A 243,986-nucleotide genomic window follows, 5' to 3' on the forward strand; every position below is an offset into this window, starting at 1 on the left:
TGAAGACTGTGAGCCCCCCTAGGGGCAACCTGATCACCTTTGTAACCTCCCCAGCGCTTAGGAGGAGCAGCGTGGCTCAGTGGAAAGAGCCCGGGCTTTGGAGTCAGAGGTCCTGGGTTCGAATCCCCACTCCACCACGTGTCTGCTGTGTGACCTTGGGCAAGTCACTTCACTTCTCTGAGCCTCAGTGACCTCATCTGTAAAATGGGGATTAAGACTGTGAGCCCCACGTGGGACAACTTGATCACCTTGTAATCCCCCCAGCGCTTAGAACAGTGCTCTGCACATAGTAAGCGCTTAACAAATGCCATTATTAATTAATTAGAACCGTGCTTGGCACATAGTAAGTGCTTAATAAATGCCATTATTATTATTATTATTATGTCCAGATATATCTTCAGATCAGAAAGACCAGAAGAATGTTTTCAGAAATTTCCCTAGTGAGCTTATTCACCAAAAGTTTTTCCAGACCTTTACCAGCAAGGTAAAGTTGCTTCTGCCCCTTTTGTATATTTAGACACTGCTGGCATTTTTAAGTTTCTTGGGCAAATAATTCCTCCATATCACTCTACATAATGTCAACAGTTTCACAGCAAGTTTATGACCACTGACTTCTAAGAGTCGACAAAATATAGCATCCTGACCAGGTGAGCTCATCTGGATCGGAAATTGCGGGGCGAGGGGTCAGCGCTGAGATGGACGAGATTGAGGTCCGGTGAATAGGTTGGCAATTAGAGAATAATAATAATAATAATTTTGGTATTTGTTAAGCGCTTATGTGCAAAGCACTGTTCTAAGCGCTGGAGCAAATGACTGCTGGCTGGATTCTAGTTGGAAATGAATGCAATGAGGTAGGAGGTGGCCTGCTGATTGAGTGCTTTAAAGCTGACGATGAGGACTTTGTGTTTGACGTAGAGGTGGATGGGCCGGCGGTTCCTTGAGGAACGGGAAAACGTGGACTGAACGTTTTTTAGAAAGCTGATTTGGGCAGCCGAGTGAAGTAAGGGCTGGATAAAGGAGAGACAGGAGGCAGGGATGTCGAGGAAGCTTATGCAGCAGTCAAGGAGGGATAGAATAAGTGCTTGGTTTGGTGTGGTAAGCGGTTTGGATCCATCAGTGGTACTTACTGAGCACTTACTATGTGCAGAGCACTCTTCTAAGCGCTTGGGAGAATACAAGCTAGACTAGCAGATACATCCTCGGCCCATAACGAGCTTACAGTCTAGAGGATGGAGAAGAAAGGCCAGCTCTCCACATAGCGATTCAGGAGAGTGCTTTCTGATCTGGAGCAGCTTCTCGTTTTACCACGTTGTCAGCCCACCCTGTGGATTCCGTTGCTTGAATTTTTCTCTGCACCACCTGCTTGGATATTTTTGAGATGATTTCTGTGTATGCTGAATTTATCCCATAACCATACTTGGCACGCATTATGCATAGATGGCGGCGGCAAATCTTTTAGGGTAGCGTTGTTCTCCTCAAAATAGTCCCTGGACTGCCACGCTACCAGTACACTGATTGGAAGAAAATGTTTTGCGCTAGGGTACGTTCATTAGCAAATACCATTATTATTATTATTATTATTATTATTATTATTATTATTATTATCACGGCCTAACAGTTGTTTCCTGAAAGGTGGGCTTAGGAATAACTATTTATTACTCTATTTTACTTGTACATATTTACTATTCTATTTGCCAACTATTCTATTCTATTCTCTAGTTTGCCAACTATACTATTTCTGTGTTGCCAACTTGTACTTCCCAAGCGCTTAGTACAGTGCTCTGCACACAGTAAGCTCTCAATAAATACGATTGAATGAATGAATGAATATTTATTTTGTTAATGATGTGCATCCAGCTTTACTTCTATTTATTCTGATGACTTGACGCCTGTCCACATGTTTTGTTTTGTTCTCTGTCTCCCCCTTCTAGACTGTGAGCCCATTGTTGGGTAGGGACCGTCTCTATATGTTGCCAACTTGTACTTCCCAAGCGCTTAGTACAGTGCTCTGCACACAGTAAGCGCTCAATAAATATGATTGAAAGAATAAATGAACTAATACTACACTGTGAGAGTAATATCGTACCATATGAGTTTTCATTTCCACTGCCAAGATGGCCAAAGACTACCTCTCAAATAACTTAGTCTCGGTTGACTCATTTGCAGAAGTTATCAATAAAGCGCCAGCGCTTAGGACAATGCTTCGCACATAGTAAGCGCTTAACAAATGCCATCATTATCATTATTATTATTAAAGATAATTATATCATTATTGGCTCAGTGGAAAGAGCCCGGGCTTTGGAGTCAGAGGCCATGGGTTCAAATCCCGGCTCCGCCAATTGTCAGCTGTGTGACTTTGGGCAAGTCACTTAACTTCTCTGCACCTCAGTTACCTCATCTGTAAAATGGGGATTAAGACTGTGAGCCCCCCATGGGACAACCTGATCACCTTGTAACCTCCCCAGAGCTTAGAACAGTGCTTTGCACGTAGTAAGTGCTTAATAAATGCCATCATCATTATGATTATTAAAGGTAGATAGTTTGTTTCATTATGAATTTGAAAATGGTTGGACCAGGAAATTTTATATTATATCTTAAATGGAACTTCCCTACCAAATCCCCCTGGATCAATCAGGGTTATTTCCTATTTTTTTTTTCCTAATGATATTTGTTGAGCAAATGTCATCTGCCAGGCCCTGAACTAAGCTCTGGGGTAGATACAAGATAATCACATTGGACACAGTCCCTCTCCCACAGTCTTAATCTCCATTTTACAGATGAGGTAACTGAGGCACAGAGAAATTAAGTGACTTGCCCGAGGTCACACAGCAGACAAGTGGCAGTGGTGGGATCAGAACCCAGGTCCTTCTGACTCTTAGGCTGTACACTATCCACTAGGCCACATTACTTCTCATTTATTTATTGAGCACTTACTGTGTGCAGAGCACTGACCTAAACACTTTGGAGAATATACAGAGTTCATTCATTCATTCAATCGTATTTATTGAGTGCTTACTGTGTGCAGAGCACTGTACTAAGCGCTTGGGAAGTACAAGTTGGCAACATATAGAGACGGTCTAGAGTTGGTAGACACATTCTCTGCTTTATTTTATTTTGTTAATATGTTTTATTTTGTTGTCTGTCTCCCCCTCCTAGACTGTGAACCCGCTGTTGGGTAGGGACCATCCCTATATGTTGCCAATTTGTACTTCCCAAGCGCTTAGTACAGTGCTCTGCACACAGTAAGCGCTCAAGCAGCGTGGCTCAGTGGAAAGAGCCCGGGCTTTGGAGTCAGAGATCATGGGTTCAAATCCCAGCTCCGCCAATTGTCAGCTGTGTGACCTTGGGCGAGTCACTTAGCTTCCCTGTGCCTCAGTGTCCTCATCTGTAAAATGGGGATTAAGACTGTGAGCCCCACACGGGACAATCTGATCACCTTGTATCCTCCCCAGCGCTTAGAGCAGTGCTCTGCACACAGTAAGTGCTCAATAAATACGATTGAATGAATGAATGAATGAATGCTCACAGCAAGCTTACAGTCTACAGGAAGTTCTAGACTGGAAAAACGAAAGTCTTCAGGGTAGAAGGAGAGTGCCAATTTCGGGCTTATTTTTCATCTTCTCTTAAACGTTTTTTTTTTTAAGTGCTGCCATTTAAACCACCTGTTAAGAGGCTCAAGCCAACTCCTGGATCCAAACCAGACTTTTAACAACAGAAATGTGGGCTGGGAGGGACTGCTCCTGCCCTGAGATGCAGAGCCGTACTGTGAAGGGCTCGCGACGCAGAAGCAGTGTGGGCTAGTGGTCACGCAGCAGCAGACAAGCGACGGAGCCGGAATTAGAACCCAGACCCTTCTATCTCCCAGGCCTGGGCTCTACCCATTAGGCCACTGTGGACAGAGCCACAATTCCTCTATGCAACTTCTCAGTCCTGAATTCTTTAAATCTTCTCTGCCATTTGATTTTTCAGCCCTTCGAGTCATCTGAGCACGCATTACTGGTAATAGGAACTGGCACTGAGAGACTATTTTAATCATTCAATCGTATTTATTGAGCGCTTACCGTGTGCGGAGTACTGTACTAAGCGCTTGGGAAGTACAAGTCGGCGACATATAGAGACGGTCCCTACCCAACAACGGGCTCGCAGTCTAGAAGTCTAATTATCTAGACAATCTAGATTATCTAGACAAGTCAATAATATCTAATTATTATCTAATTATCTAATAGTCTAATTAAGCGCTTAGTACAGTGCTCTGCACACAGTAAGCGCTCAATAAATACGATTGATGATGATTATCAAGCAATTGATATCTCAATCAATTTTTATGAAAATATTGTACTCAGGATATTTCTAGACTGTGAGCCCACGGTTGGGTAGGGACCGTCTCTATATGTTGCCAACTTGTACTTCCCAAGCGCTTAGTACAGTGCTCTGCACACAGTAAGCGCTCAAATACGATTGAATGAATTTGCAACACTACTAATGACATTAATAACAATAATACTAATGATGGTATTTGTTAAGCACTTACTATGTGCCAAGCACTGCTCTAAGCACTGGGGGAGATACAAGGTAATCAGGTTATCCCACGTGGGGCTCACAGTCTTAATCCCCATTATACAGATGAGGACCAGAGAGGCTAAGTGACTTGCCCGAAGTCACACAGTTGACAAGTAGCAGCATCACAGGAGTGTAGTTTTAGAAAGTTAAAAATGTATTTTTAATTCACCCTTCATTATCCAGGGGACAAGAACATTTGCTTAATAAAGAGTTACAGTAGACTATGAAATAGCAAATTCTCTCCCATGTGGCAATCCCATAAGGTTGCGTCACTCAAGGCAAGAACATAAAATCTGAAATTACATCTCCTCCAGAAGTTCTTCCCTGATTAAATCTCTTTTCTCCCCACTCCCACTTCAGTACTATCTTGTCCAATAATAATAATATGCATAAAGCACTTGCTATGAGCCAAGCACTGTGGTAGATGCAATTTGCATCTACAGTTTGGATATTGTTTCCGTCTTATGCAGCGGAGAGAGCAGGTATTTAATCTCCATTTTACAGGTGAGGAAACTGAGGCACAAAGGGATTAAGTGATATGTTGGCTGGTGGCATTTGTAAATGAGGTTGATAAGGTATTTGCTCCCATTCTCACCCCTTATCTTTGTATTCCACTTCTTCCTCCTACCTGTAATTTATTTTACTGTCTGTCTCCCCAGATAGGATTTTGATCTCCCTGAAGGCAGGGATTAGGTCTACCATCTTTACTTCACTCTCCTAAATTCTTAGTTCAAATTAGTTTAGTTAGTACATAACTAAATTCTTAGTTATGTACTGCATAGAGTACATGTTCAAAGAATGCTATTAATTGAAGAAAAATGAAATCAAAGTGGATTACATGTGTATGTCAAGATTTTGTGGGTGTGTTAATATAGAAAAACCTTCTTGATGTCAAAACTTCATGATTTCCTATGCTTAAAACCTATTGTTTTCAAGAATGAACAAAAACAAATATGGTATTAAAGTAGTGTCAGCAAGGTTGAAAGTAAAATCGTAACTTGTACACAGCAAACTATGGCATATATTTGCTCCCATTCTCACCCCTATGTTTAAAACCTATTGTTTTCAAGAATGAACAAAAACAAATATGGTATTAAAGTAGTGTCAGCAAGGTTGAAAGTAAAATCGTTACTTGTACACAGCAAACTATGGCATATATTTGCTCCCATTCTCACCCCTATCTTTGTACTCCACTTCTTCCTCCTACCTGTAATTTATTTTAGTGTCTGTCTCCCCTGATAGGATTTTGAACTCCCTGAAGGCCGGGATCAGGTCTACCGTCTTTACTGCTCTCTTCTAAATCCTTAGTTCAATGGTCTGCATAGAGTACATGTTCAAAAAATGCTATTAATTGAAGAAAAATGAAATCAAAGTGGATTACATTTGTATGTCAAGATTTTGTGGGTGTGTTAACATAGAAAAACCTTCTTGATGTCAAAACTTCATGATTTCCTATGTTTAAAACCTATTGTTTTCAAGAATGAACAAAAACAAATATGGTATTAAATCAATCAATCGTATTTATTGAGCACTTACTGTGTGCAGAGCACTGTACTAAGTGCTTGGGAAGTACAAGTTGGCAACATATATTAAAGTAGTGTCAGCAAGGTTGAAAGTAAAATCGTTACTTGTACACAGCAAACTATGGCATATATTTGCTCCCATTCTCACCCCTATCTTTGTACTCCACTTCTTCCTCCTACCTGTAATTTATTTTAGTGTCTGTCTCCCCTGATGGGATTTTGAACTCCCTGAAGGCAGGGATCAGGTCTACCGTCTTTACTGCTCTCTTCTAAATCCTTAGTTCAATGGTCTGCATAGAGTACATGTTCAAAAAATGCTATTAATTGAAGAAAAATGAAATCAAAGTGGATTACAGGTGTATGTCAAGATTTTGTGGGTGTGTTAATATAGAAAAACCTTCTTGATGTCAAAACTTCATCATTTCCCATGTTTAAAACCTATTGTTTTCAAGAATGAACAAAAACAAATATCATCATCATCATCAATCGTATTTATTGAGCGCTTACCATGTGCAGAGCACTGTACTAAGCGCTTGGGAAGTACAAATTGGAAACATATAGAGACAGTCCCTACCCAACAGTGGGCTCACAGTCTAAAAGATAATATGGTAAGTTACGATTTTAATTGAGGAAAAATGAAATCAAAGTGGATTACATTTGTATCTCAAAGTTTTGTGGGTGTGTTAATATAGAAAAACCTTCTTGATGTCAAAACTTCACGATTTCCTATGCTTAAAACCTATTGTTTTCAAGAATGAACAAAAACAAATATGGTATTAAAGTAGGATCAGCAAGGTTGAAAGTAAAATCGTAACTTGTACACAGCAAACTATAGCATATATTTGCTCCCATTCTCACCCCTATCTTTGTACTCCACTTCTTCCTCCTACCTGTAATTTATTTTAGTGTCTGTCTCCCCTGATAGGATTTTGAACTCCCTGAAGGCCGGGATCTGGTCTACCATCTTTACTGCTCTCTTCTAAATCCTTAGTTCAATGGTCTGCATAGAGTACATGTTCAAAAAATGCTATTAATTGAAGAAAAATGAAATCAAAGTGGATTACATTTGTATGTCAAGATTTTGTGGGTGTGTTAACATAGAAAAACCTTCTTGATGTCAAAACTTCATGATTTCCTATGTTTAAAACCTATTGTTTTCAAGAATGAACAAAAACAAATATGGTATTAAATCAATCAATCAATCGTATTTATTGAGTGCTTACTGTGTGCAGAGCACTGGACTAAGTGCTTGGGAAGTACAAGTTGGCAACATATATTAAAGTAGTGTCAGCAAGGTTGAAAGTAAAATGGTAACTTGTACACAGCAAACTATGGCATATATGAAAGTACTTATATGTATATATGAATGTCGTCCTTTCATGACACTGAAATTGCATTAACACAATTTAAAAAAATACATGAGGAAAGGAAGCTCCATATTTTTTTATCGTTTTTGTTAAGTGCTTACTATGTGACAAGCACTGCTCTAAGCCCTGGTCAAGATAATCAGTCTGGACACAGTTCCTGTCTCACATGAGTCTAAATGGGAGGGAGTAGGATTTAATCCCTATTTTACAGATGAGGAAACTGAGCCACAAAGAAGTTAATCAATCAATCAATCGTATTTATTGAGCGCTTACTGTGTGCAGAGCACTGTACTAAGTGCTTGGGAAGTACAAGTTGGCAACATATAGAGACAGTCGCTACCCAACAGTGGGCTCACAGTCTAAAAGGGGGAGACAGAGAACAAAACCAAACATACTAACAAAATAAAATAAAATAAAATAAAGTTAAGCCATGTACCCAAAGTCACACAGCAGACAAGCACGGCCTAGTGGAAGCAGTAAAGCCTAGTGGAAAGAGCCCCAGCCTGGGAATCAGAGGACCTGGGTTCTAATCCTTGCTTTCTTACTTTATCTTTCTTACTTAATCCACTTTCTTACTGTGTGACCTTAGTCAAGTCACCTAATTTCTCCGTGCCTCAGTTACCTCATCTTTAAACTGGGGCTTAAGACTGAGGACCTGGGTTCTAATCCTTGCTCTGCCGCTTTCTTACTGTGTGACCTTAGGCAAGTCACCTAATTTCCCGTGCCTCAGTTACCTCATCTTTAAACTGGGGCTTAAGACTGAGGACCTGGGTTCAAATCCTTGCTCTGCCGCTTTCTTACTGTGTGACCTTAGGCAAGTCACCTAATTTCTCTGTGCCTCAGTTACCTCATCTTTAAACTGGGGCTTAAGACTGAGCCCTACGAGGGGAAGGGACTGTGTCCAACCTGATGATCTCGCCTACCGACTTTCTTGTATCGTACTCTCTCACACGTTAAGTACAACGCTCTACACAGTAAGCGCTCAATAACAACCACCGATCGATTTACCATAGTGTTTGGCATATCGTAAATGCTTAACAACAGTGCTCAGTGCTTAGAACAGTGCTTGGCACATAGTAAGCACTTAACAAATGCCATTATTATTATTATTATTACTAACAAATGCCACAGTTATTATTAGTAGCGTAGCTGATTGAGGTTCACAGCAGCATGGCCTAGTGGCTAGAGCACGGGCCTGGGAATCAGAAGTTCCAATCCCGGCTCCGTCACTTGCTGCCGTGTGACCTTGGGCAAGTCTCTTCACTTCTCTGGGCCTCAGTGACCTCATCTGTAAAATGGGGATTAAGACTGGGAGCTCTGTAATAATAATGATGGCATTTGTTAAGCTCTTACTATGTGCCAAGCACTGTTCTAAGCGCTGGGGTAGCTACAGGGTATTCAGGTTGTCCTACCTGGGGCTCACAGTCTTAATCCCCATTTTCCAGATGAGGTCACTGAGGCCCAGAGAAGTGAAGTGGCTTGCCCACAGTCACACAGCTGACAAGTGTGCTTTGCACATAGTAAGCGCTTAATAAATGCCATCATTATTATTATTATTATTAAGTGGCGGAGCCGGGATTAGAACCCACGACCTCTGACTCCCAAGCCTTTCCACTTTCCAGTAAGCCACGCTGCTTCTCTATGTGGGACAGGGACCGTTTCCAACCCGATTATCTTGTATCTACCCCAGCGCTTAGTACGGTGTTTGACGCATAGTAAGCACTTAACAAATACTACAGCGTCTACCCCAGCGCTTAGAACAGTGCTTTGCACATAGTAAGCGCTTAATAAGTGCCATTATTATAATATTACGGTTATCATTATTATTATTATCATTATGTTCATGTCAAACCCTCCAATATATTTTCCCACACACGGGCATGGTTCACTGGCAACCAAGACGCTTTTTCAGAGTTCCCTTTGAAATCTTCTTCCGCCCTTGTGCTCTCTTGGGGACTGAATGGAAATGTGGAATTTGGAAAAATGGAAATATTTCTGAGTGGAAATATGGGGAGGAACAAGCTGGACTTTCTTCCCTTTCTCACACGGTGTCAAGCCTAACCCAAATTTCCTCTTGGGTTGGAAGGTCAAAGTCGAACCTAGTGAAGGACTCTTGGTCTTCACGTATTCCCCTGTGAGAGCGTGGTACCTTCCCTAGCGTTGAGCTGTTTTTTCCGCCGTTGGTGCTCACCTTCCTCAGGGAGGGAAACCTAGAAAGAAGAAGGCGATGCCCAGGCCGCAGCGAATTGGGTCTGGGGGGGCAGGGAGGAGACAGTTGCCACACGGCCTCCTTGTCTTATGCTGTTAAATCATCATCATCATCAATCGTATTTACTGAGCGCTTACTATGTGCAGAGCACTGTACTGAAGCGCTTGGGAAGTCCAAATTGGCAACATATAGAGACAGTCCCTACCCAACAGTGGGCTCACAGTCTAAGAGGGGGAGACAGAGAACAAAACCAAACATACTAACAAAATAAAATACATAGAATAGATATGTACAACTAAAATAAATAAATAAATCATCTCCCATCCATAGCAACTCCTCTCCAAGAACGGCCCCCATCCACCTGCAGTCGCTCTGGTAGTGTATCCATAGAGCTTCCTTGGTAAAAATACGGAAGTGGTTTATCAGTGCCTTCTTCTGTGCCTCCGCCCTCAATCAATCAATCAATCGTATTTATTGAGCGCTTACTATGTGCAGAGCACTGTACTAAGCGCTTGGGAAGTACAAATTGGCATCGACCCTCTCTCTGTCGCTGCTGCCCGGCACAGATAAGTTTATCCTTGTAGCAGATTGCCTTCCACTTGCTAGCTACTGCCCAAGCAAGGGATGGAAAGGATAGGCCTCCGCTTGACTCTCCATCCCATAGCCGAGACTGGTAGAGGACAGGAAACTCTCCAGGTGCCATCGCGAGAGGGGACGGGGCCTGTAGACTGTGAGCTCGGCGTGGGCAAGAATCGATCAATCAATCAATCGTATTTATTGAGCGCTTCCTGTGTGCAGAGCACTGGACTAAGCACTTGGGAAGTACAAGTTGGCAACATATAGAGACAGTCGTCATCCTCATCAATCGTATTTATTACATATTTATCGTATTTAAACTTAATACGTATTTAAACTTAATAATCGTATTTATTACTTACTGTGTGCAGAGCACTGGACTAAGCACTTGGGAAGTCCAAGTTGGCAACATATAGAGACAGTCCCTGCCCAACGGTGGGCTCACAGTCTAAAAGGGGGAGACGGAGAACAAAACCAAACATACTAACAAAATAAAAAAAATAGAATAGATATGTACAAGTAAAATAAATAGAGTAATAAATATGTACAAACACATATACAGGTGCTGGGGGGAAGGGAAGGAGGTAAGATGAGGGGGATGGAGAGGGGACGAGGGGGAGAGGAAGGAAGGGGCTATTTCTACACAGAAGAATGTGTCTATTTGTTGTTATATTGTACTCTCCCAAGCGCTTAGTATAGTGCTTTGCACACAGTCAGCGCTTAATACTATTGAATGAATGAATGCTGAGTTCAGTGCTCTTCACCCAGTAAGAGCTTAATAAATACCACTGATCTATGGATTTGGATTGATTGAAATCGGCCCCGGGGGCAGTGGCTGTAGCTGGCCAGGCTGGGAGCAGGTGTTTTACCCTAATAACCAATGGCCCGGTGCTCGCCAGTCTGAGGGGCCCAGATCAACCGCGGGGAAAGGCCCCCGTCTAGTCTTCTCCGTTGGGATGGCCAGGCCCCCACGGACAGCAATCATCATCATCAATTGTATTTATTGAGCGCTTACTATGTGCAGAGCACTGTACTAAGCGCTTGGGAAGTACAAATTGGCAACATATAGAGACAGTCCCTACCCAACAGTGGGCTCACAGTCTAAAAGGGGGAGACAGAGAACAAAACCAAACATACTAACAAAATAAAATAAATAGGATAGATATGTACAAGTAAAATAAATAGAGTAATAAATATGTACAAACATATATACATATATACAGGTGCTGTGGGGAAGGGAAGGAGGTAAGCTGGGGGGGGATGGAGAGGGGGAAGAGGGGGAGAGGAAGGAAGGGGCTCAGTCTGGGAAGGCCTCCTACCAATAACTGTTTGATTGAGAGCAGGGATCCTAACAACGTTATTGTACTGTACTCTCCCAAGTGCTTAATATAGTGCTCAGCACATAGTGAGCACTCAATAAATGTTTAAGTTGATTGACCGACAGCTGGAAAATTTAGCTCTTTTAGGAGGTGCTAAATAGCTTCCCACAAATGAGATCCAACACGGACAATGTATGTTCCCTGAATGTAAAGGGTAACAAAAGTTGTCCTGCCATGAACTCGTTGTGGGCAGGGACTATGTCTGTTGTGATAGTGTACTCTCCCAAGCACTTAGTCCAGTGCTTTGCGCACAGTTAGTGCTCAGTAAATACGATTGCATGAATGAATGAACTGGCTTCCTTCCATAACCTCTCTTCTATGAGAAATGGTTAGTTACCTGCACATGCTCCTAGCACACCCATTGTGTACCCAGCAACACCCAATCAATCAATCGTATTTATTGAGCGCTTACTGTGTGCAGAGCACTGGACTAAGCGCTTGGGAAGTACAAGTTGGCAACATAGAGAGACAGCCCCTACCCAACAGTGGGTTTACAGTCTAAAAGACAGCAACCCGCGGCTTCCCACCCCGGTCTGCCAGGAGAACCGAGAACGGCTTGGGAGACGGACGAAGGGCCCGCGCTGCTCTGCGCCCAAAGGTGCTCAGCCAATGCTTGTTGACTGACCCGTTAGGAGAGTTGGTTTTGCTTTCTGTAATTAAGTTGTGGATGGGCCTGAAGAGGAGGGCATCACTGAACTGAAAGGCGGCAGATGGAAAACAAGCTTCCATCAGTTTACCCTCAACTGCGAGCCTTTTGTTCTCCTCTTTATCAATTGAGAAGGAAGAGTGGCCTCAGAGAAAGAACACAGGCCCTAGGTTATCCCACCTCCCCCATTTGCCTGCTGTGTTACCTTGGGCGAGTCGTTAACTTTTCTGTTCCTCAGGTACCTCATTTGTGAAATGGGGATTCAAACCATAAGACACGGATTACGTCCAACCTGGTTATCTTGTATAGCGCACTAGAGCACAGTCAGAAATGATGGGAATCGGAAGATCACGGGTTCTAATTCTGGCTCCGCCACTTCATCATCATCATCAATCGTATTTATTGAGCGCTTACTGTGTGCAGAGCACCGTACTAAGCGCTTGGGAAGTCCAAGTTGGCAACATATAGAGACAGTCCCTACCCAACAGTGGGCTCACAGTCTAAAAGTCATTTCATTTCTCTGGGCCTCGGTTACCTCATCTGTAAAATGGGGAACCAGACTTTGGGCCCTGTGTGGGACAGGGACTGTGTCCAACCTGATTCGCTTGTATCCACCCCACCACTTAGTAAAGTGCCTGACAAAGCGCTTAACGAATACCATTATTATTATTATTTACAGTGCTTGGCATAGAGTAAGCACTTAAACAACAACAAAAAAAGTTCTCACAGGATCTCAGACCTCTTGGGCTGCGAAAGAGTTCCACAGACAGAACGAAAAATTCTGAATTTAGGACCTCGCGTTTTACCCTTGAGCTCCCGTGGGATGGAGATATTGACATTTCCACATTTAGAATAAAACGGGAAGAATTTGTTCTCCCTCCCTCGTAGCACTGTGAGGCCCCTCTAGGACAAGGAATTCCCAGTTAGATTATCTTGTACCTATCACAGCTCTTAGCACGTAGTAAAAGCCCTTCACAAATACCGTCATTGTTAAAATAGTGGAAATAAGAAATCATGAATTTGGTGGGGAATGGGGTCCCTTTCATTTTTCTCATGCGTTGAACATTACTTAAGTGACGGTCTAGAACTCGGATATTTTTGCAACTACCTCTTGGTGCTTTTTAATTTCTCATTTCCTCTGCCAAACCATTTGCATAACTCTGAATGAAATATAGCGCCTATTTATTCTAGGCCATTTAGATCTTTAAAAAGTATTTTTAGGGTTTTGGGGTTTTTTTTTCTGTCCGTTCGGTCCCTTCTCCTCTACTTTGGCCCACTAAACTCTCATTCCTCCAGGCCTTTACTTGGGTTTGGGGGCTTCTGATTTCAACCTGATGTGCCCTGGAGTGAGGAATATAGTTTATATAATTTAAAGCAAATTCCCTCTATAATTAATAAGGAAATGGGGAGGCGGACGGAGCCACTGGCTATGTTTTTTGGTTTGTTTGCTTTTTTACACTATCCACTGGATAGGTCTGGGGCTCTCTGCCTGTTTAATGAAGGGGAATGAGTCCTTTTCTAGAGGGACAGTTTAGTTTTCAGCTGACTTTATGTCCAGCAGTTTTATTTTCCGCTCCGGCCTCTCTGTGCCTCGGCACTCGTCCATATTTTGGACTGTGAGCCCACTGTTGGGTAGGGACTGTCTCTATATGTTGCCAATTTGTACTTCCCAAGCGCTTAGTACAGTGCTCTGCACACAGTAAGCGCTCAATAAATACGATTGATGATATTTTGGAAGCTGTGCCTGAGTTTGCAGGCCTTAGGAGGGGCTCAGTGACTTTGGAGCACAGGAGGGGAGTCAGGGGGTCTCCCCCCTCGCTGGAGAAAAGATCTAGATTTGGACAAACTCGGCTTATTTCCACGGAAAGGGGGAATTAGTCCATCCTGAATTCTGAGATCACCGGCAGCCAGATTTCTGATTTGTTTTCTGAAGTCTAAATCTTGCCGTGATTGTAACCTTTTATTCAGAAGACTGAAACCAGGCACTTAGTGTCAAATCATCATCATCATCATCATCAATCGTATTTATTGAGCGCTTACTATGTGCAGAGCACTGTACTAAGCGCTTGGGAAGTACAAATTGGCAATATATAGAGACAGTCCCTACCCAACAGTGGGCTCACAGTCTAAAAGGGTCTACTGAAAGGAGCCCGTGCCCGGGAATCAGAGGACCTGGGTTCTAAAACCATCTCCACCACTTGTCCGCAGTGTAACCGCTGGAAAGTTACTTCACTTTTCTGTGCCTCAGTTTCCTCATCTGTAAAATGGAGATTAAATCCTACTCCCCACCCCACTACTCGTTCATTCAGTTGTATTTATTGAGCGCTGACTGTGTGCAGAGCACTGTACTAAGCGCTTGGGAAGTACAAGTGAAGCAGCGTGGCTCAATGGAGAGAACCCGGGCTTTGGAGTCAGAGGTCATGGGTTCAAATCCCGGCTCCGGCAATTGTCAGCTGGATGACTTTGGGCAAGTCACTTCACTTCTCTGGGCGTCAGTTACCTCATCTGTAAAATGGGGATTAAGACTGTGAGCCCCCCGTGGGACAACCTGATCACCTGGTAACCTCCCCAGCGCTTAGAACAGTGCTTTGCACATAGTAAGCGCTTAATAAATAAATAAATAATAATAATGGCATTTATTAAGCACGCCATCATTATTATTATTATTATTACAAGTCAGCAACAGATAGAGACGGTAGATAGCGAGCCCCATGTGGGACGGGGACTGGGTCCAATTTCATTATCTTTTATCTACTCCAGCGTTTAGTATGGTGCTTGGCACACAGTAATTGCTCACCAGTACCAGGATAATAATAATAATAATCAAGTCAGACGCATGAGGCTCATAGGTATTGAATTCCCATTTTACCTATGAGGAAAGATGAGGTAACTGAGGCCCAGAGAAGTTAAGTGACTTGAAGCAGCGTGGCTAGGAGAAGCAGCGTGGCTCAGTGGAAAGAGCCCGGGCTTTGGAGTCAGAGGTCATGGGTTCGAATGCCGGCTCCACCACAAGTCTGCTGTGTGACCAAGTCTGCTGTGTGACCTGTGTGACTTCTCTGAGCCTCAGTTACCTCATCTGTAAAAATGGGGATTAAGACTGTGAGCCCCACGTGGGACAACTTGATCACATTGTATCCCCCCCAGCGCTTAGAACAGTGCTTTGCACATAGTAAGTGCTTAACAAATGCCATCATTATTATTATTAGAGAAGCAGCGTGGCTCAGTGGAGAAGAGCACGGGCTTTGGAGTCAGAGGTCATGTGTTCAAACCCCGGCTCCGCCAATTGTCAGCTGTGTGACTTTGGGCAAGTCACTTAACTTCTCTGGGCCTCAGTTACCTCATCTGTAAAATGGGGATTGAGACTGTGAGCCCCATGCGGGACAACCTGATCACCTTGTAACCTCCCCAGCGCTTAGAACAGTGCTTTGCACATAGTAAGCGCTTAATAAATGCCATCATTATTATTACATAGCAGACATGTGGCGGAGTCAGGATTAGAACCCAGGTCCTTCTGACTCCCAACCAAGCCCGTGCTCTATCCACTAAGACACACTAGGTCTTTTAGATCTATGAGTTCCCAAAAGTTCACTCCCTAACCATTCTTACCCAGTCCTTATCACATCTTCCAGCCTGTGAGCCCGCTGTTGAGTAGGGACCGTTTCTATATGTTGCCACCTTGTACTTCCCAAGTGCTTAGTACAGTGCTCTGCACACAGTAAGCGCCCGATAAATACGATTGAATGAATGAATGAAAGGGAGGGAGAAGAGCTTTCTTCGCTGCAGCTCAGAGGCCTGTGCTCCTTCCACTAGGCCGTGCGGCTTGTCACATCTCTGTGTCGAGCTACCCTAGTGCGAAGTACGGCACGCAGTCCAGCACATTGCGGTGTACGGCGCGCCACAATTATTATTACCATATTCTCCGGCTCGAGATTTTTCCCAACCTCAGGAGGTCCTGGATGACTGAAACTAAGTACCCTCCCCGGGGCAGATGCCAGGGTGCGGTGCGGCTGAGAGCCACGTCCCTTTATCCCTACCGGTTTGCCCTAACTGCCCCGGCTGTTCTCTGCCAAGAGCGGCCCCCTCCTTCCCGGCTCCACCGCTTAGTCACTTCACCTCCCTGTGCCTCAGTTGCTTCATCTGATGAAAAAGGGGGATTGAGACTGTGAGCCCCTTGAAGGACAGGGACTCTGTCCAATCTCATCTGTTGTCTGTCTCCCCCTTCTAGACTGTGAGCCCATTGTTGGGCAGGGACTGTTTCTATATGTTGCAAACTTGTCCTTCCCAAGCGCTTAGTACAGTGCTCTGCACACAGTAAGCGCTCAATAAATACAATTGAATGAATGAATGAATCTGCTTGGATCCACCCCAGTGCTTAGCAGAGTGCCTGGCACGTAGTAAGTGCTTAGCAAATGCCATTATTATTATTATTATTATTCAGGGTGAATGCCCTGGCTGCCCCTCTACCAGTGGCTGTCATAGCCACCCTCCAGGGCACTCAGATGTGTGAATTCATTCATTCATTCAATCGTATTTATTGAGCGCTTACTGTGTGCGGAGCACTGTACTAAGCGCTTGGGAAGTACAAGTTGGCAACATATAGAGACGGTCCCTACCCAACAGCGGGCTCACAGTCTAGAAGGGGGAGACACACAACAAAACATATTAACCAAATAAAATAAATAGAATAAATATGTACAAGTAAAATAGAGTAATAAATATGTACAAACATATATACGGGTGCTGTGGGGAGGGGAAGGAGGTAAGGCGGGGGGAGGGGGAGGAGGGGAAGAGGAAGGAGGGGGCTCAGTCTCAGTGAATCCATTGCTGTCCCTGCTTTTCCCTGGGTTGGGAAAGGAAGACTGGGAGGGAGTCCCGATCCACTGCGCCACAGATCGGGTACTAATAGTCCAAGTATCAGGGAGGACAATTATCGAATCCCCATTTTGCAGATGAGGGAACTAAGGCCTAGAGACATTAAAATAATAATAATAATAATAATAATGGCATTTGTTAAGCACTTACTATGTGCAAAGCACTGTTCTAAGCGCTGGGGGGATACAAGGTGATCAGGTTGTCCCACGTGGGGCTCACAGTCTTAATCCCCGTTTTACAGATGAGGGCACTGAGGCTCAGAGAAGTTAAGTGACTTGCCCAAAGTCACACAGCTGACAATTGGCGGAGCCGGGATTTGAACCCACGACCTCTGACTCCAAAGCCCAGGCTCTTTCCAATGAGCCATGCTGCTTCTCACACTTAGTACACAGTGCCTGGCACACAGTAAGCGCTTAACAAATACCATAAAAAAGGGACCCCATTCATCAATGATTCAGGGAACACTACCGGTTTTTCATTCATTCATTCAATCGTATTTCTTGAGCGCCCAGTAAGCAGGGTAACGGGATGGGCCGCCGAGCTCCAGGAAGGACATCGTTATCGTGAGTTCCCACTCTTCGCAGACCCCTGGCAGCCCGCGAGGAGCGGAAAATCCGCAAGCGCTATTTATAGCACCCCTCTGCTCGAAGAGCCTTTCGGGGGACCGTCACCCTGTCTACGCCTGGCAGGAGAAAGGGGAAGTCTCATTTCCCAGCTACGGCGGGATCCCCTCCGGAGAGTTGGGGGCAGAAGAGGGGTTAAAGGAGAAGCTAATAGGGCCGAGGGATGTTCCTGCAGCTGTTGTGGCTGAAGAGGGCTGAGGAGAAGAAAGCTCTTGTCCTTCCTCTCCACCCATAAAGTTGGGAGCGGGGAGTGGGGTGGGCCGAGGGGTGCCCAAGCTAGTGTCTGGCCGAGGTGCCGTCCGGCGAGTGGCGAGTTACGGTCCACTGAGGCCTCTCTTCCACCCCTTTCCTTGAGAGGGTTAACAGCTGTGGTCCCTCCTTCCCCTCCGCCCCCCATCCCCAGATTCCCCCTCTCCCTCTCTCTGAGCTGCTCACATGTGGCTGAGACCCTTGTGGAGGCAGCGCGGCTGAGGACGGGCCATCGCGGACTGGGTGAGTACACCCAGGCCCTCTAGTAAGCGCTTAATAAATGCTATTATTATTATTATCATTATTATTATTATTATTATATATGTTTGTACATATTTATTACTCTGTTTATTTTACTTGTGCCTATCTATTCTATTTATTTTACTTTGTTAGTATGTTTGGTTTTGTCCTCCGTCTCCCCCTTTGAGACCGTGAGCCCACTGTTGGGTCGGGACCATCTCTAGATGTGGCCAACTTGGACTTCCCAAGCGCTCAGTCCAGTGCTCTGCACGCAGTCAGCGCTCGATAAATACGACTGATTGATTGATTGACAAATACCACGAAGAAGGCTCTAACTGCCGCCTTCTTCCACCCCCAGTTCACCCCTCCGAGTTGGCCCCAGGCCCCGTATCTCTTCTTCAGCCCAGAGGCGCTGTCCCAACCACTGACCTTCCTGACCACCCCGTCTGCAGGCGTCCCAGTGAAGGTGGCCACTGGCCCAGTTTGACACTGGATGGTCTGGTTCTCGGCCGGCCCGCCCGTCCGCTTCTGATTCAGCTCCGGCGCCTTGAGGCCCAGTGTCTGGACTTCAACCGCCCAACCCCGGGCATCCACCTCAGCCCGCGTTCCTCGGGCTCGGAAGCCCTGCCTGGGTCCAGAGAGATCCGGGAAGAGGACGGGAAGGAGCCGGAGCGGGGTACGGGGAGAGGGGAGAAGCTGCATAGCCCAATGGCCAGAGTACGGGCTTGGGAGTCGGAGGATGTGGGTTCTAATCCCGGCTCTGCCACTTGTCTGCTGTGTGACTTTGGGCAAGTCACTTCGCTTCTCTGGGCCTCAGTTACCTCATCTGGAAAATGGGGATTAAGACTGAGAGTCCTGTGCGGGACAAAGGACTGTGCCCAACCTGATTTGCTTGTAGCTCAGTGCTTAGAATGGTGCTTGGCACATAGTGGGTGTTTAAAAAATACCATAATACCCCTCCCCATCCCCACCTTACCTCCTTCCCCTCCCCACAGCACCTGTATATATTTATATATGTTTGTAAGTATTTATTCCTCTATTTATTTTATTTAGACATGTTTATTCTATTTATTTTATTTTGTTAATATGTTTTGTTTTGTTGTCTGTCTCCCCCTTCTAGGCTGTGAGCCCGCTGTTGGGTAGAGACCGTCTCTATACGTTGTCAACTTGGACTTCCCAAGTGCTTAGTACAGTGCTCTGCACACAGTAAGCGCTCAATAAATACGACGGAATGAATGAATAATAATAGCTATTATTATATATTAATAATATATAGCAATATATTATTGCTATTATTATTATTCCCAGGATCTGCCCTCTTCCACTAAAGTTTCCAAATGGCAGTGGGGCATTCTGTCGCGCAAGTCATTTTACTTCCAAGTGAGCAGAGGGGCAGTCAATCAATCAATCGTATTTATTGAGCGCTTACTGTGTGCAGAGCACTGTACTAAGCGCTTGGGAAGTACAAGTTGGCAACATATAGAGGCAGTCTTAGAACAGTGCTTGGCACATAGTAAGCCATTATTATTATTACTATTAGGATTGTCGGGGGAGGCCGAAACTCGTTCCCTCTCCTCTTTCAGCTGCTCTGCCCTTCCTGTCCTCCAGCCCGGGGCCAGAGCAGAACTCAGTTTGGCCAGAGAGCCGGGTTGCCAGGAAGCCAGAAAAACAAGAGGGAAAACCTTGGTCCGGGGACACCGCCGAAGCGGCTGGCGCCCGGCAGACAACCCGGCCCCAGCCCGAAAGACAAACCTGGCCCCTCTCCCGGGATCTTGGGCTGGCCACGGGGAAGCCAAATCCGGGAAGGCCCCGAGCCCAAGGAAAACCAGAAGAGGGACTGGGCGGTGTAACTTGGGAGAGCTGCTGCCTTGGCTTTAGCTAACACGAGTGGTTTTTAAGGGCAGCCAAGCAAGACGGGATTTTCCCCGTCCGTCGTCCTCCCCACCCCGTCTCCCGGCTCTAATTTCTAAATTCCCAGCTCTGGGATGCTCAGAGGCACTGAGGGCTCTGGGGTACAAAGAGTGCTGGGGTGGGGGGGAACTAGGTTTCCCCATTCCCTCTATTAGCCCTTTGTTTCTCTGCTTCTTCCCTTTAAATCCCTCCTTTGTTCTCTGAACCTTTGGCTCTGCCTCCCTCTCTCTGGGGCGCTTTCTCCCACCCGCTCCTTTTCCAGACTCAACCCAAATCCCTGCCTCTCGGGTCCAGTGAGAGTGTAGCAAGCGGGAGAGGACTGGATTCTGCTCCATTCCTCCTCATCCCCCTGCCCTGCGGGGTCTTTGACCCTCTATTTAATGATTAATGCTGCCAATATGACTAACCTCCCTTCCAGTCTCCTTCCTCCATCACTGAGCCGCCCCTAAGGAAGGGGACCACCTGGGGTTACTGCCTTGGGCTGTGGAGGCCAAGGCTCTTGAGAACGGGACCCCCTCTCTCTCCCTTCGCCCACCCGCTGACCGGCCTGGTGGCTGCTTTCTGGAGTCCCCGGTCCAATCAATCAATCAATCAATTGTATTTATTGAGCGCTTACTGTGTGCAGAGCACCGGGCTAAGCACTTGGGAAGTCCAAGTTGGCAACATAGAGAGACGATCCCTACCCAACAGTGGGCTCACAGTCTAGGAGTCTGGGACAGAGAGTCCTGGCCAGATGGGATGGGAAGGCGACCCCCCCGGGTGTCCTCTACAGTCTCCCCCCTCTAGATTGTAAGCTTGTTGTGGGCAGGGAATGTGTCTCTTAATATCTTCACTCCTCCCGAGATTCCTTTCGGAGCTTGCTCTCAGCTTTCCCGCCTCCGACCTTCACTGGCACGTTTCTCCCTGCCCGGAAATCCGCACTAGTCCCCCCGCACCCCGCTATGCTTTATGGGTAAGCTCCATTTACTGACTCTATTTATTTATTATTACTCTATTTATTGATTTTATTTGTACATATTCTATTTATTTTATTTTGTTAACACGTTTTGTTTTGTTCTCTGTCTCCCCCGTCTAGACTGTGAGCCCACTGTTGGGTAGGGACCCTCTCTATATGTTGGCAACTTGGACTTCCCAAGCGCTTAGTACAGTGCTCTGCACACAGTAAGCACTCAATAAATACAATTGAATGAATGAATATTTATTTTACTTGTACATATTTATTCTATTTATTTTATTTTGTTAATATGTTTTGTTTGGTTCTCTGTCTCCCCCTTCTAGACTGTGAGCCCACTGTTGGGTAGGGACCCTCTCTATATGTTGGCAACTTGGACTTCCCAAGCGCTTAGTACAGTGCTCTGCACACAGTAAGCACTCAATAAATACCATTGAATGAATGAATGAATATTTATTTTACTTGTACATATTTATTCTATTTATTTTATTTTGTTAATATGTTTTGTTTGGTTCTCTGTCTCCCCCTTCTAGACTGTGAGCCCGCTGTTGGGTAGGGACCGTCTCTAGATGTTGCCAACTTGTGCTTCCCAAGCGCTTAGTACAGTGCTCTGCACACAGTAAGCGCTCCGTAAATACGATTGAATGAATGAATGAATATTTATTTCACTTGTACATATTTATTCTTTTTATTTTATTTTGTTAATATGTTTTGTTTTGTTCTCTGTCTCCCCCTTCTAGACTGTAAGCCCACTGTTGGGTAGGGACCGTCTCTATATGTTGCCAACTTGTGCTTCCCAAGCGCTTAGTACAGTGCTCTGCACACAGTAAGCGCTCAATAAATATGATTGAATGAATGAATGAATAATAATAATGGCATTTATTAAGCGCTTACTATATGCAAAGCACTGTTCTAAGCGCTGGCACTGCCTGTTGTAGTCTCCCAAGCGCTTGGTAGGGTGCACTGCACACAGTAAGCACTTAATAAATAATAATAATAGTAATTATGGTATTTGTTAGGCACTTACTACGTGCCAAGCGCTGTTCTGAGCGCTGGGGTAGATACAAGGGAATCAGGTTGTCCCACGGGGGGCTCAGAGTCGCGATCCCCATTTTACAGATGAGGTCACTGAGGCCCAGAGAAGTTAAGTTGCTTGCCCAGGGTCACTCAGCAGACCAGTGGTGGAGCCGGGATTAGAATCCAGGTCCTCTCGCTCCCAAGCCCGGGCTCTTTCCACTAAGCCACGCTGCTTCTCTAGTACAATTAACTGACTGACTACGACCAAAAGGGCTCCACTCTCGCGACGACCACCCAGGGCAGTGGAGTAAGAGAGCTACAGTAAGGGTTGGGGTCGGGGGGAGAACTGAGGCAGCAGAAAAAAGGGAAGGAGGGAGTTGGGGCAGTGACCCGGGGAGCGGGGCGAGCCCAGAGAGGCTGAGCTGTGATAATAATAATAATAATAATAATAATAATAATAATGGCATTTATTAAGGGCTTACTATGTGCAAAGCACCGTTCTAAGCGCTGGGGATGTTACAAGGTGATCAAGTTGTCCCACGGGGGGCTCACAGTCTTCATCCCCATTTTACAGATGAGGTAACTGAGGCCCAGAGAAGTGAAGTGACCTGCCCAAAGTCACCCAGCTGACAATTGGCGGAGCCGGGATTTGAACCCATGACCTCTGACTCCAAAGATCATGTTCTTTCCACTGAGCCACGCTGCTTCGCTGTGAGGGGCATGGGGTGGGGGGGTGAAGGGTACAGGCGCTGGCATGATGGAGATGGGCTTAAGCGCTTAGTACAGTGCTCTGCACGCAGTAAGCGCTCAATAAATACGATTGATTGATCGATTCAACTCAAACCTTCCTGCCCCTGCCCAGAGTTGCCCGGCCACGAGCCTTGAGAAGCAGCGTGGCTCGGCGGCAAGAGCCCGGGCTTTGGAGTCAGAGGTCATGGGTTCAAATCCCGGCTCCGCCAATTGTCAGCTGAGTGACTTTGGGCAAGTCACTTCACTTCTCTGGGCCTCAGTTCCCTCATCTGTCAAATGGGGGTGAAGACCGTGAGCCCCCCGTGGGACAACCTGATCACCTTGTATCTCCCCAGTGCTTTGCACATAGTAAGCACTCAACAAATACCGTGGAAAGAGCACAGGCTTGGGGGTCAGAGGTCATAGGTCCAAATCCCGGCTCCGCCAATTGTCAGCTGTGTGACTTTGGGCAAGTCACTTCACTTCTCTGGGCCTCAGTTACCTCATCTGTAAAATGGGGATTAAGACTGTGAGCCCCACGTGGGACAACCTGATTGCCTTGTATCCCCCCAGCGCTTAGAACAGCGCTTTGCACATAGTAAGTGCTTAACCAATGTCATCGTTATTATTATTATTACCAAGTTCTAAATGTCATGACATTTAAAGTTCCTTTAGCACTAATCAGCACAAACGTTGAATACCGTAGCAAGTCATAATTCCAAAAAGCTTGATCACAGTGTGACACTGGATAAAGTGGAGAAGCAGCGTGGCTCAGTGGAAAGAGCCCGGGCTTTGGAGTCAGAGGTCATGGGTTCAAATCCAGGCTCCTCCACTTGGCTGTGTGACTTTGAGCAAGTCACTTCTCTGGGCCTCAGTTACCTCTTCTGTAAAATGGGAATGAAGACGGTGAGCGCCCCGTGGGACAATCTGATCACCTTGTTAACCTCCCCAGCGCTTAGAACAGTGCTTTGCACATAGTAAGGGCTTAATAAATGCTATTATTATTATTATTATTCTCTAGTATGATTGACTGACTGACTGTGACCCAAAGGGCTCCACTCTCGCGACGGCCGCACAGGGCAGTGGAGTAAGAGAGCTCCACTATTGCTATATGCTATTATTATTATTATTATTATTATTATTATTATTATTATTATTATGAGCCAGGGTGCTTACCCATCTTCACCACTGTCATGCCATAGGGAAGGAGACTGAGTCCTCGTTAAGGGAGAGGAGATTTACCCAGGACTTCCAAGCAGAGGAACGGAGCCTGGTCTATCAGCTCCCCCGTCCCGCTCTTTCACCCCCGCTCTTCCCCCTCGTCCCCCTCTCCATGCCCCCGTCTTACCTCCTTCCCTTCCCCACAGCACCTGTATATATGTATATATGGTTGTACATATTTATTACTCTATTTATTTATTTATTTTACTTGTACATTTCTATCCTATTCATTTTATTTTGTTGGTATGTTTGGTTCTGTTCTCTGTCTCCCCCTTTTAGACTGTGAGCCCACTGCTGGGTAGGGACTGTCTCTATGTGTTGCCAATTTGTACTTCCCAAGCGCTTAGTACAGTGCTCTGCACATAGTAAGCGCTCAATAAATACGATTGATTGATTGATTGATTGATCTTTTTCATCGATCCACCCCACCCCTCCTCCTCCACAGCCTAATCTGCAGGTGACCAACTGCCCTGCCCCTCGGCTGCTGCTGCTGCTGTTTGACGCCCGGGAGTCTTTCACCGTGGCTGGAGGTGAAGGGGGGTGAAGGCGAGCTGGGAGTGATGAAGCTGCATCAGTCTTATCAATATATATACATATTTACTATTCTATTTATTTTGTTAATGATCAATCGTATTTATTTATTTATTTTATTTGTACATATCTATTCTATTTATTTTATTTTGTTAGTATGTTTGGTTTATGTTCTCTGTCTCCCCCTTTTAGACTGTGAGCCCACTGTTGGGTAGGGACTGTCTCTATATGTTGCCAATTTGTACTTCCCAAGCGCTTAGTACAGTGCTCTGCACATAGTAAGTGCTCAATAAATACGATTGATGATGATGATGATGATGATTGAGCGCTTACTGCGTGCAGAGCACTGTACAATGCAATGTACAGAGCAATGCACAATGATGTGCATTCAGCTTTGATTCTCTTTGTTCTGACGACTTGACACCTGTCCACCTGTTTTGTTTTGTTGTCCGTCTCTCCCTTCTAGACTGTGAGCCCGTTGTTGGGTAGGGACCATCTCTAGATGTCGCCGACTTGTACTTCCCAAGCGCTTAGTCCAGTGCTCTGCACACAGTAAGCGCTCAATAAATACGATTGAATGAATGAATGAATGAATGAAGCTGGCTGGGAGGGGGAGCCCGGTTGGGGGTGAGAGGGGACACAGTCTTCTAGACTGTGAGCCCACTGTTGGGTACAGACCGTCTCTAGATGTTGCCAACTTGGACTTCCCAAGCGCTTAGTCCAGTGCTCTGCACACAGTAAGCGCTCAATAAATACGATTGAATGAATGAATGAATGAATGAAGTTGGCTGGGAGGGGGAGCCCGGTTGGGGGTGAGAGGGGACACAGTGTTCTAGACTGTGAGCCCACTGTTGGGTAGGGACCGTCTCTAGATGTTGCCACCTTGGACTTCCCAAGCGCTTAGTACAGTGCTCTGCACACAGTAAGCGCTCAATAAATATGATTGATTGATTGATTGATTGATTGATTGAACTGGGTGCAGGGGGCATGGTGGAAGGGAGAGGGTACTTGCGGGGGGGGAGTGGGTATGCTGAGGGGTGGGGAGATGAGGCTGTGGTTTCTAAAAAAAAGGATGAACCCTCACGAAAAGGACAAGAGAGGTTTGGCGGCAGAGGCCAAGAGCGCAGCTGAGGGCAGCTGAGGAGGTGGTCATCCTAATAATAATAATAATAATAATGGCATTTATTAAGCGCTTACTATGCGCAGAGCACTGTTCTAAGCGCCGGGGAGGTTACAAGGTGACCAGGTGGTCCCACGGGGGGGCTCACGCTCTTCATCCCCATTTGACAGATGAGGTCACTGAGGCCCAGAGAAGGCCCTTCTGAGAGCTCACCTCCTCCAGGAGGCCTTCCCAGACTGAGTCCCTTTCTTCCTCTCCCCCTCGTCCCCCTCTCCATCCCCCCATCTTACCTCCTTCCCTTCCCCACAGCACCTGTATATATGTATATATGTTTGTACATATTTATTACTCTATTTTATTTGTACATATCTATTCTATTTATTTTATTTTGTTAGTATGTTTGGTCTTGTTCTCTGTCTCCCCCTTTTAGACTGTGAGCCCACTGTTGGGTAGGGACTCTATATGTTGCCAATTTGGACTTCCCAAGCGCTTAGTACAGTGCTCTGCACATAGTAAGCGCTCAATAAATACGATTGATGATGATGATGATGATACTACGCGCAGAGCACTGTTCTAAGCGCCGGGGAGGTTACAAGGCGACCAGGTGGTCCCACGGTGGGGGGCTCATGCTCTTCATCCCCATTTGACAGATGAGGTCACCGAGGCCCAGAGAAGTGAAGCGGCCCAAGTCACACAGCTGGCGGAGCCGGGATTGGAACCCGCGACCTCTGGCTCCCAAGCCCGGGCTCTTTCCACTGAGCCATGCTGCTCCTACAGAGGTGGGGGTGGAGGGTGGGAGCGGCTGTGACTCCACCCCTCACTTTCTGCAAGCCTTTCCCCAGGCCATGGCACCGTGGGGGCAGCCCTCAGGGTCCTGGGGGTCACCCTGCTGGTCTTGCGCTACTTGGTGGGCCACCATGGAGCATGGGCGATCCCGTGGCACGCCCAGCTCAGCGGCCTCTCCCAGCCTCAACGCATCCTCCACCACGTGCGCAGATCCGCCACCCTCGGGGACCCGCGGTCCGTGATAGACGCCGTCCGCAACTACTGCCGCCGCGTTGAGTGGGCCACGAATGTGGGCGATGAGAAAGGTGAGGCGAGGCCGGGGCAACCTCGGGCGTGCCTCGGTGGGCTAGGGGGGAGAGGGGAAACCCCCCGAACGCCCAGAACGGGGGGGGAAATTGGGGAAGAGGAAGGTCGGGGAGCGGGTGGAGAAATCCCAGGGCCTGCGGCCACGTTGCCAAGGGCAACCACAGCACCCATCAGGGCTGATCTTGGACAAGGTGGTGGTAGAGACAAACCCCCGCATATTGTGGCTACTCGGCTATCCGCATCGGGCGGCTGCTGGGCCCGGCTCATCGCCGTGGAGATGAACCCGGCCTACGCCGCCATCGCCAAGAAGATGATCACTTTCGCTGGACTGGAAGGCACGGTAGGCTCCTCTCTGGCCCCACACCTCCTTCTCTCCCCACCCAGGACTGAGGGGAAACTGGGAGGGAAATCCTAGCGTCTTAATCCCCCACGCTCCCCAGGATCTAGGGTCACTTCTTCCTCCTTATTGCACTACCGTAGCCGGGAGGGAGCAGGGCAGGGGGTCTCAGGTGGGAAAACAGCCGGGTGGGCCAGGAAGCCTGAAAGCACCATCTCTCCTCCCCCAAATCCCCACAGGTAGAGGTGATGTTGGGCTCCACCTCGAACTCACTCCCCAGCTGAAGGAGAAATGTGGCTTAGACACGCCGGACCTCGTGTTCCTAGACCACTGGAAGGAGCAAAACCTCCGTGCCACCAAGCTGCTGGAGGTAAGCCAAGGCACGGGACTTCTTCCCTGCCCCTGCTCTTTCCCCTTGAGAACCGGTTGCCCGGGATAGAAATGGGAAGGGAAAGAGGCCCGCGACAGTGGAGAGGTGGCGAGGAGGGTGTGGAAGGGGAAGAGGCCCACAGAGAAAATTCCCGGGATCCTCAGGCCCCTTCCCTGTGGGCGGAACGCTGCATCGAGCGCCGCACAGTTGGCAGACGCGATCCCTGAGCACGGGAGAGGCAGCGTGGCCTAGTGCCAACTTGTACTTCCCAAGCGCTTAGTACAGTTCAGTAAGCGCTCAATAAATATGATTGAATGAATGAATGAGCGCGGGGTTGAGAGTCGGAGGACCTAGGTTCTCATCCCTTCCCTGCCACTCCTCTGCCGCGTGACCTTGGGCAAGTCACGGAAGCCTCCATTACCTCCCCTGTAAAACGGGGGGATTAAGATTGTGAGCCCTAAGTGGGACCGTTTTTAGCTGGAATGCACCCCAACGCTTAGTACAGTGCCTGGCATATTGACAGCGCTTAACAGATACAGTTTTAAAAAAAAGAAAGAGCATATACGGTCTATGGGCGGAGATAGGCATTAAAATAATAAGCTACAGGGAGGGGAAATAATAGAGTATAAATATATGGACTTGTGCGCTGTGGGGATGGGGTATCATAGAGAAGCAGCGTGGCTCAGTGGAAAGAGCACGGGCTTTGGAGTCAGAGGTCATGGGTTCAAATCCCAGCTCTGCCAATTGTCAGCTGTGTGACTTTGGGCAAGGCACTTCACTTCTCTGGGCCTCAGTGACCTCACCTGTAAAATGGGGATTGAGACTGTGAGTGCCCCGTGGGACCACCTGATCCTTGTAACCTCCCCAGCATTTAGAATGGTGCTTTGCACATAGTAAGCGCTTAATAAATGCCATCAAAAAAAAGTACATGGTCAACGACTATTAATAATAATAATAATAATAATAATAATAATGATGGTATTTGTACTGTACTAACACAGTAAGCGCTCAATAAATACAATTGAATGAATGAATGAATCCCCATTTTCCAGAGGAGGTAACTGAGGCTCAGAGAAGTTAAGTGACTTGCCCAAAGTCACTGTGTGCAGAGCACTGTACTAACACAGTAAGTGCTCAATAAATACAATTGAATGAACGAATGAATCCCCATTTTACAGATGAGGTAACTGAGGCTCAGAGAAGTTAAGTGACTTGCCCAAAGTCACTGTGTGCAGAGCACTGTACTAACACAGTAAGTGCTCAATAAATACAATTGAATGAACAAATGAATCCCCATTTTACAGATGAGGTAACTGAGGCTCAGAGAAGTTAAGTGACTTGCCCAAAGTCACTGTGTGCAGAGCACTGGACTAACATAGTAAGTGCTCAATAAATACAATTGAATGAATGAATGAATCCCCATTTTACAGATGAGGTAACTGAAGCTCAGAAAATAATAATAATAATAATAATGATGGTATTTATTAAGCACTTACTATGTGCAAAGCACTGTTCTAAGTGCTGGGGAGGTTACAAGGTGATCAGGTTGTCCCACAGCGGGCTCACAATTTTAATCTCCATTTTACAAATGAGGTAAATGAGGCTCAGAGAAGTGAAGTGACTTGCCCAAAGTCACACAGCTGACAATTGGCAGAGCTGGGATTCGAACCCATGACCTCTGGCTCCAAAGCCCATGCTCTTTCCACTGAGCCATGCTGCTTCTCTGAAGTTGTGACTTGCCCAAAGTCACTGTGTGCAGAGCACTGGACTAACACAGTAAGCGCTCAATAAATACAATTGAATGAACGAATGAATCCCCATTTTACAGACGAGGCAACTGAAGCTCAGAGAAGTTAAGTGACTTCCCCAAAGTCACTGTGTGCAGAGCACTGGACTAACACAGTGAGTGCTCAATAAATACAATTGAATGAACGAATGAATCCCCATTTTACAGATGAGGCAACTGAGGCTCAGAGAAGTTAAGTGACTTGCCCAAACTCACTGTGTGCAGAGCACTGGACTAACACAGTAAGCGCTCAATAAATACAACTGAATGAACGAATGAATCCCCATTTTCCAGATGAGGCAACTGAGGCTCAGTGAAGTTAAGTGACTTGCCCCAAAGTCACCGTGTGCAGAGCACTGGACTAACACAGTAAGCGCTCAATAAATACAACTGAATGAACGAATGAATCCCCATTTTACAGATGAGGCAACTGAGGCTCAGTGAAGTTAAGTGACTTGCCCCAAAGTCACCGTGTGCAGTGCACTGGACTAACACAGTAAGTGCTCAACAAATACAATTGAATGAACGAATGAATCCCCATTTTACAGATGAGGCAACTGAAGCTCAGAGAAGTTGTGACTTGCCCAAAGTCACTGTGTGCAGAGCACTGGACTAACACAGTAAGTGCTCAACAAATACAACTGAATGAACGAATGAATCCCCATTTTACAGATGAGGCAACTGAAGCTCAGAGAAGTTGTGACTTGCCCAATGTCACTGTGTGCAGAGCACTGGACTAACACAGTAAGCGCTCAATAAATACAATTGAATGAATGAATGAATGAATCCCCATTTTACAGAGTAAGAAACAAAACCAAACATATTAACAAAATAAAATAAATAGAATAGATATGTACAGGTAAAATCAATCAATCGAGTGATAAATATGTACAAACACATATACAGTGTTTGGGATGACTTGGCGGCCCCCGCCACCCAAGGCCGGAGGGGGCTCAGGGGGCCTCTCATCATCAATCGTATTTATTGAGCGCTTACTGTGTGCAGAGCACTGTACTGATTCGAACCCATGACCTCTGACTCCAAAGCCCGGGCTCTTTCCACTGAGCCACGCTGCTTCTCTATTTGTCAAGCACGTACTCTGTGCGAAGCACTGGGATAGATACAAGGTAATCAGGTTGTCCCAAGTGGGGCTCACAGTCTGCCTCTCCATTTTACAGATGAGGTAACCGAGGCACAGAGAAGCGACTTGCCCAAGTGACCTTCACTGAATTTTTCCCAGGCCTAAGTTCAGTGCTTGGGACTTGGGAGGACTCCGAAGAGGAGCATTTGGGGGAGAAGGGTGGGAAAACGGGGTGGCAGAGCCTGAGTCCAGGATGCCCGGGCTATAACATCCAAAACGGTCAATTGGACCCCCTTCCTCGCACTGGAAGAGGCGGTCCCCGCGCGGGACTCGGCCGCTCCCTGCGGATTAACGGGATTAATCCCCTCCGGCTAGGGAAGCCCACAGCTTCCAACTGGCACCCCCAGGCTCCTACCCATCTTTCTATAAAGCTCTAGCGGCTGCCAGGAAGACAGTGAAGCCTCTTCTCTGCCCTCTCCAACATGGGTCAGGCCAGGGTGACCGCAGAGGGGGGTTATTATTATTTTTTTTTAAATTAAGTGCTTACTATGTGCAAAGCACTGTTCTAAGCGCTGGGGAGGTTACAAGGCGATCGGGTTGTCCCACGTGGGGCTCACAGTCTCAATCCCCATTTTACAGATGAGGTAACTGAGGCGCAGAGAAGTTAAGTGACTTGCCCAAGGTCACACAGCAGACGTGTGGTGGAGCTGGAATTCGAACCCATGACCTCTGACTCCAAAGCCCGGGCTCTTTCCACTGAGCCACGCTGCTTCTCTGCTTCTTTGTTAAGCACGCACTACGTGCGAAGCACTGGGGTAGATACAAGGTAATCAGGTTGTCCCAAGTGGGGCTCACAGTCTGCCTCTCCATTTTACAGATGAGGTAACCGAGGCACAGAGAAGCGACTTGCCCAAGTGATCTTCACTGAATTTTTCCCAGGCCTAAGTTCAGTGCTTGGGACTTGGGAGGACTCTCAAGAGGAGCATTTGGGGGAGAAGGGTGGGAAAACAGGGTGGCAGAGCCTGAGTCCAGGATGCCCGGGCTGTAACATCCAAAACCGTCAATCGGACCCCCTTCCTCGCACTGGAAGAGGCGGTCCCTGCGCGGGACTCGGCCGCTCCCTGCGGATTAACGGGATTAATCCCCTCCGGCTAGGGAAGCCCATAGCTTCCAACTGGCACCCCCAGGCTCCTACCCATCTTTCTATAAAGCTCTAGCGGCTGCCAGGAAGACAGTGAAGCCTCTTCTCTGCCCTCTCCAACATGGGTCAGGCCAGGGTGACCGCAGAGGGGGGTTATTATTATTTTTTTTTAAATTAAGCGCTTACTATGTGCAAAGCACTGTTCTAAGCGCTGGGGAGGTTACAAGGTGATCGGGTTGTCCCACGTGGGGCTCACAGTCTCAATCCCCATTTTACAGATGAGGTAACTGAGGCGCAGAGAAGTTAAGTGACTTGCCCAAGGTCACACAGCAGACGTGTGGTGGAGGTGGAATTCGAACCCATGACCTCTGACTCCAAAGCCCGGGCTCTTTCCACTGAGCCACGCTGCTTCTCTGCTTCTTTGTTAAGCACGCACTACGTGCGAAGCACTGGGGTAGATACAAGGTAATCAGGTTGTCCCAAGTGGGGCTCACAGTCTGCCTCTCCATTTTACAGATGAGGTAACCGAGGCACAGAGAAGCGACTTGCCCAAGTGATCTTCACTGAATTTTTCCCAGGCCTAAGTTCAGTGCTTGGGACTTGGGAGGACTCTCAAGAGGAGCATTTGGGGGAGAAGGGTGGGAAAACGGGGTGGCAGAGCCTGAGTCCAGGATGCCCGGGCTGTAACATCCAAAACCGTCAATCGGACCCCCTTCCTTGCACTGGAAGAGGCGGTCCCCGCGCGGGACTCGGCCGCTCCCTGCGGATTAACGGGATTAATCCCCTCCGGCTAGGGAAGCCCACAGCTTCCAACTGGCACCCCCAGGCTCCTACCCATCTTTCTATAAAGCTCTCGGGGCTGCCAGGAAGACAGTGAAGCCTCTTCTCTGCCCTCTCCAACATGGGTCAGGCCAGGGTGACCACAGAGGGGGGTTATTATTATTATTTTTTAAATTAAGCGCTTACTATGTGCAAAGCACTGTTCTAAGCGCTGGGGAGGTTACAAGGCGATCGGGTTGTCCCACGTGGGGCTCACAGTCTCAATCCCCATTTTACAGATGAGGTAACTGAGGCGCAGAGAAGTTAAGTGACTTGCCCAAGGTCACACAGCAGACGTGTGGTGGAGCTGGAATTCGAACCCATGACCTCTGACTCCAAAGCCCGGGCTCTTTCCACTGAGCCACGCTGCTTCTCTGCTTCTTTGTTAAGCACGCACTACGTGCGAAGCACTGGGGTAGATACAAGGTAATCAGGTTGTCCCAAGTGGGGCTCACAGTCTGCCTCTCCATTTTACAGATGAGGTAACCGAGGAACAGAGAAGCGACTTGCCCAAGTGACCTTCACTGAATTTTTCCCAGGCCTAAATTCAGTGCTTGGGACTTGGGAGGACTCCGAAGAGGAGCATCTGGGGGAGAAGGGTGGGAAAACGGGGTGGCAGAGCTTGAGTCCAGGATGCCCGGGCTGTAACATCCAAAACGGTCAATTGGACCCCCTTCCTCGCACTGGAAGAGGCGGTCCCCGCGCGGGACTCGGCAGCTCCCTGCGGATTAACGGGATTAATCCCCTCCGGCTAGGGAAGCCCACAGCTTCCAACTGGCACCCCCAGGCTCCTACCCATCTTTCTATAAAGCTCTCGGGGCTGCCAGGAAGACAGTGAAGCCTGTTCTCTGCCCTCTCCAACATGGGTCAGGCCAGGGTGACCACAGAGGGGGGTTATTATTATTATTTTTTAAATTAAGCGCTTACTATGTGCAAAGCACTGTTCTAAGCGCTGGGGAGGTTACAAGGCGATCGGGTTGTCCCACGTGGGGCTCACAGTCTCAATCCCCATTTTACAGATGAGGTAACTGAGGCGCAGAGAAGTTAAGTGACTTGCCCAAGGTCACACAGCAGACGTGTGGTGGAGGTGGAATTCGAACCCATGACCTCTGACTCCAAAGCCCGGGCTCTTTCCACTGAGCCACGCTGCTTCTCTGCTTCTTTGTTAAGCACGCACTACGTGCGAAGCACTGGGGTAGATACAAGGTAATCAGGTTGTCCCAAGTGGGGCTCACAGTCTGCCTCTCCCTTTTACAGATGAGGTAACCGAGGCACAGAGAAGCGACTTGCCCAAGTGACCTTCACTGAATTTTTCCCAGGCCTAAATTCAGTGCTTGGGACTTGGAAGGAGTCCGATGAGGAGCATTTGGGGGAGAAGGGTGGGAAAACGGGGTGGCAGAGCCTGAGTCCAGGATGCCCGGGCTGTAACATCCAAAACCGTCAATCGGACCCCCTTCCTCGCACTGGAAGAGGCGGTCCCCGCGCGGGACTCGGCAGCTCCCTGCGGATTAACGGGATTAATCCCCTCCGGCTAGGGAAGCCCACAGCTTCCAACTGGCACCCCCAGGCTCCTACCCATCTTTCTATAAAGCTCTCGGGGCTGCCAGGAAGACAGTGAAGCCTGTTCTCTGCCCTCTCCAACGTGGGTCAGGCCAGGGTGACCACAGAGGGGGGTTATTATTATTATTATTTTTTAATTAAGTGCTTACTATGTGCAAAGCACTGTTCTAAACGCTGGGGAGGTTACAAGATGATCAGGTTGTCCCACGTGGGGCTCACAGTCTCAATCCCCATTTTACAGATGAGGGAACTGAGGCACAGAGTTGCCCAAAGTCACCCAGCTGACAAGTGGTGGAGCCGGGATTCGAACCCATGACCCCGGACTCCAAAGCCCGGGCTCTTTCCACTGAGCCACGCTGCCGCAGGTTTCCCCCCGAGACCCACCCCAGGACCCTGCTCTCCTCTGATTCCTGGACTTTTTCCCTACGTGACCTGCCCCCACCCCGAATTTGTACTTCCCAAGCGCTTAGTACAGTGCTCTGCACATAGTAAGCGCTCAATAAATACGATTGATGATGATGATGATGACTCTCTTCCGGGAACTGGCCTTGATCTAAGATTCGGTTCCCAGCTCTGAGCCAGATACGCCGAGCGCTCGGGGGCATTAGGGCCTCAGGGAAGTCTGGGGCGAAGTCAATCAATCAATCATATTTATTGAGCGCTTACTATGTGCAGAGCACTGTACTAAGCGCTTGGGAAGTACAAATTGGCAACATAAGTCAAAACGGCAAGCGTGTCGGCACTACCTAGAAATAATAATAATAACAATGGCATTTATTAAGCGCTTACTATGTGCAAAGCACTGTTCTGAGCGCTGGGGAGGTTACAAGGGGATCAGGTTGTCCCAAGTGGGGCTCCCAGTCTTAATTCCCATTTTACAGATGAGGTCACTGAGGCACAGAGACGTTAAGTGACTCGGCACTGAAGAGAGTTAAGAGATCTCTTAAGCAGCGTGGCTCAGTGGAAAGAGCCCGGGCTTTGGAGTCAGAGGTCATGGGTTCGAATCCCGGCTCCGCCACATGTCTGCTGTGTGACCTTGGGCAAGTCACTTAACTTCTCTGAGCCTCAGTTACCTATCTGTAAAATGGGGATGAAGACTGTGAACCCCACAAGGGACAACCTGATCACTTTGTATCCCCCCCCAGCGCTTAGAACAGTGCTGTGCACATAGTAAGCGCTTAACAAATGCCAACATTATTATTATTATCTCTGCAATCTGTTGGTCCACTGGTTTCAATTAGTTGCTGACAGTTTAATAGTTCAATTATTTGCTGCCTCTCTCCATTATAGCTGAAGAAATTCTAGCAGTTCTCCATTACTTCTTTTCATCCTTCCTCCACTCACCATTTAGTTCATTCATTCATTCAATCGTATTTATTGAGCGCTTACTGTGTGCAGAGCACTGTACTAAGCGCTTGGGAAGGACAAGTCGGCAACATCTAGAGACGGTCCCTACCCAACAACGGGCTCACAGTCTAGAAGGGGGAGACAGACAACAAAACATGTAGACAGGTGTCAAAACCGTCAGAATAAACAGAATTAAAGCTATATGCACATCATTAATAAAATACAGTAGTATTTAGTCTAATGTCCACATCATTAAAGGCTATATCTAAGAAAGGAAATGCATCTCTCCTGTGCCCAATGCTCAGCATTCCATCTGGGAAGCAGCGGGGCTCAGAGGAAAGAGCCTGGACTCCGGAGGCAGAGGTCATGGGTTCAAATCCCGACTCCGCCACTTAGCTGTGTGACTTTGGGCAAGTCACTTTGCTTCTCTGGGCCTCAGTCGCCTCATCCGGAAAATGGGGATGAAGACTGTGAGCCCCCCGTGGGACAACCTGATCACCTTGGAACCTCCCCAGCTCTTAGAACAGTGTTTTGCACATGGTAAGCGCTTAATAAATGCCATTATTTATTATTATTATCTCATCCAGAGTTTTGCGTAAGCTCCGTTCCTGTGGTCAGCCGTCGGCCCACCTTCCTGCCATTTCAGATCACCCTCTGCTTCCTCCCAACAGTGGCATCTTCGCCACCTCACCACGCCCTCCCAAAAGCTCCCGTCACCAGGATCAAAGGACCACACGGGACTGGTTTTGTATTGGGCTTCCGGCTGTTTAGATCCCATATTTTATAGCATCCCACATTTTACTCCCCATCTCCTGGTGCGTTTTGGCCCTAGATTAAACACCGAGAGACAAATTTGGGAAGGGAGCCAAGAAAATGAACTCTTTTAACCATAAAACTGTAATTTTTCTAGAATACTTTGTACTAATGTCAAACTATTGAATAAATGAGATTTTCCCCACACCCTCTGTTCCTTTATAATTCAGTTCCCATTTCTTTTTGCAGGTTTAGAATTCTTGTTCTTGACCATCACGAACCTTCAGCATGCTGATGCTGGAATCCCCGACTCGCTGCAATCAGCGGTAAAGTGGTTTCTCCCAACGCAGTGGGTAAATCTAATCCCGGCTCCACCATTTGTCTGCTGTGTGACCTTGGGCAAGTCACTTAACTTCTCTGGGCCTCAGTTCCCTCATCTGTAAAATGGGGATTAAAGACCGTGAGCCCCACGTGGGACAACCTGATTACCTTCTATCTACCCCTGTGCTTAGAACAGTGTTTGGCACATAATAGGCACTGAAAAAATACCATCGTTATTATTACCTCTCTGCCATTAGACTCCCAACAGTAGTGTACTAGCCCATTCTCAGGAAGCAGAAAGGAACACTGGACTTTTCTCCTCTTTTCGCGGGGTGCCAATGTCTCAGGGGCCAAAACCGAGAGGGTCTGACGTCTACCACCCTCAAACCTAGAAGTCAGTGGTGCACCAGAGTGTATTTCTAGACTATAAATGGATTTTGGGCAGGGAAGGCATCAACTCTGTTGTACTGCACTCTCCCGCGTGCTTAGGAAGTGCTCTGCACCCAATAAGCACTCAGTAAGTACCACTGTTTTATTACAGCCCAGAAAGTAACTCCGGGAGCTCACTGAATAGAAAGAAGAGCACTGGGGCTTGGAGAAGAAACAAGCCGAATCTCCGCTGATTGTATCGTCTTCTCCCAGCTTAGTACAGAGCTCCACTTGCGGTAAAGACACAAATACCACTGCTTGATAGCAAAGGCATCCTTTCCCACTGCTCTCAAATCGGCTGATTTGATCAACCATGTTTATTGAGCACTTACTGTGTGCAGAGCACTGTACTAAGTCCTTTAGAGAGCACGATATAACAGAGTTGGTAGACATGGTCCCTGCCCACAATAGTTTAGGAGACAGATGTTACTATAAATTACAGATATGTCCATAAGGGCTGAGGGAGGGGTGACTAAAGGGTGGAAATCCAAGTGCAAGGGTGGCACAGGAGTGGGAGAAGGGGAAACGAGGATCTCTTGGAGACTTTGTGGCATTTGAGCCACCCGTCTCCCTCCTTCCGCTAAAAGAAGTCCCATTTGGAGAAGCTTCAATGGCTGCAGCGCCCAGGTGGGAGCCAGATCTGTAGCGGTCACAGTATTTCTTCGGCACCACAAACAACCAGGATGCCAGGTGGGTGTTTTCTGGTCACTGTCAGGGAAAGAAACAGCCTCCGTCCTGCTCCTTGGCTCTAGACAAGGGGTTGCCACCGGTCGGCTCATGGGGAGTGGACCCAGCCGACCCAAATCCCGCCTGTGTGACCTTGAGCAAGTCATTTACTTTTCCTGTGCCTCGGTGTCCTCCTCAATAAAATGGGGATTAAATAGCTGGTCTCCCTCCTCAGACTGGGAGCACCATGTGGGACATGGACCGTGTCCAATCTGCTTAAAGCGTACATATTCCGGTGCTTGGCACAGAAAGCGCTTAATTAGCTGAAACCAGGCACCGTTCTGGGCTGAACCAGAGAGGGAAAAGTAGTGTGGAGCAGGATGGTGAAGAGATGATGGCAGTCATCTCCCCCAACCACACGTACTCCCTGGAGCCGGTCCGGGCTAAGCCTTGCTCCTCTTAGGCTTCCTTCTACTCCGCCGTGCACCCCGTTAGGAAGACAGTTGGTTGTAGGGATGCTGTGAGACGTGATGTCTGCATCGGCACCCCAAAACCCTTCCCCTCCCTTCCTCCCGAGGAGGGCACCGGGGAAGGGAGGGAGGAAGAAGAGGGTAACCCCAAGGAGAGAAGAGGTCAAAGTCAGTGCCTTTGCCAGGAAGCAAAACAGGGTCAGTCACGCCCCAATCTGGGCAAATCTTTTATTCTGTATCAGCAAAGTGATTTCCCACGCACTGACAGAAATCTCAATCCTTTGAAGACTGGTGCAGAGTACAGTGAAGGGAGAGGAGCTGGCAGCTTCTCCCCGAGGTAGAAGAAACAGTAACTTTCGAAACCAGAGGTGTAAAACCCGGTCCTGCAAGGTGGTCCCAAATCTGAGCACGGCTGCAGGTATGAAGCTCGGCGCGGCCCCGGGGCACAATACGGATTTGGCCCCGGGGCTGAGTTCAGCCCCCAGGTCAGAATGAGTTCAGCTCCTCGCCTCTTCAACTGGGCCCCCCAACTCGGTCCAAACGGAGTCTCTGGGTTGATCCCGGCTTCCCGCCCTATCTGATGGGACCGCTATGGAAGAACAGCCACAGGGTCGCTGACGGCACCCTCCGCCCCCGCCAAGATCAGTCAACAGTCGCCTAGAGATAATCCCGCCCGCTCTCCTGCTACTCAGCAGCGGCGGAGTCCTTGGCCTTGAAAATCTGGGCTAGGAGGGCTCGGTTGGATTGGGCCTTCTGCTCAAACTCCTCCACTTTGGCCAGACGTTTCTTGAGCTGCTGCTTTCCGTCTCTGCTCTTGCCGCCCCCCCGGGCCTTCTGCTCCTGGATCTCCTCCTCGGTGTGGCGCTGCACGAAGCCCCAGGCCGCCGTCCGTGCCGCCTCCTTCGGGCCGGCCCCCGCCTTCTTCGAGAACCGCTTGCTCTTTTCCACGGACTGCAGGTAGAAGTTGGTCTCCCGCTTGGCCTGGGAGATTTCGGCCCGCATGCGCTGCTGCCGCACCTGCCGCTCGTAGGCCAGGTGCTCGCTCAGGTGCATCCACTTGAACCGGTGCAGGTACTGAGACGGGAGGACAAACACGCGAAGACCCCATGAGGATCTCGGCTCCTGAGGGACCGTTCTCCCCCTCCGCCCCTCGCGCTCGAAAGCGGCACGTCTCGGCGGTGCCCGGCCGACGTTTCACCGGTTTTCCGGGACGGCGCGGAACTGTTTCTTCTCTAGGCGGGGAGTTGGGGCAAAGGAAAACGGTTAAGATGTTCCCCCTTTCCCCTTTATCACACCTGCTTGCAAAAGGGCACGTAAGTTACAAGAAGTTAAAGCTCTGGGAAGGAAAGCTAATACTCAGCCAAGATGAGAGATGTTAACTTGTGTTTGTGACATGCAGTCGGAGACCTCAGCCCCGAGGAATGACAGGCAAGGAAGAGGCTAGCTCTCTTCCTCCCTTCAAGGCCCTACTGAGAGCTCACCTCCTCCAGGAGGCCTTCCCACACTGAGCCCCTTCCTTCTTCTCCCCCTCTCCATCCCCCCATCTTACCTCCTTCCCTTCCCCACAGCACCTGTATATATGTTTGTACATATTTATTACTCTATTTTACTTGTACATATCTATTCTATTTTGTAGTATGTTTGGTTTTGTCTCCCCCTTTTAGACTGTGAGCCCACTGCTGGGTAGGGACTGCCTCTATATGTTGCCAATTTGTACTTCCCAAGCGCTTAGTCCAGTGCTCTGCACACAGTAAGCGCTCAATAAATACGACTGATGATGATGATGACGAGGCTCTCACCTGCATTTGATGGCTCTTTCTAGGCCACGTAAAAAGAACCGAACTCCAGTTTGGCCTCAACACCAGAGGGAAAACAGACCAAACCAGCAGGGAGCCAAGAAGACGGAAATAGACTAGGCCCACGAGGTCTGTGTAGCTGGAGGTGGATTCTCGTTACCTAAAAGGAGCCAAGGCCCACCAACCGTTCATTCAATCGCATTTACTGAGCGCTTACTGCGCGCAGGGCACTGTACTAAGCACTTGGGAAGTACGACCAATCATCACCTTCATGTTCCAGAGGTCATAGCGGAAGCGGCTCTTCCTCTTGGTGCCGATGGGTGTGTTGTGGAGGCTGGAAGCCACCAGTTTGGCCACCCTCTTGTCCCGGAATTCCACCCAGCCCTCCGAGTAGTCCTTGCTGCGGCTGCCGGCTTTCTTCTTCTTCCGGCGAATGAACCGTTCTGGAGAAGGGAGGAAAGGGCAGAGGCTTGGCTCAAGGCCACTGTGGGCCGACCCCTTCTCCTTAACAACCGGGGCATTTGTTCAGCGCTGTGTTCCAGGAGCCGGACTAAGCGCTGGGGTGGATACCAGTAAATCAGGTTAGACACGGTCCCTCTGTCATTCATTCATTCATTCAATCGTATTTATTGAGCACTTACTGTGTGCGGAGCACTGCACTAAGCACTTTGGGAAGTACAGGTTGGAAACATTCATTCATTCAATCGTATTTATTGAGCACTTACTGTGTGTGGAGCACTGTACTACTATTAATAATAATAATGTTGGTATTGGTTAAGCGCTTACTATGTGCAAAGCACTGTTCTAAGCACTTTGGGAAGTACAAGTTGGAAACATTCATTCATTCAATCGTATTTATTGAGCGCTTACTGTGCGTGGAGCAGTGTACTAAGCGCTTGGGAAGTCCAAGTTGGCAACATATAGAGACGGTCCCTACCCAACAACGAGCTCACGGTCTAGAGGGGGAGACAGACATAGCGTGGCTCGGTGGAAAGAGCCCGGGCTTTGGAGTCAGAGGTCATGGGTTCAAACCCTGGCTCCGCCAATTGCCAGCTGTGTGACTTTGGGCAAGTCACTTCACTTCTCTGGGCCTCAGTTCCCTCATCTGGAAAATGGGGATGAAGACTGTGAGCCCCCACCATGGGACAACCTGATCACCTTGTAACCTCCCCAACGCTTAGAACAGTGCATTGCACATAGTAAGCGCTTAATAAATGTCATTATTATTATTATTATTACATTAATACAAATAGATAAAACAATCAATTACAGATATCTACAGATAGATACATATGTGCCGTGGGGAGTCATTCATTCAATCGTATTTACTGAGCGCTTACTGTCCCACGTGGGGCTCAGTCTTCATCCCCATCTTACAGATGAGGTAAATGAGGCGAAGTGAGGTGACTGGCCCAAGGTCACACGGCAGACAAGTGGCGGAGCCAGGATTAGAACCCAGGTCCTTCTGCCGCCCAGGCATGGGCTGTAGCCACGAGGTCACGTCGCTTCCCTGTCACACCAGCTACCTGATATACCATCTCACCTTGGCCGTACTCTCCTGGTTCTCCTCTTTCTCTCTCCGCTCTATGTCGGTCTCCCCTCTGTGTCTCACCCCCAAGGCTCCGTTCTGGGTTCCCTTATTTTCTGCCTACACCCACTCCTTCGGAGAACGCGTTCACTCCCTCAGCTTCAATCACCGTTTCTACACGGATGATTCCCAAATCTCCTTCTCTAACCCTAACCTCTCTCCCGCTCTGCAGTCTCACAGCTCCTCCTGCCTTCAGGACACCTCTACTTGGACGTCCCACTGACCCCTCAAGCTTAAAAGGTCCAAAACGGACCTCATCATCCCACCCGCTCTGTCCTTCTCATCATCATCAATCGTATTTATTCAGCGCTTACTATGTGCAGAGCACTGGACTAAGCGCTTGGGAAGTACAAATTGGCAACATATAGAGACAGTCCCTACCACTCCTCTTACAATCATCCATCCATCCATCCGCCATCCTCCCTGTCTCACAATCCCATAACCAAGACATTATCCCTGACTCGTCTCTCTCATTCAACCCACCTACTCAATCTGTCCCCAAGTCCTTTGGCTTCTACTTTCACAACGTGACTCATAATAATCCATCCTTTCCTCTCCAAACTGCTACTCCGCTGATCCAAGAACTTATATCCCACCTTGCTGACTACCTTTTCTTCTGTGTCTTCCCCACTACGGTCCTTGGTCTGCTGCTGAGCTCATTTTTTTAAAAAACGGTATTTGTTAATCAATCGTATTTATTGAGCGCTTACTGTGTGCAGAGCACTGGACTAAGCGCTTGGGAAGTACACGTTGGCAACATACAGAGACAGTCCCTACCCAACAGTGGGCTCACAGTTAAGCATTTATATGCCAGGGACGGGTCTAAGCTCTGGGACAGATACAAGCTAATCAGGTTGGATACAGTCCACGTCCCACCTGGGGCTCAGTCCTAATCTCCATTTTACAGATGAGGTAACTGAGGCACAGCGAAGAGAAGTGACTGGCCCAAAGTCACATGGCTGACAAGTGGCGGAGCTGGGATTAGAACCCACAACCTCTGACTCCCAACCCTGTGCTCCTTTCTCTAAGCCACGTTGTTTCTCTACGTGCTTGGCACATTCATTTATTCATTCACTCATTCAATCGTATTTACTGAGTGCTTGCTGTGTGCACTGCACTGTACTAAATCATCATCATCATCATCAATCGTATTTATTGGGTGCTTACTGCATGCAGAGCACTGTACTAAGCGCTTGGGAAGTACAAGTTGGCAACATATAGAGACAGTCCCTCCCCAACAGTGGGCTCACAGTCTAGAAGGGGGGAGACAGACAGCAAAACAAGGAAACAGGCATAGGAAGCGCTTAAGGAATGCCATTATTATTATTCACAATAATAATAATTATGGTGTTTGTTCAGCACTTACTATGTGCCAAGCACTGTTCTAAGCAGTGGGGTTGATACAGGGTAATTAGGTTGTCCCAGGTGGAGCTCACGCTTTCAAAATCTTCATTTTACAAGTGAGGTAACTGAGGCCCGGAAAAGTGACTTGTCCAAGGTCACACAGCAAAACGGCTCGTTTCTAATCTGTGAGCCCACTGTTGGGTCGGGACTGTCTCTATATGTTGCCAACTTGGACTTCCCAAGCGCTTAGTACGGTGCTCTGCACACAGTAAGCGCTCAATAAATACGACTAATTGACTGATTGACTCCCAAACCCCTGCTCTTTCCACTAAGCCACGCTGTCCCTCTATTAATAATGATGGCATTTACTCTCCCAAGCGTTTAGTCCAGCGCTTTGCACGTAGCAGGAGCTCACTAAACATGACTGACTGACCAAAAGAATGAATGAACTTCCCTGGCCAGCGGGCTGGACGCCAATGGGACACCAATACGAGAAGCAGCATGGCTCTGTGGAAAAGAGCCCGGGCTTTGGAGTCAGAGGTCATGGGTTCAAATCCCAGCCCCGCCACTTGTCAGCTGGGTGACTTTGGGCCAGTCGCTTCTCAGGGCCTCAGTTCCCTCATCAGAAAAATGGGGATGAAGACTGTGAGCCCCCCGAGGGACAACCTGATCACCCTGTATCCCCCCAGTGCTTAGAACAGTGCTTGGCACATAGTAAGCGCTTAACAAAATACCATCATTATTATTATTATTCTCTGTGCCTCAGTGACCTCATCTGTCAAATGGGGATGAAGACCGTAAGCCCCACAAGGGACCACCTGATCACCTTGTATCCCCCCCAGTGCTTAGAACAGTGCTTGGCACATAGTAAGCGCTTAACAAAATACCATCATTACTATTATTCCCTATGCCTCAGTGACCTCATCGGTCAAATGGGTATAAAGACTGTGAGCCCCCCGCGGGACAACCTTGATTACCTTGTATCTGCCCCCAGCGCTTAGAACAGTGCTTGGCACATAGTAAGCCCTTAACAAAATACTATCATTATTATTCTCTGAGCCTCAGTGACCTCATCTGTCAAATGGGGATGAAGACTGTGCGCCCCCCTTGGGACCACCTGATCACCTTGTATCCTCCCCAGTGCTTAGAACAGTGCTTGGCACATAGTAAGCGCTTAACAAAATACCATCATTATTACTATTATCCTCTGGGCCTCAGTGACCTCATCTGCAAAATGGGGATGAAGACTGGGAGCCCCCTGTGAGACCACCTGATCACCCTGTATCCTCTTCAGTGCTTAGAACAGTGCTTGGCACATAGTAAGCGCTTAACAAATGCTATCATTATTATTATTATTATATGTTTGTACGGATTTATTACTCTATTTATTTTACTTGTACATATCTATTCTATTTCTTTTATTTTGTTAATATGTTGGTTTTGTGGTCTGTCTCCCCCTTCTAGACTGTAAGCCCGCTGTTGGGTAGGGACCAACTTGTCCTTCCCAAGAGCTTAGTCCAGTGCCCCGCACACAGGAAGCGCTCAATAAATACGGTTGATTGACTGATCGCAACTAAGCGCTTAACAAATACCATTATCATTACCATTAGCCCGGGCTCTGGAGTCAGAGGTCACGGGTTCAAATCCCGGCTCCGCCACTTGTCAGCTGGGGGACTCTGGGCAAGTCAGTTCACTTCTCTGGGCCTCAGTTCCTTCATCTGTCAAATGGGGATGAAGACTGGGAGCCCCCCTTGGGACCACCTGATCACCTTGTATCATCATCATCATCATCAATCGTATTTATTGAGCGCTTACTATGTGCAGAGCACTGTACTAAGCGCTTGGGAAGTACAAATTGGCAACATATAGAGACAGCCCCTACCCAACAGTGGGCTCACAGTCTAAAAGGGGGAGAGAGAGAACAAAACCAAACATACTAACAAAATAAAATAAATAGAATAGATATGTACAAGTAAATTAAATAAATAAATAAATTGGAACAGGGCTTTGCACAGAGTAAGTGCTTAACAAGTGCCACCATCATTATTATTATTAGAAGAGAAGCAGCGTGGCTCAGTGGAAAGAGCCCGGGTTTTGGAGTCAGAGGTCATGGGTTCGAATCACGGCTCCGCCACTTGTCAGCTGGGTGGCTCTGGGCAAGACACTTCACTTCTCTGGGCCTCAGTTCCCTCATCTGTCAAATGGGGATGAAGACTGGGAGCCCCCCTTGGGACCACCTGATCGCCTTGTAACCTCCCCAGCGCTTAGAACAGTGCTTGGCACCTCGCTCTTGCCTGTCCCGCCATCGACCCCCGGCCCACGTCCTCCCCCGGGCCTGGAATGCCCCCAATCCCTCTGCCCCTCCGCCAAGCTCGCTCTCTTCCTCCCTTCAAGGCCCTGCTGAGAGCTCACCTCCTCCAGGAGGCCTTCCCAGACTGAGCCCCTTCCTTCCTCTCCCCCTCGTCCCCCTCTCCATCCCCCCATCTTACCTCCTTCCCTTCCCCACAGCACCTGTATAGATGTATATATGTTTGTACATATTGATTACTCTGTTTATTTTACTTGTACATATCTATTCTATTTATTTTATTTTGTTAGTATGTTTGGTTTTGTTCTCTGTCTCCTCCCCCTTTGAGACTGTGAGCCCACTGTTGGGTAGGGACTGTCTCTCTATGTTGCCAATTTGTACTTCCCAAGCGCTTAGTACAGTGCTCTGCACATAGTAAGTGCTCAATAAATACGATTGATGATGATGATGATTATAGTAAGCGCTTAATAAATTCTATTATTATTATTATTATTATTATTATTATTATTATTATTATTATTATTATTACCCTCGGGCTGGAAGAAGACGCGGCCCACCTCGCCGTGCCCGCTTAGCAGGTTGCGCACGTGCGTGGGGCGGAAGCGTGGCGGGATGTGGCCCAGGTAAATGATGCCCGGTACCACCTTCTTCCCACCACCGTTCTCCGCCTTGGCCTTCTCTTTCTCCTCTTCTTCTTCTTTCTCCTCACCATCATGGTCGTCGTCGTCGTCGTCCTGTGGTGGCCGGGCCTCGTCTGCGGCCTCGTCGCCTTCCTCCCGCCCGCCGCCTCCTCGCGCCGCCATCTTGCCCCGCGCTGACGCCCCCGCCGGCGCGACAGCCGTAAAGCGAAGCCGGCCCGTCAGTCCGGGGCGGCCCCCGTTGGCATGGCGACCGCAGAGCGAAGCCGGCCTGTCAGGCAGGGGCGGCCTCCGCCGGCACGACAGCCGTAAAGCGAAGCCGGCCTGTCAGTCAGGGGCGGCCCCCGTTGGCATGACGACAGGAAAGCGAAGCCGTCCCTCCGCCGGCACGACAATAGTAAAGCGAAGCCAGCCCGTCAGTCGGAGGCGGCCCCCGTTGGCATGACAACCGGAAAGCGAAGCCCTCCCTCAGCCTGCACGAGAATCGTAAAGCGAAGCCGGCCTGTCAGTGAGAGGCGGCCCCCGTTGGCATGACGACCGGAAAGCGAAGCCGTCCCTCCGCCGGCACGACAATGGTAAAGCGAAGCCGGCCTGTCAGGCAGGGGCGGCCCCCGTTGGCATGACGACCGGAAAGCGAAGCCGTCCCTCAGCCGGCACGACAATGGTAAAGCGAAGCAGGCCTGTCAGTCAGGGGCGGCCCCGTTGGCATGACGACCGGAAAGCGAAGCCGTCCCTCAGCCGGCACGAGAATCGTAAAGCGAAGCCGGCCTGTCAGTCAGGGCCGGTCCCCGTTGGCATGACAACCGGAAAGCGAAGCCGTCCCTCAGCCGGCACGACAATGGTAAAGCGAAGCCGGCCTGTCAGTCAGAGGCGGCCCACCGTTGGCATGACGACCGGAAAGCGAAGCCATCCCTCAGCCGGCACGAGAATCGTAAAGCGAAGCCGGCCTGTCAGTCGGAGGCGGCCGCCGTTGGCATGACAATCGGAAAGCGAAGCCGTCCCTCCGCCGGCACGACAATCGTAAAGCGAAGCCAGCCTGTCAGTCAGGGGCGGCCCCCGTTGGCATGACAACCGCAAAAGCGAAGACAGCCACAGTCAGGGGCGGCCTCCGTTGGCATGACAACCGTAAATAGAAGCCGTCCACAGGGGCGGCCTTCGCCGGCACGACAATTGTAAAGCAAAGCCGGCCTGTCAGTCAGAGGCTGCCCCCGTTGGCATGACAACCGTAAAGCGAAGCCGTCCATAGTCAAGGGCGGCCTCCGCCGGCACGACAATCGTAAAGCGAAGCCGGACTGTCAGTCAGAGGCGGCTCCCGTTGGCATGACAACCGCAAAAGGGAAGACGGCCACAGTCAGGGGCGGCCTCTGTTGGCACGACAACCGTAAAGCGAAGCCGGCCTGTCAGTCAGAAGCAGCGGGGCTCAGGGGGAAAGAGCACGGGCTTTGGAGTCAGAGGTCATGGGTTCAAATCCCGGCTCCACCAATTGACAGCTGTGTGAATTTGGGCAAGTGATTTCACTTCTCTGGGCCTCAGTGACCTCACCTGTAAAATGGGGATTAAGACTGCGAGCCCCCCGTGGGAAAACCTGATCACCTTGTAACCTCCCCAGCGCTTAGAACAGTGCTTTGCACATAATAATTGCTTAATAAATGCCATTATATATATATTTATATATATATATGTCAGGGGGCCCTTCCGTTGGCATGACAACCGCAAAGCGAAGACGTCCACAGTCAGAGGCGGCCTCCGCCGGCACGACAACCGTAAAGCGAAGCCGGCCTGCCCGGGGCGGCCTCCGTTGGCACGACAACCGTGAAGCGAAGCCAGCCTGTCAGTCAGGGGCGGTCTCCGTTGGCATGACAACTGTTAAGCGGGGGCGGCCGCCGCTGGCACGACAACCGTAAAGCGAAGCCGGCCTGTCAGTCAGGGGCGGGGCCGCGACGGTCACGCGCCAATGGAGGGCGGGCTGCCTCAGGGGCGCGGGCACGAGCGGGGCTTAGTGGCTGGAGACCGTGCTTGGGAGTCAGTGGAAATAATAAGAATAATAATAATAATAATATTTGTTAAGCGCTTACTATGTGCCAAGCACTGTTCTAAGCGCTGGGGAGGATACAAGGTGATCAGGTTGTCCCACATGGGGCTCACAGTCTTCATCCCCATTTGACAGTTGAGGGAACTGAGGCCCAGAGAAGTGAAGTGACTTGCCCAAAGTCACACAGCCGACAATAATAATAATAATAATGGCATTTATTAAGCGCTTACTATGTGCAAAGCACTGCTCTAAGCACTGGGGAGGTTACAAGGTGATCAGGTTGTCCCACGTGGGGCCCCAGTCTTCATCCCATTTTACAGTTGAGGTAATTGAGGCCCAGAGAAGTGAAGTGACTTGCCCAAAGTCACACAGCCGACAATAATAATAATAATGGCATTTATTAAGCGCTTACTATGTGCAAAGCACTGTTGTAAGCGCTGGGGAGGTTACAAGGTGACCAGGCTGTCCCACGTAGGCCTCACAGTCTTCATCCCCGTTTTACAGTTGAGGGAACTGAGGCCCAGAGAAGTGAAGTGACTTGCCCAAAGTCGCACAGCTGACAATAATAATAATAATAATAGTATTTATTAAGCACTTACTATGTGCAAAGCACTGCTGTAAGCGCTGGGGAGGTTATAAGGTGATCAGGTTGTCCCACGTGGGGCTCACAGTCTTCATCCCCGTTTGACAGTTGAGGGAACTGAGGCCCAGAGAAGTGAAGTGACTTGCCCAAAGTCACACAGCTGACAATAATAATAATAATGATGGCATTTATTAAGCGCTTACTATGTGCAAAGCACTGTTCTAAGTGCTGGGGAGGTTACAAGGTGATAAGGTTGTCCCATGGGGGTACCCAGTGTTCATCCCCATTTGACAGATGAGGTAACTGAGGCCCAGAGAATAATAATAGTAATAATGATGGCATTTGTTAAGCGCTTACTATGTGCAAAGCACTGTTCTAAACCGCTGGGGAGGTTACAAGGTGATCAGGTTGTCCCACGGGGGGCTCCAAGTCTTCATCCCCATTTGGCAGATGAGGGAACTGAGGCCCAGAGAAGTGAAGTGACTTGCCCAAAGTCACACAGCTGACTAGTGGCGGAGCCGGGATTAGAACCCACTACCTTCTGACTCCCAAGCCCGGGCTCCTTCCATTGAGCCACGCTGCTTCTCCGGTGCTTGGCGGATGTGTGGAGGGAGGGCATTCCGGGCCAGGGGAAGGACGTGGGCCGGGGGTCGATGGCGGGACAGGCGAGAACGAGGCCCAGTGAGGAGATTAGCGGCAGAGGAGCGGAGGGTGCGGGCTGGGCTGGACAAGGAGAGAAGGAAGGTGAGGTAGGAGGGGGCGAGGGGATGGACAGCCTGGAAGCCCAGGGTGAGGAGTTTCTGCCTGATGCGTAGGTTGATTGGTAGCCACTGGAGATTTTTGAGGAGGGGAGTAACATGCCCAGAGCGTTTCTGCCCAAAGATGATCCGGGCAGCAGAGTGAAATATAGACCAAAGTGGGGAGAGGCAGGAGGATGGGAGATCCGAAAGGAGGCTGATGCAGTAATCCAGTCGGGATAGGATGAGAGATTGAACCAGCAAGGTAGCAGTTCGGATGGAGAGGAAAGGGCGGATCTTGGCGATGTTGCGGAGCTGAGACCGGCAGGTTTTGGTGACGGCTTGGATGTGAGGGGTGAACGAGAGAGCGGAGTCGAGGATGACACCGAGGTTGCGGGCTTGTGAGACGGGAAGGGTGGCAGTGCCGTCTACGGTGACGGGAAAGTCAGGGAGAGGGCAGGGTTATCACGTATTGTCCTCTCCCAAGCGCTTAGCGCAGTGCTCAATAAATACGATTGAATGAATGTTAGAATGAGTGAATGAATAATAATAATAATGATGGCATTTATTAAGCGCTTACTATGTGCAAAGCACTGTTCTAAGTGCTGGGGAGGTTACAAGGTGATCAGGTTGTCCCATGTGGGGCTCTCAGTCTTCATCCCCATTTTACAGATGAGGTAACTGGGGCACAGAGAAGTGAAGTGACTTGCCCAAAGTCACGCAGCTGACAATTGGCAGAGCTGGGATTTGAACCCATGACCTCTGACTCCAAAGCCCGGGCTCTTTTCCACCGAGCCACGCTGCTTCTCTAATGAGTAATGAATGAGTAATTAGCCATCCAAGCTGGAGGGTCGCTAATGCCCCACTGTGTAGAGTGGAGGGAGGAAGGCCATTTAGGAACCATCCTTGGAAGCCTGGGAGATGCCCCAGAAAGACAGGGCTGGAGTGCGCCAATCAATCATATTTATTGAATTCCTACTGTGTGCAGACCACTATGATAAGTACTTCGGAGAGTACAATATGACAGAGTAGGTAGACACATTCCCCGCCACAAGGAACTTGCGGTCTAGAGAGGGAGACGGACGTTAAAATAAATTATGGATAGGCACAAAAATGCTGTGGGTCTGAAGGTGGGGTAAATGAAAGGGTACAAATTCAAGAGCAAGGACAATGAAACAGGGAGAGGGAGGAGAGCAGTCATGTTTTTTCGCCTGTCCCGCCATTGACCCCCCGGGCCTGGAATGCCCCCAATCCCTCTGCCCATCCACCAAGCTAGCTCTCTTCCTCCCTTCAAGGCCCTGCTGAGAGCTCACCTCCTCCAGGAGGCCTTCCCAGACTGAGCCCCTTCCTTCCTCTCCCCCTCGTCCCCCTCTCCATCCCCCCATCTTACCTCCTTCCCTTCCCCACAGCACCTGTATATATGTATATATGTTCGTACATATTTATTACTCTATTTATTTTACTTGTACATATCTATTCTATTTCTTTTATTTTGTTAATATGTTTGGTTTTGTTCTCTGTCTCCCCCTTTTAGACTGTGAGCCCACTGTTGGGTAGGGACTGTCTCTATATGTTGCCAATTTGTACTTCCCAAGCGCTTAGTACAGCGCTCTGTACATAGTAAGCGCTCAATAAATACGATTGATGATGATGATGATAATGGAGACCCCGGGCATAATCCAGCATGGCTCTCCCCACCTCCCTCCCTCACTGGCTGGAGAACAAGCTGAATATGTGTGTAGGGGATCACGTTTGCAGCTCCTCTTCCAAGCTTATAATTCCCTATTCCCAGCTCTTAATCCTTTCCTAGCTTCCTCTTCTTCCCATCTCCCCTTCCCCCAACCTGTATCACCGAGTGAGACAGCTGTCCTCGCCCTTTTAATACAGCAAAACTGCTTTTTAGTCTCTGCTTCCAAAGCCAGCCTCCTCCCTCTTGTCCCCCAACCTTCAGACATTCATCCCACAGTCCCAGGGGTAGGTCTTAATTTGAGTGGGATGGCTTAGCTGGATTTTCAGAATGTCAAGAGGCAGAGACATGGATCGTTTTCTGTGAATCATAACCTGAGGTTTTAGGCTAAAGGGAAGGTAAGTTGGGCAGGGATTTAATGGAGGAAAAAGAGAAATTAAATAATGCCTCTGAAGCAGCTTGACTAGAGAGAAGACAGCCCCACTCCAGTCCCGTGAAGGAAGGCCCAGGACTCGGAAGCTCACTTCATCATCATCATCATCATCATCAATCGTATTTATTGAGCGCTTACTATGTGCAGAGCACTGTACTAAGCGCTTGGGAAGTACAAGTTGGCAACATAACATACTGTGCACTTCAGCCTGCACAGTAGATCCTGCCATCTGGAATGTTAAGTAGGATGACTGGGTGATTTGTTGGTGAAAATTGGGACAATGGGATAAACGAAGGTGGGGAAGGGGTTTGTACTGTACTCACCCAAGTGCTTAGTACAGTGCTTTGCGTACAGTAAGCATTCGATAAATACGGTTGAATGAGTGGGAAAGTGGGCTGAAAGTCTCCTGGGATTCTGAGACTCTCTGAAGTATTTAATAGTCTCAGAGTGCCGTGGGATCCGAATGAAGCCTGTTTGAAATCGCTCCAACTTGGATACAGAAGACTAAGCGTGTAAAGAAAGCTATCGAATCTGGGAGCCCGGGCAAGATAGGCTGACCAGTTTTTAGCCGGGACAGTCCCAATTCCAGGATGCTTAAATAGTTTTCCAAAAATTCCCCAGGGCAGCCTTCAAAAATCCAGGACAGTCCTGGCTAAACCAAGGGACAGTCTACGGGCATGGCATGAACTGAAGTTCCCCTGTCCCATTTCTGCAAATGGGGAAACATGTGGGACAATCTGATCACCTTGTAACCTCCCCAGCGCTTAGAACAGTGCTTTGCACGTAGTAAGCGCTTAATAAATACCATTAAAAAAAATAAAAATAAAAAATAATAATAATAAAAAAAGGAATCTAGCCATGACCTCAAAAACTGTCAGCCGCAGAACCAGGAACAGAATTAATCAATCAATGAGCACTTACTGTGTGCGGATCACTGTACTAAGCCCTTGGGGGAGTATAATGCAATAGAAGCCACCTACTCTTCCCTCTCCCAAATAAATCAAACTCCCAGAACTGAAAATGGTCTCCAGTCCTTTGTTAATCACTCAGTTCTCTATAACAGGTGTTTGCAATGCACATTTTGGTTAGAATCAGATTAAGGAATTAAAGGGACAGCAGCATTGCCTAGTGGATAGAGCACGGTCCTGGGAATCGGAGGGACCTGAGTTCTAGTCCCGGCTCCGCCACTTGTCTGCTGTGTGACCTTGGGTGAGTCACTTCACTTCTCTGTGTCTCCGTTCCCTCATCTGGAAAATGGGGATTACCTCCGTGATGTCCATTTGGACCGTGTCGAACCTGCTTAGCTTGTATCTACCCTAGTGCTTAGTACAAGGTCTGGCACATAGTAAATTAAAAAAGAAATCCTCTGACAACATAAATCAGTTTGGGATTGGCATGTTAAGGTATCAGACAAATTTCTTGTGCCTCTGGAATGGTGCCGGAAAGGGTGAGTATGTCCGTCGCAGCTCTCCGTACTGCGAGGTCACAGGAAAAGGCAAACTCTCTTGTTAGAGGAGAAATGGGTCTAATGTTTTTAGACTGTGAGCCCACTGTTGGGTAGGGACTGTCTGTATATGCTGCCAACTTGTACTTCCCAAGCGCTTAGTACAGTGCTCTGCACACAGTAAGCGCTCAATAAATACGATTGATGATGATGATGATGATCACGTGATATTTACAGAGGGCCTATATGAACAAAGTACTTGTGGAAAAAAAAAAGCAGTGCTTGTAATTAAATATGGGAGGCAGTAGGCTTATATACCAACCAATCAACCAATCAATCAGTGGTGTATATTGAACACTTTTAGTGTGTTGAGCACTGGACTAGGTGCTTGGCAGTGAACAATACAGTAGTATTGATAGACAGATTCCTTGTCCACAGAAAGCTCACAGTTTAGACTGGGAGAGTGACATTAAAATAAATTACTGCCTAAGGGGATGGGAAAGTATAAAGATATGACTGTGAGCCTATTGTGGGCAGGGATTGTCTCTGTTGCTGCATTGTACTTCCCAAGCTCTTAGTACAGTGCCCTACACACACTAATCACCCGATAAATACAGTTGAATGACTGTGGATAATTTGTATAAGGATATAATTGAAGACTGAGAAAATAAACAGTTTAATTTATGCTAGTCAAGGTGGCTAATAGGATGCTATGACAGGGAATGTTAGGGGATGAATCAGGGAATGCCAGAAAGTCTTCTGGAGGAGGCAACTTTTTAAGAAGGGTCTTAAAAGTGGTGGGGTGGAAATTGGAAGAAGCTGAGGCAGGAGGGTGTTTGAGGGAAGGGGCAAGATGTGAGCAATGAGGAGGGAGGTGGGAAAGTTGAGAACGAGGGACTGTTTGGAAGCGTGAGGGAGGAGGCAGAGAGCAGGGTGAGCTGAGTTGTGGCAGAAGAATCAACCAATTGATCATACTCATGGAGTGCATACTGTGTGCGGAGCTCTGTACTAAGCACTTGGGAGAGAACAATATAACAGAGTTGGTAAGAACATTCCCTGCCCACAACGAGCTTGCAGTCTAGAAAGAACAGATAAGTAAGAGGAATGAGGAAAAGCCTGCCGACAGACAGCCTTGAAGCCACTGGGAATCTTTGTTTTTGTATTAGAAGTAATGGGGAGCTGCGGGCGATTTTTGAGGAAGGGCAGAAAATGCATTTGAAAAAGAAAATATGCACAGCTGATGCAAGATGGACTGAAAGGAGGGAGGCTGGAGGTTAGGGAGGCCCTTCGGGAGGTTATTCCAGAACTCCAGCTGGGAGGTGATGCACGGTGTGGAGCTTAGTGGTTAGAGCATGGGACTGGGAGTTAGAAGGACCTGGGTTCTAATCCAGGCTCCACCACTTGTCGGCTGTGTGACCTTGGACTAGTTAATCAATCAATCAATCGTATTTATTGAGCGCTTACTGTGTGCAGAGCACTGTACTAAGCGCTTGGGAAGTACAAGTTGGCAACATATAGAGAGACAGTCCCTACCCAACAGTGGGCTCACAGTCTAAAAGGGGGAGACAGAGAACAAAACCAAACATACTAAGTAAAATAAATAGACTAGATATGTACAAGTAAAATAAATAAATAGAGTAATAAATATGTACAAACATATATATATATATATATATATATATATATATATATATATATATATATACAGGTGCTGTGGGGAAGGGAAGGAGGTAAGATGAGGGGGATGGAGAGGGGGACGAGGGGGAGAAGAAGGAAGGGGCTCAGTCTGGGAAGGCCTCCTGGAGGAGGTGAGCCTTGAAGGGAGCGCTTCGCTTCTCTGGGGCTCAGTTACCTCATCTGTAAAATAGGGATTAAAATGGGTTTGGACACAGGGAGTGTGTCCAATCTGATTAACTTGTATCTACCCCCTGTGCTTAGAACAGTGCTCGGCACATACTCAGCACTTAACAAGTACCGTAAGTATAATTATTCAGAGCGGAGAGGAAAGGGGTCAGTCCTTGAGAAGCAGCATGGCTCAGTGGAAAGAGCACGGGCTTTGGAGTCAGAGGTCACGGGTTCAAATCCTGGCTCCGCCGCTTGTCAGCTGTGTGACTTTGGGCAAGTCACTTCACTTCTCTGGGCCTCAGTGACCTCATCTGCAAAATGGGGATTAAGACTGTGAGTCCCCTGTGGGACAACCTGATCACCTTGTAACCTCTCCAGTGCTTAGAACAGTGCTTTGCACATAGTAAGTGCTTAATAAATGCCATTATTATTATTATTATTATTGTTATTATTGTCCCACGTGGGGGGCTTACACAGACTGACCCCTGGGGAGGGTTTTAGACTGTGAGCCCACTGTTGGGTAGGGACTGTCTCCATATGTTGCCAACTTGTACTTCCCAAGTGCTTAGTCCAGTGCTCTGCACAAAGTAAGCGCTCAATAAATACGATTGATTGATTGACTCCACAGACGTAGTAGATACGATCCCTGTCACAAGGAACTTACAATCTAGTGCCAGGGACTGACGCTAAAATAAATTACAGATAAGAGGAAGTCATAAGACTTTGTAAGATATGCACACAAGAGCTAAGGGGTTTGTCTGTACGTAAATGCTTAGTACTGAAGTGGCAGTTGGCGGCGGGAATTTCAGAAGGGCTTTGAAGATGGGGAGAGTTGTCAATTTTGAAGGGTGAAGGAGTTCCAAGGAGGGGAGGAAGAAGGGTGAGGAAAAGGTGGCCACAGGAGAGATGAGGATGGGGCAGGTTTAAGACAAATGTAATAATAATAGCTCATTCAATCGCAGTTATTGAGTGCTTACTGTGTGCAGAGCACTGTACTAAGCGCTTGGGAAGTACAGGTTGGCAACATATAGAGACGGTCCCTACCCATGGCATTTATTAAGCGCTTACTATGTGCAAAGCACTGTTCTAAGCTCTGGGGAGGTTACCAGGTGATCAGGTTGTCTCACAGTCTTAATCCCCATTTTCCAGATGAGGTAACTGAAGCCCAGAGAAGTGGAAGCGACTTGCCCAAAGTCACACAGCTGACAAGCGGCGGAGCCGGGATTTGAACCCATGACCTCCGACTCCAAAGCCCGGGCTCTTTCCACTGAGCCACGCTGCTTCTCAGTAGAGTGCAAGCTCCCCGTCACGGGATGGCATCTGGAGAGTTTCCAGGTCCCTACCAGACTCAGCTATGGGAGGGAGAGTCAAGCAGAAGCCTCCCCATTGCATTCTTCTCCTCTCCATCCCCCCATCTTACCTCCTTCCCTTCCCCACAGCACCTGTATATATGTATATATGTTTGTACATATTTACTACTCTATTTATTTTGCTTGTACATATCTATTCTATTTATTTTATTTTGTGAGTATGTTTGGTTTTGTTCTCTGTCTCCCCCTTTTAGACTGTGAGCCCACTGTTGGGTAGGGACTGTCTCTATATGTTGCCAACTTGGACTTCCCAAGCGCTTAGTCCAGTGCTCTGCACACAGTAAGCGCTCAATAAATACGATTGATGATGATGATGATGATGATTCTTAGCTTGGGCAGCCGCTAGCGAGTGGAAGGCCATCTGCCGCAAGTCAAAACTCACCTGTGCTGGGCGGCAGCGGCACGGGAGAGAGTCGAAGGAGGAGACTCAAGTTTTCTGCGCAGAAGGACGCAGTGGAAAGAAAACCTCTTCCATATTTTGACCAAGAAAACTCTCTGGATCCACTACCAGAACGACTGCAGATGGAGTGGTGGGGTTTTCCGGAAGGGATGTGCCCATGGAGCCGCTATGGGTCGGAATCGTCTCGACGGCGGAAGGTAAGAGGGAAAACTGGGGTGGTGTGGGAGGAGAGAGTAAATGGACTGTCCGGGAACCAACCTGGGTTCTGGGCACGTTTGTGTGTGAGAGGGCACCCAAAGTCCTAGGGAGCAAGGGATATCTTTCATTCAATCAATCAATCGATCAATCAATCGTATTTATTGAGCGCTTACTGTGTGCAGAGCACTGGACTAAGCGCTTGGGAAGTCCAAGTTGGCAACATATAGAGACAGTCCCTACCCAACAGTGGGCTCACAGTCTAGAAGGGGGAGACAGAGAACAAAACCAAACGTATTAACAAAATAAAATAAATAGAATAGATACGTACAAGTAAAATAAATAAATAGAGTAATAAATATGTACAAACATATATACAGGTGCTGTGGGGAAGGGAAGGAGGTAAGACAGGGCTTTCTCTGGATGAATTGCTCTTTTAAGAATACTGTTCCAAAATGCTGATTACCATCCCTTGAGTCTGTTCAGCTTTTCCTCTGGTCTTGGGCGCCTGAGCCTTCCTCCTGACTCATTCATTCATTCAGTCGAATTTATTGGGCGCTTACTGTGTGCAGAGCACTGGACTAAGCGCTTGGGAAGTACAAGTTGGCAACATAGAGAAGGTCCCTACCCAACAGTGGGCTCACAGTCTAGAAGGGTCCAAACCTAGCCCCACGTTGCAAAATGCAGTTCTCACCCACCTGCTCGGAGTCACACCGTGTCTCCAACTTTTCAGAAGCCCTGAAATAAGCAATGGGAGTTTAGCATCCCCAACCTCCATTCTTTCTTGTTCAAAAGTCTCACGTCCTGCAGTCCGACTCCTCAGGCCCAACTTGAGCAGAGGAAGGGTGAGGCCATTTCTTTTGGTAGAGACTGGAAGAGTCTGGAGCGGGAGAAGAGACACCAGATGAATGAATCGTGGGTTCAAATCCCTACTCCAGCAATTGTCAGCAGTGTGGCTTAATTATTATTATTATTATTATGAATGGAGGAGGCAGAAAGGGGTGGAGAGTGTCCAGGGTGGAAGAAGGGAGGGGCCGTTTCCTTTTTAAAACTGTCATGAAGGGAACCAGCTGGCAAGCATTACCTCTCTAACTTTATTTTTTGGCACTTCTTAAGCACTTTCTTTGTGCCAGGCACTGTACTACATGCTGGGGTAATAATAATAATAATAATGGCATTTATTAAGTGCTTACTATGTGCAAAGCACTGTTCTAAGCGCAGCGGAGGTTACAAGGTGATCAGGTTGTCCCACAGGGGGCTCACAGTCTTAATCCCCATTTTACAGATGAGGTAACTGAGGCACAGAGAAGTGAAGTGACTTGCCCAAAGTCACACAGCTCAGTGGCGGAGCCGGGATCGGAACCCATGACCACTGACTCCAATACCAAGTTGGGCACAGTCCACGTCTCACCTGGGGCTCACGGTCTTAATCCCCATTTTACAGGTGAGGTAACTGAGGCACCGAGGAATTAATTGACTTGCCCAAGGTCACACAGCAGACAAGTGGTGGAGCCGGATTAGAACCCAGGTCCTTTGGCTCCCAAGTCAGGGCTCTTTCCATTAGGCCATGCTGCTTCTCAAGATCCTCACAATAGTAGCTTGCAGCCTGGTGGGGGGCAGGTTAAAGATGGGAGTGGGGGGGAGTTATTTCCATTTTAAAAGCGGTTTGCTTTTCCTTGCCCCAAGCTGAGAAATACAGCAGTGCTCAGCTGGGCAGATGATCATCATCATCATCAATCGTATTTATTGAGCGCTTACTATGTGCAGAGCACTGTACTAAGCGCTTGGGAAGTACAAGTTGGCAACATATAGAGACAGTCCCTACCCAGATGATGTGATGACTAACACAGAAGAAGCACTCTGCTCCGTTCTTCCCTGACCCTTTCACTGGAGACTCTCCGGATTCCCCCAGGGAAGTCCAAGTGGAGGGAAACTGGAGCCCGGGGACCTCCAAAATCCCCACGAGGCTGGGGGAGAGTCAAAATACAAACCGATTTTACTTGATTCCCAGCAACCTGCCTTGCTCGGCGCGGACACGGATTCTGTTTAAGAGAGGGAGTTGGATCTTTGCAATCAGTCGGAAGATTCTCAACCCTCATCAAGAGCCTAAAATGAATCAAGGGTTCAGATCCCGACTCCACCAATTATCAGCTGTGTGGCTTAATTATTATTATTGTTATTATTATTATTATGAATGGAGGAGCCTGTATATATGTATATATGTATGTACATATTTATTACTCTGTATTTTACTTGTACATATCTATTCTATTTATTTTATTTTGTTAGTATGTTTGGTTTTGTTCTCTGTCTCCCCCTTTTAGACTGTGAGCCCGCTGTTGGGTAGGGACTGTCTCTATATGTTGCCAACTTGGACTTCCCAAGCGCTTAGTCCAGTGCTCTGCACACAGTAAGCGCTCAATAAATACGATTGATGAGGAGGAGGAGGCAGAAAGAAGTGGAGAGAGTCCAGGGTGGAAGAAGGGAGGGGCCGCTTCCTTTTTAAAACTGTCACGGAGGGAGCCAGCTGACAAGCATTACCCCTCTAACTTTATTTTTTGGCACTCCTTAAGCACTTTCTTTGTGCCAGGCACTGTACTACATGCTGGGGTAATAATAATAATAATGATGATGGTATTTATTAAGCACTTACTACGTGCAAAGCACTGTTCTAAGTGCAGGGGAGGTTACAAGGTGATCAGGTTGTCCCACAGGTTGACAGGAAGAAAAGCCTGAACTCTTGAGTTTGGTAGGTGGAAAATCTGTACCCCTGAATTTGGGGGGCCATCAGAGGAAGATGATAGCAGGTGAGAACGGAAAAGCTCCCTGAGATCAGTCAGTCAAGCAATGGTATTCATTAAGCACTTACTGTGTGCAAAACACTGTACTAAACGTCTGAGGGAGGACAACACAACAGAGGTGGTTGACCCTGCTTTCCCTTGCCCACAGCGAGCTTAGAGTCTACAGGGGGAGACAGATGTTATTATAAATAATTTATCATCATCATCATCAATCGTATTTATTGAGCGCTTACTATGTGCAGAGCACTGTCCTAAGCGCTTGGGAAGTACAAATTGGCAACATATAGAGACAGTCCCTACCCAACAGTGGGCTCACGGTCTAAAAGGCTACTTTATAATGGCTCCTTTATAGATCTGTGGAAGATGTGGGACCAGAAGATGAGATCTTCCTCAATTTGGGCCTTGATCTGCTCCCTGGACCTGTCCTTTAGAGGAGAATACACAAAGTACACTTGGTGTCTGCCTCTGTTCTCTGCCGGAGGTATTGGCACAGCAAGAAGGGAGCCCTGGACTGAGGGGGAGTTGAACTCTGTGGCTTTCCTGACTCTAAGCGTTGGGTTTTTTAATCTGCCTTTAATAAGAATTGAAAGTAGCTGCACAGTTAGCACCTTGCTGCTCAGAGAGGGAGGGAGATGGCGAAAGGAGAGGAGGGGAGAAAGCGGCGTGGGAGGGCGGGAGGGATGGGAATTGGGGCTTGGGATTTAGAGGAGCTGACAGAATTCCAGAAGAAGGGGGATGGATCCTCCCAAGGCCAAACTTCCCTAGATGTTCAAACCCTCTCTGTCTCTCCTTCGGCCGGTTTCGAAGTTTGGACCCAGGGGGACTCCCTCTGTCCAGCCCTTGCGGACTAGCTGATAATAATAATAATAATGATGGCATTTATTAAGCACTTACAAAGGCAGGGAGCGTAGAGAACAGACTGGAGCACAGGACGCCGATCTGTGGGCCAAGAATCCTCCATGTTTTGGCTTTCATTCATTCATTCGATTGTATTTATTGAGCGCTTGCTGTGGTGCAGAGTGATTCTCTGGGCCTCAGTGTACTGTACTGTACTAAGCGCTTGGGAAGTACAAGTTGGCAACATAAGGCAGGGGAGGTGAATAAAGATCGCTTCCCTTTCCCCCTGGCCTCTCAGCAGCGAGGGCGGATGAACGAGTGAGTACTCGTGAGTACTCGTGAGTACTAACATGAACTTTGTTAGTATGTTTGGTCTTGTTCTCCGTCTCCCCCTTCTAGACTGTGAGCCCACTGTTGGGTAGGGACTGTCTCTATATGTTGCCAATTTGTACTTCCCAAGCGCTTAGCACAGTGCTCTGCACATAGTAAGCGCTCAATAAATACGATTGATGATGAGTGAGGCCTCGCCTCTGTTGTTGTCTCTGTGACACCGTGGTGGTCTCAGTGCACAGGCTCTAGAGGTCGAGGGAATGAAGAAATAGGGGCAGAGCGGGCGTTCTCTCCCCATCAAGGTCCGAGCCAGGGGGCTCCAAAGAAAAGCAGCACGGCCTATTAGATAGAACACAGGCCTGGGTGTCAGAAGGACCTGAGTTCGAATCCGTCTGCCGAATGACCCTGGACAAGTCACTTAACGTCTCTGCGCCTCAGTTACCGCATCTGTAAAATGGGGTTTGAGGCCGTGCGCCCCAGGTGGGACATGGACGATGTCCAATCTGATTAGCTTGTATCTTGTATCAACAACAGAGGCAAGGCCTCACTCGTTCATCCACCCTCCCTGCTGAGAGGCCGGGAGGAAGGGGAAGCGATCTTCATTCACCCCCCCGCCTTATGTTGCCAACTTGTACTTCCCAAGCGCTTAGTACAGTGCTCTGCACATAGTAAGCGCTCAATAAATACGATTGATGATGATGATGATCTTCCCCGGCACTTAGTACAGTGCCTGGCACATAGTAAACGTTTTAACAAATACCATAAAGATTAAAAAGAGCCAAGGTGAGAGGTTTCCTCAGGCCAGGCAACCCCACAGGCCCCTCCCAGGGCCCACAGTTGTGTTGAAAATACACAAAGCAGAGCCTTGCTTGCTCCTCTAATCATCATCAATCGTGTTTTTTGAGCGCTTACTGTGTGCAGAGCACTGTACTAAGCGCTTGGGAAGTACAAGTTGGCAACATATAGAGACAGTCCCTACCCAACAGTGGGCTCACAGTCTAATGAGGTGGGAGACAGTTGTGCCTGAAACAGAGTCCTGCCCAGAGCCCTCCTACCATGTAGGCAAACAAAGTGAGCGTCTAGAGTGTAACCGCCTAGGGACATCCTTCTCCTCCCTCTGTCTTTTTCTCACATTATGGTTCAGCTGTTTACTGTATCCCTTCCTCTCGCCTCTGGCAACAAAACGTCTCATTGCCGTCTCTGGTTCATCATCATCAATCATATTTATTGAGCGCTTACTGTGCGCAGAGCACTGGACTAAGCGCTTGGGAAGTCCAAGTTGGCAACATATAGAGACAGTCCCTACCCAACAGTGGGCTCACAGTCTAAAAGGGGGACTTTTTAGGGAAGACTTTTTAGATGGTTGCCGTCTGGACTTCTGGACTTCTGCTCCTTAGCTTGTCTGGTCCAAAAAAGATCAATCAATCAATCAATCAATCGTATCTTTACTGAGTGCAGAGCACTGTACTGAGAAGCAGCGCGGCTCAGTGGAAAGAGCCCGGGCTTTGGAGTCAGAGGTCGTGGGTTCAAATCCCTGCCCCACCAACTGTCAGCTGGGTGACTTTGGGCAAGTCACTTCACTTTCTAGACGGTGAGCCCACTGTTGGGTAGGGACCGTCTCTATGTGTTGCTAACTTGTACTTCCCAAGCGCTTAGTACAGTGCTGTGCACACAGTAAGCGCTCAATAAATACGATTGATTGATTCTCTGAGCCTCAGTGACCTCATCTGTAAAATGGGCATGAAGACTGTGAGCCCCCCGTGGGACAACCTGATCACCTTGTAACCTCCCCAGCGCAGAGAAGCAGCTTAGCTCAGTGGAAAGAGCCCGGGCTTTGGAGTCAGAGGTCATGGGTTCAAATCCCAGCTCCGCCAACTGTCAGCTGTGTGACTTTGGGCAAGTCACTTCACTTCTCTGGGCCTCAGTGACCTCTTCTGTAAAATGGGGATGAAGACTGTGAGCCCCCTGTGGGACAACCAGATCACCTTGTAACTTCCCCAGCGCAGAGAAGCAGCGTGGCTCAGTGGAAAGAGCCCGGGCTTTGGAGTCAGAGGTTATGGGTTCAAATCCTGGCTCCGCCAACTGTAAGCTGTGTGACTTTGGGCAAGTCACTTCACTTCTCTGTGCCTCAGTTACCTCATCTGTAAAATGGGGATAAAGACTGTGAGCCCAACATGGGACAACCTGATTGCCTTGTATCCCCCCAGCGCTTAGAACAGTGCTTTGCACATAGTAAGCGATTAAGAAATACCGTCATTATTATTATTATTAGAACAGTACTTTGCATGTAGTAAGCGCTTAACAAATACCATCGTTATTGAGCATTTGGGAGAGTTCAATATAACAGAGTTAGTAGACACATTCCCTGCCCACAGCAAGCTTACAGCCTGGAGGGAGAGACAGACATTAAATAAATAAATTCTAGGTGGGTACATAAGGGCTGTGAGGCTGAGAGAGGGGTGGATAAAGGAAGCAAATCCAAATGCAAAGTGATGCCAAAGGGAGTGGGAGAAGAGGAAATGAGGGCTTAGTCAGGGAAGCCCTATCAGAGGAGATGTGCCTTCAATAATAATAATAATAATTTTGGTATTTGTTAAGCGCTTACTATGTGCCAAGCACTGTTCTAAGCGTTGAGGGAGATACAAGGTAATCAGCTTGTCCCACATGGGCCTCACAGTCTTCACCCCCATTTTACAGATGAGGGAACTGAGGCCCAGAGAAGTGAAGTGACTTGCCCAAAGTCACACACAGCTGATTAGTGGCAGAGCCGGGATTAGAACCCATGACCTCTGAGTCCCAAGCCCGGGCTCTTTCCACTGAGCCACGCTGCTTGAAGGTGGGGAAAGTAATTGTCCAGTGGATTCGAAGAGGGAGGGCGTTCCGGGCCAAAGGCAGCATCCAGCGGTGAGATAGATGAGATTGAGATGTAGTGAGTAAGTTGGTTAGAAGAGCCTTTTACTCCCTAATAATAATAATAATAATAATAATGGCATTTATTAAGCACTTACTATGTGTAAAGCACTGTTCTAAGTGCTGGGGAGATTACAAGGTGATTGGGTTGTCCCACATGGGGCTCACAGTCTTAATCCCCATTTTACAGATGAGAGAGAAGTGAAGTGACTTGCCCAAAGTCACACAGCTGACAATTGGCAGAGCTGGGATTTGAACCCATGACCTCTGACTCCAAAGCCCGGGCTCTTTCCACTGAGGGAGGAGGAGGAGGAGGAGGAGGAGGAGGAGGAGGAGGAGGAGGAGGAGGAGGAGGAGGAGGAGGAGGAGGAGGAGGAGGAGGAGGAGGAGGAGGAGGAGGAGGAGGAGGAGGAGGAGGAGGAGGAGGAGGAGGAGGAGGAGGAGGAGGAGGAGGAGGAGGAGGAGGAGGAGGAGGAGGAGGAGGAGGAGGAGGAGGAGGAGGAGGAGGAGGAGGAGGAGGAGGAGGAGGAGGAGGAGGAGGAGGAGGAGGAGGAGGAGGAGGAGGAGGAGGAGGAGGAGGAGGAGGAGGAGGAGGAGGAGGAGGAGGAGGAGGAGGAGGAGGAGGAGGAGGAGGAGGAGGAGGAGGAGGAGGAGGAGGAGGAGGAGGAGGAGGAGGAGGAGGAGGAGGAGGAGGAGGAGGAGGAGGAGGAGGAGGAGGAGGAGGAGGAGGAGGAGGAGGAGGAGGAGGAGGAGGAGGAGGAGGAGGAGGAGGAGGAGGAGGAGGAGGAGGAGGAGGAGGAGGAGGAGGAGGAGGAGGAGGAGGAGGAGGAGGAGGAGGAGGAGGAGGAGGAGGAGGAGGAGGAGGAGGAGGAGGAGGAGGAGGAGGAGGAGGAGGAGGAGGAGGAGGAGGAGGAGGAGGAGGAGGAGGAGGAGGAGGAGGAGGAGGAGGAGGAGGAGGAGGAGGAGGAGGAGGAGGAGGAGGAGGAGGAGGAGGAGGAGGAGGAGGAGGAGGAGGAGGAGGATTATTTATTGAGCAGTGCGATGCACTGAACTAAGCTCTTGGGAAAGTACAACAGATGGGAAGGCAGAGTAGACAACTGGATGCTAGATGATAAATGGGGCAGTGTTAATGGGGTTTAAGACGTGAGCCCCATACTGGACATGGACTGTGTCCAACCTGATTAGTTTGTATCAACCCCAGCACATAGTAATAATAATAATGGCATTTATTAAGTGCTTACTATGTGCAAAGCACTGTTCTAAGCGCTGGGGGGATACAAGGTCATGAGGTTGTCCCACGTGGGGCTCACAGTCTTCATCCCCATAGTACAGTGCCTGGTACACTGTAAGCACTTAATAATAATAACAATAATAATGGCATTTATTAAGCACTTACTATGTGCAAAGCACTGTTCTAAGCGCTGGGGAAGTTACAAGGTGATCAGGTTGTCCCACGGGGGGCTCACAGTCTGAATCCCCATTTTCCAGATGAGGGAACTGAGGCCCAGAGAAGTTAAGTGACATGCCCAAAGTCACACAGCTGACAATTGGTGGAGCCGGGATTTGAACCCCTGACCTCTGGCTCCAAACCCCGTGCTCTTTCCCCTGAGCCACGCTGCTTCTCTAATATAATAATATATTATTGATATTAATATTATCAATATATTATTATATTATATATAATAATAATAATTTTGGTATTTGTTAAGCACTTACTATGTACCAAGCACTGTTCTAAGCGCCGGGGGAGACACAAGGTCATCAGGTTGTCCCACATGGGGCTCACAGTCTTAATCCCCATTTTCCATTCATTCATTCATTCATGAGCGCTTACTGTGTGCAGAGCACTGTACTAAGCGCTTGGGAAGTACAAGTCGGCAACATAGAGACGGTTTCCAGATGAGGTAACTGAAGCACGGAGAAGTGAAGTGACTTGCCCAAAGTCACACACAGCTGATAAGTGGCGGAGCCGGGATTAGAACCCATGACCTCTGACTCCCAAGCTCGCGCTCTTTCCACAGAGCCATGCTGCTTCTCTACAAATACCATAAAAAAACCCAAAATAAAAAAAAACCCACTGAAATGAGGTGGAGCAGAGGCAAATCATCATCATCATCATCAATCGTATTTATTGAGCGCTTACTATGTGCAGAGCACTGTACTAAGCGCTTGGGAAGTACAAATTGGCAACATATAAATGAAAATGAAATTTTCATCCCAGGATTTGGGAGGCAAATGAAATTTTCCTTTGAAAATTGAAAGAAAGATCCAGCTCTGGTTCTTCATTTTTTTTCTTTTAGACTGTGAGCCCACTGTTGGGTAGGTACCGTCTCTATATGTTGCCAACTTATACTTCCCAAGCGCTTAGTACAGTGCTCTGCACACGGTAAGCGCTCAATAAAGATGATTGATTGATTAATTGAGGCAGGAGAGGGGAAAATGATGACTTAAGAATAATAATTGTGGTATTTATTAAGTGCTTACTACGTGCCAAGCAACGTACTAAGCGCTGGGATCGAAACAAGTTAGTATGATCGGGCCCAGATCCTGACCCACATGGGGCTCACAGTCTAAGGGGTGGGAGAACCGGTACTGAATCCCCATTTTACAAACGAAGAAGGTGAGTCCCAGAGACATTAAGAGATTTGTCCAAGGTCACACAGCAGAAAACTAGCAGAACCGGGATAAGAACTCGGGTCCTCTGACATCCTAAACCTAGGCTGTTTTCACTAGGCTAGGCCCTCAGCTGTAATTTATTTAGACTGTGAGCCCACTGTTGGGTAGGGACTGTCTCTCTATGTTGCCAACTTGTACTTCCCAAGCGCTTAGTACAGTGCTCTGCACACAGTAAGCGCTCAATAAATACGATTGATTGATTTAGCTTTTAGCTACGTCCATTATCGGAGCGGGACGGTGTCCTGGTTTCCTCCTTTACCATTCGCTCTCCTCCTATCCTCCCACTGAAGGGCTCTGTACTAGACGGCATTAAATCCCTCTCTCTCTCTGGATCTCTTCTTGCTCTCTAGAGTCACGGCCACTGTCTGATGGAGCGCCGTTCTGGACGACCTCCTCCCACCCGCCCAACTGCCGTCTATGAGGGAGTTGGGACAAATTGACCTCTGAAGGAACAGAAGCGGTGGGGAGAGACAGACAGACGGAAAAAGTCAGAAAAAGAGAGAAAAGGGGGTGGACAACAGCGTTTGTGGACACTCGGGAAGAGACAGAACGAGAAAGGGAAAATGGATTTACCAGTGAGAGGTGGGAGAAAAATATAAAGCCTGAGAAAAGAGAGGAATAAATAGTAGGAGAAAGAGAGGGTGAGTCAGAATGAGAGAATTAAGGGAGATATTGTGAGAATTTTATTATAGCCCACTCCCCAAAGCCCTGGGATTTGTCTCTGGTCTTTGCATGCTCTGGGCATCTCCCTGAGGTCAGTCGCACAGCTGGGTTGGGCTTTGGGCGGGCAGAGGGCCGGGAGAAGCAAGCACTGAGCAGCCCCGGATGGCGGAGGTTGTAAAAGAACTAGTGATCATCATCATCATCAATTGTATTTATTGAGCGCTTACTGTGTGCAGAGCACTGGGCTAAGTGCTTGGGAAGTAGAAGTTGGCAACATCTAGAGACAGTCCCTACCCAACAGTGGGCTCACAGTCTAAAAACTGTGGTGACGGGGGACAGAGGGAGGTTGGGGGGCACGGGTGCTCATCCGCGTGCGATGGCTTTTCTCTTCCCCAAATAAATCCGATCCGTCCTAGATCTGAGTGCATTAGAGCATGTGGCTTTTAGAGAGGATTTCACCGGCAGGCTGGAGGGCTCTCTCCCCGCTCCCGGGTTGACACGGGTTCTGAGTTCCTGCTCCCCTCCGCCCCACCTCATCATCATCATCATCAGTCGTATTTATTGAGCGCTTACTGTGTGCAGAGCACTGTACTAAGTGCTTGGGAGGTGGCAACCTCTCCGGGGTTTGTCCCTCCACGGCTCCAGGGCTGGCAACCGGGGAAAAAGGGTCTGGGGGATCAGAGTGGAGAACAGAGGTGGGCATCCTGCTCTCTTCCATCCTGTGAGGACCCGTGCAATGGCTGCGAGGCGGGTGACCGGCATTCTCGGATAGGGGAGGTGAGTCGGGCTGCTGACCTGGCCCGCTTTGGGGTAGGGACCGTCTTTATATGTTGACAACTTGTCCTTCCCAAGCGCTTAGTACAGTGTTCCGCACACAGTAAGCGCTCAATAGATACGATTGAATGAGTGAATGGTGGGGTGATGACCAGGGTACTGACCCGAGGGAGGCTGGGCTGCGGGGGTGACCCGGGGAGCTGACCTGAGGGGAACACTAACCTGAGGATACTGGCCCGTGGGGCTAACCTGGGGGATGCTGACCTGAGGTACTATCCTGGGATGCTAACCCGGGGGTTCCCTCCCCTGAGGTACAGTGCTTTGCACATAGTAAGCGCTTAATAAATGCCATTATTATTATTATTATTATTATTATTACTGGCCTGGGGGGCATTAACCTGGTGGATTCTTTCCTAGGGCACCATCTGGGATCCCGTCTGGGTGCCAAGAGAGCAGACAGAACCGGGCGCTCAGAAGCTTGGAGCGGTCAGCGAGTGGGCCTCCGTCCCCGGAGATCGGAGGCAGGTTTGAGGACGGGAGAGGCTCGTTGGCAAAGGAGTGAGTGAGGCTGAGGGGGGCCTGCCCGATGCCCCAACTTCCCCCTCACCGAGCCCTCTAAACCCAAGTTCTGAGGGGAGCCTTATTTGTTCTCCCCAAACTCAAGCCTTTTTTGCCCTGGGTGTTTCTGGGGCAGTGGGGCTGGTGGCTGGCCTCCCACTGTGGATCTGCTAGTAATAATAATAATAATAATAATAATATTTGTTAAGTGCTTACTATGTGCAAAGCACCGTTCTAACTGCTGGGGAGGTTACAAGGTGATCAGGTTGTCCCCCGGGGGGCTCACAGTCTTCAACCCCATTTTACAGATGAGGGAACTGAGGCCCAGAGAAGTGAAGTGACTTGCCCAAAGTCACCCAGCTGACAGTTGGCGGAGCTGGGATTTGAACCCACGACCTCTGACTCCAAAGCCCGGGCTCTTTCCACTGAGCCACGCTGTACCTGAGGAGAGTAGCCAGCAGATCCTAAGGATCCAGGCTGAGGTTTGGCGAGCACAGCATAGGTGGGGTTCTGAATGGGGACGGGGGAGCAGGGGAGACTGATGAGTTAAGGAGGATGGGGGGTGGGTCCAGGTCTCCCAAACGGGGTCGGGGAGAGGATGGCAAACTCTATTTCGTGGGATTGTTTGCTCGGAGCTGTTGCTAATAATAATAATAATGATGATGATGGCATTTATTAAGTACTTATTAATCAATCAATCAATCGTATTTATTGAGCGCTTACTATGTGCAGAGCACTGTACTAAGCGCTTGGGAAGTACAAATTGGCAACACATATAGAGACAGTCCCTACCCAACAGTGGGCTCACAGTCTAAAAGGGGGAGACAGAGAACAGAACCAAACAAACCAACAAAATAAAATAAATAGGATAGAAATAAATAGGATAGATATTAGGTGCAAAGCACTGTTCTAAGCACTGGGGAGGTTACAAGGTGATCAGGTTGTCCCACGTGGGGCTCACAGTCTTCATCCCCATTTTCCAGAGGAGGGAACTGAGGCCCCGAGAAGTGAAGCGACTCGCCCAAAGTCACCCAGCTGACAAGTGGCGGAGCCGGGATTTGAACCCATGACCTCCGAGTCCAAAGCCCGGGCTCTTTCCACTGAGCTACGCTGCTTCCCCCCCCCACCCCCCCCCCCACCCCTTTTAGACTGTGAGCCCACTGTTGGGTAGGGAATGTCTCTATATGTTGCCAACTTGTACTTCCCAAGCGCTTAGTACAGTGCTCTGCACACAGTAAGCGCTCAATAAATACGATTGATTTATTGATTGATTGATTCTCTATCATCCGGCTTGCTAGCTGGATGATGCAGGGTCTAGGTGGCTTGGCCGAATCCGTCCCCTTCCTTCCTCCAGCTGGGGCTCCAGCCAGCCCAATTAACCCCTCCAAAGACCCCCTTCCAGAGGGGGACAGCCGTGTCATCATCTTGGGGGGCCCTTCGATCAACATGGGGCACACTCCAGGGTCCAGGTGAAAGTGGGGGCGGAACCCAGGGGAGGCAGGGAAATCAATCAATCAATCAATCGTATTTATTGAGCACTCTATTTATTTATTTATTTATTTTACTTGTACATATCTATTCTGTTTATTTTATTTTGTTAGTATGTTTGGTTTTGTCTCCCCCTTTTAGACTGTGAGCCCACTGTTGGGTAGGGACTGTCTCTATATGTTGCCAACCTGTACTTCCCAAGCGCTTAGTACAGTGCTCTGCACACAGTAAGCGCTCAATAAATACGATTGATGATGATGACGATGTGTGGGGAAAACAAGCTGCAGGGGAATCTGTTGTCATCCCATAAGGAGAGGATTTGAGCGTCGGGAACAGGGGCTTTACTTCAACCGTTTACCCAACCACAAGATGCCTTGACCTCCATCTCCTCAGGGCCACTTCCTTTCAGAGAAGCAGCGTGGCTCAGTGGAAAGAGCCCGGGCTTTGGAGTCAGAGGTCATGGGTTCGAATCCCGGCTCCGCCACCTGTCTGCTGTGTGACCTGGGGCAAGTCACTTAACTTCTCTGAGCCTCAGTGACCTCATCTGTAAAATGGGGATGAAGACTGTGAGCCCCACGTGGACAACCTGATCACTTTGTATCCCCCCCCCAAGCGCTTAGAACAGTGCTTTGCACATAGTAAGCGCTTAACAAATGCCAACATTATTATTATTATTATTACTACCTCAAGGCCCTCCCCATCCCGCCCGCCGTAGGCTCTCCGGCCCCGCCGTCCGAAGGAAGGAGCCGACTTCCACACGAATTCTAGTTTAAATGACCGGAGTGGGAGATGGTGGAGGCTGAGAGAGGCAGGAAGGAGGAGCGGCAGATGGAGTCAGAGACGACCTGCCGGGCTTAGGGGAAGCGGGGCTGGATGGAGACACCTGGACCCTGGGATGGGGTGGGGTTGGGGGGCTAATCTGGGGCTAATGAATCAATCAATCAATCAATCGTATTTATTGAGCGCTTACTATGTGCAGAGCACTGTACTAAGCGCTTGGGAAGTACAAATTGGCATCACATAGAGACAGTCCCTACCCGATAGTGGGCTCACAGTCTAAAAGGGGGAGACAGAGAACAGAACCAAACATACCAACAAAATAAAATAAGTAGGATAGAAATGTACAAGTAAAATAAATAAATAAATAAATAAACAGAGTAATAAATATGTACAACCATATATACATATATACAGGTGCTGTGGGGAGGGGAAGGCGGTAAGGCGGGGGGATGGAGAGGGGGACAAGGGGGAGAGGAAAGAAGGGGCTCAATCTGGGAAGGCCTCCTGGAGGAGGTGAGCTCTCAGCAGGGCTCAGCAGGGCTCACCACTAATGAAGTGGTGAGACCCATCAGAAGTGGCTTTCTCAGCGACCTCAGGTCGGTGTCCTTCACGCCAGTCTGAGGGAAGGATCCGTCCTTTCCTTCGAGGAGGAGACTCGTCATCCCAGATGGATATTGGGGCCCATTTGCCCCTGGTGCCCTCACACGCCCCTTCTTTCTCGGCCTCCGAATCCCCCCGTCGCTGCTCCTCCCGGCGGGGCCGGGCTCGTCCCCTTAGCAGGACTTCCCTGCCCAGCCAGGCTTCTCCCTTAGTGGGCCCTGGGAAAGGGGAGAAGCTGTGAGGCCCTAGTAGAGAGAGCATGGACTTGGGTTCTACTCTAATTGCTTGCTGTGCGACCACTGTACTAAGCGCTTGGGAAGTCCAAGTTGACAACATATAGAGACAGTCATCATCATCAATCGTATTTATTGAGCGCTTACTATGTGCAGAGCACTGTACTAAGCGCTTGGGAAATCCAAGTTGGCAACATCTAGAGACAGTCCCTACCCAACAGTGGGCTCACAGTCTAAAAGGGGGAGACAGAGAACAAAACCAAACATACTAACAAAATAAAATAAATAGAATAGATAGGTACAAATAAAATGAATGAATAAATAAATAGAGTAATAAATATGTACAAACATATATACAGGTCCCTACCCAACAGTGGGCTCACAGTCTGGAAAGTGAAGTGACTTGCCCAAAGTCACCCAGCTGACAGGTGGCGGAGCCGGGATTTGAACCCTGCACCCCCCGTGCCCCGACACCACTCCGTCCTCTCTCCCTTCAGGCTGCGAGGAGCCCGTGCCCCGATCATGGCGCGCCTCCTGGTCCTCCTTCCTTCCCTCCTCCTCCTCCCGTTTCTGGCCCCGAGGGGCCCGGCTGGGGCCCCCGGGCCCCCGCGGCCTCAGTCGATCCGGATCGAGGGGGACGTCACGCTGGGGGGCCTGTTCCCCGTCCACGCCCGAGGCCCCGCCGGGGTGCCCTGCGGGGAGGTCAAGAAGGAGAAGGGCATTCATCGCCTGGAAGCCATGCTCTACGCCCTGGACCAGATCAACAGGGACCCCGAGCTGCTGCCCAACCTGACGCTGGGGGCCCGCATCCTGGACACCTGCTCCCGAGACACCTACGCCCTGGAGCAGTCCCTCAGCTTCGTGCAGGCCCTGATCCAGAGGGACGCCTCCGAGCTGCGCTGCTCCGACGGCCGGCGGCCCGTGGTGCCCAAGCCGGAGCGCGTCGTCGGGGTCATCGGGGCGTCCGCCAGCTCCGTCTCCATAATGGTGGCCAACGTGCTGCGCCTCTTTGCGGTGAGAGGGATGCTGGGGGGAGGAATACTAATAATCAATCAATCAATCGTATTTATTGAGCGCTTACCGTGTGCAGAGCACTGGACTAAGCGCTTGGGAAGTACGAGTTGGCAACATATAGAGACGGTCCCTACCCAACAGTGGGCTCACGGTCTAGAAGGGGGAATAATGATGTGCCAAGCACTGCTCTAAGCGCTGGGGAGGCTCCAGGCTGATCAGGTTGTCCCAGTCTTCATCCCCATTTTACAGATGAGGGAACTGAGGCACGGAGAAGTGACTTGCCCAAAGTCACACAGCCGACACCTGGCGGAGCCGGGATTAGAACCCGTGACCTCCGACTCCAAAGCCCGGGCTCTTTCCACTGAGCCACGCTGGAGCGTGTCTACCAACTCTATCGGAATTTACGGTCCCAAATGCTTAGTACAGTGCTCAATAAATATTTACGTATTTATTACTCTATTTATTGATTTTATTTGTACATATTGATTCTATTTATTTTATTAATATGTTTTGTTTTGTTGTCTGTCTCCCCCTTCTAGACTGTGAGCCCACTGTTGGGTAGGGACCGTCTCTAGATGTTGCCATCTTGGACTTCCCAAGCGCTTAGTCCGGTGCTCTGCGCACAGTAAGCGCTCAATAAATACGATTGATTGATTGATTGATTGGGGAAGGCCCCTGCTGGGGCTTGGGGCGTGGGGCCAGTAGCCCTAGCCAAGAGGATCTGGAAGCAGACACCCCCCCCCCCCAGGGCTCTGTTTCTGGTCCTGCCCTCGGCCCACGCGCCCCCAGAATGCTCCGTACTTCTCTCTGACCTTCAGCCTTTCCTCATTTGGCTAAAAATCCCCCAATCCCTGGGATTAATCTCCCTAATGGGTATCATGCAAATCCAGCCGAGAACGGAAGGGCCAGATCCCTGCCCCGGCGTCCCGATCGGACCTCACCCTTTCCACCCCTGGGTCCCCGGGCACCAACGTTGTTGTTATTGTTGCCAACTTGTACTTCCCAAGTGCTGAGAACGGTGCTCTGCCCGCAGTAAGCGCTCACTAAATACGATTTAATAAATGAATAACGTGAAAAGGGCAGCCCCGCTCTCCCGTGTTTAGCCGATTTCACCAAGGGAAAGAGCTGACCCCGTGGGAGAGGACAAGTAAGTGAGGAGCGGTGGTGGCGGGGAGAGGGGACGGGCTTTCATCCTCCGGTTCTCCCTCCCACCAGATCCCCCAGATCAGCTACGCCTCCACCGCGCCGGAGCTCAGCGACAACAGCCGCTACGACTATTTCTCGCGGGTGGTGCCCCCCGACTCCTACCAGGCCCAGGCCATGGTGGACATTGTCAAGGCCCTGGGGTGGAACTACGTCTCCACGCTCGCCTCCGAGGGCAACTACGGGGAGAGCGGGGTCGAGGCCTTCGTGCAGATCTCCCGCGAGGCCGGTGAGTGGAAGGGCGGGCCCCGGGGGCCGAGGAGGGCCCTCCGAGGGGCTAGAGGATCGCGGCCCCCCGAGAGGGGATCCCGGGGGAGAGAATGGGGAGGGAGGTTGGGGGGTGTGGAGGGGGCAGGGTTAAGATGTGGACGAACCAGGAAGTTCTGACACAAGGAAGCCACAGGTGGGGTCTGCATCGCCCAATCCATCAAGATCCCGCGGGAGCCGAAGCCAGGAGAGTTCGACAAGCTCATCGGTCGGCTGATGGAGACATCCAGCGCCCGGGGCATCGTCGTCTTCGCCAACGAGGATGACATCAAGTGAGGGTCCCGGGAAGCGGGCGGGTGGGTGAGGGGGGGTGGTGGGGGAAGGTCTGGCTCACCCTCTCTCCCCGCAGACGAGTGCTGGAGGCCGCCCGTCGCGCCAACCTGACAGGGCATTTTCTCTGGGTGGGCTCGGACAGCTGGGGCGCCAAGACTTCACCCATCTTAGACCTGGAGGATGTGGCCGAGGGAGCCGTCACCGTTTTACCCAAACGGGCCTCCATCGATGGTGAGCAGGCCCTGCCACCCGCAGAACCCAGTAGGACTCACGCCAAGCCTTGCTCCTCTCTCGCAGGGTCAGCCCCGCTCCACAGAGAGGGCGAAAAAAACCCTCATCGCTCACCTCCATCTTCTCTCACTCCCCCTTCCCTTCCATTACTTTGGGAGAAAAAATAAAACAATCATAATAATGGCATTTATCAGGCGCTTACTATGCGCTGGGGAGGTTTCGAGGTGATGAGGTTGTCCCACGGGGGGCTCACAGTCTTCATCCCCATTTTACAGATGGGGTCACCGAGGCCCAGAGGAGTGAAGCGACTTGCCCAAAGTCACACAGCTGACAGTTGGCGGAGCCGAGATTTGAACCCATCAATCAATCAATCAATCAATCATATTTATTGAGCACTGTACTAAGCGCTTGGGAAGTACAAGTTGGCAACCCATGACCTCTGACTCCAAAGCCCGGGCTCTTTCCACTGAGCCACGCTGCTTCTCTATATTTGTTAAGCGCTTACTAGGTGCCAAGCACTGTTCAAAGCATTAGCATTCCTTCTAGGCTGTTAGCCCACTGTTGGGAAGGGACCATCTCTTTACGTTGCCAACTTGTCCTTCCCAAGCGCTTAGTCCAGTGCTCTGCACACAGTAAGCGCTCAATAAATACGATTGAATGAATGAATGAATTAGGGTAGATAGAAGGTAATCAGATTGGACATAGCCCCTTTCCCACATTCATTCATTCATTCATTCCATCGTATTTATTGAGCGCTTACTGTGTGCAGAGCACTGTACTAAGCGCTTGGGAAGTACAGGGAACTCCAAGTCTTGATCCCCATTTTACAGATGAGGTAACTGAGGCGCAGAGAAGTGAAGTGACTTCCCCGAGGTCACACGGCAGGCAAGTGATGGAGCCAGGATTCGAATCCGCGATCTTCGGACCCCCCAGGCCCGTAGTCTGTCCAGTAGGCCACACCGCTTCCCCTGGGTGACTGCTGGGAAGAGGAGGTGATCCAGGGGAAGCGGTGTGGCCACCCGTAGGGGAGAGGACTTGGTTTCCCCCGCAAATGCCATTCCCTCCCATTATTCTAGTAGTCGTGACATTTGGTAGTCTTCTAGACTGTGAGCCCACTGTTGGGTAGGGACTGTCTCTATATGTTGCCAACTTGTACTTCCGAAGCGCTTAGTACAGTGCTCTGCACACAGTAAGCGCTCAATAAATACCATTGATTGATTTGGTAAGCACAGCCTTCTAGACTGTGAGCCCGCTGTTGGATAGGGGCCGTCTCTAGATGTTGCCAACTTGTACTTCCGAAGCGCTTAGTACAGTGCTCTGCACACAGTAAGCGCTCAATAAATACCATTGATTGATTTGGTAAGCACAGCCTTCTAGACTGTGAGCCCGCTGTTGGATAGGGGCCGTCTCTAGATGTTGCCAACTTGGACTTCCCAAGCGCTTAGTCCGGTGCTCTGCACACAGTAAGCGCTCAATAAATACGATCGACTGAATTGAATGAATGAATGAACTTGTTCTGAATTCAGTAAGCACCGGGCGCAGGGCTGGAGGTAGATAAGACACTCCCTGTAGACCGTGAGCTCGCTGTGGGCAGGGAACGTGTCCGCCGGCTCCGTTACACCGTCCCCTCCCAGGCACTTAGCACAGTGCTCCGCGCACGGCAAGCACTCGATGGATGCCGCCGACTGACTGGTGGTGCCGTCTGCCCTTTCGGCGCCGGGCCAGGCTTCGACCAGTATTTCACCAGCCGCTCCCTGGAGAACAATCGGCGCAACATCTGGTTCGCGGAGTTCTGGGAGGACAATTTCCACTGCCAGCTGACCCATCTGGGGACCCAACGCGAAGGATCCTCCCGCAAGTGCACTGGTGAGAAGCGTTAATGGGGAAGAAGAGGAGCTGCTGGAGCTGCCCGAGGCCTCCGCTTCGGAGCCGGCTTGGCTCTGGGGATGAAATCTCCTAGCCTCCTCTTCCCCCGACCTAATGAAGCAAATTTCCCTGCCCGCCACCTCTCACTCTTAACTCTCCCTTCTCCTCCGCTCACTGTTGACGCTTTTCTCCCCGCGTGGAACTCCCTTCCCTGTCTCCTTTACCAAGCCGGGTCCTTCCCGTTCCTAAAAACCCTCCATATCTCCTCCCCGACGAGGTTCCCTCGGTCCCCTCGGCATGCTTGGGGATGTATCTATTTCCACTTCTCTTACCTTTCACGCTCCTTTTAACCGTTGGTTAAAATGGGCGTCTTCTCCTTGTCTTCCCCGTTAAGTCCTTTGAGGCCAGGGGTGATATCTTTTCCTGATATTGTCTCATGTTCCCCAAATGCGGAGCGCAGGGCTCCCTAAACACGCTTTGTTAAAGTACTTTTTGCCAAAGAAGGGCCCTGTCTGTCCCTTCCTCACCCCCAAACGAGAGAGAGGGTGGGGGAGCGAGGAAGATGTGGATGATGTCGACCCCGATTCCGGCTGACCTTTTTAACCCCGGGGGCAGGTGAAGAGCGGATCGGGCGGGACTCGGCCTACGAACAGGAAGGGAAAGTCCAGTTCGTCATCGACGCGGTGTACGCGGTGGCTCACGCGCTGCACAGTTTGCACCGGGCTCTGTGCCCGGGCCAGGCTGGCGTCTGTCCGAGCATGGACCCCTCCAACGGACGCCGGCTGCTGCAGTACATCCGCGCCGTCAACTTCAACGGTGAGAACCGACGAGGCTACCGCAGGGGCGGGCTGGGGGGCAGGGGAGGGCCCACTCAGGGCCGGGACGGTCTCTCTGGGGACGTTTGCGGGGCGAGGATTGGGCCGGACGTGGAGACCGGCGGGAGGAAGCCGAGGCCCGCCCGAGCGCTCAGAGACCCCCCCGTCGGGGGCGGGTGGACCCACGTCTAGGCAGCGCCGGGACCCCCGTGATGTTCAACGAGAACGGTGACGCCCCCGGCCGCTACGACATCTTCCAGTTCCAGCTGACCAACGGCAGCGCCCCCGGCTATCACGCCATCGGCCAGTGGACCGGATTCCTGCGGCTGAACGTGAGCGTCATTCATTCATTGTCATATTTATTGAGCGCTTACTGTGTGCAGAGCACTGTACTAAGCGCTTGTCCCCACCTCACGAGACCCCCGGACCGGTCCTGGGGGGGGCCGGGGGTCGTGGGGGGCTCGATGGGGGCCGGAGGCCGGACGACTGGGGCCTCGAACCGGCCTCCAGGCCAGATTCTCCCCGCGGATTCCAGCCTGCCTCTCCCCACTGACCCTCCCGTCGAAGGAGGCAACCCCGGGAAAAGGGGCTTGTTTGTCCCCCCGCCTCCCCCGGCCTGATGCAGCCGGTCACCTAGCAGCTCAGGTGGCCTGTGGCAACCCCCTTAAGTAGCCCAGGAGCCGAAGTCCGCCGTTGAGCTGCAGGGTGCCCGAAGCGGGCGCCTTTGCTGCTCGCCACATCCCCCCCGCTCCCCCGTCTCCGAGCCGGCCCCAAGGTGACCGCGGCTCTCCCCCTCGGCGGCCCCCGCCAGACGGAAGAGATGCGGTGGTCTGGAGGCCGGCCGGAGGTGCCCCCTTCCGTGTGCAGCCAGCCCTGTGGGCCCGGGGAGCGGAAGAAGATGGTGAAGGGGGTGCCCTGCTGTTGGCACTGCGAGCTGTGCGACGGCTACCGGTACCGGCTGGACGAGTTCAGCTGCGAGGCCTGCCCCTTCGACATGCGGCCCACCGAGAACCGCACCGGCTGCCGACCCACGCCCATCGTCAAGCTGGAGTGGAGCTCGCCCTGGGCGGCCCTGCCCGTCCTCCTGGCCGTGCTGGGCATGGCCGCCACCGGCTGCGTCCTGGCCGCCTTCGTGCGCTTCAACGACACGCCCGTCGTGCGGGCCTCGGGCCGCGAGCTCAGCTACGCGCTGCTCGCGGGCATCTTCCTCGTCTACCTCATCACGTTCCTCATGGTGGCCGAGCCCGGGGTGGCCGTCTGTGCCGGCCGCCGCCTCTTCCTGGGCCTGGGCACGGCCGTCAGCTACTCCGCCCTCCTCACCAAGACCAACCGCATCTATCGCATCTTCGAGCGGGGCAAGAGGTCGGTGAGGCCCCCGCGCTTCATCAGCCCCGCCTCCCAGCTGGCCATCACCTTCGGCCTGACGTCCGTGCAGGTGGTGGCCGCCGCGGCCTGGCTGGGCGTGCGGCCGCCCCGCAGCGTGGTCGACTACGAGGAGCAGCGCGGCCCCGACCCCGAGCGGGCCCGGGGCGTGCTCAAGTGCGACATGTCCGACCTGTCGCTCGTCTGCTGCCTCAGCTACAGCATCCTGCTCATGGTCACCTGCACCGTGTACGCCGTCAAGGCCCGCGGGGTCCCCGAGGCCTTCAACGAGGCCAAGCCCATCGGCTTCGCCATGTACACCACCTGCGTCGTCTGGCTCGCCTTCGTGCCCATCTTCTTCGGGACGGCCCAGTCCGCCGAGAAAGTGAGTCCGGGGGCGCGGGCGGGGAATCAATCCATCAATCAATCAATCAATCAATCGTATTTATTGAGCGCTTACTATGTGCAGAGCACTGTACTGAGCGCTTGGGAAGTACAAATTGGCAACACACAGAGACAGTCCCTACCCAACAGTGGGCTCACGGTCTAAAAGGGGGAGACAGGGAACAGAACCAAACGTACCAACAAAATAAAATAAATAGGATAGAGATGTACAAGTAAAATCAATCAATCAATCGTATTTATTGAGCGCTATGTGCAGAGCACTGTACTAAGCGCTTGGGAAGTACAAATTGGCATCACATAGAGACAGTCCCTACCCAACAGTGGGCTCACAGTCTAAAAGGGGGAGACAGAGAACAGAACCAAACATACCAACAAAATAAAATAAGTAGGATAGAAATGTACAAGTAAAATAAATAAATAGAGTAATAAATATGTACAACCACATATACATATATACAGGTGCTGTGGGGAAGGGAAGGGAGGTTTGGCAGAGACGGAAGGGTGGGATGGGCGGGTGGACCCCGAGGGGAGTCCGAGGAGAAAGCCGGGCCGAACGGAGCGGGAAGAGAGGCGCGGGGCCGAGGAGCAAGGAATACGAGCGAAAGCTAAGGGGGTCATCCTAATAATCATGGTATTTAAGTGCTTGTGTCGAGCGCCGTTCCGAGTGCTGGGGTAGAAACAGGGAAGCAATAATAATAATAATAATAATAATAATAATAGCATTTATTAAGCGCTTACTATGTGCAAAGCTTTTAGACTGTGAGCCCACTGTTGGGTAGGGACTGTCTCTATATGTTGCCAACTTGTACTTCCCAACCGCTTAGTACAGTGCTCTGCACACAGTAAGCGCTCAATAAATACGATTGATGATGATGATGATGAACTGAGGCCCAGAGAGTAGTAGTAATAATAATGATGGCATTTGTTGAGCGCTTACTATGTTGAGCTTGGGAAGTCCAAATTGGCAACATCTAGAGCCAGATGTTACATCTACATGTTGCCAACTTGGACTTCCCAAGCTCTTAGTACAGTGCTCTGCACATAGTAAGCGCTCAATAAATACGATTGATGATGAAAGCACCGTTCTAAGCGCTGGGGGGTTCCAAGGTGAACAGACTGTCCCATGTGGGGCTCACAGTCTTCATCCCCATTTTCCAGGTGAGGGAACTGAGGCACAGAGAAGTGAAGTGACTTGCCCAAAGTCGCACAGCTGACAAGTGGCGGAAGCAGGATTTGAACCCATGACCTCTGACTCCAAAGCCCGGGCTCTTTCCACCGAGCCACGCTGCTTCTCTAACAGAGCCTAATGGATAGACTAGAAGCAAGGAATATGAGCGAGAGCTAAGAGGGTCATCCTACTAATTATGGGATTCGTTAATAATAATAATAATAATAATAATGGCATTTATTAAGCGCTTACTATGTGCAAAGCACTGTTCTAAGTGCTTGTGCTGTTAAGCGTTAAGCACTGTTAAGTGCTTGTGTGGAGCGCCGTTCCGAGTGCGGGGGTGGAAACGGGGAAGCAACAGAGCCTAATGGATAGACTCGAACCCTAACCCCATCTCCACCACTTATCTGCCGTCCGCCCATGTGTAGATCCCTTCTCTGTGCCTTAGTTTCCTCATCTGTAAAATGGGGATTCAATACCTGTTCTCCCTCCCCTCTAATAATAATAATAATGATGGTGTTTGTTAAGCACTTCCTATGTGCAAAGCACTGTTCTAAGCGCTGGGGGGGATACAAGGTGATCAGGTTGTCCCGCGTGGGGCTCACAGTCATCATCCCCGTTTTACAGATGAGGGAACTGAGACTCCGAGAAGTGACTTGCCCAAGGTCACACAGCAGACATGTGGCGGAGCCGGGATTCGAACCCACGACCTCTGACTCCAAAGCCTGGGCTTTTCCCACCGAGCCACGCCTTTAGTCTGCAAGCCTGATGTGGGATGGGGACCGTGTCCAACCTGATTATTTTTTATTTACCCCAGGGCTTGGTACAGTGTTTGGCTCATATCACCAGTATTATTTTTATATAAATTGTTGGGTGGGGACTGTCTCTGTCAGTTGCCGATTTGTCCTTCCCAAGCGCTTAGTACAGTGCTCGGCACACAGTCAGCGCTCAATAAATATGATCGATTGAATGAATTAATGAATGAACCGGGACAGGCGCAGTCCTTGGCCTATATGGGGCTCACAGTCATCATCCCCATTTCACAGATGAGGGAACTGAGACTCCGAGAAGTGAAGTGACTTACCCAGGGTCACACAGCAGACATGTGGCAGAGCTGGGATTCGAACCCACGACCTCTGACTCCAAAGCCCGGGCTTTTCCCACCGAGCCACGCCTTTAGTCTGCAAGCCTGATGTGGGACGGGGACCGTGTCCAACCTGATTATTTTTTATTTACCCCAGGGCTTGGTACAGCGTTTGGCACATACCACCAGTATTATTTTGATATAAATTGTCGGGTGGGGACCGTCTCTGCATGTTGCCTATCTGTCCTTCCCAAGCGCTTAGTACAGTGCTCGGCACACGGTCAGCACTCAATAAATACGATCGAATGAATGAATTAATCGGGACAGGCGCAGTCCTTGGCCTATATGGGGCTCACAGTCATCATCCCCATTTCACAGATGAGGTAACTGAGATGCCGAGAAGTTAAGTGACTTGCCCCAGGTCACACAGCAGACATGTGGCGGAGCTGGGATTCGAACCCACAACCTCTGACTCCAAAGCCCGGGGCTTTTCCCACCGAGCCACGCCTTTAGTCTGCAAGCCTGATGTGGGACGGGGACCGTGTCCAACCTGATTATTTTTTATTTACCCCAGGGCTTGGTACAGCGTTTGGCACATACCACCAGTATTATTTTGATATAAATTGTCGGGTGGGGACCGTCTCTGCATGTTGCCGATCTGTACTTCCCAAGCGCTTAGTACAGTGCTCGGCACACAGTCAGCGCTCAATAAATATGATCGAATGAATGAATTAATCGGGACAGGCGCAGTCCTTGGCCTATATGGGGGCCAAGGAAAAGAAGACAAGGCCCTGCTGGGAGCTCCCCTCCTCCAGGAGGCCTTCCCAGACTGAGCCCCTTCCTTCCTCTCCCCCTCATCCCCCTCTCCATCCCCCCATCTTACCTCCTTCCCTTCCCCACAGCACCTGTATAGATGTATATATGGTTGTACATATTTATTACTCTATTTATTTATTTTACTTGTACATACCTATCCTATTTATTTTATTTTGTTGGTATGTTTGGTTTTGTTCTCTGTCTCCCCCTTTTAGACTGTGAGCCCACTGTTGGGTAGGGACTGTCTCTATGCGTTGCCAATTTGTACTTCCCAAGCGCTTAGTACAGTGCTCTGCACATAGTAAGCGCTCAATAAATACGATTGATGATGATGATGATGAAGATAAGGAGTTGGCCTGGTGCGGGAAAAAGATACCGAGAGCAAGGAGGAAGGGAATGGGGGAGAAAACAGAGAAAACAGCAGCATGGTCTAGTGGCTAGAACGTGGGCCTGGGAGTTAGAAGGATCTGGGTTCTAATTCTGTCTCTTTCATTCATTCAATCGTATTTACTGAGCGCTTACTGTGTGCAGAGCACTGGACTAAGCGCTTGGGAAGAACAAGTTGGCAACGCTTGTCTGCCCCTTGTCCGCTGTGTGACCTGGAGAAAATCACTCAACTTCGCCAGGCCTCGGTTACCCCATCTGTAAGACGGGGTACGATTATTGAGAAGCAGCGTGGCTCAGCGGAAAGAGCCCGGGCTTGGGAGTCCGAGGTCGTGGGTTCAAATCCCGGCTCCGCCACTTGTCAGCTGGGTGACTTTGGGCAAGTCACTTCACTTCTCTGAGGAGCAGCATGGCTCAGTGGAAAGAGCCCGGGCTTTGGAGCCCGAGGTCACGGGTTCAAATCCCAGCTCCGCCAGTTGTCAGCTGTGGGACTTTGGGCAAGTCACTTCACCGGGCCTCAGTTACCTCATCTGCAAAATGGGGATTAAGACTGTTGGGTAGGGACCGTTCTCTATGTGTTACCAACTTGTACTTCCCAAGCGCTTAGTCCAGTGCTCTGCACACAGTAAGCGCTCTATAAATACGTTGAATGAATGAATGAATGACTGTGAGCCCCCCGTGGGACAACCTGATCACCTTGTAACCTCCCCAGGTCTTAGAACGGTGCTTTGCACATAGGAAGCGCTTAATAAATGTCATTATTATTATTATTATTATTATTATTATTATTATTATGGCTGTGACACCCATGTGGGAAATGAATGAACTTGTACTTCCCAAGCGCTTAGTCCAGTGCTCTGCACACAGTAAGCGCTCAATAAATACGTTGAATGAATGAATAAATGAATGACTGTGAGCCCCCTGTGGGACAACCTGATCACCTTGTAACCTCCCCAGGTCTTAGAACGGTGCTTTGCACATAGTAAGCGCTTAATAAATGTCGTCATTATTATTATTATTAAGGCTGTGAGACCCATGTGGGAAATGAATGAACTTGTACTTCCCAAGCGCTTAGTCCAGTGCTCTGCACACAGTAAGCGCTCTATAAATACGATTGAATGAATGAACTTGTACTTCCCGAGCGCTTAGTCCAGTGCTCTGCACACAGTAAGCGCTCAATAAATACGTTGAATGAATGAATGAATGACTGTGAGCCCCCGTGAGACAACCTGATCACCTTGTAACCTCCCCAGTGCTTAGAACGGTGCTTTGCACATAGGAAGCGCTTAATAAATGTTATTATTATTATTATTATTATTATTATTATTATTATTATTATTATTAAGGCTGTGACACCCATGTGGGAAATGAATGAACTTGTACTTCCCAAGCGCTTAGTCCAGTGCTCTGCACACAGTAAGCGCTCAATAAATACGTTGAATGAATGAATAAATGAATGACTGTGAGCCCCCTGTGGGACAACCTGATCACCTTGTAACCTCCCCAGGTCTTAGAACGGTGCTTTGCACATAGTAAGCGCTTAATAAATGTCGTCATTATTATTATTATTAAGGCTGTGAGACCCATGTGGGAAATGAATGAACTTGTACTTCCCAAGCGCTTAGTCCAGTGCTCTGCACACAGTAAGCGCTCTATAAATACGATTGAATGAATGAACTTGTACTTCCCAAGCGCTTAGTCCAGTGCTCTGCACACAGTAAGCGCTCAATAAATACGTTGAATGAATGAATGAATGACTGTGAGCCCCCGTGAGACAACCTGATCACCTTGTAACCTCCCCAGTGCTTAGAACGGTGCTTTGCACATAGTAAGCGCTTAATAAATGTCATCATTATTATTATTATTATTATTATTAAGGCTGTGAGATCCATGTGGGAAATGAATGAACTTGTACTTCCCAAGCGCTTAGCCCAGTGCTCTGCACACAGTAAGCGCTCAATAAATACATTGAATGAATGACTGCGAGCCCCCCCGTGGGACAACCTGATCACCCTGTAAGCTCCCCAGTGCTTAGAACGGTGCTTTGCACATAGTAAGCGCTTAATAAATGTTATTATTATTATTATTATTATTATTATTATTATTAAGGCTGTGAGACCCATGTGGGAAATGAATGAACTTGTACTTCCCAAGCGCTTAGTCCAGTGCTCTGCACACAGTAAGCACTCAATAAATAGGTTGAATGAATGAATGAATGATTGTGAGCCCCCCGTGGGACAACCTGATCACCTTGTAACCTCCCCAGCGCTTAGAACGGTGCTTTGCACATAGTGAGCGCTTAATAAATGCCATCATCATTATTATTATTAAGGCTGCGAGACCCCTGTGGGAAATGGACTGTGTTCAACCGATTAGCTTGTATCTATCCGAGCGCTTGGTACATAACAAGCGCTTAAGGTTGACGGCGGGACAGGCGAGAACGAGGCCCAGGAAGGAGGTTAGCACCAGAGGCAGGGAGGCTGCGGGCTGGAGAGTTGTTCTTTCCAAGCGCTTAGTATGGTGCTCTGCACAGTAAGCATTCATGCTGTGAAATAATAATAACAATAATAATAATAATAATGGCATTTATTAAGCTCTTACTCTGTGCAAAGCACTCAGTGTTGGACTGGACAGTGGTGGGAAGTGCCCCAGTGAGTCATCAATACAATGAATGCAACTAAACAGCCTGTGGGTTATGTCCAACCCAATTACTTTGTAATAAAAATAATAATGACGGCATTTATTAAGCACTTACTCTGTGCAAAACACTCAGTGTTGGCCTGGACGGTGGTGGGAAGTTCCCCAGTGGGTCATCAATACAATGAATGCAACTAAACGGCATGTGGGTCATGTCCAACCCAATTACTTTGTAACAATAATAATAATGACGGCATTTATTAAGCGCTTACTCTGTGCAAAGCACTCAGTGTTGGACTGGACGGTGGTGGGAAGTGCCCCAGTGGGTCATCAATACAATGAATGCAACTAAATAGCCTGTGGGTTATGTCCAACCCAATTACTTCGTAATAATAATAATAATGACGGCATTTATTAAGCGCTTACTCTGTGCAAAGCGCTCTAGTGTTGGCCTGGACAGTGGGGGGAAGTGCCCCAGTGGGTCATCAATACAATGAATGCAACTAAACAGCCTGTGGGTTATGTCCAACCCAATTACTTTGTAATAATAATAATAATGACGGCATTTACTAAGCGCTTACTCTGTGCAAAGCACTCAGTGTTGGCCTGGACGGTGGTGGGAAGTGCCCCAGTGGGTCATCAATACAATGAATGCAACTAAACAGCCTGTGGGTTATGTCCAACCCAATTACTTTGTAATAATAATAATAATGACGGCATTTATTAAGCGCTTACTCTGTGCAAAGCACTCAGTGTTGGCCTGGACAGTGGGGGGAAGTGCCCCAGTGGGTCATCAATACAATGAATGCAACTAAACAGCCTGTGGGTTATGTCCAACCCAATTACTTTGTAATAATAATAATAATGACGGCATTTATTAAGTGCTTACTCTGTGCAAAGCACTGCTCTAAGCGCCGGAGAGGTTCCAAGGTGATCAGGTGGCCCCACGGGGGGCTCTCAGTCTTCATCCCCATTTTACAGATGAAGTGAACTTGTAATAATAATAATAATAATAATAATAATGGCATTTGTTAAGCGCTTACTATGTGCAAAGCACTATTCTAAGCGCTGGTACTTCCCAAGCGCTTAGTACAGTGCTCCACACACCGTAAGCACTCAATAAATATGGCTGAATGAAAAAATAACTGAGGCTCAGAGAAGTTGGGACTTGCCCAAAGTCGCACAGCTGACCATTATGGGCTCTGTTTATTTTATTTCATTAGTATGTTTGGTTTTGTTCTCCGTCTCCCCCTTTTAGACGGTGAGCCCACTGTTGGGTAGGGACCGTCTCCATATGTTGCCAACTTGGACTTCCCAAGCGCTTAGTCCAGTGCTCTGCCCACAGTAAGCGCTCAATAAATACGATTGATGATGATGATGATATGTTGCCAACTTGGACTTCCCAAGCGCTTAGTCCAGTACTCTGCCCACAGTAAGCGCTCAATAAATATGATTGATGATGATGATGATATGTTGCCAACTTGGACTTCCTAAGCGCTTAGTCCAGTGCTCTGCACACAGTAAGCGCTCAATAAATACGATTGATGATGATGATATGTTGCCAACTTGGACTTCCCAAGCGCTTAGTCCAGTGCTCTGCCCACAGTAAGCGCTCAATAAATACGATTGCTGATGATGATGATATGTTGCCAACTTGTACTTCCCAAGCGCTTAGTCCAGTACTCTGCCTACAGTAAGCGCTCAATAAATACGATTGCTGATGATGATATGTTGCCAACTTGTCCTTCCCAAGCGCTTAGTCCAGTGCTCTGCCCACAGTAAGCGCTCAATAAATACGATCGATTGATTGATTGATTGATTGAGGTCTCCCCCATCCTGTGACTGGGTAAGCTCAGCGTTCTCCTACCAAGCAGACGGGGGGCCGGGACCGTGGACCCCGGACCCGAAGAAACGGAGAATCGCGCTGGCCCGGAGGAAGAGCAGTTGGTGCTGTGCCCCCCGCGACGACCGGGCCTTTCTGTTGTCCCCACGGGCGGCCGCAGATCTACATCCAGACGACGACGCTGACCGTGTCCATGAGTTTGAGCGCCTCGGTCTCCCTGGGCCTGCTGTACGTGCCCAAGGTCTACGTCATCGTCTTCCACCCTGAGCGGAACGTGCAGAAGAGAAAGCGCAGCGTCAAGAAGGCCGCCTCCGGGGCCTCTCCCAGTGCGGACGGCGAAGGAGGAGAACGCGAGGACGACGGTAAGGAGGGGGCCAGGTTGGTACCAGACCAAACAATCGTATTTATTGAGCGCTTACTGTGTGCGGAGCACCGGACTAAGCGCTTGGGAAGGACAAGTTGGCAACATCTAGAGACGGTCCCAACCCAAGTCCATCTTTCCGTCCGCCTCTGCTTCTCCCTCCCCGCTACGCCCCCAACAAGGAGACCCTTTGGGATAAATGAGTTGGCTGGTTTTGAGGGGAGAATAATAGTGATACTAATAATGATGGCACTTGTTAAGCATTGAGCGCTTACTGTGTGCAGGGCACTGGACTAAGCGCTTGGGAAGGACAAGTTGCCAAAATATAGAGACGGTCCCTACCCAAGTCCATCTTTCCGTCCGCCTCTGCTTCTCTCCTCCCCGCTACGCCCCCAACAAGGAGACCCTTTGGGATAAATGAGTTGGCTGGTTTTGAGGGGAGAATAATAGTAGTACTAATAATGATGGCACTTGTTAAGCATTGAGCGCTTACTGTGTGCAGGGCACTGGACTAAGCGCTTGGGAAGGACAAGTTTCCAAAATATAGAGACGGTCCCTACCCAAGTCCATCTTTCCGTCCACCTCTGCTTCTCTCCTCCCCGCTACGCCCCCAACAAGGAGACCCTTTGGGATAAATGAGTTGGCTGGTTTTGAGGGGAGAATAATAGTAATACTAATAATGATGGCACTTGTTAAGCATTGAGTGCTTACTGTGTGCAGGGCACTGGACTAAGCGCTTGGGAAGGACAAGTTTCCAAAATATAGAGATGGTCCCTACCCAAGTCCATCTTTCCGTCCGCCTCTGCTTCTCTCCTCCCCGCTACGCCCCCCAACAAGGAGACCCTTTGGGATAAATGAGTTGGCTGGTTTTGAGGGGAGAATAATAGTGATACTAATAATGATGGCACTTGTTAAGCATTGAGCGCTTACTGTGTGCAGGGCACTGGACTAAGCGCTTGGGAAGGACAAGTTGCCAAAATATAGAGACGGTCCCTACCCAAGTACATCTTTCTGTCCGCCTCTGCTTCTCCCTCCCCGCTACGCCCCCAACAAGGAGACCCTTTGGGATAAATGAGTTGGCTGGTTTTGAGGGGAGAATAATAGTAATACTAATAATGATGGCACTTGTTAAGCATTGAGCGCTTACTGTGTGCAGGGCACTGAACTAAGCGCTTGGGAAGGACAAGTTTCCAAAATATAGAGACGGTCCCTACCCAAGTCCATCTTTCCGTCCGCCTCTGCTTCTCTCCTCCCCGCTACGCCCCCAACAAGGAGACCCTTTGGGATAAATGAGTTGGCTGGTTTTGAGGGGAGAATAATAGTGATACTAATAATGATGGCACTTGTTAAGCATTGAGCGCTTACTGTGTGCAGGGCACTGGACTAAGCGCTTGGGAAGGACAAGTTGCCAAAATATAGAGACGGTCCCTACCCAAGTCCATCTTTCCGTCCGCCTCTGCTTCTCTCCTCCCCGCTACGCCCCCAACAAGGAGACCCTTTGGGATAAATGAGTTGGCTGGTTTTGAGGGGAGAATAATAGTGATACTAATAATGATGGCACTTGTTAAGCAGTGAGCGCTTACTGTGTGCAGGGCACTGGACTAAGCGCTTGGGAAGGACAAGTTGCCAAAATATAGAGACGGTCCCTACCCAAGTCCATCTTTCTGTCCGCCTCTGCTTCTCTCCTCCCCGCTACGCCCCCAACAAGGAGACCCTTTGGGATAAATGAGTTGGCTGGTTTTGAGGGGAGAATAATAGTAATACTAATAATGATGGCACTTGTTAAGCATTGAGCGCTTACTGTGTGCAGGGCACTGGACTAAGCGCTTGGGAAGGACAAGTTGCCAAAATATAGAGACGGTCCCTACCCAAGTCCATCTTTCCGTCCGCCTCTGCTTCTCTCCTCCCCGCTACGCCCCCAACAAGGAGACCCTTTGGGATAAATGAGTTGGCTGGTTTTGAGGGGAGGGAGAATAATAATAATAATAATAATAATAATAATAATAATGATGGCACTTGTTAAGCACTTATACGCCAAGCGCTGGGATAGATTCAGCGCTCAGAACAGTGCTTTGCACATAGTAAGCGCTGTCTCCCCCTTTGTAGACTGTGAGCCCACTGTTGGGTAGGGACTGTCTCTAGATGTTGCCAATTTGTCCTTCCCAAGCGCCTAGTACAGTGCTCTGCACATAGTAAGCGCTCAATAAATACGATTGATGATGATGATGATAGTAAGCGCTCAATAAATACGATTGGTGATGGCAATGATGAATAAATGCCATTATTATCACTATTATACAAGTTAATCAGATTAGACCCAATCCATCCCCCACCTGGGACCCAGAATCGAAAATTCAATCGTATTTCTTGAGCGCTGACTGTGCGCAGAGCGCTGTGCTAAGCGCTTGGGAACTACAAGTTCCCAACTTAGAGAAGCAGCGTAGCTCGGTGGAAAGAGCCCAGGCTTTGGAGTCAGAGGTCGTGGGTTCAAATCCCGGCTCCGCCAATTGTCAGCTGGGTGACTTTGGGCAAGTCACTTCACTTCTCTGGGCCTCAGTTCCCTCTTCTGTCAAATGGGGATGAAGACTGTGAGCCCCCCGTGGGACAACCTGATCACCTTGGAACCTCCCCAGCGCTTAGAACAGTGCTTGGCACATAGTAAGCGCTTAATAAATGCCATTATTATTATAGGGAAGCAGCGTGGCTCAGTGGAAAGAGCCCGGGCTTTGGAGTCAGAGGTCATGGGTTTGAATCCCGGCTCCGCCACATGTCTGCTGTGTGACCTTGGGCAAGTCACTTCACTTCTCTGAGCCTCAGTTCCCTCATCTGTAAAATGGGGATTCAGACTGTGAGCCCGACATGGGACAACCTCATCACCTTGTATCCCCTCCCAGCGCTTAGAACAGTGCTTTGCACATAGTAAGCTCTTAACAAATACCATTATTATTATTATTATTATTATTACAAGTCGGCCACATCTAGAGACCAACAACGGGCTCGCAGTCGAGAAGGGGGAGACAGACGACAAAACAAAACACGGAGACAGGTGGCAAGGTGTCAGAGTAGAATTAAAGCTAGATGCACATCATTAACAAAATAAATAGAATAGTAAATATGAACAAGTAAAATAGAGTGATAAATCTGTATAAACATATATACAGGTGCTGTGGGGAGGGGAAGGAGGTAGGGCGGGGTGAGGGGAGAATGAATTGGCTTGTTTTGAGGGGAGGAATAATAATAATTATTATTATGGTCTTTGTTACGCACTTATAAGCCAAGCACTGTTCTAAGAATTGGGATAGATACAAGGTAATCAGATTATACCCAATCCATCTCCCACGTGGGACTCAGAATCTTAAATTCAATCGTATTTATTGAGCGCTTACTGTGTGCACAGCACTGTACTAAGCGCTTGGGAACTACAAGTCGGTAACATAGACGGTCCCTACCCAACAACGGGCTCACAGTCGAGAAGGGGGAGACAGACGACAAAACAAAACATGGAGACAGGTGTGTCAAGTCGTCAGAACAAATAGGATTAAAGCCAAATGCACGTCATTAACACAATTAATAGAATAGTAAATAGGGACAAGTAAAATAGAGTGATAAATCTGTACAAATATATATACAGGTGCTGTGGGGAGGGGAAGGAGGTAGGGCGGGGGGGATGGGGACAATGAGTTGGCTGGTTTTGAGGGGAGGGAGAATAATAATAATAATAATAATAATAATAATAATAATAATAATGTTGGCATTTGTTAAGCGCTTACTATGTGCAAAGCACTGTTCTAAGCGCTGGGGGGGGATACAAAGTGATCAGGTTGTCCCATGTGGGGTTCACAGTCTTAATCCCCATTTTACAGATGAGGTAACTGAGGCTCAGAGAAATTAAGTGACTTGCCCAAGGTCTCACAGCAGACATTAATAATTATGGTATTTGTTAAGCACTTATTATAAGCCGAGCACTGTTCTAAGCACTGGGATAGACACAAGGTTATCAGATTATACCCAATCCATCTCCCATGGGGGACTCAGAATCTTAAACTCAATCGTATTTATTGAGCGCTTACTGTGTGCAGAGCGCTGTACTAAGCGCTTGGGAACTACAAGTCGGCAACATAGACGGCCCCAACTTCATTCAATCGTATTTATTGAGCGCTTAAATTAAATTCAGTCGTATTTATTGAGAGCTTACTGTGTGCAGAGCACTGTACTAAGCGCTTGGGAACTACAAGTCGGCAACATAGAGAGATGATCCCAACTTCATTCAATTCATTCAATCGTATTTATTGAGCGCTTAAATTAAATTCAATCGTATTTATTGAGTGCTGTGTGCAGAGCACTGTACTAAGCGCTTGGGAACTACAAGTCGGCAACATAGAGAGACGGTCCCAACTTCATTCAATTCATTCAATCGTATTTATTGACCGCTTAAATTAAATTCAATTGCATTTATTGAGCACTTACTGTGTGCAGAGCACTGTACTAAGCGCTTGGGAACTACAGGTCGGCAACATAGAGAGACGGTCCCAACTTCATTCAATAATATTTATTGAGCGCTTAAATTAAATTCAATCCTAGTTATTGAGCGCTTACTGTGTGCAGAGCACTGGACTAAGCGCTTGGGAACTACAAGTTGGCAACATAGAGAGACGGTCCCAACTCCATTCAATTCATTCAATCGTATTTATTGAGCCCTTAAATTAAATTCAATCATATTTATTGAGCGCTTACTGTGTGCAGAGCGCTGTACTAAGCGCTTGGGAACTACAAGTCGGCAACATAGAGAGACTGCCCCAACTTCATTCAATTCATTCAATCGTATTTATTGAGCGCTTACTGTGCACAGAGCGCTGTACTAAGCGCTTGGGAACTACAAGTCGGCAACATAGAGAGACGGTCCCAACTTCATTCAATTCATTCAATCGTATTTATTGACCGCTTAAATTAAATTCAATCGCATTTATTGAGCACTTACTGTGTGCAGAGCACTGTACTAAGCGCTTGGGAACTACAGGTCGGCAACATAGAGAGACGGTCCCAACTTCATTCAATAATATTTATTGAGCGCTTAAATTAAATTCAATCCTAGTTATTGAGCGCTTACTGTGTGCAGAGCACTGGACTAAGCGCTTGGGAACTACAAGTTGGCAACATAGAGAGACGGTCCCAACTCCATTCAATTCATTCAATCGTATTTATTGAGCCCTTAAATTAAATTCAATCATATTTATTGAGCGCTTACTGTGTGCAGAGCGCTGTACTAAGCGCTTGGGAACTACAAGTCGGCAACATAGAGAGACGGCCCCAACTTCATTCAATTCATTCAATCGTATTTATTGAGCGCTTACTGTGCACAGAGCGCTGTACTAAGCGCTTGGGAACTACAAGTCGGCAACATAGACGGCCCCAACTCCATTCAATTCATTCAATCGTATTTATTGAGCACTTAAATTAAATTCAATCCTATTTATTGCGCACTTACTGTGTGCAGAGCACTGTACTAAGTGCTTGGGAACTACAAGTCGGCAACATAGAGAGACGGTCCCAACTTCATTCAATTGTATTTATTGAGCGCTTAAATTCAATCGTATTTATTGAGCGCTTACTGTGTGCAGATCGCTGTACTAAGTGCTTGGGAACTACAAGTCGGCAACATAGACGGTCCCAACTCCATTCAATTCATTCAATCGTATTTATTGAGCGCTTACTGTGTGCAGAGCACTGGACTAAGCACTTGACTACCCAACAACGGGCTCGCAATTGAGAAGGGGGAGACAGACGACCCAACAAGGCACGTAGATGGGTGTCAAAATCGTCAGAGCCAACAGAGCTACAGGCACGCCATCAACAAAATAAATGGAAATCTCATTTTTCAGGTGAGGTAAGTGAGGCCCAGAGAAGCGACTTGCCCGGAGTCACCCGGGAGATACGTGGCTTGAGGACTCTCGGGGGGCATCCAGACGCCGCGGTGGGTTTAATCAATCAATCAATCAATCGTATTTATTGAGCGCTTACTATGTGCAGAGCACTGTACTAAGAGCTTGGGAAGTACAAATTGGCAACACATAGAGACAGTCCCTACCCAACAGTGGGCTCACAGTCTAAAAGGGGGAGACAGAGAACAGAACGAAACATACCAACAAAATAAAATAAATAGGATAGAAATGTACAAGTAAAATAAATAAATAGAGTAATAAATATGTACAACCATATATACATATATCCAGGTGCTGTGGGGAAGGGAAGGAGGTAAGATGGGGGGATGGAGAGGGGGATGAGGGGGAGACCGTGAGGGGTTTAGACTGTGAGCCCACTGTTGGGTAGGGACTGTCTCTAGATGTTGCCAACTTGGACTTCCCAAGCGCTTAGTACAGTGCTCTGCACATGGTAAGCGCTCAATAAATACGATTGATTGATCGGGAGAGGGCGGGACGGTTTTCCAGCCGGCCTTCCGCGGTCAATGACACGCTTCCTTCATCCTTTCCAGCCCTCCCAGCCCGACTGACCTAGCAGACCAGACGTGGACGGAGGGCCCCGCACGCTGCAGCGACAGGGAGAGTGGGGCAGACGACTTCTGTCTCCCTTCGAGTGTCCTCCTTTTGGTTATCATCATCATCAATCGTACTTATTGAGCGCTTACTGTGTGCAGAGCACTGGACTAAGCGCTTGGGAAGTACAAATTGGCAACATATAGAGGCAGTCCCTACCCAACAGTGGGCTCACAGTCTAAAAGGGGGAGACAGAGAACAAAACCAAACATACTAACAAAGTAAAATAAAAAGAATAGATATGTACAAGTAAAGCTAAAGTAATAGATATGTACAAGTAGAGCTATAAAGTTATCTCCCCCTTATAGCTGAGCCCAAGCTCCCCTCAACCCCCCAAAGTATCCTGGGCTACCCAAAGTGAGGGGAGATGGGGAACCACCTCTTCCCTCTGGGAGTTAAAAAAAAATATATTGGCCTCTAAAACTAAGCCCTGAAGGTTAGAATCAATCGTATTTTTTGAGCGCTTACTGTGTGCAGAGCACTGGACTAAGCGCTTGGGAAGTCCAAGTTGGCAACATCTAAAACTAAGCCCTGAAGGTTAGAATCAATTAATCAGTTGTATTTATTGAGCACTTACTGTGTGCAGAGCACTGGACTAAGCACTTGGGAAGTCCAAGTTGGCAACATCTAAAGCTAAGCCCTGAAGGTTAGAATCAATCAATCGTATTTATTGAGCGCTTACTGTGTGCAGATTAGAATCAATCAATCAATCATATTTATTGAGCGCTTGCTGTGTGCTAAGCGCTTGGGAAGTCCAAGTTGGCAACATCTAAAACTAAGCCCTGAAGGTTAGAATCAATCAATTGTATTTATTGAGCGCTTACTGTGTGCAGAGCACTGGACTAAGCGCTTGGATAGTCCAAGTTGGCAACATCTAAAGCTAAGCCCTGAAGGTTAGAATCAATCAATCAATCGTATTATTTGAGCGCTTACTGTGTGCAGAGCACTGGACTAAGCGCTTGGGAAGTCCAAGTTGGCAACATCTAAAACTAAGCCCTGAAGGTCAGAATCAATCAATCGTATTTATTGAGTGCTTACTGTGTGCAGATTAGAATCAATCAATCATATTTATTGAGCAGTTACTGTGTGCTAAGCACTTGGGAAGTCCAAGTTGGCAACATCTAAAACTAAGCCCTGAAGGTTAGAATCAATCAATCGTATTTATTGAGCGCTTACTGTGTGCAGAGCACTGGACTAAGTGCTTGGGAAGTCCAAGTTGGCACCATCTAAAACTAAGCCCTGAAGGTTAGAATCAATCGTATTTATTGAGCGCTTACTGTGTGCAGATTAGAATCAATCAGTCATATTTATTGAGCGCTTGCTGTGTGCTAAGCGCTTGGGAAGTCCAAGTTGGCAACATCTAAAACTAAGCCCTGAAGGTTAGAATCAATCAATTGTATTTATTGAGCGCTTACTGTGTGCAGAGCACTGGACTAAGCACTTGGGAAGTACAAGTTGGCAACATCTAAAGCTAAGCCCTGAAGGTTAGAATCAATCAATCGTATTTATTGAGCGCTTACTGTGTGCAGAGCACTGGACTAAGCGCTTGGGAAGTACAAGTTGGCAACATCTAAAACTAAGCCCTGAAGGTTAGAATCAATCAATCGTATTTATTGAGCGCTTACTGTGAGCAGAGCACTGGACTAAGCGCTTGGGAAGGACAAGTTGGCAACATCTAGAGACGGTCCCTACCCACCAGTGGGCTCACAGTCTAGAAGATAATAATAATAATGATGGCATTTATTAAGTGCTTACTATGTGCAAAGCACTGTTCTAAGCGCTGGAGGTTGTCCCACATGGGGCTCACACACTGTTGGGTAGGGACTGTCTCTAGATGTTGCCAACTTGGACTTCCCAAGCGCTTAGTACAGTGCTCTGCACACAGTAAGCGCTCAATAAATACGATTGATTGATCCCCATTTTACAGCTGAGGTAACTGAGGCCCAGAGAAATTAAGTGACTTGCCCAATAATAATAATAATGATGGCATTTATTAAGTGCTTACTATGTGCAAAGCACTGTTCTAAGCGCTGGAGAGGTTGTCCCACGTGGGGCTCACGGTCTTAATCCCCATTTTACAGCTGAGGTAACTGAGGCCCAGAGAAATTAAGTGACTTGCCCAATAATAATAATAATAATGATGGCATTTATTAAGTGCTTACTATGTGCAAAGCATTGTTCTAAGCACTGGAGAGGTTGTCCCACGTGGAGCTCACAGTCTTAATCCCCATTTTACAGCTGAGGTAACTGAGGCCCAGAGAAATTAAGTGACTTGCCCAAAGTCAAACAGCTGACAATTGGCGGAGCCAGGACTTGAACCCATGACCTCTGGCTCCCAAGCCCGTGTTCTTTCCACTGAGCCACACACTGCTAAGTGCAGTGACTCCACATAACAATAGCTGTGGTATTTGTTAAGCACTTAGTATGTGCCAGGCACTGTACTAAGCACTGGGATAGGGGTTCAAATCCCAGCGCCACCAATTACTCTATTTATTCATTTTATTTGTCCATATTTAGTCTATTTATTCTGTTAATGTTTTGTTTTGTTCTGTCTCCCCCTTCTAGACTGTGAGCCCGCTGTTGGGTAGGGACCATCTCTAGATGTTGCCAACTTGGACTTCCCAAGCGCTTAGTACAGTGCTCTGCCCACAGTAAACGCTCAATAAATACGACTGAATGAATGAATGGTCAGCTGTACGACTTTGGGCAAGTCACAACTTCTCTGGGCCTCAGTTACTTTTTCATTCGATCGTATTTATCGAGCGCTTACTGTGTGCAGTGCACTGTACTAAGCACTGGGATAGGGGTTCAAATCCCAGCTCCACCAATTACTCTATTTATTTATTCATTTTATTTGTACATATTTATTCTACTTATTTTATTTTGTTAATATGTTTTGTTCTCTGTCTTCCCCTTCTAGACTGTGAGCCCGCTGTTGGGTAGGGACCGTCTCTAGATGTTGCCAACTTGGACTTCCCAAGCGCTTAGTACAGTGCTCTGCCCACAGTAAGCGCTCAATAAATACGACTGAATGAATGAACGGTCAGCTGTGCGACTTTGGGTAAGTCACAACTTCTCTGGGCCTCAGTTACTTTTTCATTCGATCGTATTTATTGAGCGCTTACGGTGTGCAGAGCACTGTACTAAGCGCTTGGGAAGTACAAGTTTACTTCATTTGTAAAATGGGGATGAAGACTGTGAGCCCCCCGTGGGACCACCTGATCACCTTGTAACCTCTCCGGCGCTTAGAACAGTGCTTTGCACAGAGTAAGCGCTTAATAAATGCCATCATTATTATTATTATTACAAAGTAATTGGGTTGGACATAACCCACAGGCTGTTTAGTTGCATTCATTGTATTGATGACCCACTGGGGCACTTCCCACCACCGTCCAGTCCAACACTGAGTGCTTTGCACGGAGTAAGCGCTTAATAAATGCCGTCATTATTATTATTATTACGAAGTAATTGGGTTGGACATAACCCACAGGCTGTTTAGTTGCATTCATTGTATTGATGACCCACTGGGGCACTTCCCACCACTGTCCAGGCCAACGCTGAGTGCTTTGCACGGAGTAAGCGCTTAATAAATGCCGTCATTATTATTATTATTATTACAAAGTAATTGGGTTGGACATAACCCACAGGCTGTTTAGTTGCATTCATTGTATTGATGACCCACTGGGGCACTTCCCACCACTGTCCAGGCCAACACTGAGTGCTTTGCACAGAGTAAGTGCTTAGTAAATGCCGTCATTATTATTATTATTACGAAGTAATTGGGTTGGACATAACCCACAGGCCGTTTAGTTGCATTCATTGTATTGATGACCCACTGGGGCACTTCCCACCACTGTCCAGGCCAACACTGAGTGCTTTGCACAGAGTAAGCGCTTAATAAATGCCGTCATTATTATTATTATTGTTACACAGTAATTGGGTTGGACATAACCCACAGGCTGTTTAGTTGCATTCATTGTATTGATGACCCACTGGGGCACTTCCCCCCACTGTCCAGTCCAACACTGGTGGGGCGGAGAGAGAGGGGACCCTCTGATCGGACATCATAATGGTGGAAGAGAAGCAGCCCCGGGGGTGGCCCCTACTATAATAATAATAATAAAAAGAGTACAGGGTCCTCCCAGCCTCTCCGCCACCTTCCCCGTCTTCTTTCCCCGGCCTGTGACCTTTCCACCTCCCTCCTCTAGAGCCATCAGCAGAACCAAGATGGGCAGCTGCAATAAATAATCTTTTTCCTACGTAGAAACCATTGCTATTTTCTGCCTTCATGAGGGAGAGAAGAGGCGCCTTAGGAATCCCTCAGGCCGGAGAGGGGGGGCCCTGGATGCAACCAGAGGTAAAAATATCGAAGAGAGAGCAGAAATATCTAAACCACCATGATTCGGGCCTCGCTGGCGAGAAGCTGGTGACCCTGGGCTTTGTGTCGGGGAGAAGCGTGCACGTTTCTGGCAGTCCGCCTTCCCCACGGAGCTACGCGGCGGCAGGTGCCGCAACTGGGAGAGCGCTTGTCACCAGCGGGAATACAAGACGGCGAGAGGGATTGTTTTGTCCTCAGTCGGGGTACTTTGAAGCTCTTCAGAGGCAGAAAGGAGCAGTGATGAGTACGAATTCTTCCCCTCGTCCCTACCCCACTCTATACCAGGCTGGAGACGCCTCAACTGTGCCACTCCAACTGCCCGAGGGGAACCAGAGCGGGCTTGGCGCCGTCAGTCACCAGCTCCTGTTTCTCTTTTCTGTACGCCCCACGGAGCGAGGGCCTGGATGCCAGGGACAGACACAGCTCCGGGAAGGGGCCTTGGTCTCGTCCTCTCCCTGGCACGGGAGCTGATAATAATAATAATGATGGCATTTGTTAAGCGCTTACTACGCGCAGAGCACTGTTCTAAGCGCTGGGGTGAGGATGTGAGCTCACTGCTGCACCAATCTGCTTCTCTGTGTGGCTTTGGTGGGAACGAGGCCCAGTCTGAAGCAACAGCAGGCAAGCAGGTGGCAGCTAATCAGCGGACAGTATGGGATTGAACAGGGGAGCAAAACCTGGCCTACGATGGCAGATTATTCAGCGGTGGCCGCTAATCCGGTGGCTGAGGGCCCTCTGCCCACTTCTCACCCTCTTTTCAGCGCCCATGGGTGAGGAGAGCAGGAGGAAGGGATGGGATCCATGAGGATCTCATGTTGGTCTGTCGGACGCCTTGACCCGCTTAAACCACCCGGCTCTTGAGGCTGCCAACCGTTGTCCCTGACTGGATGGCATCAGGGGTGGGTGAACCCGCGGTGCCAGCCACGTGTGCCCCTTCTGCCCTGTCCCGCTGCGGGCGGACCTCTGCCGCTGGCCAAGCAACAGAGTCACCACAGTGACGTCCCACACGGGGCGGAATGCCCGCGGAGGAAAAGCGGGAGAGGCCGAACTGCGGCTCCGTATCCCAGGCTCCGGTTTGATCACTTCGGATTTTCCCCACCGCCGTGGTGAGCCGCTGCTTCGGCCCTTCCGACGGCCGCGGTTTCCCGCCCCCAAAGGCCAGGACACCCCTTGTTGTCCTGCTCCCCGCTGCACCCCGTGCCCCCAGCCCTAACGCTCTCCTCCCCGAGCCCACCTGATCCACCGAGAACCTGCTCGCCGTGTTTCAAGCTGCGGCCCCCGCCCCCGTTGGGGTTTTGGTTGCGGCTGCTCGGGTCACGGGGCTTGACCCCTCCGGGCCTGAAATCCGGAGGAGAGGAGCCTCGGTCTGGATTGATCAGGCCTTTATTTGGAATGAACTTGGAGGGGCCTGGGGCCTGGAAGGGGGCTTCTGGCAGGCTCAGAAGTCAGTAGTGCTGAGGTATTCCAGCCAGTCCTGGAGGGAGGGGTTGGGCTGCGACGGCTGAGAAAGAGAGCAGGGAGACAGAGAGAGAGAGAGCAAGGGAGATAGAGATCACTCCTGGATACCTGAAGTATGGCATTCCCCAGCCCCGCGCCCCGTAAGCAGTCCTCCCCACCGCTTGGCCCTTCCACAGCGGTGATCTCCTCCCATCTTCCCGCCCCCGTATCCCGACCGGGAACGCACTTTCAACAGCAGCAGGTCGGGGGGGGTCGGGAGGCCCTCCACGGAGATCAGCCGCACCGCCCCGGGGCTGGACGAACCCACCAGGCCGGGCTGCACAGCGAGGGTGCATACACAAGATGGCTTCAAGTAGCGCAGTTGCCACTCCTGCTGCTCCCAGTCTAAGGGGAACCTGGGTGAGGAGAGACAGAGAGGTGGAGGGAGGTGGTATTAATAATAATAATAATAATAATGATGATGATGGCATTTGTTAAGCGCTTACTACGTGCACAGCACTCTTTCTAAGCGCTGGGGAGGATACAAGGTGATCAGACTGTCCCACGGGGGGGCTCACAGTCTTCATCCCCATTTTACAGTTGAGGCCCAGAGAAGCGACTTGCCCAAAGTCACACAGCCGACGGTTGGCAGAGCTGGGATTTGAACCCACGACTTCTGACTCCCAAGCCCGGGCTCTAGTCCACTGAGCTCCCGCCCTGGGTTCCCCGGTTGCCCGACCGGGGGAACGGAGAGGCGGAGGCCAGAGGAGGCAACGGGGCCGGGGGGCCCGCTAACCTGGTCTGCAGCTCCTGGATCTGGCCGAGGATCTGGGCCTGGCTGTAGTATTTACGCTGGGTCTCTAGGAAGTCATTTGACGCGTCAGAGAACACCTGGGCTAAGCTGAAGTACGGACCGTCACTCTGAAAAATGAGAGAAGAAAGGGCGGGTTCACGTTTACCTCTGTCTCCATACGTATGTACATCTCTTAACGTATATAGATATAGTCATTCGTGTTACCACAGCTTGCCCTCTGGCTCTCCTCCAATTTGCCCCGGGCCACTCACATGGGCCACCAACTGCCCGTCTTCAGTCCACGTCAGCACCAGTTTCAAAGACTCGGGCCCCGCATTCAGCTCCATCACCATCTCCTTGGAGGTCACCGACAGCAGCCGCATTCCTTGCAGTTGCTCGAGAAGCTGCAGCAGGGCCAGGTGTCTGGGGGGACAGGACGGCAGAGGAGGGACCCCTCTCTTTTAGATGCTGTGGTGTTTGTTAAGCGCTTACTACGTGCCAGGCGCTGTACTAAGCCCTGGGGACTCCTTTTTTTTTAAAAAAAATGGCATTTATTAAGTGCTTACTATGTGCAAAGCACTGTTCTAAGCACTGGGGAGGTTACAAGGTGATCAGGTTGTCCCCTGCGGGGCTCACAGTCTTAATCCCCATTTTACAGATGAGGGAACTGAGGCACAGAGAAGTTAGCCCTGGGGACTCCTTTTTTTTTTAAAAAAAAATGGCATTTATTAAGTGCTTACTATGTGCAAAGCACTGTTCTAAGCACTGGGGAGGTTACAAGGTGATCAGGTTGTCCCCCGGGGGGCTCACAGTCTTAATCCCCATTTTACAGACGAGGGAACTGAGGCACAGAGAAGTTCAGAGACCTGCCCAAAGTCACCCAGCTGACGATTGGTGGAGCCGGCATTTGAACCCATGACCTCTGACTCCAAAGCCCCCTGCTCTTTCCACTGAGCCACGCTGCTTCTCGTGAGTCTCGCTGAGTCTTAAATCTCATTTTACGGACGAGGTAACCGAGGTCCAGCCCAGGGGGTGGAGCTGGGATTAGAAGCAGCGTGGCTCAGTGGAAAGAGCCCGGGCGTGGGAGTCAGAGGTCATGGGTTCGAATCCCGGCTCCGCCAACTGTCAGCCGGGTGACTTTGGGCAAGTCACTTCACAGTTATCTCATCTGTAAAATGGGGATTAAGACTGTGAGCCCCCCAGTGGGACAACCTCATCACCTTGTAACCTCCCCAGAGCTTAGAACAGTGCTGGGCACATAGTAAGCGCTTAATAAATGCCATCATCATCATTATTATTTTTATTAGAACCCAGGTCCTGCCCGTGCTTTTTCATTCACTCATTCAGTCGTATTTATTGAGCCTTACTGTGTGCAGAGCACTGGACTAAGCGCTTGGGAAGTCCAAGCTGGCAACATCTAGAGACGGTCCCTACCCAACAGTGGGCTTACAGTCTATTCGGTCCGCTAGGCCACGCCGCTTCTCCCCAAGGCTTTTTGGGATCTGGCCCCTCACGCCCCCCGCCATTCCCGCGGGGTCTCACCTCAGAGCCTCATCCTTCCCGCCGCGCACGGTGTTCTCCAGGCTCTGCATCTCCCCCTGCAGCCGCAGCAGCTCGCTGTGGCAGTGCTTCCGCCTGCTGTGGGCCTCCTTTACCCCGACGATCAGGTGCTGCCACTGCTCCTGCTGAGATAGCGGTGTGGTGGGGAGGCCGTGGGAGACCTAGGGCGTGCCCCCCGCCCCCAACCTCCTCCATGGGTAGTAATAATAGCATTTATTAAGTACGCACTAAGACCCCCACTCCTCCCCAGGCCTCCCTCCTTCCGCCGGGAAAGTGTTTGTCATCAGCAGTTATTAGGCACCAAAGCAAAGCCCAAGCATTTTCACTCCTCACTCACTCATCATCCCCACCGCCCTCCAATTCTAAGGAGTCAAAAAGTAGAGCCCCGTATGGGCTGCATCCGATCTGATTAACTCGTATCTCCCCCCGACCCCGGCTTCGTCGGTGCTTAGAAAAGAGATCAACGTACGGTAAGTGTTTAATATCACAGTTAACGGAGGACAAGCTTCAGGTTCTCCCGCTAGTTTGCCCCTCCCCGCTTCTTGGGCCCCTGCAGAAGCGGCCTTTTCGGGGCCTAATTTCACCCACGGGGCGGAGAGTCCCCAAATCTCGAACCTGGTCGCGCAGCTTCTGTTCATGAACAGCTCGTAGTTTCTCCTCGGTAGCGCGCTTCTGGGAAGCAAATCAGGATACACCGGAGAGTGGGGTTTCTGTGGACAAATTCTCCAGCCAGGGCCCACAGATCCTCCCCAAGTCTTAGAGAGACGGGAGTCTGCCCTCTTTTCAGCCCACGTCCACTCCCTCACCCCCCGACACAATATACCTGCATTTGGTATTCACTGAGGACTTCCTCCAGGAGTACCCGTTTCTGCTGCAGAGCTTCCACCTGCTGCAAAACCCGTGGCATGGCCCCCTCGATTTTCTCCACCAGCTTCTGATAGTCCCCTTTGAGATCTTTCCACTTCTGTTTGGTGTCATTGGCCTCTTTTCCTGGGTGCGTGGGGGAAGGGAGAAGGGGAAAAAAAAATCTATCCATCCCCGTGGCCCCTTTCCCATTTCGCTCCCCACGGGGTGCAGGCACGAACGGGTTCTGGGATTGGAATTCGGGTTCTGACGGAAGGAAAGCAGGACCTGAGCGAGGGAAACCCCCCACTTTCTCATAGTCCTTCCGCTCCCCCCGCCCCCCGCCCGCACTCACGGATCTCCTCCTCCGAGACATGGAATCCAGGAGCCGCGTCCATATGTTCCAGGAAATCCTGCAAGAACTGCACCACGTGGAGCTGGCTGCAGAGCAACTTGTCCTTCTTTCTGGAGTCCTGCAGTCGTGCAAGACGGAGAGAAGAGAGTCTGGGGAGCAAGGCAAGTACATTCCCAATCGGGCACGTCACTGGTTCACTTCTCCCTGGGCACGCATCCCCAGGAGAAAGGGGGCAAGGTGAAACCAACCCTCCAAAGCCCTGACCCGCACGACTCACCATCACAAACTCGGCAAGGAGCTTGGCCGGCACTTCTGCCTCGGCTTCCTCCCGCCCATCCTGGGAAGCGAGGATGGCCAGCAGAGAATTCAGAGCCCTGCAAGGGGAGGTGAGGCTAATCTAATAACTACCGCAAAACCCTCCTCGCTGACCTTCCTGCCTCCCGTCTCTTCCCGCACCGGTCTTTATTTCAACTCTGCTGCCCGGATCTTTTTTTTCCAAAATGGTATTTGTTAAGTGTTTATTATGTGTCAAGTGAATCAGGTGGGACACAGTTCCTGGCCCTCAGGGGGCTCACAGTGAAATAGGAGGGAGAACAGGTATTGAATCCCCATTTTACACTTGAGGAAACTGAGGTTCAGAAAAGTGAACTTGCCCATGGGCAAGTGGCGGAGTAGGGATTAGAACCCAGATCCTCTGGGTCCCAGGCCTGTACTCTTTCCACGAGGCCATGCTGCTTCCCCTAATTTTTTTTTTTTAATTTTAAATTCAGCCCACGTCTCCCTGCTCCTCCAAGAACCTCCAGCGGGTTGCCCATCCACCTCCACATTAAACAGGAACTCCTTACCATCGGCTTTAAAGCTCTCAATCAGCTCCCTCCCTCCTACCTTATCTCGCTAATTTCCTACCACTATTACTAATAATAATGGTATTTACTAAGTGCTTACTATGTGCAAAGCACTGTTCTAAGCGCCGGGGAGTTTACAAGGCGATCAGGTTGCCCCACTTGGGGCTCACAGCCTTAACCCCCATTCTCCAGATGAGGTAACTGAGGCCCAGAGAAGTGAAGTGTCACACAGCTCAAAGTCACACAGCTGACAAGTGGCGGAGCCGGGATTTGAACCCATGACCTCTGACTCCAAAGCCTGTGGTCTTTCCACTGAGCCACGCTACTACAACCCAGCCCACACACTCTGCTCCTCTAAAACAAACCTACTCACTCTACCTTGATCTCATCTATCCCATGGGCCAATCCCTCGCCCTCGTCCTCCCTCTGGCCTCGAATTTCCTCCCCCTTCATAGATGACAGATCCCTACTCTCCCCACCTTCAAAGCCTTATTAAAAATCACATCTCCCCCAAGAGATCTTCCCCAACTAAGCCCCCGCTTCCCCTAGTCCCTCTCCTTTCTTCGTCATCGGATCTGTACCGGCGAAGCACTTGAAATTCATGCCATCATCGGTCCCACATCACTTATGTACATCTCTAGGGAAGTCCAAGTTGGCAACATCTAGAGACGGTCCCTACCCAACAGCGGGCTCACGGTCTAGAAGGGGGAGACAGAGAACAGAACCAAACATACTAACAAAATAAAATAAATAGAATAGATATGTACCAGTAAAATAGAGTAATAAATATGTACAAACATATATACATATATACAGGTGCTGTGGGGAAGGGAAGGAGGTAAGATGGGGGATGGAGGGGGGAGAGAACAGTGATTGGCACATAGTAAGCGCTTAATAAATGTCATTATTATTGTTATTTCCCAAGCGCTTAGTACAGTGCTGTACACACAGTAATCGCTCAATAAATACGATTGAATGAATGGAGACGGTTCATCCCCAACGACGGGCTCACAGCTTCTCTGGCCTGGCACTTGGTAAGCGTTTAACAAATACCAAAACAACAACAAGTCTCCTAAACGGGGACTCACTCTCGGGCTGCCACCTCCGCCATTTCCCCTCTAAACTCCATCTCTTCGTCGTCCTCCCCACTGTCCGCCATTGGGCCTCCGTCTCCTTCCCCGCTCACTTTCGTACTCCCCGCGCCGCGGCAGCCGATTGGCTGAAAGCGTGCGCTTTCCAGGCGCTGATTGGCCGGGGCGGAGACCCCCGCCCCGCCCACCAACCGACGGACCAATGGGCGCTCGCCTGCGGGTCGCGCGCTCCCTTTGGCCTGGGCGGCTGAGGGGACGGGGAGGCCGAGCGCCAACCCCGCCGCCATCTTGGATACGGTTGAGGCAGAAAGAAGGGGGGGGGGGCGGGGCATCATGGTGCCTCAGTGGCAACAGCCCCGGCTTGGGAATCAGAGGTCGTGGGTTCTAATCCCGCCTCGGCCACTCGTCAGCTGTGGGACTTTGGGGAAGTCACTTCACTGGGTCTCAGTTACCTCATCTGGAAAATGGGGGACTTGGGGGAAGTCACTTCACTTCCCTGGGCCTCAGTTCCCTCCTCTGGAAAATGGGGATGAAGACTGGGAGCCCTCCCCGTGGGACAACCTGATCATCTTGTTAATCTCCCCAGCGCTTAGAACAGTGCTTGGCACATAGTAAGCGCTTAATAAATGCTATCATTATCATTATTATTATTCTGTGTACCTCAGTTCCCTCATCTGGAAAATGGGGATGAAGACTGGGAGCCCCCCGTGGGACAACCTGATCACCTTGTTCACCTCCCCAGCGCTTAGAACAGTGCTTGGCACATAGTAAGCGCTTAATAAATGCTATCATTATCATTATTATTCTTCTTTGTACCTCAGTTCCCTCATCTGGAAAATGGGGATGAAGGCTGGGAGCCCCCCGTGGGACAACCTGATCACCTTGTTAACCTCCCCAGCGCTTAGAACAGTGCTTGGCACATAGTAAGCGCTTAATAAATGCTATCATTATCATTATTCTTCTTCTTTGTACCTCAGTTCCCTCAACTGGAAAATGGGGATGAAGGCTGGGAGCCCCCCGTGGGACAACCTGATCACCTTGTTAACCTCCCCAGCGCTTAGAACAGTGCTTGGCACATAGTAAGCGCTTAATAAATGCTATCATTATCATTATTATTATTCTGTGTACCTCAGTTCCCTCATCTGGAAAATGGGGATGAAGACTGGGAGCCCCCCGTGGGACAACCTGATCACCTTGTTAACCTCCCCAGCGCTTAGAACAGTGCTTGGCACATAGTAAGCGCTTAATAAATGCTATCATTATCATTATTATTATTCTGTGTACCTCAGTTCCCTCATCTGGAAAATGGGGATGAAGACTGGGAGCCCCCCGTGGGACAACCTGATCACCTTGTTAACCTCCCCAGCGCTTAGAACAGTGCTTGGCACATAGTAAGCGCTTAATAAATGCTATCATTATCATTATTCTTCTTTTTTGTACCTCAGTTCCCTCATCTGGAAAATGGGGATGAAGGCTGGGATCCCCCCGTGGGACAACCTCATCACCTTGTTCACCTTCCCAGCGCTTAGAACAGTGCTCGGCACATAGTAAGCGCTTAATAAATGCTATCATTATTATTACAATTATTCTCTGTACCTCAGTTCCCTCATCTGGAAAATGGGGGTGAAGACTGGGAGCCCCCCGTGGGACAACCTGATCACCTTGTTAACCTCCCCAGCGCTTAGAACAGTGCTTGGCACATAGTAAGTGCTTAATAAATGCTATCCCCATTTTAATAATAAGAATAATAATGGCGTTTATTAAGCGCTTACTCTGTGCAGAGCACTGTTCTAAGCACTGGGGAGGCTACAAGGTGATCAGGTTGTCCCACAGGGGGCTCACAGTCTTCATCCCCATTTTAATAATAATAATAATGGCATTTATTAAGCGCTTACTCTGTGCCAAGCACTGTTCTAAGAATTGGGGAGGCTACAGGGTGATGAGGTTGTCCCACAGGGGCCTCACAGTCTTCATCCTCATTTTCCAGATGAGGGAACTGAGGCACAGAGAATAATAATAATGATAGCATTTATTAAGCGCTTACTGTGTGCCAAGCACTGTTCTAAGCGCTGAGGAAGTTAACCAGGTGATCAGGTTGTCCCACAGGGGGCTCACAGTCTTCATCCTCATTTTTCAGATGAGGGAACTGAGGCATAGAGAATAATAATAATAATAATGATAGCATTATTAAGCACTTACTATGTGCCAAGCACTGTTCTAAGCGCTGAGGAGGTTAACAAGGTGATCAGCTTCTCCCACGTGGGGTTCACAGTCTTAATCCCCATTTTCCAGATGAGGTAACTGAGGCCCAGAGAAGTTAAGTGACTTGCCCAAGGCCACACAGCTTACAGGTGTGTGACACAGCTGACATAGAGAAGCAGTGTGGCTCAATGGAAAGAGCCCGGGCTTTGGAGTCAGAGGTCGTGGGTTCAAATCCCGGCTCCGCCAATTGTCAGCTGGGTGACTTTGGGCAAGTCACTTCACTTCTCTGGGCCTCAGTTCCCTCATCTGGAAAATGAGGATTAAGACTGTGAGCCCCCGGTGGGACAACCTGATCACCTGGTAACCTCCCCAGTGCTTAGAACAGTGCTTGGCACATAGTAAGCGCTTAATAAATGCCATTATTATTATTATTATTAAGTGGCTGAGCGGGGATGCCATTATTATTATTATTAAGTGGCTGAGCAGGGATGCCATTATTATTATTATTAAGTGGCTGAGCAGGGATGCCATTATTATTATTACTAAGTGGCTGAGCGGGGATTTGAACCCATGACCTCTGACTCCCAAGCCCGCGTTCTTCCCACTGAGCCACGCTGGACGAAGACTGTGAGCCCCCCGTGGGACAACCTGACCACGTTTATCCCCCCCAGCGCTTAGAACAGCGCACATACTTAACAAATATTCTTATTATCGTAACTACCCAGCTAATTAAAGAAAAAAACCCTCTTTGTCGGGCCCGGATTTGATCCGTTCTTTGCTTCGGCCACAAAGGGGAGATCTTGGGCCGGACGAGAGCCGGAGGAGGGAGGAAGAGCGAGGGGTTGAGAAATCGGATGGCGTCTCCAAGGGTTGGGTGGAAATGAGTCAAATGGCAGGTGAAAGGCCGTCCGACAAGAAGCAGCCGGTTTCAAGGCCTAGGAAGGTGAGTTGTTGGGTAACTCCGCCTTTCCAAGATTGAAGCCCAGCCCCGAAGGAGGCGAAACAGCTTTATCCCGGGAAGAAGGTCGGGATTCAGCTCAACAGGTGTAGGGGCTGCCATCCTCTCTGACCCCTTGGCACCAAAATGGCCAGGCCCACTGGAAGAAACCGGAGCGGCAAAGAGAACCTGTCCCGATGGTGGCTGACACAGTGAGTAGAAAGCTTTTCCCCAGCCCCTTCCCAATCCTCCCCCCGGCACCTGCCTGCTTCCCAGTACGGAAAGAGAGGGAAGCGAGCAGTGAGCGATGAGGAAGTTTTTCTCTGGCCTTTTTGCTGCCTCTGTTCTCAGGTAGCGGGAGGGACATCAGGTGCTCCATCAACTAGACGCTCCTTCTCTGGGATCCATCATCATTTTGCCTGGCTCCTGCATCCTACAGGGAAATGGGGAACCCGGTTGGTGTTTCCTGACACCGGGATGGGGGTCAGGGCTCCTCCGTCTTCTCACCTCATAACCCCCGTCGTGATTTTTACTCTATTTATTTTGCTTGTACATATCTATTCTATTTATTTTATTTTGTTAGTATGTTTGGTTTTGTTCTCTGTCTCCCCCTCCTAGACTGTGAGCCCACTGTTGGGTAGGGACTGTCTCTAGATGTTGCCAACTTGGACTTCCCAAGCGCTTAGTACAGTGCTCTGCACACAGTAAGCGCTCAATAAATACAATTGATGATGACGATGATGATTTTTCCCCTCCGAAAAGGGGGCGTTCAGATTAAGAATCGAAGCGGAGCCCTTGAGAGTGAGAGCAGGGGCCTGGGTTCTAATCTGGACGCTGCCACTTTTTCATTCATTCAGTCGTCTTTATTGAGCGCTTACTGTGTGCAGAGCACTGGACTAAGCGCTTGGGAAGTACAGGTTGGCAACACATAGGGACCGGTCCCTACCCAACAGTGGGCTCACAGTCGAGAAGGGGGAGACAGAGAACAAAACAAAACATATTAACAAAATAAAATAAATAGAATATGTTCAAGTAAAATAGAGTAATAAATACATGCAAACTTATATACATATTTACAGGATAAATAGAGTAATAAATACATGCAAACATATATACAGATTTACAGGATAAATAGAGTAATAAATACATGCAAACATATATACAGGATATACCAACTCTTGTATGGTATTAAGTGCTTACTGTATGTCCCTAAGCGCTGGAGGAGATATAAGATTGTCAGGTTGAACACAGTCCCTGTCCCACTTGAGACTCGGAGTCTTAATCCCTTCTCGACTGTGAGCCCGCTGTTGGGTAGGGACCGTCTCTATATGTTGCCAACTTGGACTTCCCAAGCGCTTAGTACAGTGCTCTGCACACAGTAAGCGCTCAATAAATATGATTGAATGAATGAATTTTACAAATGTAGTAACTGAGGCACAGAGGAAGTGAAGTGATTTGCCCCTGCTAGACTGGGAAGTCTATATGTTGTCGACTTGTAATAGTAATAATAGCGTTATTATTACTATGTGCAAAGCACTGTTCTAAGCACTGGGGAGGTTACAAGGTGATCAGGTTGTCCCCCGGGGGGCTCACAGTCTTCATCCCCATTTTACAGATGAGGGAACTGAGGCCCAGAGAAGTGAAGTGACTTGCCCAAAGTCACACAGCTGACAAGTGGCGGAGCCGGGATTTGAACCCACGACCTCTGACTCCAAAGCCCGTGCGCTTTCCACTGAGCCACGCTGCTTCTCTGCACTTTCCATGCGCTTAGTCCAGGGCTCTGCACACAGTAAGCGCTCGATAAACACGACTGAATGAATGAATTTGCCCAAGGTCACACAGCAGAAAAAGGGCAGAGCTAGGATTAGAACTCAGGTCCTTGTCTGCTGTGTGATGTTGGGCAGGTCATTTCTCTCTGCCTCAGTTACCTCATTTGTAAAATGGGGATTAGGACCGTGAGTCCATGGAGTGTGTCCAACTTGTGTAACTTGTATAACTCCCCCTTCTAGACTGTGAGCCCACTGTTGGGTAGGGACCGTCTCTATATGTTGCCAGCTTGTATTTCCCAAGCGCTTAGTACAGCGCTCTGCACACAGAAAGTGCTCAATAAATATGATTGAATGAATGAACGATGATGGCATTTGTTAGGCGCTTACTATGGGCAAAGCCCTGTTCTAAGCGCTGGGGAGGATACAAGGCGATCAGGTGGTCTCACGAGGGGCTCGCAGTCTTAATCCCCTAACTGAGGCACAGAGAATTTAAGCGACTAGTCCAGAGTCACACAGCTGACAATTGTATCTACCCTAGTGCTTAGTATAGTGCCCGGCACATAGTTCTGCTTAACAAATAGCATAAAAGTCTGGTCTGTGGTGTTGGAGAAGACTTTTGCAAATACCGTGAACTGTCCGGTAAACAAAAAAAAATAGACGTTAGAACAAATTAAACCAAAGAGGTCTTCGGAAGGCCAAGTAACTCGACGGCGTATTTTGGACACATAATCAGGAGCACTAAGGGACTGTCTCTATATGTTGCCAACTTGTACGTCCCAAGCGCTTAGTACAGTGCTCTGCACACAGTAAGCGCTCAATAAATACGATTGATTGATTGACTGGAGAGGACACTAATGCTAGGAAAAGTCCAGGGAAAACGAAGAAAAGGCAGACCAGAACTGGATGGATAGAGACCATAACAACGGTAACGGAAAGAACCGTTAGAAAGGTTATAATAATAATAATGGCATTTATTAAGCGCTTACTATGTGCCAAGCACTGTCCTAAGCGCTGGGGAGGTTACAAGGTGATCAGGTGGTCCCATGGGGGGCTCACAGTCTTCATCCCCATTTTACAGATGAGGTAACTGAGGCACAGAGAAGTGAAGTGACTTGCCCAAAGTCACCCAGCTGACAATTGGCGGAGCCGGGATTTGAACCCATGAACTCTGACTCCAAAGCCCGGGCTCTTTCCACTGAGCCTCTGGAGAGAGTATATCCATGGAGTCGCTCTGAATCGGAAATGGCTCGATGGCACTTAATAGTTTATATTAATAATAATAATAATAATAATAATAATAATAATAATGATGGTATTTGTTAAGCGCTTACTACATGCCAAGCACTGTTCTAGGCGCTGGGGTAGATAGAAGGTGATCAGGTTGTCCCACGTGGGGCTCACAGTCTTCATCCCCACTTTACAGATGAGGAAACTGAGTCCCAGAGAAGTGAAGTGACTTGCCCAAAGTCACCCAGCTGATAAGTGGCAGAGCGGGGATTAGAACCCACAACCTCTGACTTCCAAGCCCGGGCTCTTTCCACTAAGCCACGCGGCTTACCATTAATTCATTCATTCATTCAGCTGTATTTATTGAGCGCTTACTGTGTGCAGAGCACTGTACTAAGCGCTTGGGAAGTACAAGTTGGCAACATCTAGAAACGGTCCCTACCCAACAGCGGGCTTACGGTCTAGAAGGGGGAGACAGACAACAAAACAAAACAGGTGGACAGGTGGCAAGTCGTCAGAACAAATAGAATTAAAGCTAAATGCCCATCATTAACAAAATAAATAGAATAATAATTTTGGAAATGTCCTTTAGGCCTGAATATAGGGAAGTGTTAGTCTGTTGGTTTGAGAGTTTCAAGCTTCCCAGCCTCTCCCCCACCTTCTAATCCCTCCTCCTGTCTGGAAATCTGGAATCTCACAGCCTGGACCGAGCCCACCCCCTCAGATGTCCAGCGCTTAGAACAGTGCTTGGCACATAGTAAGCGCTTAATAAATGCCAGCGTGACTTAGTGGAAAGAGCCCGGGCTTGGGAGTCACAGGTCATGGGTTCTATTCCCGCCTCTGCCACTTGTTTGCTGTGTGACTTTCGGCAAGTCACTTCACTTCTCTGGGCCTCAGGGACCTCATCTGGAAAATGGGGATGAAGACTGTGAGCCCCATGTGGGACAACCTGATGACCTTGTATCTACCCCTGCGCTTAGAACAGTGCTTGGCACATAGTAAGCGCTTAACAAACAATAATAATAATGATGGTATTTGTTAAGCGCTTACTATGTGCCAAGCACTGTTGTTACAAGGTGATCAGGTTGTCCCACGGGGGGCTCACAGTTTTAATCCCCATTTTACAGATGAGGTAACTGAGCACAGAGAAGTTAAGTGACTTGCCCAACACATAGCTGACAGTTGGCAGAGCAGGGATTTGAACCCATGACCTCTGACTCCAAAGCCCGGGCTCTTTCCCTATCAACATTATTATTATTAATAATAATAAATGCCATTATTATTCATTCATTCAATCATATTTATTGAGCGCTTACTGTGTGTAGAGCACTGTACTGTAGAGAAGCAGCGTGGCTCAGTGGAAAGAGCAAGGGCTTTGTAGTCAGATGTCATGGGTTCAAATCCCGGCTCTGGCAAGTGTCAGCTGTGTGACTTTGGGCAAGTCACTTCCCTTCTCTGGGCCTCAGTTCCCTCATATGTAAAATGGGGATGAAGACTGTGAGCCCCACATGGGACAACCTGATCACCTTGTATCCCCCCAGTGCTTCGAACAGTGCTTTGCAAATAGTAAGCACTTAACAAATATCAACATTATTATTATCACTAATTAATGCCATTATTACTAATAATGCCATTATTATCACTAATAATGCCATTATTATTATCACTAATTAATGCCATTATTATCACTAATTCATTCATTCATTCAATCGTATTTATTTATTCATTCATTCAGTCAGTCAGTCATTTATTGAGCGCTTACTGTGTGCAGAGCACTGTACTAAGCACTTGGGAAGTAGAAGTTGGCAACATATAGAGACAGTCCCTATCCAACAATTTATTGAGCGCTTACTGTGTGCAGAGCACTGTACTAAGCACTTGGGAAGTACAAGTTGGCAACATATAGAGACAAGTACCACTCATTATCGCCATTATTATTATTCAATCATATTTATTGAGCGCTTACTGTGTGCAGAGCACTGTACTAATCACTTGGGAAGTACAGGTTGGCAACATATAGAGACGTCCCTACCCAACAGTGGGCTTACAGTCTAGAAGTTGCCGTTATCATCACCAATAATGCCCTTATCATTATCACCAATAATGCCCTTATCATTATCACCAATAATGCCCTTATCATTAACACCAATAATGCCCTTATCATTATCACCAATAATGCCATTATCACCGATAATGCCATTATCATTATCACTAAGGCCCTACTGAGAGCTCACCTCCTCCAAGAGGCCTTCCCAGACTGAGCCCCCTCCTTCGTCTCCCTCTCCTCCCTCTCCCCATAGCACCTGTATATATGTATATATGTTTGTACGGATTTATTACTCTATTTTACTTGTACATATCTATTCTATTTACTTTATTTTGTTAATATGTTTTGTTTTGTTCTCTGTCTCCCCTTCTAGACTGTGAGCCCACTGTTGTGTAGGGACCATCTCTATACGTTGCCAACTTGTACTTCCCAAGCGCTTAGTACAGTGTTCTGCACACAGTAAGCGCTCAATAAATACGATTGATTATCATTCACAGTCTAGTTATCATTATCACTAATAATGCCATTATCATTATCACTAATCAATCGTATTTATTGAGCGCTTACTGTGTGCAGAGCACTGCACTAAACGCTTGGGAAGTACAAGTTGGCAACATATAGAGCCAGTCCCTACCCAACAGTGGGCTCACAGTCTAGAAGGGGGAGACAGAGCAGAAAACCAAACATACTAACAAAATAAAATAAATAGGACAGATATGTACAAGTAAAATAAATAGAGTAATAAATATGTACAAACATATACATTTATACGGGTGCTGTGGGGAAGGGAATTTTTATCACTTCTAATGCCATTATCACTATCACTTGTAATGCCATTATCATTATCACCAATAATGCCATTATCATTATCACTAATAATGCCATTATCATTATCACTAATAAATGCCATTATCATCACTAATAATGCCATTATTATCACTAATAAATGCAACTATTATCACTAATAATGCCATTATTATTATCACTAATAATGCCACTATTATCATCACTAATAATGGCACTATTATCATCACTAATAATGCCACTATTATCACCACTCATAATGCCACTATTATCACCACTCATAATGCCACTATTATCATCACTCATAATGCCACTATCCTACTGCCATTCTCATTATATCTATTCTATTTATTTTATTTTGTTAGTATGTTTGGTTTTGTTCTCCATCTCCCCCTTCTAGACTGTGAGCCCACTGTTGGGTAGGGACTCTCTCTAGATGTTGCCAACTTGGACTTCCCAAGCGCTTAGTCCAGTGCTCTGCACACAGTAAGCGCTCAATAAATACGATTGATGATTATATCTATTCTATTTATTTTATTTTGTTAGTATGTTTGGTTTTCTTCTCCGTCTCCCCCTTCTAGACTGTGAGCCCACTGTTGGGTAGGGACCGTCTCTAGATGTTGCCAACTTGGACTTCCCAAGCGCTTAGTCCAGTGCTCTGCACACAGTAAGCGCTCAATAAATACGATTGATGATTATATCTATTCTATTTATTTTATTCTGTTAGTATGTTTGGTTTTGTTGTCCGTCTCCCCCTTTTAGACTGTGAGCCCACTGTTGGGTAGGGACCGTCTCTAGATGTTGCCAACTTGGACTTCCCAAGCGCTTAGTCCAGTGCTCTGCACACTGTAAGCGCTCAATAAATACGATTGATTGATTGATTGATTGATTATTATGTCGGCAAAACCGGGGAGGGGGAGCAAGGCAGGCTTGAATTAAGGCCCGCCTCCAACCGAGCTAAGGTGGCTCGAAGTGGGACGACGAGGTCGCTGAGGTAAAGTGGGCGGGGCGAAGCTTGGCGCCGCGGTGTGAGCATGCGCACTCGGTCGTGGGCGCGCTCCTTCGGTTGTGAGCATGCGCACTCGGCCCCGGGCGGCTCTTAATCGACCGCTCGGCGCTCCGCACTCTGCCCTATCTGCTGGCGGCCATTTGCCTTTGGGGGCCGTCGAGGGAAGGGTGGGAGCGGGGCCCAGCTGGGCCCGAGGAGTCGGTTCCAGTCCCCAGGTAACCTGTCCTCCCGCCCCCAACTCCCCCAGACCCGTCCGCCCTGCGGGGTCGCGACAAAACCCACCCCTTTGCTGGGGGGAAGGGGAGGAAGCCAGTCATAGAAGGATGGGTTGCCATGGTGAAGGGAGGGGTCACCATGGCAACAGAACTAGGCCCCTTTCCCTCTCCTCCTCCCCACCCCCCCCCCTTCTGCCCTTGTGTATATTTGTACGGACTTATTACTCTACCTGTTTTACTTGTACCTAGTTACTATTCTATTTATTTTGTTAATGATTCATTCAGTCAGTCGTATTTATTGAGCGCTTACTGTGTGCAAGGCGCTGGACTAAGCGCTTGGGAAGTCCAAGTTGGCAACACCTAGAGACGGGCCCTACCCAACAGCGGGCTCACAGTCTAGAAGGGGGAGACAGGCAACAACAACAACAACAAAAAACATTAACAAAATAAAATAAATGCGTACAAGTAAAATGGAGTAATAAATACGTACCAACATATATACATATTCATTCATTCAATCGTATTTGTGTGCATTTAGCTCTAATTCTATTTGTTCTGACGACTTGACACCTGTTTTGTTGTCTGTCTCCCCCTTCTAGACTGTGAGCCCGCTGTTGGGTAGGGACCGTCTCTATATGTTGCCAATGTGGATTTCCCAAGCGCTTAGTACAATGCTTTGCACACAGTAAGCGCTCAATAAATACGACTGAATGAATAATAGTAATAATGGCATTTATTAAGCGCTTACTATGTGCAAAGCACTGTTCTAAGCCCCGGGGGAAGGATACAAACTTGTTTTGTTGTCTGTCGCCTCCTTCTATTCATTTATTCATTCAGTCGTATAATAATAATAATGATGGTATTTGTTAAGCACTTACTATGTGCAAAGCACTGTTCTAAGCGCTGGGGAGGTTACAGGGTGATCAGGTGGTCCCACAGGGGGCTCCCAGTCTTCACCCCCATTTTACAGATGAGGTAACTGAGGCACAGAGAAGTTAAGCGACTTGCCCAAAGGCACACAGCTGACAGTTGGCGGAGCCGGGATTTGAACCCGTGACCTCTGACTCCAAAGCCCGGGCTCTTTCCACTGAGCCAGCGCTTACTGTGTGCAGAGCACTGTACTAAGCGCTTAGGAAGTAGAAGTTGGCAACAGAGAGAGACGGTCCCCACCCAACAACGGGCTCACAGTCTAGAAGGGGGAGACGGACAACAAAACAAAACATGTGGTCAGGTGTCAAGTCATCAGAATAAACATGTTTTTCGTTTTGTGGTCTGTCTCCCCCTTCTAGACTGTCAGCCCATTGTTGGGTAGGGACCGTCTCTAGATCTTGCCAACTTGGACTTCCCAAGCGCTTAGTACAGTGCTCTGCACACAGTAAGTGCTCAATACATACGACTTAATGAATGAATGAAAGAGCCCGGGCTTGGGAGTCAGAGGTCATGGGTTCTAATCCCAACTCCGCCACATTCATTCGTTCAGTCGTATTTATTGAGCGTTTACTGTGTGCACAGCACTGTACTAAGCGCTTGGGAAGTACAAGATGTCTGCTGTATGACCTTGGGCAAGTCACTTCACTTGTCTGAGCCTGTTACCTCATCTGTAAGATGAGGATGAAGACTGTGAGTCCCCCATGGAACAACCTCATCACCATGTATTCCCCTCCAGCGCTTAGAACAGTGCTTTGCATATAGTAAGCGCTTAACAAATGTCATTATTATTATTATTTATTTTGTTAGTGATGTGCATATAGCTGTAATTCTATTTATTCTGATGGTTTTGACACCTGTCTTTATATTTTGTTGTCTGCCTTCCCCTTCTAGACTGTGAGCCCGTTGTTGGGCAGGGACTGTCCCTTTAAGTTGCCGACTTGTAATAATAATAATAATAATGGTATTTATTAAACGCTTACTATGTGCAAAGCACTATTCTAAGCGCTGGGGAGGTTACAGGGTGGTCAGGTTGCCCCACGGGGGGCTTACAGTCAATCCCCATTTTGCAGATCATCATCAATCATATTTATTGAGCGCTTACTATGTGCAGAGCACTGTACTAAGCGCTTGGGAAGTACAAATTGGCAACATATAGAGACAGTCCCTACCCAACAGTGGGCTCACAGTCTCACAGATGAGGCCCAGTGAAGTGACTCGCCTAAAGTCACCCAGCTGACAGTTGGCGGAGCCGGGATTTGAACCCACGACCAGTGACTCCAAAGCCCATGCTCTTTCCACTGAGCCACGCTGCCTCTCTCTCTTGTACTTCCCAAGCGCTTAGCATAGTGCTCTGCGCCCAGTCAGCGCTCAATAAATACGATTGAATGAATGAACAGAGGGGCAGGCGGGGCTGCCTCGGGTCGAGGGGTGAGCTCAGAGGGACCCCAGTGGAGTCAGTGAGCCCGTTGTTGGGTAGGGACCGTCTCTAGCTGTTGCCAACTTGTACTAACCAAGCGCTTAGTACAGTGCTCTGCACACAGTAAGCGCTCAATAGATGAGTGAATGAATGCTGATGGGGTGGAGAAAGAGGTTAGCTTGGTCTAGGGGAGGGGAATCCTGCAGGTCCCGAGAGTGCTCCCCTGAACCAGGCTTGCTCCCCATCTCCTTCCGTGCCAGGCTGCCGCGAGCAGACTCCCCGGAGAAGCCGGCTGGAGCCTGGGGCATGGCCGCGGTGTGGCAGCAAGTGCTGGCAGTGGATGCGAGGTGAGGCCGCCGCGCCGGGGTTACTGCAGATGGGACTTTTAGACTGTGAGCCCACTGTTGGGTAGGGACTGTCTCTATATGTTGCCAACTTGTACTTCTCAAGCGCTTACTGCACACAGTAAGCGCTCAATAAATACGATTGACGATGGGAGAGCTTTGGGGAGTGGGAGGGTGGGAGCCCAGCAGAAGGCCAGGCCCCCGTCCTCCCCTCCCTCATCAGACACCCGGGGTGGGGACGTCCCACCTCCCTCCTGCCTCTATGTTGCCAGCTTGTACTTCCCAAGCGCTTAGTACAGTGCTCTGCACACAGTAAGCGCTCAATAAATACGATTGATGATGCCTCATCAGACTTTCAAGACCCAACCCAATCCAGAATCCGGCCTGCCTGAATCTTTAAAACGCCACCAGCCTACATAATAATAATAATAATAATAATAATGGTATGTGTTAAGCGCTTACTATGCGCCAAGCACTGTTCTAAGCACTGGGGGAACACAAGGTGATCAGGTTGTCCCACGTGGGGCTCACAATCTTAATCCCCGTTTTCCACTAACTGAGGTCCAGAGAAGTGAAGACTTGCCCAAAGTCACCCAGCTGACAGGTGGCGGAGCCGGGATTCGAACCCGTGACCTCTGGCTCCAGAGCCCGGGCTCTTTCCGCTGAGCCACGCTGCTTCCCGCGACCGACTCGTCAGAGGGAGGGGGGATAGTCGCCGCCTCCGCAGGGGAAATCGTCAGCCGTCTCCTCTGTTCCGCTCGTCTCCCGTGCTGCCGGAGTTGGTCGAAGGCAGAAAGACCGTTCGAGTTTGTCTTTCGCCTCCTATTCCCCCTCCCTCTCGATGCCCGGCCCTGCTGGCGTCAGCTCGGTCCCGTCCAAATCCCGCCTTCCCCATCGGCTCCAGGAGACGGAACCGGGCTCCTGCCTCGCCTCCTAAAAAGACTCCTGGAGGCCCCAGGCAGTGGTCCTGCTGCCGCCTTGTGCTTCCCAAGCGCTCAGTAATAGTAATAATAATAACGGTGGCATTTATTAAGCACTTACTACGCTTAGTAAAAAAAAAAAAAATCTCTTCTGGAAAACTGCCCTGCTTCATTTTACGGATACATCATTTGACCTCAGTGGGTACATCAAAGAGAAATTTCCGGTCTTTAAAGATAAAAATAACCTAAATCCAAGATCCTCTCAATAATAATAACGATGGCATTTGTTAAGCGCTTAATGTGCGCAAAGCACCGTTCTGAGGGCTGGGGGGGATACAAGGTGATCAGGTTGTCCCACGGGGGGCTCACGGTCTTCATCCCCATCTGACAGAGGAGGGAACCGAGGCCCAGAGAAGTGAGGTGAGGTGGCCGGAGTCACCGGGATTTGAACCGGGCTCTTTCCGCCGAGCCGCGGGGCCTCCCCTCACTCTGTCCTGTGGCCCCCCCACCCCGGCCCTAGGTACAACGTCTACCGCACCCCCACCTTCCCGCAGTTCCGCACCCAGTACATCCGCCGGCGCAGCCAGCTCCTGCGAGAGAATGCCAAGGCCGGCTACGAGCCCACCCTGCGCAAGCAGTACCTGAGGCTGCGGGGCCAGCTCCTGGCCCAGCGCTACGGGCCCCTCTCGGAGCAGAGCAGCTTCCGAGCCTACAGCAACAGCATCGTCCGCAGCAGCCGCACCACGCTGGACCGCATGGAGGTAATCGCCGGGACCGGACGCCCCGGCGGCCTGGCCCCGTTCCCCGCCGAGGGCTGAGGCTCCGCTCCGCGTCGGTGGGCCTGCCCTCACCCCCGAGGCCTGGGGAGGAGGTTTGCAGATTGGGGGCAGAGGTTCTTCCTTTGCGTCGACGCAACAGAAGAATAATCATAATGGTGGCATTTATCGTAAATCATTAATCATGGCAGTCTGGGCCTTTTAATTAATTAATGATGGCATTTATTAATCCCCCCACCCCGGCCTGGAATGCCCTCCCTCCCCACATCCGCCAGGCTAGCTCTCTTCCTCCCTCCAAGCGCTTAGGACAGTGCTTTGCACATAGTATCTATCTATCTATTCTATTTATTTTATTTTGTTGGTATGTTTGGTTTTGTTCTCTTGTCTCCCCCTTTTAGACTGTGAGCCCACTGTTGGGTAGGGACTGTCTCTATGTGTTGCCAATTTGTACTTCCCAAGCGCTTAGTACAGTGCTCTGCACATAGTAAGCGCTCAATAAATACGATTGATTGATTGATAGTAAGCGCTTAATAAATGCCATTATTATTATTAGTCAAGGCCCTACTGAGAGCTCACCTCCTCCAGGAGGCCTTCCCAGACTGAGCTCCCTCCTTCCTCTCCCCCTCTCCATCCCCCCTGCCTTACCTCCTTCCCTACAGCACCTGTATATATGTTTGTACGGATTTATTACTATTTATTTTACTTGTACATATTTATTCTACTTATTTTATTTTGTTAATGTTTTGTTTTGTTCTCTGTCTCCCCATTCTATACTGTGAGCCCACTGTTGGGTAGGGACCGTCTCTATATGTTGCCAACTTGGACTTCCCAAGCGCTTAGTCCAGTGCTCTGCACACAGGAAGCGCTCAATTAATACGATTGAATGAATGAATGAGTGAATTAAGCGCTATGTGCCAATAATAATAATAATAATGGCATTTATTAAGCGCTTACTGTGTGCAAAGCACTGTTCTAAGTGCTGGGGAGGTTACAAGGTGATCAAGTTGTCCCCTGGGGGGCTCATGGTCTTAATCCCCATTTTACAGATGAGGGAACTGAGGCCCAGAGAAGTGAAGTGACTTGCCCAAAGTCACCCAGCTGACAAGTGGCGGAGCTGGGATTTGAACCCCTGACCTCTGACTCCAAAGCCCGGGCTCTTTCCACTGAGCCACGCTGCTTCTCAAGCACTGTTGTAAGCGCTGGGGGGGGCGGTTCCAAGGTGATCAGGTTGTCCCACAGAGGGCTCACAGTCTTCATCCCCATTTTACAGATGAGGGAACTGAGGTCCAGAGAAGTGAAGTGACTTGCCCAGTCACACAGCTAAGTGGCGGAGCCGGGATTTGAACCCCTGACCTCTGACTCCAAAGCCCGGGTTCTTTCCACTGAGCCACGCTGCTTCTCAAGAGATTGTTTGAGAGAAAATTTGGAGTAGCAATGAGTATTCCTTGCGCTTCCGGCATTCCCTGCCCACTGCCATTATAACTTGTACTTCCCAAGCGCTTAGTACGGTGCTCTGCACCCAGTAAGCACCCAATAAGTACGACTGAATGAATGAACGAAGGAGAAGGCAGGAAAGAAGTGTAGGGTTGATGCCTCCCGGTATTCTGGAATAGTTCAAACACTTGGTGAGCTCAGAAGTGGCAGCCTGGGCCTTTTAAAAAGAGCCAAAGACCCCAAGGAGTGGCTGTAAGGCAGGTCGATCAGAGTGCTTGCACCACCTCTTTAATAATAATAATGATGGTATTTGTTAAGCGCTTACTATGTGCAGAGCACTGTTCTAAGTGCCGGTTCTGACCTCTTCCTGACACTCCTGTTTTTATATAATAAATGCCATTACTATTATCATTAATAGTAATAGTAGTATTAATTATTAATAGTAGTCTTTTAGACTGTGAGCCCACTGTTGGGCAGGGACTGTCTCTATATGTTGCCAGTTTGTACTTCCCAAGCGCTTAGTACAGTGCTCTGCACACAGTAAGCGCTCAATAAATACGATTGATGATGATGATGACAGGTGTCAAGTCGTCAGGACCAACAGAATTAAAGCTAAATGCACATCAGTGACAAAATAAATAGAATAGTAAATTACGCCTTACTAAGGGAGTGGGATCGGATGGAGCACCCTTCGTCGCGGGCTGGGACGGCTCTTTCCCCGACACCCCCACGGAAGGAGCCTGGGGTGAGGAGTCTGGTCGTGATCCGTGGAAGTTCAGGGACCTTGGTGAAGGAGCGGCATCGAAGGCCCGCGGTTGCCGGGGACCGGCCCCCGCGCTTCCAAGAGCCCGGCTTCTCCCGCGGCCCGTCCGCCGAGGGCAGCTCCCGGGGTGGGGCCGGCCCGGTTGGCCGACGGAGCGCCCGGGAGGGCGGGTGACATGCGGCCCCTGCATCTGCTGCAGGACTTCGAGGAGGACCCCCGCACCCTGGGCGCCCGCGGGCACCGCCGCTCCGTCAGCCGCGGCTCCTACCAGCTGCAGGCCCAGATGAACCGGGCCGTCCACGACGACAGGTGAGAAATTCCCGGCGGGGGAAAGGGAAGCTCCCCTTCTGGGCCACCCTGCGAGAGCTGGGATCCCTCCCGCTTCTGGGCGTGACTCCCCTCTCTCCGGGCCAGGCCCCCGGGCAGCGTGGTGCCCACGTCCGTGGCCGAGGCCAGTCGGGCCATGGCGGGCGACACCACCCTGAGTGAAAACTACGCCTTCGCGGGCATGTACCATATCTTCGATCAGCACGTGGATGAGGCAGGTGAGCTGGGGACGCCATCCTCGTCCAAACGGGGGCCGCGGGGATCTGGCGTGGGTGGGTGGGTGGTTGGAGGCGGGGCAGGGTTTGGGCACCTCGGGGGTGGGTGGGAGCGATGCCTTCCCTCCCGGCCCCAGCTTATCCGTCGCGCTCCCTCTCAGTCCCCAAGGTGCAGTTTGCCAACGATGACAAACACCTGCTGGCCTGCTGCTCGCTGGACGGCAGCATCTCGGTGTGCCAGCTGGTCCCCACGCCGCCCGTGGTGGTGCGGGTGCTGAAGGGGCACTCGCGGGGGGTGTCGGACTTTGCCTGGTCCCTCTCCAACGACATCATCGTCTCCACCTCGCTGGACACGACCATGCGCATCTGGGCCACCGAGGACGGCAAGTGCATCCGGGAGATCCCGGACCCCGACGGGGCCGAGCTTCTCTGCTGCACCTTCCAGCCCATCAACAACAACCTGACCGTGGTGAGCGGAGAGAGGCCTCGGGGAGCCCGGGTGGCCGCTTGCGTTGCCTCCTGTCCTTGTTCTGAAGGCGTCTTCTCTCCCAGTTCGTTGCCACCGCCCTCGCCCCTCGTGTCGGGAGGGGAGTGGCTGCAGGATTTCACAAATAATTCCTCTGCAAACGCAAACGTGTCCATCCACCCCCTCAGCTCGGAACGGGATGATCTCCCCGCGGTAGTCCAAAGCGCCTGACCCTTTTTGGCAACCGAGTGACGACGCCTTTAGAGAGCGCACCCGGGAGCCCGGGCTGATTTTCACGATCGGGCTGGGCGTCGGGCTAAGGGGGCTGTCTGTGCCTCTGTGCCGCTGGCAGGTGGGCAACAGCAAGCACAACCTGCACGTGGTGAACATCTCGACGGGGAAGAAAGTGAAGGGGGGCTCCAGCAAGCTGACGGGCCGCGTGCTGGCCCTGTCCTTCGACTCCCCCGGCCGCATCCTGTGGGCCGGGGACGACCGTGGCAGCGTCTTTTCTTTCCTGTTCGACATGGCCACGGGTAAGGGAGAGCCGGAGTTCGGCGGCGGCGGCGCCGTCCCTCCTGCATGCTTTACGGGGTGGCCGGCCTCCGGTTGGGGAGGGGAGGCTGCGTTTCGATTGACGGTGAGAAGCTGGAAGCCGGACTAATCGGGAGGCTGATGCATCAGGCTTCTGATCCAGTTTGTTGGATTGGATATATAGGATCAGATCTGATCCTCTATGTTGCCAATTTGTACTTCCCAAGCGCTTAGGACAGTGCGCTGCACATAGTAAGCGCTCAATAAACACGATTGATGACGATGATGATGATCCACCGCCCCCATCCCCGACAGGAGGGGCGGTGGCAACAAGTCTGACTGTGAGCCCGCTCTCAGACTGTCTATGTTGCCAACTTGTAGTTCCCAAGCGCTTAGTCCAGTGCTCTGCACACAGTAAGCGCTCCATAAATACGATTGAATGAATGAATGAATGAATCAGGGGTTTCCGCCCCCCTCTCCCTCCCTCCCTTCCCAGGTAAACTGACCAAGGCCAAGCGGCTTGTGGTGAACGAGGGCAGCTCCATCACCAGCATCTCGGCCCGCTCCTGGATTAGCCGAGAGGCCCGCGACCCCTCCTTGCTCATCAACGCCTGTGTCGACAAGCTGCTGTTGTACCGGTAAGTTGCCCCCGCCCTTTTCCCAACCCCCTTTTAGGCCCGGTTTGGTCCCCGGCTCCGACGGGCTGGTTGCCTCACGTATCTCCCACCCGCCCCGCTGTATGGAATAAGCGGCCGTCGAGTTGCAGGCATCGAAACAGGGCTCACGGCCCGTCCCCCGCGTCCGCAGGGTGGTGGATAACGAAGGGACCCTGCAGCTGAAGCGGAGCTTCCAGATCCAGCAGAGCACGCACCCGATCCGCAGCATCTTCTGCCCCCTCATGTCCTTCCGCCAGGGAGCTTGTGTGGGTAAGAGCCAAGGATGGCGGGCGAGGCCGACTTTGGGGGGAAAAATAGGAAAAGGCTTAAAGCCGTCGGGGCCAGGGAGGGTGAGGCCTACGTCTTTCCCCACCCCCTGCCCCTACTGCTGATGGTAGGGGAAGCAAGAACACTCAGTACGGCGTACGGCGCTTAGTCCAGTGCTCTGCACACAGTAAGCGCTCAATAGACACGACTGAATGAATGAGAAGAACACGGGCTTGGAAAGCAGAGGAAGTGGCTTCTAATCCCACTTCCCCTGCTTGGCTCGAGCTGTACGTCCCCGGGGAAGGAGCAGCGTGGCTCAGTGGAGAGAGCCCGGGCTTTGGAGTCCGAGGCTGTGGGTTTGAATTCCGGCTCCGCCAACTGTCAGCTGTGTGACCTTGGGCAAGTCACTTAACTTCTCTGAGCCTCAGTTACCTCATCTGTAAAATGGGGATTACGATTGTGAGCCCCACGTGGGACAACCTGATCACCTTGAACACCCCCCAGCGCTTAGAACAGTGCTTTGCACATAGTAAGCGCTTAACAAATGCCATTATTATTGTTATTATTAATTAAGCACTTACTGTGTGCAAAGCACTGTTCTAAGCACTGGGGAGGTTACAGGGTGATCAGGTTGTCCCACTCGGGGCTCGCAGTCTTAATCCCCATTTTACAGATGAGGGAACTGAGGCACAGAGACGTAAAGTGACTGGTCCAAAGTCACACAGCCACCAACTGGTGGAGCTGCGATTTGAACCCCTGACCGCTGGCTCCAAATTATCAGTCGTATTTATTGAGCGCTTACTGTGTGCAGAGCACTGTACTAAGTGCTTTGCTCTTTCCAATGAGCCACGCTGCTTCTCACTTAACTTCTCTGGGCCTCAGTTCCCTCATCTGGAAAATGGGGATGAAGACTGGGAGCCCCCCGGGGGGCAACCTGATCACCTTGTAACCTCCCCAGCGCTTAGAACAGTGCTTGGCACATAGGAAGCGCTTAATAAATGCCATTATTATTATTCTCAGGGCCTCAGTCACCTCATCTGTAAAATGAGGGTTAAGACGGTGAGCCCCGGGGCGACAACCATCTTGTATCTACCCCACTGCTGAGCACATAGTAAGCGCCTGCCAAATACCGCCATTATTATTTAATAATAATAATGGTATCTGTAAAGTGCTTCCTGTGTGTCAAGCACTGTAGGAAGCAGGGGGTAGACCCAAGATCATCATCATCATCATCAATCGTATTTATTGAGCGCTTACTATGTGCAGAGCACCGTACTAAGCGCTTGGGAAGTACAAATTGGCAACATATAGAGATGGTCCCTAGGCTCAAGCTCTCGTCCTTTGCAGTGACGGGCAGCGAGGACATGTGCGTCTACTTCTTCGACGTGGAAAGAGCCACCAAAGCCATCGTCAATAAGCTCCAAGGCCACAGCGCGGCCGTGCTGGACGTCAGCTTCAACTGTGACGAGAGCCTGCTTGCCTCCAGCGATGCCAAGGGCATGGTCATCGTCTGGCGCCGAGAGCAGAAGTAGGGGCCACCCTCCAGCACGGAACCGGGCACCGGCGGCGGCGTTCGGCCCGCGGGCCCCACACCTGCGCCCAGAGGAGGGAGAGGGGTGAAGATGGCAGCGGCCCGCGAGGTTCGTCCCGTCTCTGCATGCGTCCGTCCTCGCTCCCTGGCTAACGGGCTGCTGGCGGCTTTCCCGAGCCAGGCCCCCCGCGGGAGAAGCGTGCCCGCGCTGTTTTCCCGTTGGCACCCGGAACTCTTCTGCTTCCTGCCTCGCTTTGGGCCCAGCCCCTTGAGAGAGGATCTACCTCTTCCTTCGCTCCTCGGGCCGGCCCGCCCGGCCCTCCTTCCTGGAGGAGAGGCAGACGTTTAGACGAGGGTCATTCAGACTTCTGCAGCCCGGGGAAAGGGAACTCTTCCTCTCTGAAACTCACTTGGCCGTTGGCTCAGAAACGGCAGAGGGGAAGGGTGTGGATCGGAGCTAGAGGGTGAGACTTTCTCAAGCTGGGCCCTAGCCCACCTGCCCTCTGGGAATAAAGTTTGTGTTAAGTGGTGTTAGCAGAAGAGGCCATCCCGCCGCCCGCTGTTCCACCCTTTTGTGTTCCGGCAGCGAGGGGGACGGGGGAATGACGGGAACACGGAAACCGTTCCTCTCGCCTAGACTAGAAGAGGGCCAAAACCCGTGCAGCAGCAGGCCCAGCTGGAAGAGCGCACCCAACTCCCACCGCGTGACTAGAGCCGATCTGTATCCCGTGAAGTGGTGAGGTGAAGTTGACGCGCGCGCCAAGCGTGAGAACAAAAGCACAGTTCCCACTCCTCCGAATCAGCAGCGTAAGGAAACAATTCCATCCTGTAATAGAAAAAGCATCTATTCCCAAATCGGGCCCAGAGAGCCGCGCGTCTGCCTGGGTCGGTCTTCGGCCTGCTCCCATCCTTCCCTCTAAACAGGCAAGGTCAGGAGGAGCCTGGTTGAGCTAGATATGCGTAAACCACATCTTGGTGAAGCCTCAGGGTCCAAGCACCCCCAGCCCTTCCGGACTGGAACGGAGACCCTCAAAAACAAGGTGTGTAGACGAGGCTCACGGAAGAGTTGTAGGGATTAGCAACGAGGGGACGGTGGTCCTATCCTAAGAGCAGAACCTTGCTGCTGAAGCCCACCCCATTCAAGCCCGAAGGCCTAGGGGGTACGGCCAACCCGCACGGTGACGCCGCACCCATCCCTAACCCAGATGAATTTACCCGGAGTCGTCCTTTCTAAAACCCCCTCAGCTCTGTCTCTAAAATTGCCTGAGTCTGAAGGCCGTCCTCCCTTCCGGAAGGGAGGAGATAGTCCCGAAGCAACGGCCTTGGTCGTGTGCCCGGTCCCACTAGGCGTTCTCGAAGCTGGGAAATTTGGGGAATGAGAAGGGGTGGCCAGGGTGGGCAAAAGAGGAAGAAGGAGCATTAAAAATGCGGGGGAAAAAAATGCCATTTTAAGTGCCTCCTGGGGCAGGGCTGACAATCCCAGGCCAGAGGTTTCTTCCCCAGCGAGGTCTGGGGCAGCCGCAAACCTGAGTGGGGAGGGCAGCTGGGCGTTGCCGTGGTGATCCAAGGAGAGCCCCCAACTCCACAGCCGGCCTCAAGAGATGCCTCCAAGCAGGGCCGCTACCCCACCCGAGCTTCAACTTTTCCCTGATTAAGCCAGGTCTCCGCGAGGGTCCCCGGTTCTGCTCAGCGCGTCTCCTCCGCAGGCGTTTTGGCGAGCCGGCTGGTCTCCGTTCCACCCCCGCTCCCGGCCTCTCAGTAATTCAGTGGCGGGGCAGAGCCCCAGCTGGACAGTCCGGGGGGGCAGCTGGGGTCCTTCCCGCCCTCCGGGCCGTAAGTGTCCGCGGTCCCTAGAAGAGGTACTTCCGGCAAGACTCGGTGCCACACTTGCATTCGATCCGGACCCGCTTCTTGGGCGAGCCGGTGAGACCGGCCAGCCCAAAGTTAGAGTCCATGCGGGTGCTCTCGGCGTCCACGGGGTCCACTGCGGAGGGGAGAGAGGGCGGTCGTTAGCGGCTCAGATTGAACGGGGCTGCGGGGGGAGGCCGAGGCCAGCGGGGCAGGCTTTTTGGGGAGACCATCCCGCGCCCTCCCCTTCCTCATCCTCCCCCCTCCACTGGTGACGGCCCAGCCCAGCCAGTTCTCCTTTCTCTCCTCGTGGCCGGGGGGCCCCCAGATTGAACGGGCCGGCTCTGCTCCAAGGGCTTGTTGGGAAGCAGGGGAGGGGGAGATCCATCTTCAAGGGTTTTTCGCCCAGGTGGAGCAATTTAGCAACTCCCCGGCGGGGCCGGGGGGGGACGTCCGCCGGCCACCCCCGCCACCACCTCCCCAGGGGCCTCGGGCACTAGGAAACGGGCTCCGGGGACCGGGCACCTTGCATGTTGTAGTCGAAGGTGAGCTCCTCCCCGACCCGGATGGTCCGCGTGGCGAAGAAGGCGATGCGAGGCAGTCGCTCGTCCAGGTTGTCGATGAAGACGTTGTACACCTGGAGGTTGGGGTCGCACTGCGGACGGGGGAGAAGATGGCAGGCGTGAGGTGCGGGGGCTCCGAGGCCGCTCCCCATCCCGACCCCTCGGTCCTCCTCCCGGCCCCGCCCGTACGCTGTGGTTGACGAAGTGAGAGATGTTGCCGTAATACGCGGCGTCCACGGTATACACGTCCTCCACGTAGTCCAGGTCAAAAAGGTAGGTCGCGCCCTGTCGGTCGTAGATCTGACCCCGCCGCTCCGCCTCCTCGGATGTGATGATCTGGGGGGGACATGGCCGGGCCTAGTTCAGGGAAAGGGGCAGCCCCGGGCGGGCCAGGCGGCTGCCCTCCCGCCTCCGGTTGGGACCCCAGGGAGAGGAAGAGCATTCCCCCCCTCACCCCGGCTCGGCGAGGACCGAGGGGAAGGGATGGGGTGGAGGAAGGGGCCCTCCTCGCCCAGGGCAAATAGGACGCGGGATTCCCGTCGGTAGCAGGGCGAGAAGGCCAGGCAGAGGGGGTGGGATGGGGTGCCACAGCTAAAGCCAGAGAGGAGAGAGCCTCCCCCGATTCCCGCCTGCCCACCCTCTTGGCCGACGCTTTTCTCGGGGCAGGGAAAGTGGTCTTGAGAGTGCCCCCTCACCCCCCCACCCTTCCACCTCAAGAACCTCCTCTCCTTCCAAATCCAGGTCAAGTTGGGCTTTGGATACTCCCCATCCCAGGTCCAGCTTTAGAGGGGGCATGGAGTCCCCAGCCCCTCGAGAAGAAGAGTATTGTTAATAATAATAATGGCATTTATTGAGCGCTTACTATGTGCGAAGCACTGTTCTAAGCGCTGGGGAGGTTACAAGGCGATCAGGTTGTCCCACTGGGGGCTCACGGTCTTAATCCCCATTTTACAGACGAGGGAACTGAGGCCCAGAGAAGTGAAGTGACTTGCCCACAGTCACACAGCTGACAATTGGCGGAGTCGGCATTTGAACCCATGACCTCTGACTCCAAAGCCTGGGCTCTTTCCTCTGAGCCAGGCTGCTTCCTTGTTGCCTCCTCCTCCTGCTCATTCATTCACTTGTATTTAGTGAGCACTTACAGGGTGCAGAGCACTGGACTAAGCGCTTGGGAGAGAACAAATACCATCATTATTAAGGATTATGCTGAACTATTATTATGAACTATATTTGTTGCCGATTTGTCCTTCCCAAGTGCTTAGTCCAGTGCTCTGCACACAGTAAGCGCTCTATAAATACGACTGACTGAATGAACTATTATGAATTATTATTATTAATGTTATGATTATTAATTATTAAGATTGTGGGGGTTAAGACTGGGAGCCCCAAGTGGGACAGCCTAATCACCTTGTATCCCTCCCAGCGCTTGGACCAGTGCTTCGCAAATAGTAAGCACTTAACAAATGCTATTATTATCATTATTATTATTATTATTATTATTATTATTATTATTATTATTATTATTACAGATGAGGGAACTGAGGCCCAGAGAAGACTGTGAGCCCACTTTTAGACTGTGAGCCCACTGTTGGGTAGGGACTGTCTCTATGTGTTGCCAATTTGTACTTCCCAAGCGCTTAGTACAGTGCTCTGCACATAGTAAGCACTCAATAAATACGATTGATGATGATGATGATTACAATACAACAATAAACAGACACAAAGGCTGAGCTTGGCTCTTGGATCAGATCCTAATCCTCAAAGTCTCTCCCAACCAGGAACTCGCTCTCACCCGGGTGGTCCGTTCCTGGAAATCCAAGTCCCCACTAAAGAGGGGGGGAAAAGCAAGAGTCCCAGTGAACGCTTGCTTTCCCTCCTCGGATTTCTTCCCGACATAATAATAATAATAATGATAGCATTTATTAAGCGCTTACTATGTGCAAAGCACTGTTCTAAGCACTGGGGAGGTTACAAGGTGATCAGGTTGTCCCCCGGGGGGCTCACAGTCTTAACCCCCATTTTACAGAGGAGGGAACTGAGGCGCTGAGAAGTGAAGTGACTTGCCCAAAGTCACACAGCTGACGGCGGAGTGGGATTCGAACCCACGACCTCTGACTCCAAAGCCCGGGCTCTTCCCAGTGAGCCACGCTGCTTCTCCGACACAATCCCTTCCTCTGCCCCATTCCCTCTCTCCCAGAGTCCCTGGGGCTCTCCTGGAAAGGCTACTCATTTTCAACCTGCTAGAGGAGACAAAGCAGGAGGGGCATTTTTATTTTTGGCTTATACCCCGTCCCGGGGGTCACTAAATAAGCCACAGGACACTGACTTGAAAGGGCAACTCAACACAGCCCTCTCCCCATCCCAGTCCAGCTCTCATGGATGAAACTAAGCCCGGCGGCCCACTTCCAGCCACGATTTCCCCAATTCCTCCCCTTTCCCACCCGCTCCTCCAGTCCTTGCGGTGCAGCGGGCTCTAGATTGAGGCTCGTAGTCACGGAAGCTGACTTTCCCTGGTACGTTGGCCCCTCGGGTAAGCTGCATCGGCGAGGAGGGGAAGCGAGGAGTTCCCAAGCACCCACGGAGGGACCTGCCCCAGGAAAGTCGGCAGCTAAGACGGAGACCGGGCCAAAATCCGGGACACCCGAGGCAGGAGAAGCCGTCCAAGCCGCAAACGTTGGGTCCTGACCCTTTCAAGCCGGGCTTCCGACCTCGTAGGCTCTACGTGAGCCCGCTGTTGGGTAGGGACCGTCTCTATATTCATTTATTCATTCATTCGATCGTATTTACTGAGCGCTTACTGTGTGCAGAGCACTGGACTAAGCGCTTGGGAAGTACAAGTTGGCAACATATAGAGGCAGTCCCTACCCAACAGCGGGCTCACAGTCTGGAAGGGGGAGACAGACAACAAAACTCAACATATTAACAAAATAAAATAAATTGAATAAATATGTACAAATAAACTAAATAAATAGAGTAATAAATCCGTACAAACATATATACATATATACAGGTGCTGTGGGGAGGGGAAGGCCCTACCCAACAGTGGGCTCCCTCTCCATCCCCCCCGCCTTACCTCCTTCCCTTCCCCACAGCACCTGTATATATGCACATATGTTTGTACGGATTTATTACTCTATTTATTTTACTTGTACATATTCATTCTATTTATTTTATTCTGTTAATATGTTTTGTTTTGTTCTCTGTCTCCCCCTTCTAGACTGGGAGCCCACTGTTGGGTAGGGACCGTCTCTAGACGTTGCCAACTTGGACTTCCCAAGCGCTTAGTACAGTGCTCTGCACGCAGTAAGCGCTCAACAAATACTATTGATTAACTTCTCCGAGCCTCATCTGTAAAATGGGGATTAAGACTGTGAGCCCCACGTGGGACAACCTGATCACTTTGTAGCCCCCCCCCACCAGCGCTTAGAACAGTGCTTTGCACATAGTAAGCGCTTAACGTTATTATTATTATATGTTGCCAACTTGGACTTCCCAAGCGCTTAGTCCAGTGCTCTGCACACAGTAAGCGCTCAATAAATACGATTGAATGAATGAATGAATGAATGAATGGAGCCGGCCCCAACCCTGCTAATGGTTCCCCCTCCTCCCTCCGCTTCCCTTCCGAGAAAGCCGAGCGGCGGCCGCGAGATCGGGGCCGTTAGTTTCACCCTACCCAACCTGGCCAGGGCCACTAGTGAAGCCTTCCTCTTTCTCCTCCTCCTCCCCTCTCCAGCGTCCTCAAGTCAGAAGAGGAGCCCCATGGACCGGGCCCGATGGGGAGGGGAGCGCCGGGTTGGGGACGTTGCGGGATTCATTCGTCCATTCAATCGTAATTATCAATCAATCAATCGTATTTATCGATACCTACTTATTGAACCCTTTTAGGCTGTGAGCCCCTTGTTGCCTCCTCCCCTTCCCCACAACACATGTATATACGTCTGTACATATTTGCTACTCTATTGGTTTTACTTGTACATATCTATTCTATTTTATTTTATTTGGTCAGTGTGTTTGGTTTTGTTCTCCGTCTCCCCCTTTTAGACTGTGAGTCCACTTTTGGGTAGGGACTGTCTCTATATGATGCCAATTTGTACTTCCCAAGCGCTTAGTACAGTGCTCTGCGCATAGTAAGCGCTCAATAAATACGATTGATGATGATGAGAAGAGCCCACCTTCTCCGCGCCCGCCTCACAACTTGCCCCTTGACTCAGCCAAGCGTCATCCGCTGGTCCCGCTGGGTAGCCCGGCTTCCCCCCCGCGAGCCCAGGGCATCCCCAGAGAGAAACACGGACCCCGGCACGGGCCCCCGAGGGGAAAAAATAAAAAAAGGGAATATCCCCCCCGACTCCTCTCCTCCACCCAATCTCGCGAAGACTCCCCGCATCCAGAGGCAGCGGTCCCGAGGTCGGTCGGCACCAGGAGGGATGGAGGGGGGGGAGCGGCGGGCCCGCGGGCCGGAGGGACAGCGAGGGATCGGACGTCCTACCTCGCCCACGTACTCCATCACGAAACTGTTCTTCCTGATTTTCTCCAAGGTCCGGACGCCCCAGCCGCGCCCGTTGGCGGTGCGGAAGATGCAGAGGTTGTAGCGGATGCCCTTCTGCACCACCCGGTTGGGGCACTCGTAGCCGCAGCGGCAGCGGGCATTGCACTCGTAGATGGGCATGCCGGCCTTGAGCTTCACCTGGCCCTGGCCGTTGTAGGCGAACTTGTTGAGCGAGGCCCCGGGGCAGCAGCCGTCGGCGGGGGCGGCCAGGCAGTCGCCGCACTCGCAGCCCACGGCCACCTCGTTGAGGGTGATGCCCTCTCCCACCTTGTACTCGTTGATGTACACAAAGTCCCGGGGCGGCCCGACCAGGTCGACCTCGTTCTCCACCGTGATGCGGCCCCGGTGGTTGCGCTTGGCATTCAGTTCCCGCTCCCAGCGCCGCAGAGCCCGCCGCTGCTTGGCTTTCTGCACCAGGAAGCCGGCCAGCCCCTGGTCCAGCTGCCGCAGGTGCTTCGGCTTGCCGTGCCGCCGCACCACCTCCCTCTCCAGGTCCTGGTGAAACTGCTTCAGGATGTGCACGCACTTGAGGTTCTTGCGCGGCTCCCAGGTGCTCTCCGAGTCAGGGTAGCCCCGCCATTTCACCAGGTAGAACTCCTGCTCCTGGGGGCGGCGGGTGGGTGGAGGGAGAGAAGGGGGGGACACCGGCTGTGAGCCTCACGGTAGCGGCCCAACCTTCGGCGAGGGAGCCCGTCCCGGCCGGGAATCCTCCTGCCCGGGGGATGCTTCCTCCCGCTCGACCCGCAAACCCACACGGAGCGCCGCGGATCCCTTCTCCTTGCCCCTCAGGCGGGCGGTTCAGGAGGGGCAGCTCCTGGGGGACGAGGCAAACCCGGCTCAAAGGGACGAGTGGATTCTCCCCCCCCCCGCCCCCCCACCATTCATTCATTCTTTCAATCGTATTTACTGAGCGCTTACTGTGTGCAGGGCACCGGGCTAAGCGCTTGGGGAGTCCAAGTTGGCAACATAGAGAGGCGGTCCCTACCCAACAGCGGGCTCACAGGCTAGAAGGGGGAGGCAGACAACAAAACAACACGTATCAACAGAGTAAACGGAATAGGTACAAATAAAATAGAGTGGTAAATACGTACAAACATATACACAGGTGCTGTGGGGAGGGGAAGGAGGTAAGGCGGAGGGGGAGAAGGGGGATGATTCACCTTGATTCACCACTTCCATCCGAGACCAGGGGCCGGCTCTCCCCCATCCCACACGGTGCCCGCAGGAGAAGACTTCCCGGGGCGGCCAAACCCTCGGGCCCGGGCGGCTTGTTTGTGAGGGCAGGAAGGGGCCCAACTCACCCGGACCTTCTTGTAGTCACACAGGTATTCCACCTCAAAGTCACACAGGTTCTTCCGGGAGATGCCCAAGGAAGTGCAGGATACCTTCTCCAGGCGGCACAGGTCCTGCAGCTGGCTCCACGACGATTTGCAGCAGACCATGCACCCTGGGGGAGGGAGGCGTGGTGCCCGGGGGGCTCAGACGGCCACCGATGACTTGCCAGCTACACTCCGCTACCCCCCAGAACCTACTATCTTCTGCTCCCCGCAAGACTCGCTTCTCCAACCCGGAAATCGGCTTCCTCGCTCTGGGACCCCGTCCCCTTCGGAATATCGCTCCCGGTGTTCACATCTGCCCAACGTGCCTCCCTCTTCCGTAATCCCCACCAATTATTCCGCGGCTCTAACTCCCTCCTAAGGTTTCCAGTGCCAAAGGCGTCCCCCTTCCACGCCGGGGGTGGCCCCCACGGCTTTTTGGAGCCGGTCTCCAGGCTCGCTCATTCTTCCCCGGGCTCTGAAAGGATCTTCGAGGGACCAGTCAGGGCTGAGAAGACCCCAAATGGTGGCTTTCTGGTCTGTCACCTCTTTGAAGCCTGTCCCCCACCCAGTCATCACCCCTGCCGCCCCAAAATAAAATCCGAGGTCAGAATGAAAAGTTGGCACCTCTAGCCATTTCCCCTACCTCCTCCTCCTCCTCATCAATCGTAGTTATTGAGCGCTTACTGTGTGCAGAGCACTGTATTAAGCACTTGGGAAGTCCAAGTTGGCAACATATAGAGACAGTCCCTACCCAACAGTGGGCTCACAGTCTATGTTCCTCGCTCTCTAACCCCGGAAGCATCCGTCATTATTCTAGACTTTTTTCTAGACTAGTCTTTTAGACTGTGAGCCCACTGTTGGGTAGGGGCTGTCTCTATATGTTGCCAATTTGTACTTCCCAAGCGCTTAGTACAGTGCTCTGCACATAGTAAGCGCTCAATAAATACGATTGATGATGATGATGATGATCTTCTAGACTGTGAGCCCGCTGTTGGGTAGGGACCGTCCCTATATGTCGCCGGCTTGGACTTCCCAAGCGCTTAGTCCAGTGCTCTGCACACGGTAAGCGCTCAATAAATACGACAATGAATAAATGAATGAATTCTGTTGATGAATCAGAAGTCGGCTGAGGAAAACTTTACTGCCACACTTCTCTCCTGGTCCTCTGCTTCCTTCCCTGACGGCTCCTCGTCAGCCAGCTTTGCTGGCTCTCCGTCCTCCCGACTCCTTTTAACTGCGTGTCCCGCTGGGCTCAGTTGTCAGTGGTAAACAGCAGGATCGTTGACCAGAAATCTGCCTTAAATCTCTATCTTTCATTCATTCATTCATTCAATCGTATTTATTGAGCGCTTACTAAGCACTGGACAAAGCGCTTGGGAAGTCCAAGTTGGCAACGTCTAGAGACGGTCCCTGCCCGACAGTGGGCTCACAGTCTAGAAGGGGGAGACGGAGAACAAAACAAAATCAATCAATCGTATTTATTGAGCGCTTACTGTGTGCAGAGCACTGTACTAAGCGCTTGGGAAGTACAAGCTGGCAACATATAGAGACAGTCCCTACCCAACAGTGGGCTCACAGTCTAGAAACATATCAACAAAATTCTCATCGAGCCTACAGAACATACGGCTGCAAGAATCGTCTTTTAAAATCATCTTCTAGACGGTGAGCCCACTGTTGGGTAGGGACCGTCTCTATATGTTGCCAACCTGGACTTCCCAAGCGCTTAGTACAGTGCTCTGCCCACAGTAAGCGCTCAGTAAATACGATTGATTGATTAAAACGCCTTTGGGAGCACGGCACACCCTGCTTCAAAAGTTTTCAACAGCTACCTAGTCTCACGTAAGCAGAAAAGCACGGAGAAGCAGCGCGGCTCAATGGAAAGAGCCCGGGCTTTGGAGTCAGAGGTCGTGGGTTCAAATCCCGGCTCCGCCAATTGTCAGCTGGGTGGCTTTGGGCAAGTCACTTCACTTCTCTGGGCCTCGGTTACCTCAACTGGAAAATGGGGATTAATACTGTGAGCTCCCCCCGTGGGACAACCTGATCACCTTGTAACCTCCCCAGTGCTTAGAACAGTGCTTTGCACATAGTAAGCGCTTAATAAATACCATTATTATTATAAAAAAAAGGCAAAACACTAACAGAGGCTCCAAGACTCTCCTCCAGCTATATCGCTCTTGCCACACAACAGATTGTCATACTTAAGTCATTTCCTCCCGGGCACATTCCTGACCAATGCCCCACTTTTCTGCTCATATCACCCCATGGGCCACTTTAACAGCCGTGTGACTATCTTATTATTTATTTACCTACTTCTGTTTTTATCCTTTGTGGCTGCGTTTTACCCTTTTACCTGTTGTACATCTGGCAACTGAGGACTGTTCGACACCATTAGACTGGAAGCTCATTGAGGGTAGGGATGTTGTCGCGTCTGCCATATGTTCCTAAGTACTTAGTACCCTGACTGAGCCCCTTCCTTCCTCTCCCCCTCATCCCCCTCTCCATGCCCCCATCTTACCTCCTTCCCTTCCCCACAGCACCTGTATATATGTATAAATGTTTGTACATATTTATTACTCTATTTATTTTACTTGTACATATCTATTCTATTTATTTTATTTTGTTAGTATGTTTGGTTTTGTTCTCTATCTCCCCCTTCTAGACTGGAAGCCCGTTGTTGGGTAGGGACCGTCTCTCTATGTTGCCAACTTGTACTTCCCAAGCACTTAGTACAGTGCTCTGCACACAGTAAGTGCTCAATACATACAATTGATTGATTGATTAGTACAGTGACCTATACACAGTAAGTGATATAATATATCGAGAAGCAGCGTGGCTCAGTGGAAAGAGCCCGGGCTTTGGAGTCAGAGGTCATGGGTTCAAATCCCAGCTCCGCCACATGTCTGCTGTGTGACCTTGGGCAAGTCACTTAACTTCTCTGAGCCCTAGTGACCTCATCTGTAAAATGGGGATTATGACTGTGAGCCCCACGTGGGACAACCTGATCACCTTGTATCCCCCCCAGCGCTTAGAACAGTGCTTTGCACATAGTAAGTGCTTAACAAATGCCATCATCATCATTATTATTATTATTATTATTATTATTATGATAATAGTAGCAAAGGCATTTGCTAGTATCCACTCCAGCGCTTAAGTACATTGCCTGGCACATAGTAAGCGCTTAAGAAATACCATCATTATTTATTTCTAGACTGTGAGCCCATTGTTGGGTAGGGACCGTCTCTATCGGTTGCCGACTGGTACTTGCCAAGCGCTTAGTCCAGTGCTCTGCACACAGTAAGCGCTCAATAAATACAATTGAATGAATGAATGAATGAATTTAGCAGGCATTCATTATATGCCTAGCCCTGCACTATATAAATAACCGTGGTTATTTGTTAAGCACTTATTAGGTCCCAAGCGCTGTATTAAGGACATAATCAGGTCGGACCAGGGGCCCGTAATCTAATCTGCATGAAACACTTGGGCGGATGCAAGATATTCAGATCAGTTCCGCATGGGGCTCACAATTTAAGAGGGAGAGCAAATGTCTTATCCCCATTTACAGTGGAGGAAATTTAGGCCCCGAGAGGTTAGGTGACTTGCCCAACATCACACAGCAGATAATAATAATAATAACGATGGCATTTATTAAGCGCTTACTATGTGCAGAGCACCATTCTAAGCACTGGGGAGGTTACAAGGTGATCAGTTTGTCCCATGGGGGGCTCACAGTCTTCATCCCCATTTTACAGATGAGGTAACTGAGGCACAGAGAAGAAGTGACTTGCCCATAGTCACACAGCTGACAATCGGCGGAGCCGGGATTTGAACCCATGACCTCTGACTCCAAAGCCCGGGCTCTTTCCACTGAGCCACGCTGCTTCTCGTGGCTCAGAATATGTACTATTCTCTTGTACATGTACAGAATATGTACTGTGTACAGTACAGTACAGAATATATACTATGTATTATATGTACTATTCTCTTGCACATATTTACTATTCTATTTATTTCATTTTGTTAATATGTTTTGTTTTGGTGTCTGTCTCCCCCTTCTAGACTGTGAGCCCGCTGTTGGGTAGGGACCATTTCTATACGTTGCCAATTTGGACTTCCCAAGCGCTTAGTCCAGTGCTCTGCACACAGTAAGCGCTCAATAAATACGATTGAATGAATGAATGTTTCTGTCTATATGTTGCCAATTTGGACTTCCCAAGCGCTTAGTCCAGTGCTCTGCACACAGTAAGCGCTCAATAAATACGATTGAATGAATGAATGTTTCTGTCTATATGTTGCCAATTTGGACTTCCCAAGCGCTTAGTCCAGTGCTCTGCACACAGTAAGCACTCAATAAATACGATTGAATGAATGAATACGTTTCTGTCTATATGTTGCCAACTTGTACTTCCCAAGCGCTTAGTCCAGTACTCTGCACACAGTGAGCGCTCAATAAATACGATTGAGTGAATGAATATGTTTCTGTCTATATGTTGCCAACTTGTACTTCCCAAGCGCTTAGTCCAGTGCTCTGCACACGGTAAGCGCTCAATAAATACGATTGAATGAATGAATACGTTTCTGTCTATATGTTGCCAACTTGTACTTCCCAAGCGCTTAGTCCAGTACTCTGTACACAGTGAGTGCTCAATAAATACGATTGAGTGAATGAATATGTTTCTGTCTATATGTTGCCAACTTGTACTTCCCAAGCGCTTAGTCCAGTGCGTTGCACACAGTAAGCGCTCAATAAATACGATTGAATGAATGAATACGTTTCTGTCTATATGTTGCCAACTTGTACTTCCCAAGCGCTTAGTCCAGTGCTCTGCACACAGTAAGCGCTCAATAAATACGATTGAATGAATGAATACGTTTCTGTCTATATGTTGCCAACTTGTACTTCCCAAGCGCTTAGTCCAGTGCTCTGCACACAGTGAGCGCTTAATAAATACGATTGAATGAATGAATATGTTTCTGTCTATATGTTGCCAACTTGTACTTCCCAAGCGCTTAGTCCAGTGCTCTGCACACAGTGAGCGCTCAATAAATACGATTGAATGAATGAATGTTTCTGTCTATATGTTGCCAATTTGGACTTCCCAAGCGCTTAGTCCAGTGCTCTGCACACAGTAAGCGCTCAATAAATACGATTGAATGAATATGTTTCTGTCTATATGTTGCCAACTTGTACTTCCCAAGTGCTTAGTCCAGTGCTCTGCACACAGTAAGCGCTCAATAAATACGACTGAATGAATGACTGCATCCCTCTTAGTCTACGTGATGGTTCCTGCTTGTTTTCACTCACTCAATCGTATTTATTGAGCGCTTAACGGTGTGCAGAGCACTGTACTTAGCGCTCGTTCCCCCCACTTTAGACTGCAACTCTTCAAGGGAACAGAGCAGGGCTTGTACTTCCTGAAACTCTTCCTGATGATGATGATAATGGTATTTGTTAAGTCCCAAGCACTGTAATAACAACGACAATGGTACTTGTTAAGCGCTTACTATGTGTTAAGCACCGTTCTAGGCACTGTGTTAAGAGTTAATTCATTAGGCTAATGAGTTAATTGGGTTGGACACGGTTCCTGTCCCAGATGGGGCTCACACTCTTAATCCCCATTTTTCAGATGAGGTAACTGAGGCCCAGAGAAGTGAAGTGACCTGCCCAAGGTCGCACATCAGCCAGGTGGCGGAGCCGGAATTAGAACCCAGGTCCCTCTGGCCCCCAGGCCTAAAAGCCACGCCGCTTCTCTGTGCTGCACTGTACTCAGTGGAAAGAGCACGGGCTTTGGAGTCAGAGGTCATGGGTTCAAATTATTACTCTATTTATTTATTTTACTTGTACATATCTATTCTATTTATTTTATTAGTATGTTTGGTTTTGTTCTCTGTCTCCCCCTTTTAGACTGTGAGCCCAATGTTGGGTAGGGACTGTCTCTAGATGTTGCCAATTTGTACTTCCCAAGCGCTTAGTACAGTGCTCTGCACATAGTAAGTGCTCAATAAATACGATTGATGATGATGATGATCCGACAATTGTCAGCTGTGTGACTTTGGGCAAGTCACTTAACTTCTCTGGGCCCCATTTACCTCATCTGTAAAATGGGGATTAAAACTGTGAGCCCCCCGTGGGACAACCTGATCACCTTGTATCCCCCCCAGCGCTTAGAACAGTGCTTTGCACATAGTAAGCGCTTAACAAATGCCATCATTATTATTATTATTATTACTAAGCGCTGGGGTAGATCCAAGATAAGTCCCACATGGGGCGCTCAGTTTAAGTAGGCGAGAAAACATCGACGCCCCATTCTACTGGAGTCAGAGGTCATGGGTTCAAATCCCAACTCCGCCACTTCTCAGCTGTGGGACTTTGGGCAAGTCACTTCACTTCTCTGGGCCTCAGTTCCCTCATCTGGAAAATGAGGATTAAGACTGTGAGCCCCCCGTGGGGCAACCTGATCACCTTGTATCCCCCCCAGCGTTTAGAACGGTGCTTTGCACATAGTAAGCGCTTAATAAATGCCATCAACATCATCATCAAATCCCACTATGAGAAGCAGCGCGGCTCAGTGGAAAAGAGCCCGGGCTTTGGAGTCAGAGGTCATGGGTTCAAATCCCAACTCCACCACTTGTCAGCTGTGTGACTTCGGGCAAGTCACTTCACTTCTCTTGGCCTCAGTTCCCTCATCTGTAAAATGGGGATGAAGACTGTGAGCCCCCCGTGGGACAACCTCATCCCCTTGTAACCTCCCCAGCGCTTAGAACAGTGCTCTGCACATAGTAAGCGCTTAATAAATGCTATCATTATCATCATCATCATCAATCGTATTTATTGAGCGCTTACTATGTGCGGAGCAATGTACTAAGCGCTTGGGAAGTACAAATTGGCAACATACAGAGACAGTCCCTACCCAACAGTGGGCTCACAGTCTAAAAGGGGGAGACAGAACAAAACCAAACATACTAACAAAATAAAATAAATAGAATAGATATGTACAAGTAAAATAAATAGAGTAATAAATACGTAGAAACATATCATCATCATCATCAACTGTATTTATTGAGCGCTTACTATGTGCAGAGCACTGTACTAAGCGCTTGGGAAGTACAAATTGGCAACATATAGATACAGTCCCTACCCAACAGTGGGACATATATACATATATACAGGTAATTCATTCATTTTGGTGATGAAACTCCACTGATACCTTGCATACTGAGGTGTCCCTCAAGAGGGGCTACCTGGTAAACATCTCAAGACTGAAATAATTGAATACAGCTGGGTAAGTAGGTGCTTCACCTTAGCAGCAGGGGATTTGTGCATCACTGCAGTCAAAGCCTGAATGGCTGATCTGGCCAGACTATCCAACTGCTCCTGAAACACCTTGCAGTTCTGCAGTAGCCGAATGAGATGTTCAAAGCAGTTACTGTTTAGGAAAATTGCCTGAAGGACAGGCCTGTCTGTGCAATCTAACATAGCTGTGATGGTATTATTTAACATTTGGCCTTGCAGGGCTATGAAGCGGCTCTCCCACTGTCTGGACCTCCTTTGCTTGGGCAGGGCGGCCTGGCTGTCAGCTGTATGAATTTGGGCAAGTCACTTCACTTCTCTTGGCCTCAGTTCCCTCATCTGGAAAATGGGGATGAAGGCTGTGAGCCTCCGTGAGACAACCTGTTTGCCTTGTAACCTCCCCAGCGCTTAGAACAGTGCTCTGCACATAGTAAGCGCTTAATAAATGCTATCATTATTATTGTTATTATCCCGGCTTTGCCAACGTCAGCTGTATGAATTTGGGCAAGTCACAACTTCTCTGTACCTCTGCTACCTCATCTGGAAAATGGGGATGAAGACTGTGAGCCCCCCGTGGGACAACCTGATTGCCCTGTAACCTCCCCAGCGCTTAGAACAGTGCTTTGCACATAGTAAGCGCTTAATAAAATGCCATCATCATCATCATTATTATTTACTGGTGAGGAAACAGGCACAGAGAAGCATGGTGAGTGCTTGGTTCAGACTGCTCAATTCATTCAATCGTATTTATTGAGCACTAACTGTGCAGAGCACTGTACTAAGCGCTGAATGAATGCCTAAACTACAATGGTCCCCATTCATTCATTCATTCAATCGTATTTATTGAGCGCTTACCGTATGCAGAGCACTGTACTAAGCGCTTGGGAAGTACAAGTTGGCTCCCCAATATCCGTTGCGCCCCAGCTCTCAGGTGAAGGGGCCCAAAGACAACATCTCAGGCAGAAGAGAAGCAGCAAGACTCTGGGCTCCTCAAGCTCTGAAATTTCTTCCAACCAATCAATCGTATTTATTGAGCGCTTACTGTGTGCAGAGCACTGTGCTAAGCGCTTGGGAAGTACAAGTTGGCTCCTGAGTATCCGTTGTGTCCCGGTTCTCGGGTGGAGGGGTCCAAAGCCAACATTTCGGGCTCCTGTTATGCCCTGCTCTTCTGGCCAACAGCAGACGAGAAGCAGCAGGACTCTGGGCTCCTCAAGCTCTGAAATTTCTTCCAATCAATCAATCAATCGTATTTATTGAGCGCTTACTGTGTGCAGAGCACTGGACTAAGCGCTTGGGAAGTACAAGTTGGCAACATATAGAGACGGTCCCTACCCAACAGTGGGCTATTTATTTATTTATCCTCTATTTATTTATTTATTTATTTATTTTACTTGTCCATATCTATTCTATTTATTTTGTTAGTATGTTTGGTTCTGTTCTCCGTCTCCCCCTTTTAGACTGTGAGCCCACTGTTGGGTAGTGACCGTCTCTACATGTTGCCAACTTGTACTTCCCAAGCGCTTAGTCCAGTGCTCTGCACACAGTAAGCGCTCAATAAATACGATTGATTGATTGAATGATTGATTGGGCTCACAGTCCAGACGACAGCTGTCCGAGAGACTTTCGCTGGTCACAGGTGAGCTCACAGCCAGTGGCGCCAAACACAGGTCATGGGTTCGAATCCCTGCCTCGCCACTTGTCAGCTGTGTGACTTTGGGCAAGTCACTTCTCTGTTCCTCAGTTACCTCATCCGTCAGGTGGGGATGGAGACTGTGAGCCCCCCGTGGGACAACCTGATCACCTTGCAACCTGCCCAGCGCTTAGAAGAGTGCTTTGCACATAGTAAGCGCTTAACAAATACCATCATCAGCATCATCAAATGCTGGAGTTGAGCATCTTGTGGAGAAGCCCCTGGTTCCTCCACAACCTCTAGATCACTGACGGTTGAGTTTCAATGCGACGGCGATGGCCTGCCACCGCTTCACGTATCAGCGAGCCCGTCCGCCACCTCACATGTTCGTGAGCCCGTCAGTAGCTGCCACGGGATAAGATGATTGATTGATTGATTATTTGTACATATTTATTCTATTTATTTTACTTTGCCTGACCGGAATACACTAGGAAGGCTTTAATTCTTAGCTTTAATTTTTAGTTTTAACCCCCTCTCCATTCCCCCCTACCTTACCTCCTTCCCCTCCCCACAGCACCTGTATATATGTATATATGTTTGTACATATTTATTACTCTATTTATTTATTTTATTTGTACATATTTATTCTATTTATTTTACTTTGCCTGACCGGGATACATTAGGATGGCTTTAATTCTTAGCTTTAATTTTTAGCTTTAACCCCCTCTCCATTCCCCCCACCTTACCTCCTTCCCCTCCCCACAGCACCTGTATATATGTTTGTACATATTTATTACTCTATTTTATTTGTACATATTTATTCTATTTATTTTACTTTGCCTGACTGGAATACATTAGGATGGCTTTAATTCTTAGCTTTAATTTTTAGCTTTAACCCCCTCTCCATCCCCCCCCGCTTTACTTCCTTCCCTTCCCCACAGCACCTGTATATATGTATATATGTTTGTACATATTTATTACTCTATTTATTTTATTTGTACATATTTATTCTATTTATTTTACTTTGTTAATATGTTTTGTTCTCTGTCTCCCCCTTCTAGACTGTGAGCCCACTGTTGGGTAGGGACCGTCTCTATACGTTGCCAACTTGTACTTCCCAAGCGCTTAGTACAGTGCTCTGCACACAGTAAGCGCTCAATAAATACGATTGAATGAATGAATGAATCTCCGTAATGCCAGAGGCCTGAACTTGCAGCAGAATGAAGAGGCTTAAATTCTCCTTTTAGACACAGATTTGGATGAGTGAATATGGGGCTTGACCTTTGGGGTCTTTTGCTACCATCATCCACCTGGAGTCCGACACCCAAAACCGAGAGTTTTTATCCTATTCAGCGCTAAAGGTCATTTAAACCTGTTGCATTCCTTCCTTTGTGAGAATAATTGGCCAGCCTTAGTCCTCTAAGTGAAAGCGTTGGGGGCCAGATCGCATAGCTCTATTCCTCTTCCAGTCCCTAACCCAGCACCCAACCCAGAAGGGAAAATAAAAGAGGAAGCTCTCTATCCTACGATCAAAAGGGAACCGATTCAGCATGCCTCTTTTTAAAAATGTATTTTTAAAAAAACCACAAAACACAAAAATCCCAACACCGCTTCAGGTATAACCAAGCCTGGGCTCTTGTACATGTTTACTATTCTATTTATTTTGTTAATGACGCGCATTTAGCTTTAATTCTATTTGTTCTGATGACTTTGACACCTGTCTACATGTTTTGTTTGGTTGTCTGCCTCCCCTCCCCTTTACTATATGCTTTACATATATTTTATTTGTACATATTTATTCTATTTATTTTACTTTGCCTGACTGGAATACATTAGGATGGCTTTAATTCTTAGCTTTAATTTTTAGCTTTAACCCCCTCTCCATCCCCCCCGCTTTACTTCCTTCCCTTCCCCACAGCACCTGTATATATGTTTGTACATATTTATTACTCTATTTATTTATTTTATTTGTACATATTTATTCTATTTATTTTACTTTGTCAATATGTTTTGTTCTCTGTCTCCCCCTTCTAGACTGTGAGCCCACTGTTGGGTAGGGACCGTCTCTAGAGGTTGCCAACTTGTACTTCCCAAGCGCATAGTACAGTGCTCTGCACACAGAAAGCGCTCAATAAATATGATTGAATGAATGAATGAATCTCCGTAATGCCAGAGGCTTTGCATATAGTAAGCGCTTAATAAAAAATGCCGTCATCATCACCTTGAAGGGTTTTAAAGACTACAGGATGGACTCTGTGTCACGCGGCTCAATCTTCAAAATGTTCACTTCTGGTGCTGCTTTTTAGGCTGATTTCTTCGGATGAACAGCCCTAGGATGGTAGCCTTGACTGAATAGACACAGCCTTCCAGTCACCGGGCTATGGGAAACCCTACTTGATGTATTAAGCTATGAAAGGGCGTTTTATTCACCTGATGTATGGTGGCGGGACATCTTTTGAGATGGAAATATAAAAACGGGGGGCGGGGGAGGAATATGTGGTGTCTGAGCTTCCTGAAAGAGGGGAGACAGATGCCTTTGAAACCCATATTCACACACCACACAAGTCTCCCCAAATCACTTCCGCATGAAGGATAAAAAAGATAAAGATAGAGAATGGGCATCGACTTAAAATATATAGATTTTAAATGTGGCACGTCTCCCCGGGCCGCCCCTTGACATTTCAAGACGTTTCTGGTTTCATTTTTGTGACATTTGAGAATCATTCAAGGTCACTGCCATCTCGGAACCCTTAGGGGAGTGGGATCGTTCATTCACTCATTCAATCGTATTTATTGAGCGCTTACTGTGTGCAGAGCACTGGACTAAGCGCTTGGGAAGGACAAGTTGGCAACATCTAGAGGCGGTCCCTACCCAACAGCGGGCTCACAGTCTAGAAGGGGGAGACAGACAACAAAACATAGCAACAAAATAAAATAAATAGAATAAATATGTACAAATTATTTAAAATAGAGAACTAAATACGTACAAACGTATATACACATATCACAGGCCCTATCCCAAGGTCATTTTAAAAATTGGGTCAGGGGCAAGTGAGGATATATAAAACACCTTAGGAAAAGGAAATATGAGGCTTCTGAATCCAAGAGATACTGACCGACAATCAATGGTATTTATTGAGTGCTTATTATGTGCACTCATTCATTCATTCAATCGTATTTATCAATCAATCAATCAATCAATCGTATTTATTGAGCGCTTACTATGTGCAGAGCACTGTACTAAGCGCTTGGGAAGTACAAATTGGCAACACATAGAGACAGTCCCTACCCAACAGTGGGCTCACAGTCTAAAAGGGGGAGACAGAGAACAGAACCAAACATACCAACAAAATAAAATAAATAGGATAGAAATGTACAAGTAAAATAAATAAATAAATAAATAGAGTAATAAATATGTACAACCATATATACATATATACAGGTGCTGTGGGGAAGGGAAGGAGGTAAGATGGGGGGATGGAGAGGGGGACGAGGGGGAGAGGAGGGAAGGGGCTCAGTCTGGGAAGGCCTCCTGGAGGAGGGGAGCTCTCAGCAGGGCCTTGAAGGGAGGAAGAGAGCTGAGCACTTACTGAGCACTTACTGTGTGCAGAGCACTGGACTAAGCGCTTGGGAAGTCCAAGTCGGAAACATAGAGAGACAGTCCCTACCCAACAACGGGCTCACATGGGTTCGAATCCCGGCTCCGCCACATGTCTGCTGTGTGACCTTGGGTAAGTCACTTAACTTCCCTGAGCCTCAGTTCCCTCATCTGTAAAATGGGGATTGACTGTGAGCCCCACGTGGGACAACCTGATCACGTTGTATCCCCCCAGCGCTTAGAACAGTGCTTTGCACATAGTAAGTGCTTAACAAATGTTATTATTAGTATTCCAGCGCTTAGAACAGTGCTTTGCACATAGTAAGCGCTTAACAAATGCCATTATTATTTAGAAGGGGGAGACAGACAACAAAACAAAACATGTAGACAGGTGTCAAAGTCATCAGAACAAATAGAATTAAAGCTAAATCATCATCATCATCAATCGTATTTATTGAGCGCTTACTATGTGCAGAGCACTGTACTAAGCGCTTGGGAAGTACAAATTGGCAACATATAGAGACAGTCCCTACCCAACAGTGGGCTCACAGTCTAAAAGGGGGAGTAATAATGGCATTTATTAAGCGCTTACTATGTGCAAAGCACTGTCCTAAGCACTGGGGAGGTCACAAGGTGATCAGGTTGTCCCACGTGGGGCTCACAGTCTTAATCCCCATTTTACAGATGAGCTAAATGAGGCTCAGAGAAGTGAAGTGACTTGCCCAAAGTCACCCAGCTGACAAGTGGCAGAGCTGGGATTCGAACCCATGACCTCTGACTCCAAAGCCCGGGCTCTTTCCACTGAGCCACGCTGCTAAATGCACATCATTAACAAAATAAATAGAATAGTAAACATGTACAATCAGTCAATCAATCAATCGTATTTATTGAGCGCTTACTGTGTGCAGAGCACTGTACTAAGCGCTTGGGAAGTACAAGTTGGCAACATATAGAGACAGTCCCTACCCAACACTGGGCTCACAGTCTAACAGGGGGAGAGTACAAGTAAAAGAGAGTAATAAATCTGTACAAATATATATACAAGCCCACTGTGGGGCAGGGCTTAAGTGACTTAATAATGATGACATTTATTGATGGCATTTATTAAGCGCTTATTATGTGCCAAGTACAGGTCTAAGCGCTGGGGAGGTTACAAGGTGGTCAGGTGGTCCCATGTGGGGCTCACAGTCTTCATCCCCATTTGACAGATGAGGGAACTGAGGCCCAGAGAAGTGACTTAATAATGATGGTATTTATTAATAATAATAATAATAATGATGGCATTTATTAAGCACTATGTGACAAGCACTGGTCTAAGCGCTGGGGAGGTTACAAGGTGATCAGGTGGTCCCACGTGGGGCTCACAGGCTTCATCCCCATTTGACAGATGAGGGAACTGAGGCACAGAGAAGTGACTTGACCAAAGTCACACAATTGACAAGGGGCGGAGTCGGGATTAGGGTAATAATAATGATAATGGCATTTGTTAAGCGCTTACTATGTGCCAAGCACTGGTCTAAGCACTGGGGAGGTTACAATCAATCAATCAATCAATCGTATTTATTGAGCGCTTACTATGTGCAGAGCACTGTACTAAGCGCTTGGGAAGTACAAATTGGCATCACATAGAGACAGTCCCTACCCAACAGTGGGCTCACAGTCTAAAAGGGGGAGACAGAGAACAGAACCAAACATACCAACAAAATAAAATAAGTAGGATAGAAATGTACAAGTAAAATAAATAGAGGCCCCACATGGGACCACCTGATCACCTCGTAACCTCCCCAGCGCTTAGACCAGTACTTGGCACATAGTAAGCGCTTAACAAATGCCATTACTATTATTATTATCAATAAATACCATCATTATTAAGTCACTTCTCTGGGCCTCAGTCCCCTCACCTGTCAAATGGGGGATGAAGCCTGTGAGCCCCACGTGGGACCACCTGATCACCTCGTAACCTCCCCAGCGCTTAGACCAGTGCTCGCCACATAGTAAGCGCTTAATAAATACCATCATTATTACTATTAATAATCAATGCCATCATTATTAAGTCACTTCTCCGGGCCTCAGATCCCTCATCTGTCAAATGGGGGATGAGGCCTGTGAGGCCCACATGGGACCACCTGATCACCTTGTAACCTCCCCAGCACTTAGACCAGTACTTGGCACATAATAAGCGCTTAATAAATGCCATCAATAAATGTCATCATTATTAAGTCACTTCTCCAGGCCTCAGTTCCCTCATCTGTCAAATGGGGATGAAGACCGTGATCCCCACGTGGGATCACCTGATCACCTTGTAACCTCCCCAGCGCTTAGAACAGTGCTTGTCACACAGCGCTTAACAAATGCCATCATTGTTAAGTCACTTCTCCGGGCCTCAGTTCCCTCATCTGTCAAATGGGGATGAAGCCTGTGAGCCCCACATGGGACCACCTGATCACCTCGTAACCTCCCCAGCGCTTAGACCAGTACTTGGCACATAGTAAGCGCTTAACAAATGCCATCATTATTATTATTATCAATAAACACCATCATTATCAAGTCACTTCTCCGGGCCTCAGTCCCCTCATCTGTCAAATGGGGGATGAAGACTGTGAGCCCCACGTGGGACCACCTGATCACCTTGTAACCTCCCCAGCGCTTAGAACAGCGATTGTCACATAGTAAGCGCTTAATAAATGCCATCATCATTATTACTATTAATCAATGCCATCATTATTAAGTCACTTCTCCGGGCCTCAGCTCCCTCATCTGTCAAATGGGGATGAAGACTGTGAGCCCCACGTGGGCCCACCTGATCACCTTGGAACCTCCCCAGTGCTTAGACCAGTGCTTGTCACATACTCAGCGCTTAACAAATGTCATTATCATCATTATTATTACTCTAATCCCGACTCCGCCCCTTGTCAATTGTGTGACTTTGGTCAAGTCACTTCTCTGGGCCTCAGTTCCCTCATCTGTCAAATGGGGATGAAGACTGTTAGCCCCACATAGGACCACCTGATCACCTTGTAACCTCCCCAGCGCTTAGACCAGTGCTCGTCACATAGTAAGCGCTTAATAAATGCCATTATTATTAATCAATACCATCATTATTAAGTCACTTCTCCGGGCCTCAGTTCCCTCACCTGTCAAATGGGGATGAAGCCTGTGAGTCCCACATGGGACCACCTGATCACCTCGTAACCTCCCCAGCGCTTAGACCAGTGCTTGTCACATAATAAGCGCTTAATAAATAAATGCCATCAATAAATGTCGTCATTATTAAGTGACTTCTCTGGGCCTCAGTCCCCTCATCTGTCAAATGGAACTGAAGACTGTGAGCCTCCCGTGGGACAACCTGATCACCTCGTAACCTCCCCAGCGCTTAGACCAGTGCTCGGCACATAGTAAGCGCTTAATAAATGCCGTTATTATTAATCAATACCATCATTATTAAGTGACTTCTCCGGGCCTCAGGCCCCTCATCTGTCAAATGGGGATGAAGACTGTGAGCCCCACGTGGGACCACCTGATCACCTCGTAACCTCCCCAGTGCTTGGCACATAGTAAGCGCTTAATAAATGCCATTATTACTATTATTAATCAATGCCATCATTATTAAGTGACTCCTCCGGGCCTCAGTCCCCTCATCTGTCAAATGGGGGATGAAGCCTGTAAGCCCCACGTGGGACCACCTGATCACCTCGTAACCTCCCCAGCGCTTGGCACACAGTAAGCGCTTAATAAATGCCATTATTACTATTATTAATCAATGCCATCATTATTAAGTCACTCCTCCGGGCCTCAGTCCCCTCACCTGTCAAATGGGGGATGAAGCCTGTGAGCCCCACGTGGGACCACCTGATCACCTAGTAACCTCCCCAGCGCTTAGACCAGTACTTGGCACATAATAAGCGCTTAATAAATGCCATCAATAAATCTCATCATTATTAAGTGACTTCTCCGGGCCTCAGTTCCCTCAACTGTCAAATGGAGATGAAGCCTGTGAGCCCCACATGGGACCACCTGATCACCTCGTAACCTCCCCAGCGCTTAGACCAGTGCTTGGCACATAATAAGCGCTTAATAAATGCCATCAATAAATGTCATCATTATTAAGTCACTTCTCCGGGCCTCAGTTCCCTCATCTGTCAAATGGAGATGAAGACTGTGAGCCCCCCGTGGGACAATCTGATCACCTCGTAACCTCCCCAGCTCTTAGACCAGTGCTCGGCACATAGTAAGTGCTTAATAAATACCATCATTATTATTATTAATAATCAATGCCCTCATTATTAAGTCACTCCTCCGGGCCTCAGTCCCCTCACCTGTCAAATGGGGATGAAGCCTGTGAGCCCCACGTGGGACCATCTGATCACCTCGGAACCTCCCCAGTGCTTGGCACACAGTAAGCGCTTAATAAATGCCATCATTATTATTATTAATAATCAATGCCATCATTATTAAGTGACTCCTCCGGGCCTCAGTCCCCTCACCTGTCAAATGGGGGATGAAGCCTGTGAGCCCCACGTGGGACCACCTGATCACCTCGTAACCTCCCCAGCGCTTGGCACACAGTAAGCGCTTAATAAATGCCATTATTACTATTATTAATCAATGCCATCATTATCAAGTCACTTCTCCGGGCCTCAGTCCCCTCACCTGTCAAATGGGGGATGAAGACTGTGAGCCCCACGTGGGACCACCTGATCACCTCGTAACCTCCCCAGTGCTTGGCACACAGTAAGCGCTTAATAAATGCCATTATTATTATTATTAATCAATGCCCTCATTATTAAGTCACTTCTCCGGGCCTCAGTCCCCTCATCTGTCAAATGGAGATGAAGCCTGTGAGCCCCACGTGGGACCACCTGATCACCTTGGAACCTCCCCAGTGCTTAGACCAGTACTTGGCACACAGTAAGCGCTTAATAAATGCCATCATTATTAAGTCACTTCTCCGGGCCTCAGTTCCCTCACCTGTCAAATGGGGGATGAAGCCTGTGAGCCCCACATGGGACCACCTGATCACCTCGTAACCTCCCCAGCGCTTAGACCAGTGCTTTGCACATAGTAAGCGCTTAATAAAGGCCATCATTACTAAGTGACTCCTCCGGGCCTCAGTCCCCTCATCTGTCAAATGGGGGATGAAGCCTGTGAGCCCCACGTGGGACCACCTGATCACCTCATAACCTCCCCAGCGCTTAGACCAGTGCTCGTCACATAGTAAGCGCTTCACAAATGCCATCATTATTATTATTAATCAATGCCATCATCACTAAGTCACTTCTCCGGGCCTCAGTCCCCTCACCTGTCAAATGGGGATGAAGCCTGTGAGCCCCACATGGGACCACCTGATCACCTCGTAACCTCCCCAGTGCTTGGCACACAGTAAGCGCTTAATAAATGTCATCATTATTATTATTAATAGTCAATGCCATCATTATTAAGTCACTTCTCCGGGCCTCAGTCCCCTCACCTGCCAAATGGGGATGAAGCCTGTGAGCCCCACGTGGGACCACCTGATCACCTCGTAACCTCCCCAGCGCTTAGACCAGTGCTCGGCACATAGTAAGCGCTTCACAAATGCCATCATTATTATTATTAATCAATGCCATCATTATTAAGTCACTTCTCCGGGCCTCAGTCCCCTCACCTGTCAAATGGGGGATGAAGCCTGTGAGCCCCACATGGGACCACCTGATCACCTCGTAACCTCCCCAGCGCTTAGACCAGTACTTGGCACATAGTAAGCGCTTAATAAATACCATCATTATTATTATTAATAATCAATGCCATCATTATTAAGTCACTTCTCCGGGCCTCAGTCCCCTCACCTGTCAAATGGGGGATGAAGCCTGTGAGCCCCACATGGGACCACCTGATCACCTCGTAACCTCCCCAGTGCTTGGCACACAGTAAGCGCTTAATAAATGCCATCATTATTATTATTAATAATCAATGCCCTCATTATTAAGTGACTCCTCCGGGCCTCAGTCCCCTCACCTGTCAAATGGGGGATGAAGCCTGTGAGCCCCACATGGGACCACCTGATCACCTCGTAACCTCCCCAGTGCTTGGCACACAGTAAGCGCTTAATAAATGCCATCATTATTATTATTAATAATCAATGCCCTCATTATTAAGTCACTCCTCCGGGCCTCAGTCCCCTCACCTGTCAAATGGGGGATGAAGCCTGTGAGCCCCACGTGGGACCACCTGATCACCTCGTAACCTCCCCAGTGCTTGGCACACAGTAAGCGCTTAATAAATGCCATCATTATTATTATTATCAATAAATACCATCATTATTAAGTCACTCCTCCTGGCCTCAGTCCCCTCACCTGCCAAATGGGGATGAAGCCTGTGAGCCCCACGTGGGCCCACCTGATCACCTCGTAACCTCCCCAGCGCTTGGCACACAGTAAGCGCTTAATAAATGCCATTATTATTATTATTATTATCAATGAATGCCATCATTATTAAGTGACTTCTCCGGGCCTCAAGCGCTTAGACCAGCGCCTGTCACGTAGTAAGCGCTTCCCAAACCCCTCCGCCATTACTCCTTCCAAAGGGGGGGACACGACGGACTTCGTGTTCCGCCTCCCCCTCCTCGACCGTCGGGGGGGGGGGGGGGGAGGGGCGGCCTCAACCTGTGGCCGGCTGCCCGAGCGCTCAGCACAGTGCTCCGCGCGCAGGGGGCGCTCAATAGATAGCTGAGGGGACGAACGTCCGGCGGGGACCGTTTTGGCCGCAGCGTCTCTCCCAGAGTGGGCGCCGCGCCCCCCCTCAGGGTCGCCTCAGGACGGCCGCCCGCCTTCCCGCGCACGGCGCCACACGGACGCGCATCCGGGCGCGCGCGCGCGCCCCCCTGCGATGGGCGCGCGCACGCGCGCGCGGGGGGGGGTCGCGGTCGCCTCAGCCGCGCGCCCCCCCCATCTCGCGCCGCCGCCACGCGCGCGCGCGCGCGCGCGCCGGGCTCGCCTCACCTTTTAAATTTTCCGCCATTTTCCCGCCGCTAACGACATTCGCGCGGCCCGGCGCGAGGGAGGCTGCGCGGCCAGGAGGGGGCGGAGCCACTGAAGAGGGAGGGCGGGACCCCCGCCGATTGGGCCGGGAGGGGCCCGAGCGGCGGGACGGCCCTCCAATAGCCGCGCAGGGAGGCCGGCCGGCCGTCCAATCGCTGAGCGCAGGGCAGCGGGACGTCCGCCCAATCGCCGCGCAGGGCGGTGGGACGGCCGTCCAATCGCCGCGCGCAGGACGGCGGGACGTCCGCCCAATCGTCGCGCAGGGCGGTGGGACGGCCGTCCAATCGCTGCGCGCAGGGCAGCGGGACGTCCGCCCAATCGCCGCGCAGGGAGGCCGGCCGGCCGCCCAATCGCCGCGCAGGGCGGTGGGCCGTCCCGTCCAATCGCAGCACAGGGCGGTGGGACGGCCGTCCAATCACCAAGAAGGGCGGTGGTGCGTCCGTCCAATTGCTGCGCAGGGCAGCGGTCCGTCCGCCCAATCGCCGCGCAGGGCGGTGGGCCGTCCTCCCAATCGCCGCGTAGGGCGGTGGGCCGTCTGCCCAATCGTCGCGCAGGGCGGCAGGCCGTCCGTCCAATCGCCGCGCAGGGAGGCCGTCCGTCCGCCCAATCGCCGCGCAGGGCGGTGAGCCGTCCGCCCAATCGTCGCGCAGGGCGGTGGGCCGTTTGTCCAATCGCCGCGCAGGGCGGTGGGACGTCCGTCCAATCGCCGCGCCCAGGGAGGCGGGGAGTCCGCCCAATTGCCGCCCAGGGTGGTAGGCCGTCCGCCCAATCGCCGCGCAGGGCGGTGGCCGTCCGCCCAATCGCCGCGCAGGGCGGTGGGCCGTCCGTCCAATCGCCGCGCCCCTTTCCTCTTCCGAGCCCTCTCCGCCAGTTTTCGTTATTTCCTGCGGGGCCCCGTGTGGCCGACGCTCTTTATTCATTCAACCGTATTTATTGATGATGATGATGATGGCATTTGTTAAACGCTTACTATATACTAAGCACTGGGGTAATAATAATAATAATGATGGCATTTATTAAGCGCTTACTATGTGCAAAGCACTGTTCTAAGCGCTGGGGAGGTTCCAGGATGATCACGTTGTCCCACGGGGGGCTCACAGTCTTCATCCCCATTTTACAGATGAGGGAACTGAGGCCCAGAGAAGTGAAGTGACTTGCCCAAAGTCACACAGCTGACAAGTGGTAGAGCCGGGATTCGAACCCACCACCTCGGACTCCCAAGCCCGGGCTCTTTCTCCTAAGACACGCTGAGCGCTTACTGGGGGGATACAGTGGGATCTAGTTGTCCCACGTGGGGCTCACAGTCTTAATCCTCATTTTCCAGATGAGGTAACTGAGGCTCAGAGAAGTTAAGTGACTTGCCCGAGGTCACACAGCAGACATGTGGCAGAGCCGGGATTCGAACCCATGACCTCGGACTCCCAAGCCCGGGCTCATTCTCCTAAGACACGCTGAGCGCTTACTGTTGGGATACAGTGGGATCTAGTTGTCCCACATGGGGCTCACAGTCTTAATCCTCATTTTCCAGATGAGGTAACTGAGGCTCAGAGAAGTTAAGTGACTTGCCCGAGGTCACACAGCAGACATGTGGCGGAGCCGGGATTCGAACCCACGACCTCTGACTCCAAAGCCCGGGCTCTTTCCACTGAGCCACGCTGCTTCGCCATTTGTCAGCTGGGTGACTTCGGGCAAGCCGCTTCACTTCTCTGGGCCTCAGTGACCTCAGCTGGAAAATGGGGATTGACCGTGAGCCCCCCGTGGGACAACCCCATCACCTTGTAACCCCTCCAGCGCTTAGAACAGTGCTTTGCACATCGTAAGCACTTAAATGCCATCGTTATTATTATTATTATAATCCAGCACCATCAGAATATTATTAATTATTATTATTATCTCCCCCTTCTAGACTGTGAGCCCGCTGTTGGGTAGGGACTGTCTCTAGATGTTGCCAACTTGGACTCCCCAAGCGCTTAGTACAGTGCTCTGCACACAGTAAGCGCTCAATAAATATGATTGATTGATTGATTGATTGATTAAGGTGACCGTGCGTTTAGGTAACCTGAGTGAGGAGATCGAGGAGCTTCATTTTCTACACTCAGCCGCCCTCCGCTTCGGCTTCCGCCAGGCTCCGGGAACTCCTGATCCCGGTTCCAGCTTTCAGAGGGCACAATGCTGGCAGCTCGGAAGTATTTCCAAGAGCCGGGGAGGGGAATGCAAAATGTTCTGAAACAGAAGAAGGAATCGCGGAATATTACTCTATTTATTTATTATTACTCTATTTATTTATTTATTTTACTTGTACATATCTAGTCTATTTATTTTATTTGGTTCGTACGTTTGGTTTTGTTCTCCGTCTCCCCCTTTTAGACTGTGAGCCCACTGTTGGGTCTCTAGATGTTGCCAACTTGGACCTCCCAAGCGCTTAGTACAGTGCTCTGCACACAGTAAGCGCTCAATAAATACGATTAAAAAAAAATAAAAATAAAAAGTAAGCGCTCAATAAATACGAATGATTGATTGATTGATTGATCGAGAGCCCAGTTGGTAAAGCTCTAGTTTCTGCAGCTTTCTGCAAGGAATCCTTCTGTGAAAGCCCATCGGGAGCAGGGAATGTGCCTGTTTCTTGTTATGCCGTGCTCTCCTAAGAGCTTGGTACAACAGTAAGCAGTCAATAAATTCATCTGACTGATTTATGATGCTTATTGTAGCGTACATCTGTTGCTTCTGGCTCCCCAAGGGGTTGTCCACGACTCCTGAGTGCTGGCGAGGAAAAAATGGTATTTGTTTCGCACGGGCTAGGCAGGCACTGTACTAAGCACTGGGATAAATACAAATAAATTAGGGTAACAGTCTCCATCCCCATTTTAGAGGTAAGGTAACTGAGGCGTAAAGAAGTGAAGTTACTTGTCCAAGGTCACACGGCAGACAAGCGGTGGAGCTGGATATTTAGAACCCAGGTCCTTTTAACGTCCAGGCCCGTGCTCCATCCACTAGGCCTTGCTACTTCTCCTCTTCCCATTCTGTCCAAACTCCTGGAAAGGGTTGTAGACACCCTCTGTCTCCACTTCTCCACCAAATCATCATCATCATCATCATCAATCGTATTTATTGAGCGCTTACTGTGTGCAGAGCACTGTACTAAGTGCTTGGGAAGTACAAATTGGCAACATATAGAGACAGTCCCTGCCCAACAGTGGGCTCACAGTCTAAAAGGGGGGGACAGAGAACAAAACCAAACATACTAACAAAATAAAATATATAGAATAGATATGTACAAGTAAAATAAATAGAGTAATAAATATGTACAAACATATATACATATATACAAGTGCTGTGGGGAAGGGAAGGAGGTAAGAAGGGGGGGATGTTTGTACATATTTATTACTCTAAATGCGCCTGCTGTGTGCCAAGCACCGTTCATTCATTCATTCATTCATTCAATCCATTCTTGACCCTCTGATAATAATAACCGCGGTATGCGTTCAGCTCTTACTAGGTGCCCAGCAATGGGGCAGATACAAAATAATCAGGTTAGACGATCCCTGCCCCCAGTGGGGCTCAAAGTCTTAAGGGGCGAGAGAACAGGTATTTCACCCCCACTTTACCGATGAGGAAACTGAGGCACAGAGCAGTTGAGTGACTCACTCAAGACTACACAGCAGGCAAGCGGCAGAATCCGGGTCTCCCAGGCACAGGCTCTTTCCACTAAGCCATGTTGCTTCCTCTTTGTTCCACTGAGGCCACTATGCGGGGATACCGATGTCCTCCTTCTTGCCAAATCTAACAGACTCTAGCCTAGTTGCCTTTGGCACTGTGGACTGTGTCTTCCTCCTGGAAATCATAAAATTCCGTGGTTTGGCCACCGTGCTTATCCACCCATTTGCCAGTTTTCATCTTGATTTCTGCATCGTTCCTGACACTAATTTCACTGACGTGTATATGATAATAATGGCATTTATTAAGCGCTTGCTACGTGCAGAGCACTGTTCTAAGCGCCGGGGAGGTTACAAGGTGATCAGGTTGGCCCACGTGGGGCTCACAGTCTTAATCCCCATTTTACAGATGAGGGAACTGAGGCCCAGAGAAATGAAGTGACTTGCCCAAAGTCACACAGCTGACAATGGGCGGAGCTGGGGTTTGAACCCATGACCTCCAACTCCAAAGCCCGGGCTCTTTCCACTGAGCCACGCTGCTTCTCTAAGTATATATATATATACTTAGATAAGTATGTCTGCGACCCTGGGCAAGTCACCTAACTTCACTGTCCCTCAGTTACCTCATCTGTAAAATGGGATGAAGACTGTGAACCCTGTGTGGGCCAACCTGATCATCCTGTATCCCCCCCAGCGCTTAGAACAGTGCTTTGCACATAGTAAGCGCTTAACAAATGCCATCGTTGTTTTATTATTATTATTTATATAAGTATATATATATATACATATATACTGTAGCTGTATACGGGAATGAGTATATATATTATTTTATTATTATTTATATAATGAAATAATTGTAGCTATATACGGGAATAAGTATATATACTTATATATATATAAGATACTTAGATATCTTATAGATAGATATCTTATAGATACTTATATAGAATTGTAGCTATATATGGGAATAAGTATAGATATACATTATATATTTATACAGTATAAATAATAATAATAAAATAATACATACTTATAGTAAGTATATACTATACTATATAAATATACTATATACTAATAGTATATACTATAATAGTATAATATACTATATACTAATATACCATAATATACTACATAAATATAAGTATATTTATATATACTTATATTAATAATAAATAATTGTATATATATATATACTTATTCCTGTATATTGCTACAATTCTATTTATTCTGATGGTATTGACACCTGTCCACTTGTTTTGTTTTGCTGTCTGTCTCCCCCTTCTAGACTGTGAGACCATTGTTGGGGAGGGTCTTTAGCTGTTGCCGACTTGTCCTTCCCAAGCGCTTAGTCCAGTGCTCTGCACACAGTTAGCCCTCAATAAATACAATGGAGTGAATGAATGAATGAACAGTTAGTGCTCAATAAATACTATTGAATGAATGAATGAATCGCCTCAAGTATATTCCTTCTCCTGTCCATAAATCAGGACCATTTTTCTGAATGAATGAATGGTCTCAAGTGTATTCCCTCTCCTGTCCATAAAACACGACCATTTTTCTAAATGAATGAATTGCCTCAAGTGTATTCCCTCTCCTGTCCATAAATCACGATCATTTTTCTAAAGGAGCGTTCTGCACATCTTCCTTTTCCTCAAAAACCCTCCAATATTTTGCCCCGTGCTCTCTGCATCAAGCATAAATTCCCAACCCTTGAATTTACAGCACTCGAGCCTCTCTCTCATTCCTACTTCTCCACTCTTTTCCCAATACAGTTCAGCTCATACTCTTCACGTCTCTCAAGTTAACCTACTCCTGCGCCCCGTTTTCATCCTCCTATTGCTAACCTCTTGATCACACCCTTCAAATCAATCAATCAATCCATCGTATTTATTGAGCACTTACCATGTGCTTCAAATCCGACACAGCTCAGCTCTCCCCACCTTGAAGGCCCTTCCGAGGCCCCATCTCCTCCGGGAAGTCTTCCCTGACTAATTTCAAATCTTTCCCAGGTTATAGTCCCCCCACTAACCCTTCAGTACTTCAGTACCCACCCTCTTGTGCACTCACAGTCATCCCTAGAACTTAATAATTATTATTTAGAACTTACTAATAAATATTTCACGTGCCCTCTTACCAATTTATAATCATAGCCCCTTTTGTCCTTTCTCCAGTCTGTAAATTATTTTACAATCCATTTCCCCCACTAAATTATAAGCTCCTGGGGGGCAGGGAGCATCTCCCCCTTCTAGATTGTGAGCCCACCGTTGGGTAGGGACTGTCTCTCTATGTTGCCAACTTGTACTTCCCAAGCGCTTAGTACAGTCCTCTGCACACAGTAAGCACTCAATAAATACAATTGATTGATTGATTGATTCATTCAAGTGCTTAGAACAGAGCTCTGCACGCAGTAGGGGCCCAATACATCCTACCAGCGTGGCTCTGGGGAAAGAGCCCGGGCTTTGGAGTCAGAGGTCACGGGTTCAAATCCCACCCCGCCAATTGTCAGCTGGGTGACTTTGGGCAAGTCACTTCACTTCTCTGGGCCTCAGTTACCTCATCTGTAAAATGGGGATTAAGGCTGTGAGCCCCACGAGGGACAACCTGATCACCTTGTAACCTCCCCAGCGCTTAGAACAGTGCTTTGCACATAGTAAGTGCTTAATAAATGCCATCATCATTATTATTATTATTACTACCGATGGACAGACTCGCCGTTTAGTTCCTTGTTAACTGCTCTGCTTAAAGAGCAGATGGTAAATGTTAATGGATCAAATTGAAGACTTTGGATTATAATAATTGTGTGATTATCTACGGATATCCCATTTTGTCCATCCCACTCAACTCTCGCGTGAGTCCCTCATGTTCTCTGAACTTCCGATCAATGATATTTATAGAGCACTGTGTGCAGAGCACTGTACTGAACTCCCCCTTCTAGACCGTGAACCCGTTGTTGGGTAGGGACCGTATCTATATGTCACCAACTTGTACTCCCCAAGCGCTTAGTACAGTGCTCTGCACACAGTCAGCGCTCAATAAATATGATTGAATGAATGAATGAACTTCTCTGGGCCTCAGTTGCCTCACCTTCTAGACTGTGAGCCTGCTGTTGGGTAGGGACCGTCTCTCTATGTCGCCAACTTGTACTCCCCAAGCGCTTAGTACAGTGCTCTGCACACAGTCAGCGCTCAATAAATACGATTGAATGAATGAATGAACTTCTCTGGGCCTCGGTTACCTCATCTTCTAGACTGTGAGCCCGCTGTTGGGTAGGGACCGTCTCTCTATGTCGCCAACTTGTACTCCCCAAGCGCTTAGTACAGTGCTCTGCACACCGTCAGTGCTCAAGAAATACGATTGAATGAATGAACTCTCGGAAGAGCACATTATAACGTAGTAGACACCTCCCCACATTCAGATTCCATTTTCTAGGGGTTCCCTGTGGGGACTTCCCAAGCCCTTCGTCCAGTGCTCTGCACACAGTAAGCGCTCAATAAATACGATTGATTGATTGATTGATTGACCTTCTGAGTCCCACGCCCGGGCTTATCCAGTATTAACATATCCAGTATTAACATCCCTATTAACATATTGAGAGCTCACCTCCTCCAGGAGGCCTTCCCAGACTGAGCCCCTTCCTTCCTCTCCCCCTCATTACCCTCTCCATCCCCCCCATCTTACCTCCTTCCCTTCCCCACAGCACCTGTAGATACGCATATACGTTTGTACATATTTATTACTCTATTTATTTATTTTACTTGTACATATCTATTCTATTTATTTCATTTTGTTAATATGTTTTGTTTTGTTGCCCGTCTCCCCCTTCTAGACTGTGAGCCCGCTGTTGGGTAGGGACTGTCTCTATGTGTTGCCGACTTGTACTTCCCAAGCACTTAGTCCAGTGCTCTGCACACAGTAAGTGCTCAATAAATACGATTGATTGATTGTTGGGTTGGGACTGTCTCTATATGTTGCCAACTTGTACTTCCCAAGCGCTTAGTACAGTGCTCTGCACACAGTAAGCGCTCAATAAATACGATTGATTGATTAATTGAGAGGAAATACAAGAGAGAAACAACTAAGGACAAGCCCAGTCCTGCTCCCCCAAGCGTGGGAGCTTTCCCCAAAATGGAGGCCGAGCCGCACTTCCTGAGTTGCTGGAAAACCTTCCCGAACCGGACACGGAGGCCGGGACTCTTCCCAACCGTCTCCCTGGGCCTCTCCAGATGTGTGCATGTACATGCTAAGCATGAGGAAGAAGTTCCCTACCCCTCAAATTGCCTCAGCAGCTAGCGACTGACTAGACGGGGTGGGTAGAGAGGGCAGGGGAAGGCGCTGGCCGAATGCCCGGAGTTCTGGCGATGCCGGGTCAGCGGAGCGGGAGAGAGAATTCCCTCGTCGCTTTCCCTGAGCCCTACCGCTTGGCTCCCACATCATCATCATCGTCAATTGTATTTATTGAGCACTTACTGTGTGCAGAGCACTGTACTAAGCACTTGGGAAGTCCAAGTTGGTAACATATAGAGACAGTCCCTACCCAGCAGTGGGCTCACAGTCTAAAAGGGGGAGACAGAGAACAAAACCAAACATACTAATAAAATAAAATAAATAGAATAGATATGTACAAGTAAAATAAATAAATAAATAGAGTAATAAATATGTACAAACATAGATACATCTATACAGGTGCTGTGGGGAAGGGAAGGAGGTAAGATGGGGGGATGGAGAGGGGGACGAGGGGGAGAGGAAGGAAGGGGCTCAGTCTGGGAAGGCCTCCCCTCTCAAGGACCAGGATTGTTTGGCTGTCAGAGACAAGGACTGAACAAAGAGTGAAGGATCACGTCTACCCTTTGGCCTGGAGCTCGCTCTCACTTCAGATCTTACCTCCTTCCCTTCCCCACAGCACCTGTATATATGTTTGTACATACTTATTACTCTATTTATTTTACTTGTACATGTCTATTCTATTTATTTTATTTTGTTAATATGTTTGGTTTGGTTCTCTGCCTCCCCCTTCTAGACTGTGAGCCCACTGTTGGGTAGGGACTGTCTCTAGATGTTGCCAACTTGGACTTCCCAAGCGCTTAGTCCAGTGCTCTGCACACAGTAAGCGCTCAATAAATATGATTGATTGATTGATTGATTGATCTAATGGGCCACCATTCTTCCCACCTTCAAAATTCGTATCATACCATATCTCCTCCAAAAGACCTTCCTTACTAAACTCTAACGCCCTCTCCTCCCTCTCCCTTCTGTATCTCGTGGCTCTGTACCTTTAAACACTTGCCATTCACCCCACCCTCAGACCCACAGAACATATATGTGCATCCTTATACACTCCCACTTCCCCATCTGAAATTTATACTATGCAATTATTGCTATACCTGCTATTACTCTATTTTATTTGTACATATTTATTCTATTTATTTTATTTTGTTACTATATTTTGTTTTGTTCTCTGTCTCCCCCTTCTAGACTGTGAGCCCACTGTTGGGTAGGGACTGTCTCTAGATGTTGCCAACTTGGACTTCCCAAGCGCTTAGTCCAGTGCTCTGCACACAGTAAGCGCTCAATAAATACGATTGAATGAATGAATGAATTAAGGGAACGAGCTTCAGTTCCTCCAGAGGGGGATTCCGCCAGCCTGGCAAACACGTTCACTCCAGTTCCCACTGATGCTTACCCCGTTGCTGCCCAGCCGACCTCTCAAGAGAGGCCCATTCCTAGGCTCTCTCTCCCAGCCATCCCTCAATCAATCAATCAATCAATCAATCAATCATATTTATTGAGCGCTTACTGTGTGCAGAGCACTGGACTAAGCGCTTGGGAAGTCCAAGTTGGCAACGTATAGAGACAGTCCCTACCCAACAGTGGGCTCACCAAACCCCCCCCCAGCCCTGAATACAACTGGGCCTTTCTATTTGTGGGCTGATCCTGCTTGGGGAGCGAGGGGATTGAAGGTTCTACCTCTGCAATCCACCTTTTTGGGGATTCATCCCGATCTTTAAAATCTCCGGTGAATAAGAATCCAACTTCCAGCGACTTCCAGCTCTGGACCGGAAGTTCTTCTGGGATCCCAAGCGCTTAGTACAGTGTTCTGCACACAGTAAGCACTCAATAAATACGATTGATTGATTGATTGATACCTAATTTCCAGCCTTGATCCCTTCTTCCCAGATTCAGGCTTTTGCTAACCGGAGCTCCCTGGGGTTGTCGGAGAGTTGAGTTCCCTGTCAGCTCGACAGAGAGAGAGGCTTTTCAGCCATAAGGGAGCAGAAATTGGAGTCCGAGGAGTTCATTCATTCATTCATTCAATCGTATTTATTGAGCGCTTACTGTGTGCAGAGCACTGGACTAAGCGCTTGGGAAGTACAAGTTGACAACATAGAGAGACGGTCCCTACCCAACAGTGGGCTCACAGTCTAGAAGTTGGGAGACAATGACCCTGGCCGAAGGAGAGAAGCAGCGTGGCTCAGTGGAAAGAGCCCGGGCTTTGGAGTCAAAGGTCATGGGTTCAAATCCCGGCTCTGCCAACTGTCAGCTGTGTGACTTTGGGCAAGTCACTTCTCTGGGCCTCAGTTCCCTCATCTGTAAAATGAGGATTAAGACTGTGAGCCCCCTGAGGGACAACCTGATCACCTTGTAACCTACCCAGTGCTTAGAACAGTGCTTTGCACATAGTAAGCACTCAACAAATGCCATTATTATTATTATTATTATTATCATTATTATTATTACCATCCTCCTTGTCCAGAAAACTCACAACCTTGGTATCATCAGTGACCTCTGCCATGTACAGCCACCGTTCAGTCTGGCTCTAAATCCAGCTGCTTTTTTCCTGTTTAATATTTCACAGTTTTCCCCTCTCCTCCCCCTTCTTCCCCACTCCTGTGGGTTAATGCAACGGCCTTCTTACTGGTCACTGTTACTAGAACAGTGCTTTGCACATAGTAAGCGCTTAATAAATGCCATCATCATCATCATCATTATTATTATAAGTGCAAAGCAAGGAATGCCAGCTAGGCAGGTTAGGGGCTATGAGGGGCTGGGGAGAGAAGTTTAGCACTGTTTCCTTCACAGAGAGCCTGAAGATCTTTTACAAAATCAGAAGAGGGGGAGTCGGTGGGTAGCGTGTATATACGGTGGGGGTCAAGGGGAGCTGATTTCCACTCACGGTTACCATCCCGCGGTGTCTTGTCTCCTGAAAGTGTTCCTTGACCCCTTCCCTGTGGGGTTACCATCTCCCCCACCCAACCCCGCCACACAGTCAAGCTCCCTGATGATCCCAATTTCAGAAGACAAGAGAAGAAAAGGCCAAGTGGTCCAGGTGGGAAATTTTAGTCCAGAAATCAATTAGCAGCAAGGGAGGGGCAGCTTTGGAACGGGAAAGCTGATAATTGCCCGTCAGAGAGGAGAAGAATGGGAGTCAGGGCAGGTTGGGGTTCAGGTTACCCTCCCCTTACGCCCACCAGGCCCCAACATCCTCTCCCACATGGAGCATACGGACCCAACAAGGGAGAAGGGGAACCAAGCACAACAGTGGGACTGGCGAAGCCTCGCTCATCTTCCGACCACCAAGGCAGAGCTTGAGGCTGGATCAGGACAAGATCAGGAGACGGCTGGCTGCGGTGGACGGGACTGAAGCAAATGGAAGCCAGCCACCTTTTGCTGACCCTCGGGCCGCGGAGCCTGGGGATGAAGCAGCGGGAACGGTAGCAACACCCTGTAGGGAGCTCAGGATTGAGAAAAGGAAGCCACAGAGGCCTCTCCGAGCTCTAAACCTCCTAATCCTTATGGGGAGAAGGCTGGGCGGGCTCAGACAATGAGAGAAGCACTCTGATTTAGATGAAGCGCACCTGGTCCCAGCAGTGCCCAGCCAGGAACGGGAGGGCTCGGGAGGCCTGCAGCAGTAGGGCATTGAAAAAATGGAAATATTTGGAAAATAGTAGGGCAGCAAAGGAGCAGACCTGGGACCCTGGGCTGGGGGGAAGAGGCACACAGAGGTGGGAGGGGACGGGAGCGTCTGTTCATTTTTTTCATTAAAAAAATGGAAATATTTGTAAAATAGTAGGGCAGCAAAGGAGCAGACCTGTGACCCTGGGCTGGGGGGAAGAGGCACATAGAGGGTGGGAGGGGACAGGAGCATCTGTTCATTTCTTTCATTAAAAAAATGGAAATAGTTGTAAAATAGTAGGGCAGCAAAGGAGCAGACCTGGGACCCTGGAATGGGGGGAAGAGGCACACAGAGGGTGGGAGGAGACGGGAGCGTCTGTTCATTTTTTTCATTTAAAAAAATGGAAATATTTGTAAAATAGTAGGGCAGCAAAGGAGCAGACCTGGGACCCTGGGCTGGGGGGAAGAGGCACACAGAGGGTGGGAGGGGACAGGAGCGTCTGTTCATTTTTTTCATTAAAAAAATGGAAATAGTTGTAAAATAGTAGGGCAGCAAAGGAGCAGACCTGTGACCCTGGGCTGGGGGGGAAGAGGCACATAGTGGGTGGGAGGGGATGGGAGGGGACAGGAGTGTCTGTTCATTTTTTTCATTAAAAAAATGGAAATATTTGTAAAATAGTAGGGCAGCAAAGGAGCAGACTTGTGACCCTGGGCTGGGGGGAAGAGTCACATAGAGGGTGGGAGGGGACAGGAGAGTCTGTTCATTTTTTTCATTAAAAAAATGGAAATATTTGTAAAATAGTAGGGCAGCAAAGGAGCAGACCTGTGACCCTGGGCTGGGGGGAAGAGGCACACAGAGGGTGGGAGGGGACAGGAGCGTCTGTTCTTTTTTTTCATTAAAAAAATGGAAATATTCGTAAAATAAATGGATTCTATTGTTGAGCGATTTGCTTAACAAGATGACTTTCCTGGGTGAAGGACAGCGAGAAGCAGCGTGGCTCAGTGGAAAGAGCCCGGGCTTTGGCGTCAGAGGTCATGGGTTCAAATCCCGGCCCCACCAATTGTCAGCTGTGTGACTTTGGGCAAGTCGCTTTGCTTCTCGGGGCTTTGGTTACCTTATCTGTAAAATGGGGATGAAGACTGTGAGCCCCCCGTGGGACAACCTGATCACCTTGTAACCTCCCCAGCGCTTAGAACATCATTATTCTTAATATTAAGGATCCACCCAGTCAACTCTGCGCCCCTTGGGCCCCTTCCCACCCCGGCTCTGTCCCCTACGACAAAACCTCTCAGGAAGGAAGCAGATGCTTAGGGAACATGGGGACGGACGACAACCAGGGCAAGTGAGGGGGAAGGAGCAAGGGTCCGCGGGAAGGAGACCACATCCTCTCCCGCCTCAACGGGAGCAGGTGCAGGCCGGGTTTCTGGAGGGAAGACGGAAGCCGGCAAGCAGGAGCGAGGGGCGGGTGGGCGGGTGGGCTGCTCAGTCGTCCCATTCGTCGTCATCGTCGTCCTCCCCTGCCTCGTCTTCCCCTTCGTCTGTGAAGATGGGGGCACGGTCATTCCCAGAAAGAACGGCTCCAGGAGCACAGAGCGGGTCAAACCTTGGCAGAGCAAACACGTGGGCCTCTCGGCCCAACCAGGCCGGACCCAGTTGGGGGACCAGGGCTGAGCACCCTCACATGAGAAGCAGCGCGGCTCAGTGGAAAGAGCCCGGGCTTTGGAGCCAGAGGTCATGGGTTCTAATCCCGGCTCCGCCAATTGTCAGCAGGGTGACTTTGGGCAAGTCACTTCACTCCTCTGGGTCTCAGTTCCCTCATCAAGTTTCCAACTTGTACTTCCCAAGCGCTTAGTCCAGTGCTCTGCACACAGTAACCCACTGTTGGGTAGGGACTGTCTCTATGTGTTGCCAATTTGTACTTCCCAAGCGCTTAGTACAGTGCTCTGCACATAGTAAGCGCTCAATAAATACGATTGATTGATTGATTGATTGATTGATAAATACGATTGAATGAATGAATGAGGGAAAATGGGGATGAAGACTGTGAGCCCCTCGTGGGACAACCTGATCACCTTGTATTTATTTATTTATTTTACTTGTACATATCTATTCTATTTATTTTATTTTGTTAACATGTTTTGTTTTGTTCTCTGTCTCCCCCTTCTAGACTGTGAGCCCACTGTTGGGTAGGGACCATCTCTATATGTTGCCAACTTGGACTTCCCAAGCGTTTAGTACAGTGCTCTGCACACAGTAAGCGCTCAATAAATATGATTGATTGATTGATTGATTGGGCTGCCGACCACTCTACTAAGCACCGGGGTAGATCCCCCTTTTAGACTGTGAGCCCACTGTTGGGTAGGGACTGTCTCTATATGTTGCCAATTTGTACTTCCCAAGCGCTTGGTACAGTGCTCTGCACATAGTAAGCGCTAAATAAATACGATTGATGATGATGATGATACGATGCAATCGGATTAGACACAGTCCCCATCGCACACAGGGCTCACACTCGAAGACGGAAGAAGAAGAGGTAGTTCGTTCGCATTGTACAGGTAAGGGAACTGAGGCAGGGAGGAGTGAAATGACTGAATGAATGAAATGAAATGTGCCAAGAACAGCGCTTGGCACATAGTAAGCGCTTAACAAATGCCATCGTTATTATTATTATGGTGTGCCCTGAGGGCTGTTGAGCGGGCAGGGTCCACCCCGTCCACGTCCACTGGTGTTCCTGCTTCCCCGTCCCCAGGCAAAACTGCGCAGACTGGGGGGCTCAAGGGGACAAGCGCTTAGCCCAGTGCCCTGCACACAGTAAGCGCTCAATAAATACGATTGAATGAATGAATGAGCTTTAACCTGGGTGGGAAGGGGCGATGGGGAGGAGGAGGAGGAAAAGGAGGCCAGGTCGCCCTGCCCGGGCCCAGCTTCTTCGGACGCTCCGGTTCCCTTCCCAAGGAGCTTTGAGGGCCGGAGCAGGGCGGGCTGGGCAAGTCGCTCACCTGAGGAGTGGATGACCTTGCTCCTCTTCTGCATGACGTGCATGAGGGCCCCCACCAGCCCCTCAGAGCTCTGGGGAGGGGAAGCTGGGCACTCCTGGGCCCCTGGCGTCTGCAGCGGAGGAGGAAGAGTCAGGACCCTCAACGTCCCCTCCGCCGCCCCCCGTCCCCACCAGGCCGGAGTCCCCTTCTCACCTTGTTAAGTTGGATGCCCTGCCTGATCTGGTCCAACAGGGCCCCCCGACCAACAGGGGCGGACGCTGCTTGGGGACTTGTCCCCCCAGGGGGTGGCGGAGGGGGCGGGGGGCAAGTGCCAGCAGGTGGAGGGGGTGGAGGAGGGGGTGGGGGGCACGTGTCAGAGGGAGCGGGTGGGGGGGGAGGTGGGAGGGGGCCAGAACGGGAGGTGGCGGGGGCAGCCCCCCGGCTGGGGGGTGGGGGGCACCTGGGCGGGGGAGGAACCCCGACCCCCCGACTGGGCAAGGATGGAGACCCAGAGAGGGCACCAGGGACTGGGGGGAGAGGTCCCGTTCTTCGGGAGGGGGTGGATGGCGCCGAGGGAAGAGGAGAGGCACGGGACGGGGGAGGAGGAGGAGGAGGGGGACCGGCACCTGTGGACACACAAAGGTAGGGAAGCAGCTATATTAGCGCTGAGCTGAATTGTCCACCCATGCAGCAACCCCAAGACAGCCCCATCCTGTTCCCTCCTCCGACCTCTAGCTCTTCCCCTGGACTCTGTTAAGCTGACTGTGAGCCCACTGTTGGGTAGGGACTGTCTCTATATGTTGCCAACTTGTACTTCCCAAGCGCTTAGTGCAGTGCTCTGCACACAGTAAGCGCTCAATAAATACGATTGATGATGATGATGATGATGACTGTCTCTATATGTTGCCAACTTGTACTTCCCAAGCGCTGAGTACAGTGCTCTGCACACAGTAAGCGCTCAATAAGTACAATTGATTGATTGATTGATTGATTGGGCTGCCGACCACTCTACGAAGCACCGGGGGAGATACGATGCGATCGGGTTAGACGCAGTCCCCGTCGCACACGGGGCTCACGCTCGAAGACGGAAGAAGAAGGGGTAGTTCGTTCGCATTGTACGGGTAAGGGAACTGAGACAGGGAGGAGTGAAATGACTCATCCGAGGTCACACGGCAAGCACATGGCAGAGCCGGGATTCCTCGCTTCCAGGCCCGTGTTCTTCCCACTTGGCCACGCTGCTTCTCTACCATTAGTTTGGCTCCCCACTGGCTCGGAGAAACAGCGGCAACTCCAGAGCCCAGGTGGAGGCCTGGGAGATTTCCACGGGGTCAGGGCCGAGGGAGAGGCGCTTGGGGAAGGGATAAGATTAGCCCACGTTTCCTCTGGTTCTACCTCGGAGGTCACCAGAGGCCAGGGACCCTCTCCGGTAAAGGCCCACCTCTGGGAGAACTGGAAGGGAGGACTGGAAGGGTGGCCTGCCTCGGGTCTCACCCAAGGGTGTGGGCCTGACCGAGTCCAGGGCCGGAGAGGTTCAAGCTCCCCGGCTGCTCAATAAATACGATTGAATGAATGAATGAATGAATGAGAGGGGAGCTCAGGGTTTCCCCATCTACCCCTGCAGAAGCAGCGTGGCACAGCGGAAGTCAGAAGGTTATGGGTTCTAATCCCGGCTGGGCCACTTGTCTGCTGTGTGACCCTGGGCAAGTCGCTTCGCTTCCTCTGTGCCTCGGTCACCTCCTCTGTTAAAGGAGGATTGAGACCGTGAGCCCCAGGTGGGACAGGGACTGTGTCCGATCGGATTAGTTCCTATCCACCCCGGCATTTAGTACAGGGCCAGGCACAAAGCAAGCACTTAACAAATACCACAAGACATTATTACGATTCACCTTGCCGCCTCATCTCTTCTCTGACCGCCTCCAAGCCCCCCTGACCCTCGATGAAGTCATAGATGAGCTTGGAGGTCTCGGCGTCCGTTAGCTGGGCTTCGCTGATCCCCGCCTGGGTAAACAGGCTCTTCAGATCCGGATCCAGGTTGTTCACCTAGGAGATGAGGAGTGGGATAGACTCTCCCTCTGGTCCTCCTCCTCCATCCCCTCCCGCCGCCCACCTGCTCCACCCCTTTCCTCCACTCTGCCCCTTCTTGACCAGATCTTTACGACTCCAGAAACGCAACTGAGTCTGGGGAACCTCCTGGGCTTCCCCAAACTTCGCTGCAACCCTGAGGCCAGAGTGGGGCTAGGGAGAAAGAGACTCCGGGGCCCAGGTTATATTTCCTTCCCCCCACCGCTGAGGCCCCCCGTACGTACGTCGAAGCCACTGTTAGGGTCCCAACCGACGTGGCTGACGTGCCTGGGGGAGGAAAGAAGGACCCGGTGAATGGGTTAGGTTGAGCCGACTTTTCTCTGGCTCTTGATTCTCTCCTCTCTCCTCCGTAAAATGGGGATTCCCGTTGTTGGGTAGGGACCGTCTCTGTATGTTGCCAACTTGTACTTCCCAAGCGCTTAGTACAGTGCTCAATAAATACAATCGAATGAATGAAATACCTGTTCTCTCTCTTACTTAGACTGCGTGCCCTGCGAGCACTGATTACGTTCCATGCAATCAGTTCAGTTCAGTGTTCGACACACGGTGAGCACTTTATTTTGTTAACATGTTTTGTTTTGTACTCTGTCCCCCCCTTCTAGACTGTGATCCCTCTGTTGGGTAGGGACCGTCTCTATATGTTGCCAACTTGTACTTCCCAAGCGCTTAGTCCAGTGCTCTGCACACAGTAAGCGCTCAATAAATACGATTGATTGATTGATTAATGAAGGCCACAGCTATAAAGATGGGGCGGAGAGGGTCTTCCCCCACAGTGAGGGACCCAGGGCTCGTGACCCATGACGGTGGGGGAGAGGGACGGAGAAAGGGGGTAGGGAAGAGGGGCTTGGCTGGACGGAGGGTGGACTGGGCTGGGGAGGGTTTTAGGGTAGAGGTGGTCGGGGAATGAGGCTAAATTGGGCTGGGAAGACTAGGGAGAGCCCAGGCGGAGGAATAGGAGGGGTGTTGGGCAGGAGGAAGGCGGAACTGGGATCCTCCAGGAAGGAAAGAAGACTGGACTCTCACTTGAAACCACTGGGTGCCCCGATGTCAGCCTTGCTGATCTTTTTCTTCCCAGCCTTCTTCTTGTCGGAGATGGCGGGAACGGGAAGCCCGCGGTAGCGAGAGGACGTGATGTCGGGGTTCTGGATGTCCACCGTGACAAGGTTCAGCGAGGGCACGGTGGGCTGCAGAGAGGGTCCTGGGAGACGGGGAGCAATAATAATAATAATAATAATAATAATAATAATAATAACAATGGCATTTATTAAGCGCTTACTATGTGCAAAGCACTGTTCGAAGCGCTGGGGAGGTTACAAGGTGATCAGGTTGTCCCATGTGGGGCTCACAGTCTTCATCCCCATTTTCCAGATGAGGTAACTGAGGCACAGAGAAGTGAAGTGACTTGCCCAAGTCACACAGCTGACGATTGGCAGAGCCGGGATTTGAACCCATGACCTCTGACTCCAAAGCCCGGACTCTTTCCACTGAGCCACGCTGCTTCTCTGCAATGACCGGCCGGCCCCGGGCGGTCCCGGCATCTCCCCCTTCCGCCCCTCTCCCTCTTCCCCCACTTGGGATGAGAAGGATCAACTCCTTTCTCCCTCCCACCCACCCCCCGAAAGCCAGAAGCCACAGCCGCGAGGATGTGACCGAGACGGGGGGGAGTTTAGGGCCCGGGCCCAGGGTTAGGGAAGCAGCGTGGCTCAGTGGAAAGAGCCTGGGCTTTGGAGTCAGAGGTCGTGGGTTCAAATCCCGGCTCCACCAAGTGTCAGCCGTGCGACTTTGGGCAAGTCACTTCACTTCTCTGGGCCTCAGTTACTTCGTCTGTAAAATGGGGATGAAGACTGGGAGCGCCCTGTGGGACAACCTGATCACCTTGTTACCTCCCCAGCGCTTAGAACGGTGGTTTGTGCATAGTAAGCGCTCAATAAATGCCATTATCATTAATATTATTAATATTAATATTAATTAATATTAATTTATTAATATTATATTAATATTATTGGGGGGCCAGGGGGAAAGCTGGGGCTTTGGCCAGCAGGGGGCATCGGTGTCCACGAGCCCCTCCACCATGTGGTCTAGACTTAGGCCTCTTTCGGAGGCGGAATGAGTCTTGGAAATAATAATAATAATAATAATAATAATGGTATTTGTTAAGCGCTTATTATGTGCAAACCACTGTTCTAAGCGCTGGGGGGATACAAGGTGATCAGCTTGTCCCACGTGGGGCTTACAGTCTTCACCCCCATTTTCCAGATGAGGGAACTGGGGCCCAGAGAAGTGAAGTGACTCGCCCAGAGTCATCCAGCTGAGCCATAACGTCTGACTCCAAAGCCCGGGCTCTTTCCACTGAGCCACGCTGGAAAGTCGACCGGTCCCTGCCTCTCCTTCTCTCTCTCTCCCCTGCATCCCCCCTCCTTCGGGTCTCCTCCTCACCGTTCGGGTCTCCGCTGGGGTGTGGGGGAAGAGGGGGCCCACCTCCTCTTCTTTCTGCAAGGGGAGACACAGAGACAGGGAGAGACCCCAGGGACCATGGTCGAAGGCCCCACCGCTCAGTCGTTCCACCCTGTGTCCCAGATGATAAAGCCGCCCCCTCCACTGCCCCCGACCTTCCGGTCACTTGTCCCCAATCCCCGCTCCCAACCTGCCCCCTCATCCTCCCTGCGTGAGACCGGAGAGCAGGGGGAAGCCCAAGGAGCTCAGTTCCCCATCAGTCACTCACCTTCGCTGATCGGAGGGGGCGGAGGTGGAAGCAGACGTTTTTCTGCTGAGAGAGATGAAAAAAAAAACAGGTGGCCACAGAGGGAGGGAAAGTAGACACAGAGATGATGATGATGATATTTGTTAGGCGCTTACTATGTGCAAAGCACTGTTCTAAGCACTGGGGAGGATACAAGCTGATCAGGTTGTCCCACGGGGGGCTCACAGTTTTAACCCTCATTTTACAGATGAGGTAACTGAGGCCCAGAGAAGTGAAGTGACTTGCCCAAAGTCACACAGCTGACAGTTGGCGGAGCCGGGATTTGAACCCATGACCTCTGACTCCAAAGCCCAGGCTCGTTCCACTGAGCCATGTTGCTTCTCCAAAGATGGTGGTGGGGGGGTGGTGTCCAATCAATCAATCACTGACATTTGAGTACTTGGGAGAAGCAGCATGGCTCAGGGGAAAGAGCCCGGGCTTGGGAGTCAGAGGTCATGGGTTTGAATCCCGGCTCTGCCACCTGTCAGCTGTGTGACCTTGGGCAAGCCACTTAACTTCTCTGTGCCTCAGTTAACTCATCTGGAAAATGGGGATTAAGACTGTGAGCCCCACGTGGGACAACCTGATCACCTTGTAACCTCCCCAGCGCTTAGCACAGTGCTTTGAACATAGTAAGTGCTTAACAAATACCATTATTATTATTATTATTATTATTACTTTCTCTGAGCAGAGCATGGCGCTCAGCACTCAAGAATCAGTAGACATGATCCCTGCCCTCAATAATAATAATAATAATGATGGCATTTGTTAAGCACTTACTGCGTGCAAAGCACTGTTCTAAGTGCCGGGGAGGATACAAGGTGATGAGGCTGTCCCACGTGGGGCTCACAGTCTTAATCCCCATTTTCCAGATGAGGGAACTGAGGCCCAGAGAAGTGAAGCGACTTGCTCAAAGTCACACAGCTGACAAGTGGCGGAGCCCGGATTTGAACCCATCCCCCCATCTTACCTCCTTCCCTTCCCCACATCACCTGTATGTATGTATATATGTTTGTACATATTTATTACTCTATTTATTTATTTATTTATTTATTTATTTTACTTGGACATATCTATTCTATTTATTTTATTTTGTCAGTATGTTTGGTTTTGTTCTCCCCCTTTCAGACTGTGAGCCCACTGTTGGGTAGGGACTGTCTCTATATGTTGCCAATTTGGACTTCCCAAGCGCTTAGTACAGTGCTCAGCACATAGTAAGCGCTCAATAAATACGATTGATGATGATGATGATGACCCGGGCTCTTTTCACTCATTGACAGTCCAGCGGAGGAGTTCACAAACGAATCCAGCAGGAATGGGCCTGTCAGAAAGGCTCTTCCCTCTCCCTAAGGCTGTGATAATTATCATAATTAATTATGGTAGTTGTTTACTACATGCCAATTAATCAATCAGTGGTATTTATTGAGCACTTCCTGTGTGCAGAGCACTGTACTGAGCTCTGGCGAGAGTGCAGTACAACAGAGTTGGCGGACGTGATCCCTGCTCTCAAAGAGCTTACGGTCTAGAGGGGGAGGCAGACATTAAAACAAACTAGGGATTTGTTCGCTACGTGCTGTGGGTTTGAGGGTGGAGTGAAGAGTAAGTGCTTCAGGGCACAGATCCAAAAGTGCCGAGGTAGGTAGGGGATAATCGGGTCAGACGCAGTCCCCATCCCACATCAATCAATCAATCAATCGTATTTATTGAGCGCTTACTGTGTGCAGAACACTGTACTAAGCACTTGGGAAGTACAAGTTGGCAACATATAGAGACAGTCCCTACCCAACAGTGGGCTCCCAGTCTAGAAGGGGGAGACAAGAGAACAAAACCAAACATATTAACTAAATAAAATAAATAGAATAGATATGTACAAGTAAAATAAATAAAATAGAGTAATAAATATGTACAAACTTATATACATATATACAGGTGCTGTGGGGAAGGGAAGGAGGTAAGACGGGGGATGGAGAGGGGGACGAGGGGGAGAGGAAGGAGGGGGCTCAGTGTGGGAAGGCATGGGGTTCACTCTCTAAGTAGGAGGGGGAACAGGAAACTGAGGCACAGAGAGGCTTTCCCAAGGTCACAAAACAGGCAAGTAGCAGAGCCAGGATTAGAAGCCGGATCCTCTGGCTCCCAGATCCCCTCATTCCTGGAGGAAATAAGGTCCGGTGTCCCCGATATTCCGATTCCTTACCTTGCTTCTGATTTCTCTTCTGGATCTTCTCCTCCACCAGGGCATAGAAGGCCCGGGCTTCACCCTCATCTGCAAAATTCAGCCCAGCCTGGCAGTCCTGTGAACAGCCCCCAGCTGATGGGCCAGGCCTGCTGTGGGACTGATCCCGTCCCCTCCTCCATGCCCTTTACCTGCCCCAGGGTCCCCAGAGAGAAGCGACCTTGGGGAGACCCTTCCCTGACTCCCCCAGCCGTTCCCCTCCGTGTTTCAGCTGGCGAGAGACGTGAGGTTCCCAGAGCTCATCTTCCAGCCGGAGTCATGGGGCTGGCAGAGACAGCGCTCCCACGCCGGCCCTCAACCCCTCACCGGGACACGGCCCTCCGAACCCCCAACTACTCACATCTGAGGGGAAAGTGTGGAAGAAAGGTGTGGCGGCCGAATAAATCAGCTGGGAGTGGAGTTCCTGCTCCCAAACCATCTTCCCTTCCTAAGGAGACAGGAGGCGGGGGGTGGTTAGTTACATAGGGGACCCCTCCGGGCCTCTTCCCCAGACCCGAGCTGAGGCCGGCCCAGCTCCCGAGCTAGGACTCGACCTGCGGTGGTCCTGAGTGTGATGGCTTCTCCCGTTCAGCCCAGTTTTGGGCAGGTTCCCACAGCCCTCACTATCCCCCTTGTGCCTTTCTTCCAGGGGTCTAGGACAAGTGGTCGGTCTCTGGGACGGGCCCAAGGGGCTGGGGGGCCACGGGGGGGTTCTTCCTCCTGTCGGGAATACCTTTCTCTTTCCCAGCGATCATTTTCGGGCCTGGCCCAGCTTGCCATCCCCTCTCCTCCCACCCTGGCCCCTCTGTTCGCTTTGACCCCTCTCCTGAAGACCTCCTTGAGTCCCCAGCACGGGCCCGAGGGGGTAGAGCGTATGACTCTTCGGAGACAGTGGAGACCAATTTCCCAGCCCTGGAGGGGTCCTCAGCCTCAGGGACCACTAGAGAAAAATGATCCAAAAGGTTTCCATGAAAGAGTTTCCCTGGAGCCTCTCATCTCTCCACTCCAGCCCCCGGCTCTCTCCCTCTTTCTCCGTGAAAGGCTCAGCTCTCTCACAGGGAATAGGGATGACCCTGGAAGTCAGAGCAGCGATAGGAGGGCATCATGCTTGCTGTGAGGGCTGTTCCTGGGAACCAGGGTGGGTGAGCCAATGTGGGTGACGGGGGATGGCAGAGAGGGGAGGACAACTGGCATGGGTGAGACGGCACGAAATGAATGGGCTTCCAATCTCCACCTCTGTGGAAACTCTCCTCTTCCCTTGTCCCCCAGATCTGCTCCTTCCAGCAGCGTTCTCCTTTCCCTCCCCTCCCATTCCCGCTCCTGTTCGCTCCTCCTGTCCCTCCCCTCCATCCGCCCGTGGAGGTCCAGACTGAGCAGGGAGACTGAGGCCTACCTGGAGGCTGTAAAGGCGGATGAAGTAGGACTTGCGGGGATTGTCCTTGACAAAGCAAAGCGCTCCGCTCTGCCGCTTGCTCCAACGCCCGCTGTTGACGGGCAGCGACAAGTAGAGTTGTGCCACGGAGGTTGCCAGCGTCTGCGATGAGAAATGGCCCCCCGCCACCCCGGGTCCAAGAAGTCGGTGAATTTGCAGGAGGATTTGGGGAGAGAGAGTAGCAAGAGCGGGGATCCCTAGGCCCTGGGGTATGGCGGGGTAGGGACGCTTCCACAGGGAAGGGGTTCAAATTGCTAGCTTCAGGATCGTTGTTTTCAGTCATCATCATCATCATCATCATCATCAATCGTATTTATTGAGCGCTTACTATGTGCAGAGCACTGTACTAAGCACTTGGGAAGTACAAATTGGCAACATATAGAGACAGTCCCTACCCAACAGTGGGTTCACAGTCTAAAAGGGGGAGACAGAGAACAAAACCAAACATACTAACAAAATAAAATAAATAGAATAGATATGTACAAGTAAAATAAATAGAGTAATAAATATGTACAAACATATATCCATATATACAGGTGCTGTGGGGAAGGGAAGGAGGTAAGATGGGGGGGATGGGGAGGGGGACGAGGGGGAGAGGAAGGAAGGGGCTGAATGTGGGAAGGCCTCCTGGAGGAGGTGAGCTCTCAGCAGGGCCTTGAAGGGAGGAAGAGAGCTAGCTTGGCGGATGGGCAGAGGGAGGGCATTCCAGGCCCAGGGGATGATGTGGGCCTGGGGTTGATGGCGGGACAGGCGAGAACGAGGTACGGTGAGGAGATTAGCGGCGGAGGAGAGGAGGGCGCGGGCTGGGCTGGAGAAGGAGAGAAGGGAGGTGAGGTAGGAGGGGGCGAGGGGATGGACAGCCTTGAAGCCGAGGGTGAGGAGTAAGCAGGAGTATGCATAGTAAGCACTTCACGAATATCACAAGTATTATCATAATGTGATCTGTTAATGGGGTTCAGGGACCAAACAGAGGAGGCCTCAGGCCTGCTGCAGGCTTGGTTGACTGTTCCCAAGAATGGAAGCTGAGTTGGGCCTAGGGCAGGCCGCTAGAGCAGGAAATGGGGTGACCCGCTCTGCTGAGGAACGTAACCACTGGGGCCAACCGGAAGCTGGGTCCTCCTCCTCCTTCTCCTCTTCCTCCTCTTCTCTGGCCCTATCAAAGTTCCCCTTGAATTATCCTGAAGGATGAGGGACCCGGGCTCAAGGTGGGGGTTGTGAGGAGAAAAGGGGCAAAGAGGGAATAAGGGCGGGGGGCAGACCACTGGACCCACTGAAAAACACGGCGAATAACTTGTGTGAGGAGTTGTAATCCCTCCCAACTTGTACCTGGGGTGGGGAGGTCAAGTCATCCCCTTCCAGTTCCACATGAAGGAACTGAAAGGAGGATGTTGGGTGAGCAACTGTTCACCGCCTTGGGAGTGTTACTGTCAGGAAGTCTAGTCTGGGGCCCTGGCTCCAGAGACAAGGCCTGTGACTGGAGGTCGGTAAATAGGGATCAGCCTCCAGAAGAGACACCGGTGGGGGAAAGTTAGTAGCCAGGGTCCATCTCTAATGGTTCTCCTGCAGCTCTCCGCTGCCTCGGAACTAGAGGAATTGGGCTGAAATTAGAGCAGGAGGGATCGACGTCAGACAGAGGGAGAAACTGTCCTGACGAAAGGGGGTGAACGCTTGCCTTGGTGTGGACTCCACCTACTTGTCTTTTCTTTTTTAAAACAGTGGAGACCCTCCTCTGCCTGGGTGGGAGAAGGGCCTGGAAGCTGAGGGGTGGACCAAGTGACCCAGGAGAGCTCTGCCTGCCAGAGGAAACTGATTTCTTCTCATTTGGCCACACAGGGCCTGGGCCCAGGGTGGGGACAGGGATGGAGGAAGTAACAGAGCGGGGATGACAGTGGCCGTAAGAAAGAGAGAGGCCTAGGGACCTCGGAGGGGCTGGGGGGCTTATCCTGCTCCTGCCTCTTCTTGGGGGAACCCGAGGCAGAGGACCTGGAGTAGCTGTGGTTTTCTGTTCCACCCCGGGGCTGCCGGTCCTCGGGCAACCTGCCCCAGAGATGCTGCCAGGGCCCGAGAGGTCCGGCCTGGAAAGAGGAGAGACCTCCCGCTCTCCTGGTCCCTCACCGCTGGCACCAAAGGCAGGACAAGAGCAGAGGCGGGCAGCAGGGCCGGGAGAGGCTGGCGGGGCAGATGGAGGAGCGGGGAAGGGAGAGGCGGATGGCCGACCGCCCGCAGGGTGAGGCCGGGGCCCCTCGCTCACTTACCAAGCATTTTCGGCCAAGCATCTCAAAGAGCTTCTGGTTCTCGTCGTCCCGGAGCAAGGCAGAAGGGACGTTCTGCTGCTGCCCAGCCCGGGCCCCAGCCCGGCCCCCGCGGCTCATAGCGCCGGGCCAGATGGGGTTTTGGTGCCCGGAGGCTCTGGGGCTACTGCTGTGGTGGGGAAGGGGGGGGAGGGTAACTTCTGCTCTGGAACAGGAAGCTCGGAAACCACCAGGCAGCCGCATGGGGAGGCGCTGAGATGGCGGGGCAGCAGGACCACGGCCCCTTTCGACTGGGGAGCCTCACTAGCGGGCTTGCGGGGAGCCACTCTCCCCTGTCCTCACCCGTACCCCGGGGGCAAAGGTGCCCCTGGTCTCCAGGCGGGGAGCTCAACCAGGGGGAGGCCAGCCTGGTCTGGGAAGAGCAGAGGGACTGGAAAGGAGGACTTGGGGTTCAGCCCCCAGCCCCCTCACACAGGGACCTGGTGTCACCTCCTGTTCACCTCTGCGGGCCTGAGGCCAGATAGACTCGCCTATTCTGCCTTTCCCCTGAACGCCCTGCTAGCCGAGCTGGACGCCCAGGCCAGGGAAGAGATCGAGGGAGCGGGACTGAGGCAGACAGGCAACGCAGAACGCGTCCCGTCCCTGCTTCAGCCCGCGTCCCGACGGGCCCCGAAGCAGCCGAGCCAGGTCATCCTGGAGCCCAAGAACTCCAGAGAGACCAGACTGGTTCTGGGGGCTTCAGGGGTTTGTGGCACTGCCCCCAGGACCAGGGTGGCCCCTGGGCCTCACTCCCTTCCAGTTCCAGGCCTCCATTCAGCTCCGGGCCCAGGGAGCGACCAGCCCCTTTAAGTCTTTATATGGTCAGTCAGCAGAGGCGATGCTTCCTCCCCTGCAGGCCCCTGGGCCCAAAGCCTCGGCTCCCATCGCCAGGCGGGTAGAAACCGATGGCCTCCGGCCCCCGCGGCCCCCAGGCTCCACGGCCCGCGCCCGAGAGGCCCCGTGGGGGGAGAGGCCGTCCAGAAGCGCCGCCAGGAAAACGTCTTTTTACCCAGCTCTGTTTGATTTGCAACGTCTTCTCCACAGCCTGACCCGCCCCCTCTGACTTGGGCCTGGGAAGCAGGAAGCAGACCGAGCAGAGGCAGAACCAGCAAGCGAGAGCCAACCCGGCAGCCAAGCCTGGCTCGGTTTCCCCCGCTTTTCCTCTCCGCCAGAACTAGCGCTGCTCTGAAAGGCCCAGAGAAAATGGCAGCTTTGTCCACGATGCTTCAGGTCAGACCGCACGGAGACCTGCGGCCCGGCCTGCCTCTCCTCCTGGCCCGCTGCCCGGGCGTGGACTCCTTTCAGTGGTATTTATTGAGCGCTTACTTTGGGCAGGGTACTCGACTAACGCGGCTCTGGTGCACCATACAATAGACTTGGCCTGCCCACAAGGAATCTCGGCCATTAAGCTACAGCCTCCCATCCCTCTGTCCCGCTTTTCCCCGCTGGAAACACCTGCCATTTTCCCATCGTTTGCGGAGACCTCCTGACCCGGCCTGCCTCTCCTCCTGGCCCGCTGCCCGGGCGTGGACTCCTTTCAGGGCTATTTATTGAGCGCTTACTTTGGGCAGGGTACTCGACTAACGCAGCTCTGGTGCACAATACAATAGACTTGGCCTGCCCACAAGGAATCTCGGCCATTAAGCTGCAGCCTCCCATCCCTCTATCCTGCTTTTCCCCCCTGGAAACACCTGCCATTTTCCCATCGTGAAGCCCAAGATTCCCACTCCCAGCCAGCCTTGCATCTGCAAGAACGTAATCAGCGGCAGACACACGACCGCTTTGCACATAGTAAGCGCTTAATCAATGCCATTGTTATAATTATTATTATGAACCTTACAACTTGGGGAAGCTCTGGCTGGGACTGGACTCTAGATGACCTGAGTGGCAGCACCCAGTGGCCCCTACAGTTCCCTTTACCACTGAGCTTGTTGGACGCCAATTTTCGATATTGCTTTTGTATTTCTATTATCCCCCCTTTCCTATTGCATCTCAGTGGAAAGAGCCCGGGCTCTGCAGTCAGAGGTCATGGGTTCAAACCGCGGCTCCGCCACTTGTCAGCTGGGTGACTTTGGGCAAGTCACTTCACTTCTCTGGGCCTCAGTGACTTCATCTGGAAAACGGGGATTAAGACTGTGAGCCCTATGTGGGACAACCTGATCACCTTGTAACCTCCCCAGCGCTTAGAACAGTGCTTTGCACCTAGTAAGCGCTTAATAAATGCCATTATTTATTTTATTTTGTTACTATGTTTTGTTTTGTTCTCTGTCTCCCCTTCTAGACCGTGAGCCCACTGTTGGGTAGGGACCGTCTCTATATGTTGCCAACTTGTACTTCCTAAGCGCTTAGTACAGTGCTCTGCACACAGTAAGCGCTCAATAAATACGATTGAATGAATGAATGAATGAATTATTATTATCTATCACTAAACCCTTCTTCACCTGATTCTTAGGTGAGCCTCTGAAAGGTCAGAGCCCATGTAATAATAATAATAATAATAATGATGGCATTTGTTAAGTGCTTACTATGTGCAAAGCACTGTTCTAAGCACTGGGAAGGATACAAGGTGATCAGGTTGTCCCACGTGGGGCTCACAGTCTTCATCCCCATTTGACAGATGAGGAAACTGAGGCCCAGAGAAGTGAGGTGACTGGCCCAAAGTATTTATTTGCAGCTCTTAGTAATAGTAATTTTCCAAGCACTTAGTACAGTACTCTGCACACAGTAAGCGCTCCATAAATACGATTGAACAAACAAATGAATAATAACAATAATAATAATAATCATCGTATTTGTTGAGCGCTTACTGTGTGCAGAGCACTGTACTAAGCGCTTGGGAAGTACAAGTTGGCAACATATAGACAGTCCCTACCCAACAGTGGGCTGTTGTTAAGTATTTGTTAAGTGTTTACTGCATGCCAAGCACAGTACTAAGCACTGGGGTAGATAAGACACAATCAGGTCAGAGTCCTTGTCCATATGGGGCTCACATTCCAAGTAGGACAATCCCCATTTGGCAGATGAGGAAACTGAGGCACAGAGACGTTAAGCAACTTGTCCCAAGTCACCCAGCAAAGTGGTGGAGCCGGGATTAGAACCCATGTCCTCTGAATCTCAGGCCTGGGCTCTTTCCACTAGGCCACGCTGATTTCTCAGTGCTCTGTATGAAGGAAGCACTCGATACATATTATTATCACTACCACCATCACCACCATAGCCCTTCCTCTGGGTTGTCTGAGCAGGGTGTCCTAGTCCCAGCAGGCTCAAGGACAGCCCCACCAGTGTTGCTACTTTCTGGCATTCTGGGTAATAATAATAATAATAATAATAATAATAATAATAATAATAATGATAATAATGTTGGTATTTGTTAAGCGCTTACTATGTGCCAAACACTGCTCTAAGCGCTGGGGGGATAGAAGGTAATCAGGGTTGTCCCACCTGGGGCTCACAATCTTAATCCCCATTTTCCAGATGAGGGAACTGAAGCCCAGAGAAGTGAAGTGACTTGCCCAAAGTCACACAGCTGACAAGTGGCAGAGCTGGGATTAGAACCCATGACCTCTGACTCCCAAGCCCGGGCTCTTTCCACTGAGCCACGCTGCTTCCCCGTTGCCAACCATGCAAAAATTCCCACAGCTGTTATGCCCTGAGGTTTGCACCAACCCCACAATGTTCACAGATAATAATGATGGCATTTATTAAGCGCTTACTATGTGCAAAGCACTGTTCTAAGCGCTTAGAACAGTGCTCTGCACACAGTAAGTGCTCAATAAATGTGATTGATTGCTTCTAAGCGCTGGGGAGGCTACAGAGTGATCAGGTTGCCCCACAGAGGGCTCACAGTCAATCCCCATTTTACAGATGAGGCCCAGAGAAGTGAAGTGACTTGCCCCAAGTCACACAGCTGGCAAGTGGCAGAGCCGGGATTTGAACCCATGACCTCTGACTCCGAAGCCCGGGCTTTTTTCACTGAGCCAGGCCTATTTGTACGGGCTTTAAGGATGTGCTCAACTTTAGTCTCCCCCCAACGCCTGGCAGTAGCGGGCATATTTGAGTGAATTTACAGATGGTTTCAAGCCTGGCTTCAGGTGACTAGGCCTCTTGAGACCCACCCGTCTTTAGGACGCTGCCCCTAAACTTTGTCTCTATCAGGGTACTGTTGCTTGGTCACCAACTTAGAAGGTGGTGTGGGAAAGGGGCATTTTTGGGCACGGATGCCAAGTAGGATGGCCACTAGCCCAGTTTTCAGCCGGTCTGGCCTACATTCAATCGTATTGATTGAGCGCTGTGTGCGAAGCACTGTACTAAGCGCTTGGAAAGTACAAGTCGGCAACATATAGAGACCCAACAATGGGCTCACAGTCTAGAACGGGGAGGAGAATGGGGGTGAATTAGGGAATAATAATACTGGCATTTATTAAGCGCTTACCATGTGCAAAGCACTGTTCTAAGCACTGGGGAGGTTACAAGGTGATCAGGTTGTCCCACGGGGGGCTCCCAGTCTTCATCCCCATTTTACGGATGAGGCCACTGAGGCCCAGAGAAGTGACTTGCCCAAAGTCACACAGCTAACAGTTGGCGGAGCGGGGATTTGAACCCATGACTTCTGACTCCAAAGCCCGTGCTCTTTCCACTGAGTCACGCTGGAATGGTCAGCAGTGAGTGACCGGTAGATAAGGTCACCTTATCCCATCCCAGACCTTCTGTGTCCCTTCAGGATGGTGTCTCCCCCTTACCCCCACCATATATATACATACATATATATATATATATATATATATATATACACACAACACAGACAGCCCACTCCTATCTGTTCTTTTATTTGCATTTGTTCAAATGAGCTATCTTGCGTAGCCCGACTGCCCACTACCCCCGTGCCCCCCCACACGCTGAAGGCACCATTATTTATTTTTCCTTTAAAAAACGATCACGTTTCTCAGTTTCAAAAAATAAAAATCTTGGTGAGCCAAAGGCCCCGAGTCCGAGCCCTTACACCCTCCCCTGGAGTACTGGAGGGCGGAGCGAGCACACGCACGGAGTACGCGTGGGCACAGCCAATGGAGAGGAATGGTCCAGGGTAACAGACGAACAGACGGACCGACTCCAAGAAAAGGGATCAAAGCGAGACACAGACGGAGGGGGAGGAGAGGGAAGCGAGCCTCAGAAAACTTGGGGGGGGGTCTACCTATTCCGGGGTGGGCAGACACAGTCTGACTTCACCCAAGCGGCACTCCCTGCCCCTGGCCCGGCCCCATGGGGGCAAATCTGGCCTTCCAGCCTCCTCGGATGCTGAGGTTTTTCCCAGCGAGGTAAAAGGCACAACAGAGGCCCAGACCCAGGGAATCCAACTGGAGTCAGGGGCAGAGTCGGTATGGGGCTCAACTGGGCTTGCGGGGGAGTTGGAGGAAAGGGAAGGGGAGGAGGAGACCGCCTACGGCAACATGGGCGTCTCTAAGTGCGTGAGGGGGCTCTGAAGGGGAGCTGGGACCCAGCTGAGGTGAGCACGGAACTAAGGTTCTGTGAGATGGAGATGCAGCTGGCTCTGGTCTTAGATGACCCGAATCGAGGAGGATATCTTAAGAGGAGAGGTTATGGCTCCTGTTCAGGGGGGCAGGGGAGTGATGGGCGGCGGGAAGGGAATGGAAACACTGCCACTGTTTTCTCCTCTTCCCTTTGAGGGACGGGAACCTGGGCTGTTTCGACAGCCGGGGCGGCTTGGCCTTCCCCTATCATAGAGCCTGAATTCAGGGGGACCGGGGAGGACGCTTCGCCGGATCCGCGGGGTCTTGGGACGCTTTAGCTGCCTGCGGTCCTGTAGCCCTGGCTGGTGTCCGCCTGCTGCGGTGGCCCGTAGGGCCTCGGACAGAAAAGCCAGCTCCTGGAGTTTCTCCCAACTTCCTGGGAGGCAGCTCGGCTCCAGAGCCTTCTACCCCAGTGGCGCATCTCCGCCCGGGCCCCCGAAGGCCCCTTGGCCCCAGTAGTGAGAGCCACCGCCAGATCACAGAACAACAAATAAGTTAGATCCAAGTCCCGTGTCCAGGAGAGGAGATGGGGCCTGAGGAGGCCTCGCTGTTCTTTGGGCTCCCAGCAGTTGGGAAGGTGGCACGGGAAGGCTGGAGGAGGGGGGAGTGGAGGGAGGGATGTGGAAAGGCACTCCTGTTCCCCATGGTACTGACGCAAGGGAGAGAGGAGAGGCGCGGGACCAGGTGTGTTGCCGTGGTAACAGGAAGCCGGAATCTGGCCCGGGCGGGGTCAGTGGCCCCCCGCGCTGCTCTTGCCTGTTGTCACCCAGTCGGCGATGATGAAGCTGAGACTCATGATCATGAAGATGAAGCCCAAGGCTGCGAAGCAGGCTGCCTGCGTGGCAGAGAGGAGAGCGCTCAACGCTTAGTCTGGATTTCCTAGCTTCTCACCCGCCGGCAGGGAAGGAGCTAGGGATGGGCCTTGGGCTCAGTGAGGGAGGGTGGCCCGGGATTTTCCTTGGCAGGAAATGAGACCAACGGGAGATGAGTACAGAGTCTCCCTTGCCCTCCAGGGCGCAGATATTCCCACCTGCCTCGGCCAAAAAAAGCAGGGCCACGTTGCTACAATTTCTAGCTACCTGAACTCATCCTGTCAATCAATCAATCAATCGTATTTATTGAGCGCGTACTGTGTGCAGAGCACTGTACTAAGCGCTTGGGAAGTACAAGTTGGCAACATAAGTACAAGTTGGCAACAAGTTGACAACCGGGTTGTCTGCCCAGTGCCCCCCAGGACTGGGCAGAGGGGCTTCCTCCACACTTCTTGCCCCCTTGACTTTTCCCAAACCTCCTGCTCCTCCTTCCCCACACTGACTCCCTGGGCTCCCCAGTCTGGATCCCTCCTCTCCACCATCCGGGTTTTCCACACCAAATTTCCCAAACGCCCATCCCCGACGGTCTGCCACCGCCCTTACGGCTACCTGCATCTTGGGGCGCGAACTCAACGGCTCCTTCTCGTTGGGGATGATGCGGATGTAAAAGATGCTAGGGAGGATGAAGATGAGGCTGGGGGCCGAGGTGGCTCCTGCGGAAGGAGTCAGGGAAGAGGAGCGCGGTCGGCAAACGGGGCTAACCGCCGGCTCGGGGGCCGCCGCCGTCCCTTTTCCCGGGAGGGGAGCGGATACGCACCAATCACCCCGAAGATGTCTCGGATGTTGGGGATGAGGATGACCAACAAGTTAACTATGAAGAGGAGGGTGATGGCGATGGCAATATGGCGGATCCAGCTGAAGTCCTTCTGGTGGAAAAGGAGCTGCTGGATGGCCCTGCGGATCTGAGGGGAGAGCAGGTCCCACGTGAACGGGGAAGAAGCAGGGAGAGACACATCAATCAATCGTATTTATTGAGCGCTTACTGTGTGCAGAGCACTGTACTAAGCGCTTGAAATCACCGGAGAGAGCCCCAAGGAGTCCAGAGCCAACTGGGCCCAGTCACGGTGAGGGCCCCAGGTCGGCAGTGGTCCCAGTCAAGAGTCAATGCGGACTTAGAGAACCACGCACAGTCTTGGTCACAGTCGCAGCTCGGGGACAACTGTCTTGGGATCATCATCAATCGTATTCATTGAGCGCTTACCATGTGCAGAGCACTGTACTAAGCGCTTAATGTGTCCCCGGGCTGACGGTGGGGTGGGGGGGTGGGCTAACACAAGATGCAGCTTATTGGCATCCCTGGCCACAGACAGCTGGACAGAGGTGCTAATCTCAGGAGTCGCGGGGTGGGCTTCAGAGCCCAAATGGCCAAGGCCCATATCCTGAACTCATTCATTCATTCAATCGTATTTATTGAGCGCTTACTGTGTGCAGAGCACTGGACTAAGCACTGGGGAAGTACAAGTTGGCAACGTATAGGGACGGTCCCTACCCAACAGTGGGCTCACAGTCTAGAAGGGGGAGACAGACAACAAAACAAAACATATTAACAAAATAAAATAAATAGAATATGTACAAATAAAATAAAGAGTAATAAATACATACAAACATATATACACACACATATATATAACCACAAAATAACAATAAATAATAATCATATTTATTGAGCGCTTACTGTGTGCAGAGCACTGGACTAAGCGCCTGGGAAGTACAAGTTGGCAACATATAGAGACGGTCCCTACCCAACAGTGGGCTCACAGTCTAGAAGGGGGAGACAGACAACAAAACAAAACATATTAACAAAATAAAATAGACTATGTACAAATAAAATAGAGTAATGAATAAGTACAAACATATATACATATATATATATATATATATATATATATAACCACAAAATAACAATAAATAATAATCGTATTTATTGAGCGTTTACTGTGTGCAGAGCACTGTACTAAGCGCTTGGGAAGTACAAGTTGGCAACATATAGAGACAGTCCCTACCCAACAGTGGGCTCACAGTCTAGAAGGGGGAGACAGACAACGAAATCAATCGTATTTACTGAGCGCTTACTGTGCGCAGAGCACTGTACTAAGTGCTTGGGAAGTACAAGTTGGCAACATATAGAGACAGTCCCTACCCAACAGTGGGCTCACAGTCTAAAAGGGGGAGACAGAGAACAAAACCAAACATACTAACAAAATAAAATAAATAGAATAGATATGTACAGGTAAAATAAATAAATAAATAGAGTAATAAATATGTACAAACATATATACATATATACAGGTGCTGTGGGGAAGGGAAGGAGGTAAGATGGGGGGATGGAGAGGGGGACAAGGGGGAGAGGAAGGAAGGAATGAAACAAAACATATTAACAAAATAAAATAAATAGAATATGTACAAGTAAAATAGAGTAATAAATACATACAAACATATATACATAACCACAAAATAACAATAAATAAGGATCTAGAAACAGAGAAATATGGAATCAGAGATGTCACAATTACGGATGGAGATCTAGGAGGTGTCAGTCTACATGTGAGGGAGCTGATGAGCGCACCATTCGTTCAATCGTATTTATTGAGTGCTTACTCTGTGCAGAGCACTGGACTGAGCGCTTGGGAAGGACAAGTTGGCAACAATGTGCCCTGGGGGGGCCCGCTACCGTGCAGCCCCAGGGCAGGGGGCATCCCGGCCTCATCGGGTAAGGAGAGAAGGGGGTTCTCTGAGCCCTCACGAGGCTCCTCCTTGGCAACGCTAAGCAGGGCTGGCTGACCTCTCTCCAATTCCCCAATCCAATTCTCCCCTCCCTGGAGCTGCCAGCACCTTCTAGGCTCCACATTCCTCATCCCATCCCAGCGGACCCAACAGCCAGAGGGGTTGAGTCTCCGCTGGCTCCCGGGGCTCCCCGCAAGCCATACCGGGAAGAGAACGACGGGCACCGTCAGGGTCACCGCCATGAGAACAGCCAGCCGCACGCACAAGATGAGCAGATCCTTCTGGTTCACTTGGCTGTACGTATGAAGCATCTCCACTTCCACTTTCCCTGGAGCGGCAGAGGGTGAGAGAGGGAGTTCGGAAGAAATGGAAGGACGGGGAGCACGGGAAGGGGAAAGAGATGGGGACGGAGGGAGGGGGCAAGGGGAGACGGGCGGGACGTAAAGATGGGTGACAGATCCAGGGCAGGCAACGGAGAAGCGGAGAGGGGCATGGGGCTCCCACTGGCCCACCCGGCCCCAGGCCTCCTCACCGTAGAAAGTCAGGTAGCCGAAGATGGCGGTGAGCCCGTACATGAAGAACATGGAAAGGATGGACATGTTCGCTACGCCCTGCATCCGCTTCTTGGAGGCACTGTGGGAGGGACGGGAGGATGGCGTCAAGGCCCAGGGAGATCCCCCCACCGTTCCCTTCCCACCCCACCCCTGCCAAGGAGATAGAAACTTGGGTCATCAAGGTCTTCTAGGATTTCCTGGGGGTGGGTGGGGGAAAGCCCAGCCCCTGCCCCAAATCCCAAGGGCGCCCGGCTCTGCAGGAGCCCATGCATACAGTCCCGGCCCCATTCTGCGGCTTGGGGCTCCGCTCAACCCTAAGGCCTTCTCCTTTCCCCCTCCCGCCCCGGCCCCTCACCTGCGCAGCTCGGTGTAGATCGGCAGCACCTCGGGGTGGCAGACGAAAGCGAAGGCCAGAATTGGGATGGTGTAGGCTGTCTGGGGTCAGAGGATGGGGTCAAGGTGGAGCCGGAGGATGAGAGGGGAGGGTCAGAGGATGCGCCGAGGAAGACGGCGGGGGGGGCTCACCTGGGAGTTGACGGTGAAGATCTTGGCAGTGCAGACGGCCTCCTCGACCTCGGGGGTGCTGATATTAATCATGGCGGGTGTAACAGGCAGGGTGCCGTTGAAGCTACTGTTGTTGTGTCCTGGATTCTGGTCGGGGAGTGTGCTGAGCAGAGGGCACGGGATCTGGAACTTCTTATAGATCACCTGAACGCGGGGGTGAGGGAGGCCGTCAGAAGCTGAGGGGCGGGGGGCCCAGGGGAGGGGATGGAGGGGATCAGGTTGTCCCCCCACCCCGGGGCTGCTGGAGTTCCCCGGGCGTGAGGTCTAGCCTCCGCGCCACTGTAAAAGTGTAGGGATGGGGGGACCGACTGTGAGCCCACTGTTGGGTAGGGACTGTCTCTACGTAATAATAATAATAAGCTTGGTATTTGTTAAGTGCTTACTCTGTGCAAAGCACTGTTCTAAGCACTGGGGGGAATACAAGGAGATGAGGTTGTCCCATGTGGGGTTTCCAGTCTTAATCCCCCTTTTACAGATGAGGGAACTGAGGCACGGAGAAGTGAAGTGCCTTGCCCAAGGTCACACAGCAGACACGTAGGGGAGGCGGGATAGGAACCCACAGCCTCTGACTCCCAAGCCCGCGCTCTTTCCGCGGAGCCACGCTGCTTCTCCTTCTCTATATGTTGCCAAATTTGTACTTCCCAAGCGCTTAGCACAGTGCTCTGCACGTAGTGAGCGCTCAATAAATACGATTGATGATGATGATGACGATGAGGTGAAGGAGGGGCTCGGGAATCGGGGGGAAGGATCTGATCAATCAGAACCAAACCCCCGCAGTGCAGTCCATCGGGTACCCGTACCCACCCAAGCCAGCATCTCATCCTCCCTGTTTTTTTCCCCCCCAACGCTCCGGGTCCCCCCGTCTGCACACCCTGGACGCCCACTGAGGGTTCCGCGACTGCCGGACAGGACACCCCAAGCCCTTCTGTCGACCCCCGGGCTGGCCTGGCCCCCCAAGTGACCCCTTCCCCACAGCCCAAGATGCGCCCCTTCCATCGACCGCTTCCCCGGAGAAATACAGAGAAACACACACCGAGATGAGGAAGAACACCATGCAGGTGAGGGACAGGCCGCTGGTGTAGCCCAAATAGCCTGTGGAGAGACGGGGCTGCGTTAGAACCGGGAGGTCCCTCCCCAGCCTCCCGACGCCCACCCAACTCAACTGGAGCCTGATCCAGCCTCGCCGGAGTGTCCACAGTGGCCACGTTTCCGCTTGAGGGGAGGGGAAGAGAGCCGAGGCCTAGTACTGGAACCGGTGCCCAGATGTCTGGGTGCCCGGCCTTGGGCTGGCTGCTAGCCCAAGAAGCAGAAAAGCAGTGTGGCTCAGTGGAAAGAGCCCGGGCTTTGGGGTCAGTGGTCATGGGTTCAAATCCCGGCTCCGCCAGTTGTCAGCTGTGTGACCTTGGGCAAGTTACTTCACTTCTCTGGGCCTCAGTTCCCTCATCTGGAAAATGGGGATTGACTGTGAGCCCCCCGTGGGACAACCTGATCACCTTGTATCCCCCCCAGCGCTTAGAACCGTGCTTTGCACATAGCAAGCGCTTAATAAATGCCATCATCATTATTAATATCATCATTATTATTAGCCCGGAGGACCCATTCGGAGCCCAGGGGACTAGTTGGGGACACTTCCAGGACCACCAGGGAGGGGATGACGAAGGCCAAGTGGGAGAGGAACAGGCCGGGAGCACCCAGGAGCGGAAGGGAGCTGTTAGGAAAGGCAAACAATAGTACTAATGATGGTATTTGTTAAGCGCTTACTATGTGCAAAGCACTGTTCTAAGCGCTGGGGAGGTTACAAGGTGATCAGGTTCTCCCATGGGGGGCTCGCAGTTTTAATCCCCATTTTCCAGATGAGGTCACTGAGGCACGGAGAAGTGAAGTAATAATAATAATAATAATAATAATAATAATAATAATAATAATGTTGGCATTTGTTAAGCGCTTACTATGTGCAAAGCACTGTTCTAAGCACTGGGGTAGGTACAAGGTAATCAGGTGGTCCCACAAGGGGCTCACAGTCTTCATCCCCATTTTACAGATGAGGGAACTGAGGCCCAGAGAAGTGACTTGCCCAAAGTCACCCAGCTGACAGTTGGCGGAGCTGGGATTTGAACCCAGGACCTCTGACTCCAAAGCCCAGGCTCTTTCCACTGAGCCACGCTGCTTCAAGCCGGGGGATCCCGGTGGGGGGCCGGGGGAGGAAAGGGGGCTCAGGTCCTTACCCAGATGCTTCATGAGGGCCAAGGGGAGGATTATGAAGATACTGACGATGACGATCAGAATGTCCCCGTCCAGGAACCACTCTCTGTGGAAATGGCCCCACCCCAAGGGAGGGGAGTGAGCGGCTCAGCTGCCCCGGCCTCTCCCCGGATCGCGCAGCATCTCCGAGTGGAGACCCTCCCCTGCCAACGGCCTCACTCCGGTGGGCAGGTTTCTACCTTAGCGGGAGGCAGTGGGGAGAATGGAGACGGGAGATAGCCTTGGCATTCCTCTGACCCCCCCCCCCCCCAATCAAGCCATCAATCAATAGTATTTATTGAACGCTTACTATGTGCAGAGCACTGAACTAAGTGCTTGGGAGGCTACAATACATGGGTAGACACAGTCCCTGCCCTCGAGGAGCTTACCATCTAGCGGAAGAGACAGACACTAATATAAATTTCTGATCGGAGGAAGCAAGGGAAGAGGTCCCCCCGCCCCACCCCCCGCTCCAAAGGAGCTTCCGAGAGTCAGGAACTCCCACCCCAGGCCAAGTTTCCCCCGGGAGTGGGAGCCCTTCCTGGACCTTCGGTTTCAGAGCGGGGAGCGGCGAGGGGTGAAGACCGCCTCCCGGCAAAGACCAGGGCTGGTGGACACTTGTGAGGGTGAGGGACTGCGGGGAAAGGGTCAAGGGGAAGGGACCGGGGACTAGGATTTAGCTCTCACCCGGAACTCTTCGTATCCAGGAAAGTATTGATCACCAGAGGAAGCTCGTACTTGATGATGTAGAGGTAACTGGACATAGCTGCCGAGAGAGTGCGGGTGAGGAGTCGGGAGTCCCTGCTCTACCCCATGCCCCAATCCTCCCCTGAAGTTAGCTCCGTGCGCTCTGCAACTCCAGGAAACACTAAGATGAAGTACTGACGCCAATCTCAAAGGCCTAGCGGGGAGGGCGGGACGTCCCAAGAAACCCAGCTCCCGGGGATCCTCAGGCTCCCCAATCACCCCAACGGATCTCCTCACCTCCGATGTTGTGTATGGAGATGATGACAGCAGCCACCACCTTGCCTGCTGGGCCAAACGCCCTCTGCCCCAGCTGCTCATATGCCCGGATCCCTGAGGAGAAAAGGCCACAGAAGTCACGCTTGGCCGGGCCCGCGGTCTCGAGCCACAGGCTGAGCGAACTCGAGGGGTCCTGGGGGGGAGGTCGGAGAGGGATTGGAGTAAGAGATGGCCCGGGGCATCGTTGCCTCTTTAGGGAATGGGTCGTCCCTCGGCCAGTGGCCTGTTGGCCTGTGACGGTGACTGAAAACTTGGCTTCGGGCCCTCCGGGGCTGCCTAACGCTAGGAAGGACCAGGAGCTCCCGAGGGGATGCAACATGTCAGAGATACGTGTGGCAGGTCAGCTGACGGGGAGAGGTGAGGCAGAGAAGGGCTTGGGCAGGGGGAAGGGGAGGACGGGACTTACCCACTACCCCAGCACACTTCAGCAGCAGATGGATGGAGTAGGAGGACAGCAGCGCGATGCAGACCAGGAGGATGCTGGCAGGAGAAGTCCAGCATGATCAAGTCCCTCCCTCAGTAATCCCCCACCCAGTAATCCCCTGTCCATTTTGGGCTCCCCATCTGCACGAAGCAGACGTGATCAAGTCCTTCCCTCAGTAACCCCCCACCCAGTAATCCCCTGTCCGTTTTGGGCTCCCCATCTGCACGAAGCAGACGTGATCAAGTCCCTCCCTCAGTAATCCCCCACCCAGTAATCCCCCGTCCACTTTGGGCTCCCCATCTGTACGAAGCAGACAAGGTGGCAGCCTTCAACTGGGGGAGAGGAAGGGACGGGAATCTGCTTCCTGATGGCTCCCGCTTGTCCGAGCCCCGAGCCCAGAGACCCGGTTGCTTCAGAAGCAGGGAGGAGCATCGAGACCCCGCCACCCCTCCCTTCACCAGTCACACTGCCCTCCGGCCCCCGGTTGCTGCCACCGGACTTACAGAAAGAGCAGGATGCCCGTGTTGGCCATGGCGTACGCCAGGCCCAGGATGCCGCTGCCCATGATGGCATTGCTGAGGTTGAACACTGACATCCCAAACGTTGTCTTCCCTTCAAACTGCAGGAGTGACGTGTGGTCAGAGGTCAGGGCCACGAGGCGGGATCGGATCAGCGGGAAAGGAGGGGTGGGTCAGGCGAGGGAGGAGGGGGCCCCTCAGGAAGCAGAGCGGGGGACGCCTCGGGAGGGTCTAAGGCTCCGGGCTCCTTGGGGCAAGCGGGGGCGTCGGGCGCAGGGCACGGAACGAGGAGAGCGGGACGGAGGGAAAGGCGGAAGAGAGAGGAAATCGGAGGCTTACATCTGTGAATTGTGAGGACTTCTGGTAATGGGTGTGGGGCAGAAAGCCCTCCTGCTCGGGGACTTCTGTGGACTTGTAGCTGGAAAAGATGGAGGGGGCAAGCTGAGGACATGTCCGCTCCTTTGTTCCGTGCGGTGGCCCAGGAGGAGGGGAAAGGGGAGGACGAGGCTGCCACCGGCAGCAGCGGTTTCCTAGATGGAGGCGCCCCAGGGACCCCCCGGATCTCACCGCTCCCTTCCCCACGGTCCCAAACCCCCCTCCCCGGCTCAGCCCACAGACCCTCGGGGGAAAGGGAGGGGTGTCCTGCCCCCCACCCTCGCCCCCATCGAGCTTACCCGGACTCCATTGGCACCTTGTGGCCCTGTGGGAGACTCCCGTTCATCAGTTCCCGGCTCTCGGCCTCTCCTAGTTTCTGCAGCTCCATCTTAGACATGTGACCCGGGAGCGCCGGGCTGGGTGCGGCCTAGTCCACGGGGCAGGCTAGGGGGACGGGGGAGCTGGAGCTGTGGCTTCTTTGGAGTGGCTCCTGCCAAACCCAGTGAAAAGTTTCTTTAAGCGAAGTCGAAGGGTGGGAGAGAGGGGGAAGAGGTGAAAGGCAGGCGTCCCGGTGTCTGGGCCCCGCCAGGCCCAGGGCCTCACAGGACCCTGGAAACTTCCCTTCCCTCCCTCTCCGGGCTCCCCAGCACCGCCTCCAAGGCCCAGCCAGGCCGGCCAGGCGTGTCCCCACATTGGAAGCTTCTCCCCGGCTGGGGCCAGGAGCAGGGGCAGCGAGGTAGGGCGGGACCCGAGTCCAAGCGGGACGGGCCCGGCTGCCAGGCCAAGAACAAGGGGCCGGTGTGTACAGTGAGGCCGGGCTTCAACAGCTCTCTGTGCATGCGAGGGAACGGTGGAGGGACGGAGAGAGGGAGAGTGGGACAGGAGGACGCAGGCCCCCGGGGCTGCCCTTCCAGCTACGCCACGTCAACCCCGGCTCCCTTCCAGCTGCCTGGGCCTCAGCTCGGAGCTGACTTGACTTCCCGTGTCCAAGTAAACTCGCTGCTCTCCTTTCTCTTCCTCCCTCTCCCCCGGCCCATCCACCCATCTCCCCTTATCTTCCCTCTTCCCCTGGCACTCCCCTCTGCCCACCTGCCGAGCCTCTGCCCGAGGCCCCTCCCTCCCGCAGATCCCCACAGACCCATCCTGGGTCCCTCAAGGCCCCAAACTGCCCAGCAAGAGATGTTCTGCCCCACGTCCCCAGCAGCCACGCGCCTCTTCCGCCAATGGGAGAGGGAGCCTCTTTCTCCCTCGCCCAAGTCCCATCCTAGGCCGTGCATGGGGGAAGGAGGCTGGAGTCGGCCAAAGAGTGAGGGGAGGGGAGCGGGAACCAGTGTCCCGGGCGGAGAGGGGCTGGGATGGTGGGGGACGACGGTGAATCCGTATCTGACTCACGGCACCCACCCCAACCGCCAAACTACTGTGCTCCTCAGCCTCCTGATCCCCTTCATGTTTCAGGAGCAGGCCTGCCCTCTGCCCCTACGGCAGAACAGAGTGCTGACCTGCCCCACCCTCCAGACGCAAGGAGACAACTCCTATGTACTCCCAAATGGCCGCCCCACCCAGCTGGTAGGGCGGGGGAACGGCCTCTCCCTCTGCCCTGTGGCTCTGGGAAACTCTCAGGTCTGGGCCATTTTCCTCAGCTGCTCCAAGACCACAGGGAAAGCAAGATCCCAGCTCAGCCCCCCCCACAGCCCCCCTAGACATAGGCAGACCATAGGGGTGGCACCTTCCCCACCACCCAACTGCTGGGGGAAGGCGAGGCCGGAGAAGTCAAAAAGAGACGCGCTTCGGGCCACCCATCCATTCATTCATTCAATCAATCGTATTTATTGAGCGCTTACTGTGTGCAGAGCACTGGACTAAGCCCTTGGGAAGTACAAGTTGGCAACACATCTGACCGCGAGCCCTGCATTCGGACTTCCCGAACGGTGGGGGAGCAAAGGCGGAGGGGGCGGACCGGGACCGGGAATTTTGGTGTGGCTGTCAGCTCCGCCAGTCCTTTCCCAGCTCAGGCCTAGGCAGGCCAACCTCCCTCCTCACAGTGAGGAACTACCGATAGGAGGGTCTGGGGAGTCTTTCCAGGACAGGTTTCGATTCAACAGGTTTTTCTCATTCAAGGGCAAGAGAGGGGCTTGTCGGGTGTTGGGGGGAGAAAGCGGGGAGCAACACGAGGAGGAAAACAGGCTCATCCGTCCCCGGGGACCTTGGCCGAAGGATGAGCTGGTTTGCAGGCCAGCCCAAGCCCAGGGATCCAGGAATCCAGACCCTTCCCAATCCTCATCCTGGGACCCAGGGGAGTGCCAGGGAGTCCCCATTCCCTGCCAACACAAGCCAGTAAACACTTTGGCTCAGCAGCTGCCAACTCCAACCACCCAAGCTCCCGACAGTGAGATTAGAACAGTGCTCCAGCGCTTAGAACAGTGCTTTGCACATAGTAAGTGCTTAACAAATGCCATCATCATTATTATTATTATTATTGGAAGGACCAAAGCTCCCTGCGCTAATTCAGTCTCTCTTCCCGCTCTTGGAGAGGCTGCCGTCCCCCCCGCCGCCATTTTCAATGGTCTCTGTTAAGTGCTTAGTACGTACCAGGCCCCGTACTAAGCGCTGGAGCGGATACAAGCTTGTCAGGTTGGACACAGTCCGTTTCCCACTTGGGACTCACAGCCGTAATTCCCATTTTACAGATGAGGTGACCGAGGCACAAAGAAAACTGACTTGCCCAAGCTCATGCAGTAGACAAATGGCAGGGCTGGGATTAGAACCCAGATCCTTCTGACTCCCGGGGCTGTGTTCTATTTCCTAGGCCACGCTGCTTTGTCTTCTTCTGCCTTTTGTGCGTGCGCACAAATACGCTTCCACCCCCCGAACTGGGACACAGCCAAAGGAAAGTAGAGAATGGGACCCCAGATCCTAAACTCTTCGCTTGGCTGGACTCCTATCCTGCTCCAAGAAATCAGAAAACTGGGGTGCAGAGATGGGCCCCCCATCTCCAGCCAAACAGAGAACCGGACCCATTTCGGAGCTTCATTCCCTCAGTGCGTAGGGCAGGCGGCTGACCGCAACTCAGGGAGAGGACTACGAATATGTATATATGTCTGTACATATTTACTACTCTATTTATTTATTTATTTTACTTGTACATATCTATTCTATTTATTTTCCTCTCCCCCTCGTCCCCCTCTCCATCCCCCCGTCTTACCTCCTTCCCTTCCCCACAGCACCTGTATATATGTATATATGGTTGTACATATTTATTACTCTATTTATTTATTTATTTATTCATTTATTTTACTTGTACATTTCTATCCTACTTATTTTATTTTGTTGGTATGTTTGGTTCTGTTCTCTGTCTCCCCCTTTTAGACTGTGAGCCCACTGTTGGGTAGGGACTGTCTCTATGTGATGCCAATTTGTACTTCCCAAGCGCTTAGTACAGTGCTCTGCACATAGTAAGCGCTCAATAAATACGATTGATTGATTGATTGATTGTTAGTATGTTTGGTTTGGTTCTCTGTCTCCCCCTTTTAGACTGTGAGCCCACTGTTGGGTAGGGACCGTCTCTATACGTGGCCAACTTGTACTTGCCAAGCGCTTAGTCCAGTGCTCTGCACACAGTAAGCGCTCAATAAATACGATTGATTGATTGATTGAACCCAGGAGTCCTTTAAGGGAGCTGGGGTGAACACAGAAAGAGCCTAAGACGGCGGCAGGCTGGCACGCGGATACCCTCACGCGGGCACACAGACCCACGTAGGGAGGTGTCTGCGTGGTTTGAAAATGACACTACTCCCTTTGATTCTCATTCAGCCACCATTCCGGGTGTCTCTTCCTCTTTCCCACCAAGGGCCAGGGCTTCACGAGGCTTAAGTGGAAAAAGTGAGGGGCGATTCAGTGGAATATGAGTCAGGCAGGGGATGAGCCGAAAGAAGGGTAGAGAAGGTTGAGGTAGGAGACGAGCCAGACCAAAGCCGGTGCCAACGGTCCATAAAGGAAGCAGTGACTGGTCGCCTCACTCACCTCCGCTCTAGCCGGAGCTACCTCCCTCGGAGAGGGTGAGAGGAAAAAAAAGAAGGAGAGGAGGGCATGGGGATATTTCCCTGCCCCAAAGTCTTTCCCCCTTCCCGCCCGGGTTCATCCCCAAAGAGTTTCTGGGAAAGGGGAGGGCCTGGGAAGAGTCTCCCTCTGGTCCTGAGGGAATGTGAGGCCTAGCGAGGAGAAAAAACACCCTCAAAGTCACCCCGCCAAACGGGGTGGAGCCGAGACAAGACCCCAGCAGTCCCCACCCGGTCCCCACCACTCTGCGGCTCTGGAAACGAACACAAAATAAAATGAAATCACGAAAAGTTGAGGTGGATGACTTAATAAAGACCTTCCAAAACACCGGAGAATCTCCGGATAAGCGGTCCTCTCCCTTCTCGGAAGGCAGAACTGGGGAAGATAGTTAAACCGTGCCGAGGGGGATTTGGGTTGGACCGCCGAGAGTACGGAGCGCCTGTCTGGGCTCTCGGAGGAGATTGGGGTGGGCGCTGCCCCCAGGTAGTGGGGGAGACGCCCGGGAGAGTCGGGGGGCGGGCCGGAGGCAGGGGATGGACGAGATGACCTCCAGAGGTGGGAGTCTGAGGCCGCCTGGACTTCGGGAAGAATCTGGGGGTTCTCCCGCTCCCTGGGTTTTCTGGCAAAGGCTGCTGGGCCCATTGCCGGAGGAATAATGATGGCATTTTATTAAGCGCTTACTACGTGCAAAGCACCGTTCTAAGCGCTGGGGAGGTTACAAGGTGATGAGGTTGTCCCACGGGGGGGCTCACAGTCTTCACCCCCATTTTCCAGATGAGGGAACTGAGGCCCAGAGAAGTGAAGTGACTTGCCCAAAGTCACACAGCTGACAAGTGGCGGAGCTGGGATTTGAACCCATAATAATCATCAATCGTATTTATTGATAAATAATCAATATAATATTGATAATTGATAATATTGATAATATAATGATAATGATGGCATTCATTAAGCACTTACTACGTGCAAAGCACCGTTCTAAGCGCTGAGGAGGTTACAAGGAGATCAGGTTGTACCACAGGGGGCTCACAGTCTTAATCCCCATTTTCCAGATGAGGGAACTGAGGCCCAAAGAAGTGAAGTGACTCGCCCAAAGTCACAGAGCCGGGATTTGAACCCATGACCTCTGACTCCAAAGCCCGGGCTCTTTCCACTGAGCCACGCTGCTTCTCCGGGAAGCAGCGGGAGGTCCCCGGGCCTGGGGCTCCGAGGCTTCGCTCCCCTCCGGGGTCCCGGGGTTTGGTCCCATTTCCTCCACGCTGACGGGCGGCCGGCGCCGGCGTCCCATCCTAGACTCCCGGAGCAGGAGACAAAGGGCGTCTAGGAATTAAAGTTTCGTTCCAGCCCCTTCATCAATCGTATTTATTGAGCGCTTACTGCGTGCAGAGCACTGTACTAAGCCCCTTCTCGTGCCCAGGGGGTGACGCCAGGCAGGGGCCGGATTCGGTTAATCCAACCCGGGGGGATCTCTCATCTTTTTTCAAAACACCCAAGACCGGCATCGGTCCCCGGCTAGGGAGAAATTCATTCAATCGTATTTATTGAGCACTTACTGTGTGCGGAGCACTGTACTAAGCGCTTGGGAAGTACAAGTTGGCAACATATCGAGACGGTCCCTACCCAACAGTGGGCTCACTGGTCCCTCGCCCGCTCCCCGCTCTGCGCCTGGGGAGGCAGACGCTCTCCTCCCTCAGAGTCGGGGACGAGGCAGGTCTTTGGACACCCCCACCCGCCTCTCCATGCTACGGAAGGGGGAAACTGAGGCACAAAGAGGGGAAGGGCGTCGACTCGGATCACGGAGCAGCTGGATCCCACGAGTCTTGGCTGCCAGCCGCGGCCGGGGGGAACAGAGGAGGACGGTGGGGTGTTAATGAGCTCAGATCCAAGGTCAATCAATCAATCGTATTTATTGAGCGCTTACTGTGTGCAGAGCACTGTACTAAGCGCTTGGGAAGTACAAGTTGGCAACTGGCCGCCACCAGTCTCTCTCCCCCGCTTCAGTCTGGGGTCGTGGGCCCGGTGGCCACCGGCACGTGGGTTGGCTACGGGATCCAGACCCGGGAATTGGATCGGGAAGCCCGTTGTGGGGTAGGGACCGTCCCTATCTGTTGCCGACTTGTCCTTCCCAAGCGCTTAGTCGAGTGCTCTGCACACAGTCAGCGCTCAATAAATACGATTGCTTTGTTGTCTGTCTCCCCCTTCTAGACTGGGAGCCCGTTGCTGGGTAGGGACCGGAGAAGCAGCGTGGCTCGGTGGAAAGAGGCCGGGCTTGGGAGTCAGAGGCCATGGGTTCGAATCCCGGCTCCACCCCTTGTCAGCTGGGTGACCTTGGGCAAGTCACTTCACTTCTCTGGGCCTCATCTGGAAAATGGGGATGAAGACTGTAAGCCCCCCGTGGGACAACCTTGATCACCTTCCTCAGCGCTTAGAACAGTGCTTGGCACATAGTAAGCGCTTAACAAACACCACCATTATTATTATTTTATCTGTTGCCGACGTACTTCCCAATCAATCAATCGTACTTATTGAGCGCTTACTGTGTGCAGAGCACTGTACTAAGCGCTTGGGAAGTACAAGTTGGCAACATATAGAGACAGTCCCTACCTAACAGTGGGCTCACAGTCTAAAAGGGGGAGACAGAGAACAAAACCAAACATACTAACAAAATAAAATAAATAGAATAGATATGTACAAGTAAAATAAATAAATAAATAGAGCTTTGAAGGGAGGACGTGGACCGGGGGTCGATGGCTGGACAGGTGAAGATAATATCATCATCATCATCATCATCAATCGTATTTATTGAGCACTTACTGTGTGCAGAGCACTGGACTAAGCGCTTGGGAAGTCCAAGTTGGCAACATCTAGAGACAGTCCCTACCCAACAGTGGGCTCACAGTCTAAAAGGGGGAGACAGAGAACAAAACCAAGCATACTAACAAAATAAAATAAATAGAATAGATATGTAGAAGTAGAATAAATAAATAAAGCGCTTAGTACAGTGCTCTGCACATAGTCAGCGCTCAATAAATACGATGGGATGAAGGAATGAAAGGCAGTAGGGTCAGAGCTGGGAAAGGGGACACCTGGGGACTCCCAAGCCCGGGACAACCGTCTGGGGTGGGGGGAGGGCGAGGAAGAAGAGGGAAAAGACAGTTTCCAGGAGCCCCCAGCGGTTGGATCCCCCGGCCATCCCAGGCCCCAACCCCTCATAGCAGCGAGCCCCAGGAGAACGTGAGCCGGGGGGTGCTGGGGACCCCGGGGTTCCTCGCGATCCCGCCTGGGCTCTGCCCCCTAATAATAATAATAATAGTGATGGCATTTGTTAAGCGCTTACTACGTGCAAAGCACTGTTCTAGGCGCTGGGGGGGATACAAGGTGATCAGGTGGTCCCACGTGGGGCTCCCAGTCTTCACCCCCATTGTACTGATGAGGGAACTGAGGCCCAGAGAATAATAATAATAATAATAATAATAATAATGGCATTTATTAAGCGCTTACTATGTGCAAAGCACTGTTCGAAGCGCTGGGGAGGTTACAAGGTGATCAGGTTGTCCCATGGGGGGCTCACACAATTTTAATCCCCGTTTTACGGATGAGGGAACTGAGGCCCAGAGAAGTGAAGTGCCTTGCCCAAAGTCACACAGCTGACAGTTGGCGGAGGCGGGATTCGAACCCACGACCTCTGACTCCCCAGCCCGGGCTCTTTTCCTGTGTATATGTTTGTACATATTTATTACTCTATTTATTTTCCTTGTACATATCTATTCTATTTATTTTATTTTGTTAGTATGTTTGGTTTTGTTCTCTGTCCCCCCCTTTTAGACTGTGAGCCCACTGTTGGGTCGGGACCGTCTCTAGATGTTGCCAACTTGGACTTCCCAAGCGCTTAGTACAGTGCTCTGCACACAGTAAGCGCTCAATAAATACGATTGATTGATTGATTGATTGATTTTCCATCGAGCCACGCTGCTTCTCAACCGGGGTCACCCTCCATGCCGGGAGAGGGGGCGGCGGAGGGTCCCACGCCAACACGGAAAACTTCCCGGGAAGTTTCCCTGAGAAGCAGCGTGGCTCGGTGGAAAGAGCCCGGGCTTGGGAGTCAGAGGTCGTGGGTTCTAATCCAGCTTGGGCAAGTCGCTTCACTTCTCTGGGCCTCAGTTCCCTCATCTGTAAAATGGGGATGAAGACTGGGAGCCCCCCGTGGGACAGCCTGATCACCAGCGCTTAGAACAGTGCTTTGCACATAGTAAGCGCTTAATAAATGCCATCATGCTCAGTGGAAAGAGCCCGGGCTTGGGAGTCAGAGGTCGTGGGTTCGAATCCCGGCTCCGCCACTTGTCAGCTGGGTGACTTTGGGCCAGTCACTTCTCTGGGCCTCAGTTCCCTCATCTGGAAAATGGGGACTAAGACTGTGAATCCCCTGGGGGACAACCTTGATCCCCCCCCAGCACTTAGAACAGTGCTTGGCACATAGTAAGCGCTTAACAAATACCATTATTATTATTATTATTATTATAGTAAGCGTTTGACAAATACCACCATTATTATTATTATTCTTAATAAATGCCGTCATTACTATTATTAGCCCGTTGTTGGGTAGGAACCGTCTCTATCTGTTGCCGCCTTGTCCTTCCCAAGCGCTTAGTACAGTGCTCTGCACACAGTAAGCGCTCTTCTAGACTGGGAGCCCGTTGTTGGGAGGGACCGTCTCTATCTGTTGCCGCCTTGTCCTTCCCAAGCGCTTAGTACAGTGCTCTGCACACAGTCAGCGCTCTTCTAGACTGTGAGCCCGCTGTTGGGTAGGGACCGTCTCTCTATGTTGCCCACTTGTTCTTCCCAAGCGCTTAGTACAGTGCTCTGCACACAGTAAGCACTCAATAAATACGATTGAAAGAATGAATGAAAGGGAGCCCGTTGTGGGGTCAGGACCGTCTCTGTTGCCGACTTGTCCTTCCCAAGCGCTTAGTACAGTGCTCTGCATATAGTAAGCGCTCAATAAATACGATTGAATGAATGAATGAATAGGGACCGTCTCTATCTGTTGCCGACTTGTCCTTCCCAAGCGCTTAGTCCAGTGCTCTGCACATAGTAAGCGTTCAATAAATACGATTGAATGAATGAATGAAGCGCTTAGTATAGTGCTGTGCACACAGTAAGCGCTCAATAAATACAATTGAAAGAATGAATGAAAGGGAGCCTGTTGTGGGGTCGGGACCGTCTCAATCTGTTGCCGACTTGTCCTTCCCAAGCGCTTAGTACAGTGCTCTGCACATAGTAAGCACTCAATCAATACGATTGAATGAATGAATGAATGAAAGGGAGCCTGTTGGTGAGTAGGGGACCGTCTCTCTATTTTGCCCAAGCGCTTAGTCCAGTGCTCTGCACATAGTAAGCGCTCAATCAACACTAGACTGTGAGCCCACTGTTGGGTAGGGACCGTCTCTACCTGTTGCCGACTTGTCCTTCCCAAGCGCTTAGTCCAGTGCTCTGCACATAGTAAGCGCTCAATAAATACGATTGAATGAATGAATGAATAGGGACCGTCTCTACCTGTTGCCGACTTGTCCTTCCCAAGCGCTTAGTCCAGTGCTCTGCACATAGTAAGCGCTCAATAAATACGATTGAAAGAATGAATGAAAGTGCTCTGCACATAGTAAGCGCTCTCTCTGTTGCCGACTTGTCCTTCCCAAGCGCTAAGTCCAGTGCTCTGCCCATAGTAAGCGCTCAATAAATACGACTGAATGAATGAATGAATAGGGACTGTGTCTGTTGCCGACTTGCCCTTCCCAAGCGCTTAGTCCAGTGCTCTGCACATAGTAAGCGCTCAATCATTACGATTGAATGAATGAATGACTAGGGACCGTCTCTATCTGTTGCCGACTTGTCCTTCCCAAGCGCTTAGTCCAGTGCTCTGCACATAGTAAGCGCTCAATCAATACGATTGAGTGAATGAATGAATGAATGAATGAATGGGAGCCCGTTGTGGGGTCGGGACCGTCTCAATCTGTTGCCGACTTGTCCTTCCCAAGCGCTTAGCCCAGTGCTCTGCACATAGTAAGCACTCAATCAATACTATTGAATGAATGAATGAATGAATGAATGAATAGGGACCGTCTCTACCTGTTGCCGACTTGTCCTTCCCAAGCGCTTAGTCCAGTGCTCTGCACATAGTAAGCGCTCACTAAATATGATTGAAAGAATGAATGAAAGGGAGCCCGTTGTGGGGTTGGGAACGTCCCTATCTGTTGCCCACTTGTCCTTCCCAAGCGCTTAGTCCAGTGCTCTGCACATAGTAAGCGCTCAATCAATACAATTGAATGAATGAATGAATAGGGACCGTCTCTATCTGTTGCCGACTTGTCCTGCCCAAGCGCTTAGTCCAGTGCTCTGCACATAGTAAGCGCTCAATCAATACGATTGAATGAATGAATGAATGACTAGGGACCGTCTCTCTCTGTTGCCGACTTGTCCTTCCCAAGCGCTTGGTCCAGTGCTCTGCACATAGTAAGCGCTCAATCAATACGACTGAATGAATGAATGAACAGGGACCGTCTCTCTCTGTTGCCGACTTGTGCTTCCCAAGCGCTTAGTCCAGTGCTCTGCACACAGTAAGCGCTCAATCAATAGGACTGAATGAATGAATGACTAGGGACCGTCTCTATCTGTTCCCGACTTGTCCTTCCCAAGCGCTCAGTCCAGTGCTCTGCACATAGTAAGCGCTCAATCAATACGATTGAATGAATGAATGACTAGGGACCGTCTCTATCTGTTCCCGACTTGTCCTTCCCAAGCGCTCAGTCCAGTGCTCTGCACATAGTAAGCGCTCAATCAATACGATTGAATGAATGAATGAATGAAAGGGAGCCCGTTGTGGGGTCGGGACCGTCTCAATCTGTTGCCGACTCGTCCTTCCCAAGCGCTTAGTCCAGTGCTCTGCATATAGTAAGTGCTCAATCAATACGATTGAATGAATGAATGACTAGGGACCATCTCTATCTGTTGCCGACTTGTGCTTCCCAAGCGCTTAGTCCAGTGCTCTGAACATAGTAAGCGCTCAATCAATACAATTGAATGAATGAATGATTAGAGACCGTCTCTATCTGTTGCCGACTTGTCCTTCCCAAGCGCTTAGTCCAGTGCTCTGCACATAGTAAGCGCTCAATCAATACGATTGAATGAACGAATGACTAGGGACCGTCTCTATCTGTTGCCGACTTGTGCTTCCCAAGCGCTTAGTCCAGTGCTCTGCACATAGTAAGCGCTCAATCAATACGATTGAATGAATGAATGACTAGAGACCGTCTACCTGTTGCCGACTTGTCCTTCCCAAACGCTCAGTCTAGTGCTCTGCACATAGTAAGCGCTCAATCATCATCATCATCAATCGTATTTATTGAGCGCTTACTATGTGCAGAGCACTGGACTAAGCGCTTGGGAAGTCCAAATTGGCAACATATAGAGACAGTCCCTACCCAACAGTGGGCTCACAGTCTAAAAGGGGGAGACAGAGAACAGAACCAAACATCCTAACAAAATAAAATAAATAGAATAGCTATGTACAAATAAAATAAATAAATAAATAAATAGAGTAATCTGTAGATCATCAATACGACTGAAAGAATGAATGATTAGGGACTGTGTCTGTCGCCGACTTGCCCTTCCCAAGCGCTCAGTCCAGTGCTCTGCACATAGTAAGCGCTCAATCAATACGATTGAGTGAATGAATGAATGAAAGGGAGCCCGTTGTGGGGTCGGGACCGTCTCAATCTGTTGACGACTTGTCCTTCCCAAGCGCTTAGTCCAGTGCTCTGCACATAGTAAGCGCTCAATCAATACGATTGAATGAATGAATGACTAGGGACCATCTCTATCTGTTGCCGGCTTGTGCTTCCCAAGCGCTTAGTCCAGTGCTCTGCACATAGTAAGTGCTCAATCAATACGATTGAATGAATGAATGACTAGGGACCCTCTCTATCTGTTGCCGGCTTGTGATTCCCAAGCGCTTAGTCCAGTGCTCTGCACATAGTAAGCGCTCAATCAATACGACTGAATGAATGAATGACTAGGGACCGTCTCTACCTGTTGCCGACTTGTCCTTCCCAAGCGCTCAGTCCAGTGCTCTGCACATAGTAAGCACTCAATGAATACGATTGAAAGAATGAATGAAAGTGCTCTGCACATAGTAAGCGCGCTCTCTGTTGCCGACTTGTCCTTCCCAAGCGCTTAGTCCAGTGCTCTGCACATAGTAAGCGCTCAATGAATACGATTGAAAGAATGAATGAATAGGGACTGTGTCTGTTGCCGACTTGCCCTTCCCAAGCGCTTATACAGTGCTCCGCACATAGTAAGCGCTCAATCAATACGATTGAGTGAATGAATGAATGAAAGGGAGCCCGTTGTGGGGTCGGGACCGTCCTTCCCAAGCGCTTAGTCCAGTGCTCTGCACATAGTAAGCACTCAATCATTACGATTGAATGAATGAATGAACAGGGACCGTCTCTATCTGTTGCCGACTTGTCCTTCCCAAGCGCTCAGTCCAGTGCTCTGCACATAGTAAGCGCTCAATCAATACGACTGAAAGCATGAATGAATAGGGACTGTCCCTGTTGCCGACTTGTCCTTCCCAAGCGCTCAGTCCAGTGCTCTGCACACAGTCAGCGCTCAATCAATCCGATTGAATGAACGAATGACTAGGTTATGATGACTAAGTTATGAGAAGCAGCGTGGCTCAGTGGAAAGAGCCCGGGCTTTGGAGTCAGAGGCCATGGGTTCGAATCCTGAGTCCACCACATGTCTGCTGTGTGATCTTGGGCAAGTCACTTAACTTCTCTGTGCCTCAGTTCCCTCATCTGTAAAATGGGGATGAAGACTGTGAGCCCCACGTGGGACAACCTGATCACCCTGTATCCTCCCCAGCGCTTAGAACAGTGCTTTGCACATAGTAAGCGCTTAACAAATGCCAATTATTATTATTATTATTAGGGACCGTCTCTATCTGTTGCCGACTTGTGCTTCCCAAGCGCTCAGTCCAGTGCTCTGCACATAGTCAGCGCTCAGTCAATACGATTGAATGAATGAATGACTAGGGACCATCTCTGTTGCCGACTTGTGCTTCCCAAGCGCTTAGTCCAGTGCTCTGCACATAGTCAGCGCTCAATCAATCCGATTGAATGAATGAATGACTAGGGACCGTCTCTATCTGTTGCCAACTTGTCCTGCCCAAGCGCTTAGTCCAGTGCTCTGCACATAGTAAGCGCTCAATCAATACGATTGAATGAATGAATGACTAGGGACCGTCTCTATCTGTTGCCGACTTGTCCTGCCCAAGCGCTTAGCCCAGTGCTCTGCACATAGTAAGCGCTCAATCAATACGATTGAATGAATGAATGAATGAATGAATAGGGACCGTCTCTATCTGTTGCCGACTCGTCCTTCCCAAGCGCTCAGTCCAGTGCTCTGCACATAGTAAGCGCTCAATCAATACGATTGAGTGAATGAATGAATGAAAGGGAGCCCGTTGTGGGCTCGGGACCGGCTCTGTCTGTTGCCCACTTGGACTTCCCAAGCGCTTAGTCCAGTGCTCTGCACATAGTAAGCGCTCAATCAATACAATTGAATGAATGAATGAATAGGGACCGTCTCTATATGTTGCCGACTTGTCCTTCCCAAGCGCTTAGTCCAGTGCTCTGCACATAGTAAGCGCTCAATCAATACGACTGAGTGAATGAATGAACAGGGACCGTCTCTATATGTTGCCGACTTGTCCTTCCCAAGCGCTTAGTCCAGTGCTCTGCACATAGTAAGCGCTCAATAAATACTATTGAATGAATGAATGAATGACTAGGGACCATCTCTATCTGTTGCCGACTCGTCCTTCCCAAGCGCTCAGTCCAGTGCTCTGCACATAGTCAGCGCTCAATCAATACAATTGAATGAATGAATGAATGCATGAATGAACTTGGACTTCCCAAGCGCTTAGCCCAGTGCTCTGCACATAGTAAGCGCTCAATCAATACGACTGAGTGAATGAATGAACAGGGACCGTCTCTATCTGTTGCCGACTTGTCCTTCCCAAGCGCTTAGTCCAGTGCTCTGCACATAGTAAGCGCTCAATAAATACTATTGAATGAATGAATGAATGACTAGGGACCATCTCTATCTGTTGCCGACTTGTCCTTCCCAAGCGCTCAGTCCAGTGCTCTGCACATAGTCAGCGCTCAATCAATACAACTGAATGAATGAATGAATGCATGAATGAACTTGGACTTCCCAAGCGCTTAGCCCAGTGCTCTGCACATAGTAAGCGCTCAATCAATACGACTGAGTGAATGAATGAACAGGGACCGTCTCTATATGTTGCCGACTCGTCCTTCCCAAGCGCTCAGTCCAGTGCTCTGCACATAGTCAGCGCTCAATCAATACAATTGAATGAATGAATGAATGCATGAATGAACTTGGATTTCCCAAGCGCTTAGCCCAGTGCTCTGCACACAGTAAGCGCTCAATCCATCAATCAATCGTATTTATTGAGCGCTTCCTGTGTGCAGAGCACTGGACTGAGCGCTTGGGAAGTCCAAGCGGGCAACACAGAGGGACAGTCCTTACCCAATCACTACGAATGAATGAATGCGGTGGAGTGAATGAATGAATGAGTACGATGGAACGAATGCATGAATGGAGCGGCGGGGGCTTGCAGCCCCGCCCGCCCGGAAAGCCGCCCGTTCGGGCGGGAAAGAGGCCGCAGTTGGGGCCTCGCCGGGCGATACCACGCGGTGGGATGGCGGGGGGGGGGGGAGGGGAGATGCCAACATGTGCCCACCCCGGGACCGACCGACCGACCGACGGGCCGCCCCTCCCCCCGCGTCTGATGCAACACACGCGGGATGTTTCACCAGCCCGCCCCGCCCGGGCCCGCACTCACCCTCCGGCGGCCCGATCCGGCCCGATCCGGTCCGAACCCGTTCGGGAGGCTCCGTAGGCGAGGTCCGCTGCTGCCCGAGCGGAGGGCGAATGAGGGAGCCGAGGGGGACCCCCCGCCGCCCGGCAGCCAATCAGCGCGCCTCTCCGGGCGGGACACGCCCCCACGCTGACGTCACGGAGAAAGCCACGCCCCCTCGAAAATCGCGCCCAATCGGGGACACGCCCCCTTCGGGCCACGTCCGCTCTAAATTACAGCCAATCGTCATCATCAATTGTATTGATTGAGCGCTGACTATGTGCAGAGCACTGGACTAAGCGCTTGGGAAGGACAAGTCGGCAACATATAGAGACGGTCCCTGTTCATTCATTCATTCAATCGTATTGATTGCCCATCCGCCAAGCTAGCTCTCTTCCTCCCTTCAAGGCCCTGCTGAGAGCTCACCTCCTCCAGGAGGCCTTCCCAGACTGAGCCCCTTCTTTTCTCTCCCCCTCGTCCCCCTCTCCATCCCCCCGTCTTACCTCCTTCCCTTCCCCACAGCACCTGTATATATGGATATATGGTTGTACATATTTATTACTCTATTTATTTATTTATTTTACTTGTACATTTCTATCCTACTTATTTTATTTTGTTGGTATGTTTGGTTCTGTTCTCTGTCTCCCCCTTTTAGACTGTGAGCCCACTGTAGGGTAGGGACTGTCTCTATGTGATGCCAATTTGTACTTCCCAAGCGCTTAGTACAGTGCTCTGCACATAGTAAGCGCTCAATAAATACGATTGATTGATGGATTGATTGATTGATTGAGCGCTTACTATGTGCAGAGCACTGGACTGAGCCCTTGGGAAGGACAAGTCGGCAACATATAGAGACGGTCCCTATTCATTCATTCATTCAATCGTATTGATTGAGCGCTTACTATGTGCAGAGCACTGGACTAAGCGCTTGGGAAGGACAAGTCGGCAACATATAGAGACGGTCCCTATTCATTCATTCATTCAATCGTATTGATTGAGCGCTTACTATGTGCAGAGCACTGGACTAAGCGCTTGGGAAGGACAAGTCGGCAACAGAGAGAGACGGTCCCTGTTCATTCATTCACTCAGTCGTATTGATTGAGCGCTTACTATGTGCAGAGCACTGGACTAAGCGCTTGGGAAGGACAAGTCGGCAACAGATAGAGACGGTCCCTGTTCATTCATTCACTCAGTCGTATTGATTGAGCGCTTACTATGTGCAGAGCACTGGACTAAGCGCTTGGGAAGGACAAGTCGGCAACATATAGAGACGGTCCCTGTTCATTCATTCACTCAGTCGTATTGATTGAGCGCTTACTACGTGCAGAGCACTGGACTAAGCGCTTGGGAAGGACAAATTGGCAACATATAGAGACGGTCCCTACCCAACAGTGGGCTCACAGTCTAAAAGGGGGAGACATCATCATCAATCATATTTATTGAGCGCTTACTATGTGCAGAGCACTGTACTAAGCGCTTGGGAAGTACAAATTGGCAACATATAGAGATGGTCCCTACCCAACAGTGGGCTCACAGTCTAAAAGGGGGAGACAGACAACAAAACGAAACATACTAACAAAATAAAATAAATAGGATAGATATGTACAAGTAAAATAAATAAATAAATAAATAGAGTAATAAATATGTACAACCATATATGCATATATACAGGTGCTGTGGGGAAGGGAAGGAGGTAAGATGGGGGGGATGGAGAGGGGGATCAAAACCACGCCCCCTTTAGGTTGCGCCGTCTTTTAATCACATCCGATCAAAGCGCCCCGTTTGGCCACGCCCCTTAGGCCACGCCCCTCGGAACGGCGCCGCATCCAAACCACGCCCCTCTGGGCCACGCCCTCTTACAGTCACACCCAATCAAAGTGCCCCGTTTGGCCACGCCCCTTAGGCCACGCCCCTCGGAACTGCACCACCCAAACCACACCCCTTTAGGCCACGCCCTCTTCAAATCGCATCCAATCCAATTCCTCGACCCCCTCCAGTCTGGCTTCCGTCCCCTTCATTCCACGGAAACTGCGCTCTCAAAGGTCACCAATGACCTCCTGCTTGCCAAATCCAACGGCTCATACTCTGTCCTAATCCTCCTCGACCTCTCAGCTGCCTTTGACACTGTGGACCACCCCCTTCTCCTCAACACGTTATCTGACCTTGGCTTCACAGACTCCGTCCTCTCCTGGTTCTCCTCTTATCTCTCCGGTCGTTCTTTCTCAGTCTCTTTTGCAGGCTCCTCCTCCCCCTCCCATCCTCTTACTGTGGGAGTTCCCCAAGGTTCAGTGCTTGGTCCCCTTCTGTTCTCAATCTACACTCACTCCCTTGGTGACCTCATTCGCTCCCACGGCTTCAACTATCACCTCTACGCTGATGACACCCAGATCTACATCTCTGCCCCTGCTCTCTCCCCCTCCCTCCAGGCTCGCATCTCCTCCTGCCTTCAGGACATCTCCATCTGGATGTCCGCCCGTAACCTAAAGCTCAACATGTCGAAGACTGAGCTCCTTGTCTTCCCTCCCAAACCTTGTCCTCTCCCTGACTTTCCCATCTCTGTTGACGGCACTACCATCCTTCCCGTCTCACAAGCCCGCAACCTTGGTGTCATCCTCGACTCCGCTCTCTCATTCACCCCTCACATCCAAGCCGTCACCAAAACCTGCCGGTCTCAGCTCCGCAACATTGCCAAGATCCGCCCTTTCCTCTCCATCCAAACCGCTACCCTGCTAATTCAAGCTCTCATCCTATCCCGTCTGGACTACTGCACTAGCCTTCTCTCTGATCTCCCATCCTCGTGTCTCTCTCCACTTCAATCCATACTTCATGCTGCTGCCCGGATTATCTTTGTCCAGAAACGCTCTGGACATATCACTCCCCTCCTCAAAAACCTCCAATGGCTACCGATCAATCTGCGCATCAGGCAGAAACTCCTCACCCTGGGCTTCAAGGCTCTCCATCACCTCGCCCCCCTCCTACCTCACCTCCCTTCTCTCCTTCTACTGCCCAGCCCGCACCCTCCGCTCCTCCACCACTAATCTCCTCACTGTACCTCGCTCTCGCCTGTCCCGCCATCGACCCCCGGCCCACGTCATCCCCCGGGCCTGGAATGCCCTCCCTCTGCCCATCCGCCAAGCTAGCTCTCTTCCTCCCTTCAAGGCCCTGCTGAGAGCTCACCTCCTCCAGGAGGCCTTCCCAGATTGAGCCCCTTCTTTCCTCTCCCCCCTCGTCCCCCTCTCCATCCCCCCGCCTTACCGCCTTCCCCTCCCCACAGCACCTGTATATATGTATATATGGTTGTACATATTTATTACTCTGTTTATTTATTTATTTATTTATTTTACTTGTACATTTCTATCCTACTTATTTTATTTTGTTGGTATGTTTGGTTCTGTTCTCTGTCTCCCCCTTTTAGACTGTGAGCCCACTATCGGGTAGGGACTGTTTCTATGTGATGCCAATTTGTACTTCCCAAGCGCTTAGTACAGTGCTCTGCACATAGTAAGCGCTCAATAAATACGATTGATTGATTGATTGATTGATCCAATCAAGGCGCCCCCTTTTGGCCACGCCCCCGAACTACGTCACATATGAATCGCACCCCTTCCAAGCCACGTCCTCTAAGCGCGTCCCATCCCAGCCACGCCCCCTTCAGGCCACGTTCCCCTCTAAATTACACCCAATCAAAGCACGCCCCTTAGAGTCACGCCCCCTTGAGACCAGGCCCCTATGAATACGCCCCACCCAAACCACACCCCCTTTAGGCCACGCCCTCGTTGAATTACATCAAAGTGCCTCCGTTTGGCCACGCCCCCTCTACTGCGTCACATCCAAACTACGCCCCCTTCGAGCCACGTCCCCGCTAAACGTGACCCATCCAAGCCACGCCCTCTTCAGGCCACGCCTTCTCTAAATTGCATCCAATCAAAGCATGCCCCCTTAGGGCCACACCCCATCAGGCCACGCCCCTTGAGACAGCGCCCCTCTGAACTATGCCACATCCAAACCCCGCCCCCTTTAGACCACGCCCTCTTTGACTCACATCCAATCGCATTGCCCCCGTTTGGTCACGCCCCCGATCTACGTCGCGTATAAGCCACACCCCCTTTCAAGCCACGTCCTCTAAGCGCTTCCCATCCAAGCCACGCCCCCTTCAGGCTACGCCCTCTCTAAATTGCATAATAATAATAATAATAATGGTATTTTAAGCGCATATTAACAAAATCAAAACATATTAACAAAATCAAATAAGTAGAATAAATATGTACAAGTAGAATAAATAAATAGAGTAATAACTACATACATATATCCAACCAAAGCACCCCTTCAGGTCACGCCCCCTCGGGACCACGCCCCTCTGAACTACGCCGTATCCAAGCTACGCCCCCTTCAGGCCACGCCCTAGTTAGCCACGTCCCATAGAAGCCACGCCCCTTCATGCCACACCTCACACCCTCATCCAATCAAAACACGCCCCTTTGGGCCACGCCCCTCCGAGCCATGCCACGTCAAGCCACGCCCCCTTCCGGCCATGCCCTCTTTAAGCACGCCCTATCGAGGCCACGCCCCCTTCAGGTTACACCCTCTCCAAATTGCATAATAATAATGATAATGATGGTATTTTAAGCACTTACTATGTGCAAAGCACTGTTCTAAACGCTGGGGGAATACCAGGTGGTCAGGTTGTCCCACGGGGGCCTCACAGTCTTCATTCCCATTTTCCAGATGAGGTAACTAAGGCCCAGAGAAGTTAAGTGACTTGCCCAAAGCGACGGAGTCGGAATTAGAACCCACGACCTCTGACTCCAAAGCCCGGGCTCTTTCCACTGAGCCACGCTGCTTTCCCAGACTGAGCCCCCCTCCTTCCTCTCCCCCTCCTCTCCCTCCCCATGCCCCACGCCTTACCTCCTTCCCCTCCCCACAGCACCTGTATATATGTATATATGTTTTCTATTTATTTATTTATTTATTTATTTTATTTGTACATATTTATTCTATTCATTTTATTTTGTTAATATGTTTTGTTTTGTTCTCTGTCTCCCGCTTCTAGACTGTGAGCCCGCTGTTGGGTAGGGACCGTCTCTATATTTTGCCAACTTGGACTTCATTTATTTTATTTTGTTAATATGTTTTGTTTTGTTCTCTGTCTCCCCCTTCTAGACTGTGAGCCCGGTGTTGGGTAGGGACCGTCTCTAGGAGTTGCCAACTTAGACTTCCCAAGCGCTTAGTCCAGTGCTCTCCACACAGTAAGCGCTCAATAAATACGACTGAATGAATGAATGACTTCTACATCCAATCAAAGCATGCCCCCTTTGGGCCACGCCCCCTCTCCCTCTTTAGCCACCTCCCATCGAAGCCACGCCCCTTGAAGCCACTCCCCTCGGACTACGTCACGTCGAACCACGCCCCTCATGCAAACGCCCCCCTCTAAATGACATCCAATCAAAGCACGCCCATTCGGGCCACGCCCCCTCGGACGGCATCACCTCGAAGCCACGCCCCCTCATGCAACGCCCCCTCTAAATGACATCCAATCAAAGCACGCCCCTTCGGGCCACGCCCCCTCGGACTACGTCACATCGAGGCCACGTCCCCTATGCAATGCCCCCTCTCAATTACATCCAATCAAAGTACGCCCCTTTGGGCCACGCCCCCTTCAGATCCACGCCCCCTCTTTATACGCCACTTCGAAGCCACGCCCCCTCAAGTCATTTCCCCTAAACACGTCCCATCCAAGCCACGCCCCCTCTAAATTACACCCAATCAAAACACGCCCCTTTAGGCCACGCCCCCTTCGGGCCACGCCCCTCGAAATCACATCCAACCAACACGCGCCCTTGGGGACCACGCCCCCTTCAGGCCACGCCCCCTTAAGTACGTCACATCCAAGCCACGCCCCCTTCAAGTCACGCCCCATATAAGCCATGCCACCTTTCCCCCTCTCCCAGCCCCCTTCCTTCCACAGAATAATAGTGATAATAATAATAATAATAATAATAATAATAATAATCGTTTTTGTTAAGCACTTACTATGTGCCAAGCACTGTTCTAAGCGCTGGGGGAGATACAAGGTGATCAGGTTGTCCCACGTGGGGCTCCCAGTCTTCATCCCCGTTTTCCAGATGGGGGAACTGAGGCCCAGATAACTGACTTTATAAATGTTTATACAGCACCTTTATATAAGTTTGTATAGATTTATTACTCTATTTTACTTGTACATATTTATAATCTATTTATTATATTATCTAAATAATCTATTTATTTTGTTAATGATGTGCCCCCATCCCCTCCGTCTTACCTCCTTCCCTTCCCCACAGCACCCATATATATGTATATATGTTTGTACGGATTTATTACTCTATTTATTTTACTTGTACATGTCTATTCTACTTGTTTTATTTTGTTAATATGTTTTGTTGTGTTCTCTGTCTCCCCCTTCTAGACTGTGAGCCCACTGTTGGGTAGGGACCGTCTCTATATGTTGCCAACTTGGACTTCCCAAGCGTTTAGTACAGTGCTCTGCACACAGTAAGCGCTCAATAAATACAATTGATTGATTGATCCCTTAGATGCTTAGAACAGTGCTCTGCACATAGTAGGCGCTTAAATAAATAAATGAATAATGACATTTATTAAGCACTTACTATGTGTAAAGCACTGTTCTAAGCGCTGGGGAGGTTACAAGGTGATCAGGTTGTCCCACGGGGGGCTCACAGTCTTCATCCCCATTTTACAGAGGAGGTCACTGAGGCCCAGAGAAGTGAAGTGACTTGCTCAAAGTCATCCAGCTGACCGTTGGTGGAGCCAGGATTTGAACCCATGACCTCTGACTCCAAAGCCCGGGCTCTTTCCACTGAGCCACACTGCTTGTACCCACCCCGGCGCTTAGTACTGAGCCTGGCACATAGTAAACACTTAGCGAATGTCACAATTATGCCAGAAGAATGCCAGGAGAAGCAGCGTGGCTCAGTGGAAAGAGGCCGGGCTTTGGAGTCAGAGGTCATGGGTTCAAATCCCGGCTCCACCACTGGTCAGCTGGGTGACTTTGGGCAAGTCAATCAATCAATAAATCAATTGTATTTATTGAGCGCTTACTGTGTGCAGAGCACTGTACTAAGCGCTTGGGAAGTCCAAGTTGGCAACATCTAGAGACGGTCCCTACCCAACAGTGGGCTCACAGTCTAGAAGGGGGAGACAGAACAAAACAAAACATATTAACAAAATAAAATAAATAGAATAGACATGTACAGGTAAAATAAATAAATAAATAGAGTAATAAATACGTACAAACATATATACATATATACAGGTGCTGTGGGGAAGGGAAGGAGGTAAGGCGGGGGGATGGGGGCACATTATTAACAAAATAAATAGATTATTTAGATAATATAATAAATAGATTATAAATATGTACAAGTAAAATAAATAGAGTAATAAATCTATACAAACATATACAAAGGTGCTGTATAAACATATTTAAAGTCACTTATCTGGGCCTCAGTTCCCTCATCTGGAAAACGGGGATGAAGACTGTGAGCCCCCCGTGGGACCACCTGATCACCTTGTATCATCCCCAGCGCTTAGAACAGTGCTTGGCACATAGGAAGCGCTTGATAAATGCCATTATTGTTATTATTGTTGTCTGCGGGTGTGTGTGTATGTGAGTGTGCTCGCATTTGTGCTTTGCCTTTAGTTCCCCCCGCCTCATTTCCCCTTCTGGCCTCCATTGCCCTTTCTCTCTCCTTTCCTCCGCCCTTTCTCTTTCTATTTCTCCGTTTTTCCTCTTCCTGCTGTATCATCTCTGTCTCTATCATCATCATCATCATCATCATCAATCGTATTTATTGAGCGCTTACTATGTGCAGAGCACTGTACTAAGCGCTTGGGAAGTCCAAATTGGCAACATCTAGAGACGGTCCCCACCCAACAGTGGGCTCACAGTCTAGAAGGGGGAGACAGAGAACAAAACCAAACATACTAACAAAATAAAATAAATAGAATAGATATGTCCAAGTAAAATAAATAAATAAATAAAGAGTAATAACTATGTACAAACATATCATCCTGTTTCTGCCCAACCTCATCCCACTCCGGGCTCTCCAAACTCTGCTCATCCCTCGCCAGCCCACTTTAGCTGCAGCTGCTCTCATCTGTCTCATCTCCAAACGCTTGCTCACGGCTTTCCTTTACTCTTGAACTCCCTCCCTCTTCAAATAATAATAATAATAATAATAATAATAATAATAATAATAATAATGATATGGCTCAGTGGAAAGAGCCCGGGCTTTGGAGTCAGAGGTCAGGGGTTCAAATTTCGCGCCCATGAAAGCCGTGGATCGCGGCTCACGACGGACGGCCAGACAGATGGGCGAATGTACACGCAGACACTTTCTGGTGGAAAAGGCTGCTTTTGCCCAGTTTTGTCGGATATCCTTCTAATGGGGCTTCCCACTTGACCCTGGACTCACCGGTACTGGAATCGTTCTCCCTCAGCACGTCGGCCCCGTGCCCGTCGACCAAAAAAAAAAAACAAAAACCAGTTTTATCAGCGGCAACAGTCCCTTCTGCGGGCAGATCTTGGTACTGAGCACTTGCGAACACACGCTAGAAGTAAAATGCCCAGTTTCTGCCCCTGAATGAAGAGGGGACACGAACAGGCCCAAATCACAAACGTACTATAGGTAGAAGGATCACAGAATAGAAGCCAACGATAAACACAAAAGTAGTGTCTAAATAATAGACACTATTATGAGCCCACGGTTGGGTAGGGACTGTCTTTCTATGTTGCCAACTTGGACTTCCCAAGCGCTTAGTCCAGTGCTCTGCACACAGTAGGCGCTCAATAAATACGATTGATTGATTGATTAATAGCAAATAAATAGGCGAGATACAGGAAGTTCTTTAAAGCAGGGAATGTTCTTCTCGAAGTACCTGGTGTTATGGGAAATCGCCTTATCAATCAATCAATCGTATTTATTGAGTGCTTACTGTGTGCAGCGCACTGTACTAAGCGCTTGGGAAGTACAATCAATCAATCAATCGTATTTATTGAGCGCTTACTGTGTGCAGAGCACTGGACTAAGCGCTTGGGAAGTCCAAGTTGGCAACATCTAGAGACAGTCCCTACCCAACAGTGGGCTCGCAGTCTAAATAATAACCACTGATCAGCTCTCTCCCTCTTAGATATCCACTCTCTTCTCCCGCTATGCTTTGGAGTCAGAGTTCGTGGGTTCAAATCCCGGCTCCGCCAATTTCCAGCTGTGTGACTTTGGTCAAGTCACCTCACTTCTCCGGGCCTCAGTTCCCTCATCTGTAAAATGGGGGTTAAGACTGTGAGCTCCCCGTGGGACAACCTGATCACCTTGTAACCTCCCCAGAGCTTAGAACAGTGCTTTGCACATATTAAGCGCTTAATAAATGCCATTATTATTATTATTATTATTATTATTATTATTATTATTATTATTACGCTCCAGTTCCCACTCTTCACTCCTCTCCAGCTAACCTTCTCAGCAGGCCTTGCTCTCATCTGTCTCATCTCCAAACCTTTGCTCATGCCTTTCCTTTACTCTTGAACTCCCTCCCTCTTCAAATAACAATAATAATAATAATAATGGTATGGCTCAGTGGAAAGAGCATGGGCTTTGGAGTCAGAGGTCAGGGGTTCAAATCCCGGCTCCGCCAACTGTCAGCTGTGCGACTTTGGGCAAGTCACTTAACTTCTCTGTGCTTCAGTTACCTCATCTGTAAAATGGGGACTAAGACTGTGAGCTCCCCACTTAATAAATGCTATTATTATTATTATTATTAAGTGCTTACTATGTAATAATAATAATAATAATAATAATAATGGCATTTGTTAAGCGCTTACTATGTGCAAAGCACTGTTCTAAGCACTGGGGAGGATACAAGGTGATCAGGTGTCCCACGTGGGGCTCACAATATTAATCCCCATTCTACGGACGTGGTAACTGAGGCACAGAGAAGTGAAGTGACTTGCCCAAAATCACAAAGCAGACAAGTGGCAGACCTGGGATTAGAACTCACAATCACTAACTCCCAAACCATGCTCTTTCCACTATAATAATAATAATGACATTTATTAAGCGCTTACTATGTGCACAGCACTGTTCTAAGCACAGGGGAGGTTACAAGGTGATCAGGTTGTCCCTCGGGGGGCTCACAGTCTTAATCCCCATTTTACAGATGAGGGAACTGAGGCCCAGAGAAGTGAAGTGACCTGCCCAAAGTCACACAGCTGACAATTGGCAGAGCTGGGATTTGAACCCATGACCTCTGACTCCAAAGCCCGGGCTCTTTTCCACTGAGCCACGCTGCTTCTCTGACAGACCACAGTTCCCTGCTTCATCGAAGCTCTTTTCATTCATATCCTTCTTTTTTCATTCTCCTTTTTCTCCCATCCATCATTTAGTTCACGTCTGTTTATTCTACTAGATTATAATCAATCAATCAATCAATCGTATTTATTGAGCGCTTACTGTGTGCAGAGCACTGTACTAAGCGCTTGGGAAGTACAAGTTGGCAACATATAGAGACGGTCCCTACCCAACAGTGGGCTCACGAGGGCAGGGCTCGTGTCTGCCAACTCTATTGCATTCCCCCAAGTGTATAGTATTGCTTATCATCATCAATCATCATCATCATCATCATCAATCGTATTTATTGAGCGCTTACTGTGTGCAGAGCACTGTACTAAGCGCTTGGGAAGTCCAAGTTGGCAACATCTAGAGACAGTCCCTACCCAGCAGTGGGCTCACAGTCTAAAGGGGGGAGACAGAGAACAAAACCAAACATACTAACAAAATAAAATAAATAGAATAGATATGTACAAGTAAAATAAATAAATTAATAAATATGTATAAAACATATATACATATATAGATGCTCAATTAATATGATTGAGCGATTGATAGACTGAATGGGAATTAAGGGGTTGGTTAGGGTTCGGAGATATCCCAGTGACTGGCATTTTCAATTCAAATTCCTTTCTCGTTATGTCCACTGGTAGCAAAACGCTTTACAGCCGGGACACTTATTATTATCCTGTTTATTGAACACTATAAAGTTGCAAAAGATGCAGAGAAACCCAGAGTACCTTACTTTACGAGGTTGAGACCGAGGCTGGGAAGCTAAGCTGCATTATAATCATCATCATCATCATCAATCGTATTTATTGAGCGCTTACTGTGTGCAGAGCACTGTACTAAGCGCTTGGAGGATGATGGTATTTGTTAAGTGCTTACTATGTGTGAAGCACTGTTCTAAGCACTCGGGGGATACAAGGTGATCAGGCTGTCCCACGGGGGGGCTCCCAGTCTTCCTCCCCATTTTACAGATGAGGTAACTGAGGCACAGAGAAGCAGTGGGAAAGAGCCCGGGCTTTGGAGTCAGAGGTCATGGGTTCAAATCCTGGCTCCGCCGCTTGTCAGCTGGGTGGCTTTGGGCAAGTCACTTCACTTCTCTGGGCCTCCGTTCCCTCATCTGTAAAATGGGGATGAAGACTGTGAGCCCCACGTGGGACAACCTCATCACCTTGTATCCCCCCAGCGCTTAGAACAGCGCTTTGCACCTAGTAAGCGCTTAATAAATGCCATTATTATTATTATTATCATTATTAAGTCCCCCTTAATAATAATAATAATTATTATTATTATCTCCCCCTTTTAGACTGTGAGCCCACTGCTGGGTAGGGACTGTGTCTATACGTTGCCAACTTGTACTTCCCAAGCGCTTAGTCCAGTGCTCTGCACACAGTAAGCGCTCAATAAATACGATTGATGATGATGACGATGAAGTGGCTTGCCCAAGGTCACACAGCTAAGTGGCGGACGTGCATGCACACAACCGTTCCTCTCGCTTCCTACATCGAATCTATTTAACTTCTGGGTCCTGTTAAGCCAGAGAGATTTATTCCGTGGGAAGAACAGCCCCCAATTCTTCCATTGTGCTTTATCCAAATCGTGTACCTGTACCACAGCACCTGTATATATGTATATATGTTTGTACATATTTTTTTACTCTATTTTTATTTATTTATTTTATTTGTACATATCTATTCTATTTATTTTATTTTGTTAGTATGTTTGGTTTTGTTCTCTGTCTCCCCCTTTTAGACTGTGAGCCCACTGTTGGGTAGGGACTGTCTCTATATGTTGCCAATTTGGACTTCCCAAGCGCTTAGTACAGTGCTCTGCACAGAGTAAGCGCTCAATAAATACGATTGATGATGATTGATGATGGTGTAATGATAACCAGCGTTGCGGCCTAATTTCGGAGTGCTTACACGGGCGCTGAGGGATGGCATTAAGGAGGCTGGGGGAAACTGAGGGATAAAAAGGGAAGACCTCTCGGAGAAGATGGTTTTTTGGGGGGGTGGCTTGGAAGGTGGAGAGTGATGTGGTTTGGTGGATCTGGGGAACTTGAGGAGGGAGGAAACTTCCCAAAATGGGGAAAAGTGGGCTAATCTAGAATTGCTCCTAGTCGGAAGGAGTGGGGAATGATGAGGAGGAAAATCTAAAGGCCACAGACTTTGGGGCAGCACTATAGCTGAATAGGAAACAGAGTCATATTGCGGGGAAACTTGTACTTCCCAAGCGCTTAGTACAGTGCTCTGCACACAGTAAGCGCTCAATAAATACGATTGATTGATTGATTGATTGGAAAGGAAGGATTCTGGTCCAGGGCCCCACGTGGGACACCTGATCACCTTGTATCCTCCCCAGTGCTTAGAACAGTGCTTCGCACATAGTAAGCACTTAACAAATGCCATTATTATTATTTTTATTGTTACATAGTAAGCACTTAATAATAATAATAATAGCATTTATTAAGTGGGGGGCTCACAGTCTTAGTCCCCATTTTACAGATGAGGTAACTGAGGCACAGAGAAGTTAAGTAACTTGCCCAAAGTCACCCAGCTGGCAATTGGTGGAGCCGGGATTTGAACCCCTGACCTCTGACTCCAAAGCCCGGGCTCTTTCCACTGAGCCATACCATTTTCCCACTTTTACTTGCCGCCTTTGCCGGTAAGAACAGGAACATGATGGTGGGGAGGGAAAGAAGGGAGAAAGGGGAGGCAGCATAGCCTAGTGGAAAGAGCACAGGCCTCTGAGGCAGAGGACCTGGGTTCTAATCCTAGCTCCGTCACTTGCCGTTCGGGTGATCTTGGGCAAGTCGCTTGACTGCTCTGTGCCTCGGTTTCCTTACCTGCAAAAGGTGGATTCAATGCCTGTTCTCCCTCCTCCTAAGACTGTGAGCCCTTGAGAAGCAGCGTGGCTCAGTGGAAAGAGCCCGGGCTTTGGAGCCGGAGGTCATGGGTTCAAATCCCGGCTCTGCCACATGTCTGCTGTGTGACCTTGGGCAAGTCACTCCACTGCTCTGAGCCTCAGTTCCCTCATCTGTAAAACGGGAATTAAAGACTGTGAGCCCCCCGTGGGACAACCTGATCACCTTGTATCCCCCCAGCGCTTAGAACAGTGCTTTGCAGCACATAGTAAGCGCTTAACAAATGCCATCATCATTATTATTATTAATTAGGGACTGCGTCCAATCTAATTAACTTGTATTTACCCCAGTGCTTGACACGGAGTAAGTGCCTAATAAATACCATAATTGGAGAGTTTAACAGATGCCAATGGGGTCTTGAGCCCCTTCTTTTAGCCACGCTCAAGGCATCTGGGTGGTGTGACTGGAAGTGACATCCATTCAAAGCTGGACCAGTTCCCTGAGGATACGGGGAAAATCTTGGTGAGCTGGGGCCCGGAATCTGGGTTGATCTGGACCGCAGCCACGGTGCGGGGGGCGGTGATTGGAAGATGGAGCTCAAGTTTTGTGAGCAGCAGATCAATCAATCAATCAATCGTATTTATTGAGCGCTTACTATGTGCAGAGCACTGTACTAAGTGCTTGGGAAGTACAAATTGGCAACATAGAGAGACAGTCCCTACCCAGCAGTGGGCTCACAGTCTAAAAGGGGGAGACAGAGAACAAAACCAAACATACTAACAAAATAAAATAAATAGAATAGATATGTACAAATAAATTAAATAAATAAATAGAGTAAAAAAATATGTACAAACATATATACATATGTACAGGTGCTGTGGGGAAGGGAGGGAGGTAAGATGGGGGGGATGGAGAGTGTGTTCAAGTGTGTTCAAGCCCAAGTAAGGTTAACTGGGGCAAACGGAGAATTTCTCAAGCACGAATATTTTCCGCTTACCTCTTTCACCGCTGCATAGGAGTAGAACAGTGCTCCAGCGCTTAGAACAGTGCTTTGCACATAGTAAGCACTTAACAAATGCCATTATTATTATTATTATCATCACACACGCACTCCTGAGTTCAGTATTTGAGCAGGGATTACTGAAATCCACAGAGAATCCTTAAATGTCACCTAAACCAAGACGTTCCACCGGGATAATAATAATAATAATGGCATTTATTAAGCGCTTACTATGTGCAAAGCACTGTTCTAAGCGCTGGGAAGGTTACAAGGTGATCAGGTTGTCCCACGGGGGGCTCACAGTCTTAATCCCCCTTTTACAGATGAGGTCACTGAGGCCCAGAGAAGTTAAGCGACTTGCCCAAAGTCACACAGCTGGCAACTGGCGGAGCCGGGATTTGAACCCATGACCTCTGACTCCAAAGCCCGGGTTCTTTTCCACTAGATGGTCCTGGGGCTGGGAGCAAGCCTGAAGGTGAGCTGATGTGAGTTTCTCCTCCTCCCCTCTCCTCTTGCGGCACAATCCACGTCCCTTCAAGGTGCTGCTGATTTTGAAATGACTAAGGGTTAGGCCGTCAGACGGTCTTAGATAGTCTACAGCCTCCGTTTATTTAAAGGTCCATCCAAAGTAAAAGCAGAAGAAAAAAGGTATGGATGCAGCACCATCCCAGGAATGGATGAGAGGAATTGGATAGGGGTCAAAGGACCCCCCTACTCACTCCCTCTGCCCCAGGTAAGGTAAGTAAGTAAGTAAGTAAGCACGTAACAGGAACATGATGGTGGGGAGGGAAAGAAGGGAGAAAAGGGAGGCAGCATTGCCTAGTGGAAAGAGCACAGGCCTCTGAGTCAGGTAAGGTAAGTAAGCAAGTAAGCAGGTAAGTAGCCCCAGGGGAAGACAGGGGAGGACCTGCCCACGTCCTCCCCCGGGCCTGGAATGCCCTCCCTCTGCCCATCCGCCAAGCTAGCTCTCTTCCTCCCTTCAAACCCCTACTGAGAGCTCACCTCCTCCAGGAGGCCTTCCCAGACTGCGCCCCTTCCTTCCTCTCCCCCTCGTCCCCCTCTCCATCCCCCCCGTCTTACCTCCTTCCCTTCCCCACAGCACCTGTATATATGTTTGTACATATTTATTACTCTATTTATTTATTTTACTTGTACATATCTATTCTATTTATTTTATTTTGTTAGTGTGTTTGGTTTTGTTCTCTGTCTCCCCCTTTTAGACCGTGAGCCCACTGTTGGGTAGGGACTGTCTCTGTATGTTGCCAATTTGTACTTCCCAAGCGCTTAGTACAGTGCTCTGCACATAGTAAGCGCTCAATAAATACGATTGATGATGATGAGGAGGAGGAGGACCTAGTGGAGCAGAGAGGCAGATGGAGGGGCTTGTCAGCTGTGTGACTTGGGGCCAGTCACTTCACTTCTCTGGGCCTCAGTTCCCTCATCTGGAAAATGGGGATGAAGACTGTGAGCCCCCCGTGGGACCACCTGATCACCTTGTAGCCTCCCCGGCGCTTAGAATAGTGCTTTGCACGTAGTGAGCGCTTAATAAATGCCATCATTATTATTATGATTATTCTCTGGGCCTCAGTGACCTCATCTGGAAAACGGCGATGAAGACTGTGAGCCCCCCGTGGGACCACCTCATCACCTTGTAGCCTCCCCGGCGCTTAGATCAGGGCTCGGCACATACGGAGTGCTTAATAAATGCCATCGTAATTATTATGATTATCCAGGCAAGGGGACAAAGGGGCCAAGGATTTTGGACAAAGAGTCCTGTGGGAGAGGGGAAGTGCCCCAACCCGGAGGACATTGTCAACGGGTGGAGATCCAGAGCCCCCACGGTTCCTCTGAAGTGCTCTCCGTTTGAAGTCCAACTTGTGGGACTGCCCTGATAAACTCTATCAGCCCCCCACCAGCCGCTCCGCCCACCCCCCCGTTGGGACTGTGCCCCGTTTCCTCCCTCTTCACCCTCAAACACACACAAACACGCAAACACACTGCCCCCTTCACATCCCCCTTCCCTCGTTTTCCTAACTCCTGGAGAGCCTCCTCGGGAAGTGGCCTCCCTCCTCTCAGACTTCCCTCCCAGGACAAGACAACAAACAGGTCCCGCTTTGAAGCCCTGGCAGGAACCGGGCCTCCCACTGAGGAAAGTCTGGCCGAACCCGGGCAGTCGGCCAGGGTAATAATAATAATAATAATAATGGCATTTATTAAGCGCTTACTATGTGCAGAGCACTGTTCTAAGCGCTGGGGAATTTACAAGCTGATCAGGTTGTCCCACGGGGGGGCTCCCAGTCTTCATCCCCATTTGACAGATGAGGGAACTGAGGCCCGGAGATGTGAAGTGACTTGCCCAAAGTCACACAGTTGACAAGTGGTGGAGCCGGGATTTGAACCCATGACCTCTGACTCCAAAGCCCGGGCTTTTTCCACTGAGCCATGCTGCTTCTCAGGGTAGGGACCTCTGAGGTGCCCAGGGGGCTCGCACGGCCCGCCCCCCGCTCTACCCAAAGCCATGTCCTCCTAGACTGCGACTGTTGGGTAGGGACCGTCTCTATTTGTTGCCAACTTGGACTTCCCAAGCGCTTAGTACAGTGCTCTGCACACGGTAAGCGCTCAATAAGTACGACTGAATGAATGAATGTCCTCCTGGGCCAACACCAGCTCCCTTCCAGTCACCTCCTGGATCAAGACCAGTTACCTCCTGAAGCAGTGTGGCCTAGTGGGAAGAGCCCAGGGCCCCAGAGTCAAAAGACCCGGGTTGAAATTCCCGCTCCACCACCCGCCCGCTGTGTGCGACCTTGGGCATGTCACTTTACTGGGCCTCGGTTTCCTCATCTATAAAATGGAGCTTCAATACTGGGTCTCCCTCCTACTTAGAGAAGCAGCGTGGCTCAGTGGAAAGAGCCCGGGTTTTGGAGTCGGAGGTCGTGGGTTCAAATCCCGGCTCCGCCAATTGTCAGCTGTGTGACTTTGGGCCAGTCACTTCACTTCTCTGGGCCTCAGTTCCCTCATCTGGAAAATGGGGATGAAGACTGTGAGCCCCCCGTGGGACAACCTGATCACCTTGTAACCTCCCCAGTGCTTAGCACAGTGCTTTGTACATAGTACAAAGTAGAGATAGTACATAGTACATAGTACATTCTCTACTATGTACATAGTAGAGAAGCAGCGTGGCTCAGTGGAAAGAGCCTGGGCTTTGGAGTCGGAGGTCGTGGGTTCAAATCCCGGCTCCGCCACTTGTCAGCTGGGTGACTTTGGGCCAGTCACTTCACTTCTCTGGGCCTCAGTTCCCTCATCTGTCAAATGGGGATGAAGCCTGTGAGCCCCTCGTGGGACAACCTGATTATCTTGTATCTACCCCAGCGCTTAGAACAGTGCTTTGCACATAGTAAGCGCTTAACAAATACCAACATTATTATTATTATTATAGTAAGTACTTAATAAATGCCAATATCATTATTATTATTACTTAGACTGTGAGCCCCACGAGGGACCTGATTATCTTGTCTCTACCCCATTTGGCACATAGTAATCCTTTAACAAACAAATACCACAAATATTACTAGGCTACAAGCTCGTTGTGGGCAGGGACGGTATCTACCAACTCTGTTGCAGTGTACTCCGAAGCACTTAGTACAGTGATCTGCACATAGTAAGCGCTCAATAAATGCGAATGATTGACTGTGGGCCCCATGTGGGGCAGAGACTGCGTCTAACCTAATTATTCATCTCTACGTCAGCGCTCAGCGTGGCGCTTGATGTACAGCCGGTGCTTAGCAAATACCGCACTTATTATTAAGCTAGCTCTCTGCCTCCCTTCAAGGCCCTACTGAGAGCTCACCTCCTCCAGGAGGCCTTCCCAAACTGAGCCCCTTCCTTCCTCTCCCCCTCCTCCCCCTCTCCACCCCCCCATCTTACCTCCTTCCCTTCCCCACAGCACCTGTATATATGTATATATGTTTGTACATATTTATTATAATAATAATAATAATAATAATGGCATTTACTAAGCACTTACTATGTGCAAAGCACTGTTCTAAGCGCTGCAGAGGTTACAAGGTGATCAAGCTGTCCCACAGGGGGCTCACAGTCTTTATCCCCATTTTACAGATGAGGTAACTGAGGCACAGAGAAGTTAAGTGACTTGCCCAGAGTCACACAGCTGACAACTGGCAGAGCTGGGATTTGAACCCATGACCTCTGACTCCAAAGCCCGTGCTCTTTCCACTGCGCCACGCTGCTTCTCTATAAGCACTCTCTATAAGCACTTCTCTATAAATACTCTATAATAGAGTATTTATTACTCTATTTATTTTACTTGTACATATCTATTCTATTTATTTTATTTTGTCAGTATGTTTGGTTTTGTTCTCTGTCTCCCCCTTTTAGACTGTGAGCCCACTGTTGGGTAGGGACTGTCTCTAGATGTTGCCAACTTGGACTTCCCAACCGCTTAGCACAGTGCTCTGCACACAGTAAGCGCTCAATAAATACGATTGATGATGATGATATTATCATTAGTGTTGTTACGAGTATCATCATTATTCACAGAGGCCGCTTCATCTCCGGGGTAGGGAAGACCCAACCGGGAGGACATGGTGGGGGATGAGGGTCGGGGGGAAGAGAGGGGCAGGCCGGGCTGGGGGAGTCTAGCTGAGGCCCACCTCCTTACCTGAGGGAGGGAATCTGGTTGCCACAGCCCAAAGGGACGGGCCGGGGGCTCAGGGAAGGACTGAAAGGGCGGGACCACTGCACCGGCAGTACGGGCCAGCACGGGGCAACCTCCACATGTCACTGGTGGCCCTTGAGCAGGCCCAGGAGAAGCAGCGTGGCTCAGTGGAAAGAGCCCGGGCTTTGGAGTCGGAGGTCACGGGGTTCAAATCCCGGCTCCGCCAACAGCCAGCTGGGTGACTTTGGGCAAGTCACGTCGCTTCTCTGCCTCCCTTCAAGGCCCTACTGAGAGCTCACCTCCTCCAGGAAGCCTTCCCAGACTGAGCCCCCTCCTTCCTCTCCCTCCCATCCCCCCTACTTACCTCCTTCCCTTCCCCACAGCACCTGGATATATGTTTGTACATATTTATTACTCTATTTATTTATTTTACTTGTCCATATCAATCAGTCAATCAATCAGTCGTATTTATTGAGCGCTTACTGTGTGCAGAGCACTGTAGTAAGTGCTTGGGAAGCACAGGTTGGGAACATCTAGAGACAGTCCCTACCCAACAGTGGGCTCACAGTCTAAAAGGGGGAGACAGAGAAAACCAAACATACTATCAAAATAAAATAAATAGAATCACATCCCATGTTTAGAATTACTTTCCATTCACTCAACAGAAAAGAAAATTTCACCAACACAGTCTTTCTGCCTGACTGGTAAAGCAAAGGCAGAAGCAGCATTGCCTAGTGGGTGGACCTGGGTTCTAATCTCAGCACTGCCCTGTGCCTGCTGGGTGACCTTGGTAAAGTCACTCACCTTCTCCATGCCTCAGTTTCCTCATCTGCAAAATGGGGATTCAATACCAGGTCTCCCTCCCCGTTAAATTGTAAATCCCACGTGGGGTAGGGATTTTGTCCAATAGGATGATCTTGTACCTACCCAGGCAAATAGTGAAGGCGAAGCAAATACCATTTGCAAAAAATGGAAAAGGCAGTAATCCACAGGTACAGAAGTCTCCCCGAGTGCTTTGAAGTAGAACACACAATCCTCGGGTTCACTTCAATTCTATCTATTCTATCTATCTATCAATTCTATCTATTCTATCTATCTATTCTATTCTATCTATCTATCTATTCTATTTATTTTATTTTGTTAATATGCTTGGTTCCGTTCTCTGCCTCCCCCTTCTAGACCGTGAGCCCGCCGTTGGGTAGGGACCGTCTCTATACGTTGCCAAGTTGGGCTTCCCGAGCGCTTAGTACAGGGCTCTGCACCCAGTAAGCGCTCGATAAATACGATTGATGGATTGATTGATTAGTCCGGTGCTCTGCACACAGTAAGCGCTCGATAAATACGATTGATTGACTGATTGATTAGTCCGGTGCTCTGCACACAGTTAAGCGCTCGATAAATACGATTGATTGATTGATTCTCTGGGCCTCAGGTACCTCGTCTGTCCAATGGGGATGAAGACTGTGAGCCCCTCAAGGGACAACCTGATCGCCTTGTAACCTCCCCAGTGCTTAGAACAGCGCTTAACAAATACCATCATTATTATTATGATTATTATTGAGTGAATCTAGAGCCCGGCCTAGCCTAGCCCTCTCACGACCTGCTGCCGGCTACCTATTTATTCACCGCCCCCGTCCCTGTCCCCTTTCCCCGGGCCCTTTTAAGGCTCTCTCTCTTCCCATCCCTCAGCCAGCTGATCCCCAGCACCCTCTCTCCCTGCAAGCTCTGTTCCCTGCCCTCAGGCTCCCGGCTGTTTTCCACGTCTTCTTCCCTCTGGCCTCATTCCCAGCCCTGCCTCTCCAGGCTTCTGCATCACCAAGAACTTGGAAAGGGCCCAGCTGGGATAAGACCAAAGCCATTCGGCCCCAGCGGGAGGAAAGAATTCCAGGAACAAGCAGTGGCGGTGGCGGCCTCACCCGCAATCAAAGGTCCCCGCCGCCCGCCCGCCGCCCAGGTGCTACTGTGGGCGATCCGAGAGTCCCTGTGTGCGGAGCACTGTACTAAGCGCTCAGTAAATACGATTGATTGATTGATTGATTGAGAGCCCTCCAGGCCGGCTCCGATCTGCCCGGTGGCTTCCCCGATGCTGCTGAGGTCAATGCCCCTGGGACCGGTTCTAGCTCAGTTTGGTACATTGCAAGCACTTAATAAATCCCTTTTTAATGACCGTGGCAAAGAGAGGGACATTCATTCATCCATTCAATTGTATTTATCGAGCGCTTACTGTGCACAGAGCACTGTGCTAAGCGCTTGGGAAGTCCAAGTTGGCAACATATAGAGACGGTCCCTACCCAACAGTGGGCTCACAGTCTTGTTTACCAACTCCACTTCATTGACGTCTCCCAATCACTCAGTACAGCGGTGGTGCACAGTAAGCACTCGGTGGATTGATGATGATGATGATGATGATGATGGCATTTATTAAGCGCTTACTATGTGCAAAGCACTGTTCTAAGCGCTGGGAAGGCTACAAGGTGATCAGGTTGTCCCACAGGGGGCTCACAGTCTTAATCACCATTTGACAGATGAGGGAACTGAGGCCCAGAGAAGTGAAGTGACTTGCCCAAAGTCACACAGCTGACAATCGGTGGAGCCGGGATTCGAACCCATGACCTCTGACTCCAAAGCCCGTGCGCTTTCCACTGAGCCACGCTGCTTCTCAATTGATTAACTGATTACATGGCTCAGTGGAAAAGAGCCCGGGCTTTGGAGTCAGAGATCACGGGTTCGAATCCCAGCTCTGCCAATTGTCAGCTGTGTGACTTTGGGCAAGTCACTTCACTTCTCTGGGCCTCAGTGACCTCATCTGGAAAATGGGGATGAAGACTGTGAGCCCCCCCGGTACAACCTGATCACCTTGGAACCTCCCCAGCGCTTAGAACAGTGCTTTGCACATAGTAAGCGCTTAATTCGTTCATTCATTCAACCTTATTTATTGAGCGCTTACTGTGCATAGAGCACTGTACTAAGCACTTGGGAAGTACAAGTTGGCAACATATAGAGAGGGTCCCTACCCAAGAGCGGGCTCACAGCCTAGAAGCTTAATAAATGCCATCATTATTATTATTATTATTATTATTATTATTATTATTATTGAAGAAGGCCTTGATTCCCCTTTCCCTATCTTGTAACTGAGAAGCAGCATGGCTCAGTGGAATGAGCCCGGGCTTTGGAGTCGGAGGTCATGAGTTCAAATCCCGGCTCCACCACTTGTCAGCTGGGTGACTTTGGGCAAGTCACTTCACTTCTCTGTGCCTCAGTTCCCTCATCTGTAAAATGGGGATGAAGACTGTGAGCCCCCCGTGGGACAACCTGATCATCTTGTGATCTCCCCAGCGCTTAGAACAGTGCTTTGCACATAGTAAGCGCTTAATAAATGCTATTAAAAAAAACTGCAGGAAAACTTCCCTTCTCCCCCAGCTTAAGGATGGGTACGTATCTGTGTAAATTATTTATATTAATGCCCGCCTCCCACTCCAAACCGAGAGCCTGTTGTGGGCAGAGAACGTGCGTACCAACTCTGTTATATTGTGCCTCTCCTAGATGCCCATGCAGTGCTCTGCACACGGTAAGCACTCAATAAATGCCATTGATTGATTGATAGATTGAGCAGAGATTCCCAAAACTTTTCAGGCCCCCCCAAAAGAAAGTGTCAGGGGTTGTGAGAAGAGTGAGGATTAGGGTCATCCCTACTAACTCTACTGTTCTCTACTCTACTGGGGAAGCAGCGTGCCTCAGTGGAAAGAGCCCGGGCTTTGGAGTCAGAGGTCAGGGGTTCAAATCCTGGCTCCCCCACTTGTCAACTGTGTGGCTTTGGACAAGTCACTTCACTTCTCTGCGCCTCAGTTACCTCATCGGTAAAATGGGGATGTAGACTGTGAGTCCCCCACCGTGGGACAACCTGATCACCTTGTAACCTCCCCAGTGCTTAGAACAGTGCCTTGCACAGAGTAAATCAATCAATCAATCAATCAATCATATTTATTATGTTGCCAACTTATTATTATGTTGCCAACTTGTACTTCCCAAGCGCTTAGTACAGTGCTCTGCACACAGTAAGCGCTCAATAAATATGATTGATGATGATGATGATTTATTGAGCGCTTACTGTGTGCGGAGCACTGGACTAAGTGCTTGGAAAGTCCAAGTTGGCAACATCTAGAGACAGTCCCTACCCAACAGTGGGCTCACAGTCTAGAAGGGGGAGACAGAGAAAAAACCCAAACATATTAACAAAATAAAATAAATAGAATGGACATGTACAAGTAAAATAAATAAATAGAGTAATAAATACGTACAAACATATATCCAGGTGCTGTGGGGAAGGGAAGGAGGTAAGGCGGTGGAGAGGGGGAGGAGTAAATGCTTAAAAAATGCTATCATTATTATTATTATTATTATTATTATTACTGTGCTGTCCCAAGTACAGGGCTCTGCACAAAGTGCTTGATTTAATCATGCATGTGCAGAAAGTCCTTGTGTACTCTCCAATCAATCAATCAATCAATCAATCGTATTTACTGAGCGCTTACTGTGTGCAGAGCACTATACTAAGCGCTTGGGAAGTACAAGTTGGCAACATATAGAGACAGTCCCTACCCAACAGTGGGCTCACAGTCTCCAGAACACAAATCCCAGCCAAGCACACAAAGAGCCAGGCAGAAGTGAGTCAATCCACGCATATCGATCTTCCTTCTCCCCCGAAACCCTGAAGTCAGGCCCAACCCAGCTGGGCCGGGCCAAATCACAAACGGGGTGAGCGTGTCACCCCCGTCCAGCAGCAGGCTTGGCTCAGACCGGACAGGGCCCAGAATCGGGGGCCTCGCTGGCCCCTACACCACTCCACACGGGCCAAGGAAACCCAATCTGCGTTTCCTCCCAGTGCCTGCCCCACTCCATAAGGAAGCAGGGGAGCAGCTGGAGACTGCAGCTGTCGCCAAGCCCAGCTCACGGGGGGCCAAAATGCTCCAATGAGGCCTGGTTACAGACTGAAGAAAAGGCCCTTTCTCGCCCAGCCTGGGGACAAAATACAGGAAACACTCTTTCTTCCCATCAAGGGGACAGAAGGCAGGAAGGGCCCTTTCTCCCCATCCTGGGGACAAATACAAGCGGGACTCTTTCTCCCCAGCTTGGGATTTTAGGGAATTACATTTTCCCTACCTCCATCAGAGCCTGCCCAGGAACTCCGGCACATCCACCAAGCTAGCTCTCTTCCTCCCTTCAAGGCCCTACTGAGAGCTCACCTCCTCCAGGAGGCCTTCCCACACTGAGCCCCTTCCTTCCTCTCCCCCCCGTCCCCCTCTCCATCCCCCCCATCTTACCTCCTTCCCTTCCCCACAGCACCTGTATATATGTATATATGTTTGGACATATTTATTACTCTATTTATTTATTTTACTTGTACATATCTATTCTATTTATTTTATTTTGTTAGTATGTTTGGTTTTGTTCTCTGTCTCCCCCTTTAGACTGTGAGCCCACTGTTGGGTAGGGACCGTCTCTATATGATGCCAATTTGTACTTCCCAAGCGCTTAGTCCAGTGCTCTGCACATAGTAAGCGCTCAATAAATACGATTGATGATGATGATGACCCCCATCGCCCTGATCTTCGGGCTCCCTTATGCCGCAGCAGAACTTCACCAGTCATGCCCAGCTCCTCTGCCCTGAGGTCTCCATACCCTCACCCCCCTGTCCTCAGCCAGCTCTTTCTGCTCCGAGCCCACTGTTGGGTAGGGATTGTCTCTATATGTTGCCAACTTGTACTTCCCAAGTGCTTAGTATGGTGCTCCGCACACAGTAAGCGCTCAATAAATACGGTTGATTGATTGATTGATTGGTCAGATCTTCCCAGCCGTCCCCTACACCCTCGGAGCTCCTTTCTTCCTCCCCCTCTGGGTGACGTCCACGCGAGCTGAGGAGCGTCCAGGAAACCCCCTGCTCCCCCGTCCTCCGCGTTCCTAATAATCAGGGCTAGTTGGGACCTCACTCCTCAGAGACCACTGCTCTGCCCAGGAAGGCCAGGCCGCACCCAAACTGGAGCGATTGAGTTTCTCTGATGGGAAACTCAAGCCTTAGGCCAGCTGCCCTGAGCCTTATGAACCATTGACCTTCTCTAGTTGGGGGAGGGAGAGAGGAGGGGGATGCGGGGAGAAAGAGAGAGAGGGAGAGAGCGCCAGCCCAGATCCTTAACTCCGCTGGCAGAATTTCAAGACATGAGGCAGATCTTCTCCTCTCTTTCCGAAGGGAAGTCGGCCGGGGAGCTGAACCAAGCCAATATCTCCCCTCGGTAAAATCCGAAGTGGACAATAGGAAAAAGAGATCGTGGCTCGTGGGAAGCCAGCTGAGGGTCTGGCTGGGGGCCGGGCCGTCACCGCACCTTGTTCGGAGGTCACTCTGCACCAGGGCTCGCTGGCTCCAACTCCCGCCAGAAGTATGGCCAAAGGGATTTCCTTTACTTTCTTCCTTCCCATCACTGCCTGGCCCCCGGGGACCAGCTAGCTCTTGGCCCGGGCTGGCCGGAGATCTCCCGCCAAGGGTCTCGGACTCATTTCCCAAAGAAGATCCACCCAGACACCCCCCTGCCTATTGTCCCGGTTCAGGAGGACGGCTTTGCCATCGCGGAGGGTCACGCCGGGACCTCGGGGGCCGGCCAGACGTAGCTCAGCCATTTTAAAACCGAGGCGGGCGGGGGGTTTCATTTCCTGGCCAATCCCTCAGCTGAGTAGGAGTGGATAGAGTAGTTTTGCAGGAGTGGAGAGAGTAGTTTTGCAGGAGTGGTGGGCCTCAGCCTCCGAGCCTTTGGGCTCCCTGAGGGCAGGAAGCAGCGTGACAAAACTCTTTCCTTCCGGCCACGTCCTGCTGGGGTTTCCCCTTCGCAGAGTACAGTACTGTGTACAATAGCAGCAGGGTTGCCTAGTGGATAGAGCCAAGGCCTGGGTTCTAATCTTGGCTCTGCCACTTGGCTGCCGTGCGACCTTGGCCAAGTCACTGGACACGGCCCCTCGTTTAACCCCATCCATAAAACGGGGATTAAGACCGCGAGCCCCACGTGGGACAGGGACTATATCCAACCCGATTAGCGCTTAGTCCGGTGCCTGGCACATCGTAGCGCTTAACAAATGCCATCAAAAAAATGGGGCAGAGGAGAGGTAAAGACACCACATGAAGGTTTGCTGTTACTGCCTTTCTTCCATCCCACCTTCCTTGGAATCCTCTCCTAGGTAGTCTTCAAATAATTACGCTAACTGATTCATTGCGGTGTTTGGTAAGCGATGCTTTTGTGCTAAACACCTTGCTGGGGTAAAGACAAAATACTCAGATTAGACACAGTCCCCCACAGGGCTGCACGGCAATCTAAATATGAAGACAAATGGGATGAGGTTCATTCATTCGTTCATTCAGTGGTAGTTATTGAGCGCTTACTGTGTGCAGGGCACTGTACTAAGCGCTTGGGAAGTACAAGTTGGCAACCTATAGAGACGGTCCCTATCCAACAACGGGCTCACAATCAATCAATCAATCAATCAATCAATTGTATTTATTGAGCGCTTACTGTGTGCAGAGCACTGTACTAAGTGCTTGGGAAGTACAAGTCGGCAACCTGTAGAGACGGTCCCTATCCAACAACGGTCTCACAATCAATCAATCAATCAATCAATCGTATTTATTGAGCGCTTACTGTGTGCAGAGCACTGTACTAAGCTCTTGGGAAGTCCAAGTCAGCAACATATAGAGACAGTCCCTACCCAACAGCGGGCTCACAGTCTAGGAGGGGGAGACAGAGAACAAAACAAAACATACTAACAAAATAAAATAAATAGAATAGATATGTACAAGATAGATAAATAAATAAATAAATAAATAAATAAATAAATAAATAAATAAATAAATAGAGTAATAACAGTCTAGAAGCAGCGTGGCTCAGTGGAAAGAGCCCGGGCTTTGGAGTCAGTGGCCATGGGTTCAAATCCTGGCTCTGCCAAGTGTCAGCTGTGTGACTCTGGGCAAGTCACTTCACTTCTCTGGGCCTCAGTTACCTCATCTGGAAAATGGGGATGAAGAATGTGCGCCCCCTGTGGGACAACCTGATCACCTGGTAACCTCTCCAGCGCTTAGAACAGTGCTTTGCACATAGTAAGCGCTTAACAAATACCAACATTATTATTATTATTAGAAGGGGGAGACAGACAACAAAACATGTAGACAGGTTGCCGTGTCCCCGGGGCCACTGCCACAATCTTAACCCCGAGGAAAGGGGAGGTCGATGGCCCGGACAAGTCTTCCCAACTTGTTGCCAACTTGTACTTCCCAAGCGCTTAGTACAGTGCTCTGCACACGGTAAGAGCTCAATAAATACGATTGATTGATTGATTGATTGATTCCCTCCCTCGCCAGGCCACAGCGGTCCCACTCCCTGCGGACGGGGCATCGTGGCCCCCCATCCAACATCCCTCCCACCTTCCCGCTCACTAAGAAGGAGGCTCGCTGATCAAAACCGATCCCTCCTCCTTCCCGGTTGGCCAGCTCCTTTTCTGCCCTTTGGACTCCAGGGAGAGAGAGACAGAAAAAGAGAGAGAGGGAGTGAGTGTGTATGAAGCTGACTTACTGAGGTAGGTGGGAATGGGCCCAGCCCCGGTCCTCCCACGGAAATGTCCGGAAAGGCTGCTAGTCTTCAATAGATCCTGCCCCCGGGAAGGGGGAAGATTCTGCAACTGGGGACCACGGAGAGTTGGGGAGAAAATGTGAATTATCTCGCCCTTTTTTCCAACAGAGCCCGAACTCCAAGGAGGCCGAGGGGACGTCAGAGGGAGCAGAGGGCGGCTCTGCTGACAGGTGGTGGGAAACAGAGCAGGTGGCCCTGGCTGCCGGGCGGGCCTGAGAGGCCAGCAGCTGGCTCATCATCATCATCATCATCGATCGTATTTATTGAGCGCTTACTGTGTGCAGAGCACTGTACTAAGCGCTTGGGAAATACAAGTTGGCAACATATAGAGACAGTCCCTACCCAACAGTGGGCTCACAGTCTATAAGGCGCTCCCTGAAGTCCGTAGTATGGCCTATGGGAAAGAACATGGGAGTGGCAGTCAGGAAATCTGGGTTCTAGGCCTGACTACTGGCCTATCCTTCAGTTTTTTAATCTGTAAAATGGGGATAAAATACAGATTCTTCCTCCCCCTTAGACTGTGAACCCTATGCGGGATAGAGGCTGTGTCCAAAGCGATTAGCTTTTACCTACTGTAGTGCTTGGCGTGTAGTAACTTCTCTGAGCCTCAGTTCCCTCATCTGTAAAATGGGGATTGACTGTGAGCCCCACGTGGGACAACTTAATCACCTTGTATCCTCCCCAGCGCTTAGAACAGTGCTTTGCACACAGTAAGCGCTTAACAAATGCCATTATTATTATTATTATCATATAATAATAATTATTATTATTATAAGGTGATCAGGTTGTCCTCCGGGGGGCTCACAGTCTTCATCCCCATTTTCCAGATGAGGTCACTGAGGCCCAGAGAAGTGAAGTGACTTCCCCAAAGTCACACAGCTGACAATTGGCAGAGCTGGGATTTGAACCCATGACCTCTGGGGGGACTTAATACTTTGTTTGGCCCCATAATAGGCACTTAACAAATACCAAGTTATTGGAAGCAGTGTGGCTCAGTGGAAAGAGTGAGGGCTTGGGAGTCAGAGGTCACGGGTTCGAATCCTGACTCCGCCACTTGTCAGCTGTGTGACCTTGGGCAAGCCACTTAACTTCTTTGTGCCTCAGATACCTCATCTGTGAAATGGGGATTAAGACTGTGAGCCCCAAGTGGGACAACCTAATCACCTCGTAGCCCCTCCCCAGCGCTTAGAACAGTGCTTTGCACACAGTAAGCGCTTAACCAATACCACCATTATTATTATTATCCATGGAGAAGCAGCGTGGCTCAGTAGAAAGAGCACAGGCTTTGGAATCAGAGGTCAGGGGTTCAAATTCTGGCTCCACCAGTTGTCAGCTGTGTGACTTTGGGCAAGTCACTTCACTTCTCTGGGCCTCAGTTCCCTCATCTGGAAAATGGGGATGAAGACCGTGAGCCCCCCGTGGGACAACCTGATCACCTTGCAACCTCCCCGGCGCTTAGTACAGTGCTTTGCACATAGTAAGCGCTTAGTAAATGCTATTATTATTATTCTCGGGTGTCCTTTTTGGAGCCTCCAGAATTCACAAATCAAAACCTTGTTTGCAAAGGTACTTCCTAAGCACTTGGTACAGTGTGCTGCACACAGTCAGCGCTCAATACATACGATTAAGAAGGAAAAAGAAAGAAAGACAGGATTTAAAGAAAGAAAGATTTAAAGAAAGATTTAAAGGAAGAAAGGATTTAAATCCAAATTCTAGGCCACACTCACGTCTGGGTTGGGTTGGCGGTGAGCGGCTGCCCTCGTGTGGCTGCCGGCAGGACTGCATATTTTCCCCGTCATCTTTGTATTACCACTTAATAATAATAATGTATTATAATTATCATAATATAATTATAATTATATTATAATTATCATATTATATTATATATTATGTTATGTTATGTTATGTTAGATTATATTATTACATTTTATTATGTTATATTATATATTATATTATGATATTACATTATTATTTTATATTATTAGATTATATTATTACATTATATTATATATTATATCATGTTACATATTATATTGCATTGTATTACATCATATCATATTATTATATTTTATATTATATTATATTATATTATATTATATTATATTATATTATATTATATTATATGTTATGTCATGTTATATATTGCATTATATTATGTATTATATCATGTTATATATTATATTGTATTATATTATATTATATTATATATTATATCATGTTATATATTATATTGCATTATATTATGTATTATATCATGTTATATATTATATTGTATTATATTGTATTATATTATAACATATCATATTATATTATTATATTATATTATATTATATTATGTTATATCATGTTATATATTATATTGCATTATATTATGTATTATATCATTTTATATATTATATTGTATTATATTGCATTATATTATATTATATTATATTATATTATATTATATTATATTATATTGTATTATATTATATTATATTATATATCATGTTATATATTATGTTGCATTATATTATGTATTATATCATGTTATATATTATATTGTATTATATTATATATTATATTATATTATATTATATTATATTATATTATATTATATTATATTATATTATATTATATATTATAAAATGTCATCATCCACGTGAGGCTCACAGTAAAGTAGGAGGGAGAAAGGTATTGAATTCCCATCTGAGGAAACTAAGGCACAGAGCAGTTGTACGATTTGCCCAAGGTCCCACAGCAGGCAAGTGGCGGAGCTAGGATTGGAACCCAGGCCCTCTGTCACCCAGGCCAATGGTTTATCCATTAGGCCACACTGCTGTCCATTTGGGCATCCCAAGCCTGAGAGTGCCAGAGCTGAGGGAAGGCTGCTCCATCCCTCCTGCCCCCCCAGGGAGCAGGGAATCCCTTAGATTCCTTGATACGGAGAAGAAAAGAACTCAAAGCTTCAACCTGAATGCCTAGGTGGGCAACTGGGAAAGCCACACCCAACCCCAAGCAGCCCCAGTGCAGAGACTGAAGAAGCAACAGTTTCCTCTGGCCTAGGACAAAACAACAGCAATAATAACAGTAATAATAATTGTACTTGTTAAGCACTTGGGTGGTAAGCACTGCACTAAATACTGGGGTGGGGACAAGGTAATCAGGGCAGAGGCAGTCCCTGTCCCACATGGGGCTCACAGTCTAAGTAGCAGAGAGAATAGGTATTGAATCCCTATTTTACAGATGAGGAAACTGAGACCCAGGTGATCCAGTCATCCAGGGGAAGACCCAAGGTTAGAAGCCAGGTCCTGTGATTTTTAGACCTGTGCTCCTTTCACTAGGTTAAACTGGTTCTAAGAACTTCTGTGTGTGGTACAGGGCAGCAGTAAGAGAGACAATGAGGGAAAGAGAAGATTAGCTAAGCTTCCACTATCCCAGAAAACCCCCCAAAACATCTCCCTCAGCCCTGAACACCAAGTGATATCATTATTTCATGTTCTTCTTCTTCCCCACTGGACTATAAACTCTCCAAGAACGTGGATTTTGTGCAATATCTGATCTATAAACTCTATAAACCCAGCTTCGGGAATGGGAAAGCTCACACTCCAGCCTGTCGTCTGTCTCTGGCCCCGCATCACTCTCTCTCGGTTTCTCTGGGTTCCTGAAGTCCTACCCCTGGAAGCCCTATCTCCACTCTCCTTCAAGTTTCAGAAAATATAGTCACTTCCCTCCCTATATGTCTGGCTGGTGAACAGTAGCTTGGTTTTGATTCTTGGTGATAAGCCACTGGAAGGCTGATTTGGCTCTGTCACAAAATTCACCACCTCTCGTACCCATCCGTTGCTTCTCGGGGTTAGATGGAGGGATGGGACCTACAAATCTCTCCCGCTTTCAGTGGCAGGCACTTACTGATCACCTACTGTTTGCAGAGCATTGTACTAAGTGACTAGGAGAGTGCAATAAATAGACCCAATCCCTCAAGGAGCTTCGCAGTCTCTCAGTTGCCAAACCCTGCAAGAAATTTGAAGAAAACAGTAAAAATCCAACACATTTGCCTCTGGAATTCTCAGAGGTGGCTAAAGGAAGAGGGGAGTTGGAGAGTCAGGGTAAGAAAGAAGGGGCTGAGGAGGGGTGGAAAGGGAGGGTCATGAGAAGTGAAGAGGAAATCAATCAATCAATCAATCGTATTTATTGAGCGCTTACTATGTGCAGAGCACTGTACTAAGCGCTTGGGAAGTACAAATTGGCAACACATAGAGACAGTCCCTACCCAACAGTGGGCTCACAGTCTAAAAGGGGGAGACAGAGAACAAAACCAAACATACCAACAAAATAAAATAAATAGGATAGAAATGTACAAGTAAAATAAATAAATAAATAAATAAATAGAGTAATAAATATGTGCAACCATATATACATATATACAGGTGCTGTGGGGAAGGGAAGGAGGTAAGATGGGGGGATGGAGAGGGGGGCGAGGGGGAGAGGAAGGAAGGGGCTCAGTCTGGGAAGGAAAGAGAGAGGATAGAGATATGGAGCGGCGGGGAGTGGGATGGGCAGGAAGACAGGTGGAGGACAAACCGCCTGGGTCTCCTTCCAGACAGGACTTCATTAGTCTCCACTCTTCTGGAGCACCTTGGACTGTTTATTTACCCCAGTAAAGTGAAAGAAATGGGGGTAGGACAGAGTTTGGCTCTGCCCATTCCTGGAACCAGCCAGAGTGTTAGGAAGACGGAGATCCGGTGGCACCAAGAACAAAAAGCGGTGAAAACCCAGTTGCCTTCACCCCCGTTGAGAGGAGTGATTAGTCCTCTGAGACCCTCTGCAGCCTGGGCCAGAACATTTAAAAGCCCTTCCCTCTCATCAGATATCTTCCTCAAGAGCCGGCAGGGAAGGAGCCTCCGGGATACGGAGAGCAGAGCTCAGTTCTGGGCCTCACACTCTTGGGAAGAGTGAAAGGATGGAATTGAGCTCAAACTGGCTTCCCTCCACAGGCATGGCCCCCACTCATCAGGATCGAAGCCCAGGTCGGTCTCTGGGCATTAGAAATCAGGCAGCTCCTTGTTCTCCATGGAAGGTATTTTAGAAATGGGGTAACCTGGCCACAGTCTTGAAACGGCAGCCACGGTCCAATTCATTCATTCAATCATATTTATTGAGCGCTTACTGTGTGCAGAGCACTGTACTAAGCGCTTGGGAAGTACAAGTTGGCAACATATGGAGACGGTCCCTACCCGACAATGGGCTCACAGTCTAGAAGGGGGAATTCTCACCCTGCAATCAGGAAGCAGCATGGCCTGGTGGAGAGAGCACAGGCTTAGGAGTTAGAGGACCTGGCTTCTAATCTCCACTCCACCGCTTATCTGCTGGGTGACAAGTCAAAAGTTCTCTGGGCCTCCATTTCCTCATCTGTAAAATGGGGATTCCACATCTGTTCTCCCTTCTGGACTCTGAGCCCTGTGTGGAACAGAACAACTACATTGCACCTATCCCAGTGATTAGCCCCTTCCTTCCTCTCCCCCTCGTCCCCCTCTCCATCCCCCCTGTTTTACCTCCTTCCCTTCCCCACAGCACCTGTATATATGTATATATGTTTGTACATATTTATTACTCTATTTATTTTACTTGTGCATATCTATTCTATTTATTTTATTTTGTTAGTATGTTTGTTTTTGTTGTCTGTCTCCCCCTTTTAGACTGTGAGCCCACTGTTGGGTAGGGTCTGTCTCTATATGTTGCCAACTTGGACTTCCCAAGCGCTTAGTACAGTACTCTGCACACAGTAAGCGCTCAATAAATACGATTGATTGACTAGTACAGTGCTTGGCACATAGTAAGCATTTGACACAATTTGACACAATTGATCACAATTATTGACATGAGGCAGCCTGATCCTGGCTCTTCCCTGGCCTCTGGGGTCAGGATGACCCTCGCTCTCTCGCTTTCTCTCTTCCCATCCGGCTTAGAGCTAGGCCTGCGAGGCTTCCTCCAATCTGACGGAGAAGGCCCTTCACCCCCTCCTTCAGCCAGGCGCCAAGAAAGGGCAGAGTGCACCCATTCTCTTTCTTCCATCCGCCTGCCCCTTTCCCCCCCGGAATGCTCTGGCAGCAGCCGCTCACCCATTCCAACAAGCCGGATCCATTTCCTGACGCCGTTTCCCAGCGTGGCTCTGTCCCTCATAAATAACTAACGGGACCCTGGATTGGTTTCACGCCTTCCATCTGCAAAGCTCAGAAAGTCTCCCATTTTCCCCAGTAATGAGGTTCCGCTGTGCAAACCTGGGCAGGGAGGATGGAGCCAAACTGGAAGCAATCGGGATGAGGGAGAGAGAGGACAGCCAGCCTTCCCCTGATGCCTGCCATCCATCCTGGAGCGGACAGCTGGAGCAGGTGGGAGAGCCTTTCTTCAGTTGTTTCAGAGACAAGAGGGTTTCAGGCTTTCCTCCTTTTCCCCACGACATTCCCCTGCCTGCCGATTGGCCTGGTTGAGAGAAAAGATGGGAAAGAGGAACTCCATTTTCTGTTGGGCTCAGGTATAATATCAAGCCCTGGGCTAAGCATTCTGGTAGGTACAAGATCATCAGATCAGTCAGTGGGTTGTATTTATCAAGCGCTTACTGCGAAGGGCACTGTACTAAGCGCTAGAGAGAGGACAATATTACAATAGAGACATTCCCCGCTCCCACCGACCATGTCGCACACAGAGATCAGCATTTACCCCTTGTGAAGAGGGCCCTTTCTCCACCACACTTTCCCCCTCTTCAGCTGAGGTCCTCACAAGGAAGCTGGCTGGGCTACCTCATCATCATCATCATCAATCGTATTTATTGAGCGCTTACTATGTGCAGAGCACTGTACTAAGCACTTGGGAAGTACAAATTGGCAACATACAGAGACAGTCCCTGCCCAACAGTGGGCTCACAGTCTAAAAGGGGGAGACAGAGAACAAAACCAAATATACTAACAAAATAAAATAAATAGAATAGATATGTACAAGTAAAATAAATAGAGTAATAAATATGTACAAACATATATACATATATACAGGTGCTGTGTGAGATCTGTGTGAGGTGCTGTGTGAGATCTCCTGTGTGAGATCTCAGGCTGACACTTCCCTGTTACAGATAGAGAAACTGAGGTCTTGGAAGGAACAATGACTTGGGCAAGGTCATCTAGAAAGATGCATTTTGGGCACACCTCCATCAGTCTGCATCGTGTCTTAGCTTTTATGCTCCTTAGCTCGCAGTACAGAAAGAAAATGACCGAAGCTAAGGATTTTCAGAAGCATGAAATCTAAGGCACGATGCAAACCGACGGATGGAAAGAGAGGACGATACAGTCAACTGTACCAACACTGAACCGGCACAAACGCAAAACCTGAGCTAAAGGAAACATTTATATGCTGTACTGGCAGCACTGGGGGAGACTGTCGGGAGTGTGAGGACCTCAGGGGGCCATGGGGACCTTGGGGGAGCTGCGGGAAGGGGATATTCCCAGCGAGAGGGGAGGAGAGAAGCCTACGCCAGTGTTATAGGGTTTGAGCTGATTAGCGGCTCTGCTCATTTCCCGGGAACGTGTCTACCAAACTCTGTCATAACATACTCTCCCAAGCTCTTAGTACAGTGCTCTCTGCACTCAGTAAGTGCTCAATAAATACTATTGACTGATTTCCCTTTGCTCTGGGGCTGGGCAGGGGCAGCTGTGTGGAGAAAGTGCTGAAAAGAGAGATCTTCCCCACAACACAGTAGGACACGGAAAATCTCCCCCTCCTCAGTTGTCCTGCCCGCCTCAGGCAAAGGGAGGCTGATTCTCTATTTATAATCTATTTCAGTGGCTGCCTCTTCCTATGGAAGACTCTTGTGGGCAGGTAATTTGCCTACCAACCATCAGTAGCAAGTGCTTAGCCCTGTGATCTGCACAAAGTAAGCACTCATTTTTCTTTTTTACAGTATTTGGTAAGCGCTTACTATGTGCCGGGCACTGTACTAAGCTCTGGGGTAGATACCAGTTAATCAGGTTGGACTCAATCCACATGAGTTTCACAGTTTTAATCCCCATTTTACAGATGAGGCAACTGAGGCACAGAGAAGCTAAGTGACTTGCCCAAGGTCACGAGGCAGACGTGTGGCAGAGCCGGGATTAGAATCCAGATCCTTTTGAATCCCAGGCCCATGCGCTATCATCGTCATCATCAATCA

The 243,986-nt window shown here is 50.0% G+C and overlaps 7 protein-coding genes across 10 annotated transcripts; 2 read left to right on the top strand and 5 right to left on the bottom strand.

The window, feature by feature from the left end:
- Positions 1 to 37,698: 37,698 nt before the first annotated feature.
- ABT1 (activator of basal transcription 1) lies at positions 37,699 to 45,945 on the bottom strand. Its single transcript, XM_038748158.1, has 3 exons — positions 45,463 to 45,945; positions 39,961 to 40,136; positions 37,699 to 38,971 (listed from the first exon to the last, which is right to left on the bottom strand). Exons 1-3 carry the CDS (start codon positions 45,734 to 45,736, stop codon positions 38,582 to 38,584), a joined length of 840 nt encoding a protein of 279 aa, XP_038604086.1. The 5' UTR covers positions 45,737 to 45,945; the 3' UTR covers positions 37,699 to 38,581.
- Positions 45,818 to 93,250, top strand: LOC119929546 (metabotropic glutamate receptor 6-like). Its single transcript, XM_038747719.1, has 19 exons — positions 45,818 to 45,879; positions 45,934 to 45,986; positions 46,081 to 46,341; positions 46,383 to 46,613; positions 46,803 to 46,974; positions 47,341 to 47,401; positions 67,160 to 67,291; positions 67,706 to 67,813; positions 71,319 to 71,345; positions 71,581 to 71,961; positions 73,177 to 73,393; positions 73,568 to 73,703; positions 73,781 to 73,935; positions 75,661 to 75,801; positions 76,417 to 76,617; positions 76,809 to 76,948; positions 77,428 to 78,363; positions 86,476 to 86,677; positions 93,167 to 93,250. The coding sequence occupies exons 1-19, from the start codon at positions 45,818 to 45,820 to the stop codon at positions 93,187 to 93,189; spliced, it is 3,639 nt and encodes a 1,212-aa protein (XP_038603647.1). The 3' UTR covers positions 93,190 to 93,250.
- A 5,722-nt stretch (positions 93,251 to 98,972) lies between these two features.
- On the bottom strand, positions 98,973 to 104,616 carry ZWINT (ZW10 interacting kinetochore protein). Of its 2 annotated transcripts, none has more exons than XM_038748271.1 (10): positions 104,527 to 104,616; positions 102,871 to 102,967; positions 102,594 to 102,711; positions 102,219 to 102,385; positions 102,011 to 102,067; positions 101,378 to 101,517; positions 100,108 to 100,258; positions 99,839 to 99,963; positions 99,290 to 99,458; positions 98,973 to 99,106 (listed from the first exon to the last, which is right to left on the bottom strand). In XM_038748271.1, exons 1-10 carry the CDS (start codon positions 104,595 to 104,597, stop codon positions 99,044 to 99,046), a joined length of 1,158 nt encoding a protein of 385 aa, XP_038604199.1. In that variant the 5' UTR covers positions 104,598 to 104,616; the 3' UTR covers positions 98,973 to 99,043. The 2 variants fall into 2 exon arrangements, with proteins under 2 accessions (XP_038604199.1, XP_038604198.1); XM_038748270.1 differs by having other exon boundaries at positions 101,378 to 101,520.
- A 3,032-nt stretch (positions 104,617 to 107,648) lies between these two features.
- WDR13 (WD repeat domain 13) lies at positions 107,649 to 125,343 on the top strand. 3 transcript variants are annotated; one of them, XM_038747997.1, is made up of 10 exons: positions 107,649 to 107,880; positions 117,347 to 117,433; positions 118,905 to 119,111; positions 121,523 to 121,632; positions 121,738 to 121,868; positions 122,027 to 122,334; positions 122,684 to 122,864; positions 123,359 to 123,500; positions 123,670 to 123,788; positions 125,133 to 125,343. In XM_038747997.1, exons 1-10 carry the CDS (start codon positions 107,866 to 107,868, stop codon positions 125,315 to 125,317), a joined length of 1,485 nt encoding a protein of 494 aa, XP_038603925.1. In that variant the 5' UTR covers positions 107,649 to 107,865; the 3' UTR covers positions 125,318 to 125,343. The 3 variants fall into 3 exon arrangements, with proteins under 3 accessions (XP_038603925.1, XP_038603923.1, XP_038603926.1); XM_038747995.1 differs by having other exon boundaries at positions 107,651 to 107,880; positions 118,871 to 119,111; XM_038747998.1 differs by lacking the exon at positions 107,649 to 107,880 and adding an exon at positions 114,687 to 114,739 and having other exon boundaries at positions 118,871 to 119,111.
- An 800-nt stretch (positions 125,344 to 126,143) lies between these two features.
- SUV39H1 (suppressor of variegation 3-9 homolog 1) lies at positions 126,144 to 153,102 on the bottom strand. The gene is made up of 6 exons (XM_038747999.1): positions 153,089 to 153,102; positions 133,575 to 133,720; positions 132,214 to 132,876; positions 127,917 to 128,063; positions 127,690 to 127,819; positions 126,144 to 127,300 (listed from the first exon to the last, which is right to left on the bottom strand). The coding sequence occupies exons 2-6, from the start codon at positions 133,713 to 133,715 to the stop codon at positions 127,167 to 127,169; spliced, it is 1,215 nt and encodes a 404-aa protein (XP_038603927.1). The 5' UTR covers positions 133,716 to 133,720; positions 153,089 to 153,102; the 3' UTR covers positions 126,144 to 127,166.
- A 13,036-nt stretch (positions 153,103 to 166,138) lies between these two features.
- WAS (WASP actin nucleation promoting factor) lies at positions 166,139 to 179,426 on the bottom strand. The gene is made up of 12 exons (XM_038748218.1): positions 178,371 to 179,426; positions 176,077 to 176,217; positions 175,045 to 175,131; positions 174,666 to 174,762; positions 172,454 to 172,498; positions 172,168 to 172,221; positions 170,755 to 170,929; positions 169,956 to 169,998; positions 169,536 to 169,689; positions 167,863 to 168,275; positions 167,671 to 167,779; positions 166,139 to 166,209 (listed from the first exon to the last, which is right to left on the bottom strand). The coding sequence occupies exons 1-12, from the start codon at positions 178,608 to 178,610 to the stop codon at positions 166,154 to 166,156; spliced, it is 1,614 nt and encodes a 537-aa protein (XP_038604146.1). The 5' UTR covers positions 178,611 to 179,426; the 3' UTR covers positions 166,139 to 166,153.
- Positions 179,427 to 183,223: 3,797 nt separating this feature from the next.
- SLC38A5 (solute carrier family 38 member 5) lies at positions 183,224 to 208,253 on the bottom strand. Its single transcript, XM_038748508.1, has 16 exons — positions 208,210 to 208,253; positions 193,529 to 193,719; positions 193,194 to 193,272; positions 192,840 to 192,955; positions 192,319 to 192,392; positions 191,874 to 191,966; positions 191,577 to 191,655; positions 190,874 to 190,956; positions 189,682 to 189,740; positions 188,610 to 188,792; positions 188,440 to 188,519; positions 188,063 to 188,163; positions 187,734 to 187,858; positions 185,564 to 185,708; positions 185,356 to 185,459; positions 183,224 to 184,769 (listed from the first exon to the last, which is right to left on the bottom strand). Exons 2-16 carry the CDS (start codon positions 193,624 to 193,626, stop codon positions 184,665 to 184,667), a joined length of 1,524 nt encoding a protein of 507 aa, XP_038604436.1. The 5' UTR covers positions 193,627 to 193,719; positions 208,210 to 208,253; the 3' UTR covers positions 183,224 to 184,664.
- Between the last annotated feature and the right edge of the window lie 35,733 nt (positions 208,254 to 243,986).

Source organism: Tachyglossus aculeatus, chromosome 6, assembly GCF_015852505.1.
Source record: "Tachyglossus aculeatus isolate mTacAcu1 chromosome 6, mTacAcu1.pri, whole genome shotgun sequence".
Lineage (NCBI taxonomy): Eukaryota > Metazoa > Chordata > Mammalia > Monotremata > Tachyglossidae > Tachyglossus > Tachyglossus aculeatus.

What these genes read in the sequence shown, in the direction of transcription:
- ABT1 (XM_038748158.1), bottom strand. Translation starts at nt 45,736, where the DNA reads ATGGCGGCGCGAGGAGGCGGCGGGCGGGAGGAAGGCGACGAGGCCGCA. An exon ending in CGTCTTCTTCCAGCCCGAGG is followed by an intron (nt 40,137 to 45,462) that starts GTAATAATAATA and finishes TCCCTTCTCCAG; the next exon opens with AACGGTTCATTCGCCGGAAG. An exon ending in ATGACCTCTGGAACATGAAG is followed by an intron (nt 38,972 to 39,960) that starts GTGATGATTGGT and finishes CTCCCGTCTCAG; the next exon opens with TACCTGCACCGGTTCAAGTG.
- LOC119929546 (XM_038747719.1), top strand. Translation starts at nt 45,818, where the DNA reads ATGGCGACCGCAGAGCGAAGCCGGCCTGTCAGGCAGGGGCGGCCTCCG. An exon ending in GGCATTCTCGGATAGGGGAG is followed by an intron (nt 67,292 to 67,705) that starts GTGAGTCGGGCT and finishes ATTCTTTCCTAG; the next exon opens with GGCACCATCTGGGATCCCGT. An exon ending in TCCCCGGAGATCGGAGGCAG is followed by an intron (nt 67,814 to 71,318) that starts GTTTGAGGACGG and finishes GTCCCTACCCAA; the next exon opens with CAGTGGGCTCACAGTCTGGA.
- ZWINT (XM_038748270.1), bottom strand. Translation starts at nt 104,597, where the DNA reads ATGGCGGACAGTGGGGAGGACGACGAAGAGATGGAGTTTAGAGGGGAA. An exon ending in GCGGAGGTGGCAGCCCGAGA is followed by an intron (nt 102,968 to 104,526) that starts GTGAGTCCCCGT and finishes CTCCCCTTGCAG; the next exon opens with GGCTCTGAATTCTCTGCTGG. An exon ending in ACGGGCAGTTGGTGGCCCAT is followed by an intron (nt 99,964 to 100,107) that starts GTGAGTGGCCCG and finishes CTCATTTTTCAG; the next exon opens with AGTGACGGTCCGTACTTCAG.
- WDR13 (XM_038747995.1), top strand. Translation starts at nt 107,816, where the DNA reads ATGGCCAGGCCCACTGGAAGAAACCGGAGCGGCAAAGAGAACCTGTCC. An exon ending in GTGCTGGCAGTGGATGCGAG is followed by an intron (nt 117,434 to 118,870) that starts GTGAGGCCGCCG and finishes CCCCGGCCCTAG; the next exon opens with GTACAACGTCTACCGCACCC. An exon ending in CCGCCAGGGAGCTTGTGTGG is followed by an intron (nt 123,789 to 125,132) that starts GTAAGAGCCAAG and finishes CGTCCTTTGCAG; the next exon opens with TGACGGGCAGCGAGGACATG.
- SUV39H1 (XM_038747999.1), bottom strand. Translation starts at nt 133,715, where the DNA reads ATGGTCTGCTGCAAATCGTCGTGGAGCCAGCTGCAGGACCTGTGCCGC. An exon ending in GTGACTACAAGAAGGTCCGG is followed by an intron (nt 132,877 to 133,574) that starts GTGAGTTGGGCC and finishes CGCCGCCCCCAG; the next exon opens with GAGCAGGAGTTCTACCTGGT. An exon ending in CTCACTTCGTCAACCACAGC is followed by an intron (nt 127,820 to 127,916) that starts GTACGGGCGGGG and finishes CCCCGTCCGCAG; the next exon opens with TGCGACCCCAACCTCCAGGT.
- WAS (XM_038748218.1), bottom strand. Translation starts at nt 178,610, where the DNA reads ATGCGGCTGCCTGGTGGTTTCCGAGCTTCCTGTTCCAGAGCAGAAGTT. An exon ending in GCCCCCTCCGATCAGCGAAG is followed by an intron (nt 172,222 to 172,453) that starts GTGAGTGACTGA and finishes CTCCCCTTGCAG; the next exon opens with AAAGAAGAGGAGGTGGGCCC. An exon ending in CCCCAGCGGAGACCCGAACG is followed by an intron (nt 170,930 to 172,167) that starts GTGAGGAGGAGA and finishes CCCGTCTCCCAG; the next exon opens with GACCCTCTCTGCAGCCCACC.
- SLC38A5 (XM_038748508.1), bottom strand. Translation starts at nt 193,626, where the DNA reads ATGTCTAAGATGGAGCTGCAGAAACTAGGAGAGGCCGAGAGCCGGGAA. An exon ending in TCTTCACCGTCAACTCCCAG is followed by an intron (nt 188,520 to 188,609) that starts GTGAGCCCCCCC and finishes CTCTGACCCCAG; the next exon opens with ACAGCCTACACCATCCCAAT. An exon ending in CGGCTACCTGACTTTCTACG is followed by an intron (nt 187,859 to 188,062) that starts GTGAGGAGGCCT and finishes CTGCCGCTCCAG; the next exon opens with GGAAAGTGGAAGTGGAGATG.